Genomic DNA, 259,394 nt, shown 5'->3' on the forward strand with positions numbered 1-259,394 from the left:
TGCAATTATATGTGATGCCTCAGGCACCTGTATGGAATTTTCTATTAAGTGGCTTCCTGCTCAGTTAAGGTGTGTGCTGATGTCCTACTTTCTGTGACATTGCCTTTTGCAATACTTGTAAATTCCCATGCAGAAATCAAATGAGAGAACAACTTGCCCTACTTGTCTGCACTGATGGTTAGAAGTACCTAGTGAGTGTGCTAGCGTAAAAAAAGACAAACTCTTAGAAAACTGAAATTTAGTGCCCCCGCCTTGCCCTTCCTTTAGTTTAATATTCATTACTTGATATACATGTAAAGGAGCATTTGTGATTATTTAGAATCTAATCTCCCTTGCAGGCAATGTCTTTCTTTAGTAGAACCTTGCACTATGGCCAGTTCCCAGCAAACAGGTAGATCACAAGACTGGTGGGAAGAAACGCAAATCCAAAATGTTATATCATAGGGTTCCAGGCAAGTGGTTGGCGAGACCATAACCCAAAGTGTATTAATGGGCAATTTTTAAGAGCAAAAAGAATAGCCTCTGATGGTGGCATTTACCAGGAATCAGTGGTTTTCCTTACTGCAAGATTTAAGGAAAAGAGGGTACAATCAAAAAACCTTACAAATAAACTGCAAAACATGGGTGAACTGACTACTACTAGGTAATATATGAGGGATCAAAAGTTCAAGTTGACAGCAACAATTTTTAATGAAGTCTCTTCTATCTGACCAGTTTAATCCTTAATCTGGACATACATGGCTTTGACAAGATTGCCAAACAAGTAGATCTGCCTGATTTGGCCACCCACGTGCTAGGTCAAATCGGGCTGATCCAAACATTTGGCTGTAAAGACCCACTGGGACACATCAACACACTGAATCGGTCCTTTTCCCACCTGACCAATATATACTGTATCTGGGCAGTTTGTGGTTGTTTAGATATTAGTCAGCAGGTTGAAATGAAGTCCCCATACTTGTGCTAGTAAACTACTGGGTTGATGTGGAGGTTTCAAATCATTAGTTTTTATTAGCCAGTTTGTAGCCAACAACTACAGTCAAAACAGTTATACTGTAAAACAATTAAGGAAGTGAAAAAATATAAATAGAAAGCTATGTTATTACAAATATGTTACTACATAAGTTATATGCAATTATATAATCATACAAAATCTGTTGCTAGTTATGGGATGCCTCAGGCACCTGCATGGAATTTTCTAGTGAGCTGGATCCTGCTCAGGTAAAGTGTGTGCAGATGTCATACTTTCTGTGACTGTGGTCTTTTGCAATACTTGCTGAAGTGTAAATTCCCATGCAGAATTCAAATGAGACAATAACTTGCCATCAAGCGATTAAACCACTTGTCATATCTCAGGATCTGTCTATTTGGTCTTTATTTTTCTGGATAGTAACAGGGATAAACAGGGCTCCCTGTAAGTGCCTGAATAAAGGAACATGTCTGACATCTGTAATTTTTAAAACACAACACACAAACAAACACAATTTTCATGCCATTTAAATTGGTTTGAAAATCATCACTATTGAAATGGCAAGTGCTGGAAGTAGTCCAGATACCAAAGATATGGTAATGTGACTTGGTTATTACTAAATGGATTAAAAAAACTGAATCCAGAAAGCCTGAATTTAGGATCCCTGCCACCCTCACCCACATAATGCAAGTGAATATGTAATGAAGCGTGCGATGCGCCATGCGTGCCTGGGGTTGGAGGAGGCGAGCCTGCGGGTTGAGGAGTTTGCAACTGGGGTGAGGAGTCCCTGAGGTGGCAGCCCTGGTGGACCCTGGACACCCCAGTGCGACACTGTCCAGTGGGTCACTAAGCTCCTTAAAATGCTTTTGCACCGGCAGTAATGTAAATAGTCGGTGGTAAAACATACAAAGGGTTGAAAAAAGATCAGAGTCCATCAAGTTCAACCCTTCCAAGTGAACCCAGCACACACAAACCTATACTTACCTATCTATATACTCATGCACATAAACCATATATACCAACATCAATACTAACTTGGATAATATTCTTGTTCAAGAACTCATCCAGAAGTTCCATCCCCTTTACCAGTTTAGTTGCACGTCTCTGCACTCTCTCCGGCTCATTAATATCCTTCTTAAGGACTGGAGCCCAAAACTGCACTGCATACTCAAGGTGAGGCCTTACCAGGGACCTATAAAGGGGCAAAATTATATTCTCATCCCTTGAGTTAATGCTCTTTTTATACAAGACAGCACTTTGTTTAGTAGCTACAGAATGACACTGCATGTGATTCCACATGAAAAGTATCAGGAGACTTCTCTTTTGTATGCAATACAGAAGGAATACTGGAAACCAACCTAGTCTTGCTCCTAAAATTTCCATTTTCATGGACCAGGCCAGGCTTGGACTAGCAATCTGTGGATTCTGCCAAATGCCAGAGGGGCTACTGTAAGGTGCCAAAGACAGTAACTATTTAGTGGGCTGGTGGGGGTCGGATTGTGGCATCTGCGTACTTGAAATGCCAGGGCCTATTTTAAATCCCAGTCTCGGCCTGGAACAGTAAGTTGCTAAATAATTACCAACTAAAAACGAGGTTCTGTCTTATTAACGTGAACTTTAGCCTATAGGTTATTCCATAAAAGTGGAAATTTTAGGCAAAGTTTGTGGCATGGCTGAGGGCAAGAAGTAGTGAAGTCGTTAACAATTAACAACACAGACATTTTAAAGTGTAAAGTGACTGCATAGACAACCTTCTTATTATTGCATCAGACTACAATTTCTAAACAAAATATTGTGGATATTGCCACAATGCCCCACACAGTGGCCAAAGTGCAGAACAATGTCCAGTTGCTGCCTGTTTTGCACTTTGAGCACTGTGTGCTATAATGCTTTGCAGAAACCTGTTGCTATAAGAGACAACAGTAGTAACTATATCGATTAAGCCTCAGAGACTGAGAGCATGGACAATAGTGTGGACTCACCCATCTATCGCTGGACTTGTGGCTCCTGCACAGCCAACTGTGCAATTCTATCGGGGGCTCAACAGCACGATACAGGAGGGTTACATTGTAGAATGTAAAGCACTTGACCCCAGGGCCCTTCCACACTTTCAAAATAAACACTTTTCACACTTTCAAATATTTACCTAATATTGCAGTGGGGTTTAAAATGTACAGGACAGGTAGCAATCCTTTTAAGTAATGTCCAGGCAACACCAACATGATGCTTTAAAGTACAATTCAGCAACTGATTTGCTGCTATGCTATGGATGGAACATACAGTATGTTCTATGTGGCAGCCATCTTCTAACGTATGTGCCTCTTCAAATTTACTGCTTAAACTTTTCACCTTTGAACTTACATTTGTCTTTTGGAAACAATTGGGCAATTTGGTTAACTATGGGGGAGCAGTGGTAACAATGACCCAATTTCTTGCCAATATAATTTCATTTATAGCTGAAACAAAAAACCTGTCTGGCACAGTGGCACATTGCAGGGTTTTCCCTACACAAGGAAACATCCTTGAATAATATAATTTATTTGCCAGCTTAATTGAGGTCAATGAGATCACGTGAGCATTTTGGAATACCTTTTCTTATCAGTGGATTATTTTATGTGGAAAGTATGTATATAGGCCTTTTAATGTCTAAGCTGATGGGGAAGGATGCTTTCTGTCACAAGATTTCTGTCAGCTTAGGCATTAACAAAAGCCCATAAAGATGCAGAAACAGGTTGCTGAGATTACTTTGGCTGACTTCCCAGTAATATAATCCACTGATAAGAAAAGGTTTTCTGAAGAAAATGAAACCTAGGCTATATACCATGATCTCATGAAGGCGCATAGCCATAAAAACTATAATCTCTTTTACAGAGATAGTCACTTAACTAAACTATGCATCACACCAGTGAAATCCCCACATTGTGCATTATAGGGTAAGGGAGGCGGAACTGAAGCAGGTATCTCTAAGATCCTCTCATACTTGGGGCCTTTAACCTTTATGGTACCTATCTCTCCCACATAAGTGTCATGGTAGGGGATAGTAAAGAGAACTAGAGAGGTACATTTCCTGAAGAAAATGTGAGTGGTGCTTGCCGTGGCAAAACTCGTGCCCCAATATAACAATGTTTCCTTCAGTTCTCTGTGACAATAAGCCGCATGGTTTGACACCTCATTCATGGGTCTACGACAAACGGTGGCTAATTGCCCCCTGCTGGGGCAAGGGGCAAAAACGGTGGTTAATTGCCCCCTGCTGGGGCAATTAACTGCCCACCCCTCAGAAAAGTCATAGCACCCCATTCCCGAATAAGCCGCACAGTTTAACACCTCATTCATGGGTCTATGACAAACGGTGGTTAATTGCCCCCTGCTGGGGCAATTAACTGCCCACCCCTCAGAAAAGTCATAGCACCCCATTCCCGAATAAGCCGCATGGTTTGACACCTCATTCATGGGTCTACGAGAACAGTGCGGGACTTAGTCAAAGTTGGTCTCAATGTTAAGTCTATGGGCGGATAATTGCCCCCTGCTGGGGCAATTAACTGCCAACCCCTTAGAAAAGACATAGCACCCCATTCCCGAATAGGCCGCATGATTTGACACCTCACTCATGGTTCTACGACAAACGGTGCGGGACAAGTTCCGTGCCGAACTTTTGTACGGAAGAATAATAATAAGCCTGTGAGATAATAGAAGTGATGCTTTGCAAGCACCACTAATAACACTGTGGTCACAAGGGACCCGTTAAGCCTACCCTGTGAGACTGGGAAGAACTGAGATAAAACACTACCAATTTCCAAATGATAAAAAGCTGCCTGGCACAGAGGCACGTAGCAATATTCCCCCTACACCAGGAAGCTCAGTGTTGAATGATTATAGGTCAATCCTCAACAATGCTAAAAGAGCCTAGAGCCCTTTTTTGGAGAAAAAAAAACCTTTCTTGAACAGCCTCCCCCCCCCCACCAACATATACACACACAAACACACCAGGAAGTTCAGTGTTGAAGGATTATAGGTCAGTCCTCAAACAATGCCAATGGACCCAAAAGACCTTTTTTGAAACAAAAACTTCCTTGTATGATATCATTGATGTTTCTTGCAGCTAAACCAACACATTCCCCAAATTCTTTCTATTTGGTCATCATGAGATCATGCCATAGGGTCTATACGTCCACATAATGGATTATCATTGGATTATGTTACTTGGATGTTAGTCCAAGTTACACGGCCAAATCTCAGCAACCTGTTTTCACACCATTATGAACCTTTTCAAGCCATAAGGGCTCATTTATTAACTGCAAATGCTGTTGTGATTATACAGTTTTTGAGTCTTATTATTTAGAATTGTGTCTAAAGCCAATCCTTGCACATAGCTGTGCCCATCGCTGCTGGTTCTACCCCCACCTCCCCTTGTGAATTGCATGCAGTACCCTATTGATGCAGGGGAACTCTGGAGCTAGTGCCACCTAGATGGATTTTGATGACCAGTGTGGAAGATGACATCCCATTTAATTTTTGCTTGGTTTTAATGCATTGACCGCAAATGCATCAGGGGCATCTTCCCCCACTATTGCAATTAGTATGGAATTATGGGGGAAAAAACCACTACATTATGGTTAAAAAACATGACAACTTGTGCCCAAAACTGCACTTTGCACACTATTTTTGCAGTCGTAAATAACCCCTTATGACTTTCTCAGTGAAAATTATTGTGCAGTTAATTAGTGAGAGGGGCAGTAGGTAAGGTGAAGCATATGTTACCATAACAAATGTGCATTTTCTCAAAACCTAGGATCAACCCCATATAAAGGAAAGGACTATTATTGTTTCTTTTCTTGATCAAACATTGATCAAAATGTTATTAGCTGGTCTTCTTACAGAAGAACAGCTAATATTGTGTGTTTGGTGCATCATTTTACAGACGAGCGTAAATTATGCATCATGTTGTAATTCACGTAGTGTGATGTGTGTCAATGTTTGTTATGGCCTTCAGTAAAGTAAATAATAAACTAGCTACTATATTACTCATCTACCTAACGACACAGACAAGCACATTACAAAAGTCGTTTAGGAGTAACAACTTTATCTTGAACACTGATTCAGATTAAAAACAGGGTGACGTTTTGCAGTTTATTACACAAAATTCATTTTCTAGTAACTCGCAGTACTGAGTGATTTTACCCATAATGCCCCTAAACTTTTGGCAACCTCACCAAATGAGCAGATCTTTACATGTATGGCCACCGTTACACTTGCTTTGTCTTGTGCTATTCTTTATATTTGTTTCATTAATTTCAATAGCCTCTGGCACCTCTATAGCTGACTTTATATTGTTCTGAATGACATCAAGGAAGGGACACAAAGGGAAATAAAGCAGCTAACATTGTTGTAGTGCTTATTAGTAATCGGCTTACTGTGCCTCTTTGTAATAACAACAAAGATAAACGAAGCTGTTACATAGGAATGAAGGATATAAGAAACAGAGGCTTATGTTGTTAGTGTACACCAGGGGCGGGACGAGCCGACCGGGCCCCCTAGACAACCTGGTTGGCTACCTCGCCCCTGCACCTACATCGCACACCCCCCACCCCCCATGTGTTTTGACGCGCATGCGCAGTTCGAGCGGTGCAGCGTGGTGTGCAATGCAAGCGGCGCAACGCAAAACTGATCACGTACTAGGGGTAGGCAGGAGAGGCTCCTGCCTGGCGCCCCCCCAATCATTGCACCCTAGGCAGCTGCCTCTTCTGCCTACCCCTAGTTCTGGCCCTGGTGTACACAGATACTAAATTAAACTCAGAGCTCAAAATACTCTGTTTTTTTCACATTTATTTATTTAAAAACCGAAATTTGGCTGACATGTTTTATGATTAAACCAATACATTACATTTAGGGGCCGAAGTACGAGTTTGAATCCCGAAATGGGAAAAATGTGGATTAAATATGATAATTTCTGCTGATCGCAAATATCACGAAAATGCTTACGAAAAAATCGTATTAGTCACGATAATATCGTATTGGCGATCTGAAAGTCACAAAATTTTTCTCATCTGAACGTTTGTAAATGTCGGGAAAACCTTTCTGACTTTGATCCTTCAGTGCATGATTTTGGAAGCCTCCCATAGGACTCAATGGCACTCTGCAGCTCCAACCCGGCCCAAGGAAAGTCTCCCATAGGGCTCAATGGCACTCTGCAGCTCCAACCTGGCCCAAGGAAAGTCTCCCATAGGGCTCAATGGCACTCTGCAGCTCCAACCTGGCCCAAGGAAAGCCTCCCATAGGGCTCAATGGCACTCTGCAGCTCCAACCCGGCCCAAGGAAAGTCTCCCATAGGGCTCAATGGCACTCTGCAGCTCCAACCTGTCCCAAGGAAAGTCTCCCATAGGGCTCAATGGCACTCTGCAGCTCCAACCCGGCCCAAGGAAAGTCTCCCATAGGGCTCAATGGCACTCTGCAGCTCCAACCCGGCCCAAGGAAAGTCTCCCATAGGGCTTAATGGCACTCTGCAGCTCCAACCTGGCCCAAGGGAAGCCTCCCATAGGGCTCAATGGCACTCTGCAGCTCCAACCTGGCCCAAGGGAAGCCTCCCATAGGTCTCAATGGCACTCTGCAGCTCCAACCTGGCCCAAGGAAAGTCTCCCATAGGGCTTAATGGCACTCTGCAGCTCCAACCTGGCCCAAGGGAAGCCTCCCATAGGGCTCAATGGCACTCTGCAGCTCCAACCTGGCCCAAGGGAAGCCTCCCATAGGTCTCAATGGCACTCTGCAGCTCCAACCTGGCCCAAGGAAAGTCTCCCATAGGACTCAATGGCACTCTGCAGCTCCAACCTGGCCCAAGGAAAGTCTCCCATAGGGCTCAATGGCACTCTGCAGCTCCAACCTGGCCCAAGGAAAGTCTCCCATAGGGCTCAATGGCACTCTGCAGCTCCAACCTGGCCCAAGGAAAGTCACGCTACTGAAGCTCGAATGAATCCGAAACTTTTGTACTCGGCGCGACAATACAATTTTGTCACACAAATCTTGTTGCAAAGTACAAAAAAGTTGCGCAAAGTACAAAAAAGTCACGCAAATATACGAAAACGTAGCAGAAAATACACACAGGACGAACAAATACGAATTTTTTACATTTTGTACCTGTCGTACTAATAAATCAGCCCCCAAGTGTGGATCAACAACATCAGCAAATTAAGTCACGGGCTGCAAAGATCAATCATTCACCATATAATTATACCTGAGCACATAATCCCTTTAATCCCCTTTTCATAGAGCAATATACACCTGTGCTCAGGAGTAACTGAGTAAATAGCTCATTATTTATTCTGCTTATTCTTCTTTTACTGACCGGTCTATAATTTGTCATTAAATAGTGCAAATGTAGCATGAATTATTTTACATTTCCCTTACAAACCCCTACAAAGTTAAACAAAAGGGAATGAGTAATTTACTTACATAGTTACATAGTTACATAGGGTTGAAAAAAGACCAGAGTCCATTACGTTCAACCCATCCAAGTAAACCCAGCACCCACAACCCAACCTACCAATCTATACACTCACATACATAAACTATATATACAACCACTAAGATACTGTATATACCACTAAGACTAGATATTAGTATCACAATAGCCTTGGATATTCTGATTGTTCAAGAACTCATCCAGGCCCCTCTTAAAGGCATTAACAGAATCTGCCATTACCACATCTCTAGGAAGGGCATTCCACAACCTCACTGCCCTCACCGTGAAAAACCACCTACGCTGCTTCAAATGGAAGCTCCTTTCCTCTAATCTAAAGGGGGGGCCTCTGGTGTGTTGATCGTTTTTATGGGAAAAAAGAACACCCCCCATCTGCCTATAATCCCCTCTAATGTACTTGTACATTTTACAGAGAAAACAACCCCAACCCTGACAGTCTCCTCATCGCTTAAATCTTCCATCCCCTTTACCAGTTTAGTTGCAGTCTCTGCACTCTCTCCAGCTCATTAATATCCTTCTTAAGGACTGGAGCCCAAAACTGCACTGCATACTCAAGGTGAGGCCTTACCAGGGACCTATAAAGGGGCAAAATTATGTTCTCATCCCTTGAGTCAATGCCCTTTTTTATACAAGACAGCACTTTATTTGCTTTAGTAGCCACAGAATGACACTGCCTGGCATTAGACAACTTGTTATCAACAAAAACCCCTAGATCCTTCTCCATTAAGGATACCCCCAACACACTACCATTCAGTAGATAGTTCGCATTTATATTATTTCTACCAAAGTGCATAACTTTGCACTTATCAACATTGAACCTCATTTTCCAGTTTGCTGCTCAGTTTTCCAATTTTGTCAAATCGCTCTGCAAAGCGGCAGCATCCTGCATGGAACTTATAGTTTTGCACAATTTTGTGTCATCAGCAAAAATAGAAACAGTACTCTCTATGCCCACCTCCAGGTCATTAATAAACAAGTTAAAAAGCAAAAGACCAAGGACTGACCCCTGCGGTACTCCACTAACCACACTGGTCCAATTAGAAAATGTTCCATTTACCACCACTCTTTGTAATCCTTCAGCCAGTTCTCTATCCAATTACAAATATTATGTTCCAGGCCAATATTCCTCAATTGTATCATTAACCCTCTGTGAGGTACTGTATCAAACGCTTTAGCAAAGTCCAAGTAGATGACATCAACTGCCATTCCAGCATCGAGGTTCCTACTCACCTCCTCATAAAAGGCGACTAAATTAGTCTGGCAAGATCTGTAACGCATAAAACCATGCTGGGGGTGTGAATCTGCACACACAGAATTTATTCTTTATCCAATACAACAGACCAAGAGCTTAATAGCAAAATGGGCTGGTCACCCTCTCTCATGATTCAGTAATATAGCCTCCATTAAAATAGGCATGTTACCCCAATTTTTGTACCTATTTAAGACCCTTATAATACTCTTAAAGAAATTCAGTCCCTATGTCTAATACTGGGAGAATCTGGTGCCTTCCCTGTACAATAAATTTCTTAATTTGTTTCATGCCATTTTTATATACTGCACTATACATTTATATATATATATATATATACAAAGACAAAGATGGGAAGGTGGAAGCTATGACATTGATCTGGTCACTCCTCCTGTATAAAATATAACAAAAAAGGGAAAGTTGTGCTTACCGCTAAATTTTAAACCATTAGACAGGGGGGTGCAATGTGGCTGTGACCACAAAATTCATACAGACAGCAAAAAGAGGTCCTCTGCACTCACCCATTATCACTATATATATAGGGCATTAAGCTACCAAAAATGCGCTGACCTTTATACAAGACCGGGATTGTTTGTTAATATACAGATATGGGATCCATAACCTGTTATCCAGAAAACTTTGTATTATGAAAAGGCCATCTCCCATACAGCCCATTTTAAGAAAGACAATCAAATTTTTTAATTGATTACCTTTTTTTCCGTAATAATAAAACAGTACCTTGTACTTAATCCCAACTAAGATCCTATTGGGTTTAATGTGTAAATGAATTTTTAGTACACTTTAGGTATGGTGATTCCAAATATGGATAGATCACTTATCTGGAAAACCCAAGGTCCGAGCATTTTGGATAACAGATCCAATATTCAAATTGGTTAAGTACTACTTTATATATATACAGACAGGTTATGAAGCTGCTCACCAAAAGTACTGGACGCTACCTGGGTGCCTGGACAATGTAGCAAAATGTAGATAAGCAAAGGAGAATGGCACTCACTCCTAACTGGACTAAATAAAGGACCTCACTTTCTTTGCTCCATTTGATGCCTCTAGTGTGAAATTTCCTGTGAGTGCTGTTCTCCTTTGCTTATCTACTTTATATATATATATATCGATAGATAGAATGATTTTTTTCCTGTTGTGACCTGCTCCATGCAAAATAACAGATCTCTATGGAAAGAGTTCCTTGGGTGTAAGCCAGTCAGGCTGTGCTAGCAAGCAGGGATGCTAAGAGATAACTAGGAGCGTGGAGCTCATAGTTACACACATTCAGTTAAGATAGCAGACAGTACATTGGACAATCCACTGAAAATGTCAGTGGTGAGTCCCTCTAGGAGAAGTATTTGCTCAGAGAAGTCAGACATTTATCAGAGGGGTTTATATCCTTGAGTCTCAAGATGGAACATAGCTACCAATGTTTTTAAGCGTGACCGTTCTTGTTTGTACTGCCCATAGAAAATATCTGACTTACAGTATAATAAAGAATTATTTACCCTTTAAAATGCTTATAAACAGAATATTGGTTTTGAAAGAATGATTACGTATTAAGATATTGTTTCACTATTCTATGCTTCATAAAATCTTTATCTTTGGTATTTCAAAATTTTGATTACCTTTCCATATAGTGTCTTTTGTGACAAAATTCAGTGCAATACAATATTCATCTTTTAGCATAAAAATCAGCTCTCCCGCTAGAGCCAGTGCTTTGCCTATAGAATTTTATGAACATAAAACCAGATAGAGTAGTAATGCCTGATGTTACATTTTCACGGCCACCAGCAAATATATTACTGGGTGAGGTCCTACCACCTCCCTGCAATCCCTCCCCTGTGATTGAGAGAAAGCACATAATTCCAATTAGGTGGGAGAGGAACTGAGAAAACCTGATACTTTTCAGTCTTAATACATGATAAATACTTAGAGGCTGGATAGTACTGCTTATTTCTAAGTGTACCAAAGATGTCTCAGTGGCCAAAGTGGCTTGATTGCCCAGTAATATAAATGAATGATATATAATTTCATGCTCACATTAATCAATATAATAGTTAAGCCAGGATTTTGTTTTTTGCGAGATGATATTTTAAGTCGTACCGTTAATTCAAATAATTGGCCACCTGTTTGCGATAGAAGACCCAGTTGTCTATACTGCCTCCAAGTTGTGATACATTTTCAGTAGAACATCACCAAACATGGCAGATCTCTTGCTGTAAGTAGCAGAACCATGTAACATAAATGTCATTAGAAGCAGTACTTCCCTTGCCTTCCCTGAGCCTAGGAATTACACCTTGCCTCAAGCAAAGTGGGTGCCTCATTCTCTATTCTGTTTTGGTGCTGGGTTACAGAACAATCACATTTACAGCCATTGATAAATACTAAAAGCATGTGCATCATCAATAATCCCCAAAAGTCAATAGAACAAAGGTACAAATAAAATAGAAACTCTTACTAAGGTTTAACTGGGATTGACTTTGTTTTCTGAGATACAGAGAAAAGAAAGTGATTTTACACATCCTGCTTCCTTCTGCCGCTCTGGCCTTGTTGTCGGTTGAGAATTTTCAGAAAGAATATCTTTGTACTATGGAGGGGCAATAATGTGCACAGTTGTAAGTGTGTATTTATGGCTTCATACTGTTACTGAAATGTGTCATGTTGGATAACAGGCAACATCTATGAAGCAAGATGTGACCAGGTACCATACATAGGTTGAGTGAGAACATGTTTATAGATCTAATAGGGAATTCAGACTGTAAGCTCCACTAGTGCAGGGACTGATATGAATAACACAGGGGCAATTCAGCACCCTGTGCCACCATGAGGCAGATTTTGAGATGCTGCAGTTACCTCTTCAGCCCCAGAGGGGGGCTGGGGGGGCTGCATGGCTAGTGTAGAGTTCCCAAATATCAGTGGCTGGTCAGAGGAGATCAATTTCTGGTTCCTAAACTGGTTACCGGGAGCAGCTTTTTGATATATTACCTTCAGATACACAAGTTAGGGAGCAGAGACAGCAAACGCTGCAACTGGTAGTGAGGAAAAATGCCAGCATAGGAAAAAATTAATTAGAATCCTTAATCCCCACCTGCAATTTGTAGCTCTGCTTAGCTATAATACCCCATACACCAGAATGGTGTTCTGAAGAAATGACACACAAATATTATTTGCTAAATATGTCATATCTAACTATTATCACATATCAACACATATCATAAGTATGATAATGATTTAGCCCTGTATTTTCTTTGAGTCTCCTTCCTCTTCCTCCAAATGGTAATATTGACACACAAATGCCCAGAGTGGTTTATTATAACCCCAATAAAATAGAATCAGTAGATGTCTCTGTGTATCACAAGCCCTCAGGGGCAAACACTGACCTTTCTACCATACTATAATAAAAGTAAAACTGATATTTTCCATTTGTGCTAATGGACTGAATGGTTTGCAAATGACACTACCGACACTACCAAAGTGACTCATCTTTTCCATATAGAAACTATCAACAATTGTGATTGCGTAAAACCAGAAATGCCGCTTCATAATAAAACAGTAATTAGGGAGGTTTATAATTAGCATTTTATATGCTCATGGATAAGACAGCAAATAAAATAAAGTTTAAATAAAGACTGTAATAAAGATAAAGATAGATAACAGTTCTTGCCTTAGGGCTCTGACACACGGGGAGATTAGTCGCCCGCGACAAATCTCCCTTGTCACGGGAAAATAATCTCCCCGAACTACCATCCCACCGGCGAAAATGTAAGTCGCTGGTGGGATGGCACACGCTGAGCAGGCGATTTCGGCAAATCGGCGAAGTTGCCTCGCGAGGCATTTTTGGCGATTTGCCGAAATCGCCTAATCAGCGTGTGCCATCCCACTGGCGACTTCCATTTTCGCCGGTGGGATGGTAGTTTGGGGAGATTAGTCGCCCGTGACAAGGGAGATTTTTCGCGGGCAACTAATCTCCCCCTGTGCCAGAGCCCTTAGAACAGCAAGGAATGAGAGATTCTAGTGTATATAGTACCCTGTTTCCCCTAAAATAGGACATCCTCCGAAAGTAAGGCACCCCCCCGATTTTTCACCCCCCTCGGAAAATAAGGCACCCCCCGAAAATAAGACACCCACCTAGGGCTGGGCGATAAATCTCGCCCAAACGATGGAATAAATGTGTACTGTATTCTTCTTCATGGAAAAATAAGACATCCCCTGAAAATAAGACCTAGTGCATATTTTGGAGCTTAAAAAAAAAAAGACAGTGTCTTATTTTCGGGGAAACACGGTATAATGTTAATAGACAAAAGACACGATGGAAGCTCATATAAAACAAAAAAGAGAACAATAATAGTGTAATACATACAAATAAGTGATGAGTCAACCAACTGTGAGTGACTAAGCAAACAAAACAAAACAGTGATGATATTCGGTGTGGCTCCACCTCCTCAATATGGTAAGTATATATCACCAGAACACAAAACAACTGTGCCAAAAGAAATAGGATCGAATGTTTGATTGTAGGATGTACTGATTCCTCAGTTTATGAGAAAGACAAGAGAGAACGAAAATAGTGTGATACCATTTATTAAAACAAATATCCTGTGCAAAACAGGCTACTTACAGAATTCAGAAGTAATAAAATCCTAAAAACAATGAGCTCAACATGTTTCACGTGTAGAACAACACTCTTCCTCAGGAGCAAACATACAGGATTGCAATGTCCAAACAAAAAGTTTATAATTAGCATTTTATATGCTCACAGATAAGACAGCAAATAAAATAAAGTTTAAATAAAGACTGTAATAAAGATAAAGATAGATAACAGTTCTTGCCTTAGTGCAGCAGGGAATGGGAGATTCTAGTATATATAGTATAATGTTACATTGAGCCCAGAACATAACAGTAAATTACCTCCAGTGTATAATGGCACAGTGAGCCCAGCATATAATGGTGGAAAGGAATTACTATACCAGTCACTGTGCTGGCCAAAACTGGCAGTGAGTGTTCCTGGGGTAAATCATTAGTTTCCCCAAGGAGTTACTTCCTGCACAGAGTTCCGGGTTGGCATCCCTGTGGCATTATCACCTGTTCGTTGTCTGATTTCCTAATAAAGATAATCCTTTTATATGTATTGTATTTAGGTTTCATTTTTAGATGACTTAGCAATAAGTCACACAGAACCACCCTGACACATGCAGCTTCCAAGAATATTAGACATCAGTTTAATTTTTATCTGAAGCTTCCAAACGCACTGACAATGAGTCAAAAATGTCAACACCCTAATGAATTAACTTCCAGAGGGCATTTACCAGGAAAGCCTGATTTTCAGCTAGTGCTAAATAAACATTCAGTCCGACCGCCAAGATGGAACTAGAAACAACTACAATTTTGCAAGCTTGGAATAATGCAGACAATAAAGAAGTGCGTTACAGTCCTGCTGCACCGGATTGGTATTCTATTGTAATCAAATGGAAATAATGGAACATGAGTTTCACTCTCTGGGGCACATTTAGGCTAATGTCAGACCTGGCATTTGGCGGATATTTTAGGCAAGCCGAAAATAGCGCATCCTCCTACCTGTGCCTGCACCAGAATGAATGAAATACGCTCAGGTGCAGGCACATGTAGCCGATATGCGCCGGAGATATGAAGTCTTGTGTTTTTTGGCAGATATCAGCTACATGTGTCTGCACCCAAGCATATTTCATTAATTCAAGTGCAGGCACAGGTAGGAGGCGTATGGCGCTATTTTCGGCAAGCAATTTTCAGCTTGCCGAAAATATCCGCCAAACGCCAGGTCTGACATTAACCTAAATGTGCCCCAGAGAGTGAAAATCATGTGGGATCTTCCATTATTTCCATTTCCATTTGATTACAATAGAGTAACAATTAGGTGCAGCAGGACTGTAAGGCACCAGTAGTTCTATCTACATTGTGATATCCTTTTGTGTCGGTAATGTGTTACAGTGCAACATTATCGTGATCAGTTCTGAAAATGCATTTGTATGGACCATATTCACATTTCATTTTCTTTAATCGCACACCCCCTCTGCCAACTGTTCTGCTCCAGTTTCCTAATCAAAGACCAAAATGGTGCTGGACTACAACTACCAACATGCTATAAACTTAATAACGTGGAAGGATTCTATAAACATGTAGGGACTCATGCTACGAAAAAAGATTTATGCCAACCTAGTGTAGTCTAAGCCTAGGACTGATGAAAGCCTGACTGTGGTTCCTACATGAGATCCTTGTTGCCTTGGCAAATCACATAACTCTTCCTGTGCTTCAGACACTAAACTGTAACATCTGCAGTACTGGGATTTACTGTGCCTAAATAAGTGGTGCTGCATACACTCAATAGCACTATACAGCCTACTGATACAGTATAACATTAGGTAATTACACGCCCAGATATGAGGACCCCCCATCCAAGATGTAAAACTTGAGCTTCAGAAATGGGTAGACTATTATATATCCTGGTTTGGGAGAAAAGCTAAAGTAAGTATGAAGACACACGGAGCTACTAGTAGCAGCTACTTGGCATGGCTCCAAAAATAGACAATGCTGATCATTCACTGATAATTGTCTCTACGTGTGTTTTTACAGAGGCGATTCTCAGTCTATGGCAGCGTACTTTCTTGCGCTTAGTAGCCATGACAAATAGCTGCTACTAGGAAGTCTTCACCCTAAAAATGTCCATTCTTCTAAAATTCCTATACCTTTCCCAGTAACCCCCAAGATATTAAAAAAGGGAAAAACAATGCTACACATCCTACGCATAGAATTAATGAAAAGACCCTCGCCACCTGGTCTGTTTAGGGGGACTGGGAACCCCTAAGCTTCAGCACCACTATGAAGCAGCCCATCTCTGGCATCCCGCTGGACCTCTGATATTGCTTGGGCAAAAACAGAAGCCATACAGTTTATTCCCTGTCACCCCAATGTACAGATCTGGTCTGCAACAAAAAAAACCCTAATGCTTAGGACTACAGAACTCACTTTGAAACTATGGTGGAAACTTAGATTAAAAAACAATCTGATGTCTGCCTCATCTTTATTGATTTCCCCATTTAGACAAACCCCCAGGTTGAAGCAGCTCTATCTCCACAATATCTCCCCATTTTCACTGCACAAGATTTGATAGACAAGGCCCACAAGATGTTTTTAACATGAGAAACCGTAAATGAAAAAGCAACAGGTCTCTCCCTACTATGAATATCTCCAGCTAAAGCATCACTATACCCCTATACTGTGAGCAGCTAGAGGATCCCCATTAAAATAGCAATATAGTCATCCCATGTGTGGCTGGAGTGTCAGAGAACTCAGGAGGATTTTCAACAAACACCACATCCCTGTGTTTTTCAAACCTAGCAACACACTGAGACAAAAAGTGGTGCACTCAAAGGATCCAACACCAATAGAAAAACAAAGCAATGTGGTTTATGCAGCCCAGTGTAGCAAGATTTTAATGGTAGGAAAATCAAGAAAAATCAACCAAAATTCACCAAATAACTGTTAAAAACAACACAAGAACAACACAAGAACAACACAAGAACATCTGAAAGCTGAAAAGTTGCTAGGAATAAGACATTCTATAACATACTAAAAGTTAATTTAACAATGAACCACCCCTTTAGGAAAAGACATGGGGGTAGAGTTTATAAAATGTAAATATTCATGACAATAAAAATTAGGGAACTAAATGGTAGAAAAATCATCCAAAATTTGTCAGCTAAATGTTAAAAACAAAGTCGCCAGCGCTCGGTCTAACTCACTATAGAGCTGACCAGCTGCTATAAACGACAAGAGCCACCACCTGCTCACAAAGAGAATGAGGTGTTAGTACCACACATTGGCCAAAATATGTAAGCTCACGTGCCACGTCAAGGCCCCTCATATTACGTGAGTCCTACACTCACGTAATATGAGGGGTAAAATCAGGTGTATGTTAATGGGCTGGGGCTTAAAAGCTCCCTGCTTTCTCACTAGAGCCTTTGTGTTAAAGGTAGGTGTAATATGGTCTTACTACTCAGTCACATTGTTCACTGGGGAACTTTAATTTGATTGCATCACCCCCTGAGGTAAGGGTAGGTGCAATAGGGTGTTACTACTCAGTTACATTGTCCACTAGGGAACTTGAATTTAATTGTATCACCCCCTAAGGTAAAGGGTAGGTGCAATAGGGTCTTACTACTCAGTTACAGTGGAGGAAATAATTATTTGACCCCTCACTGATTTTGTAAGTTTGTCCAATGACAAAGAAATGAAAAGTCTCAGAACAGTATCATTTCAATGGTAGGTTTATTTTAACAGTGGCAGATAGCACATCAAAAGGAAAATCGAAAAAATAACTTTAAATAAAAGATAGCAACTGATTTGCATTTCATTGAGTGAAATAAGTTTTTGAACCCCTACCAACCATTAAGAGTTCTGGCTCCCACAGAGTGGTTAGACACTTCTACTCAATTAGTCAACCTCATTAAGGACACCTGTCTTAACTAGTCACCTGTATAAAAGACACCTGTCCACAGAATCAATCAATCAAGCAGACTCCAAACTCTCCAATATGGGAAAGACCAAAGAGCTGTCCAAGGATGTCAGAGACAAAATTGTAGACCTGCACAAGGCTGGAATGGGCTACAAAACCATTAGCAAGAAGCTGGGAGAGAAGGTGACAACTGTTGGTGCGATTGTTCGAAAATGGAAGGAGCACAAAATGAACATCAATCGACCTTGCTCTGGGGCTCCACGCAAGATCTCACCTCGTGGGGTGTCAATGATTCTGAGAAAGGTGAAAAAGCATCCTAGAACTACACGGGAGGAGTTAGTTAATGACCTCAAATTAGCAGGGACCACAGTCACCAAGAAAACCATTGGAAACACATTACACCGCAATGGATTAAAATCCTGCAGGGCTCGCAAGGTCCCCCTGCTCAAGAAGGCACATGTGCAGGCCCGTCTGAAGTTTGCCAATGAACACCTGAATGATTCTGTGAGTGACTGGGAGAAGGTGCTGTGGTCTGATGAGACCAAAATAGAGCTCTTTGGCATTAACTCAACTCGCTGTGTTTGGAGGAAGAAAAATGCTGCCTATGACCCCCAAAACACCGTCCCCACCGTCAAGCATGGGGGTGGAAACATTTTGCTTTGGGGGTGTTTTTCTGCTAAGGGCACAGGACAACTTATTCGCATTAACGGGAAAATGGACGGAGCCATGTATCGTGAAATCCTGAACGACAACCTCCTTCCCTCTGCCAGGAAACTGAAAATGGGTCGTGGATGGGTGTTCCAGCACGACAATGACCCAAAACATACAGCAAAGGCAACAAAGGAGTGGCTCAAGAAGAAGCACATTAAGGTCATGGAGTGGCCTAGTCAGTCTCCGGACCTTAATCCAATAGAAAACCTATGGAGAGAGCTCAAGCTCAGAGTTGCACAGAGACAGCCTCGAAACCTTAGGGATTTAGAGATGATCTGCAAAGAGGAGTGGACCAACATTCCTCCTAAAATGTGCGCAAACTTGGTCATCAATTACAAGAAACGTTTGACCTCTGTGCTTGCAAACAAGGGTTTTTCCACTAAGTATTAAGTCTTATTTTGTTAGAGGGTTCAAAAACTTATTTCACTCAATGAAATGCAAATCAGTTGCTATCTTTTATTTAAAGTTATTTTTTCGATTTTCCTTTTGATGTGCTATCTGCCACTGTTAAAATAAACCTACCATTGAAATGATACTGTTCTGAGACTTTTCATTTCTTTGTCATTGGACAAACTTACAAAATCAGTGAGGGGTCAAATAATTATTTCCTCCACTGTACATTGTCCACTGGGGGACTTGATTTTAATTGCACTACAGATTTATAATGCCAATAGGCAGTGTAGAATGAGTGTAAAATGAGGGGCCTTGACGTGGCACGTGAGCTTATATATTTTGGCCAAAGTGTGGTACTAACACCTCATCTTTTGTAAAAATGTTAAAAACAACCCCTAAACAATGATAAGATCAAATTATGAAGAACACAAGAATGAATATGGAATATGAACTTTATGGCCTTTGTTACTTCAGTGCTGACACCTAGAAATGTTTGCTGTGGGTCTGGCACTGAGGCCATTGCCTAACACAGGAAGAAGCAGAGATGCAACCAAATAAAATTACTATTGAAACCATCTCATGGGTACTAAGAGGGGAGTGTTTTCTTTTTCTTGCCATCAAGGTAATGTACTTACCCACAATCAAAATGGTGCCAAGTGACACGCGTGTGAGATTTAGCCCAGTGAGGGGGAAAGTTTGGGAAGGAGAAATAAGAGATAAGAGATTCCAGTTTAGATTATATCCCAGTAAGTAGGTAATTACAGTACATCAGCATGATTGTATGAAGGGCAAATAGAGGCAAAACAATCTGGTTGGTTTATATGCTTCTAGCAGGGTGTGTGTTTTCTACTTTTTTTATTTATGTTGCTTAGTCAAGAGAAGCGGTTGTCTGATTTTTTGAGTTCAAGCCCCCCTTAAAGGAACAGAAGAAAAAGTCTAAAAGAAATTGCCCTGGTAAAAGTTGTGTGTTTGCTTGAGAACCCCCACTATAGGTTATATAGAAAAGCTGTTGTATAGCCATGCAATCTCTCCTTTTTTCAAACTTGAATGTCTGTCCCCATGGCTATAAAGCAGCTTATTTATATTAACTATAGTCTTTGACGACACACAGAGCTACTTATTAGCAGCTACTTGTCAAAGCTAACACCAAAAATCCTCTGCCATAGACAACACTGAGAATTGCCTCTGCTAAAACACACATAGAGACAATTATCAGTAAATGATCAGCATCTATTTTAGTAGCTGTGACAAATAGCTGCTACTAGTAGCTTTACCTTAAAGCAAAAACTAAACTTTTACCAGTGCAGAGCAACATTACAATATATTTTAATTACTTTAAAACATTTTCATTCTTTGGTGTTACTGTTTCTTTAAAGGTCCAACCTTATGGTTGCAGTTTAAAAATCTCACCCTTATTGACTTTCAAGCTGGGTTTCAGGTGCCTCTAGGACAGCATATAGGCAATCTCTCCAAATATTTCCCTATGTAAAATTCAGGCCGAGTCCCCCATTACTGCTCCAGGCATTATAAGCCTGACCTGCCCCACAGTTTAATAACAACTGGTTTAGAACAAAATAATACATAAATCATTGCTTAAGCAACATCTTGGCCACAGGCTAATAGGACAGGGTTTGGCCACCAACCTCTAATAAAATCGAGGCACAGACACAGGCCACTTGATAAAGTGAAAGTTTTTTCGGAATGACATGGTCAGTATGGATAAATATATGCAATTCATTTTCCATCCTTAGTACTGAGTGATTGTAAACAGCCCACCCAATGAATGTTTTAATAATTAGTCAGTATAAAGAATTGCCTAAAGAGGCAATAACACTTGCAGTAGTTGGAAGCATTGTCTGGGGTGGAGAAGTGGCTCAGTATAAGCCTAGAGACACAAAAGGATAATTTGGGACTTCTGGGAAGAGCTATATAAAGGGCAGGACATGCTAGACTGGAATGAGGAGAAGCTGCTTGAAGAAACCCAAGATGATGCATATCATGCTGGGCTGAGTTTGTGGGACACAATAAGGGCCAAATGTCCCTTGGATTGGGCTAAGCTACTCTTTTGACTTTTAAACCAGAGTTGGGCCTTCCTGTTCTAACTTACTGATCTCCTGTGATGCAGATCCATAGAGACTCTTCTGTAATACTATAATTACCTAATGTTATACTGTATCAGTAGCCTGTATAGAGCTATTAAGGGTATGCAGCACTGCACACAATTATTTAGGTTAAACCCAGTACCATAGTTTAGTATCTAAAGCACAGGAAGTGTTAAGTGGTTTGCTAAGGCTAAAGCCAGGCATCCATCAGAGCTATAACATAACCCTTACTGGTAGGGCCCGGGTACATGACAAACTGTAGGGCCCTCCACCCCCCTATCAAATATAACTTTTACACTGAATTTTCATGTACACAAGGCTCCAGCCAGCATCCTCCACACCACGGGTAATTCCGCCACTGTATCAGAGTCCTAGAATATACTTGGTTGGTAAGTCCTGCTTCTTAACATTCAGTCTCTAAATGCGTATGAGCTATAACTTCCAGAATTCTCCAACATCGAGTTAAAACATGTAGATAGTTATATTTTAGCACCATTTGGGTAGAAATGGAGACAGATTTAGGAGAAAGAGTCTCAGATTAAGGGCTCTGGCACACGGGGAGATTAGTCGCCCGCGACAAAACTCCCTGTTCGCGGGTGACTAATCTCCCCGGATTGCCATCCCACCGGCGAAAATGTAAATCTCTGGTGGGATGGTATACGCGGCGGCACGATTTCAGTGAAATCGCACAAGTTTCCTCTCGAGGCAACCATCCCACCAGAGATTTACATTTTCGCCGGTGGGATGGCAATCCGGGGAGATTAGTCACCCGGATTGCCCACTAGTTGCCTCGAGAGGAAACTTGTGCGATTTCACTGAAATCGTGCCGCCGCGTATACCATCCCACCAGAGATTTACATTTTCGCTGGTGGGATGGCATTTTGGGGAGATTAGTCACCCGAGACACGGGAGATTTGTCGCGGGTGACTAATCTCCCCGTGTGCCAGAGCCCTAAAGGCATGAGGACAAAGGTTCGCAAACCCCCAGGGAGGCACAGAAAAGTGTGTGAGGGTCTTGCTATGAAAACAAGTTAAAAACAAGTTTAAAATGGTGACAAATGCTTTTTCACCGACAAGGAGAATGCTGGGAGTATTGCAGGATGACTAGAAAGAAAATGTTTTCATAAATCTGGTTGCTTGTTATGAGTAAAGGGTCCTAGCCAAGTGTTGGGCTGCAAAGGGCCAAACTGAAATCCAAAAAGTATGACAAAGTTGGCATAAGGAGGAACAAACACTTATTAACATTGAAGGAAGTTATTTGTATAGACATTCCTATTGTGTAAATAAGTAAGTAAATTACAAAGGAACTGATAGAGAAAATTAAAGACTATCTCATTAATGATTTCCTAATTCAGAATAAACAGTGACTAATCTAAAGCAAGCCTGGGGAAATTCCCTTTCAAAGCTCAGCAGGAATTTCACTTTCTTTATATTTGTGTATGAGGGCTCATTCCGTTTCTGTATGCCCATGCAAAAGCACCTGCCGAACTGACCATAAATGTTACACCGTAACATATTACCCGTAACACATTACCCACAGATAAGGCTATAACAGTTTCTTGTGATTAGCATTTGAGAGCAAGCATTGGGATGGGTTTTATTTGCCGCCTTCTGACTATTTCCAACTTTTAAATGAAGGTCACTGACCCCGAAAGCCAAAAAAGGATTACTCTGTGAGGTTACCATTTTATTGTAATTGTTAAATGTTATTACTTGTTTTTCTATTCATGCCTCCCTTTTCATATTTCCATCTCTTACTCTCACCACTGCTTGGTTGCTAAGGTAATAGTGGACCCTAGAAATGAGGTAGCTGCTGAAACAAACTGTTGAACAAAAAGCTAATTAATTCAGAATCAACAAAATGAAGACCAGTTGCAAAATGTCTCAGAATATTACTCTCTGCATCATACTACGTCACATGTGTGTGCATAATGAGTGACCTGGGGCAGTTGCTTGTGTGGGGCTTAGTGCTTGTGAGGGCTATTTGTAAATATATTTTTTACATTGCATATCACTCTACCTGAGCGCGGGCTCTATTAGCTTGCATCCCTGGTGGGGGAAACTATTTTTCCATAATGAGTGCCCTTAAATGCACACCTATTGTGACAACAACTTTAACATACAAGAGAGGGCCTTGGCCCTAATTTATGGTTTGTGACACCTTAGCAACTTTTGGTTTGGAAACCTGAGACCCAGTTCAGATCTAGGGTTGCCACCTCACCCCTTTAATACCGGTCACATATTGAATCCACACCATGCATGGTTAATTAGCAATTAATTTAGATGCATGCTGCAGACTGTATTGATTTATATGCAGTAGTGATGGGCAAAATAATTTGGCAAGCATGGATTCAAGGCGAATTTCCACATTTGGGGATTTTTTTTTGCGAATTGGGCAGCAAAATTCCATGCAAAAATATTCGCCCGCGTCACAAAATTGTCTCAGACTCCCGCTGCCTGAGAGAACATTTTGTTTAATGGGCAGACATGGGAGTGGCAGCGCCCCCCTGCCCTCAGGCACAAGAACTGTGTGGCTTCCAACTAGCAGGAGGGGCAGTTATAGCTTATCTGATACAGAGAAACATCACAACTATTTCATAATAATCTCTCAGAGTATTTGTGGTGTTTCTGATAGAGTGGCACACCATCCTCAGCAGTCAGAGGGACCACCCATCCTCTCTCCCTGGCAAGTAAGCATTAAGAACCCCTCATTAGCTTGTAACCACATGGCCTGCCCAGCTGCAGCACAACGTCACACAGTGAAAGGGTTAATCAATCTCTATATGACAGGCTGACCTACCCTGATGGGTGCATCATCTTCCTCACATGCTACATCTGCCCTACGACCCCTGCCTAGTTACCTCTCTTTCCTACAAGCCCATTACACAAACCTTACAGGATGTTTGTGTAAATGGGAATTTTCCATTTCACAAGAAAAAATGTTATGAGATATATATATATGTGTGTGTGTGTGCTTACACAGTACAGGAATCTTTGCACCTGTAACTGGTTTGACAGGATGCAGGCTTACATATCAGTACCTTCTGGGTAGCCTGTCTGTGTCAGAAAGTACAGAATAATCAGGGCAAATACAGTAGCTGTGTCTCAACAGCTCCCTCTATTGGTTGAAACAGCACAATGTGACAAACTGCCATTAAAAGTGTATTTCACAATATACAAAATGATGTTAAAATAAAAAATATGCAACATTAGGTAAAATGTAACTTTCATTTAAATGTAATAATGCCAGAATTATACATGATGAATTACTATTATTAAAATATATTTATATATTTATGAAATAAACGCCTCCAATATACTGTATATGTATATATTGCTTTTTTAACTGTACAAACCAAATTACCTGTATATTTCCTTATTCTCTCACTTGAGGAAGCTAAATCTATTTTAAAAAGTTCTCCTCAGCTGAAATGCATTGAATGTTAAAGCCCCTTTGTTCTGTAGTTGAAGGAAATAATATTTTTCACATTTGTTTTTTTTTTTGCAGTGAAAGAATATTTGTATCTTATTGTGGTTATTATTTACTTTTCTCTTTACTTTATAAATCTGTTTTCTTAACCTTGTGCCCCTGGGAGCTGCCCATGATCTGCTTGTCGTTTTACAGTAAATCTCCCAAAAACCTGTTCCTTCTTTGTGTTTTATTTGCTTCCTTTAGATGCTGAAAGGCTGAAAGTTTCCATCAATTTGCAGCTCTGGGGCTTTAGGTGCATAGCTGCCTGGGGCTGCCTTTTGTGAGCTAATAGGTATAATGAGGGATCTATTATTAGGGTAATGCTGCCGGCTTTCCTGGAAACTGCTGCCTGACAAGGGCTTCTATGACCACTTCCAGGCAATTGCATTGCCAGTCAGTGGGGTTGTTGTGAAGGTAATATTGGGCTCCTCTGTGCCATATGTTTGGGGTTAAAGCACCCACAAGAGCCCAATGTGGCTGCTATATGCAAATAATAATAATAATAAAGATTTAAGGTCATATGAACTTGAGCCTCTTTATCCAAAGTCAAATACATAATGGGTATACGACATGGTTGTTTTTACCTATGTTCCCATGTGTTGGCATTTTTGGTGTGTTCTGCAGCTTAGCAATGTTCTCTTAAGTAATATCACAGTCAGTGACCAAAACGTTGGGTTTGTAAATTAAATTTTAAAAAAATATATTTTTGCTTGCATAAGACCTGTTGAGTACAGTACTTCATAGGACTAATATATATAGTTATATATATATATATATATATATATATATATATATATATATATATATTTCAATCCTTTCTCAAGAAAGGTCCTAATAAGGACCGAAACATTGGTTTTAACAATATATCTACAATAAAAAAAATTTTTGATGAAACATTGAAGGGTGTGCTGGCCACAGATAATTATTTTCTATATATATATATATATATATATATATATATATATATATATATATAACTCTCCCCCCCTCCAAAAATAGGGATATTGATTTTAGGTTTATTTTGACCAATTATGAATTTGGACAGTAAATATTACAGTTTTCCTCACTAAACCAAAAAGTTTTCCTCACTTGGATATTTTTTTATTGGTAGCCAAGTCAATGCACATGGTCATTTTCATTGAGGTATTGATTTGATGGAGAAGTAGTATGGCAGCAACAACACAAATGGCACAAATGGCAGATAGAGGCTTCTGTGCAGAATAACATTTCTGTATGTTTAACTGAATATGCAATTAAATCTAGTGTGGGAATATGGCATACAGCAGAACCCCCATTTTATGTTTTTCAGGGGACAAGAAAAAATAGTGTAAAATCAGGGACATGCATTATGCATTAGAAACTGGTAAAACATAAAACAGGGTATGTAAATTTAAGGTTTCACTCTATTTACCCTTTAAAATGGATGGTGATAAAATAAAATATTGGGTGCCCTGTTTCCTTCAGTGGCCGAGTACTAACAAATAAAATCACAAGCAATCACAATAAACCAATTAAAAACTATTATAATCAGCCCTGTCTGGCATTTTAAGTTTTACACAGCAGCTCTCTCACACTCAATCTCAGCATTTTACTTCCTAGAAAATTCCCAAGCAAGGTATCACAATTTCCTGGGTGGCACCGCCTACACACTGGGCCCCACCCATTTTGCCTTTCACCATAGTGATGTCATGTCATCTGTCTCAATAAATAGCCCCATAGGTAGAGCAGGAGGGCAGTCAGATCTCACCTGAGATACAGCAGCAGCTCTCCATTCTCACTAAGCTCTGCTATTGCCCTCACTGCCCAGACATGTTCTCAGCCACCTTGCAGGTAAGTGTGCCAATCACTGCCACCTCTGGGCACAGATCTCTATACTTTCTAAACCTCATACCTGTATATCAGAGTTTACTCATGGATACATTTTCACTAGGTGATTATGATATCCTTTCCACTTTCCATTCTTCTTACAATAACACAATGCTTTTTATTCTCAATGAAAATGCATAGGAATTACAGTGTACTTAGATTTAGATTATTTCTTTATTTAATGGTTTAATCCCCCAGTATATGAGAAAGCTTAGCAATGCAGAAGAAACAAACCCACTGCACTTATGTAATTCAGGAAAACCCAGTAGTTAGTGCCTAACAGTCATATATGAAGATTTAGAAGGTGCAGCCTTTGGGAAGATAGAAATGATATAAGCAAATTCTGTACAACTTGGAAGCACTAGAGAGGAGTTAATATGTGACTTTTCAGCAGACTTGGATGAAGCAGCGTTCTAGTTCGTAACATTTATATTCTGTTTGGTTTGTTTAATCACAACAGAATTCCAAGAAACTTCAGCAGATATGCAGACAGCTCCACAGCGCTGCTTTAAAAGGTAATGTCCTCTATGGGAACTGGCTTTTCCATGTTTGCGTATCTCTCCTTTAGCTTTGCCTTGAAAATTATAGCTCTCTGCTTGTTATATATTATATTATTTTTCTTGCCTGGGAGAAGTCTTTGCTGTTTATATTATTATAAAACTGAAACTTGTGTATTATAAAAAAAAATGACCCCCTGTTGTAAAATATGAGATATTAGAAGTCACCTCTGAGTTCCATGACCTGTATAAAAGCATTTTATATAGTCATTGAATTCCTTTGTGATTTATAATATCCCTATATTTTACAATAGGGGTACTTTATTCACTATAAAACATATAGGCTGACAGCCCATGGGGCACCCACCTGAAGCACCCCCTCTTTCCTTCCATTGACTTGAATGAGAAATGCTAGAGCCCAGAAATGTTGTAGTGAGCTTTCAGGCATGTCCCATTCAAGTTGATGGGAGGGGCAGAGAGTGACCGCTCTCAGTCCCTTAAAACCCACATAGAATACAAATCAATGCTTTTATTACTTCAGTTATTTGCAGTATATAACGTTACATTATTATTACGATGTTACAGTCGCTGTCAGTCCTCAGTATGAAGAATCTGTCACAAGCACTTTTGCCTCATTCATCACTGACATTCGCCCTGAGCACCTCTCAGACGTTGTACGGCACAGAAGTAAGCGCATGATCCTGGACAACATCGGAGTCGGCCTCGTGGGCACAACCACTCATGTGTTCGACATTATTCTGCAGTACTGCCAGGTACAGCACAGTCCAACTGCTTGCCCTATATATATATATATCCTTCCTCCCTCCCATCTCCTCCTCAGCTGGACCAGCCCCCTCCCATTTGTTCCCCACTGTCTGTACCTCACCCATACCTGCCCCATAGGTAGAGACCATTTTAGCCCCAGGTTCCAGACAGGATAAACCACATTCTGCAATAACTTCACTTATAATTAGTACTGAGACCAGAACTTTAATGTCCTGTCACTTATATCGGGTCATGCTTGTGTTGTCCCAGGATTTGCACTCTTCTGGATATGGGAAAGCAGCTGTTAGCTCAGTGTATGGAAGAAAGGACCTAATGCTGTCACCAACCCTGGCTGCCTATGTCAATGGAGTTGCAGTAAGTCTACTTTAATATTGTCATTGGCCATGATGATGTGTGCATTGTTTTATTGAATGGGTCAGGAACAACAGGAACTGCCCAATGTGCTTTTTTCACTAATGATGTTTGGGAATTTGGTGCTGTATGTAGAAAGCAATACTTGTATCTGTTGTGTTTGGGGACAGTGCATGAGTATGTATTTATCTAAGGCTCCACTGAACACGATAGACCAGGTGGGGCTTTGTTTAGCTAACACAGGGCTAAAAGCAAACTAACTGTAATAAAAATAGGAGTTTTTACAGGTATAAATGAGAAATAAATAGTAAGTCATGTCAATTAACTGATTTTCTTTTAATATAACTTGTTACTATAATAAAGTTCTATTTGTGTCTCTTCCTAGGTTCACTCCATGGACTTTGATGACACCTGGCACCCTGCCACCCATCCCTCAGGCGCAGTGGTGCCTTCCATTCTGGCACTGAGCCAATTGCTCTCTAAAGAGAAGCGAATCAGTGGGGAAGACCTGCTAACTGCCTATAACGTGGGGATTGAGGTGCAAGGACGGCTCATGTGTTTCTCCCACGAAGCCAAGAATATTCCTAAAAAGTAAGTGGCTAAACACACACAGGACAATTGTTTCTAGACTAAAGGGTGCATCTACTATGCATAATAATAGGTAATGTAATAAAAGGTGCAATGTTTGCACCAGGTCTAGTCACCCATAGCAACCAATGAGAGGGTAGCATTTACTGGTCACCTGAAAACTAACATTGAATATGTTTCTGTGCATTACTAGACCTGGTGCAAATATTATAGTTTTCTTTTTATTATACACAGAGGCCCAAATAGCCCCCCCCAGCCCAATAAATAGGGAGTGTCTATGGCAACTTACAGCAGCACCTCTGGCATTGTCTGTACAGTTCCACTGTAAAACAGGTATTGACAACCTTCACATGATGCTGGGATGAGAGATTTATTTCAATAACATCTGAAGAATCATAACTTGCCCCCCCCCCCCCCCCACTGCAGTAAAAAGCTGCTGATTGATTACAATGGGCTATTGGCCTAGGACAGATATATGTAAATTAGGGCTCAGATTTCTGTAATCATTAGGTACATTTCTACTAATTAAAGGGAACCTAAACTTTTTAGAAAGTTGCTTATCACCACTTGATAAATACGATTCTTTAAATCCCATACAAATGAATAGAACGTGGCTAAGTTTTTTTTTCTATTAAAGGGGTTGCTTACCTTTAAGTTAACTTTTAGTATGATTTAGAGAGTAATAGTTTGAGACAATTTGCAATTGGTCTTCATTTTTTATTTGTAGTTATTTAGTTATTTTACTTTTTGTTCAGCAACTCTTTAGTGTGGAATTTGTTTGCTAGGATCCAAATTGCCTTAGCAACCAGAGAGTGGTTTGAATGAGAGATTGTTATATGAATAGAAGGGGAGCTGAACAGAAAAATAAGTTATAAAAAGTAATAACAACAGTAAAACTGTAACTTTCAGAAGAAGGCAAATAATTAAACCATAGAAAATAAATAATAAAGACCAATTGAAAAGTTGCTTAGAATTGGCCATTCTATTACATACTAAAAGTTAACTTGAAGGTGAACCACCCCTTTAACCTCTAAACTCACATTTTGATAAATTTGCCCCTTACTGTATGTGCAGTTATAGAGAATAAGGTCATTCAACGCCATTTGTTTTCCTGCAGGTTTCACCCTCCCTCAGTTGTCGGAACCATGGGAAGTGCAGCAGCAGCAGCCAAACTCCTGTCATTAAACCGAGAGCAATGCACCCACGCACTGGCCATTGCCGCCTCGCTGGCTGGGGCTCCCATGGCAAATGCTGCAACACTTTCAAAGCCGCTGCACATTGGAAATGCCACCAGACTGGGCCTAGAAGCTGCACTGCTGGCCTCAAAGGGAATGGAAGCCAATGCTCTTATTCTGGATTACGTTCCCGGCTGCTCAGGTTTTAGTGCTTTCTATGGAGATTATCAGCCCAAATCATTGTCCCCGGCAGGAGAGGACTATGAATTTCTCCTGGAGAAGCAAGACATTGCCTTTAAGTCTTTCCCGGCACATCTGGGAATGCACTGGATAGCAGACGCCTCCGTCTCTGTTAGAAACAGACTCATAAACCACTATGGCTCATTCGATCCATCTGCCATTCAGTCCATAGTTCTCCGAGTCCCAGTATCCAAATACATCAACAGGCCTTATCCTGAGTCAGAGCATGAGGCACGCCACTCTTTCCAGTTCAATGCTTGCACAGCTCTCCTGGATGGACAAGTCAACGTTGGCTCCTTCAGCGAGGACAACCTGCATCGGCGAGACCTCCACCGCCTCTTGAAGAAGGTGGTACTGGAGCATCCGGAAGACAATGTGGCCAACTTTGATAAAATGTACGGAGAAGTCGTCATTGTGCTGAAAAACGGAGATGTGAAGATAGGAAGAACCGACACGTTCTATGGTCATTGGAGGAACCCGCTGAGCAGGGAGTCTCTGCTGAAGAAATTCCGTTCCAATGCCCTCCATGTGCTGGGGGAAGGCCAAGTGGAAGATGTGATAGAGATAGTAGAGAACATAGAAAGTGTCAGCGACGTCTCTCAGCTCCCACTGTCCCTTCAGTAACACAAAGTCACAAATACCCAGTCATACCCTGAATGTTTCTATGGTACATTGACCTTCTCTGCCCGGTGGCAACCCTATCTGCAGCCTGGCCAGGCCATTTTCATTTATGTGTAAATATGTGATTAATATGTATTTATCATTATTATATATTTCAGCTTAATATTCCCTAATTACTCAGGGTAATTGCCCCCGGCTCTGATTGAGCTGGAACAAACAGACCATTAGAATCCCCTGTAATGGTGATAATTGCAATTCAACCTCAGTGATCTTTTGGGACTAACCCTCTCCCCCCCCACCCCCCCCGCCCCAACTTGTTTACATATTATTTATTATTCTATGACTTGAATGCATTTGTATTATATTTTTATTATTTCCACATTGTTTTGTTATTATATTGTGTTTATAGTGTATTCTGATTTCCTCGAAGGTCCCATTTATATGTCTGTTTGTTGTTAAACCTTAAATAAGAATAAAAAGGGAAAGAAAACCCCAAACACTGATGTTTCTATACTTGCTTGCCCATGAAATGAAGGATACATCATTACTGAATAGATTCAGTTACAGTCACTAGGGGTAATATAGGAGGAACTCTGTGCAAGTATCAATTAGTTGGTTTGATACTGAAACTAGACATTTTAGGTACAGAAGTCTAGTAACCCATGGCAACCAATAAGATGTTTGCTTTTAAACAAGAAGCAGTAAATGCTGCCTGCTGATAGTGGCACATAGAGGTGATTTAAAATAGGGTTTCAAATATGGTGTTCTTATACAAGAAATTTAAGGGGGTTGTTCACCTTTACATTATTATTTAATAATAATATGATGTAAAGAGTGCTATTCTGAAATTGGTCTTCATTTTTATTATTTGCAGTTATGAATTATTTCCATTGTTCAGCAGCTCTCCAGTTTGGAATTGCAGCAGCTACCTTGTTGCTAGGGTCCAATTAACCTAGCAACCAGGCAGTGGTTTAAAAGAGATAGGAAGGGCCTAAATAGATAGATAAGGGCCTAAATAGAAAGATAAGTAATAAAAAGAAATAATAACAATAAAATTGTAGTCTCACAGAGCAATTGTATTTGGGCTGTTGGGCTCAGTGACCCCCATTTAAAATGGGAAAGAGGCAGCAGAGGAAGGCAAACAATTTAAAAATTATAAAAAATAAATAATGAAGACCAACTGAAAAGTTGCTAAGAATGGGCCATTCTATAACATACTAAAAGTTAACCTGAGGGTGAACCATTCCTTTAAGAACTGATTCTTTTAATAATATATGATAATGATATATAATTAGTTAGGTTTTATATTTATTTGTAAATGTAATTGCTATTAAATGCAGCATCAGTCTGGCTGTTTATATTCTCTGCACTATTGGTTCTGCCTCCTGAAACAATGTAGCAAAAGCCAGGCGATGAAAAGACCTGGGGGAGAAGTGACTCTTGCTACAGTGTTTCAAGAGTCAGAACCAGAAAACAAGGGAAGTTGCTTGGAATGACATTTTCTTTTATTATGCAAACTCTGCTTTTGTGTGACATTCCCTTATTAAATAGGGAATAAAATAAAGAGATTTACTGGATCCCAGCATGCACAGCTCTCTTATTAGATTTGTTTAAGTGATGATATAACTGGCACGGAGTCACCTTGTGTGATTTCAGCTTTATAGGGATGAGGCACATAAAGCTGTTTGCAGATCTGTTAATCTTCATGGCAGGTTGGCACAAGCGCAGGCACACAGACACCCTACCCGCAGGCAGCATTTGGCCTGATCCGTTCCTTTGTTGCACTGCAGTTAAATGAGCAGCTACTGAGCCTTCCAAGCTTTGCTACTGGCTAATGATACACACATGATGGCATTCATCATTAATTGCATGCTTTGTTTAATTTTATCAGTACTGTTTAAGATTGCTGTTTCACTTTGTTGAGAATCAGCCTGTTTAGCTTGCTCATTAGTTTGCTTTCTGTCAGCTATTAAAGTTTTATCTAGTATAAATAAATTTTAAGCAACTGGACTTGTTTGGTAATCATTGAAGACGTTTCACTACTCATCCGAGCAGCTTCTTCAGTTCAACTTCTTCAGTTGCCTCGGTGCATGATTTGGTGCACCAAGCATAGAATAGCAGTACAGCATTCATCAGCTTCTCACAAATTTGTGTGTCATTTGTGTGTCACCTACTTTGTGACATAAATTTTTATACCTTTGAATAAACATCATTAGCATAAGTAATTACGTATTATTAACTTTGTAATTTCATTGGTTAACACAATAATATACAGAATAAGACAATTATTTTATTGGATTAGTTAGTTAAGCGTCACCTGTGGTAAGGCAAGATGCCCAGAGAAAGAGGACTATATCTTGACCATTTTCACTTCCCTACCTACTGTACCTAAAGCCGTTGGCCCACATCCTGGCCATCAGACATGATATGCTGTTGAGCAGAACATTTGCAGAACCATGTTCCAGACATGGAAATCTGCCAGGCATATTATGTAGGTAAAAAGTTATCTTCTGAGCAATGCAAGCTCAGGTCTAAGAAGCAAAGCAAAAATCAGATCTAACACTTGGACCACAGTTATACAGTAAAAACCAAGATGCAAAGTTTAGGGACCCTGGTTGTAATAGAATGGCAGCAATTTAAATTTCCCCACTGAAAGTCAATGAGTGACATCTGATTGGTGGCTGGTGGATCTGCCCACTTTTTATAACCTGGAACTGCAGTTACCCAGTGACTAACTCTGCAAAGTTTAGGGGCCCTAGGATTAATAGTTAAAGAACGGAAGCAGTTTAAATTTAAACCATTAAAAGTTAATGAATGAATTTTGATTGGTGGTTGGTGGGTGTGCCCACTTTTCTAACCTTGAGTCAAAGTCACCTAGTGATAAACCGCAAAGTTTGGGCACCCTGGCATAAATAGTGTGAGGATGGCAGCATTTTAAATTTAAACCAATGAAATTAAATGGATGAAATCTTATTGACTGTTAGTGGCCAACCCAGTTTTCCTATTTTTGAACTGCAGTCCCCCATTTTGCATTTTACCATTGAAAGTAAATAGGTGAAATCTGATTGAATGTTGTTAGCTCCACCCCAACTTTTCTAAACTTGGGATGTAGTCACCCACTGACAAACAGTAAAGTTTGGGAACACTGGAATTAAACCAATAAAATTCAATAAGTGAAATCTGATTGGCTGTTGGTGGCTCCACCCTCTTTTTCAAACCTAAAACTGCAGTCCCCTAGTGATTAACTGTGAAGAGTTTAGGGATCCTGGTGTTAATATTGCGAGAATGGCATTTTTCCCCATTGAAATTCAATAGGTAAAATCTGATTGGCTATTGATGGCTCCTCCCAATTTTTCTAACCTTGAACTGCAGTTACCTGGTGCCTTACTCTGCAAAGTTTGAGGACCCTGGTGTTATTTCTGTGGGAATGGCAGAAGGTTAAATTTCCTCCACTGAAAGTCAAAAGGTAAAATCTAATTGGCTGTTCATAGCTCCACCCAATTTTGGGCATCCAACAAATGTCGCTGTTTAGGATCCAACCTCTGAGGTAACCAGCAAAGACAATTATATTAAAATTTCAATCCCAGCATCAGATCGCACTACATAACATTTATTTTAGCATCTTCTCTAGGGTTTTTATGTGTTTTTATTAGAAACTTCACAAGAAAGAATTAACATAACTCAGACGGACATGCCAGCCTAATGAAGAGTCTATGCCTTTTCCATGGATTTCTGGAAGAGGACGATGGAAAATCAAAACTATTTACATCCATAGGAATTTGTTGCTCCCGGTGGTCTGAAGGAGCAAAATCCAAAATAGTGAGTTTGGCAGGTCCAGAAAGCTCCAAGTTCCATGTAAGAACACAGTCTAATAACAATGTTAAAACTCCTAGAAAACCTGGGAGAAACATATTGTTACCTGAACTATGGCCCCATGGGGATCCCAGTTGAGACACAAATAACCAGTATGCCAGGCAGCAGCTAACAGGACTGAGTTAATGTAGTTTTGTGGGGCCAAATTAATGCAAACATTTTTTATATGTTGTGTTAGATTGCAATATGCAGACTGTAGTCTAAAGATTTTAACTGACTTTAATCCCATTTTCCTGTCTTATCAACAGGAGCTAATTGTATGCTCTATCCATGATCTTGTCCTGTTACTCCTGGTTCAAGTTTAAACAGTGCCTGTATGGGCCACAGCAAAGAAAGATTTGGTTGCTGATATTAAGTCATTACACAATTTAGTTGCTTCTCACCTACACAGCCTATACTGAATCTGTATGGTTTCTTTCTCAGAAGCATCACTAAAAGATATCCTATTTAACGCTAGTCACTTACAGGTCCTTTTCAAAAAATTAGCATATTGTGATAAAGTTCATTATTTTCTGTAATGTACTGATAAACATTAGACTTTCATATATTTTAGATTCATTACACACAACTGAAGTAGTTCAAGCCTTTTCTTGTTTTAATATTGATGATTGTGGCATACAGCTCATGAAAACCCAAAATTCCTATCTCAAAAAATTAGCATATTTCATCCGACCAATAAAAGAAAAGTGTTTTTAATACAAAAAAAGTCAACCTTCAAATAATTATGTTCAGTTATGCACTCAATACTTGGCCGGGAATCCTTTTGCAGAAATGACTGCTTCAATGTGGCGTGGCATGGAGGCAATCAGCCTGTGGCACTGCTCAGGTGTTATGGAGGCCCAGGATGCTTCAATAGCGGCCTTAAGCTCATCCAGAGTGTTGGGTCTTGTGTCTCTCAACTTTCTCTTCACAATATCCCACAGATTCTCTATGGGGTTCAGGTCAGGAGAGTTGGCAGGCCAATTGAGCACAGTAATACCATGGTCAGTAAACCATTTACCAGTGGTTTTGGCACTGTGAGCAGGTGCCAGGTCATGCTGAAAAATGAAATCTTCATCTCCATAAAGCTTTTCAGCAGATGGAAGCATGAAGTGCTCCAAAATCTCCTGATAGCTAGCTGCATTGACCCTGCCCTTGATAAAACACAGTGGACCAACACCAGCAGCTGACATGGCACCCCAGACCATCACTGACTGTGGGTACTTGACACTGGACTTCAGGCTTTTTGGCATTTCCCTCTCCCCAGTCTTCCTCCAGACTCTGGCACCTTGATTTCCGAATGACATACTTTGGACCACTGAGCAACAGTCCAGTGCTGCTTCTCTGTAGCCCAGGTCAGGCGCTTCTGCCTCTGTTTCTGGTTCAAAAGTGGCTTGACCTGGGGAATGCAGCACCTGTAGCCCATTTCCTGCACGCGCCTGTACACGGTGGCTCTGGATGTTTCTACTCCAGACTCAGTCCACTGCTTCCGCAGGTCCCCCAAGGTCAGGAATCGGTCCTTCTCCACAATCTTCCTCAGGGCCCAGTCACCTCTTCTCGTTGTGCAGCGTTTTCTGCCACACTTTTTCCTTCCCACAGACTTCCCACTGAGGTGCCTTGATACAGCACTCTGGGAACAGCCTATTTGTTCAGAAATTTCTTTTTGTGTCTTACCCTCTTGCTTGAGGGTGTCAATGATGGCCTTCTGGACAGCAGTCAGGTCGGCAGTCTTACCCATGATTGCGGTTTTGAGTAATGAACCAGGCTGGGAGTTTTTAAAAGCCTCAGGAATCTTTTGCAGGTTTTTAGAGTTAATTTGTTGATTCAGATGATTAGGTTAATAGCTCGTTTAGAGAACCTTTTCATGATATGCTAATTTTTTGAGATAGGTATTTTGGGTTTTCATGAGCTGTATGCCACAATCATCAATATTAAAACAAGAAAAGGCTTGAACTACTTCAGTTGTGTGTAATGAATCTAAAATATATGAAAGTCTAATGTTTATCAGTACATTACAGAAAATAATGAACTTTATCACAATATGCTAATTTTTTGAAAAGGACCTGTATATTAACTTTGCCCCTTTGCCCCCGTTTGTATGTTTGTATGTGCTGTGCATCCCACTTTGCACTATATACATAAATACAGTACAATACAAACCAAACCTATTTTCATGTAATCTGTGAATTCTCAGCTGCTTATTCCATTTTGCAGTTCAGTAAACTGGGGATTTACTCTAAGAATTGGAATGTTATTTATTAATAGGGTTTTGTGCAAAGTATACAAAAGGCACAAGCTGGCATGTTTTCCCCCACAATGCCCACAATGCCCAGAACTCAAACCACAGCAGAATTGTCCACATGTCACTAGTGGCAAGCTATGCCAAGTTGTAGCTTTATCATTATGGGTATGGGCACTACCTTACATACCCAATAGCCTATTATTTCATAGGTGCAAAAGTGTATAAAGTGTACCTTGGATTTAATGTCTGGCCAGTGGCAGGGGGAAAGTACTGAGATCCCTTTATTAAATTAGTGCCACACAACGAACATCAACAATATCATTTTACTTCAAAAATGTTTTGACAAACAATAAATCCTATTGCTTTAAGATAGACAGGAGCACAGCCAGCAACAGGCAAATGTATATTCAGTGTCTGCCTCATACAAATGCACAGAAACCAATCAGATATTTGCTTCAGTCATACCTCCAACAGATTTTATTGTACAATATATAAATACAGTTAATTACACATCTGAAATAACCGCAATGAATACTAATTAATTTGTCAGCTGCAGAACAGATTTCACCATTTCCCCAATTCCATCATAAATCTCATGAACTGGGCTGTTACACATAAAGGCGCTGGTGGTGACCAACTTGTTCTTTGCATCCACATGAACTTCACTGACTTGCTTGTTGACGTGTTTGCAGCCGAGCTCCTTAATGGCAGCTGCTGTGCCTGCATATGGCCACCTACAGAACAAACAAATGAAAGTTACACTGGGTCTTCAGAGAAATTTAAGAGGACTATTAATAAGGAGATTCATCTTTACTGATGTGGGTGTTCCCTAACAAACCAACAGCACAGGACATATTTGTGTTAATATCTTTGCCATTTGAGATCTGGAAATTAGGGAATATCCCATAATTATTATTATAATGGGTTGGAGAAGGGGTATTTGGGGTTATTTAGGCAAAAGGCTGGCTCCAATAGTCCCTACTCTTTGATTTTTATTCAGCCACTAATACCGTAACTCTATACTGATGGATCAGAAATGCAGTTCTCCCCCTCTATTGCAGATACACAAGTCCCTGAATGTCTATTCAACTTTCAGCAAACCTAGTTGAAGAGGTTTACTAGTATTATTGTTTTAATACATGAATGTATTTAATTCAGCTTTCTGTCTTATTCTGTCTCTGTTTTAGAATTATTATCTTAATGGAAGTTATACAGGAGCATGGTTAGAATTTGCTCCAGTCCAGTAACTAAAATGCTTGTTTTAATTATTTCATTATTGTAATTGCATTAGTCGATTATAAACTAACTGGTCATTTGTTGCAAGATGGAGGACAGCTTTGCTCATTCTGTTATTAACCCTATTATGTAGAATTTATGAAAAAGTACTTCTAGCAAAATAATGCCTTCATTAGGCATTCAGAGACAGACCAACTACTTTGAACAGATTTGGGGTAACTGAAGATGGACGTACTTTTCACACTCTGTATCACAGCCAACCGTCAGTTCACATCCAGGAAAGAGTTTTGCTGCCAGTACAGGGGAGATACAGCACAAACCGATTGGTTTCTTGGCTCCATGGAATCCTTTAATAACTGCTTCAACCTCTTTTGCCACCGAGCAGTCCTTTCCTTTTACAGCCCAGGTAGACAGGTTTTTGGCAACACCAAAACCTCCTGCACATAAATGTAAAATACATTATAAATAACAATAATCACATATTCAATTGTATGACTTTTACTACAATATTACCATGTTATATTATTTTGTGTATAAAGCATGCAAAGTCAGTTTTACCTGGTATAATGACTGCGTCATATTCACTGACATCAAGATCTTTAAGGTCTTTAATATTTCCTCTTGCGATCCGTGCACTCTCCTCAAGCACATTGCGTGTCTCTTTTGTGGGCTGCCCTTTGGTGTGACTCACTACGTGCATCTGGTCTGTGTTTGGGGCAAAAAAATCAGTCTGTGGGAGCAAAATATTATGTTTATTAATCATACAGCAAGGAGTAATGCAAACTGGCAGGTTTATAAAGACTGAATACAGACATCTGGGCCTATCTCTATTTACAAGTCATATCAGCAGAGAAGTTAATTGGCCTTTCCCTTCAGAGACTGTTCCCTCTCCAGTCCATAATGAATACTGCTGCTGGCTCATACACATCTCCAACCATGGCACTCCTTTCACTACCATCCAGGATAAACTTGAAACTTATGATCCTCACATTTAAAGAAGTTTATAACTGCCTCACCCTATATCTCTGAACTTATCTCTAGATACCAACCAACTTACCCTCATGTAGTTTAACATAACCTCAGTGTGCTGCTAAAAGCAATAACCTGTGCCACACCTCTCACATTGCTTAATTCTGATCTTGCCAGTTCCCACAACTTATGTCTCAACCCTTTCTCCTTATAGATCGTAAGCTCTTTTGGGCAGGGCCCTCTTCACCTCTTGTATTGGTTATTGGTTGCTTTATATGTAATTCTGTATGTCCAATGTATGAAACCCACTAATTGTACAGTGCTGCGGAATATGGTGGGGCTTTATAAATACATGTTAATAATAATAAAGTAGCAGAAGGTATCCACCCCCCCCCTCTGCCGGCACAAAAGGACTTTCTTGCACAGACCTGTCTGGAGCTGCTACTTTATATATTCAACCTTACACAATTGCAGTAATTGTCTTGTATCAGGTACACAGCTCAATGGGTCTTGTTAAAGTGAAAATGTAAATAAGAAATACTGGCCAACACTGCTAACTTGCTAAATGGCACTGGATCAATAATCCATGGTAACTAATAACAACAAGATGATCCAAACTAAATACTTATTGGCTAACATGGGTTACTATGCTAATAGAAAATGGTCACTGTTCCTTTAATAGATGGTGGGTGTGGCAGTGTTGTAAATTTAAATAATTAAACCTGATTTCCAGGGAACAAATACAAAGTGGCCAGATAATGTGACAGGGAGCCTGATTGCCAGCAATTATTAACTATGAGGCTTTTACAAGAATTATATCCAGAGATATTCTGCAATAAAACGTCTGTAACTGTCTCTTTTCAGAATGTTTTTAGGATAGAACACCTAAATAACAATGTTTTGGCTTAAAAGTGTAGTATGTCTGGTTTTGTTGTTAATGTATCCTAGCAAAGTCCTGGGTGCCTAGGCATACTATAAAGCAAGTCATATTATCACATTAGATACAATGTACACGCTAAACCACAACCTTTGGTGAGTCCCATAATATCCCTGTGCCTCAGACACCATTTAAACTGTAAGGAAATGTGCATCTGTGCATAAACCGTTCTCTCTGATAAGATATAATGCACTCTCTCTCTCTATATATATATATATAAATAAGATAAAGTACACACAGTAAGTACAAATAGAGCTCTTGGTGCCTCCCATAACAGAAGCGCCTAACAGTAAGAAGGCAAATTATTACGTTTCCTTTGTAAAGAATCCATTACCTGAGCTCCGGCTCTGCTCAGATGAACATAGACAGCCGACGATTCATGAATCTCACTGCCGTCATAAACCCCACAACCAGCAAGGATTACTGCCACCTTCTTAGCCATAGCTTCAGGGAGAGCTGCAAACACAAAGGTGCTTCTGCGATAAGGAGCACAACAGTGTGGGAAGGAAGCCTCTCTGAGCTCTTTATACACATGGCAGAGAGGCAGGGAGGTGGGGTAATCGTCCAACAAGGAAGTCTGTCTGTTATTTCCTAACCTGGATACCTGAGTCATTGCAAACAATAGGAATTCCCTATGTTACATCTGCAGTATGAATATTTCCTTGTGCTCTCTTTGTCTGCAGGGGAGGAACAAGATTGCTCAGCAAATACATACAGTTTCCAATTGAACAGCTCCTACTTATTAGCAGGGTTTTCTATTTTTGGCACTAATCCTTTTTATTTGTATCCTTTCAGTTATTTATATGATATAGAAGTGCAATAATGTACTGGTCACTGAAAGGGGGTCAGCTACTTCTGATGTAACTTTACTGAGAGAGGAGATGGGCAACACAGGTGGTTAGAGTTAGGTTTAGAATATAAGAATATGTTAGTCAGTACGTATGTAGAGATAGTGTAGGTTAGATTTGGTTAAGAATATAAGAATATGTTAGTCAGTAGGTATGTAGAGATAGTGTAGGTTAGAGTTAGGTTTAGAATATAAGAATATGTTAGTCAGTAGGTATGTAGAGATAGTGTAGGTTAGAGTTAGGTTTAGAATATAAGAATATGTTAGTCAGTAGGTATGTAGAGATAGTGTAGGTTAGAGTTAGGATTAGAGTATAAGAATAAGTTAGTCAGTAGGTATGTAGAGATAGTGTAGGTTAGAGTTAGGATTAGAGTATAAGAATAAGTTAGTCAGTAGGTATGTAGAGATAGTGTAGGTTAGAGTTAGGTTTAGAATATAAGAATAAGTTAGTCAGTAGGTATGTAGAGATAGTGTAGGTTAGAGTTAGGTTTAGAATATAAGAATATGTTAGTTAGTAGGCATGTAGAGATAGTGTAGGTTAGAGTTAGGTTTTGAATATAACAATATGTTAGTTATATAGGTATATAGAGATAGTGTAGGTTAGAGTTAGGTTTAGAATATAAGAATTCCTCCTGCAGGCAACTTTGCACAACTTCGGAAACCAAAGCAATGCGAAGGGCTTTCCACCGGCGACTTTTGTTGCAGATGGAAACCCTTTTCGGAGCCCATGATAGCAGTGATCTATCGCAGGCAAGTAAGAAGCTCCGTGGGTGCTTACCCTTAGGGTAATGTTAGGGTAGTAGTTAGGTTTGTAGTTAGGTTAGTAGTTCGGTAAGCAGTTGGGTATGAGTTGTAAGAACGCGTTCTTCTGTGCTTTTTTTTAAAATCTATGTAAGGATCAAGTGATAAGACTCCAACACACAACTGCTTGAATATTCTGACTTTCTTTGTTCTCTCTTTTTTCGTACATACTGTATACATACTTCATTTGCACATTATCCCTTGTGTCCCGTTTCAACGGATTTAATTCCTTTATGGGCATTGCAACTGCGTTTATTTGAGAGATATATCTGAGTGTGGGGGGTGCAGCCATTCCCTTTCCCTATACTTTCTGCTTGAATATTCTAGTGAAAGAAGGCAATTTTATTGTACAATATAAAAATACAGTTTATTACATATTTGAAATAACCCCCATAAATACTGTTAATAATTTGTTAATGTCAGAACCATTTCCCCAGTACCATCATACATGTCATAAACTGGGCTGTTACACATAAAGGCGCTGGTGGTGACCAACTTGTTCTTTGCATCCACATGAACTTCACTGACTTGCTTGTTGACGTGTTTGCAGCCGAGCTCCTTAATGGCAGCTGCTGTGCCTGCATATGGCCACCTACAGAACAAACAAATGAAAGTTTAGGGACAATAGCAGCTACTCATTTTTTATAGGCAATGACCACTTGCAGAATAGAAGGAGAATAAGGTCCTTCCAAGGAATTAAAGTACAGCCAGAGAAATGTAAGAGGACTTTTGAGTGCAACACAGCAACAGCATAGGCACAATTTTTTGCCATTTGAAATCTGGGAATTTTTGAATTGCATTATTATAATGGCCTTGGTGAATGGGTATTTAGGCCTATTTAGGCAAAAGGCTGGCTCTAATAGTCTCTACTCTTTGGTTAATCCATTTATTGAGCCAGTAAAACCATAACTCACTGAACAGTTTTCTCTCTCTCTCTCTGTTGCAGATACACAAGTCCCTGGATGTCCTTTAAACATTCAGCTAATTTAGGAGGGGATTTTTTTTAAATATATTAATTTTTAAATGTTAGCTATATAGTTTTTTTAAATGATTTGCCTAAAGGGAAACGCGCCCTTTAAAACCAGAGCTCTGCATTTAATTGCCCTATGCTTTCTTTATACTTGTCTTTGCACTTTAATCCTTGCCCTACCACTGCAAATGAAACCTTTTGTATAAAAACTGTCAAATGGACAACAGATGTCACTGTCTGCAAATAGTCTATTGCTATTATTTTCAGTTAAACTTTTAGTTCTAAGTCAGTACCGTTCCTTAACAGGTTCTTAACAGGTTTCTATTTCTTATACAAGTTAAGATGTGCCATCTTGTGGTCATTTTTTAAACAACAGCACTTGTATTATTTGCCTTCCTCTGGATCAACTAGAACAGCGCTGTCCAACTTCTGTGGTACCGAGGGCTAACAAACTCCCAGAACAAACCCCTGCCGGGTTCACCTCCCACAGGCAGCACAGGGCAGGCAGAGTATTGCACACACAGGCAGCACAGGGCAGGTAGAGTATTGCACACACAGGCAGCACAGGGCAGGTAGAGTATGGCACACACAGGCAGCATAGGGCAGGTTAAGTATGGCACACGCAGGCAGCAGCAGTGCGATTTCACTGAAATTGCGGAAGTTTCCTCTCAAGGCAACTTCCGCGATTTCACTGAAATCACGCCACCGCGTATGCCATCCCACTGGCGATTTACATTTTCACCGGTGGGATGACATTTCGGGGAGATTAGTCGCCCGCGAACAGGGAGATTTGTCGCGGGCGACTAATCTCCCCGTGTGGAAGAGCCCTAAGTTGGAGTGATATCTCCCACCTCCCAGCAGCCGATCAGCAGAACAATGGGAATGGTAGCAAGATAGCAAGACAATGGTAGCAAGATAGCAGCTCCCAGTAGATATTAGAATAGCACTCAATAGTAAGAAATACAAGTCCGGCTTGGGACTCCTTAAGTTACATGGGAGTAGGAGAAACAAACGATTATCTGAAAGCACTTCTAATCTAGCTCAGACTCAGGCACAATGCGCTAAAATGGTGCCTACACACCAATATTACAGCTAGAAAAATACATTTGTTGGTTCAAGAGTAGAAGTTTAAATGGTAGAATGGTGAATTATAAGCTATGTAAATAGTGTAATTTAGAAATAAAAACACCATCAAATCATGTCAGAATCCCTTTAAATGTACAGATTTATATCTATGGCAGCATTTTGGGGCTGTACTTATCTACTATAGGGGACGATGCATGCAGTATTGCTTTTGCTGCTCCCTGATTAGATTGAACATGGAGAGTATGAGACAAAGACATCAACACATCATAATTATTCTTTGGAAGCCAGTACTTTGAATCTCTTCTTTACTGATTATTAAACACATATTTTTGCACTGAATTTGAGTGCTGATTTATGCAATTTACTATTGTGTGAGTATATATGTATATATTCAATGCTTGGAGGTTGACTGGGCAGAACTGCAAGCCTATAAAAGTAAGCAGAGATTGAGGTATCAGGTTTACTGTTAGTAGCCAGTTAGCAGCCAGTTGTTCCTGACCTTCTGTAGTTGTACCCCAAATTAATCACTGCCAGGCCCCTTTATTGCTGTACCCTAATGTAATTCCTACCTAGGCTTTCAGCTTCTCATGCAGTTGTACCCCAGAGTGTTGCTATGTATATATACCGTGTTTCCCCAAAAATAAGACACTGTCATATTTTTTTAAGCTCCAAAATATGCACTAGGTCTTATTTTCAGGGGATGTCTTATTTTTCCATGAAGAAGAATACAGTACACATTTATTCCATCGTTTGGGCGAGATTTATCGCCCAGCCCTAGGTGGGTGTCTTATTTTCGGGGGATGCCTTATTTTCCGAGGGGGGTGAAAAATCAGGGGGGGGGCCTTACTTTCGGAGGATGTCCTATTTTCGGGGAAACAGGGTAGTTACACTGGATTCCTGATATACCAAATACTATCGGACAGATTTATCAAAATGTGAGATTTGAGTGTATTTTTTAATGTATGAAAGTTAGAGTTTACCATTTAACAAATACACTAAAAATCCCATAGAAATTAACTGAAAGTGGGTACATTTTTCTATGGTCAACTTGAATCTCAAATGTTGATAAACCTGCCGCTATATGTGCTTTATATGAAATATACTTGTATGAATGTAGAACATTATACAGTGCACTTCTTGTATTCACAGCACTAAATATAAAGAAAACACTTGAGCCCAATATGCTATTAGCACTGTTTGCTATACAAGGGCCATTTGTACAGCTTATTCACCTTGGCGATTTCCATTTCTTTGCATGAAGCCCTATTTACACGGCACTTACAGTTCCATTAGACTCTCCTCCGCAGTCAGTGCGGCTCAAGGGCAAGTGATTCCTATAGAAATGGACGGGAGACAATGTGATAACGTTGTATGGCTTCTAATTTTACTATAAGAGTCTGCCATTTCGTGTGAAACTGTCCTTTTAATATTATTGCAAATGAACCTTCCATTTTGTTGGGCCACGCTTTGCCAGACACCTAAATCAGCGTTCATTACAGACTAAGGTTGGAGAGAGAACTCCCGCTCACAAATCCCCACCCTGCGCAACGCTGCACTTCGGTTGCCTAGCAACATAACAATTCGCTTCGCTCCTCATCTCGCGATGTTTGCCGCTCCCGCCGCGTTTACGGAAATGGACGAGCTATGCCGAAGCCTCCATCCTTGCCGCTCGACAGGTCGGCGCCTTTGTACTCCTTCGGGTGACACCTGTCGGTAGTTTATTGGTATTGCAGCCCTTCAGTCGGTGGCTGCGGGAGGAGCTTGTGCGTTCGCCGCTTCAGTCGTTGTCTGCGGAAGCCGAGGCACCGGGGGGGCCCCCGGGGGGACAACAAAGGTAAATAAGCCTCTACTTTGGCCTTTCCTGTAAACTTTACTCAAATCAAGCGCCACCCACCCCTCTAGTACCCAGTGCGATGGACACTAATTGCACTTAGCGTACCGGGCCTATAGAAAATCAGGAAGGCCGGCTCTGTCTTCCTTTGTGGTGCCGCCGCTGCCGCCATCTTTAAATCTCCCTCACCTTAGGGTTGTGCGCCCCGGTACATGTGTGGATGCTGCTCCCATTGTTCTTGCTGCCGGGGCGCACCTCACTCACGCTGGTTTCAGGCTTGGTTGCTGCTCACAGGCCTCAGGGAGCACCTCAGTGCCGTGTGTTTGCTTCTATGTAATGAATGGGGATGTACCACTAGTGCAGGAGAACGAGGGGGTCATGGCAAAAGGTGACTTTAGCGCAGTGGCGCCCACTCTCAGGGCTCTGGGAAACAATGAGTTAACTTGCCATCTCACTTAAAAACAAATGCAATAGGGGGGTGTTCCCATAGTGGGAAACTGGAGGATATTTATTGGAAATATGAAAGGCATGACACTTGCACTGTACAGCTGAAACCATGCTGATGTGGTGCTGTGGTCAATTCACAGTTAATAAACCCAACGCTTTGCGTCAGTGTCGTCTGATTTCATTCCAGGCGTCCAGACTGATGAAATGCTAATGCCTAATAGTAACCTTCTAACACTCTGTTGTGTAATGTAAATATCATAGGGAAAAGTAGTAACATCCACTGCATGTTGGCTAATGCGCGGAGCTTGTCAGGGAAATTAGCTGGAGTCTATTGTATGTACTGACAATTGTAATATATGCCTTGGATTTATGAATATTGCCCGCTGTGCTTGTATGAAGGGAAATGACTCTAACCAGATGTGTTGGGTTAACAAACTGTGGGTATTGACCATTGTGCCAGATAAGCATGGCAACTTCATTGTAAGTGCCAAGCCTTTCTCATTAATAATACATCTAATTGCGTTTAACACTGTAGGGGAATTGCCTTTAGACGATTTGAATCAGACCAACCTGTCACATGGCTACACTGGATTGTATGTATGCTGGTACGACTGCAACCTTCTTCACCATTTGTTTCCAACGTTCTATTTTATTAAGTCCTTTAGTTCTATTTTATATTGTTTGAATTGTTTGATACACTGAATATATGGAACCTTTTTGTTATCTCCATAGCTTATTATTAACTTGCTGAACACTTGAGGCCAATACTTCTCTGTTAAAAAAAAAAAAAGTATTGAATCAGTGTTAAAAACAAAAATCAGTTCTGAAATGTAAACCTGTATTTGTTGTTACAGAGTCTGTATTATTTCTTATAGAAGCGGATTTTTTCATTTGGAATCTGTCTTACATAATATTCTATGGCATGTAGAAGATTCAGAAGATAAATGAGAAGCTCTTTAGATTGGCAGGCATTTTTAACTTCTGGGCCAGGACCAACAAATTCTGCTGGGTCATTATGATCTGTATGATTATATAAACACATATGAGCTTGCAGTTCTCTAGCTGCAGTTAAACTAGAGCACCCAACATACTGACAGCTGCTGGGGGGGCAGAAGCTTTAGTTCTAAACATACTTAAGGGTTCAGGTTGGGTATGTCTGGTACAAGAGCAATGTGTCTTTATGACTTATAGGGCCATATGATAAGAATTGGTGGGACAGGCATGAAAGGTTTGCAGCAAAATCCACCATGAAACACAGCAAGTGTTACAAAGAGAAGTCACTACCCTGCTCTACGCTTGGCCAAGCCTAATGATTGCAGAAAGAAAGCCTCTGCATTGCTGGCTCCCCAGGCAGTTGGGGTGGGGGAGGTTAGATGGTGATAGAAAAAGGCATGTGGCATGGGAAACATTGCACAAAGAGATCACACTCCTACAGTTACTGTGAGATGATTGGTGTGCTACTGACTTGAGATGTGTTTGTCTGCTCACACCTTCAGTCACACCTTATCCTCATTTCCTCCTTTGTAGCACTCAAGCTAAGCAGATCCCATGCATTTTTATATTTGGGCAGACTGCGTTGGCCGGGGGTCACCAGACCTTACTTTAGTGTAGCGTATGCAGATGATTTGTAGCAACATTAAAAGAAATGGAGAATATTTGGGCAGGGCCCTCTTTATCACTTATTGGTTGTTTTTTGTATGTAATCTGTATGATCAGTCTACACCGATTTATTGTACAGTGCTGCAGAATATGTTGGCCTTATATTATATATATATATATATATATATATATATATATATATATATATATATATATAATAGCAAGTGAAGATGTCCCGCACTCACAGGTCTTAGGTGAAAGTAAAAGGTGTTTATTCAATCCACATCTAACGTTTCGGCTGCCTCCGCAGCCTTTCTCAAAGACATATAATATATATATATATATATATATAATGTAATGTAATTATAATAAAAGGTTTTATTATGTACATTTCAAAATCGTTATCAAAGATATGTGTAAACCCATGTAATTTAATCCATTCCACCTGCTTGTCTGGAAGTAGTACAAACAATGTGCCGGCAGTAATTTGCTAATGGCACATAGGTGACATCCTGCTGCTTGACCTTTTCCCAGAAGATTTTTGTATAATATGAACATGTAGAAATATGGCGTTTTTTTTTTTTATCAGAGCATGCTGGTTGTCACCCTTTTGTTTGCTTTGCACTACAAACAGTGCAGGTATTGAAATACATGTAAAATAGCCATGACTGAAATGGACTGTTGAAGGGAAGGAATTTAGTATAATCAGTCGCACAGTTCCTTGTGAATAGGCTTCTAATGTAAGCAAGCAAGATTTAAGTTAAACTAGTGAGGAAACTACTACAACATTTTTGGTGGGTTGATCTGGTCATCTGGCTCATTAGGAAAGAAACACATCAGCACACCAATGTGGTTCTTACCTAATGGGATTTTGCAATTTACCCAACAGTTTTGTGGCTGACTTTCAACAAGATTGGTCAGAAAGGCCCACATACATGGGCCAATAAACTACCAACTTGGTTTGAAAGGGCAGAGCTTATCAGCTTATACCTGCCATTATATGGCTAGCTTTAGTATATCAGAAGTGAATTAACATTTTTCCAACGCCAAACTCATTTATTAAATGATATGATAGGAGCTCAACATTTTTGTTCCATGGGGTAAAGCCTCATTAGTAAAATAATTAACCAGACCCCCTATTTATTTGTATTATTACTTTTTAAGCCATGACAGTCATGCTATTGTCCCTACCCAGGATGGTTTTATTTAGCCTGCTAAACTGTGCTCACTGCTCTTGGGTGTGGGTGTTACGTGTGCGACAGAAATTTTCTTTGGAGAGCTCGCTAGATAATTCCCCTCTGTCATACACTGAATGCTGGCAAATGCCTGTGGGTAGAGCCAGAGCCACCGCCTACCCAGTAACTTCAGAGAAGGGGACTGTGCTGCTCATTAAGATTTCTTATTCACTTGCCAAGCAGTTTTATTTAAAGAAAAAAAAAACTAAGTTAGACTTATCAAGCAATCCACTATTCAGAAAGATCTTTGTCACTGATTACTTTCCTCTGCGGTAATGAGACCACACGTTATACTGATATTAAGAGAATTGCCTGATAATCAAATTCTTACACCGTCATGTGATTCTTATAGGGGGCAATTGTGTGTGGCACACCACATTTTTTACTGTACGAAGGTATACAAGGCAAAATGAGAATTGCTGGAAAGTTCTTAGGCGAGAAACCACAAGTGCTTGGAGTTTCAAAGCATTTACCAAAGGGGCCAAGAAAGGCCAATCTAGTGTTTTGATACCCCACATTAAGGCAAGTTAAAGAGGCAGCGGGTAAAAGATACATGTTAGTAGAGTTCAGACATTGTGCTGGAATTGTATAGTATGGAAAGGCAGTTCCTAATGAATATATGTATACACATATACAAAATATTGCATTTAGCTTTTGAAGAGACTGCTGGAACCCAGTATGCTATTAAGTGCACTGACCCAGGTGTTTTATTATCTTGCAGACATGGAGACAAAAAAACTCATAACTGCCACGGACACCCAATATTCCGGAATTCTGCTCAATGCTTTAAATGACCAGCGAATGCAGGGGCTGTACTGCGATGTGACAGTCATTGTCGAAGACCGTAAATTTCGAGCCCACCGAAATATTCTCTCAGCTTGTAGCACTTACTTCCATCAACTGTTTTCTGTTGCAGGACAAGTAGTGGAGCTGAATTTTATCAAAGCCGACATATTTGCAGAAATTTTAAACTACATTTACAGCTCAAAAATTGTTCGTGTGAGATGTGACATGCTGGAAGAGCTGATAAAGTCAGGGAAGTTACTGGGAGTCCCATTTATAGCAGAACTCGGGATCCCTCTTTCTCAAGTGAAGAGCATATCAGGTGGAGGGGGTAAAGATGGTAGTGCTGATGCTTCACCTAACCCTGATCAAAAAGTACTTGAACCACAAAAAAGCACAGATAGTCCATCGCCAAGCACAGCTAAAATTAAAGCTGAGATGCCCGAAATCACAGAATCCTTTTTATTGTCCAGTGATGATTATAAGGACAAAAAGGCTTCTGATTCCAAAGATCAAGATTCAGCGAAGGAAGAGGATGATGATGATGACGATGATGTAATATTTTGTTCGGAGATTGTGTCATTTAAACAGCCACCCACAGAGAAAAAGGAAGCTGCTCAAAGCCAAATGGCACCCGATAACGAGCAAGTACCAGAAGTTAAAAAAGTTACCCCTGCTGGTCAAGTTCAAATTACCCAGAATTCTTTACCTTCCAGCCAACAACCATCAAAGAACACCACCTCATCCACACCACAAAAACCTACTCCGCCTGTTAACACAAATACAAGTCAGAATCCACCTCCACCTGCAAATGGTTTTCTTAGTCCACCTGCTCAGAAGCAAGCGACACCTAATACTGTTCAGGATCAACATTCCCAAAACGTTACCTCTGGTAATGCTTTATCACAACAAAACACTTTGGTCGATTTAAGCTCACCAAAACCTCAGCAAATCAGTGCTGTACAACCCAAAACAGAAGTAATTGTCCATGGTAATGGCATCTCTCCCCCAAGTTCCTCTGTCACGCCTTTGGCACAGCAACCCATCACACCAAAACACATTTCCTTTGATGGGGTACAGAAAAAGCAAGTTGTGACTTTCACGCAAGGATCTCCATCAAAACCTGGTGAATTTAAAATCAAGATAGCCGACGTGGTTTCAGGAAGCAGCAAAGATTCACATAAAGACTCTGAACCACGGCGCATCATTGATGGCAAAAAAATTATAACATTGGACACTGCCTCTGAAATCGAAGGTCTGTCAACTGGTTGCAAAGTATATGCAAACATTGGCGAAGATACGTATGACATTGTCATTCCCATCAAGGAAGATCCTGAGGAAGGGGAGGCCAAACTGGATTTAGATGGATTACCAAACAGAAAGCGCATGAAGATGAAACATGATGATCACTATGAGCTCATAGTGGATGGTAGAGTATATTACATTTGTATTGTATGCAAGCGTTCGTACGTATGTCTGACCAGCTTACGGAGACATTTTAACGTACATTCCTGGGAAAAAAAGTACCCTTGTCGTTACTGCGAGAGAGTTTTCCCTCTTGCAGAGTATCGTACAAAGCATGAGATTCACCATACCGGTGAGCGAAGATATCAGTGCTTGACTTGTGGAAGTTCTTTTATCAATTATCAGGTTATGGCTTCACATATAAGGTCAGTTCACAGTCTGGATCCATCAGGAGATTCAAAGCTTTACCGACTAAATCCCTGTAAAACTCTGCAAATTAGACAGTACGCATATGTTAACAATTCAAACAATGCCTCAGTTATTCATGATGGAGCCATTAATGTTCCTGTTATTACCGATGGTGGAATTAATGTTCCTGTTATTAACGATGGTGGAATTGTGTATGATATCGACCCGGATAAACCGCAGCAACCTGCGTCCGAAGGAAGCCACGCTAACTCTGCTCCAAAGCCAGTCAACTGGGACGATATCTTCCTCCAGCAGAGTAATCAGAATATGTTTAAACTGAATACATCTGAGGGTGGTACGGAATTTGAGTTTGTAATACCAGAATCGTACTAGAGCTACAGTTTGGAAATGCATACAAATAGGAACATAGATGACTTTAAGGCAACTTGCCATCAGGATTTTTTAAGCTAATCTTATGGTATTCTAATAAATAATGGATAGTCCTTTTTTAGATGCATCATCTGTAGTTTTGACTGGCATGGGTGGGGGGAGGTGCCATCTCCTAAGCATTTACTTGAAGGTCCAGCAGAGCCGAAAATCCAAGGAGTCTTGGGTTTTATTTTACTTCTTATCTTTGTTCGCGTTGAAACACCTTCAGTTGTACTCAGTTGTTTTATAGTATCTATATTTTGTGACTTTGGAGGCTTTCCCGCTATGTTTAAAATGGAGACCCTAACTCACTATTTCGTTTAAGCTTGCACTTTAATGCTAGCTCTGGTTTCTGGTTGGACCTTTGTTCACTGCCATTGATATGTCTGATTTTGTGCTAAGATCACATAAAGTTATAACAGTTGTACTGCTAAAAGGGTCCAAAGCAGTCTTCCAGTACTATAGTATTGAAAGGTTTGTGTGCAGTAACATACTTGTAATCCCACCGTAAGGTTACATTCATTTCGTAAACTACAGGAATTGGGTGAAGGCTGGGTATATGGCTGAAATTATGGTAAGGAAACCAGATTGTTTAAAACATTAGGGGCACTTCTACTAAATGCTAGTTACTGGGCTGCCTTGACTGCAGAGCAGTTGCTTTTACATTTAATGCATTAGCAGCAGACCCTCTAGCTGGATGTTTTTTTTTAAGAAATGTCCCTGGTTTTTCACCTGATCTGGTAAGCTTAACGTATTGCCTGTTGTAGATACACCTTCCTGGTGTAAGCCCCAAAACCCCTCCTGGCTAGGGGCATATCGGTTGTCCAAACACCTGAATTGATCAGCATGGGAAGCCGCATATAAAAATGCAGTGGTTGATGGAAAAATTTTTAATCGCAAAGCCAATAAAATATATGGCAAAAGAAAAGCATCCCTTAAAAAAAACGCTAACTCTTGTGGCAGTGCCCAAGAGCTTTTATATGTGTAATTTGTATTATTATTATTATTATTATTATTATATGTTGCAGTTGTAATGGTTAGCCTTTGGTACTGTTTGTAGGATCCATGAATGTCAAATATAACTGTACATTAGCCCCTTAATTACAGTCTAAAGTATGTTTATACCCATTTTCTGCAAATGTAATATGCAGTCACATTTCCCTTTGGCATTTAACGTTTCCACTGGAAACTATGTGTTTAGCTCCCAGGATATTAACCTTAAGTAACTGCAGCACATACCAATATATGATCTGCTTTTTCTATTTTTGTGAGACGTAATATTACTTGCTTTTCATAAGCATTGCTCTTTTTCTCATTATGGAAAGCAAGAAATACAACTGTGAATCAGCCCCTTTGCTGCTAAGTACAGTAAACAAAGGAGTGGTGTGAGCCTTGTGAGTCCTGTAGAATTAGCTCAAGCCCAGTTAGAGAATTTAGCTTAATTTTAATAAAAATTAATAAATCTCCCCCTTTATGTTACCGATCTGAGCAATACCACCCTACGGAACGGAATGGTATTTACCTGCTAAAATCACTCACACTCTGACAAATGTACTCAGGTATCTTCTTTCTATCTGATAAATCAGCCCCTGAATAAATTGGATATCGTTTATGTAAGATTCAGTAGATTCTGTTGGAGCTGATAGAAGGAATATCACAGAGCACTCTTGCAGGGCCATGCCTCAAGCCTTTATAGTCACAAAATATTCCATAGCTAATATATGTAGCTATTTTAACAAAAATTAAAGATTTCTGAGTAAAAAATGTTCAGATTACACCTTAAGAGGGTGGTTCACTTTTTTGTTAATTTTAAGTATGTCCTATTCCTACCAACATTGCAAATGGTCTTCATTATTTATTTTTTAATAGTTTTTGAATTGTTTACCTTCCACTTCTACATCTTTCCAGCTTTCAAATGGGGGTCACTGACCCCAGCCACCAAAAACTATTGCTCTGATCTGACAATGTTATTATTATTATTGTGACTTTTTATTATTTCTCTGTCCCTCTCCTATTCATATTGCAGTCTCTCATTTAAACCACTTCCTGGTTGCTTCAGTAAACAAGACCCTAGCAACCAGATTTCTACTGTAATTCCAGACTGGAGAGCTGATGAGAAACCACAAAAAAAAAATGAAAACCAGTTGCACATTGTCTCTGAATGTCAGTGTCTACATCATACTGAAAGTTAATTTAAAGGTGAACAACCCCTTTAAGAAAAAGGGATATTTAATATGTATTCTTTGCTGTGGTTTTGTAATAATTCGATCACTATCCACAACACTGCATTTTTCGTTGCAGCTTTCCACTGTGATCTTTGCAGTTGATCTTGATGAAAGTCCTAAATTATTGGATATTTTATCTACATCCCAAATAAACATCAACAGTAAAGGTGGCTATACACCTTACAATTACAATCATTCCCACCCTCCACTGGCGTTCAGGGCTGAATCATCAGATATGGAGGTAGAAACAATAGAAATTCTACCTCCTTCTGCCGATTCAGCCCTGAACGTAGATTTTGCTTGGGCGCCATCAAAACCTTTTAACCTGGCCGATCAACGAGACAACCGATATCCGCAGCCTTTTGCGATATCACCTCTTCGAGCCGCCATACATGCACTGAATATCATACAAAACGAGGTTTTGTACGATAATATCGGTGGGTCTGTGGCCGGCTTAAGGGTGAAGACGCACAGAGCTACTTGGTAGCAGCTACTTGTCACGGCTACTAGACACCAGAAAATACCCTGCCGTAGACAATACTGAGAATTGCCTCTGCTAAAACACACATAGAGACAGTTATCAGTAAATGATCAGCATTGTCTATTTTAGTAGCTGCTACTAGTAGCTCGGTGTGTCTTCACCCTAACAAATCAGATTGACACACAAGTAACATAATGTAAATTAATGTATTGCTGCTTTGGTCAGTAAGAAATTCAGTGTTTCTAGTTGTTATGCTGAACATTTCAGTCTCTGTATATTATTTAAAAATTAGAGCCCAGTTTTTAAGCAAATTAACCAAAAAAAAAAGGCTATCTGGCTAAATGCCTTTTGGTTGGGCTGTCACACAATGCCTTAAAGTCATTTGAACATGAAAAAAATTAAATGTGTAGGTACTACTGAAATGCAAAAATGAGGTTTCTGAGCATTACAAAGACTTTTTGGGGTTTAATTGCAAGTAACGTGGTTTTCTGGTTCCGAACTTTTTTTGTGCACTGGTAGGAATTAGATTTCCCAGAACCTGCGACAATGTTCGTTTAAAGTAGTCTGGCATTCCTAGTACTTATTGATGTAAATGATGGGAAAGGTAAATTGTTTCTCTAGATAACAGGGATCGTTGTGCTTAGTCTAGTAGTGTAGGTTTATTGAGGAACCAGCTTCTCATGCTTTCTTTAGCAGAGACATGTTTTTATGGTCTTTTTCTATGTACGGATTATACCATTCAGGATATTGGCCATTGTACGTGGCAAAACATACTAATCAGTAGAAATAACCGTAGGCTCAACAATACTCATACATTTGTAGCTCTCAAACAGATGTCTTCTTAGTGTATATAACAAAAGGAAATATTTTGGATAATTTATAATTCTCTTTTGGTCGGCGTTCGAACAACATTCAATTCAGTATTCACCCGAACCAAAACCAAAAAAAAAAGTTTGTATTTTGTGCATCCCTGTTTTGGGCAAGAAAAATGTAGTATCAAGGAGAAGGCAGAGAAAAGGAAATTGCAATAGAAGAAAAAGTAAAGAAGCATCCCATATGTGTATAGCCGACATGGCCATGTGTAATTGAACAGTTGGCCATGTTGGCTGCAGCACTGTATGGGGAATATATTATAGTGTGTAAGCCAACATCACTGCAACCAATCAGCAATTAGATTTGAACATTCACCTACAAGTTATAAAACAAAAACATAGATCTGATGATGATGGTGATGTTGGCTTGCACACTAAAATAAATATGTTCGTATGTGTGCTTACTGGCTGGAAATTCTTGGTGTAATACACAGACACCGTTCTTTAAGCCTTTATATACTGGTATCTTTTCACATATACTGTATGTCATAGACCCAGACAGTGTTAACGGGGGGGGGGGGGATTTGATGGCTAGACAAAACTATCATAGTGGCATTGAAACAGTAAAGGTAGAAGCATCTAGCATTTGACTTGCCACAACTGAGCTTTTAATCTGTACATCCCTTCCCTGCAGTATTTCCATTCACAGTGGTTGCACTTAATGAGTTATATGTAATGTTTTTTTTTTTTACCAGCTATACACTGACTAAATATTTATTTATACTGAACTGCGCGAAAAGGGGAAATGCAGCCGTAGCTCCGTTACCTTTTGCTCAGCTGCCTTATTCTATTTGGCGCCAGAGAGGGCACGTGGCACGCACAGAGGGGCAACTGGAATCCAGCAGTACATCTTGACTACATGTCACCAATGGTTTTGTCACTATAGCATTTTATTGGGTCATAAATAGCGTTTACATTCTTAATTGCAATTTTTGCTTTTAATCAGAAGGCACACAATGATGTTCTACATAAGCCCAATGGCAATTTAGATGAATATGAGCTTTGCATATTTTTAATTCTGTATATTAGCATATATGTCATGGAGCGAGAATGGTCCAGACCATGAGGTCTATTTCTTAACACTGGAGATAAACATCACCTGTGATGTTGCCCATAGCAACCAATTGGCTTTGAACAGTTACCTACAAGTTAGAAAACAATAGCAAACTTCTGATTGGTTGCTATGGGGCAACATCACCGGTCATGTTTGTCTTCAATATAAATAAATATGCCCCATGCATAGATAAATGTTCTATATAATGACTTCACTCTTCCCTCTTTGTTCACCTCTGGCTGAAGCATACAGGGGTAATACAATAGTGACAACAGACCCAGAGGCTTATTATGGGCCCAGAGTTTTTTAAGGGCTCATTACAGATACCCAATATCAATAAACAGTGTTTGTGTGTATGCAAAACCCATCATTCATTTTTCCCAGGGCTTGAGCAGCAATGGGCAAATGAGTACCACTACTGTACCTACAGGAAAGAGCCTCCATCCCACAATGTTTTAACCTAAATTTTAAAAACAAACTTATAGCAGTAAGCAGAGCTAATATTCCATGTAAGTTCTATTCCTTGAGCTTATTTATAGTAGAGCTATATACTGTCCCTTTACTCATTTGTCTTTCCTTGTATGAAGAATACATTGTATCTAAATGAAATTGGGTTGCACAAAGATCCATCTCTAATGCTCTGTACCCGCCGGTGCTTATGGGTGTGTTTGCCACGCCGTGCCAGCTAAACTGGTAACTGATTTCATTCTGCCTGGTGGAATTGCACCCCCACTGAGCACAATGAAAGTGACCAAGACCTGTTTTGTCTCTGCCCCCTCCTGCAGGTACAGACCAGCATGCAAGCAGGAAATCAGTTAACACTTGCATTGCCGTGTGGCGGCACACACAAATCTGCACCCCGTGGCAAATTAACTTAGAAACATCCCTGGCTATGGAGCTGAAATGGTCCTATTCTGGAGTGTTTTTTTGTAAGAATAATGCTCTGTATATATTCTTGTACAGCTCTTCTTTAATTCTTTGTTGATTTTTGTTTCTTTATATTTGTTTCTTTTCTACATGCTGTGCTCCTTTTCATTAAGACTTGAGCCTTTAGACTTTGAAGCTTTCTATGATAATCCAATAAACAGTTTTTTTCAATCCGGACAAAACGTGTGAAATGAAATTTCAGGTGTTTCAGGTATTTTATTTCAAAGTGTGTCCCCTTATATTCTGCATTCCTACATTTTAACATGTGGTTCTTTATACCTAATATATCAGTACAATATAGTTTTCTATACTGTATGGGGTGAAAACTGGTGAGTTTGCCTTGAATGAGGCATGGTCTGTAGACTGCTTTAGGGCAGAGTCATGTAGTGGTGAGAAATAAGCCCCACTCTTCTGGTGAAGCGAATAAATGATCCATGTGCCAAAGCCAAGCAGCATGACATCTCTTGTGTGTAAATTGCAGATGCAAGCATGCAGTATGTCTTCAGATTTGAAAAAAAGGCCTGGTTACTAGGTTAAATTAGACCTTAGCAGACAGACAGCTGCTGAACAAAAAGCAAATTATTTAAAAACTGCCATGAAGACCAATTGCAGAATTAGACCTTAGCAGTCAGACAGCTGCTGAACAAAAAGCAAATTATTTAAAAACTGCCATGAAGACCAATTGCAGATTGTCTCAGAATAGCACTCTACTACATCATACTAAAAGGTAATTTAAAGGTGAACGACCGCTTTAAGAGAAAATGTAACCCATTTAAAAATAGGGTTTATTTCACAATGTTGCCATGAATACATGTTAAAGCTTAGCTTACTGTGTGCACATAACAATGGTTATTTGTGAATTTCTCTTTATAAAGGACTTTTAACTGTTTCTTTGTTCTGGGGAGGCATATACACTATGATAGTAGCAGCCTCCAGGGACCTGGACTCCACCAAGGTGAGCGCTGCAACTTTATCCACTTATGTTTCATTAATGTTACAGGTATGGGCATCTGTTATCTAGAATGTTTGGCACCTGGGGGTTCTGGATAAGGGATACTTCTGTCGTTTGGATCACCGTACCTTAGGTTTGCTAAAAATCATTGAAACATGAAATAAACCAGATAGAATTGTTTAGCCTCCAATAAGGATTCATTATATCCTAGTTGGGATCAAGTAAAAGGTTCTGTTTTATTATTACAGAGAAAAAAGGAAATAATTTAAAAAAAAATCAGCTAAAAGTGTTCTTTCTGAGCTGAAGGCTGTGATGCTTCTCTTGCATCAGGGAGTTCTTAAAAAAGAGAGAGCCATAGTGTATAACCAATGGTATAATTACAGGGCTTTACCAGTTTGCAGGGAATGTGGGTAAAATGTATCCGATAAGGGTCCACCACATTGCTCCCCCTCCCGCTAATATATTCACACACAATGTGAAGGATAATTTCTCACAAGGCAACTTAATCCCTTGGTATTTCAGTGATGGCAAACCATTCAATCATTGTGCAAAAAAAACAATAAAAGATACAACTGTGCGTTAAAGCTTTTAATGATGTATAAATACTTAAAATAGATGGCTATTCACAGAATTGATTAAATGTACAAGCGGTAAAAGTATCAAATGAGAAGGCGCTGACCCCCTCCTGGCTTCCAACAGGTTTTGTGAGGCTCAGCCCCACTTCATCAGGGAATGCATTATTTGCTGCTTATAATAAAGGCCCTGTGCACACTCCCAGGGGCACCCAGGAATTCCATTCGATGACGTCTGTTGGATATGAATGGCCTTTCAAAAAACATTTATTTTCATGTATCACATTCGAGTCTTACAGGAGCCAAATATGTGTGGTTCTTTGGTGCCTCTGGACATATATATACTTTTAAAATAATTTTATGTAAATGGACAATATTAAAGGCAGTTCACGTTTCACAACTTAAGGTGGCCATACACGGGCCATTGTAGCTGCCGATATTGGTCCCTTGGACCGATTTGGAATCTTATTGGCCCGTGTAGGGGCAGAAACCAGGGGCCTGCCGGACCGATATCTGACCTGAAATTGGGCAGATATCGATCGGCAGGTTAAAAGATTTAGTCGGGTTGGGGACCGCATTCGCTTGTTGATGCGGTCCCCGAACCGATTGCCCCATTGCCACCATTATAAAATGATCGAATTAGCCTACATGTTCCCCGATATCACCCACCCGTAGGTGGGGATATCGGGAGAAGATCCCTGACCTCGCCAAGCGAGCGGATCTTCACGTGTATGGGCACCTTTAGTATTTTCAAATAATATATTTCGCAGTAGAATAAGGAATGCCAGCAAGTAATGTAGCAAATAAAACTCCCTTGCTAATTTGTTTGATTGGACTGAGGGCAAAATGATCGAATTAAAACAATGGGAATATGACCCGCCAGAGCAAGGAATGCATCAACGAGCTGATACGGCCCCACTCTGATGTGAAAATCAAACCTGCCTGATTTACATCTGGCCAATTTTAGGAATCGGCAGCTGAAATCTGCCTGGGTATGGCCACCTCAGGGGTGAGACACAGGCTGCATGTAAGCTCTTGCGAGCAGGGCCCTCTGATCCTGTTGTTACTCTGTATACCCTTCTTTGTTGGAGCTATATAAATAAATGATGATGATCTAGGGGAAGAAGGGGTCAAAATGTATAGATCTATATCCCTAAACAAATGTAGCCTATTAGGGTTGTGCAGGGAGCGGTGAGTGGGTAGAAAAGGTAAAAGACAAAACAATGGTCCTTTAAAATCCCAGTCTGCCCGTTCGGGTTGACTCTTTAGCCAAGGTTTAAAGAAGTTTTTTTTAATAAAAGCATAACATTTTAAAACTCAGATCCCAACAATATACATATATCTGGCATTGTCTGCTTTATATTGATTATCTACATCCCCTGACACCACCCTGGGCAGCGTTTTGCATTACTATGTACACTGTTCTGCAGTGATCTCACAGTGGCTCGAACTTCCCAGAAAAATGTGATTTGTAGCTATATGGAGTCCTATACATTGTAGTGGGACCCTACGAACAGTTGTGGATATGACCGGACATTTCCTACAGGAAGTCTTAGAGAATGGAGTTCCCATGGGCTGCTTCCCCTGCTCTGAGTATGGAGATACAAGACACAAACGGGGGAATTGGATGGCTACACCAGGACTGCAATCATTTCCTTTATCCCACTGCACCTCTTAACCCAGGACCCTGTAACCCTTTATCTTTGCCTCTAGAACTGTGAGCTGTTGACACTATATTTTCTGTGCTCACAAGATATTTTTTTATGAAAAAAAAACGGCAAGCCTTCAGATTTAATTAGGCAAAATATATTAAGGATATCTGAAATGGAGATAGAAGGTTATACATACAAACTTGAGGGGCACAATTTGGGCCAAAACCTGCAAGGCTGTGGGGTTGGGTAGGTTCTGGTCAATCTGAATGCATGGGTTGCAGATCAGATGTGGGTCTGTTTAAAACTTACTCAAATCACGTATGTGCCCATCTGTCTCCAACATCGTCATACATAAAGGTTTTGCTTTGTGATGTCTTTCCTTGCTTGCAAAGGGAATATACTGACGTGTATTGATTAAGCAGCATTTTAAAAACATTCCATTTTCCCCTCCACCCTCCATGTTTAACCCTGTGACAAGCCTTTCCCAGTTAATACATTGCAGAGATGCCCTTATACTGGCAATGTTTGCACGGTTAGAATGTAGTTAATCCCTTCTAGAGTTGTTTCTGCAACAAAATCTCCAAGGAGACCATGTTATGATCACTATTCCCTAAATGCTCACCCTTGCAAATGCTAGAGATCAGTTTAATATCATTAGTTATTGCCATGTCTGAAAGAGATTCATTCCTAATATGTTCTTGAGCTGCCTTGAATAAAAACATTATCATATAGCATACTTACAAACCACCTAGCTTTATCTGACTGGGCCACCCCATTACTCCAGCCAGTGTCTGGACACAGTTGTGAAGCCTCCTCCATTTGTAATAGTAGCAGGGCTTTATTCTCCTCAGTTATATGGTGTTGGGGGTTGTAGTATACACCAATGATAATATTCTTTGTAACCTCCACCCTTTTTAAATCCCATGTCCCTCCTAAACAGGGTCTAACCATTTAGATTCACAGCCCAGTCACATGTTTCATCCCACCAGGTCTCAGTGATACTAATTATAAAATAATTTTTAGCACATGCAGTAAACTCCATTCTTTCCTAATTTACCTGACAAGCTCTGTGCATTTATCTGATATTTACATTATGCAACAGAGAGTTAGATCAAAGGTTGCCTTTAGTTTTCTTTGTAACAGAGGGATTTCCTTTGCTGCTATACCTTGTGCCCCCCTCACTCCTCCCCCATGACCCCTTTTTAATCCCACTGCCCAGTCTACACTAACTTGCCCATAATTCTCCAGCTCACCCCCACGTGCCTAGTTTAAGGCCAGTGACACACAAGGAAATTAGTTGCCCTGTGATTCTCTAGCGGAGGTGACTGATCTGCTCAAATGCCTCCTACTGGCAAGAATGTAAATCACTGGGCCACTTTGCGAAGCCGAAGCGGCAAATCTGTTTTCCAATGTTTTCATTGGCCTAAACACTCCTCCAGCTCCTTACCAGTTCTCTACTATTTGTACTTTATTTTCTATTTATTTTATTCAGTGGTAGTTGCCACTCTTGCTCCCCTTCTGATGGATCCTGGCAATTGTATAACAGCAGGCTGCATACTGGTACAGTTGCCAATAACTAAGGGTACATTTTTATAAAGACAATTTCAAAATCAATAAGGCACTGCAAGATAAACATGTTGGGAGAACTCTGACCCCAGCAGCCAAACATTTTTTGCAAAGGCACAAATGATCAGTATAGGACTGCACTGCTTTTTGTCCTCAATAGGGTTATTGGGCCCACATGGGGGGATGTTTAGAGAAGCTGCAGTTGCAGACACTTTTTCTATGTAGTATTCAAATAATGCAATATACAGCACTGCTTTATACAATAATGCACTTTGAGCCCCAAATTAGAAGTTAGAATCTTTTTTTTTTTTCTTTCTACTTGCTCGCTATACCCATACAGGTTTGTCAGGGCTGTATTAAAGGGGTTGTTCACCTTTCAGTCAACTTTTAGTATGATGTAGAGAGCCAAAAGTATGTGACAGCAGGCCATGGAGATTTATGTATCGTATAGGCACCCAACAGCTGCCCCCCCCCCATAACGCTGCCGTCCTAGGCACAGGCCCTCAATGCCTATATGGTAAATACAGGCCTGAGGTTTGTACATGTACAGCACTGTTGCTATTATAATTGCATTCAATATTTTGGCTTATTATAGTTATTTATATATGCCCCATTGAGTATACTCACGAAACATAACACCCCCTATTACAGACGCACACCGGCACCTTCTCATTAACTGAGACCTGACACCACTTTTACTGTTGGCTTCTTCTCACAGTAGCCTTGCCCCAGCTCTGAGTCCTGAAAAGCCAAGCCAGGCATATTGGATGAGTTGTGGCTTTCATTGCTCTGGAGCATCCCACTTCCTTGCCTCCTGTTTAGCCAAGGTGTAATAATGTAATTCAAGCCTAAAAGGAATTGGTAGGCTGATTTTGAATTAAAATGTCTTAATTGGCTCTGTGGGGCACATTGATCCTTGAGAGCCTGTTCATGTCTTACTCACCATAATGCTTTGCACCTTCACAATACCTTGCCCTATTAATACTGGAGTGAGGGATGTCAGCAACAGTCTCTAAAGTGGCTTTGGACTACAACTTGATTCTGAGCCATGGCTGGCACAGCAAATTGTGTGTGTATATATATATATATATATCTGGAAGAGATGTATTTGGAAGAGGGCAACTCCCTTGTAAGCCAATCAGCAGGTATGCAGAGTAGTTCAAAATAAGCTTAGGGTAACTGTATGCACCCATGGTTATTCATTGCTGTGGATACACAGAGCATATCCTAGTGTCCAACGGTACAGCAAAACATACTGCAGTTGGTCTCAGGCAGGAAAAATATCACTTTTTTTTGTTACAGAATAAAATGAGGCTGAAGACTGAAACAATGTTGTAATCTGTCCCCGGTGGATACAGATTTGCGGTGCTATGCAATAAAACACATAAAAATGCAAAAATGAGATTTATTCATTTCTATGGCAAAGTGAAAATAAAAGGAGTGCGGAGTACCAAAGGAGAAATAAACCACCTAACTATATTGCATTAAATGCTAATTTAGTGCAATAGGGAAATCTTATTCTTTTATATACAAGCATCCTTTGACCTTGTGCTCACTAATTTTCATCATGTATTATTTATGTACTTCCCCTGTCCACTGATACACCCATAATTGCACCTTGGCACCTCCAATGCTCTATGGCACTCTTTGCATGAGTAGACAGTAGGTGCAAGGGGTTGGAGGGGCACGCAGGGAGTAAGCAGGGGCAGCAGATGCGGCTCGACGTTGGACTGGAACTGCTATACATGTGCAGCAGGCCTAAATAATCAGCAACATTTGGATATAAAACAACAATATAAGAAAAGTCATGTTTAATTTTTGTTCACAGTTTGGTAAATCTATTCTTATATACTGTACTGTTGCAGAATGCACTGTGTTGTTATTTCTCCTACACCCCCCCAGCCCACCCCTTTGAAGTACAATAAATATTATTTGAAATAAATAACATTCAGTACAATATACTACAATGGATGTAGATGTTTAGTCACAGTGCTAATGTACAGAAGCCGTTTTTTGTCAAACAAGTCAGAAAGTCGTAGCACAGTTGGGAAGCACCAATGTTTCATAAAGGGATAGGAAACCTGAAACTCACTCATTAGTAAAGCAGATTTGCATGAGAATCCCGGGAATTCCGTCTCCCCCAACCCCCCCAAATATAAAGACACTCACAAATGTGTTTATTACTCACACTAATCGGTGACTTGCATTGCTGAAGCCTGTGTATGACATGTGTGTGTGTGTGTGTGTGAGAGGGTACATAATATAGTACACATGTTTGTAGGGTTACCTTGCAAGCTCTTCCTTCACTACCATTTCACTTCGTACTGTGCTGGTGTCAAAGGGCAGAATGGCGCAAAGCTGACTAGGTGCCATCTTGAAAGCAGGCAAGTAAGTGTGGCACCATGGCCTGAAAACAGGCGAGTCACAAAACACACAACTAATAAAATGTTTAGCCTACATTTGCTAGGAACTATACTAACAGTGCATGTTTATTCACATATAAAGGAAGAGTTTCTTACACTTTAAAGGCAAAGCTGCACAGGTGATTCAGTTGTTGCTGTATTTTTTTTTTCCAAGTTCCTGCGATGAGACACAGTATTTGTGATTTTTGTCGTTGCAGCTTTCATTTCTACCTTTCCGTTATTTTTAGCTTCTAAGATAAAAGGCGCAACCACAAAGAAACTTTTGAATATTTTACAAAGAAGCATTTCCATTGGAAATAATTAGAACTTTTTTTTTTTGTCTCCGCCACAAACGACAAAGATGCATGTATGTAGTTTATCTTGGCGGAATTTATGGTACTTAAATGCTGCAAAACAAAGTCACCCATGTGGCTTAGCCCTCGCTCACAATTTAATATATCAGAATAAAATGACAATATGCCCTAACTTAGGTTTGGCAAAGGTGATCATTTCAGTGTTGGTGTCACACCTGGGGTATCCTGCCCACATCTAGTATATATATATATGTGTATATATATTCTTCCTACAATCTCAGTTCAGTCGCGAGATTTCCAAATGTGTATCATACAAAAATTTACAATATTTGGCGGCTGTACGCTTAAACCTCTGCTGAGATGGAACTTTATGGGTAAGGGTCATGGAGTGTATGGCGGTGGCTTTTCATCAGGAGGGAAGTACGGGGGAGAATAGCGAGGGGGAGCGTTGGCTGGCCACATGAAGCTTGAAGCCTGTGCATTGGGATCATCTGACAAGCCAGAAGGTGTTGAAGCTGGAAACACACTGGAATGCTGCAAGGAAGAAAAAGAGACAATCAGTGAGCTACAGATTTGTACCTAAAACCTTTTTCCCTTCTAGAGAGGTGATTGCATCACAAGCATTTTAACAGAACAGGAAACTCTCTAGCAATTAATCAGCTTCTTAGAGAATCAGAAGCTTAGAGGGCTTGTGAGGTAAAAATCCAGGCAGACTATAGAAATGGTGTGGCCAAAGCAAAGCAGACTGTAGACAGATATATTAAACAAAACTAAAAAAAAAACTGAAATAAAACATCCTGCTTCCCCCACTGTTACCATCTTGCCTGACTATACATTCAATCCCCCACTCTTCCAACCTGCAACTGCTCTGAATGCTGGAATGCACCAATGATCAGATCACCCCCCTGCAGCCAAACAGCAACCAAGGAATGTCAGGCTTGTAGACAACTACAGTATTGATCTGGCAATACATGCCCACGTTTCATCAGACAGCTTGGAGGAATTCAACCATACTGTCCAATCACTGTGCATGTGTGGCTCGTAAGGGGACAAAATCTAGTATTGTCTGTCCCATTGGTTGGTTCCTCTTTAATCGCCTGAGTATTGTACAGGTTGGCCCATATATGGCCACCATAAGAGGATCATATATGTGATGTGACTTCACAATATATTAATTTCCCAGGTGAACTGCTCTCCATGGGCTGAAACCAGAGGCTGCAATGTCCTTTCCCATCAGGAAACAAGTCATAATTCCTTCATGCCTTACTTGATCAGTCCATACGCTTAGCCCCACCATTTAGGGTTACTAATGAAATCTAATGAAAGAATGCTTGTTAGGATTACCCACTGGATGGAGCAGAAAAGAAATACAGCGGTCTTCTTTTTCAAAGGAAAATGCTAAAGGTATATAATAGGGATGCACTGAATCCTGCATTTTGTTTGTGGTTCGGCTGAATCTGAGCTATTTCAAGCAGGATTTGGACGAATCTAAGAGCCTGGGCGAAGCGATTCCGCTATACAGCAGCACCACCAATTTCCACCAAGTGTGAGGCTTCGGATTTGGTTTGGTATTTGGACAAATCCATACCGAGGGATTCTGGGGTTAGGTTGTATACTGAAAACATGGGTTTGGTACATCCCTAGTATTTAATACATCTACTTCCCCCTACACTTGGTGCTAGTAGTGTCTTTTGTATCCCTGTAATTGTACATTAAAGCTAGAGTGCACCCTTGGGTATAACTCTCTGACCACCTGTACTAATAGTCTGTTAAGTTATGGAAGACACACCCAGTTAAACATGCAAGGTATAAATAAGGCACATAGTCAAAAAGAATGTATATATCCTTGGCAGCCTTGCTATGGTACATGGTGTCAATTCCCAACAGATGGTGCAAGCACAAACCCTTTGCCATATTAATAATATCTATGTGCCAGCAATCAGCTTTGCCTTCCAGACTCTGAAGTAGAAGACGATGACTTGGAATAAGACAGATGGTTTCTGGATGTTATTGATACGCAATGTACCTTCATGCATACAGTCTATTGGCAATACTAACAGTACCAAGAGCCAACTAAATATAGGCTGTATAAGAATTAGGACTTTTATAAAGATGTAACATTAAAGGGGAACCCCCGGCTACACTAAAATTAATATATTGGTTATGTATGATTTGGTTCTGATACCCATTTATATTCCCCACTATGAAAAATCTATTCCCCAATAGACAAATGAAGAATTAGGTAGTTGGAAATTGTGGGTCTGGACCCATTGGGGAGCAAAGAGCATTGACTGGGGGGGGTTCAGTTATTAATTTATTAACACTCCCTTGGATACTGGCAGAACGGCACAAGTTGAATCACTGACACAAAGCTGCACAAGGTGATGAAACATAAAGCAAAGACACTGTGAGGGTAAGCCATGTGCCAAGCCTGCTGCGTAGCTGCCATGTTTCTGTGGGTGTGTACATGGGAAACATGGGGAAAAAGGAAGAAGGTTTCTAGAGTGAGCTGTGGAATATGATCTGTGGTCTCACCACCCAAGCAGCCTGGCATTTTATGGGGTAGCTTAGAGGTAGAAAAAGTAGGGATTACAGATTTACTGGCAGGCCAGGTAACAACCCTGATTGTTGCATTTCTTTGCCCTTTTTTTCGAAGGTCTGGACTGGGATTCCAAACAGGCCCTGGCATTTCAAGTACACAGAGGCCCAAACAGCCCCTCACCAGTTCAATAAATAGTGTCTATGGCATCTTACAGCAGCCCCTCTGGCATTTGCCAGAACCCGCAGGTTGCCAGTCCAGGCCTGGAGCACAGAGACCTGCAGTAACCCCCATAAATACAGCAATGCCTGCATTCAGCAGCACTGTATTCATTGGAGGAGGGGACCACCCTACCAGCACATCAAAATGGGATTTTAAATTATTACTTAGGGTGACAGGTCCCCTTTAAAATGCATTATAACAATAATTCAGGGAGCCTGTAAAAGTCTTGGTAGAAGAACTTAAAAGAGTACGATGCACGCTGGTAAGTGTTTAAGAGCTGGCCACAAACTGCCTACACACCCAGTGCACCCAGGGACTTTTTGCTATCTTTATAATGCATCATTTACTGTGTGCACTGTTACTGCCTGTAAGAAAACCACTGAGAGGGGCCTGGGGAGCCCCAGAGAAAATACATGTGGGAAAGGCTGTTAGTTCATAGCAGCATTTAAGGTTTCATTATATAAGGGCCATGTATATAAAAGGCAGAACTGCAGCGCAAAGAATTAAACAGAGCAGTAAAAACAGGCCATCTGAGCTCTCACATCTACTCACTGGGGCTTTTTCACTTTGAGCGAAATGCAAATCAGAATCCCATAGTATTTATAATTGGGTTGTCATTTGTGCTATTTTCTTCATATAGGTATGGGACCTGCCATTTCTTTCAGAGTCCTCTTCATACAAACAATTCTTTTTGATTGCTTTGCATTGGATTGTATAGGTATGGGATCCATTATCCAGAAACCCATTATCCAGAACTCCGAGATACAGGAAGCCCATCTCCCCTAGACTCCATTTAAATTAAATATCTGTAATTTTAAAAAATTATTTCCATTTTTCTATAATAATAAAACAGTATCTTGTACTTGATCCAAACTAAAATATAATGAATCCTTATTGGAGGCAAAATAATCCTATTGGGTTTGTTAAATATTTAAATGATTTTTTTTTGCAGACTTAAAAGCTCCAGGTCCTGAGCATTCTAGATAACAAATCTCATACCTGTAATAAGAAGTCAGTACCCTGCATTTGATGGAATAAATTCATCTTGATGGCAATACAATCCTACTTAGTTTTGTTAATGATTAAATGAAAAACAAATATATGCTGAAACTGCTGAGTGTGCTCTTCTAAATCATTATATTAGCAGTTTAAGACTACTATCATAAAAACTAGAAAAAATTGCGTAAATCAGAGGAAACCCCATACAAGTATGCTTGTACACTTTGCAGAGATTGCCCTGTATGGACCTGAAGCCAGGACACAAGGGCTACAAGTTGCAGCGCTAATCATACTGCCATGTACACTTTTATCTGCATTTATTTATAATTTACTCCCAGCAGTACTCACATACCTGTAAGTCATAGGCAGTGTAAGGTGGCAAGTGAGGAGTGCTGTGATAGTAAGTATTATAGGATGGCACGGGTGGTCTTGTGTTGTACTGTACTGTAGGGCGCGGGGTCTCGGCAATACAACTTATGGTAGGAAGTGCAGGATTCTGTGAAAGCACAAATACAGTTTAAAAGCAAAGTAGTATAAATATCCATGTATATATTGCTTCAATATTTCAGCATCTGCTTCAGTTTTACAACTATTCATGTATTTATTAGATCTTGTTATAAAAGCACATGTAGTTCATTTGTTGAACGGAAGAGGGCACTGTCAAATTTTTTGCATTGACAATATCTCATCCTCCACTTCCCTCTCTTTGACATTGTCAACCCACACCTTTTATTTATTTCCTGTTATTTATATAGCGCCGACACTTTACAGAGATTATACATTATCCACATGAGTATCTGTCTCAGTGGAGCTTACAGCAGTGCTACCTGCTGAGCCACCATCCTGCCCTTCCTGCATTATTCCAAAGAAATTGCTTTGGCACATTTCAGTAGGTCAGGAGACGAATCATGGTGACTGTATATAAACAATGATGTATTTGAGGATATTTATAGATTCTGTCTGTGGCTCACCATATCCTTGAATCCTCCGAGTACTGCGGCGGTGATGATCCCGAGGAACAGACCCACTATGTTCAGGATGGTTACTGACCACAGCAAGTGGTAGAGATGCACAACATCTTGGCAGCTTTTTACATCAATGTATTCATAGTAGAGGCCAGAGTTTCCAATTCTAATGATAAAAAAACACAAAAAAAATTCTAATTATTATTTATGTAGCACCGTTATTCCCTGCAGTACTTTACACTGACATAACATTCAAATCTTCAAACAAAGATTCACATTTTTCAAAACAGTGCTGCTGTTTTCTTCATTCTTGAATTTATCTGCCCGGGCAGTGGGTACAGCGTGCACCTGGGGCTGCAAGAAGCTATTTTCACTGTGTAAGCACATGTTAACCGATTCTATTTACACTGACATAACGTCACTATCGCACTGCATGGTGCCCAATATAAGGTCCCACAGAATAAAGCTGTTCCACAGCTACCCTAAAAGAATTAGTTACGGCTAAACACAAGTGAGTACAGTAGCCTCTGTCCATTCTACAGACAACAAGCATTTGGGTTTTTCAGTATATCCCACGGGACATGTAAGGGGCACAGGTTGGTGTAGGTAATGATGGGTCAGACGTTTCCAAGAAATCGATTGTTTTCTAATTTGTTTTAGTCATGCCTAATGGAGGAAATGTAGTAAGAACTTAATAGTTTGGTCCAGGTCTAGTAACCCAAAGCAACAGGCAGCAATATACTGTTTGGAGAGAATAATTTGATTGGATGCTGTTGCTTCCTAGACCTGCAGGAAACTTTGCCCTGGATACTTCCATAGGAGTAATACTGTTGGGCACCAAACAGCCTCCTTCTAGAAAAAGTTTGTCTTGAGTTGCGTAAGTGAAGCAGCCAATGAACACTCACCTCCCACAATTATACAAATCACAGCAGTAACATGTATTGCTTCTTATTTTAAGGGCACAAGGACTGCGCATAGGCTGCTGGCATGTCACCTACAGAAAGGTAATAAAAGAACAACATAAAGCAAGGCCCTCCATGCAGCAAAAACAATTCCAGAGAAAACCTATAAACAGACTTTACATTTATACAATCTTTCATGTATGAAGAGGTTAAAATGATCTACTGAAATACAGTTAGAAACCATGAAGGCCAGATTATCTTGGGAGGCCTCTCCACCTTTACTCACACCTGTAAGCCCCTGCATTGTTCACAACTGTAACATACAGCATTACTCACAACTGTAAGCTCCTGTATTGTTCACTCCTCTAAGATCGTGTGCTGTTCACACCTGTTAGCTCCATCATCACTCACACCCGTAAGCTCCTGCATTTTTCACACCTGTAAGCTCCTGTGTTGTTCACACCTGTAAGCCTCTCAATAGCTAAATCATGTAAGGCTCTGCAGTGTTCACATATTTTTTAATAAAGTTATTAAATATATGGTTATATATATAAGTAGGCATAATAAATGAAGTCTCATTTTTAAAAGCTGTGTTTGATTAGCTTCTCTCCACCACTTTGACCCTAAAAAATATTATTTTATTGTTACACAAATTTGTCTATCATTAACAATACATCATAAATTATTCTATTCAATATTATTCACTTTTATAGTAGGAAGATCTGTTGAATAGAATGTGTATGCACCCAGAGGTAACAAAGGCGGGTGATTGTTTTCCATATGATCAAACCCATTCAAGAAAAAGAATTGGCAGAGAAATACACCAGGAACCATTGAGTGAGAGTCAAGAGGAATTGGAGCAGGAAAGTGACCAAGAAATTCAAGACAGCAGTCAAGAAGAAGGAATTGCTAGCACCCAAAATCAGGATAGACTGGGAAATAACAACTGGTGTCTATGTGCCAAGTGTTCAGTTATGCCCACAACATTGGAATCTACATTTTGTCATAAGGAGCCAGGGATTCATGCCCTGGTTCTGGAAAATGCATCATTCCAAAATGATATACTTAACCCTGAATGTGCTGACTGGGCATATAAAATTACAAATTTCAAGAAGACAAAGAAACCCAAACAAGCTGCATATATGAGGTTTGTTTTTTAATATATTAATTTACTTATAATTTCAATAATTCCCTAATAAATACTTTTTTTCTAAACAGAGGAATAAGAAAAGCAGCATATCGCAGCTTTACTGCTTGGGTCTATGGATATCTTGGAGCAGGAACATGCAAAGTAACACCATCTTGCGCTGTCATGGCAATAAGAGCGGCATTCCCAGACCCAAAAGGGAAATATGTGGATATATGGATTCCTCCATGCCTGCGATTATCCCGTGGATATATTACTAGTAAATTTGTTTACTTGAAACTCCAAAGTTTCATTTTTTTCTGCGTGTCCTGGTCCCAGTGCTCCGTATTCAACAAATTTAGGTCATGCCGCCCCTAAATTTGTGCCACCCTAGGCCTGGGCCTTTCTGGCCTCGACACAAATCTGGGCCTGGTATCAATAACATAACCCATTGTGAGGTCAGGCTGCAGACACAATGTCTCCCTGCATTCAGAATTACACTCACTGTTCTCACTGATTTAGTTAGTGGCTCATGCATTACACAATTGATGTTATCAGGACAGACAATGTTAACCACAGTGCTATGAGACATAGGAGCACATTTATTAAAATGTGTTTTTTTTTTCTGGCTTTGAAAGTCATATGAACTCGACATGGTATAAATTTCAATTAAACTCGATCATTGCTGTACTTATAACGTCATGATAATGCTTAAATCGTTTGTATGAAAATTTCGCAATCCCAAATTTTTCGACTTGAAAGCATTGTTTGAAAAATTAGAGTTTATACGGACGTTTGTTTCCATGAATTCTTTTTATTTTTCCCAAACAAGAATTGCTCCAGCAGTCATTTTAGAAGCATTGGCATTCATTCTTGGAAAACAGTAATGTGTTTAAGTTTTAATTGAAACTGGGTGAAACTGAAAACAATGATGGGATTAAGTTCCCCTTTGTGGGTGAGCACTCCTGCTCTGGTGTATGAAAGCGCACTCACAAATATTGTATAATGCAAATGTGCTTCCCAATGGTCTTGGCAAGTGCGCATGTACACTGGTATGGGTCTTAGTGCAGGAGTGTTGCATGACAAACTCTTTTTTTTTTTTTATGGCGCTTCTGATCTTCAAAACAGGCGGAATATGGGGAGACTTCAGGGCACCAATGACAGGAGCATGCCTATAGATAGGGATTAACTCTTTAGTACCTTTTGCTTCTCCTTTAAAAATGAGGTTGGCCTGTCATGTAAGCTGATGCTACAGTGCTGTTTATAAAATTCTGATTGTGCTGGACTCAGAGAAGCGTTGCAGCTTCTAGATGGATCTTTTAGCAGTGCCCTGATTTTCCCCATTATTTCCTCTCCTTAACATTACTGCGTAACCCTATATGTGTCTTATATTTTCAACCAAAGAAAATATGAAATTAGAAATCATACTTCCCTGTATCAAGAAGTACCCTCTCCTTTGCCTTCATATATACATACATACAAACACACACCAAGGTACATATGATTAGACCTATCTACAGTATGCCATCATGTTACTCTTACCTCTGTAGTATGATCGTTATGTGTAGTGGAAAAATACCGGCATTTCCCAGCATACAGTGGTCTGAGATCCTTAGGAAGAAAAACAGGAATCTATGGTTAGAATTTGTGTTATTTTTGTAATTACAGATTCAAATTTTAATCACAATTTACCTATTACGATTGGGAAAACCGCAGGTAATACTAATTATCTGCTCACAGTGGGAATAAAGTCCAGAGTTCACTTGGCAAGGTATTTTTTTCCCTTATTAATGCAATATGACGTATGGCATCTTAAAGGGGATCTTTTTACTGCTGAAAAAGAAGGTTAACTTTAATATATTAGTGTCTCCCGTGACAAGTGTGCAAACAATCGCTGTCACAAGAGCCCAGACTAGGGGTAGGTTACAAAAGAAGTACGTGCCTAGTGTCCCCACTGTTGCACCCTAGGCACGTGCCTCTCCTGCCTACCTGCAGTAAAGCCCTGGTAGCAGATAATAAAACATGAAACATTGGAAAATGTGTTTATATGGTAAAAATCAAGGAAAGAAATGTACAATATCATAATTTAAATTTGAGACTACATTTGCAGACTGTGTATTTTGTCTTTTATTTGATATTGCAACTCTAGTTCATTTGAAAAAAGAAAGGGTTCAGTCTCCAAAGCTTATATTAGAATTGCTTTTGTGGCTTTAGCCTTAATGGAGAATTTAAACTCACTAGGGGGTGGCTAGTTGCTAGGTGCCGCCCAATTTATCTAGACATTTACCTGTTATCCTGGTAACTTTTTTTCCAAAAAAAAAAACGCACCAGACTGGAGTACTGTTTGCTAAACACTGTGCCGCCATTTTAAATCGTTTTTGCAGGTGTTCCTTGCACTAGTTCTAGGCTTAGCAAGCCGTATTTAATAATATTTACAGGCCTTACTTTAATAATAGTGATAGTTTTATTTAGGAGCCTGTCTGTCAGCCTATACCTGTTACAAGCTACACAGGCAGCAGGCAGCAGCTACTTTTTAATCACCTTCTGTTTAGCTGACCAGTTTCATTGTCTAGGAACTTGTTTAGGATATTAGCTCCCTCCTAGAAGAACTGAAAATCAGGTAAGCTGAGTTTTTGCTGTCCCAAATATTTCTATAACTACTGCTCTGCTGCCATAACGTTCTCATTTATATGTGACTTTAGCCTGGGGTAAAAGTCTGAAAACCTTTGCAATAAGGGTTCTAGTCCCATCCTAATGATTTGCTTTTATGTCATCAAATAAAGCGATTTTAATTTTATATACATTTGAATATGTATTTAATTTTCTCACAACGTATACAGAAATGCCAACCTGGATCCAAAGTGATCTAGGGACATCTTAACCGCACCTGTCATTAGCTGGCCCCACCCCTGTTGTGCCCCTACCCTCCCTGATATAAGGGATGTCAGGGGGGACCAGAGATTCCGGGGTTCATACATATTGAAGTTACTGTGCCGCTCAGGTGTGACTGGCTGGAATTCTGCCCATTTTTCAAATGATTGAAAACCAGGCAGTATTGAACTAGCGGCCCCACTAAAAAACCAGGCTGTCCAGTTCAAAACCAGATGGGTGCCAACCCTGCCTGACATGCTCCCTGCTCCACTGCTTCAGAAAATATGGGAGGACTTCGGATTACATTTAAGTGCATCTCATTACATTAGGTTTTGGGAGAGACAGAACTGTTCAGCGGAGAGGAGCTGTCAGGAATGGAGCATCTGCAAAAAATTGCTAAATTGATATTTTTTTCAGTGCTCAGTTTTTGCTCAGTTACATCTCCTTCATCTTAACATCAGGTGAGTGTTCATGTTAATGCCATTCTATGTGTTACTATGTATACCAGGTCTCAGTCCCATTGTCCCATGCTGTGTTCTGAGGCACCGCCATTGAGCAGTTTTTGCTTTGCATACTTACTAGATGCCTGGCAGCAAAAACACCATCCACAATCGCACAACAAAAAGCGGCAATCACCCCAAAACTGATAAAAACTATGGAGGCAACAAGCTGTGGATAGAAGGGAGAAAAGAATAACCGGGTTATAAACCATGCAAACGTAAATAAAACAAGCATTATTTTCATTCTGTTGGAGTAAAACAATAGAAACAGGAATGAGATAAAGCAAGAGGATCCCTACAAATATGCAGTCATGTCATTGCTGCACCTCCTAATACAGAAGCCCAAAACAGTTTATAATATAAGTGATTATTTGTCAAAATAAAAGTGGTCACTAGTATAACTAATGAAATGGTTAACACTTGGGGGCTGAACTAGTGATAACTCATTACAAGTAGTTTCCAAAGCATAAGGCGCTAAGCTGCATGGTGCAGTTATCCTTACTAACCAATCAGTTCTGGTCAGCCATAACAAGCTAGAATATTATACCATAAATCTCATTGGTTGCTTTGGGCTGCACTAGTGCCATTTAGCACCTATGACAGTGAACTAGCCATGGAGTGCTAAGACGGGGGAGGTGAGAAACGTAAAATAAGGTTTTATTAAATAGGGAAGGGTTGATGCACTGATTGGTGGATACCCATGGGCCCAGATATGGATATCCAACTCCAACAGGACCATCATCTGGATATCAATGCAAAGTGGCCAGGTCCACAGGCAATCAGTCAGATATAAGCACAATATGGCACTAACAGGATATGAATTCTGGCCCTTTTATAGCTAATGTCTAAGAAGTGCAAGGGGGTAGCAGAACAGGAACATCACAAGGAAAGCGGGGGGGGGGGGGGGGGGGGGTGGCATCAAGGCAGTGGGTGGGCAAAGAATAATGGCAGGAAGAAAAACAAGTGGTATTGGGGAGCAGTTTATAGATGGACAGAACTATATTGTGGGAGATGTGGATGATATCCTGAAAATAACATGAGAAATCACCTGAAATAATGCAACCCTACTCGGAAGAACTGTGGCAGTAAAACACAAAGCTCTGGCTGATGTAACCTAGCATGTATATGTGCCCTTGGTTTGTGTATGAGCATAGTGAATCTTATGAGCTAGGGGGTGGCCATTACCCAATGTCCCATACTACTAGAAAAGTATATTTTTATGAAAATGGTTTATGTTGATGGGCTGCAATATTTTTATATAAGCCTGCAATTTTCAGAATTGGTTTCCCTTACAATGTGTTCTATTGTTACTTTGCCTTTAACTTTCAAAGTATTCTATTTTGCCAAAAGCAAGTCAAGCTAATGGAATACATTGTAGCTTATAAAAACAGCATTTAATATATTTACAAATAGTGTCCTTTATATTAAGTTCCTCCCCATATATATTTATTATTAGTGAATTCAACATGCTGGCAGTATTAATTGCCCATAATGAATTTAGCAATCCATTGATAAATTAGTAATCATTGCTTTATTAATATAATTTATTGATAATTCATAAAAAATAGGCATTAGTATTGTCTTTTGCAACAGACCACAAAAAAAATATATAGAGCGAAATTGGAGTTGAACTCTCTAGAATAAATGCTGACATAAGCTATTTATCGTGAGAGAATTAAGGCACATTGGACTTTAGGTAACATGACACTGTATTCATTTTGGCACAAAAAAATTGTCGTGTTAATGGATATGGAGTTAATTTAAACAAACTTTACTAAATAGAAGCTACCTACTGTTTTAATCATGAAAAACCAATATATATATATACTAAATATATATATATATATATATATATTTTTTTTTTTTTTTTTTTTTTTGAGCTAAACAGGGCAAACGGGGATACTGAAGCAATTCCATGTTTGGTAAATAATTAGATTCCCAGTGCTCAGATATTCCTCCTGCATAATGGGCTTCTGTTTCTCTGTGCACTGGCAATCTTCCCCTTAGCTTGTTGCACTTACACATGGAAATGGCTTACATCTGGTGAATCAGACGCTAGCAAATTCTAGCATTGACACCATGTGCATCAGCATGCCAGACATGACGCCAAGAAAATTTTGTGAAGCAATTTGATCATAATTTACCATAACTTGCATTCACATTGGTGTATGGATGCAAGCTGCAGGACATGCTATTTGCTTACACTATGGGGCACATTTACTAACCCACGAATCCGAATTGGAAAAATTCCGATTGGAAAACGAACATTTTGCGACTTTTTCGCATTTTTTGCGATTTTTTCGACGCCTTTACGACTTTTCGGAAATTGTTGTGACTTTTCGGAAATTGTCGCAACTTTTTCGTTACCAATACGATTTGCGCGAAAAAACGCGAGTTTTTCGTAGCCATTACGATGCACTCGTATCTTGTCGCGACTTTTTTGTATTGAGCGCTCGTAAGCGGCGGGCGAAACTTTCAGACTTAGCATGATTTTGGAAGCCTCCCATAGGACTCAATGGCACCCTGCAGCTCCAACCTGGCCCAAGGAAAGTCTCCCATAGGGCTCAATGGCACTCTGCAGCTCCAACCTGGCCCAAGGAAAGTCTCCCATAGGGCTCAATGGCACCCTGCAGCTCCAACCTGGCCCAAGGAAAGTCTCCCATAGGGCTCAATGGCACTCTGCAGCTCCAACCTGGCCCAAGGAAAGTCTCCCATAGGGCTCAATGGCACTCTGCAGCTCCAACCCGGCCCAAGGAAAGTCTCCCATAGGGCTCAATGGCACTCTGCATCTCCAACCCGGCCCAAGGAAAGTCTCCCATAGGGCTCAATGGCACTCTGCAGCTCCAACCCGGCCCAAGGAAAGTCTCCCATAGGGCTCAATGGCACTCTGCAGCTCCAACCTGGCCCAAGGAAAGTCTCCCATAGGGCTCAATGGCACTCTGCAGCTCCAACCCGGCCCAAGGAAAGTCTCCCATAGGGCTCAATGGCACTCTGCAGCTCCAACCCGGCCCAAGGAAAGTCTCCCATAGGGCTCAATGGCACTCTGCAGCTCCAACCTGGCCCAAGGAAAGTCTCCCATAGGGCTCAATGGCACTCTGCAGCTCCAACCCGGCCCAAGGAAAGTCTCCCATAGGGCTCAATGGCACTCTGCAGCTCCAACCCGGCCCAAGGAAAGTCTCCCATAGGGCTCAATGGCACTCTGCAGCTCCAACCTGGCCCAAGAAAAGTCACCATACTGAAGCTTGAATGAATCCGAATCTTTCGTACTCTGCACGAAAGCTGCGAAAAAGTCGCGACTTTTCGTGCAAGTAGTAACGCTACGAAAAAATCGCCAGATTTTGCGCAACATTCGGAATGGCTACGAAAAAGTCGCGACAATTTTCTGAAAAATCGCCAAATACCGCTCATTACGAAAAAAACGCAATCGGACGCATTCGGCCCGTTCGTGAGTAAGTAAATGTGCCCCTATGAGTAAAAAACTGTGTGTCTGTTTTTGCACATGACAGTTGTATTCATAAAGGAGCCTGCTTTAGCGAGGTTGCTGAGTAGATCTTTGCCTAATGTGGCCACTCACACGGTCACCCAAACCTGTCTCATCTTATTGGTTGGCCTTCTGACTAATAACTATATCATATTTTAATGTCAACCATTCCAAACATGACTGAAGAAGATGTCTTGAACGGTAAATGATATGTTTTTCTCAGAATTCTGTAATTCTATGCCTTATGGCAATGGTTAGTTTCCCAGGCACTCAACAAACCACAGAGGGATAAGTAGGATCGATCTGGCTTCTTGTTCAGTGAATGAACAACAACAGTGAATCCTTAACAATACTGGGGATATTAATAATCACAAAAGCCTATGGCACATAGGGCCATGTTCCAGCATCAAAAACTGCCTCCTTCTTCTTCCATTGTGTAGAGTGGAAAAGCTCAACCACGCACCAGCTGGGTCTTTTAGGCAATTCCCACTAAACACATTGGAATGCAGCCAGGGGCATTTTGACACCAAATTTTTAGGTAATGTAAAAAAGTGGTGTACAAAACACCTGAGCACCTCTTCATATGCCATAGGGCAGTGCTGTCCAACTGGCGGCCCGCGGACCCCCCTCTGTGTGGCCCCCCACCTGTCTGGCTGCTTTGATGGCTTACCTTTGAGTAAGCATTAAATGGTATCAGTATCACTGATACCTGCCCCCCTGCATGGTTCTCACCTCAGATTCAGGCTGTAATCCCTCTGTATTGTTTAAACATGTAATCCCCTGTGTTTTTCACACCTTTTAATACCTGCATTGTTCACCCCCTGCAGTGTTCACACCTCAGGCTCAGGCTGTAATCATCCACATTGTTCACTTCTTCACACCTCAGACATAGGTACTGTAGGCAGAGTATGGCACATACAGCCAGCATAGGGCAGGTAGAGTATGGCACACATAGGCAGCATAGGTCAGGGAGGGTATGGCACACACAGGAAGGGTAGGGCAGGCAGAGTATGGCACACACAGTCAGGGAAGGGCAGGCAGAGTATGGCACACACAGTCAGGGTAGGTCAGGCAGAGTATGGCACACACAGCCAGCATAGGGCAGGTAGAGTATGGCACACACAGGCAGGGTAGGGCAGGCAGAGTATGGCACACAGAGGCAGCATAGGGAAGGCAGAGTATGGCACACATAGGCAGGGTAGGACAGGCAGAGTATGGCGCACACACAGACAGCATAGGACAGGCAGAGTGCTGCCTGTGTGTGCCATACTCTGCTTGCCCTATGCTGCTTGTGGGAGGTAAACCTGGCAGGGGTTTGTTGTGGGAGTTTGTTAGCAGTTGGAAATAGTCATTAAATGGTCCCTAAGGTGTGTAATTATGTACTGGGGGTTGCTCTGCTATCCACAGGGAAGGAGGAGGCATATGGAATTTAAGGGTATATCTTAATATGACATAATTCTTTCACATATGAATGATGGTTGATATCCCCACAGTAAGGACCAAGCATTTGGGATTTTGCTGTGCTACCACCATTGTGATAAAATAGGTATGGTTTGAAGTGGGTGTGGTTTCAGAAAGGGGAGTGGTCAAAACTGGCTTCCATTAGTGGCCCTCCACCACGTATGGTAGAAAAATTTCGTCCCTCGGCACCGTAGAAGTTGGACAGCACTGCCATAGGGCTAACCTTTAAGCAAAAACACTCTGTCTGTTGCTATGTGTCTTATATCCTTAGATTTGACAGTAGGGGGACATTGATCAGTAAGTACATTACTCAGAAAGAAGGTACGGTAGTCTTAAGGCAGTAACAGATAAATGACGTGTATATCCAGGGTTAAATAAGTAATATGAGCACAGTAGTACAAGGAAACTATAGCTAAAATCAAAGTTGCTATTTTAAGGCACATATCTGGTGCTTCTCTAATTATGAATGAACACAGGGATGGATATATTCTAGAAATACAAGCATGAACTTTAGTTAATTCCTTCATTATTATGAAATGTAATTAACTTTTCAGGCTTACCATTTGTCTCTTGTTTTCTATCAGATTGGATCCAATAATCCCAAGTATGGACCCGAACCCGAGCTGAAGAAAATACAAAATGTCTTTGAGAATACATGTGCAACTATAGGTTAGCAGCTCATACATATTTTAGTAGGTTTCATTGAGGACAGTGACTGCACACTCTTCTAACATTCTTAAAGGCAAAATAACCTCAATCATTGTGTTACACATACATCTAGTAGAGGTGATTAAACGCATTATACAATATTATACTACCCCGCTCCATTCTGGCATACTAGAGGGTATGTCTGTCTCTCAGTTTGCTGTCTTTTGGAGCCTGGACACAACACCATGATGCCAGCCTATCTGCCCCTATATGATATAAATATTGTCGTTTTGTAATGTTTTAGTAGTGTCAGCAGAGTCTTGAAAGCCTTTATTGTCAATGCTGTAAACATGCTCAATTAGTCTGTACTATACATAGAAATGAGTTCAAGATTCAATGGCCATATTCCTTGCTGGAGCCTTGGAAAGAGCCAGGGAAAGAGCTTGTTACTCACTCTCTCAGCTTGGAGCCACATCAGGGAGGGCCAATGCAGGTGACAAAACACCCCATGGGTACCTGCCCTTAGCTGTCCACCCATAGTGATATTCTTGTGCATTGTGGGCAGAACCAGCCCCAGAATATAACTGTTGCAGAATGATATTCTACTGCTAGTCAATGAAGAGTGTGTTTATGAAACTGGAGAGATATTTGCAGCCCTAGCAGCCACTAAGAACACTTTACTCAGAAATGTAAAGAAATGCACATGCGTAACAGTGCCTCTTATAGCTGGGAGCATGCATCATGGGTGCCCACACTTCCCAATCCCGCATATTTTTTCTTTAAATGACAGTACTCTGTAAAAAACATTTATTTATTGTATTCTAAGGCAGCATAATATTTTATGCAACGTTGCAATGGAACTCCATGCTTGAGTCATGTTGCTCTAAAATGCAATAAACAATTGTTTTTAAAGAGATTATCTAGAGTGCTGTAGTGTAAAGAAAATATAGACAGTAGGAACACCACAGAAGACCAGGTAGTCAGCCCTACCCAGGGGACAGACCTCCAGAATAACTAGAAGTGTTTTCAAAGAATCTGTAGCTTGTGACAAAAGCTATAAAGAAAGAATGGATTTCTTCTCCAGCCTTCAGGAACTGCTGCTAGGGCAAAGGAAGTCTGTTTCATCAGACCACCTTAAGAACTGGGAATATGGAACAAATATTGAGTTATGCCTGCTGTGAGCATGCCCAAGACAGATGCAACTTGCCATTCCGCCTCTTATTCTTTCTTTTTCAGTTCCCACCCCACATAAATTCAGGAACTCCCTTAAATCATAAATATATGGAAAAATCTCTGTTGTACCTAAGATCGAGCCATAGTATCAAGAATGACAGAGACAAGCAATTAAGTTATATCCCAATTATCACTCTAACTGACATTCTAGCTGGGCTTACATAAGTATGTATGATCAGAATTTGAATTCTCCCCAAATCTTATTCATGCACAGATCTGTTTATAGAAGGATCAAGACTGTAAAGGCAAAAAAAAATAAATAGTCCAACTTACAATAACCCCTGGATAGTAGCCTCCCACTGTCACATTTTCTGTTCTAGTTGTTGCGGCCAGGCCAAGGGTAAAAATTAATGAAGATACGATGAGGAGCGTTACAGTTACAAAAATGGAATTTCGCCTTCTTTTATTAAATGAACCTGAAAAAAAAGAAAGAAAAAAATGTTCATTACCTGGCATTACTGATTACTAAAAAACACACAAATGCACTAAAAATGAGGCTTCATTGCTCCTCAGAATGCCTAATACAGGTATGGGATCCGTTATCTGAATACACGTTATCCAGATAGCTCCTGATTATGGCAAGGCCATCTCCCATAGGTTCCATTTTAATCAAATAATTTAGATTTTTTAAAATGATTTATTTTTTTTCTCTGTAATAATATAACAGTACCTTGAACTTGATCCCAACTAAGATATAATTATTCCTTAATAGAGGCAAACCAATCCTATTGGTTTACTTTAATGTTTAAATATTTTTTAAACATTAAAAGTATGGAGACCCAATTATTAAAAGATCCTTTATCCGGACAACCCCAGGTCCCGAGCATTCTGCATAACAGGTCCCATACCTTTCCTAGGCATCAGCCTAAGCTCAACGAGATAATTCTGGGAACTGTAGTTCTGCAACCAATAGAGTCTCAGTTTATAGATGTTTTAGCAATTTGTTTTCCTTTAACCAGATTTACCGTGGTGTCCCTCTCATATCATAGATCTGCACAATAAGTGAGGTGAAGATGAGGAAGACAAAGGAATACACATTGCAGTATGCGTGCAAAACATCACCATTTGAGACTTTTTTCTAATCTATAAATATACAGCCAGCATTTAAGCAACCATCAATATAACATCTCTGTAGGCCTCCCTCCGTAACTGCCAGCTCTATAAAACAGGGTGTAGAACACTTTTCTTTATTACATATACAAATGATGTCATGTTCTGAACGTACAAGCAAACAGTGCTGCCCAACTTCAAAGGCGACACATAAATTGGCAGAGGCAAAATTATCTGCATTTACTTAATTATTGAGTCATCACATATTTCTGCTTAGTATACAGTTTTTGGTTTATTAGGCTTATATTAAAGAGGTGCATAAAACCTTTCCTATGTTATTGGTTTGTATTTTTAAATATTGATACCAGTAAATGTGAAGGAATGGCTCAGTTCTGGGTTGGCTGGTAAAACAATTAGGCCCCATCCCAGGGCCAGACACCCCCAGCTCACTTCCCCAGCCCCCCACTCAAACACCCCACCTGCTCGCACACCTACCCCACCCGCTCAAACCTACTCCCCACTGTTGCTACTCCTGTTGCTGTTCCTCCAATCACTGGCACTGTCAAAACCTCACTTGACTGTCAAAGCCCAGTCCCCAGTTCAAATGCAGCCAGCGGGGAGCATGTCCTCCCCTGATCTTTTCCATCCTAGGGTCCTTTGTGGCCTGCCCACAAATCCAGGCCTGTTCCTTTCAAACCATTTTCTCACTATAAAGCAATGGCTTATGGGACCGGCAGTGCCTCTACTCACCGGATCTATACCCACCTACAGTAGTGGTTTTCAGACTTATTCAAATTAAGCTACCCCTCTTTAAATCCCAATGTTTGACTAGGGTTCTATTAGTTCATATAAAGGTTAGAGATGTAGGAGAGCATTGCTTTGTCAATAATAGTTCCAAAAATATCTAGGGCATCAAATAATCATTTATGCAAAATCATGGTCTAACTGACCATCATGATAAGCTTCCAAAAGAATTGTGTGCATAAAAGAGGCATTTTACATTACTGCATGTCCCCATCTGGACTTCATTCTGGCCCCCAGCCAAGGCTCTGAACAACCCTATAGGGGGCAGCCCCCAATTTGGGAACCAGTGCCCGGTGCCATGTACAGTGATAGATTCCCAGTGATAGCACCACACAATGCTAACAGTAAACACACTGATACATGTACAGTGCTGTACCTGGGATGGACATGTGCACCCCTCACTGTTCTGTATATCCTGCATACCAACACTCCCCCGCTAGTGGAATCAGTACTAAATATAGGTAACATATTTGCTTGACTTTATTTCAAAAGTAAGGTAGTACACGACTATTATAATTTCACTGAACGCCACCACTCCTAGTACCAGAATGCACAGGCTGCTTTCACCTGAATTTGGACAGTTGCATGGAAAACCCAGGCGGCGTGTGGGAGTGGCAGTGATTTAATGATATGTACAATTAGTGCACAAACATATCATTTTGACATTTCCAGCTGCCGTGGGAGCCTTGCGGTGTTGCAGCCAGTAACACATATTAAATTGCAGCAGGTGCCGGATACATCAGGCACCCCTTCAGACTACTGAGACTACTGAGAGCCCTAGCACGCACACCCTCTGCTGCACATATGCACACACTCCACAACCAGGGAACTGTCATTATGCAGAGCCGTGTCCTTACAGCTATTCTTTTTCCAGAAATTTATATGAAGAAATGAGATTCTATCTGATGTCCAACCAACATACCTCAAACCCCAGACCTAAACATATTGTGTTTACATGACACACACCCAGCCTGTACCTGACTGCTCATATCTGCAGCAAGCAGTGTCTGACTGGGATACCAGAGGCCCTCCAGAAAACCTTAGGTCCGGTCTTTCAACTAATTTTTCTGCCCATCCTCCCTCTTTACGCTCATGTCTTTCTATACTATATTGTATCCTTCCATTTATTTCTTCTCTGTTTCCATATAGAAATAGGAAATGACCATGACAGAGGCCAAATGATTAGGAATGGGAGGAAACCCACAACCCTCTTTACCACAGGAACCATGTCACAGAAATCTTCAGGTACAGGACTTGAGTAGGGCTGCCACCTGGCAGGTATTTCACTGGCCTAACCGGTAAAATACCAGCCAAGGCTGGGCTGGGATAACAAATTTAGAGGCAATTTAGCAGCAAGAAAATTTGTAACCCCTACTTTTTCAGCCTGTCTATGAACTGCCCCTTCCTGCCCCTACCCCATAAATCACTGATCTGCAACCAGTGGCTCGTGAGCTACATGTTGCTCACCATCCCTTTTGATGCTGCTCCCAGTGGCCTTAAAGTAGGTGCTTCGTTTTTATATTTGGATTTGGAGGCATAAAGACCATGTGTACTGCCAAACAGAGCCCCCTGTAGTCTGCCAGTACACATTGGTCTGTTAAATAACCAATCACAGCCCTTACTGGTCACCCCTTAGGAACTTTTTTTCATGTTTGTGTTGCTACCCAACTTTTCTTATTAAATGTTACTCCCAGGTAAAAAAGGTTGAAGACACCTGCCATACATCATCGACCTGGCCTGAAGAAAATGTAGCCACCCTATACCTGAAAGGGACTTCTGTAGATAAGAAATGGACACAGGAAGCATGGGATTACACTTTCTGAATGAAACCAAATAATCTATAATGTAATAATGACCTCTCAAGGAATCTTATCCAACTGGCATATACATATCAGTATGATGTCCCATCACTTACTGATCACCTGATCACAGGCTCTTTAACAGGAAGAAGTGTGGGGGTAAAACAGCTCTGTCCACTCATTGGCTTGTATGTGTGTGTGTGTATGTGTGGCCTTGGTTTGTGTGTGAGCACAGTGCCTCACACAAGCCAGAGCGAGGGACACTGATGGCAGTGTTTCAATATGAGATTATCCAATAGCACATACTATTGGAAAAATATACTTTGAAATATATAAATACATGCTGTAATATAACTGTTGGATTCTCTTCTTAGTAAAGAGGAAACATATACAGCCAGTTATAGGCACTGAGGCCTAGTATACTCATGCTCTATGGAAGCACCTTAGTGGATGTACTTCAAGACCGACCTTGAGCTCTAAAGTAAATGCAAGCATCCCATTTAGATGTGCAGCAGGGGAAATTCCCTTGTTTCAGTAACCTGTGTATAACCGCCTTTAATGAAAGCAGTGTCGTTTTCTGTTACGTTGATGCTTACTATTCTTATATCTGTCGCCCACTGAGGAAAGATTCTAAAGACTCCATTTCACTTTGTTGCTATAAATACTGGCCCCATGTCATTGCCAAGTCTTTTACCCAAGCAGTGTGGGGCTATAATGGTGATCCTACAGTATCACTACACAAACTCAGCAAAAGCGTTAAGGGCTCATTTACAAACACAAGCTGTAAAATACAGGGAATAAGTCAGCTCCTGTAAAGTCACATTAAGTAGCGTAGAGTTGCATTTGAGTTTTGACTACTTTAATACTGATCCGAACTGTGTAAGTTCCAGCTTAGTGATGACCAAAGCAATGGAAATGGCGTCGCATGTTATTCATTGGGTGCAAGGCAGGTGTTAATTCTAGTGCTCCTTTGCATCGATGCCTCTTGTTCTTTGCGTATGTGCCTTATTCAGAAAAAATGGAAGTAACAAGCACTTTGGCATATGGAGCAAATACAGATGTGAACACCATTTTGTTTGTGTGCATTGTGAATTGTACGATCCAGGGGGCGGCCCTAAGTATCTTTTCTTTTTAGGATTACCCAATGGCACACACTACTAAAAAAGTATATTTTTATGAAAATGGTTTATTTAGATGAAGCAGGTTTTTACATATGAACTTATGCAATTTATATTCCTAATTTGTTAATCAGAGCCAGGTCAAGCATCCCCCAATGTTCGTGCCCTAAGCATATGCCTCTTCTGCCTACCGCTAGCTCCAGCCTTGTTGGTAATCTCCCCCTATGATTATAATTTCTAACCTCATACTCCATCCCAGCTCTCCTCTTCACAGAATAAAGCCCAGGCCCAGGGAACTATTCTATAGAGAGCTGCACGGCCATCTTTTTCCTTTCATTTTGCCCCACCTCAGTTCACCACGTGTATACAAAAATATATAAATATATGTATCAGTTATAAATACTGTTTAGTGTCATCACTTTTGTCAAAGAACGAATTTAAATTTGAGTATTAAAAGAAAAACAATATACCATTTTTAATCATTTTCATAATTCTAACATTCCAGTAGCATTCACTGCTAATTTCCAATTGTTTTAAAGTTATTTATAATTGTATTTGCAACTGAAAGCACTTTCTGGCTGTTTAAATTTTTTGCATTCTGGCTCTTCTGACTCCTTAAACAATGTATCAAGCCAGCTGAAATGAGTTACATTTTCAGAACGGAAGGTGACAATACAACTCCATTTAGTTCCATTTAGAAATAACTGGAGTTTTGGGTGGAGGACCCCTTTAATTTGATAGACATACATTGCTATGAATGCTGCTCTCAGAACGGTATCTAAAGCTACATGGACAGATGCCAGCAGTTTGAGGGCCCAAAGATAGTCTGGGGCAGCTACATACTATTAATATGCAGAGATGTAAGGTTGTTTACCTGGGTGCCTGGATTAAGAAACAACAATCAATCTTCAAAAGGTTTATTTTGCTCAACATTTCACCCCCCCCCCCCCCCCAGGACCTTCATCAGGAGTTACAACAGTTCAACCTATACTATATATATATATATATATATATATATATATATATATATATATATATATATATATATATATATATATATATATGAACATATGGTGGTACATTATCCTCTATACAAAACAGTTATAATAATTTGTACGTTTTAGTGACATTTTATTACATTTTACATGCACACAAGATAAGTCTGTACCCTGCCAATCAAGGAGAATCCCTTACTTGCATCTTTCTAACAGCAAAGCAGAATGATGACAGTTTGATATTTTTGAGGTGCCGTGCAGTTGTGGGGACAAAGGATACTTAGTGAGGACTAAGGGACGGATAGGGTAATGTATGGATCCTAAACAAAAACCTGTTCCATTCAGTTTTTCAGAGACTTCAGGCAAAGGAGAAGATTATCCTCATGGAACAATGGTCCCAAGCACAGAAGAAAGAAGGCAACCAGATGGCAGGGTCCCTGAGTGTCCCAATCAAAGATTAAGATAGCCGTACAGGATTACCTTTCCGCCTGAAAGGCCCATGGGGCAAATAGCTGGAAAGGGTATGAGCTGCGCCTTCCTTAGCTGACAATGCACTATTCACTGACTGATATGTTGAACTCACAAGTGAAAGTTACAAATCTGCCCAAAAGTACATGAATATCAGTTGGGATTCGTGAGCCAGCATACAAGTACAGAAAGTACAAACAAAAATTTGAGAAAGAAAAAATTGGTGGCAACACTTATGCTGGTCATACACAGGGAGATTTAATCTGCCGATTCTGCCCGTTATCTGCCCAAGTATGAACCCTCCCTGGCAGCTGACTCATTGCTGACCCACTTACCAGATTGGGCAGGTTAAAAATCTTGTTGGCCAGGGACTGCATCGGATCAGCTAAAATTGGCCCAGAGTGGCATTGTTTATCTTCAGACATCTAAATATAATTAAACAATATATTATGCCCTTTGCCCCTATATCACTATTTCCCTTTAAGAGGCCCATGTGATGCTTGGGGCCAAGGGCAAAATCCTCTCTGCAGAGGCAGAAAGGCGTTTATCTGCGTGAGTGTGAAAGGTATATGTAGGGCACAGAGAAGGCTCTCACACACTCTACAGAGAACTGAGCAGGCTGAGCATGCACACAGAAAGCATAATGAGCTTGTGCCTGCCTGGAAATGCCTTTAATCACATCAGACAAGCACCCCACGGCCACAGCGGCAAAAGCATCCATACCAGCAAGCCAATATGCACCCAGCTCTTATCTGCCTCTAACTAGTGCCTCTGTATTATTATATTGCTTGCACAAAGGCGCAGAATATAAACATGCCGATCCATGTATAGCCAGACAGCACTCATTTTTAGCAATGAACATACTACATAGCCTTTATAATATGGTATGCTGTATATCTGTGTGACCAATAACCCCCCTTATTACTAATCAGGTGACCAAGTTACTGCTCCAGTGACTGACTAAGTGTAACTGACTGGTGATGTAACAACCACTGACTGAATTAGGCCTCCTCTGTCCAAAACCAGTGCTTTCTGGTCATGTTGTATGTAATCATTGCATATTTACCATAGCAATACCACTTGTATTATCCCGGGTCTGAAACCTTTATAGCAACACCAAACAGACAATTCATCATATGGATTATTGTTAGGAGCTAAACCCACTTAAAATATGCTCTTATGGTTTAATTTCACTTGACCCCACCCAACCCCATATTGATGGAAAATCCTATATATTTCATTACTTAAGGTCAGAGTAAAGGGTCATACTGTAAACAAAGTAACATATGAGTATGTATGTATGACTAATATATTAATTGTCTACCTATTGTCTAATATTGTGTTCAGGGGAAGATTAACCTCCACCAAGACAAAGCAAAGAGATCTTTGCATACAAAATGACATCATAATGATAAATCATAAAATGACATAATGACATGGTGCTATGAAAAAACATCACTGCCCATTACATCATGGGCAATGAGAAGTAAAAGATACATTTCTTCCAAGGTTTCCCCAAGCCAATAATGATTTGCAGCCACTCCCTCATCCCCTGCAATGATTAAGTGCAGACTCCCTAGGCCAGTAATCCCTAACCAGTGGCTCGGGGGCAACATGTTGCGCACCAACCCCTTGGATATTGCACTCAGTGCCCCCAATCCAGGTAGTTATATTTGAATTAAAATTCAATTCAATTAAAATTTGAATAAAAACAAGATTTACTACCAAATAGAGCTGGGCGGTATGACCAAAAATTTATATCACGGTATTTTTCAAAATTATATCGGTATCACGGTATTTGACGGTATATAAATAAAAAATAAATAATAAATATTGGTGGCCCCCCACCCCCCCCAACAACCCCAGCCCCCCCAACAACCCCAGCCCCCCCCAACAACCCCAACACCAACCCCAGCCCCCCCAACCCCAGCCACAACCCCCCCAGCCCCCCAACCTCAGCCACAACCCCCCCAACCCCAGCCACAAACCCCCCAGCCAGCCCCCCCAACCCCAGCCACAACCCCCCCAGCCCCCCAACCCCCCCAACCCCAGCCACAACCCCCCAGCAGAACTTACCCAACTTGTGGTTCCTCCAGCTCCAGCAATGCGTCCTAGCGACGTCGCGTGCGCGCTGACGTCACATGCGCGCCGACGTCATGTACGCACGGGCGCAACCCGGATGTGATTGGAAAAAAACAGCAGGAGGCGCGCATACCAGTATAGCGGTATGTTTAAAACTCATAACGTTTTTTTTTTAAAAACCGGTATACCGGTTAAACCGGTATACCGCCCAGCACTACTACCAAATAAAGCCCCTGTAAGCTGATAGTGTGCATAGAGGCTGCCTAATAGCCCTTATTTGGCACCTCCATGAACTTTTATGATGCTTGAGTTGCTCCCCAAGTCTTTTTACATTTAACTGTGGCTCACGAGTATGAAAGATTGGGGATCCCTGCCCTAGGCAGTAGGTACAGGTAACACTATGCAAGTAAAACACTTCAATGAGCCGCACAAACATGAAACTGTGCAGGCAGGGAACTTTGCCTTGCTATTAATGGGGCTGCTTATAGAACTAATTCATGGTGACTACCCCCCATAGTGGCACTAACTAGAAAACAAATTATATATATATGGATAGATGATAGATAGAGATGATAGATAGATAGATAGATAGATAGATAAATGATAGATGATGATGATGATAGATAGATAGATAGATAGATAGATAGATAGATAGATAGATAGATAGATAGATAGAAAGCAGCAGCTGCTTATTTAAGGAATACAGTTCACTCTGTCTCCTATTCTAAAAACTGCTTTTCTCCCCAATGGGAATTTTCAGGACTAGCACTTATTTACACAAGAGTTCCACTTCATACATAACGGGTGGCAGGCGGAATGTGGAGCAAATAGCTGCAATGTGCTGTAAATGACAATGTTCCCATATAGCAAGCCCAAGCCAGAAAGCCACAGTACAAACAGGCCAGCCTTGTGCATAGCAGAAAGGTTTCCCTATGGATCTTTAGCCATCACCATGGAATCATTTGCTTTGGAGGCAAAACTGGATACAGGGATGTACATAGTAGTTACACAGCCCAGCGTATAATACACAATGTTGGGCCCCGATATTCATTATCTAGGGAATTATGTGAGTTGTAGTTCCACAGCAGCTATAGAGTTCATCTTGTACCACAAAGATATAAATGAATACTGAAAACATCTTACTATACATTCTGGGAAAGAGTTATGAACAAGTAGATTGAAATCCCCGCAACACAATGGTCCTGTTTTTATAAACAGGTGTGAAATGCACCAGTGCAGTTACCAATAGCAACCAATCAGAACTTTGCTTCCATTTTCTAAAGTGTAATAGCCTCTTCAAAGCTAATTTCTGATTGATTGCTATTGGCAACACCAATAGCAATCAATCAGTTCTACGCTTGTTCAATTTAGCACCTATTTTCTGTTATTTGGCACCATCTTACAAAACACTCAATCCCATAGTTACTGACACCGACCTGCTTCTTCTCAGGTATGTTAATTAGCTGCCTTCTGCTACATTGTTTCAAAAGTCAGAAACCACAAGAAAAGAAAAGACAAGGAAGACCCTGCTTACAGCACTAGTTATATTTACAACCAGCTGTAAAACCACTGAACATTTGCAATGAATGTATATAGGGAAAGTTGCTTTGAGTTATATTCCTTGGATGTTGTTTTGTGAAATATTAGAAGTCACCTGACTTGTGCAGAAGTACTTGGCATGCATTACTCCCTTTATGCTAAGCTGATAAAACTCAATACTCGGCCTGTTCCCCAGTAACCTACGTACGTTACTCCTGGCAGCACAAGCAACAGAACACTGACCCTCCCCGGTGAGGCATTTCAGAGAAGGAGTTGTTGGGATTGGTGCAGTTCCTCCAGTGGGAACCAAAAAATGTTCTTACTGTCAGCGGTCACCTCATATGTATTAGAATAGGGAAGCTCACCCTATGGCACGCTTGGCAAGGATGGAGAGAGGACACAGTTTGCAGCATTCTCTACAGGTTTCTATCACTATGGCTTTCCATAGTCTATTAAATAAGGTTGTACTGGAGTTTTGATCACCATGACTATCCCTCTGAAGCCTGCTAGGAACAAAAAGTCTGCATATATGCCTATAACCTTTGTTGTTCCCTTTTACCCTAAATTAAGTGATCCTGACACCTGCCGTCTACCTGTTTCTAATTGGCTGTCCCCATGGCTACAAAACAGTATGGGGCAGATTCATTCCCACATGAAGATTACTGCAGAAACTTACCCACTTTCTATTCATTCCTATGAGATTTTTAGAAGTGTATTTATCAAATCAAACTCTTAGTTTTACCCATGGATGCGCATGTTTCTAAAAATCCCATAGGAATGAATAGAAAGTGGGTTTTTCTGTACGTGTGAATTTCACATATTGATAAATCTGCCCTTATTTTATATAACTATATCTAGCTGTGCAGGGCCAGGGCCCAAGGCTTATTTCACTATTTGAAGGCCTCACCAATCAGAATCCTTCCAAATTTATGGCACTGCTGGGGATCCAGAGCAAGGAAACAGCAACCCTGAGCCCAGCGTGGCGCTGTGCCCCCTCCAGCAGAAACCTTTCACCATTATTGTGTCCCTGTGTGACATGGACAAGATATTGACAATTATGACATACTTATTATTCATATTGCAAAAGTGCTCAGGGGAGCTCATTTGCTTCTCCCTTTAGCCCTTTAGCCCAATAAAATTGCATTTCAGGTCAGATTACAATAAGAAAATGTTTAAGGTATACCGTCTTAGCCTAATTCTGCCCATAAAATCACCTTCAAAATGAATTAAGATGCAAAAAAAAGTGGGGACATTTCATCCACATTAAATGGCAAATGACCAAAAACAGAAGTGAGAGGTGGCCTATGGCACAGCACCAATATAAGGGCACTAATAAGTACATGAGAAGCTTTGGGAGTTAGCAATTTTACGGTAATTAAGAACAAGAGGTTACATTCTGGCAGATCTACTAATGACAGCAGGAAAGGTAATTGTGAATGCAGAGAACTAGTGACCAACAGAGATGGTAAGCACTGATAAATCAGGGAACTAAAAACGCATAAAAAACATACACATATAATCCTATTGAGCAAGAAACCCAAACAGATTAATTGCTAATGTTACTACTCTTATGGTTGATCATAACATAGTCACACAAGCCCAAAATGCAGTCTCATGATAAATAAGAGTAGCGCTGGAAGACAGACACAGAGCCGCCACTGAAATTTGCCTCTTTGGTTATAACTGCCACATCAGGGGGGTAATGAGTATATTTATAACCGCAGATGGCAGAGATCACATATATATATGGGACTGTCACCAAACTGAGTGCAGAACACCCATAGACAATCCTGGGAGTTGCATGTAAAAAAAAAACGTTTTTTTTTACAGGAGCAGATTTTTAGGGGACTTATGTACTAACAAAGATGCATTATGCAGCAACCCATAGCAACCAGTCAGTAATTGGCTTTCAGACTGGGAGCTCTAATTTAGCAGGCACAGTTTTTAGCTCCAATATCAGTCAGTGTGTGTTTGGAATCTATATCTTTGCTATATACAACCCCCCCACTGCACAGCGCCGCAGAACGTTGGCGCTTAATAAATACATGATGATAATAACAATGGTATGGGCTAGTAATATATATACATCAAATCTTTCCACACAGCTCATCTTAAATGTCCCCAGCGCACAATAAAATGAATCCCCATGCAGTCATTGAGAGGCAGCCAACATAAGTCAATGCCATATTGCCTGCCTGTATTACTATACAGCTAGCGCAGAGCCCATAGCCACACGCTGCCCCCGATAGTAAGTAGGGGAAGCCGATGACGTCACCGAGCCTAATTACGGCGCAACCAAAACAAACCGTTCGACCTATTAACCCTTGCGCCGGTCGAGCACCTTCGCGCAATCTGCGCACTCTGACAGTCCGGAAAGCGGCACTCACCCGTAGAGTCTGCAGCCTGGATGTCAGTGCGCTGGGATGGCTGCTGAGTCAGCATGCTGCAAGGGGGGTCAGTGTCCGGATACTTTGCGGCAAAAGAAAAAAACAAAATCTAAAGGAACCTCTGGATAAGGCGAAGGTGCAGTGGGGATTCCCGGAGCTTAGAGCATCCATACGGGCTGCCTCACTGCCACCACCTTTTCCTCATGCCTAGTCCAACGTTAGAGCTGGCCATCATGACAGCAGCATTGTGTCCCAAGCAGGACGCCCTGCGCATGCGCGATGCCCATCTGTGACTGACAGCGGGTTATAGGCAGAGAGGTGCAGGGTGGGGGGATAGGAGCCACTCGCTACAGACACTCGCTTGTTTGTTTACACCTTACACTCCGTGTCTACAATGTAGATCTCCTGCTAACCTTTGTTTCCCACAAACATCCTGATCTAGCGTGTAGTTTATTCGAAATAATCTTATGTTCTGTGGAATACTACCACAGATTATAACAGATCATTATCTATGATGATAACAACACGATATTACCATTTCATTACAGCTTGCTAAGGCTGATGTCCCACAGAGAGCTTAGTCGCCCCTGGTTAGGGTGAAGAAACATTGAGCTACCAGTAGCAGCTTCTTGTCACAGCTACTAAAATAGACGATGCAGATCATTTACTGATAATTGTCTCTATGTGTATTTTAGCAGGGGCAATTCTCAGTATTGTCTATGGCAGGGTATTTAGCCACTGTCTGAAGTAGCTGCTACTAAGTAGCTCTGTGTGTCTTCACCCTTAATCTCTGCTACTGAGGACGACTAATCACCGTGATATGCAGTTCCACCAGCAATAAATGCATATGTATCGCTTTGTTTTTCCAAAGTCACACGGTTTCCTCCTGCAGGAACCTTTGTGCGACTTTGTAAAGCAAAGAAATGCATATGCCTTCCCAGCAGCGATTCACTTTATTGCCAGTGGAAAGGCATTTCAGGAAGAATAGTTGCCTGTGGTAGATAAGATTAATCTCGCTCATGTGACTTCACATGCACCGGCATTGTCACATCAGCAGGCGCACATGACATCGCTTCCACAAAGCACCGTGACCCCCTTCAGCGTTATCACCAGATTTCTGTGGCGGAGGCTGGGGGCATCTTTTTTTTTTTTTTAAATGTAAGCACCCAAGGGCTGCCCCCAGAACCTCCCACCCTAGGCACAGGCCCTCAGTTTCCTTATTATAAATATGCTCCTTCCTGTGGGCCATTGCCTCAGGCAACTAATCTCCCTTAAATGCATTTCTGCCTGCAGTAAAGCTGTTTCTATAGGCTCCTCATTGAAATATAAAGCCCACTTCTTTAACTGGTATGTTTCTTCATTGCAGCTAAACAAACACAATGATACATACACATATGATAGGCTGGGCTATAAAATAGGTAAAGAAGTTATTTCCTTCAGTTGCACAGAGCCTATGGCTGATATTACTTGGGCACAGTTGTGTGTCTTCGGTCTAAAATCCATTCCTACTGAGTTCTGCCAAGTGGATACCATGTCTGTCAGCCCCACTGGAACACTGTACAGTAGCAAATTGGTGTGTTTTTCTCCAGAATAATATTAGCCTAAAAGTCACACAATATTAAGGGTTTATATTTGGCTAAACACTCGATACAGTCAAATCCAAATAAGCAAAGGGTTCTGAGATTTACCAAAATGAGGAATGTAACCCTGTATCGAAATAGCACAAAAATACCGGCACAACAGGACTTGTTTAAGCGGGATAAACCCTGTATCCAACACATCCCAAAGTGGTTTATAGGAAGAATAATGGGGTACCCTACCTAATTAGTCCTTATTGTAATTTTTTAAAGAATGATCACACACCCCTTTCTCTTACAAGAGTTCAATGAGTAGAGCTTGTCCTGAACTTGCTTTTTAATTATTGTTTTAATTAGGAAAAGTCTATTTATGGTTGTTACAGGGAAACTAAAGCTGCTCCATGTTTAGTCCTTCCAAGAAAAATTATTAGGTTACCAATAAACAACCTTTCCTTCATCCCTTGTTGTGACTGTTTTGTTAGCAAACCCCCCTTTTGGATATCTCATAATCTAATAATCTAATTGTCTACCCCAAAAAACAAATTTGCAGTAGCTTCACTTTCCTGTTTGCACTGTTTAGCTCAAGAAATAGCACAAATCACAGACTTTTGGCAATTCAGATCCCAAATAATGAGTGGACTGAGACATGAAGTTCCAGAGAAGTCTAAGGACAAAGAACAAGTATGAAGCTATAGTATTTTTAAGTTTGCTTTTGCTAGAATATTCAATAAATCTTGATACTGATTGAATCCAATTTCATTTGTCTGAACACACTTTACAAGGTGATTAATACAATTCTGTTGCCAGAAAAAGTCTTCCTAAATTTATATTTACCAGCTGAAAAAGCTAAAGCTAATGTCACATGGAGTGTATTCTCAGTAAGCCGAAAAACGCTTGCCAAGAATATGCACAGCTACTGTAAAATCTTCCTATGTGTACTGTACCCAAAAACATTGCAGGCACATGTAGCCGACTTTGCATTTTCGGCGGATATCGGCTACATATCTTGCAACTGATCATATCGTATTTTACAGTAGCGAGGCGTAATTTCGGCAAGAATTTTTCAGCTTGCCGAGAATAAACTTTGTGTAACATTAGCCTAAGCACTGATTGGTTACGATGGGTTGCTGCACGGGTACAAATTTAACCATTAATGGTAAATAAGTGCCACAGGTGTTTAATAAATTCAGATGACCAGAGTGCTCAAACAACTAAATAAATAAAGATAGCAATTGGCACAGTATAGCTGTGCCCCAATATTGCATTCAATACTGCCGAGCTGCCCTGGTCTTTGGCCCATCATCTCAGTGAATGGCAACTAGGAGTAGATGGACTGCTCGGTATACTTTAGGTCTCATAACTGGGTATACATCAGGCTGTGGCTCTCTGCAAGCACACAACTGGATATTCATATAGCTCACAGTTTCATGGTTGACTGAGTGAGAAGCCAATTGTAAACTAATAAGGCGTGTTTAATTAACCAAACTAAACTATAATTGCTTCCTACATTCATTGTTTTCATGAGACAAAGTGAATATCCTTCCGTCTAATGCAAGTGCTTTCTATAGTGTAGTACATTTGTAATATCAAATAGGCATGGTGAGGCTGGCCCATCAAGCCTCTAGGAAACAGGTCCAGGCATCAGTGGGTCGTCCTGTTAACCTAACCAGTGGTTTCTAATTATTTTCATGCAGTGGCCCATTGTCCAATGTTCAATATGCTTGAGGTTAAAATCTAGGGGAGCCCTAGACAAGCATTTTGTTGTAAAATATGTATGTATATATGTATGTATGTATGTATATCTTCATTTATGTAGTTCTACTGTGTATGCAGCACTGCACGTGTTATAATACTGAATCGGCTGGTAGTCAGCACCAAGCTAGGATCCTTTTTACCGGGTGCTCGTCCCACTGTGTTCACCTCACAGGGCAATAAATCCTCAAGTTATGGACAGCACTCCAACCTCCAATCTTCTTATAATAAAATTCCTTTATTCACATAATTGGCACAGACCAGTACAGCAACTTTTTATTGACCCTGAAAGGGTCAATGTAGATCTGAAACTTTGCTGTACTGGCCTGTGCCAATTATGTGAATAAAAGCATTATATTATTATTATATTAGAAGATTAGAGGTGGAGTGCTGTCCATAACTTGAGCATGTTATAATACTGTAATAGGGGGGTAGTAAGTGTTGCCACTCACAATGATAGGGGTGCTAGTCTGTAAGTGCTAGGATCGGACCAAATACCATGCTAGCTAAGTTGAAATGTATGTGATATAGCAAAACTTACTGGCATACAGAAGAAAGGGGACAATAGAAAGGATCAAAGAAGTGTAATAATGAAGGGCTGGGGCTGACATCAAAGCCAACAAACATGTCCGTAACTGATCTGCATGGAGTGATTTTCAAAAGATACTGCAGACATAAGGAAATTAATTTCCAAACCTGAGTAATGGTGCCCATACATGCAGAGATGAAATTTAAAAAACTATTAATTGTGTGTGCATTGTGGCTGGCTGATCCCAACAAATTTTCATGTACTTTCAATGTTGGTCAGTTTGTGGATTGGGCTTGTTTAAAAATGTTATCTTCCAATGCACCAGGTCGGCTAGTGTATGGTGTAACTGGCAGATGAGATGAAGAGGAGCTGCAGAGGCAGCCATACCCTGCGCCCCTTCTCTGTACACTGCCTATAAAATTCATCCTACAGGCCAATACACTTGACAGAATAGGAAATTAGGCCCCTGTATGGCTGCCTTAACAGTATTTTGCACCCATCTAAGCTATCTCCCTGTGCCTTTAGCACATTAATATTTTCTCTTTGTAAAATTATAATGATCTTCCATGCTGCCCTATTACTGACCAGAGCAATAAACATACATTTTTGTACTATGTACAGGACTTCTATATGCTGGTCACTGTGCCCGATGCACCATTATAGGTGCAAATGACATAAGTGGGGAGAGTTGCATGCCTGTCTGTTTAGTATAGGACTTCAGAGCACATTGCATTCCCAGGCATTCCTGCTAAATTGCTGACCCCAGTGATATAAAGGAGCCCATGTGTGAGCCAGATGTTAACCCCCCTGTAGACAGAGTGCAGCTTATCTATCACTGTGCATGTCCAGCAGGCAGGGTGGGGTTTAACCAATCATTGTGGTTGTCCACAAGTCACAACAAGAAAGTCTAAGCAGCAAGAGCCAATGCTTCAGTGTCTTGGCAGAGTTTCATTCTGTTCTACCCAAAGGGACCTGGTGAGTATCAATTCCATAAAAGCTGTTTCTTCCCTCTCTTGGTCTACTGTCCATCTCTTGGGAGTCTTACCCTGGGAAGTGAGAAGCAGAACCTCTATTTTCATTCCAGTCTATATCCTATCTTATGCATACACAGGGTAGTACGTATATACGTAGAGACATCAAGTCTATATATTAATATGAAGATTCAACATCCTGCTCATTACCAATGTCAGTGTAACTGGTTTGCCCTTGGTACACTAGGTCCAATGCAAGTGCCTATTTGCTCAGTTAAAGTCTATAGAGAACATGATGGCAGACTGAATGATGGTAGGCTTACCTGTGGTTTCTTGTTTCAGTATTTCTGCAAGCAGTTGTACATCAAGCCTCTTGCAATGATATTTGCTAAGTTAGAGCTGGACAGTTATCAAGCCTTTAATCAATATTCTTGGCAAGTTGCAAGTCTTAAATCTTAAATAATAATGGTCAAATAAATATATTTATGGGTGTGTCAGAGGCTGACACAGTAGATACAGAGCCAGCACAAAGTAGATACGGGGCAGTTTAAATCTCAGTGTCATCTCCTTCCCCCACAGGCAGAGATGAGTAGTAACACAAGCACAATTTGCCCCAATTAGGAAACCAGAGCAAACCAAGACAATTGCTTTCAGCGTTCTAACTGAACTACAACAATCACAAAAAAATGGAAACTGGCAGATATTGTTTACTGGACCATAGCAAACTTGTTAGTACTTAATCCCTGCCCATGTGCTTTTCACTGCTATATGGACACAGCTTCTAATGAAATTCTGGAGAAATTATTCTGCCTCTGACATCCCTAGAAGGAGCAAATATGGACAAATGACTGTGTTTCTCTTTATGTAATAAATGTATCTTGAAACTAATGATACCTGGTAAAAATTAGCTATTATATATATATCTATAATAAATTTAAATGATAACTCTTAAGGAGTTTCTCCCAGACCAGAAACAATTCTCAGCTTTGTTGATATTTATCTGTTTAGACTCCACCACTTACTCTCCAGATAATGGGGGTTATTTATTGGACTAACTTACAAACAGGTCTCACTTGTCCTTGACACCTTTGAGGAGATGCCAAATGTTATAGACCCAGTGCAATACATACAAACTTGGTGCATCCAACAGATCATCTAATTCTGGGCAAATTCTGTTGTTAAAAATAATGACCAACCAAAAAATAAAGTGTAATAAAGTATATTCTAAGCAATATTCCATTATGTAAAAAAAAAATGTCCCATAAAGAAAGGTTTGCTGTTTAATGTAGTATCTGTTCAATCACCTCCTCTCCTTTCCCTGACTATTAATACCATTGAAGAACTAAATGTTCCTATTGTGGATCTATAGAGTATATAGGTGGCCACAGACGGCAGATCTAGCCTGCTAATTGGGCCCCTTTAGGGCTAGTCGTCAGTTATCTGCCTGTGTATGGACCTCCCCCCCCCCCAACACACAACAACAAGTTTAGCCTGGTTTATTGGAGTGAGGGGAGCGGAGTCTTAATGTTACTTTCTCCTTTTGTCCAGGAAAGTATCACATACATTTATATGAGAAAACGATGCTCTCTTTAAGCACACACCAGAAGATGGCACTTGTGAGGCACATAGAGTTCCCAGTACACAGGGCATTCAGCTGCTGTATCATGAGGGGGGCAGAGCTTGACATATCACAAATATGCCAGGATGCAAAAAGAGTCAGGACTAAGATGGAAAAAAAGTTTAGCCTTTAAATATCTTCTAAAATATCTCTACTGTTCTTTCATTTGAAAATAATACACCACAAATCACTTCCTTTCTGTTTTCTATTTTTGTGGCATTTTTCTAAAATCCAAGTTTTAAAAATGATGCACAAGCCTTGGCAACTAGTGATGGCAAAAAATTTGTGAAACGTGTTCGTTGCGTGATTTATTTTGTTGCTTGCGTCTTCGCTGCAAATCTATTCAAAAAAATTTGCTCATCACTATTGGCAACCACCACAGGTTTGGGTGCAGGTCAGACTGGGCAAGTACACTCCTCCTCTGCTCCCCAACATTCCCTATCTCAGAGTCGCGTGCAGGGTCAGGTGCAGGTTAAGTTTTTCCTGACCAGACATAACTATTACTTTTGTCTTCCCCTCTTTCATGTTTCCAGTCAGAAGCTCAGGAAGCCAAAGGTATTTTTTTACACATATCATAACATTGTCTTTGCATGTCTTTTGCATAAAAGCATTTGCTCAATTCTTTTACATTCCCTATCTGACCCCCTAAGTTCCTCTATGAGGGGGCTGCCATATTTGTGCAACAGTAGGCCATTATTATTAGATGTTATAACTGACAGGTTGAAAAGGGACAGGTCAGGTTGGCAAAACAGTCAGGTTTAGGAACTTCAAGTACCAATTACTTACAAAAGATATATCAGTAAAAAACAAAATCAAAATGACCCATAGGTAGCTATTAATGCACATTAATATGTTTTAATGTACATTAAATTTCACAGCCAAAATTCCATCACAGAGCCAATGTAGGACTGGGACATGGTGGGCCCATCTCTCCCTACTATACCTGCTATCCCACAGCCACAGTCCCTTCCCAGAGGCTATTATCCTCCCACTGCTACTATAGGCACCATCTCTCCCTACTATACCTGCTATCCCACAGCCACAGTCCCTTCCCAGAGACTATTATCCCACTGCTACTATAGGCACCATCTCTCCCTACTATACCTGCTATCCCACAGCCACAGTCCCTTCCCAGAGACTATTATCCCACTGCTACTATAGGCACCATCTCTCCCTACTATACCTGCTATCCCACAGCCACAGTCCCTTCCCAGAGGCTATTATCCCACTGCTACTATAGGCACCATCTCTCCCTACTATACCTGCTATCCCACAGCCACAGTCCCTTCCCAGAGGCTATTATCCCCCCACAGCTACTATAGGCACCATCTCTCCCTACTATACCTGCTACTCCACAGCCACAGTCCTTTCCCAGAGGCTATTATCCCATTGCTACTATAGGCACCATCTCTCCCTACTATACCTGCTATCCCACAGCCACAGTCCCTTCCCAGAGGCTATTATCCCACTGCTACTATAGACACCATCTCTCCCTACTATACCTGCTATCCCACAGCCCCTTCCCAGAGGCTATTATCGCACTACTCCTACAGGCACCATCTCTCCCTACTATACCTGCTATCCCACAGCCACAGTCCCTTCCCAGAGGCTATTATCCCACTGCTACTATAGACACCATCTCTCCCTACTATACCTGCTATCCCACAACCACAGTCCCTTCCCAGAGGCTATTGTCCCACTGCTACTATAGGCACCATCTCTCCCTACTATACCTGCTATCCCACAGCCACAGTCCCTTCCCAGAGGCTATTATCCCACTGCTACTATAGACACCATCTCTCCCTACTATACCTGCTATCCCACAGCCCCTTCCCAGAGGCTATTATCGCACTACTCCTACAGGCACCATCTCTCCCTACTATACCTGCTATCTCACAACCACAATCCCTTCCCAGAGGCTATTATCCCCCCACTGCTACTATAGGCACCATCTCTCCCTACTATACCTGCTATCCCACAACCACAATCCCTTCCCAGAGGCTATTATCCCACTGCTACTATAGGCACTTTTAACTTTTAAATATTATAATTATCCTTTATACAATGTGACAATATTCTGCAGCTCTTTACAAAGATTCTTCCTACTATAGGAAGTGACAGATTTATTATACAGTATGATCCCAGTTTCCTGTAACTGATGTTGTGTTTGTTTAAAATTTTAAACCAATCTAGTCTTTATAAAACAACATCCAAGCAGATCAAATCAAGTCTCAGCAGGATCTATCCTGAACTGATACTTCAGCAAAGTACATTTTTTTTAAATGGCCGGATCCAAAGAGATAAAAATAGTGTCAGTCTTGCAAGTGGCTGCCAGCTTGGGACTGGGTGACTGACAGCCACATCTTGCCTGTTTTTCAGATTAGCAGTCTGGTAGGTGAGCTGATCACTATTCAAGAGAACGCTGGATGAGATTCTTTCTTTCAAGAAACCCTTTATTAACTTGTCCCAAGTGATATCTACATAAGGATTGAAGAGCTATGAGATAACCCCTCGTACTGGCAATTTTTCTGGTTCGGAAATTATAAATATCAGCTCTGCAGAGCTTCCCAGAAACACAGAAGGTAGGCAGCTGTCTGTCCATGGGTTCACATTCTTCCTGGAGTTTTCTGTTCTATTTTGCACATTCTGCCTGAAGAGCATGGGAAGGTCTGAAAGTCTGTAATTACAGCTATAGACTCCATGTGATTAAAGTAACGTCGACTAACTGTGTATAGGATTACATTTTGTAATGGTAGCACCTACTGTAAACTGGAGTGAGATTCTATCATTTCAGCTATATTGGCTCATTAATGTATAACAGCAATGAAATCATGAAAGAATCACTACATCAGACCTTTAATATGAATTCATTTGATTTCAATATTTTAATGTTAAACAAAATTCATTTTGTATCTTATTTTGGGGATGAGTATATAGTTAGAATTAAAATATTTATATCATATTGCAGATTTTAAATTTGTACCTTATTGTGCTCACATTATGTTCTGTCTTACATAATGGCATCTATTCCACATTGCTTAGACCGCAATAATTCTTTTTAACTTTGGTTGAAACTTTTTTTCTGGTGGTATAGTTTGAATAGATTGTACTATGTAGAGGATAGTGCAATAGGCAGGAAAGGCAAGCAATATGGCAACCTCCATGATCGGATATGCTTGGGAAATGGGGTAAACAAATGTGTCTGCAGTTGGTATCTTAAAAAGATATGCAAGAATAAAAAATGCCATGATAGGCAGCAAAACACAGGCCCTTGGGGTAAGATATATCATACTGAATGTCTCACAGTAAAATGCGTGTATCTATATTGGCCACCTGATGTGTGAATTGTCATTTCACTGGTCATGCCAGTTTATGAGTTTTTCTTTAATGCATTTTGTATATGGCTGCCACCCTGTGTGCAGTGAGCGGAGTTTGTTTTATAAAGTATAACTGCTAAAGCTTACTGGATGAAATCATTTGCTATCCTTCAACAATAAATACAATCCCTCTTAAATGAGAATTTAATAATTCATGACTTTGTCTAAAATCATATTGTTTTGTTTTTTACTGTTTCTCCCCAAAGAATGGAGCCAAAAACGGCAACTCGTGGTGAAGATGTGAAATATCTTCATTCAGCCGTAAGTAAAAAAATGAATAGCTATTGTTGTTAGCGACACAGGAATAAACCTTTTAATTTGCCAAACCATATCTTTAGTACTAACCCTATATGCCATGTCTCGATGTAGTTTGTGATTCTTGAAGGAGGAGCGGCAGTAATGTACTGAGAAGCTCCTCAGCTGGATATCTTAATACCCCCATCCCCCACAACCTAGGGGCATATGGTGTAATAAATACATACACTGACAGTACACGTTGGACACCAGGTTCTCCACACATGCCTCCCCTTCCATTTTACTCCTGTTTCTATTGCTCTGCTCCTAGAGAAGGATATGGGGAATTAAAAATATAATACTCAGGACTGTATGACTTAAGCAGTGTCTACAAAACCTAATTTTCCTGTATAAAAATTTGCACTAAGGGACAGAAAACTGTTCTGCAACAGAGTTGCTATACTATGGCGGCCTTCATGCATAAATACTGTATCTAAAGTAGGTATACTTCTTGCTTCTGATACTTTAACAGGCTCATAACTTTAGCTGTACATAAATATTGCCAAGTTTTTTTTACAATTAAATAAATTCCAGGATAATACTGGGCATGCATGCAAGTGCATATTGAATGTTGTATACTTAAATGCTCTTCACAAAGGCTCTTGCACATATACACTTATAACTTGTGCTTATGCCAGTGAACCAGTTTGGCATGTTTTAATGAATAGAACACAGATAATGCTCAAGATGAGAAGTAAATAGCCCACAGATACAAGAGAGCTCTGGAATTAATGCTATAGAGTTCCCAAGAGGTTGTTCCTACATACAACTACACTAGTAAATTCTACAAAAGCTGCAGTGCATGCTATTTAGCAGGAATTTATTGGGAAGTTTTCTTGAGATTACTGCATAGGCCCACCAAAAAGATCTTTGCCCTGGGACAACCAGTACCGTAAAGCAGCCCTGGTATCTAAAAGGATTGGAGAACAAGGCAAGGAAATTGCTTCTGCTAAGCTTGGCTAAGAGGAGATGGCTGAAGCTTCACCCAGGGATGGATTATCCTTGGGCCAAGATGCCAAATACCCAGAAGGTGGCAGATACCACTGTTATGAGTGTCAGACAGTTTTTTCTTTTCATTTTCACTAGCTTGTACTTCTGTGATCATTCGTAGGAAAGAAAGAGTTCTAGAAAAAAATGGAGGTTTGCACTTAGTCCAAGCAGAATTGGTGAGGAAGGGTTTTTGCAACTCTTGAAGACAAACCTGATGAGACATATAGGTGTTTTTGTGTTCTGTTCTAATTCATGCCATCATCTGGATCATGATTCCAAGGAGTTGTAAAGTATGGAACTTGATGTTCCAATTAATGATTATGTAACTATGTTAAGCAGGTCTACATTTAGATTCAAAACAGGCCCTGCCATTCCATTTCACAAACAGAACAGACAACAAACAGCCCTTTACCAGTCTACTAAATAGTGAGTGTCTATGGAATCTTACAGCAGCACTTCTGGTATTTACCAGAATCCACAGATTGCCAGTCTGGGCCTGTAAAGTATTCCAAGAAGCTACCCATAACAAGTTGGTCAGGGCTTGATTTCATTATTTAGAATTCCTTGCCAGACTGGTCCTTTTCAGAAGTATCCAAAGATGTGGCACCCCACAAGCCCTTGTTGCTAAACAAATCTTTCCATTCATTGCATGCTGGAGACTGAATAGGTTTTTCCAGTGTTTTTCCAGAGGCCATGACATAATTAGTGGATCCTATGGTACAGATGTTATATCTTGGAAAGAAACAGCCACTGTATACTCAGTCCTATGCAAAAATGGCCATAGCCATGCTCTAGGATAGAACATCTGAGAGACTTTTTGACAGGTGGGAGATTTGGGAGTGGATTATTACTTGTTGTCTTGGTGTAATGAACATTTTTGTCTAAATGCCATTGTCACATCATCTTGTTATCTCCTATTGTGTTATAAATCATTACATCATAGGGTTTTTAAAGCCTTTTTAATCAACAGGGAAAAATTATGTTCACTTTTTTTGAATGATGATATCAAGCATCATGCAGTAATGCATTTAGACCCCTGGAGTACAGACAATGACAGCAGTCACTAATCTCTTTTTCATAGGCCAAAGAGAAGTCATTACTGCTCTTTATTGTGGTGTCTGTACATTTGGATATTGTCCCTTCCCTTCTACTAGCCAGGCCCACAGGAAGAGCATGAATAGTAATAGTGAGTTCTGTCAGGATATCATCACTTTCTTGGATACACTCCCAGAACATATCCGTCTTTTAACGCCTCTGTGGCATTTTATGATATCAAAAGACATTTATTTGCCTCTCTTTTGACTAAAGATGGACCCCCTATCCCACTAGGAGAAAAGTTTATTTTTTAAGGCTTTCATGAAATATCTAATTTGTAAATCAAAGTTATTTGTAAAATGTCACTGTGAATCTTGAATTTGGCCGTAACATCTGCTCTAAAACTGGAACACATCAAGATTCCAGCTGAGGTTACATTGCTGTTTGTTGAGACTAGCTGAGAGTGCATTTGGCAGCTTGCCTTATGGTCCAAATCTGATAATGGTCCAACTCTACGGAAAGGCATGTGGCCTTTGCCTGTATAATTTATCACAGAGCTGGAAGGGTCTTCTGTCCAAAACCATTGAAATAACACCAATGGTATATTTAATGCCTGGTAAATGGCAGGTGTAAAGTACAAAAATCCCTTGTGCCTTGTCACTGGGCCACAATTATTATAAGCACAACAGGTGCATTAGCATTAAAGGCAAAAAAACACAAGTGTTTTATGTGTGGTGTTTTCACAAATGAAAATTTGTGCAACATGTTGTGCCTCACATTGTCCCCACTATTAGTAACTGTGGCCCTATCCTACAGCAGTGAGGATTCTATTCTGCAAAGCTGTCCCATGTGGGTCTGTCTCTCTAGTCTTGACAATCACCTGCATTGCTTTGTTTGTGCTGTTATCAGCAATGGGCATTCACGATTCCTGATGTGGCAATAACTGCATTCACATAGGATAGGAATGGACTGGAAAGTGCACAGGGCGCTTTGAGAACTATATTTTCAAGTAGCTCAAAAACACTGCCAAAGCACCACCGTGCTTACCATTTAAGAATTACTTCACAGGTAATTGCAATGGTGCACATGGTGCTTTGGCAGTGTTTTTGAGCTGCTTGAAAATATAGTTCTCAAAGCACCCTATGCACCATTGCCATAAGAACAACTAGTGAATGTTGCTGAGACAATATCAACTGTAGTATTATACAGAGTCTTGGCTAATACCTGCCTACCTGGATGTAAATAGCTGCATCCCTAAAAGAACACTGCAGGGAATTTCTAGAGCAACATGTTGCTCACCAACCCCTTGGATGTTACTCCCAGTGGCCTCAAAGCAGGTGCTTATTTTTGAATTCCTGACTTGGTTTTGGTTTCTTTAAAACCAGGTTTACTGTCAATCAGAACCTTCTGTAGGCTGCCAGTCCACATAGAGGCTACCAAATAACCAATTAAAGCCCTTATTTGGTACCCCTAAGTACATTTTGCATGCTTGTGTTTCTCCCCACCTCTTTACATTTGAATGTGGCTCACGTGCGAAAACAGTTGGAGACCCCATTCTAGATGCTTTCAAATGGCGCCTCTGGCTTTGGGTTAAGATTGCAACAAAAGCCCACATGTGATATGCCTTGGGATGGCAGGCATCTGCAATTCAGCTGTTAAAGAGGTACAAAAGCCTGTAGGTAGCCTTAGCTGACTTAACTGAGATAGGACGCTAGGGACAACAGCTGGGTCACTGTAGCATACTTACCTCAAGAATCAGTACCTACCTTAGCTGAAGGCATGATTTGTGGTTGCCGTTTCAGGACAATATAAGTGATGGAAGGCAACAGCATCCAGAGGAACCTGGGGAAACCAATCAAGAAGAACAGAAGAAGACTTGGGGGGAATGGATTCAGGACATGAAACATTTCATCTGGAATCCAGAGAAAAAAGAAGTACTGGGAAGAGACAAAAGAAGCTGGGGTAAGTGGTCATGGTCATTTTTTCTTAACCAGCTTGTGTGCTATAAATTAGAGACTTGTGCCCATTCTAGCCAAATTCTGTGTATTGTATGTAAAGGCCCCCATACACGGGCCAAACGATCGGATTATTTTTTTTTTTAAAGCAACTTGCTACCCGATATCGCCCACTCGTAGGTGGGGATATCGGGTAAAGATCCGCTTGCTTGGCGACGCCAAGCGAGCTGATCTTATAGTGTATGGGGACCTTAATGCTACTGTGCTACCATAAGCGAGAATCCCAGCGCCTGGGCACTTATGGTGCAGAAATTCCCATTAGCATCAATGAAATTACAGAAATGGCTTTACTAAGAATGACTGGACCATTGTTAAAATTACATCATGAATATGCTGTTCAGTTTTGGTCTCCAGTGCTCAAACGGGACATTATTGAGTTAGAGAGGGTCCAGAGAAGGGCAACTAAGCTGGTAAAGGGTATGGAAAGTCTCAGTTATGAAGAAAGACTGGCCAAGTTGGGTCTGTTTACACTGGAGAAGAGTCGCTTAAGAGGTGACATGATAACTAAGTATAAATATATAAAGGGATCATATAATAACCTTTATAATGTTTTATTTACCAGTAGGTCCTTCCAACGGACACGAGGGCACCCACTCCGTTTAGAAGAAGGGAGGTTCCATTTAAATATTCGGAAAGGATTTTTTACAGTGAGAGCTGTGAAGTTGTGGAATTCCCTCCCCGAATCAGTTGTACTGGCTGATACATTATATAACTTTAAGAAGGGGCTGGATGGATTCTTAGCAAGTGAGGGAATACACGGTTATGGGAGATAGCTCTTAGTACAAGTTGATCCAGGGACTGGTCCGATTGCCATCTTGGAGTCAGGAAGGAATTTTTTCCCCTCTGAGGCAAATTAGAGAGGTTTCAGATGGGGTTTTTTGCCTTCCTCTGGATCAACTAGTAGTTAGGCAGGTTAGGTATAGGCATTATGGTTGAACTTGATGGACGTATGTCTTTTTTCAACCCAACTTACTATGTTACTATGTTACTATGTATTATATTTTGGTTTTATGCCAGCTGTTGTTCAGATGTCGAAGTGCATTCATGTTTCTAGGAAATGCTTTTTAGATATAAAATGGGGTTAAGGTCAGAACTTTTGATGCTACATTATACATGTATATATATATCCAAAAATACAGGTAAGAGACCTGTTATCTAGAATGCTTGGAACCTGGGGTTTTCCGGATCTTTCTGTAATTTGGATCTCCATACCTTAAGTATACTAAAAAATCATTTAAAAATTAAATAAACCCAATAGGATTGTTTGCCACCAATAAGGATTAATAATATCTTAGTTGGGATCAAGTACAAGGTACTGTTTTTTTATTACAGAGAAAAAGGAAATCATTTTTAACAATTAGAATTATTTGCTTATAATTGAGTCTGTGAGAGATGGCCTTTAATTCAGAACTTTCTGGATAACGGACACCATACCTGTACTGTATTTGACATTTTTTGTAAAAATGCACTAATCCCCAACAGTTTTCTGCCATTTGTTATGGGATTTATAAAAGGAAGAGACCTGAAATAACTTCCAAAATTCCCAACTGAAAATTGTGACCATTTTTAGCTACAACACCACTGTGCACAAATCATGATATATTTAGTTTAATCCCAAAGCTTTCTGGCAAGTCTGCCCATTTTTGTACTGGCCATTTAAAATGTAATATAAGATGATTGGTGAGTCTAGGAAGTGATTCCCTGCGTGGAGCTGCCCTCCTTGGGTGGCCTAGAGCAATGGCAGGAGGGACTCAGGCTAATTTGGGTAGAAAAGCCCTTTTCTCTACTAGATAAATCCAACTTGAAAGTGTGAACATGTATTTTACTGTGCAGTGAGCAGGAACTATGGTTAAATGATAGAAACACTATTTTTCCTATATCCATACTAACTTTTTGATGAACTAAAGGGGCTTGAAATAAAAAAGTCAAACAACAAGTGGTCTTGACATAAGTCATACAGCAGGGTGACCAGGTCACTTGAAAATTCAGGGACACATTTAAAGAAACATTTTGCAGGGCAGCACTGATTTCATTTAAATTAAACTGCAATCAGTTCCACCGTGGTAGTTGGAATTTTTAGATGAGTCCATAAACTTTCACGTGATCTGGTCCCCTATCATACAAGTCATGCAGGACAATAAAAATAGCACAAGAGTACATCTTAATATTCGCTATCCTCATATATTGGGAATTTACCTCTGATCCTGAATTCTGTGCTTGATATAGGGGGATTGTGCTCTGTGCACTAGTGATCCAGCACTCCCTTACCCTGGTCTAACTGCTGGAGGTAAGAACAGGGTGAGGGGGGAACCCCTGGAGGTTTCAGCCTTGTACCCCATGTGAATATAAAATACAGAGGCACAAGCTGGATGAGCAGCTGTAAGTTTATTAACACTATAATCTAATAATGTTCTTTGTCTTCTATTTTTCAGCCCTAATTTTACTTTTTTATTCGGTCCTGTACTGTTTTCTTGCCGGGATGTTTGCTCTCTGTATGTATGGCTTGCTAGCCACAATTAGCCCTTACGTTCCCACTTATAGAGAGAGAGTTTTTCCCCCAGGTGAGTATTCCAATGGCTTCTTAAATATTTTAAAACCTGTAGTCACATACAAAATATAAGAGAATCTATCATGTATTCTATCGTGTATTATTGAGTGGAAATATTTTTTACCACATTCATTTTTATGTCCAGCTAAAATTATTTTAGAAAAAAAGAATGGATTCTTTTACCATCAGTGCATATTTATTTAATTTATGTTTAATAGATATGGTGCCCCCATGACACCTGAATAGTTACAAAGCCCAAATTGTATTGATGAGTCAGCTCTGTTTCATCGGAACCACTCTTCAGCAGAACCATTAACTGCGTGCAAGATACTGATTTACTGATCAGTGTGCCTACATCTTCTGCCTCGGCCATACACGCACCAATAACATTGTACAAGACCTCGTTTCATACGATATTCGGTGCGTGTATGGCAATTCGGCGAGGCGACCAATATCGCAGGAGGCTGCTGATATTGGTCGACTCACCGATTGGGCGGGTTAAAAGATTTTGATCTGGTCCATGAAAGATCAAAAATCGTCACATGTGTGGCCAGCTTTAAATTTCAGAACTGAAAAGCCACCCCCCCCCCATATGTCATAAAAGGCACTAAATTTGCCCAGGAGCAGTAACCCATAGCAACCAATAGGATGTTTAAATAGGAGTCTGCCTGCTCTTTGGTTGCTATGGGTTACTGCTCGTGGGCAAACCTAGTGCCTTTTATTACTAATCCCACAGATTGTAATTGGATTATTCTTGTAATTGGATTATTCTCCTACTATGCCTTTATGGAAAAAATTTGTTCTCGTTGGACAAAGGAGCTGGCATAAAAAACACAGAAGGCAGAACAAGAAGAAATTCTGAAGTATACATATGCATTATTACATATATTTACCTTATTAATGAAAAAAAGTTTGTTTATCATAGCTTGTATATGCTGTATATGTGACATTATGGGGCACATTTACTAATCCACGAATCCGAATGGGAAAAATTCGGATTGGAAACGAACATTTTGCGGCTTTTTCATATTTTTTGCGATTTTTTTCGTCACCGTTACAACTTTTTCGTAAATTGTTGCGACTTTTTCGTAGCCGTTACGACTTGTGCGAATTGTCGCGACTTTTTCGTAGCCGTTATGATTTGCTCGTAAATTGTCGCGACTTTTTCGTATTGAGTGCTCGTAAACGGTGGGCAAAACTTTCAGACTTTGCATGATTTTGGAAGCCTCCCATAGGACTCAATGGCACTCTGCAGCTCCAACCTGGCCCAAGGAAAGTCTCCCATAGGGCTCAATGGCACTCTGCAGCTCCAACCTGGCCCAAGGAAAGTCTCCCATAGGGCTCAATGGCACTCTGCAGCTCCAACCTGGCCCAAGGAAAGTCTCCCATAGGGCTCAATGGCACTCTGCAGCTCCAACCCGGCCCAAGGAAAGTCTCCCATAGGACTCAATGGCACTCTGCAGCTCCAACCTGGCCCAAGGAAAGTCTCCCATAGGGCTCAATGGCACTCTGCAGCTCCAACCCGGCCCAAGGAAAGTCTCCCATAGGGCTCAATGGCACTCTGCAGCTCCAACCTGGCCCAAGGAAAGTCTCCCATAGGGCTCAATGGCACTCTGCAGCTCCAACCCGGCCCAAGGAAAGTCTCCCATAGAGCTCAATGGCACTCTGCAGCTCCAACCCCACCCAAGGAAAGTCTCCCATAGGGCTCAATGGCACTCTGCAGCTCCAACCCGGCCCAAGGAAAGTCTCCCATAGGAATCAATGGCACTCTGCAGCTCCAACCTGGCCCAAGGAAAGTCTCCCATAGGGCTCAATGGCACTCTGCAGCTTCAACCTGGCCCAAGGAAAGTCTCCCATAGGGCTCAATGGCACTCTGCAGCTCCAACCCCGCCCAAGGAAAGTCTCCCATAGGGCTCAATGGCACTCTGCAGCTCCAACCCGGCCCAAGGAAAGTCTCCCATAGGAATCAATGGCACTCTGCAGCTCCAACCTGGCCCAAGGAAAGTCTCCCATAGGGCTCAATGGCACTCTGCAGCTTCAACCTGGCCCAAGGAAAGTCTCCCATAGGGCTCAATGGCACTCTGCAGCTCCAACCCGGCCCAAGGAAAGTCTCCCATAGGGCTCAATGGCACTCTGCAGCTCCAACCTGGCCCAAGGAAAGTTTCCCATAGGGCTCAATGGCACTCTGCAGCTCCAACCTGGCCCAAGGAAAGCCTCCCATAGGGCTCAATGGCACTCTGCAGCTCCAACCTGGCCCAAGGAAAGTCTCCCATAGGACTCAATGGCACCCTGCAGCTCCAACCTGGCCCAAGGAAAGTCTCCCATAGGGCTCAATGGCACTCTGCAGCTCCAACCCGGCCCAAGGAAAGTCTCCCATAGGGCTCAATGGCACTCTGCAGCTCCAACCCGGCCCAAGGAAAGTCTCCCATAGGGCTCAATGGCACTCTGCAGCTCCAACCTGGCCCAAGGAAAGTCTCCCATAGGGCTCAATGGCACTCTGCAGCTCCAACCTGGCCCAAGGAAAGTCTCCCATAGGGCTCAATGGCACTCTGCAGCTCCAACCCGGCCCAAGGAAAGTCACGATACTGAAGCTTGAATGAATCCGAAACTTTCGTACTCGGTGCGACGGCTACGAAAAAGTCGCGACAATTCGCGCAAGTCGTAACGCTACGAAAAAGTCGCGACAATTTACGAAAAAATCGCAAAATACCGATCATTACGAAAAAAACGCATTTGGACGCTTTTCGGACGTTCGTGGATTAGTAAATGTGCCCCTATAAGTAGGTCCAAAGCCTGACTTAAATCATTTCATTCCAAGCCTCTATGAAGAACTGGCCGAGCTTGCTGTTTTAGCCTTTCTGGCCATAAATTTCTATTCATATCCCATAGCCTTCCTATTGTTTTATTCCATAACTCTATGTCAGCAGAGGCAGTTAGTACCTCTGCAACAGAATGTTAGGGTATAGCGGCCCTTTCAGGAAATGATTTCTACGCACCACTGATCTGTTATTGAAAGGATTGGGTTATATGATGCTCTTGGAACTTGCACCTTGTTTTCCACCCGGGATGCTATTTGAGTGGTTTGATTTGGGAATCAGGATGGTATGTCTGGCACTGCCTTCCTTGGCACAGCACAAGACATTTTGCATTCTGCTGAATCAAAATAAATAAAGCAACCCTGAGGCTGGCAGAGCTAACTAATCAACCCAAAGCTCTTAGTCTTGCAAAGAATCTCCATGCTCTAATTTCAGTGTGACCTTCAAAGGTCACTCTATATATTGTAGGGTCCATAGGGCCATGATGCTTTGCTGTGTAATCAACAGTAAATTGCAAAATTATTCATACCCATTTCTCTTATTTGGGCAAATAAAAAAAATCCAACCCTGACCTAATATTTTTTTATTATAAAGCAAACTGACACAAGAAAGATGTAAGGTGCAAATCTAACAATGACCATACAAACGCCATACTTACAGTGAAATATTAGGGCAGTTGCTGTGGAGCTGCTCTTCATCAGACTGGGAATCTTATTAGGATGGAAGGGGTAACATTCAAAGAAATAATGCTCTGTTTCAGCTAAAAACTGAACTTAGGGAAACAGTTCAACTCAACAGGACAATGACCCCAAACCCAAGGCAAAGTAACACTGGAGTGACTGAAGAACAAAAGCATGAATGGCCTACAATGGCCCAATCATAACCCTGATCTCAGTTCAACTGACTGCGCTGGAAAGTGATCCAACTCATCCCTCACCTTGTTCCATTGTAAAGTGATGGATTCTGGGATGTGAAGTCCCTCTGCTTTCCATAGTGAGTGGTGCACAGATTCTATGAAAAGCAAAGGGACCTCAAGCTCCAGAATCCATCACTTCACAATGGAACAAGGTGAGGGAGGGGTTGCATTATACTGTGAACCTAAGGTGATTGGGAATAGCTCTTATGAGTAAAGGTGGCCATACATGGTAAGATTCCTTCATTTGGCAAGGTTACTAAACAAGTGAATCTTTCCCCTTTTATCCCCCCCTTGGGTTGGTGATATGGTGCTAATGTGATTGTTTGGCCCTAGGGTCAAATTACCACATTGCAATAAAGGGGATATGAGAAGTTGGAGTGATGATCACATCAATGAGCTGCTCCTCAATCTGACATATTTTTATTTGTGTGCCAGAACAATGCTGTGTAATCTCTTATAAAAGGTATGATGATAAATACAAGGTTTCTTGCAGTAAATAATATCCTTGTGCTCTGTTTCTCAAGGTTTAACGATAAGGCCACAAGCCAATGCTCTTTATTTTGCATTCAATTCATCTGAAAGAAGCACATGGTCATCATATGCAGAAAGTCTAAATACATTTCTTGAAGGTATGCTTTCTTTAAAATAAGCCTCCCACATGTACAATGCTTTTTACATGTACTGAGATCATGTAGTTCGGCAGAATTGGGCAACCCCATTTACTTCTTGGTCAAATGATAATAAATACTGAGAGAATTATAGTATCTAAGTATGTGGAGAAAAGAGCAATGTGTTCTAAGGTGAAACCCGCCCCAGAGCAGATCTTCTTCTTCTCCACTGGTGCTCCTATCATATCGATCACAGCGAAGAGTTGTTTTTGTTGGGAATAAAAGTGTAATTCCTGGCCACTAGGGGAGCTCAGGAGCAGGGGAACCCCTTTTTACATAAAAGTAGGGTAAGAGCTTTTTGACCAGATAAAGTCAGTAGCCAGACTTATACCAAGTGGAGGAGCTGTTATGCTTAACCAGTTATTATATTCTGCATCTGGGTACTGAGAACAGGGCAGCTCTAATCCAACCAAGGAGTCAGAGGGGATAGTACCCTGGCAAGCATTTAGTGCAGTGTAGAAAAGCAACCCAGGTCTGCCTTAGTCAACTAGCCCAAGTATGACTCGCTAAAACCCCTGACAGGAGCTCCTGGAAAGGTTATTAGCAGAGGGGTTTGCTCTGGATAGTGGGTGTGTAAGAGGGTCCTCCTGAGGCAAGGTCCTGGGGGCTGATGGAAAGAGTGGGAGGGATATTAGGAGCAGTGCTGCATGGCACAAAACCTGGATGTTATAAAGCAGGAAATATGTGTGAAAATACCAGTCAAGAGTTTCAGCGCATAATTGTGATTTTACAGTGAATAATTGTATAATAAATTGCAGCCTCCTTTATCACCCCCTCTGTTCTAAATCAAACAAAATCAAAATCAAACAAAAAAGATGTAGTGGAACTACAAGAAAGAGACAACATGAAAGCATATATAGTGTAGTATTTATAAAGTATTGGCTAAATTCACCCAATGACTTAGCCTACTCACCAGATGGAGACCAATTATATAGCATATATTGTAAATGATGCAACAATTCATATACAACTCCAATGCCCCATCAGATGTTACATGTATGCAGGGAACAGATCTAATTCTTCAACAGGCAACTATACATGGAATAGATATAAATCCAAAGATGGTATAATGAAATTTTATTAAGGGGATAAAAATGCCACAAAATTGGTGCTTACAAACTCCCCAAAGTACATAGCATATATAAAATATAAGTGTGAGCAGCATTAGAGTCACATAATGTCTGAAAAAGCCAGAGCAGTGAGAAAGCTGCTTATATTGGTATGAAAATGGAGGAGGCTAAACACTGTTTGACCCATCTGATATTTGGGAGCCGCCAACTCAACAGCAAGTTGCCCAGACTCCTTGCTGTTTAGCATTTTACCTAATTCCAAATTGCTAACTCATGCAATCAATTTGTTAGGCCAGGGATATCAGTCTGCCAGCTTAAAGGAGAAGGAAAGGCAAAGTCACTTGGGGGTGCCAAAATGTTAGGCACCCCCAAGTGACTTTAATCGCTTACCTCGTACCCCGGGCTGGTGCTCCTGTTAGGAGAAAACAACTAAACGACAGGCGCATGCGCAGTACAGTGAAAAGACGACTTCTCTGTTAAAGTTCCACTATTCACTCTACTGCGCATGCGTGTGCAGCGAACCCGGAAGTAGGAAGCGCTACAGCTACCCCGGGCTGGTGCTGTTCTCTCCTAACAGGGGCACCAGCCCGGGGTACAAGGTAGGCGATAAAAGTCACTTCGGGGTGCCTAATATTTTGGCACCCCCAAGTGACTTTGCCTTTCCTTCTCCTTTAAAGGAACTCCGGCTTCCTAACCAAAATTTTATAAAGAGCCCCACACAACACAAATACCCCATTTTTATATGCTGAAATCCACCTGCAAAACAGTTCTTCTCTTTTTGAATCATTTGAACTAAAATCATTTGGACTAAAACACTGATGTTACAAATTATAACAACAGTTCTTACAGACAGCATGCATGAACTATAGCACCCACAATGCATTGCACTGTGATGTTCCTTTCCTTATTGACATCACATGTGCAGGGAATTGTGGGATTGGGAGGATGCAGGCTGAAGGCAGGCTGAGGATAGTCGACTTCAGTTACATTTTATTTGAGTCTCAAAGCAGCCAGATCAGCAGGAGAACAGGGGGCCAGGCTTAGGGAACTGTTCCAAACCATATAATTACATTATAAATCATAAAAAGTTGCTTGAAATTATGTTTACTTTTCAAAAAGCTGAAGTTGTGTTTGGGTTGAGATCCCCTGATTGCAGCAGGAAAAACACAACAAGAAAATGAAAAACAATTAATTCAATTTTATCATGCCCTCTAGTTCTGATGGGTTTGCACCAAAATGACAACTGCTGTTTGATATAAATGTATGTTTCCTAATGTACAAATGTATTACCCATTGTGGGCAAATTGCTTAAACTGGGATATGTGTTGTTCTCTCCTTAGACTATAATGATGAGACCCAAAAAGAAAAGAACCTTGTGTGTACCCCAGGAAAATACTTCCTCCAGCCAGGGGAAGATCATGAAGAAAGGAAAGCCTGCCAGTTCAGTCGTTCACTGTTAAGAAACTGTTCAGGAATTGAGGACCCGTCCTTTGGTTTTGCACAAGGGAAACCGTGTATCTTAATAAAGATGAACCGGGTAATACTAGATTCCAACTAATGTCAGCGAATCTCTTTGGAATTCATTTTGAGTTCCAAAGGGAGTCTCCTATGATTAAATAGATTAGCTGAGTGAGTAGGACCACTGATAATCAGCCTCTCAAGCAGACAGAGTCCAGGGACCCACTGACTTTCCATCTCAAGGTGATCTGCTACATAAAGTCCTCTGGCGAGCCCTTAAGCTGTTTTTGAGATTTGCCCCTGGGGTCCCCCACCTCCTTCCCTTGTTGGTATGTGTAACCCCACCACCATTCCAGTTGTAATATAAAGCCAATGGCAAATAGTGAGTATTAATGACTGTGTCCTGGTGTGAAAGCTCATTTTATATTTCTTTAAAAATGAAAAGGTCTGCGCTGAGAATTACTTAGGGACAAGGAAATCAGTGGTTTGGTCACCATAACTCACCCTGGAAGGGATGCACCAATTAAACTGCTCCGTTTGGTATTGTCGTAACTTCCTTGAACTTTAGTAAATCATTAGTACAGTGCTTGCTGCCTCCTTAGACATTTCTTCAGTAGTGTCACAGCATATGCCCCCCATTCCTAGTTGTCAAGAACACAGTACAGCTGAACCAGAAACCCATTATCCAGAAAGTTCTGAAATACGGGAAGGCCACCTTCCATAGGCTCCATATTAATCAAATCATTTTTTTTTATTGGTTTCCTTTTTTCTGTAATAATAATAATAATAATAATAATAATAGTACATTGCACTTGATCCCAACTAAGATATAATCCATAGTGGTGGCAAAACAATCATGGGTTTATTTAATGTTTAAAATAATTTTTTTAAAATAATTTTTTAGTAGACACAGTATGGAGATACAAATTATAGAAAGATTGCTTATCTTCAAACCCCCAAGCATTCTGGATAACAGATTCTATACCTGTATTATATGAATTTATTAGAATACAGTTGTTCCAGGCATTATTTTAGTGATTAGCCAATCGGAAGCTTCTGAAAGCTGGAAGTGTACAATGTCGATATCCAATCATAGAACTATCTAGCGGCCTTTCCCCCTAGGAAATAGACACAGATGGGCACAAATGTTTACTTTTATTTGTTGAAATCTGAGAGTACAAAGTACAGATGCCTACCCCATCTAAATTAACAACAGCTATATGTTTTGGGTTTATATACCCATCCATGGCCACCACAGTCACTTAGTAGAGAAAATCTGAAGATGTCTCTAAGGATGCCCCCACTAACTCCCCCATTCTTTTCTGCTAAATGACAGAACATGCTCTAGGCTGCTGTCAGTTAGTGTACAGGTAGTTAAGTATTTATATACTATACATTGATAGGCAGCCTTAAATGGCCAATCTACTGGGCAGCACTAACTACCAGTATGGGAGTTGCAGCTTCCTTACAGCTAGAATGCTAAAGGCCACTTAACCCTGAATACAGCAAATACACAATTACAGACCAATGTGAGAAATTGCATTTATACTGTAGTAAACTGTTCTTGTGTTTAACTACATTTATCTTTCCTAGATTCTTGGGTATCAGGCTGGTTCTGGAATCCCTATTTATGTGACCTGTGAGGTTCTGGTAAGAACTGTTAATTAATAGTACATACCAAAACAAAATGGGTTAAGGTCAGTTTTCAAGATTTAGCCTTAGTTTAGGCTGATAGACCAGTCAAATTAGTTGAATCCCTAATTAGTTGATTTATAGTCAAGTAAGGAGAAATGTAAATGTTTGCCCCCTCGCAGCACAGCAGCACGAGCCGACCCTATACCGGTAGTGCAATGAAACATGGTTACAAATGAAGAGGAAAATTGCAGTTTGGGCATGTCATACCAGATTATATATATATATTTCTAATACAGTTAGCTAGTTATGTCCCATATGGCAACCCTAAAGTCACTGACTAACTAAGAGGTTAAAGAGCTGAAAGGAGGAATTTGAGTTCTGGCTATTATGTTAGACAAACACTCACTTCAGCCTTTGTAGATTACATTTTTGCCTATATTAGAAATATTATTTTTTGCCGTCTATCTATTTTACTAGTTTAATATTTACACTGAACTGTTCCTTTAAGGACATAATCTTGAGTGTGATGTAGTTTAAGTATTGGAGTGTGTAGAAGACCATTTCTTTCCTTTTGTACCATCTCACTTGTGATTAGGGACATTAGATGCTAAGAAATACCTTTGGTAGGGGTCAGTGCGTATCCTAGCTTGCATTAATTACAATGAACACAATTACAGCAGAGGTACTGACGGACCTGGTGGCTCCACTAGCTTCAGCTGATCCCTGCCACCAGTATTTGTGCTGATTTAAATAACATTTGACCTTGTTTCCACAGAAAGCTGATATGAGTTACCTTGGACCAATCAGCTTCTATCCATCAGACAAGTTTGACCTCATGTATTACCCTTACTATGGTAAACTCACCCATGTAAGTATAATGGAACAGATATAGCAATATCCACCATTGCTCAACTAAAAGAGACACTAACTTTCTGGCACCTTCACAATATTTAAACCTACAGAAAAACCTCAGCTTTTGAAAATTCCAACATTTCAAGCTTTCTCTGCCTTTATTTACTGCTTTGTGAGTCTGGGCAACTGTAGCTGTCAAGTAGTTTCATTGATTGCTCATATTTCAATAAAGAATCTCCTGCATCAAGCAAGGAACTTCATCAGGCCCAACAGTTTGCCCCACAGTAACTGGGTGAGCAGTTTTCATCAGTGCAGGTCCCGCCCTCTCTCAGTGTGTACCTGTTGTCCTTATCCAGCCATAGTAACCACAATTCTGTGCAACTGGACCTGCCCTAGACACAAAATGAAATGATGAGCTCTATTATGGTGGAATGGAAATGCAAGCACTAGACCTATAAGCAGCCAACTGCCTTCAGAATACCCTTTTGTACTTACTAAAATGTATTTTGAAGTTGAACACCCCTTTAAAGCTATAATTCCGAAGCGACTCATATACACGTGTTAGAAAAATTCGCATTACAGCTGGAGATAACTTCATATAACATCTAAAGATTCTAGATGGAAAAATTAAAGCACCACACAACACAGAAATCACTGTAATCCTTTAAAAAGTATGTAACCCTTCAAAACGTATGAATAAATGCCATTTGTATATGCTGAAATCCAGCTGCAAAACAGGACTTCTCTTTTTGCATCTGGCAGGGGAGGAGGGACTAAAACATTGATGTTACAAATTGTAACAACTTCTCCACAGCTTACAGACAGCATGCAGGAACTACATAACCCACAGTGCATTGCACTGTGATGTTCCTTTCCTTATTGACATCACGTGTACAGGGAATTGTGGGATTTGGAGGTTGCAGGCTGAAGGCAGGCTGAGGACAGCCGACTACTGTTACATTTTATTTGAGTAACAAAGTAGTCAGCCAGATCAGCAGGAGAGCAGGGGACAGGCGTAGGTAACTATTCCATACCATATTATTACATTAAATATCATGAAAAGGCTGCATATTTTTAAACTGCTGTATATTGCAAAGTTGCTTAAAAATAATTTTACTTTTTAAAAAGCTTAAGCTATGTTTGGTTGGAGTTCCCCTTTAGCATGTTACGGTAGGCTTATGTGCAGTGAGATCAGTAAGGGTACTGTGGGTGTCGGTGGTCACTAGAGAACCTGCTTAGCAACTGTATTTCCTGTACCCAAGAACAGCAGGGTTTTTTTGTGCTAATCAGTATTTAATTCTCTTCCAGGTAAACTATACATCACCTCTAATAGCCATGCAATTTACAGGAGTGAAGAGAAATGAGGATGTTAACGTACAGTGCAAGATAAATGGCAAAGATATTATCAGTGACCATGAAAAAGACCGTTTCCTTGGAAGAGTTGCCTTCACTTTGCACATTGCATGATTTTAGTCATCCCTTAGGGTTTCATTGGGAGACTTGGTGTTGGCCCCTGACCAATCGTACTGTAGCTACTTAGCAAGAGTCTGGTTGGTTGGAGGAGTACGACAGAGGCATTTGTTGGAGGCCCCTGGATGAATCTTACCACGGACGCTGCTATTACATGATTCTGTATTTTTTACTTTGGCTAAAACTGGGGGCCCCCTTCTTCCATTCTCTCCTTACCCTGCCCCTAACTCTCTGCGTGCCCAGTGTCTCTACTATGCAGGATGTTTGGGACATTCATGGCACTCATGAGTGTAACCTCAGTGTGTTGCTAGACCTCCCGTTTTGTTTTACATGTCATTATACCTTCATTTACCTTTTTGTGAAGTTCTTGGCCAGTGATATAAAAAGTTATCTTCAAAACACAGAACATCCAATGGTTGCTTCTTTTACAGAGTGCATCCCCCGCCACATGAAGATGCACAACAACAGTTGTGTATTTTTCTTTTTATATAAGCAGATAACTGAATGTGGCACTATAATGCCTCTAATGCAATATTCAAACTTATTCTACCCCAGTTTGTGAAACTGGTCCCACAGCCAACCTTCAATGCTTTCTGTATGTACCAGCTACCTACATCCAACCCATATATGTATATATATATGTTGTACCCTCAACCTGCCACCTGCAAAATAGTGAGGGTAGTAGACAGTAAAGTGCTGGTGGGGGGAGGGCAGAATGAATTAACTACAATATTTTTTCGAAATGCAGCTTTTCCTTTTCTTCCTCCTATTCCTCAGATGGTGTCACTTTAGGGTGGGAGGTGGGTTGTAGATAAGGCTTAACATACATTTCTTTGAGTTGGTAGCAGATAGTTGGTCCTTGCAGGTAAAAATATGTGTTACAGGGTCAGGCCCAGGCTGGCAATCTGTGGGTTCTAGCAAATGCCAGAGGGGCTGCTGTAAGATGCCATAGGCACTCACTATTTATTGGGCTGGTGGGGGCTGTTTGGGCCTTTGTGTACTTGAAATGCCAGGGCCTATTTTGAATCCCAGTTCAGACCTGAGGTCCAGTGAATCAGACCAGTACATGTCCCTACCAGAGAAGGTGGGTTATGAGTGATATTATGATGACAACACAAGAAAATGTTACTGTGAGAGCCGTGCAAATCTTATACAGAATATGTGTAAATGACATTGCTTCATAATTTGCCACAATGCAGCTCACTCCATTGTGTCTTGTAATGTTGTTGTTGCCATGTTCATCTTTACAGGCAAACGGCTGTGTCAGCCCTCAATCTGTGCCATGCCAAGGCAAAAAGGCACCCAATGCAAGCCGCCCACAATTGCAGGGTGGAGGTGGCGGTGAGTGTCAAGAACCACTGACCATCACGTCAAATGCCGGCATCTGATGATTCCCAAGGATTGTGCACAATTGCACTCTCTGCACTGGAAGAGTTGAAATTCCAATTTAAAAATCAGATTTTCAGCCCTCTGTTACCATGAGAGGATTTGTTTTAACCCTCTGTGCACTGCTGTTTGAGGCAGGAATCTCATGGCAGCAACGCTACTGATTACAGAAGCAGTACAGTCTAATAGGACACAACATGTTGCACAAACCAGCTGTGAATAAGGATTACCTGCACTCCATCTTCTCTTTGGAACTCTCAGTGGTGCTCCTGTTCCCCAGATGCCCGGCTAGCCATCCCTACAAAGCAAGGCACTAGAAGCTGGAACAGCACTTAGCAGCCTGTACAGATGCAGGCTTTGTGTTGGAGTCAGATTTAAAAAAATACTTTTTTACCTGTCCATTATAAAAAACAACTTCACTCCTGCATGTTAGAGACAGATGCTGAGAGGGGCATAGTGCCGAGTAATTTGATAATATTACAAACAGCAGAAATGTTTAACTGATCATATTTCAAAAGTTTCTTAATTGCATGAGATGAAGATTATGTCAATTTTTTGTTTTCAGTATAGTTCCCCTTTAAAAGAAGTGTGAACCCTTAAAACAAATCAGTGTCAAATGAATCACAGTCTTCTTCTGGGCACTTTTGCAATTGATGTTTTTTTCTCGTTCATACACTGCTTATGTTAAGAATTTTACACTGTATTGGCAGCTGCTGTTCATTTTAGGCAACTGGACGCAGTCAACAGAAAATTATGTTAGTGAGTAAAGAAAAGTCCGGTGATTTTGCACTGATCAGAGAATGGCGTTGGTGGGCAGAAATGAGTCGATGAATGTTTCCCTGGTCAGTTCTAAGCAAAGTACCATCAAAAGTCTTTCCTGTTCTCAACTATATAAATTTCCAAACAAAATGACCAGTAGGTGGTGCTGTTAAAGTCCTGTGAATTTCCTGCAGCTGCATGTAAAACCCCATTCATTAAAGGTATTTGCTTCAATATGTACTTCCATAAGTTCCATAGTCCTTCCTGCCTCCTGTTCTGCATTAGCTCACTGCTCTTGTGAGCACCACGAAATACCTTGGGGGGCCCTGGCCTAGCCGCTCCCCTTGCGCTAGTTCTCCCACCCCAATTGCATAGGGGGGTTTGGAATGCTGTAAGGGGGAGCAGGAAAACTAAAAAATATATAATATTTTGAAAACTTTGAAAAAAGGAGAGAACTCTGAGCAGTTTTATATTGATTTGTTTTGAAGGTTTACATTTCCTTTTTAGATTCCCCAAGCTCGGCCGCTGGACTCCTCAGTGCAGGGCAATATTAAAGGGGTGGTTCACCTTTAAGTTAACTATTAGTATGTTATATAATGGCCAGTTCTAAGCAATTTTTCAATTAGTCTTCATTTTTTATATTTTTCCTTCTTCTCTTGACTCTTTTCAGCTTTCAAATGGGGGTCACTGACCCCGGCAGGCAAAAAACTATTGTTGTTACATTTAGGGCTCTGGCACACAGGGAGATTAGTCGCCTGCGACAAAACTCCCTGAGTTGCCATCCCACCGGCGACAATGTAAGTCGCCGGTGGGATGGCACACGCGGCGGCGCGATTGCGGGAAATCGCCGAAGTTGCCTCGCGAGGCTTTTTCTGCGATTTCCCGAAATCGCGCCGCCGCGTGTGCCATCCCACCGGCGACTTACATTGTCGCCGGTGGGATGGCAACTGGCGGCAACTCGGGGAGATTAGTCACCCGCGAACAGGGAGTTTTGTTGCGGGCAACTAATCTCCCCGTGTGCCAGAGCCCTTAGTTACTTATCCTATACATATTCCAGTCTCTCATTCAAACTGCTTCCTGGTTGCTATGGTAATTTTGACCCTAATAACCAGATAGCTGGAGAGCCCCTAAACATAAAGTGAAATCATTAAAAAAAACTACCAATAATAAACATGAAGACCAATTGCAAACTGCCTCAGAATAGCACTTTCCACATAATACTAACAATGAACTCAAAACTACCCTTTTAAACTCAGCCCTAAGAAAATGCTTGCAAGGTCCCAGGCATTGAATGATCCCCATCGATGTCTTTTACTTAATGACTTTCAAAATGCTTTGTTTGTCCAAAGATGTTTTTATTGATTCACATATCCATCACATCCAGAATTCAGACAGAAATGATGTATAAGAATTTTTGCAAGGAAAAAAAAAAAAAATAAAACAGTTAATAGGAGAGAAAAGAGTTCTGTTAATGTTCTTCCCAGACCCTCGTGCAGCAAATCCGTGGCTCGGCTGTCGGCTTTTGGTAAATGCAAAAGTGCACGTTCTGGAAAATTTCAGCTCCTGTTTCTAAAGCAATTTTAGCAAAAACAGTGCACTACAATATGTGTGTATTAAAAAGCATTTCTTAAAAATGAGCTCATCTGGAAAATCCAATTATTGACAAATAACATAAATTATTAAGGATATAAGATCCCAAGATCCCAGAAGGTTTGCCATCTGATGGCCCAGGACTGTACCATATGGCAAGTACTGCAGGAGGTTCTGAGGCACCTGACTCTGCATTTATGTGGTCTCTGTGTGTTCATAGCAGTCTGTGTATGACAAGCCATGCCATGACCAGTAGAGGGCAGCACAGAGGATAGTAAGGCTTATGGACCCCAGGGGAATCTGCACACTCAGGCAAATACATACAAGTAACTGCACACAGTTTATATGTACCTGAATGTGCAGATCGGAATACACACTGCTCTCCCTTTGTTAAATATACCAGCAGGTACCAGCTACGGAAAGAGCTGCCAATACCATGTAGAAGCTACAGGATAGTCCATAAATAATTAGCACACATACTAATATCCGTCTGTATAAGGGGAAAGGAATGGAAGAAAGACCTTATAATGGGACCCATATTCCCATTCCCTATTCCTGGGATTGCCTATCACACAAAACTCTACGTTGTCCATCTCCCATTCTCAAGTGCATTAACATACAGACACTCTGGGCAGCAGGCATGGATCCTGGTGAGCTGCTATTGGCAAATACACTTGTGCAATTTAGCACCTATGTTAGTGAATAAGGAAATGTACTTCCAAAGGACATCTCCTGTTAGTTTTCTATTTCTTTTGGGCCCTTAAGAGAAACCACAAGGTTAAAGAGACAATGCCTCACTGAGTTACTCTAGGTCAGTATGGCCCCCCAACTCCCCACCCAGACTTGGGAACCCCCTTTTGCAACAGTAACAGCCATAGACCTTTAGGTGCCGGTACAGCTAATTCCTAACCCAATGGCTTTTACTAGAGCTGGCTTGGGATTTACTGTTAGCCCCCTCCATCCCTGCGGATGCCAGGGATGGAGCCAAAACACTTGCACCATTGCTCCCTCCAATTATTTCTGATAAATTAACAGCAAGTGCACCTACTGCACCTGTAGATTGCACTAATCCCAGGGTTCCCACTGTGGGCTGCGTCAATAGCCACAGCAGACTCGAGCCTAAAGAATAATGTACAGACACCATTTAAATGGCAATATCAGGAAATGGTGCAATCCCCACTAAGAAAATTTTGAGCACAATTGTGTCAGGTTGGTAAAAACAAATCAATTATGCGGAAACTATTGGGAAAAAGGTTGCATTGTGGGTAAAACAATGGCGAAATATGCCCACTGTGCTTGTGGTTGTAAATGAGCCCTGTAATCTTCCTAATTGCAAATGCCAAAAAGCTTCTGCAAGGCACTTTACAAGACTGACATGTGAATTTATTCACCCCTATAGGATGCTGAACCCTGGCAGCCATGACACCACCACTGAGGTTTTTATCATTTACGGGTACACTTTCTGGCATGATATTTCTGTTTGGTTTTAAAGCCCACACCCGCCCATCCCCTTTATTAAGAGAAAAAAAAATGGCGTATGAAAACATCACTGGAGGAGCAGGGTGAGGGCAGATATCACTTTGTCTACATGAACCCTTTCTACACCATGAGTTTTGGGCCAATAAGCACTGTGGGGGTGTTGTGATAAAGGTTACAATGCTTGCCTTAGGTTTAGTAACCCATAGCAACTAATCAGCAGGTAGCCTTTAGAGGTTACCTGTTTAGATTGGTTGCTATACCTCATAAATATTTGGAGTTCTGCCCAACTGCTTCTGTTCAAGGTAATGATCAGCCATATAAATAGTTGTCACCACCAAAATACTTTAAATATATTATTTGTATTGTTCATTTCAGGCAGGTAAGGCCTACAGGGAAATAGACACACTAGCGGTAAAGTAATAATAGGTGCAAAGTTTGCTTTTTGACTAGCAACCAAATGTAGAGCAGGTCTGGACTGGGATTCAAAATAGGCCCTGGCATTTCAAGCACACAGAGGCCCAAACAGCCCCCACACGCCCAATTAATAGTGACTGTCTATGGCATCTTACAGCAGCACCTCTGGCATTTGCCAGAACCCACAGATTGCCAGTCTGGGCCTGATGTAGTGTGACTACTGACTGGTTGCTATGGGTTACTAGAACACTGCATGCAATTAGTGCTAATATCCAAAAGTCTTGCAATGTCTGGCCAACTCTCCCAGCTGTCACTGCCTGACTATGTCTTCTCTTTGCCATATGACAAACAAGTGCAGCAGAAAGAAAGTCAATCATTTGAAAGTTTAGATCAGAAAAAGGAATAGATTATACTCAGAGCCTATTGTGCCAGATGGGTTTGGCCCCATTCGGAAGGAGGAGTTTATACTCTGCTATGCGTAGAGCTTGCAGCATCGTACAAGAATAAAATGACTCCATAAGAAACAAAGAGAAAGAGCAGACATTATACAGACTGATAGCCTGTGCGACTTTTTCTCCTGCCGATTAAATAGGAGACAAGGACGAGGATTATAAGAAAGACAAGCACGGCCCCAACTGCGATGGGAATGAGAAAGCTCAGGTCAGAGTCAGCCAAGCATTCTTCAGCTGTTGGGAAAGAGAGAAAGAAGCAGAATCAGTGCATTTGCTTTCCTACCTTCTCCTAGAGACACTGAGAAGCCTACAAGCAGTCTATCAAGCAGGGCAAAGGCACAGCCGAGGGACACAGAACAGCATTGGGCACAGTTTCACCTAAGGAGGTCCCACATTCATAAATACATAAACATAAGCACCTAAAACACATGGTAAACTATTTTTACCCTTGTGTAATGTCAACACGTCTCCATGGAAGCCTGTAGCAGCAGACAAATGGGCTAAATGTTCAGACCAGAATTTGCTACCAATATCTACTGGGAGTGCCGGGCAAAGGTATACAATGAGACAGCAGAGCAACCAGAGGCTCCCCCCATTCTCCTCACAGAGCGGGTAAAATAGGCTTCATCAATCACATTTTTATTGTGGAAAAGCTACAGTGTGGCAAGGCATTAATGGGAACCACATTAAATGTTCAAGGCAAAGGGGCAGTATAGATGTATATACACCTCTTTCCAACATAAACACAATAAATACAACTTGTGGTGAAAATGGGTCCCTTTAATCAGAAAATGCATCTATATTTTTTTGTTATTAGTATAAACCAGTAGCAGATTGTTGCTTCGTTTTGTTACTTCTACCTCCCCTGTAATTAGCTGAGTTAGTTTAACTAGACCCTCATGATCTCTGTATAAACAGCCCCCTCCCTTAGTTGTAATTGATCTGTTTTACAAATAAGCAACGGTCCATCATTCATGCACTGGTTATTTCTACTTATGAGAAACAGGAAATTAGACACACAAAGTCGTTTTAGATTCTTGACTCAAGAATGACAAATACCAGGATTTTTCTTACTCAAAACAACCTGCAACAGATTAGGAGTACATTTTATCAGAGGCAAGTCTGAGCCTGGCCTGACAGCATACAGAGGGCCAAACTCAGAGCAGAGAGCAAAAAAAAAAAAGCCCAGCACATCTCTGGGCACCACAATCCAGTGGTGGAGATTATGGGAAGAGAGGGGAAGGGAGGTGACAATGTTGGAGATCACTTTAGTGTTGACTAGAGATAATTAAGATAAAAAACTGATGAGGGAAATGGTGTACACAAGGCGGATCTAGGGATAGACAGAAAAGCCATCTAGGGTGCAATGGTGGTGGTGGTGCTAGGCCTTTTCTGTCCATCTACCCCTAGTCAGGCCCTGAGGGACAGAAAGATAGAGCCTGGTACCTGGCAAGCCCAATCACTTGCCACCCTTGCCCCCTGCTTATCACTGTACAAACGGGAGCAGGGTGGAACCTGTTTGGCTGTGTTTGTGTAAGCCTCAGAAATCCTGAGTAAATTAGTAAATAAAGTACCCCCTATTATAAAAGTCACTGACAAGTTCTAATATCCTCATATTTTACAACAGGAGGTACTTTATGATATTATAATACACAAGTTGAAGTGATATCATGTGACAGAAATTACATCACCCAGCACCGATAACTGATGACATCACTACGCACCGGTTATAAGGATATAATTTACAGGATATTCATGACTGTTGTGTATTACATGATAATTAAGCCCTAGCAACCAGATAGCAGTTGAAATTCATACATCAGTAGATTTTAAAGTAAAGTTCAATAACTTATGAAGATTAAAATAAAACAGTAAAAATTAAAGTTTAATTCCCCCATATTCTTGCAGTTACATTAAGCATTTTCTATATCACATAAATCTAAATGGATGATACTGTTCTTAAACTCGCCATAGCTCAAGGGCAGAAAGACCGTGTGCCACCTGAGGAAAGGAAAGCTGAAAGCTAAGGCCAGTAGAGTTATACAGTGCTTTTGGCAAGGCATTCCTGGCACTGCTTATATGATTTCATGTACAGATCCGACAATGATTTCCCCCGCCCCAACACTTTTACATTTGTTCATATCCAGCTGAATGTTGCTTCCTGCGGCCAATGAAATAAGCCACCGTCACTAGGATGACTAAGGCTCCCAATGCAGCTCCCACGACAATGGGTACAATGAAGTTCTGCTCTGCAAAGCATTCTTCAGCTATATGGGGGATAAAAAGAAATGTAAAGAAAAAAAAAAAAGACAAATAAAGTAAATGAAGGGGAGTAGAGCCCTAAACCCTCAGAGCACGTAAGGTTAATGAAGCACAAATAAAACATGAAATAATAACAATGTATGAAAAAGTCCAACTGAACAATGGTAGATGTTGTATAAAAGTAATACAGGTATGGGATCTACTATCCGGAATGCCTGAGAAGTGGGGGGGGTTCAGAATCAGGGGGGGGGGGGGGGGGCTTGGATCACCAAAGCAGAAAGAAACCCACTCCATAATCCAAAGAAATCAAACAAAAAGAGAACGAAACCTACCTCTGTCAATAAAAATCTTGGGGTAAGATCTTCTAGGAGAGAATGAGTGTCTCTTCCCAATGGAATAGAGCACCTGAGGTTTAGTGCACTGCCAGAGCAACTTACCTGTCTCACCTATAGATTTATAGCAACATTAAACATTATTTTCTCTTACACTAACTTTAGAAACACATAATTAGCCTTGAAATAGGTCAGTGAAAATGTCTGCCACTCTCCAGCTGCCCTAGAACTACAACTCCCAGTAGCATGTATGTAACTGCTGCTACATTACCCTCAGTTAGTGGCAATGGCACACAGGGAGATTAGTCACCCACGGTTAAATCTCAGCTACTGCGGATGTCTAATCCCCCCAAAATGCCTGTCCAGCAGCAATAAACTGAGTCGCTTTATTTAAAGCGGCAGCTAAGCACCCTAGTCAGCCTGGCCGGCCACCTTGCTACCTGGCATGCACTTGTGAGTGCAAGTAATGGTGCTGCGGGGATTACTTGAGGAGCAGGTGGTGGGGGGAAAGGACAGGCCTGGACTAGGGGTAGGCAGACAGAAAAGGTATATGCCCGCATCCCCCTCCACCACTGTGCCCTAGGCCAAAAAGTATATTTTTAAATATCTAGCCAGCAATCATTCTGTTTTATAAATACGAACCAGAGGTGTGGCATCTGTTGTCTGGGTTACTTGGAACCTTCTGGATAATTTTGATTCTAATAGCTTAAGGCTACTAAAAAAAGCATTTATAAGATTAATGGGCACTTATTGCACCTAACAGCCAGTCTGGGCCCCCTGCTCTAAAAGAAAGCTCCCGGTGTGGCCATGTTGGACCACAAGCATGCCTATAATGAGCGAGTGCATTGGTCGAAGTCTTCCCTGATCCTACGTCACACTAATGTGTATTCTGAGCAAGCTTAGGTAACTTTGAAATGAACCCAAATAAGTTGTTTTGTCACCAATATGGATCCATGAAGCTTAGTTATCCTCAAGTACAAGGCACGGTTTTATTTTAGAGAAAAGGGAAATCTGTAAAATTGATTCATTTGTTTGAACAGACTCATGGAAAGTGGCTGGTATTGGGCTAAATCAATCAAATTACAATGGCGGGTATAGTCACCGCCAGACCGCCTCAACGAGCCATTGCAGTCCCTGATACGGTGGAAAATCAAACCTGCCCGATCAAGATCTAGCCAATTTTGGGACACATATTAGTCGGTAGGCCCTTCGGCGGTGCCCATACATGGGCAGATAATCTGCTGAATTGGTCTGAAGGACCCATGTATGGCCACTTTAGGGCAATGAAAAAGCTTTCAGCACTAGAAGAAATTAGTAGGTAAAACAATGATCTAAACTACTCTTGGATCCCAGATGGTTGCAGAAATCTAGAAATAAAAATAACCAAACAGCACACCATATATAAATCTCACAGTATTTTCCATTCTTTATTAACTTTTAGAACATAAAGTAATATTACACTTATAACATGTTGCCCCCCTGCCAAGGGGGGAAAAAACAACATATGTACAACACAAAACTGAAAAGAAACACACACAAAAGTGATAAAATGCTGTTCCATGACTAACCTTAGCATCTTTCTAATGTTAATGCCTCTGTCTGATGGACTAACCCAAGCAAAGCACTAAAAGTGCACCTAAGATTCTATATAAATACCCATTAGTATACTGGAGAGGTAGCCAAAGCAAGCGTGCTAACTGGGTGTTTTACTCCTATGGCAGGATAGCAATATGGATGCACCTAACAGACCAATCATTAAACAACAAAATTATTGAACTGCTGTTGGAAAATGCTGGGAAGGACAATGATGGAGAAACAGTTCAACCAAATAAATGCTGATAAATTACAATTCCGACATGGATTAACACACAAAAAAGCTATAGCCCCAATGCTTAAAACTGAGTCACCCCTATAATCAAAAAGGGACAACTGTAACAGTTTTAAAAACTAGAAAAAAAAAATGTTGACTCTTCAGCTTTCCAAACTCTTGTATAGTAGCAGTTTTAACAATCCTAGAAATGAAAGAACTGGATCACTGTGAATTAATACTCAGGCCGATGACACAAAGGCGTTAGACCAGTGGCAAAACTACAGAAGAAGCAGACCCTGTGGCTGTGGAGGGAGTCTGCTTCCTTGGTAGTCACCCACTATTTTGTGAAGAGGGGATTACGAATGACCCACAATTGAGCTGCCTTTGCGAGTCACCCGTGATGTAGTGCAGAGGGGCCTGGAAAAAACACTTGTATTGTTGCTGTTCATGATGTTATAGTTGATGGAAAGTTTCCTGAAAATGGAGCAGCAAAAGCCAGGCCTCTATTCAGACATCTGCCTGTTATCAACACTATTAATAAGCCTAGTAAGTGGTTGAGGGTAAAGTAAGGCCTGCTGCTGTAAAGCAGTGGCAGACACAAGCCCCCTATGTGCCATTTGCCTTAATGAGTGGGAGCAAGGAATGAATTATCAGGCAAAAAGGCACAATTCACAATAGCAATGTATGCAGCGGCAGATGAAGGGTGAAGACACACTGAGCTACTTAGTGGCAGCTACTAAACACCGGAAAATTCCCTGCCACAGACAATACTGAGAATTGCCTTTGTTAGGGCAGGGGTACATGGCGCAATTAGTCGAGCCGCGACAATTTTCCATTGTCGTGGGTGACTAATCTCCCCGCAATGCCATTTGCGCCACGATTTGTCGAAGTTGCTGAAGTTGCCTTGAGAGGAAACTACGGGCGATTTCGGCAAATCGGTGACAGGCAATTTACATTCTAGCCGGTGGGATGGCATTGCAGGGAGATTAGTCGCCCGCGACAACGAAGATTTGCTGCGCTGCGACTAACCACCCCGTGTGTCACTGCCTTTAAAATACAAATAGAGATCAGCATTGTCTATTTCTTTAGCAGTGACAAGTAGTTGCTACTAGTAGCTCTCTTTACCCTAAGAAAAAAAAAAAAATCAGGAATCATTACAGGCCCTAATGTAAAATCCTTTTTAAGTAGATATAATTAAGCAGCTTTGTGTAAAAGCCTATGGCACAAAGTTGCAATCTATCTTATCCACATAGGGGCGCAGCAATAGCCGATTTATTATTTCAATTATGTACATGTAGAAAGAGAATAAATTGCATATTATAGGATAGAAAAACAGTAAATCATTTACAAAAGGCTAGGTATTAATTCTGTATTTCTAGATTCTTGGAATGATACCTGAAATAAGTGCAAATGATTAACAGGAAGTGTCGCAATTAAAACATCATCCCTTCTAGGACGAATAGGTTTAGCAGCCTCATGGGATTATTTTGATAAAATGGGAAAATGTAATTCCAAGAGAATTTAGAATGAAAGATAAGAGAGATGGGCACTGGATTGAAGTTTAGAAATTGCACTTTTGCTTCAGTTTTAAAGAAAGAAAAAAAAGAAGGGTGATAAGTGCAAATTTACAGGGTTTGGTATCCGGAATAGCCTTTTCTTCTACCAATTAAGTAAGCAATCACAATAATGACAATTAAGCCTGCGAGAGCAGCGCCAACTACGATTGGAATTACAATGGAGTCATCGTCAAGCGAACATTGCTGAGCTGTAAATGGGGAACAAAACAAATAAAATTAAATGAAAATTGGAGATGATCATGGAAAAGACAACCAAAATTTGAATAAATGATTCTGAAATGAAGAAATAAAAAGAGAAACGAGACATTCAAACTAAAACAACAACAGCAACAACAAAAGAAAAAAAAAACATTCAGAAAAATGTGTTAAAGGAAAAGGGGGCCCAAAGCAATGGGATAGCGGCCATTTCTAGAAGTCAGGGTCTGAACAGAAGGATAAGTGATAAAAATATTAATATAGCCTTCAATAACTTCGGCACCTACAGAGCAATTTAGGGCTGTGGCACACAGGGATATTAGTCGCCTGCGACAAATCTCCCTTGTCACGGGCGACTAATCTCCCCTATATGACATCCCACTGGCGAGAATGTAAATCGCCGGTGGGATGGCATAAACGAAGCTGGTGATTTGCCGAAAACTGCAAAGTTGCCTCGAGAGGCAACTTCAGCGATTGTGGCGCCGCGTATGCCATCCCACCGGCGATTTACACATCTCCCCGTGTGCCACAGCCCTTACATTCCAGCTGCTTAGATATAAACACAGCAGTTACTGATTGTGTGATATCGGTCTTCATCAAACTACAACCAGTATTACTGTGAGACTCTTCACATTGGGGTATTAATGTATGGAATGGGGGCAGGGTCTCAACCTGAAGAATGTGATTTAGAGAGAATGCCTGTTTTGTCTCCTATATACTGCTGGAAACTCAACCTGAAGGTCGCTTGAGTGAGATTTGGGGTGAGCTACTTATTTATGGTCCTAGATATTCTCGGCTGAATGGTTGATATCTGTTATAGTTTAGACAGCGTTGCTTGAAAGTGGGTGAACCCTTTACAATTTTCAGACAAGTTGATTAAGAAAACCTAGTTAAACAAATTAAAGAAAAAAAATATATATATTTGGTAATATATTTGGTTTGAAAATCAGATGATGTTTTAGGTCACATTCATATAAAAACAAAGAAAACTGTAAAGGTTTCAGACTTTCAAGCACCACTGAAGCTTATTATAAGTTAAAGAAAACCAAATGTTGGACCTCAAAGCAGGGCTTAAACTGAAAAGATATAGTCTTTTCCACACATTTATAACATTGTAATGTACTGGCTCCCAGACATAGGCTTGAACAGAAAACAGCTGCACTAATGGCATGCATGATGCCCACTAAAAAGAGGACATAAAGGAGGCGATAGCTCATTAAACCCATTTAAATCCAAATCTAGCGTTCAAGGTAGTCAGGTTGTGCATACAGATCTACAATCAGCTCTCGTGACTTCACTTCATTTAAGTATTGGTCACAAACTCTACAGTAAAATTCAATGGACTAGCAATAGCATTTCCACCCATTGTTACCCTAGTAAGGCCTGTAGCCAATGTACAATGGAGGACCACCCGTGTTTCAACCATTAACTATTAAATCCTCTTATGGAAAAACTAAATATGGTGCTTTGTCAGAACAGGATCAATCAATCAATAGATCGTCTATCAAGTTCCTAGCCCCAACTTGGATAAAATTGCCTAGATGGCCGTGCAGTATGATCAAGATCAGCCAAAGCACCTTTGGGCAGCTATAGGTTCATGTACTACCCAGATGCAGTTTCAGCCAGATACAGCTAGCAACACACAGGTTTGCTCCTGTGCTCCATCCTCTGCACACAGATATAATGAGAGAGGAAAATAGAGTCCTATCTGATATTCTGACATTCTGACTGTGGGCAGAACAAATTATTGCTTAGGGCGACTGTTGTTTTGGCCCCATGCAAAAAACAATACTTCCACCTCATTAGCCAAATTTGCAGGCAGTGTTTGCCCCCTGCATAGGAGGGCACATACACATATATTACACATTTTACTTTGTAATTTTCTGGTCTATATGGTGCAGCTACATTTAACAGTGTGGCTATGTGACCATAGACTATTATTCCTGGTCCATTTATAGCAGGGGTAGGGAACCTATGGCTCGTGAGCCAGATGTGGCTCTTTTGATGGCTGCATCTGGCTCACTGCCAAATAAAAAAAATAACGGGGGGCGTGGCCTGCACTCGGCAGATAGAAGACGTGTTCTAAGCTTTAGAACACGTCTTCTATTTGCTGAGCGCAGGCCACGCCCTCCTCTGCATCACATTCACATCCAGCATCCTTGGGACCCACCTTACCTTGCCCCGTAGCATCCATGGCCAAACATATTGTATGGCTCTCACGGAATTACATTTTAAAATATGTGGTGTTTATGGCTCTCTCAGCCAAAAAGGTTCCCGACCCCTGATTTATAGCAACAGCGAAATCATTAACCTTATGCCGATTAAACATGTGACTTTACTAGACAATGTTAAAGGCAATCATCCCTGAAATACTTCTCCCAAAAAAGCTGTAGACTGGCACAGCCCATTTTCTAGGCAGAGGGAATGCAGGACTACATGTTCCACGGTTGCCCCAGGTCTATGGACTCTGTGTGGTACCCCCACAGCATAACTAACACAGATTCAGTAATTACCAAGCCTCTAACCTATTGACTCACACAATCTCATCCTGATAATCAAAACTAAAATCAGACATACACAATTCAGTGTAACACTAAAGACATAAGATATGTATATATGGTGTTAATGGAGCAACCCTATACTTAAGAATAAAACACTTATTTACCCTGCAGGGTCAAACGGATTTTCATCCCCCAAACAAAGATTTATTGTTGCCTTCAAAACAGGGCAAAAAAATGCCAAATCCTATCAGCCCTATAACAGAAGACTTCCACTAAAGGATGCAAGTGCTCTAAGGCCTATTAAAACTTACGAAAAGCATGCATTATATGGTGCTTTAAAAATATGTATATAAAAAGCTGTGCAAATTCAGGAGCAAATCCTTACCTGTAGCAAAAGTTTCATTTTTTACACCAAAGAGCTGGACTCTTACGTCAAAAGAATTAATGACCAAATCTTCTGAGACTTTAATCTGCTGCTCCTTGTGGCACATGTAGGAACTTCCTACAGAAGCCTCCCAAGCGCTTAGGTTTTGATTTTGTCTGGTGGAAGATGCTGTTTGAATACAAATATTTACAGGCTGTTTCATGAATACAGACTTTTTTTTTTATTATATATGCCACACACACACACACATTATATATAGCGTGTTGATGTGGTGCCCAATTTAAAATCTAAAATCCGCTTGGTGAAGGACAGATGCAAGCAAGCTCAAAGAAAAAAGGATGATCAGAACTATAGCATCCCCATGTAAAATACTGGATATCAAGATATGCTATGTTCAGTAGGTTAAGTCCCATTGGGAACTAAGAGCCTTTTAGTTGAGGTCCTACTATCTGTTTTTACCAAGGATAACACATAATATGAAACTTAGGGATGCATTTAAAGAAAGATCTAAGCTTTTCGGTCACAGAATTAGGAATGAAATGCAAGCCACAGAACGAAGTCCTGCTTGAAATCCAAAAAGGGGCTAAAAACCTACAATTGTTTTCAGGTATCTTCTAGAGTTAGTAAAAGACTGCTGTAAAAGCAGCCAAAGACTGGGACAATAAACTAGAAACAATTGAGGTAATACCAGGTATGTGGACACCAAAGGCCAGTACTTTTATTGGCAAAAAGTGGGTGGAAGAATATTAGGGAGTTACCTGAGCCATTTATTAGGGCGACATTCACTTCCTTTAGGTAGAAATGATTCTTGTTCTTCTGTGAAAAAAATAGAAGTAACGCTCAGAATTATAAAAAAATTAAATAAATAATAAGCTAAAAACCAACATTAGAACACTGTGAGGGGCCTCTACTCCAGTATACAAGTGCCTTGCACTTACAGTAACTAATAGTAATGCCCTGGGTCTTCAGTGCTTCGTACACAAACAGCGAGCCATTTTGGGGTTATCCTACATGGGGGCAGAATGCTCATTTACCTCACAGTTTATTACAGCGTGAGGCATGAGGGCTATGGATAGAATACAGTGATAAATTGTGAAATGGTATCAAAGCACAGAGGGATGAAAAACAGCAAATATCTGCATAAATAATAGGTAAGTGATGTGAGGTCTGCTGATGTTGCTTGTACGGCAAGAACTGGTTACATCAAGCCTACATGTTGGGAAGATGGATCCTGGCTGGGCCCCTTGCCTTTGCTTATTTATAAATCTGTATGTAACCAAAATTCCTCTTTTCAGGCCAACCACAAATACTGCTCACATATAAGACCTGATAACATGTTAGTGGGAGATGTCTACATAGTTACATAGGGTTGAAAAAAAGACCAGAGTCCATCAAGTTCAACCCTTCCAAGTAAACCCAGCACACACAAACCTATACTGACCGATCCATACACTCGCATACATAAACCATATATACCAACATTAATACTAACTGTAGATATTAGTATCACAATAGGCTTGGATACTTTGCTAGTATCGCTAGATAGCCTTGTTGTGCTACACAAAGAGGTTTAAAAATACTAGCCCTTGCTATTGCAATGTAGCTCTAAGCAGTCCATGAGTGGAGCAAACATTGGATCCATATGTAAATGGTGCTTTATTTGGTACTTCTGTTACTTGTAGAAGAAATATACACATCTATCACAATATCTCCAATGCTATTGCATTAACACAACTCAGCAACGTGCAAACACTGTAAAGTTTTGCGACCTCTACCAATGTTCTGAGGCAAGAAGAGGTCAAACAAAACTTCACAATGATTGCATATTGCTAAGCAGCCTCCAACATACATAAGGTAACCAAAAACATATTTAGCTGCAACTGAAAGCACCTCTTAAGAGTGGAGGTTATGTATCTTTGTAGGGAAATGAAGTAATTATTCATCCCTTTGGGTTTTCTGTCAGTCAGTTCTCCTCAGCTGCTTTATCTACTTTGTAAACTGCTTTAGATGTCAGGATAGTGCAGAAAACTGCAATTCCTTTTACAAACAACTTTTAAAAGCATTTTAAATCGAAAATGATATATACTAGAGAGTTAATTAAAATTGCATTATTTCATTATGCAATCAGTTTCTCAGGTGAAGGAAAAACTGCAATAGCTATACTTACGAGAGCTAATGTAAATTCTATTACAGTGCTATTGTCAGTGAGAATCAAAGTGCCGGTCTGATTGGAGCAGGTTCCATTTTTACTCATGGCAGTGGGGTCTATGTTGAATGCTGTCCAGATATTCTAAAGAGAGAGGGAGATGAACATCATGAGACAACAGAAAGTGATACTGACATTTTCAATAGAAATTGCTGAACTCATTTACATTAACACACATGCAGAGTGGACACTTACCTTGCCTTCAGAAAGCAAGGATGTATTAATCTGGAGACCCATGGAAGCAAGCAAGCATGTCCCATTAACATCAGACACTGAATAGTTGCCAGTGGTGGGATTATCCAGAGGTTTGGATGTGGGTGTAGGCGTAGTAGTGCTGGCTGTCGTGGAGGGGTTTGTGGTAGGTGTCGGAGATGGTTTATCAGCATCGCAACTGACCTCTGGGGAATTATTTAACCACAAAATTAATATTTCCTTAGTAAAAACATTGGCAGTGATAAAGGTATAGATGTAGATATAATAGATATTATGTATAGATCCTAAATATAGTAATCGTTTCAGGAGATGGGCACCAGTGGTCCAGAAAGCTGCCGCCATCATGCCATGCATGCATACTATAACACAGTATGGTGTTGGTTCTGAAAAGACTACAAGTGCAGATATTTGACAAGAAGAAGCCTCCTCCAAGTAGAAAATATGTAAATGTTCACTTGGGGGCACATTTACAAAAGCACGAATGCACGAGCGTTCATGTGAACGCTCCAAGCGTATTTTCACCTATTTTTCCGGGCGTCTGCACGACTTTTTTGTACGGCGCATTTTCGTGATATTTGCGATCTTACGAAATTTTCCAATACGATTTTTTACCATTCGTGATTCGGATTCGTGGATTAGTAAATGTGCCCCTAGGTGTCAAGGATGCCGTCTGTTTTTTATATTAACATTAATGCTCAAGTTCCATTATATCTACAATGAGCATGTGTACTTTCATCTATACTGCCTGCTTATTCAGAGTTATGACAAAACTTAGCATGACAGCCATTTCCCCTTCTCATGGCCCAGAAAACAAAAGAGAGAAACACAATGTCTATGTCCCTGCCACTGACAGGAGAGACAATTGCACGGGTCACACATAATTATCTGCTGTGGGACTAGTATTTCCTCTGCTGATGCAGTAGAATTTTTGATGTCTTGGAGCAGGATTTCCTTCAATAAATCCTCTCTCTTTCAGCAATCTGTTCTAAAGACTCAGCGTGCCTATGCCAGACACACTGCATGGGGAAGAATAATGGAAGCCTAGCCCCAGTAAAGAATGGATGACTAGACCAAGATTATCATCACTAAATAACGTGCGCAAGTTAAGTTAGCTGTGCCAGTCAACAAATGTTTCTGATTACCTTGGAATGACATTAAGAATAATAATTCAAGAGAGATGGAGTAATTGTAGGGTGCAAGTTTACTGGGTTACACACACACAGAAAGTAGGAATGCACTTTTTTGGCATTTGGGCGATCCCCGGATTCTTTGTGAAAGATCGGTAGAATACCGAACTGATTCCAAATCATAATTTCTATATGAAAATTAAGATTACAAAGGGTTAAGGAGAACAGCACACAGAGCATGTGGTAAAAAAAGTTTCAACTCCTGTGTTTATGTGACAAAAAGTCCCATGATTTTAAAGGAGAACTAAAGCTTAACTAAAGAAAAAGGCTGGAAATGTTGTACATTATGTATTGGGCTTCTGTACCAGCCCAAGGCGACCACAGCCCTTTAGCAGGGAATATCAGCGGCACCAAAAATGCCCCAGTAGCCCCCCATCTTCCTTTCTGCTGATTCACGGCCCATGCTCTGTGCTGCTATCAGTTACTGAGCTTAGATTCACAATATACCGTATACATATATAGAAAATAAATGTAACAGTATAAGGCTGATTAGTAATTCATGCGGATTCACATTACGTGGCAGCTCTGAAACCAGGGCAAGTGCATCAGAATTTAATAATCAGCCCTGTAGCCAGGGCCGGATTTGTTTTCTGGGTGCCCCTAGGCCACCCCCATTGATCGTCCCGCCCCCCCAATGCGCATGCTCCGTATTGAAAAAAACTTTGAAAATCCCTACATTTCTGCCGCCTCTACATTTCTGCCGCCCTAGGCCCGGGCCTTTGTGGCCGCTCCACAAATCCAGGCCTGCCTGTAGCATCACTCTATATAACAGGCCAGCCTCATTTTCTGCTGGATAATTTGCAACAACCACTAAGCTCAGCTTCTCAACAGCTGCCCAGAGCCCACTGAGCATGTGCACTGTCCCGGACAGTTCTAACAAAATCCAAGATGGGGAGCTCCTGTGACAACTGTAAAGACCTATATCATTACTACTATAGGGATGCTGAAACTTTAAGTCAGTTTATTATATTAAATATGGCATTTCTAGCAATATTCATTTTTAGGGTTTAAATCTTCTTTAAGGATTCGGTTTGAATCCCGGTCCAAATTCTGGATTCGGTGCATCCCTACAAAAAATATTTGGTACCTTAAAGAAAGCTGCACACAAGGCAGATGCCTACCTTGCCTCTGCTAGTCAACAACACCCACTCCCTGCCTACACCTTCAGTGGTTCCCATTATAAATGGGGAGCGACCTGTGGTGCATAGTGGTAGTGTCACAATGGGAACCTGCCCTAAAGCATTTACAAAATCAAAAATATAAACAGACTATTTAACTAACTTAAGGAATTGGGGGCAAAGATACTTGTGGGGATCATTTATAAACACTCAGCAAATTTGCACCTGGGCTGGAACCTATAGCAACTAATCAGTAATTACATTTTTCCAGCCAGCTGCAGGTGTAACAGTGAAAGCAGACTTCTGATTGCTTGCCATGGGTAAATGTCCAGGTACAAATATGCCCAGTGTTTATATGCCCATTAGTAACTGTCTCCATATGGTTTCAATAACAGCACAAGTACAGACATCATTGCAGTTAGCTGAAAGAGACAAAAAGAGCAGTCTGCTGGTTTCTCTCCACATTACCTAATAAGAGAGGGAAAAGAAACCCCAGGTATTACACAATTACAACTAGACTCACCTTTGCCAAGTGTACCATTCTGCATAAAAGCCTCAAGCTTGACATCGGAGATAATCTGTGTGACGTTCTCACTGACGACAACTTCACTGCTAATACATTTATAGGTTGAATTTAAGGGGATAGGACCCAGGAAAGCTGCAGTAGAGCTAATCAACCCTGGGAGGAAGAAAAAGAGAAACTGCAATAATGACGACTTGGTATGATTCTCCAACTGCGCATGAGAATAAGTGAGAGACCGGAGAAGGGTTCAAAATAATAGCTGAAGTTTCCAATCTATGCTATGAATGCTATGTCCACTTAAAAGCTGAATCACATCAGGTCATCCTTATATTATTACCTTCCTTCAAAGCATCCGGAAATAAAGTGCTGTCATTTGTGTTGTAAGTAAAGATGAGTGCGCCCCCACTGTACATGCTGTCGTTTCTAGTGAAGTTTAAGCTCCATGAGTGACCATTCCCAAAGTTAATGACCAGTATAGGTGCTTTGCCATTTGAGCCGCAACTGCTTCCATTCGTTGTTACTTCGCTTGGAACTGAAAAGGTTACATTTTTCTAAAGGAGTAAAATAGATATTATTAATAATTTAGGATGTAAAAAGCACCCTCTTTGGGGAAATTATACTGACACAGTGTGTACTATAGAAAAGGTGGCGCAAAAATTCTACATTAAAAACAAATTGTATATTTAGACATCTAAAAGGGTTAAAAGGTAGGGTATTAGAATAAAAAAGCAGGAAGACAGCCTGGGCAAAAAATCTGTTTCTGTATACAGGTCCAGAGCAGCCTCTCAAGCTACTGATGGAGGATCTGCAGATTGCCTCAACAACAGCACACAAAACAGCTAAACAGAAAGGATGGACAACTCTTAACAAATCCATCAGTCGCCATTTATCAGACATGCACTAAAACTGCTGTTGGTTTGCATTGTCAAAGTGACACACATTTCTGCCTAGGAGCTGAAGGGATATCGCCAATATCATTTCCAGAGAAAAGGAAGCCTACAGCAGGAGAAACTATGGGTCAGCGGTTGTTGATTAATGACAGTGTGTAAGTAATGGTGCAAGCCAAATTTGGGTAAAAAGACTATATAAAAAGATAAATCTTTTTACAGGTACGGGGCCTGGAGTTAAGGGGGACTTTCCATAATTTGGATCATGGGATTGTTTTGCCTGCAGTAAAAGGATTCATTATATCTTACTTTGAATCAAGAACAAGGTACTGTTTTATTATTGTTAGAGATTAGAGAAATTATTTTTAAATATTTTAATTATTTGCTTACAACAGAGCCTATAGGACAGGGGTCAGAAACCTTTTTGGCTGAGAGAGCCATAAACACCATATTTTAAAATATAATTAATTAGTACCAAGTATACTGTACTCTTGTTCCTAAAATTTTCTGTTTGGGCACATCCTTTCCTTTTTTCGTTTTCGTTTTTCGTTTTCTCTGGCTATACTTTCTGTTTACACTCTGTTGCTTAGCAACAGCTCTTGTGGCGCCAAATTTTACCTTTAAAGCGCCGATTTGTTTGTTCCCCTGCACTCCCTGATGAAAGTCCAAGTAATGGACTGAAACGTCGGATTAATAAACTACATCACCTGCTTTGATAAGAAATTCTATTTCCTGTGCTTTTGTTGCGGAAACCCTATGAGTGCCGACACTTTGAACTGGTTTAAAATATAATTCCATGAGAGCCATACAATATGCTTGGCTGCGGATGCTGTGGGGCAAGGTAGGGTGGGTCCCAAGGACGCCGGATGCGATGTGGAGGAGGGCGTGGCCTGCGCTCGGTGGATAGAAGCAGTGTTCTAAGATTGTAAGCTCTTTTGGGCAGGGCCCTCTTCACCTCTTGTATCGGTTATTGATTGCTTTATATGTTACTCTGTATGTCCAATGTATGAAACCCACTGTACATTGTACAGCGCTGTGGATTATGTTGGCGCTTTATAAATAAATGTTAATAAAGGCTTAGAACACGTCTTTTATCCGCCGAGCGCAGGGGCAAGGTAGAGTGGGTGCCAAGGATGCCTGATGCGGATGCGATGTGGAGGAGGGCGTGGCCTGCGCTCGGCGGATAGAAGACGTGTTCTAAGGCTTAGAACACTGCTTCTATCCGCCGAGCGCCAGCCACACCCCCGTTATTTTTTTTATTAAAGATTTGGCAGCGAGCCAGATGCTATAGGAGATGGCCTCCCTGTAATAATGGATAACGTATCCCATACGTGTATATGGAGAAAAAAAAAAAATTAGGCCCAAGGGCCCTTTCTCAAGCCTTTTACTTTATGCTGCAGATATTCATCTTTCCACAGAACCACTATCAGATCTGCACCCAGTACTCAAATGTGCTGTGCATCTGTCATGCTACATTGAACTGAACATCATAAACCTTGTGCCACTTGGGGGACATGTATTCTTCCAGCGCTTGGCTTAATAAGTTCAGGCAAAAGAGACAGATACCAAGCCAGGGAAAACTGCAGGGATAACATAAGCTAAGTATCTGGACCCTGAAGGGCCAAGAGGTGTAAAACACGGAGTAGGATTTTGCTCAGAAATGGAGCATTTTGTACCATTTTCTTATGGTACGTGTAGCTTTTTGAGTGTTTTATTTTTTCAGTATTTCGCAATTACTTGGCATTTTGTGTTTGGTTGACTAGAATAATGAAATGCTTGTGTGCCAATATGAATTGCTGACTCGTTTTATTGTTTTCATTGCTCTAGAAATCAGATGGGAGTCTTATGGTGAATGTTTGTTGCTGGTAAAGCAGTTCTTTCATTTGTTTTACTACAAATTCTAAATCAGTAATATGCTCAACCTCATAAAGAACCAGCCTCCTGTGTGTTTGGCAAACCGTATTTTTAAATACAATAACTCCAGTTTTATGTCCCCCTGAATTTTACATTTTTCTTTTCTTGCAGTACCTGTTCTAATGCATTTCAATGGGTATTTTTTAGCTGTAATATCGGTGTGTAGGCGCCATCTCAGTGCATTGTGCCTGAGTCTGAGCTTTCAGAAGGAGTCAGCGCTACACATTAGAACTGCTTTCAGGTAACCTATTGTTTCTCCTACTCCCATGTAACTGGAGGAGTCCCAAGCTGGACTTGGATTTTTTACTATTGAGTCCTATTCTGATATCTACTGGGAGCAACTATCTTGCTCCTTTCCCATTGTTCTGCTGATTGGCTGCTGGGAGGGGGTGATATCACTCCAACTTGCAACACAGCAGTAAAGTGTGACTGAAGATTAACAGAGCAAAGGTCACATCGCTGTGGCACCCTGGGAAATTAAGAATATGAACCCTTTCCTGTTCACTTTTGCTGCAGTTCAAAATTGAGGCCCTCGGTCTCTCAATGGTTTCGGGGGTTTAGACACATTCTCAAGAGGAGGCTTTCAGTACACATGCACCCCTTCACCAGGTTTATACCTTATTCAGCAACCCGGATGCTTTGTACTCATAAAATTGCTAAGTTGGAACCATGCAACTACACACAACAATCAATTAGTTGGTTTTAATTAGCCTATTACAGGTTAGGTTGCTATACGCTACCCATATTAGCAAATTAACCCTAATAATGTTTCCAAAAAATAAACAAACAAAAAATTCATATTAGTAGAAGGAAAAGGGTTTGGGGCACACTGCACTTACCGTGCTGCTGGTATTGGTTTCATACTGTACTGTTACATTCACCGAGAGCTTTGCATAGATACACGTTGCATTTTTGTCATCTTTTATTTCCACGTCAAAAGCCATGGCTCCCATAAGAACTGCTTAAGAGAAGTGATATTCAGTACTGTCCTCTAAAACTATGATAACAGGGAATTAAACAATGGTAGTAACTGGCAGAGCTCACATATATTGTACACTTCCTTCCCTTCTAGCTTTTAAGACTTTTAGCTATCCCCTTTTTATTTTAAACACGAAACATATTGATGCAGGGGGGCTTTAAAACTCTGATCTATATCATTTGGGTAGCCAAATTGGGCACATATCTACTTGCCCAGCGACCTGGCCAAACCTGCAGAATTTTCTATCTAAGGCTAGTTTTACTTACGTAGAAAGTTTTACCTGCAACCTAAATTTTCCTAACCCATGTGGAAACCTACAGGTGCTGTAGACATTTATGCTGTTGGGAAATCTACTGCCAGCAGGGAATGTCTTTACGCTTTATGGTGGGCCTGTTTGGGCCTTTGCGCTCTTGAAACACTAGGGCCTATTTTGAATCTCAGCCTGAACATGGTACCATTATCTCAATTACCAAAACTCAACAGCCCCCACCAGGCCCAATAAATAGTGAATGTCTATGGCATATTACAGCAGCCCCTCTGGCATTTGCCAAAATCCACAGTTTACCAGACCAGGTCTGGTTCACTCAGATGATAGTGACAGTAGAAGAAATGCCCCCAATTTTAACAGTTATCAATCAACCATTTTGTAGTTTTAGGCTTTAAAAATAATTTTTTTTGTAAAAAAAACAAACAACTACGTTGCTGCTGCTACGCCTGCCATTTCTACAAAAGGCCTTCAAGTGCCCAGTGTTCCTAAGAGTTGCAGTAAAAGTTAAACACTCGTTGCTGAGTAGTAAGGACGATTACACAAGTGCTTCTTTGCATTATAGATGAAAAAGCTCCTAAAAATGTAAAGTGGGTTTCGCTTGTGAAATGTGTAAATAGATTCTATAGAAAGCTGTGGATAGCAGTCTACTGTGGTATTTGCTTCTAGCAGGGGATACAGATTGTGCCCTCACATACACAGTGCTGGTATTTGGCACAAAGGGATAAATCATTTATTGTCAAATGTATGAAACCCACTTATTGTACAGCGCTGTTTTGTTTTGTTGGCGCTTTATAAATAAATGTTAATAATAATAATAATCTCACCATCGTCCTATTCTTTTAGGCTTTAAGTAAGAGACCTTTATACAAAACATTTCACACCAGATGCACGACCTGTGTCAGAGCCATGCCCTACTCATAAAACTGGTGCCAACCTAACAATCGCTTTGGCCCCATACACTGTCCAAGCTACCAACTCAATCTGGAGCATTTAAATTGATATAGCTTATATTGGACTGCGTATGTGTCCTTTTTTTAGGTGCACCCTCGCAATCAGGTGCTGAACAAAAAGCTCAAATGCTTAGTAATGCAAAAACTGAAGACAAATTGTCTCAGAGTGTTACTTGGTGCATTATACAAGGTTTATTTAAAGGTGAATTTTGCAACTGTGCAAAACATGGCAGTGAATCCAAACGTTTGCAGAAAGACGCAGATTTATCAAAATGTGAGTTTAGAGCTTAATACATAAAAACTCACATATTATTCATTCTAACTCAGTTCTTACCGAGTTCTAACTCGCCCATTGATAAATACACTTCTAAAAATCCCATAGGAATGAATAGAACATGGGTCATTTTAATGTATTAAGCTCTGAACTCACATTTTGATAAATCTGCTCAAAGTGTTATAGGTTTTGGCCCTTTCTGGATAATGGGTTTCCAGTTACTACATCCCATCATGTTATAATTCTTTATACTGCATCCTTGGTAAAATCTGCCATGTTTTACAATGCAAGGACCAGATGCAAATACAACAGAGTCTTGCATTAAGTGATATTTACCCACCCACTTGCACAGAACCTGCTGCCTTATCTCAGAGGCTTTCTGCCACCAACCAACACTGAGCTGTCATAGTAAATAAAACAGCACCGATGCCTCAATTCCCATGGATAGAAAAGTGAATTATAGTGACTAATAATTCAAAGGGATTGTCCAAAAGAGATTGAAGCAAATCTACATGATGAAAGAGAATATAATTCCAAGCAACGTTTCAATATGCAGACTTTTCAATGGTTTTAACACTATTTGTAAATGTAATTTCTTCTGAAATGAGTGTTTATATTGTGTGCAAGCAGTGCTATATTCCCCCTTGGAGGGGAGGGGGTGGGAGACTCATCCCCAATTTTTTAGTAAATCTAATTCTGAGGGCAAAACCCTTCTGTTTGGGTCTAATGGCCGCCTTCTAAAAGATCTAAATTTTGGGCAGCACTCCCCTGTCTTGTACAATTTACTATTCAAAGCAAAGCCAATTCAGACGATACAGCTTGGCAATACAATCTTAATATTAACCCTCTGAATATTTTCACTGTTTCTAGCTTGGTCCGAAAAAGCCCAGATAAAAAAACAGGTGCTCCATGGCTGAGCTATAAAATACAGACCATAAAACATGGACTTTGCCCTATTTTAAACCCATCTCCAGTAGTCATAAGAGGCCCTTTTACAGCACACTCGATCCACAATGAGTAACAAGGAGAAAACAGTGCAAGCAGATTAAGCCCGTTAGTCAGAACATGGGCCTCTTTGGCAATTCAGCAGGTTAGACTCACAAACAAGCTGGGTAAGCCAAATAGCCTACAAGAAAGTTTCCTGATGAGTCAAGCCAAATGGAAAGCAGAGAAGGAAACAAGGGAAATGAATCAGGCAGCTGCCCTGTGATAATGAAAAACAAAAAGCAATACACGCACTCACTCGGTCCCAAAAAACACAGTAAGGCTTTAGTTACACCAGGCGGCTTGCAGCTGAAAATGGACACTGTATAAGGTGGTTGGGAGCAGACTGGCATTGTTGGACAAAACATCTGGTGTGACATTAGCCTAAAACAAATGCAAATTTTAGATCTGTGTTCATGTATTTATTGAAAGCATTTAACATGCCCAAACAACCTGCAGGACAATCCCATGCATAAGGCCAGAAATCACAATGCAGCCAAGATTATTTGTAAGGGCCACAATTACTTGCCACCTGGAAATTGGTAAACTGCTTAGACACAGCACACAAGTTTTTTCAAAAGGCTATAGTTTCCCTTTAAAAGCATAAAAGTGGACAGCAGAATTTTGCCATGTCTTGTCCAGAAGCAGCGCCGGTTTGGTGTGACTCTATTCTCTAGCACAGTGCTGTCCAACTGGCGGCCCCCCTCTGTGTGGCCCCCCACCTGTCTGGCTGCTTTGATAGTTTACTCTTGTGTAAGCTTTAAATGGTATCAGTACTGTGATTAACTGCCCCCCCTGCATGGTTCTCACCTCAGATTCAGGCTGTAAACCCACTGTATTGTTTAAATATGTAATCCCCTGTGTTGTTCACACCTTTTAATCTCTGCATTGTTCACCCCCTGCAGTGTTCACACCTCAGGCTCAGGCTGTAATCACCCATATTGTTCCCCTGTTCACACCTCAGGAGCAGTAGAAACCCACAACTAATCCCTGCACACTACAAAAAGAACATATACTGACATAGACATACTGAGGTGGTACTTCAATTAAAATTTTTTTTAATATATAGTTATTGTGCAGACTGTAGGAGCCGTGCCAGCATTGTGTCACTGTAGGCTGCCTGTGTGCTATACACACAGGCATCATAGGGCAAGCAGAGTATGGCACACACAGGCAGGGTAGGGAAGGCAGAGTATGGCACACACAGGCAGAGTATGGCACACACAGGCCAAGTATGGCACAAACCAGCCAAGAATGGCAAACACAGTGAAAGTATGGCACACGCAGGCAGGGTAGGGAAGGCAGAGTATGGCACACACAGGCCAAGTATGGCACAAACCAGCCAAGAATGGCAAACACAGGGAAAGTATGGCACACAGGCAGGGTAGGGAAGGCAGAGTATGGCACACACAGGCAGGGCAGGGAAGGCAGAGTATGGCACACACAGGCAGGGTAGGGCAGGCAGAGTATGGCAGGTTTTTGCTGTACTACAACCATTAATATGGGTATGGTCATGTGATAACATGGGTGTGGTTTCAAGTGGGTGTGGTTTCAAAAATGGGAGTGGTCAAAACTGGCTTCCATTATCGGCCCTCCACCACGTAGGTCGGAAAAATTGCGGCCCTCGGTACAACAGAAGTTGGACAGCACTGCTCTAGCAGTTCCTATGATTATGACAGGGATGTGACAAAAGGCTACAATACTTAGCAGGATGGCCTCTCCCAAGAGAAAACCAGGTCACTCAAAACTCAGGAAAGCACTTAAAACAAGTCCACTTTAATATTCACGGCTGCGGCTGAATGTAATGTTCTCTGTGCATATCATACGATCTCTATCAAGAGATCACCCCTATGCATCAGGTTACTCAGAGACAAGCATAGGTTACATCCAGCCAGGATATTATTAGACCACCTTTTGGATGGAACGTCCTTACAGCGACCTTGGCAGCTGCCTATGAGAGGGCATCGCTGGCGGGCACAACAGCTTATGCTGTGCCATTTATCTACATTTAAATGAAATTGTTGAAATGTATTTATTATTGTTCCCTAAATATCCTGCACATGAGTATTTGGTGGTTTGGTCTCAGTGGCACACCTGGGATGCATATAAAGCATGCTGGAAGCGCTAAAGGTTTAAGTGCCTAGCTGAGAAAGGGTTAAACAGAGCCAATATGCTAACCTTCAATTGGTTTATGTGGCTGCCGTCCCATTAGCTGCTATGGGTCATGAAAAGTGAAAGCATTGAGCTGAAGATCCATATTGTTTAACAGCACTGTATGAATCAAGCCTGGGCAAGGAACGCATGTGCTTCACGCATTACTCTCCCTTTGCAGGATTCCCTTCTCCTTATAATGAGGTGGGAAAATTAAAGGTAAAATCTCGCCTGTATGCGCACATCCCCAGGTAATATCCCTAAAAAAAAGCTCTGTGATTGGATGGATTAAATGTCCATTGCCCAGATTAAAGATTTCATTGCCATTATGCAATCAAGAGATGTCAGTGACAATAGGAACCATAGCCCAACAATTCATTCCAAATTAAAGGGCAAACTTGTTTCCCCCCCTAACTTGAAAGGACTAAAAATTCCCTGCTCAACACTTTAGCTCAGAAAGATGAGTTTGCATGGAAGTGGGAGCAGCCACATTGCTGCCACTGAAGAGATGAATAAGGATTATCCATAGGTATAAATGCAAGAGCAAACTCTGGGGTCAGATAAAAAAAGATGATGGTGTTAAATTATATAAGTTTACACACACACACACACACACACACATGTATATGTATATGTGTGTGTGTATATACTATTTTATATATACATATATATGCTCTCACATATGAGCCTTAGTCCCTAGAAAGAAGGCATGTGTCCCTAAAGAAAGGCAGAACACAGAATTAACATGACAACAATTATATCATACTATTAAGGATGTAGAACTCTGCAACATCACTCTGGGTGTTGCTAAACTACAATGTTGAGCCCTAATCTGTAGATGGGATCCTGATAGAGGTGCTTTACCTTCCTGCAGCTCCTCAGGTTTCCCATGCCAGAAGTTACATCATATTCACCATACAACATGGCTGCTAAAAGACAGATCTACGGAGTGTGATTGTACACTGGGGATCAGTAAGCAAGCCGGTCACTGGCAAGGCCATTAGATCATCCTCCTGGGTACTTCCCATTATTCATATTACCCAACTATCCCCCTGGCAGTAGCTGGAAAGGTGCAAGGGAACTACCCTTCCTTTGTTGAGTTTCCTATACAGCGCAGATTTCTTGCCAGTTGGTTCATTGATGCGCTCCTTTTGTGGCCCCTGATCTGATGAGGAAATCGAACCTGCCCACTCAACACCTTGACGTACAGATATCGATCAGGGATGCCCGTCGGCGGGCCCCATACAGGGGCAGATAAGCTGCTGAATCTGCCTGCGCCACTTTAAGATTATAAAGCAATTACTGGATCCAACATGGTGGCCTGGAACTCTTCACTAAAGTACTACCCCTACATTTTTGGGTGAGCTATCCCTGCTTGCTGTGCCAGGCTAAAGGGACTTCCGGTTGCTGTACTCAGCAGGCCAGTTGTTTGTAGGCAGGTATGTAGCTGTGAGTGTAACCTTGGCCTCCCCAGTTGGTCAGGGAGCAGCAGCCCAGTAGCTGTGCAACAGCAGGAAGCAGCAGGTTGGACGCATACATTTGCGCCTAGTTATACAGTAACTGCTCATACATGTATACAATTAAAAAAAAAATGATTTTACGCTTGTCCCTGAGCCACTCCTAACCCACCCCCACAAACAGCCCCTTAAGCACAAAAGCCTCTGTGTGCGGCTCTTTAGCCCAAACCCCCCCCCCCCCCCCCGTCCTCTCCCCGTTGCCCCCCACTCACCTAGGCTTAGTAGCAACAAGGCTGCAGGACACGCACAGCGCTCCATGGCTCCAAGTGGCCCCAACAAAACCCGTACACGGTGCTACCAGCTGGAATACTGACTGCAGAAAGAACACACCACAGTCACATGACAGATCATCACCTCGCTAACCAATCAGAAAACAAAAAAAGCTTCCATTGTCCTTGTGGTTCACGTTTCAGAAAGCTGTAAATGGAAGAGCGGGCGGGCGGCCGGATTTAGATTGAGATTCTGTGCCCTCGGCACTTACACCACTGTTACATCTCTTAACATTTCGCTGAATGTAACAACAGTGATACAAGACAATTCTTAGTACAGGTTATACAGTAAGTAACATTAGGCATAAGATGAGGAAATCTTCATAGATTATTGTTTAGGAGAGAAGTATTTGTATTTTTTATTTGTATGCACATTTAGCACTTGGTTTAAATTACTCTTTTGTACTTGTTATAGTAGAATAACTGAACTTGCCCCAGAGGGGCAACAAGCATTGACTGGTTGATTTTTAATTGTTGGGAGGGGTAAGTGGCTTTAAATATTGTGTATGTATTTAGAGTTCCTTACTGCCTATGTGCCATTCAGGCAGAAAAAAAGCCCCATAGACTCTGGGTTTTGTGTATGTTGAATCATGTTATAATAAAGGCTGTTGGCATTTTTAACATTGGAGAGCAAAATTAATCTCTATACAGGGCCCCCTAATCCCATTTTTATTCTGACCCATTTGTTATAAATTACCATAAAGTGCTGTGTAATTTGCTGTATTGTGAAGTCGGATCAGATAACATTGGATGGTTGGTTTTGTTTCTACAACTACATCTGACAGTCGATGTATTTCAATGACTAAAGATTTTATCTCGTCGGATAAAGAGGCAGCAATCCCTTTGGATGGCAATTCTTTCATGTAGGCAACACATCAGATTTTTGTATCAGTTCCATTATATTAACCCATGCAACTACATCTGAATTGTAGGATGTGTTTTGTCAATCTGACACCTTCCTACAAAATCTCCCGTGGAGTTTAGCCCTTAAAAAATCATAATAATTCTGCCATACCCTAACACTGGCCCTGTATAACTAAAATATCCCTGCTTGGCCTTGCACAGCCAAAAGCTTGCACTAGAAGGCCATTTAGTTGCAGATTGAAGGAGGGAGGCGACATGAAACATAATATTAAGCTGAAATACAGTAAATGCTGAGTCAAAGGTGCTGTTTTGAGGTACAGAGAGAAAATCCCACTATGTAACATACTCAACTTTTGCATTCATTCATCATGTGGGATTCCTAGAAAATTGATCTTTGTTTTTCTACATCCTCACACATAATGCAGCATTCTCCAATATGTAGTTTAAATATCATTATATCTATCTATCATCATCTACCCCTATCAATCTATCCTTTTATCTATCTATCATCTATCTATCCCTATCAATATATCCTTTTACCTATCTATCTATCTATCTATCTATCTATCTATCTATCATCTATCTGCCTGTCTGTCTATCTAATCTATCTATCTATCCATCGATCTATCCCTATCAATCTAATCTATCTATCTATATGATTTGCCATGTCACTGCATCCTGCAGCCACTCCTGGAGTGTTTTAGAGATCTATTACAAAGGGCCATTAGCATTACTACTGTAGATGTGACAGGGTATGAAGGAGGATACAGGGCTGCTGTTACTATTATTAAGAAACGGAACAAGAAATATACAGTTTCTCAAGAACCAAATGCATTATAGGCGACAGCTTGAATTTGTCCATTTATGGCCAAGCGCTATAACTGTCGACTGCATGCGAGTTTGTGAGCATGGGAAACAGGCAAAGTAAATGGGGAATTTACAAAAGTGGTGCAAAGCCTTAAATATTTTATGCCAAAAAATGACTGCAGGCAAATTTACAATTGTCTAATCAACACCCTATGCCAGGATGTTTGTTTTTAATGTAAAAAAGGTGGAGTAATACAATTTTGGCAATTACATTTTTCTGAATCTGACAAAGTGGACCTCCTGCTTTTATATCCAACATTTGTTATAGGGCCCCACACAACACAGACACTAAAATACCATTTTTTATGTTGAAATCTAGCCAAAAACCAGCATCATTTAAACTCCAGGCAGGAGAGGAGGGACTAAAACACTGATGCTACAGATTGTAACAGTTGCTCCACAGCTTATAGACAGCATGCAGGAACTACATAACCCACAATGCATTGCACCGTGACAATGTTCCTTTCCTTATTGACATCACGTGTGTAGGGAATTGTGGGATTTGGAGGATGCAGGCTGAAGGCAGTCGATTACTGCTACATTTTTTTTGGAAAGGCTTCTCCTGTAGTAAATACGTGAATACATTGGATCTATATCTGCTTACTGGCAGTATCCAGTATTTGGCTCAGGGGGGTGGGGGGACTTCAAAAACCCTGTGCTGGATGAGGGAAGCAGTTTTTCCAGTGAAAACCCCAAGACAGAACATACCAGAATAGGCAAAGCGACGCCACCTACAGCTGTTCTATGACCTACTGTTCCTTAGAGCAGGTTTACATTCATGTTCATATGCTCAATTACTGCAGCTCATTTGCTAACATATGTGCTTCATTTAAATAAGTGAATGCAAAACTGCAATCTACATTTATTTGAAGATTACAAGATATCAAATATGTACTGTTGATGTGAACTTTGTTACAATGGTGCCACCTACTGGTCAGTTCCAGGCCATGATCCAGTCAAGGTACAGGTATGGGATCCCTTATCTGGAAACCTGTTATCCAGAAAGCTCCGTATTACGGAATGCCTGTCTCTCATAGACTCCAATTTAATCAAATAATTCAGAATTTTTAGACTGATTTCCTTTTTCTCTGTAGTAACAAAACAGTACATTGTAATTGATCCCAACTAAGTTATAAATAACCCTTATTGGATGCAAAACATTCCTATTGGGTTTAATTAATGTTTCATGGATTTTTAGTAGGCTTAAGGTATGGAGATGCAAATTACAGAAAGACCCCTTATCCAGAATACCCTTAGTCCGGAGCATTCTGGATAATGGGTCCCATACCTCTACTTGTCTGAATCAAAAGAGGACTGGTGTGTAATCTTCTGTTTAGACATCAGAAAAGTTTTGAGGTTTCTAATGTTTTTCTTAAAAGAGCTGAAGAACATCAGCCCTCCTCAACTGAATCAGGGCCTGATTCTAACCAGCAGGTGGCGCTGTTTTAATATCATGTTGTAAGACATTAAAACAGGGGGCTCAAACTCAATTTACCTGGGGGCCGCAGGAGGCAAAGTCAGGATGAGGCTGGGCCGCATAAGGGATTTCACAAAAAATTGGCTTTCAAGGGATAATGCAAGGCACGGCGGGCGGGAGCTGCTGATTGCGGAAATGACATTATGCCATCATAACAGTTATTATGGGAAGACGTTCTGTGTGCACAATTAGCTCCTTATGACGGCATAACGTCATTTCCGCAATCAGCAGCTCCCGCCCGCCGTGTCTTGCATTATCCCTTGAATCGCAATAAAAATCGCAATCCATTCATTGCTTTTGAGAAGGCGTTGGTGCGGGCCACAAAATATTGTACCTTGGGCCGCAAATGGCCCGCGAGTTTGAGACCCCTGCATTAAAACCTTGTGATGAATGTAAATTGCAAAACTGCTTAGAACAGCGTTCTTATCAATTCCACATTCACTAATTTTGAAGGGTTGTTTATCTTTTAACCGATGCAGCTTTGCTTTCATTTTCTAACTTGAAATAGGCAATACTAATAGTGGTTGGTTGCCAGAGTTAGTTGCACTGGTGTTTAACCCTTGCACAAATCACAGACCAGGCGCACTTGCTGTACAAGGCAGTGGATACTAAAGCATGTATTCCAGGTGCAGTTCTTGTTATGGCTTTTTATGAAAGTAATATAAAGGTATTTAGCACCTTACACCCTATAGCGCTATAGACTAGAAAGTCTTAAGTCAGTAATCCCCAACCCCTTTGATGTTGCTCTCAGTGGCCTCAAAGTTGGTGCCCATTTTTGAATTTCTTATTTGGAGGCAAGTTTCGGAGGCATAAAGGCCATCTGTACTGCTAAACAGTACCTCTAGTAGTCTGCCAGTCCACTAATTGACCAATCTAAGTCCTTATTGGTCACCTACTTAGAAAGATTTTGTGCTTGTGTTGCTCCCCCACCCTTTTTTCATTGAAATGTTGCTCACAGGTAAAAAAAAGGTTGGGGATCCCTGGTCTTAAGTGGCACACAGCTCAGTTAGTATCAGGGCCAGAGTGGCAATCTGTGGGTTCTGACAAATGCTGTTAGGCCCTCTGTGTATTTGGAATGCCAGGGCCTATTTTGACTTGAAGTCCAGACCTGGTTAGTATCAGTTTGTCCTTGGAAATGCTTTGAGAAGCTGATTGTGTTGGAGCTAACAGGCAAAGGTGACATTTACTGCAGGAGCAATAAAAATGTTCTAAACCATTCTGGCAAATTCTAAAACCTAACAGCAGGGTAGCACTGGCCTCTTCAAGAAATGACCAAGACAATAATTCTCAATTAGGGAAAAAGATCCACATTCACACGCATTACATAAAAAGGTCACTTTGCAAGTAATAAGATTGGGGAAAAAGGTGCAAAATGTGCACCAGATGAGCAGAATTACCCCTGGCCTGTGGGGCAGATCCCATAATCAAATCCCCACGCGCATCAGCTCCAACTCCTGCCCCTCTGCCAACGCACCAAGCACTGGGCCAACAGTGCATCAGCGGAAGAAATTTGCCTGTGGTAAATCCCATTGTAGCCCTTGCCCCATTTGCCAAGGTGTAGTTTGGGAAACACAAATGCACACATACACAAAGAATTTAGCAACACAACAGTTTAATATTTATTAAATGACACAAAATACCTAGATAACAGACTCACTCTTCTTCGTGGGGGGGGGGACACATATTTACATTATTTATCAACTTATAAAGACCTTGTACCCTTGTCAGACTTAAAAATGTTTTGCTTCAAAAAAATGATGCGATACGCTCACAAGTTCCCTTGTAAATCAGAGTTCTGCTACAGTGAACAAATACAAGTTATTTATTATCCATAGTCATATGGCCAGAGCGAGCTCATTGCACGGTGACATTATTTTGCTGGATGCCGACCACTGCTGTGAAAAGTTACATTTCTGAATGCTGCTGCACTCTCCCCCCCTTCCCTCCCCAAATATTATTTCATCCTTACAGTGCGGATAGAGCTTATAAACAAACAAGCTGAATGGTTGGCAGCAATAAAAACCCTTGTGTGGTTGTTAATGATTGACCACAGCCAAAATATTGCTCAGTGCTGTGCCTGCTGTCAGCTGATCCTACATGCCTTACCTTAGCATATGATGGCACACGTTGGTTAAGATTTGTTGTGCATACAGAATACCCATCCTCAGTATATAATACGTGGGAGCTGCCATATTGCTTGTTGCAAGAGCCAATCTATATAGAAATATAAAGACAACTCCACCAGCATAGACACAGTGTCATTTCACTCTGCAGTCAGATCTCTTGTGACACTTCTTGCACAGCATCAGAGGGGCCAACTGGCGTAAATAAATTATTGGTATTTATTGAATACTATACAACAAAGTTGAGCTCTTTTCGTTTTCTCTCCCATCAGGGTAACAGTGCAAGCGATCTATGAGCAATACAGCTGGCAAGATGGCAGCTTCATTTAAACTGATTGATGCAAGCTGGAATGCCTTTATATATACTGTAAGGTCTATGTAAGGGAAATTAAAAAAAAAAAATTTAAAAAGCCTACTCAGTGTATTTTCCCATTGAATATGGAAGTGAGCAAATGTCCTGTAATTAAACACGTCACCTGAGAAGAGGCACCGGGTTACTGGTCAATATAAAACAATTAAAACGAACGCCCATGACGCTGAACCTTCGCCCTTATAAAATAATCAATGATATAAAACTAAAAATGCTTCGCATTATTTCAATACATGTGTCATTTGCCTGCCTCGCCTTTGGCACCATGTGACAAACTGAAAGCAGAAGATGCAACATTTCCCTATTTCACAGCACTTAAAATATATGCAAATGTGGCAGTTTTGCAATGAAGAAAAAAAAATAATTTATGGGCTTGTAGTTACAGGGGAATTGTTGTTATTTTGAAAGAAATTCCTGCCACACGGGGCCAATTCTAGAGCGAGAATCAGCCAATCCACTGGCCTCGGTGTCTGTACTCACAGGCACTGCATTGGCCGGGGTGCAGATTTCACAAACAGGAGTATGGCTGCACCCAGGCCGTAGATGCCGGATCATGCAGATTGGCCGATTCTCAAGCATATATGCAGGCTAAGAATCCGCCCCTTGTGGCAGTAGACTTAGCTATAGCAGATGTTAAATATAAAAACTTGACAGATTTAGGTCCATCAACCTAACCTTTTTCAGTTTGCAGCCAACACACCAATGCCGTAAGTCGCCAAGAGCTCTCAGTGCACCAACTGCATGGTTCCGTTGTTTGCAGCAGGAAAACGATTTGGTTAAGGAAGCATAATAATAATCCATTTATATCTCAAAAAAATAAAAGAAACATATTTAACCCTTTTTTATGAAAAATAATTACTACTGTTAAACATCTACTACAGTTTAGTGGATTTTTTTTTTTTTTATAATAGCAACAGTTCCCCTTTACGGTTTTTAAATGGCTGGTATCTATGAGACTTGCCAGGTTAATTTCTAAACATTATTACAACAATTCCCTAAATGTATAATAGCCTTGTTTCCAAGAACAAACTGACCAGAGAGATAGGAAAATAGTCCTTTTAACAGCCCAATAACTATAGGGAATGACTGAAAGGCTAACTTTGGGCCATGACAGTTAAAATTCTATGAACTTCCCCTTTCTTTATTTGAAATTATCATTATTTATACAACACTAATTTTCATCCCTTAGAAAAACAGCATGCAGGCTGCAAAGGATGTATTTTGGCTTCTTGTGCCAAAAATGGAACATCACCAGAGCAGACCTTGGTGAGGGCCAGTAAAACCCTTGTTAAATATTAGTCCAATGAATAGGGTTTGTACTGAACATACTTGTTGCCTATGGTGTTTGTTATTTCTTGCACTAAAAAGGGTATCCCCCTTCCTGGTTTGTGCAAGTACAAGCCCTATTCATGACAATGCTGACAAAGGGGATATTACTGGCTCTCTAAAGCTTGCTGAAATTAAAAACTCCAATTCCAAGGCCCATACACAAAGTTATATTCTTATGTAAACATTTCAGTTGCAATTTGGAGCAGTTTTGTGTAGAAATGTGCAATTTCCATTAAATCTTGCAAATGGAAAGAGGAAGTGGCCGATTTTTCCAGTGCTTGAACCATGCGACAAACTTATCACTGCAGAATGCACTAGAGGAGGTCGAGCAAAAATGGTTCCCCACGCAGAGTTTTGTGAGAATAATTAAAACTGTCAAAATTAAAAAAGGCAACTTTGGTAACCCTGTATGTGGCTGCATCCGCTTCTAGTGTAAGGAGAGAAGGTAAGTGGCGATGTAGGATATAAGAGTGGAAGAACGCAATCCCCAGAAGCAAATGCAGTGATCAGAGCTGGAAGAGTGATTACAAACAGCCTCCCTTATGGTGTGAAGGGAGAAGCATTGACCAACTCTAGGTTTATAAAAGCCAAAAGTATTTATTTCCTATTTTTTCTCTCTTAACTAAAGAAAAACCCCAAGACAAAAATACTCCATCTGCAGAACAAATTCTATGTTTTCAGTTTTTGATCAAGGCACAAAATACATGGGACCCCTAGGAATTAACAGCGGATGAACATGAGTGTGTAGCTGCCCAACTATAAGCATGCCATAGTTTAAAACCCAAAGGGGCATTAAAAAAAAAAAAAAAAGGGGGTTTCACGCCTATTAAACTAGAGGTCACAATGAGTGAGGCTTCAAAGGCTCAGCGCACGCCTTACTAAGAGTCACAATACGTGATGCTTCATACACCCACTGGTCCAGAATTGTAAGCTATGGTCTACTCTTCCTCAGACTGATGCAGCAATGACAACTGTGTACTGCAGTTGATGCAAATGGAAATTTAGTTCCATTTAACAATATCATTTCTATTTAAGACACACAAGCATCTAAATAAACTCACTCTCTCTCTGCCATTATAGATGGACTTGATATCTTGTGTTGCCGAACAAGCATCTAGATCTCGTAGTGTTTAGCTGAATGGCAATTGAAGGTTGTGGGTCGGTACTGCAATTTCCCATACAGTCCCAGCTTGGTCAATGCGTTAAATACAAGCCACTCTACATTTTATACATCATATAAAATAGTTGACGCAATAAACACTAGTACTTAACCTCACATACTTGTTACATCTTCAAGATACTTGTACTATGCCTCCTGTTTTGGTTGTGACAGAAGTGCCAAAAATGTCCTGGATAAATTTGACTGGGTCATGTTAGATGTATTTGGGCATAGGCAAGTCTCCTCTCACGTCTCTAGCCGGCTACATTTGAATTAACTGCATGCAGCTCCAGGAGAAGAGCCTACTCCAACCGATGATTTCATCAGAGCAAGGTATGCCACATTCCAATTTAATTTTCTTCAGCCCATATAACAGACAGAACCCTGGTATCATTACAGTTCTTACAGTCACTATGCACATCATTCTAAATAACATGCAAAGAGTTCAACAGCATTCTGTTTAAATGTAAAGTGTACTCTTTAAATGGGCAGTTTTATTCACTGAAGGAACTGCTGACTCGGTCTTCTGAATGCAGTTTTTGTTTCCTTGAATTTTCTGATGTAGAAAAGTTTATTTCAATCGGAGTAACAGGCTAATGATCTCTTTATCCTCCAGCAAGTGAATGACAGGTAATAGCTGAGGCTAAGCTTTATGCAACATAATTGTATTGATTTGGATTTTCTTTGTCTCTTTCCATGTAGTCCCTATCTATTAATGATTCTATTCTCTTCTTCAGATCTGCTGGCTAGAAAAAAGAAAAGGGGGAAAAAATGATCAGATGTGCCTGAAAAACACCAGAACCTTTCCCAACCTTGAGATTGGTCACTAAATTGTTCAACATTTCAAACTGCAAGAGACATTATGGTCACATTTGCTCACATTTGGCCATTAGGCTTGCTAAACCTGAACAGCTGTGACATAAAGCAGGGAAAAAAAAAAAAATCAGAAACATGCCAAATGACATTTACCTTGACTGGGAATTTAAGCTGGTTATACACCTCTGACACCAGAAGATTGTGACTAAGAGTCTTCCTCATCTTCATAATCCGAACAATTGCTGCATCGATTTGGTACTGTCTGTCCTGAAAAACTCTTTCTGTAGTGCTTGCTTGTTCTTCCACCTATTAAATTAAAAGCAGATATCCAATCTAAAACCAAAACTACTCGTTGTTTGAAAGCACTTCATTTATAAACACACCACTCCTGTCAGTTAATATGCATTTATTGTTACCATGGTACATGGCCTAGTGGATCTGGCTAGTTAAAAAAAAAACTAGTCTGTTACTCTGTACTGCATATGCTCTTTAATCAGAAAATGGGAAAAACCATGGCAGTGCCATTACCCAGGCCAGTGCATATTTTATGGATTCCCTTGAGCAGGTTAGTGATTTGGTTCATCGAACGCTGCCCAAAAAATCTAACACCCTGGGGTTTCACATTCCATTTTCCTGCAATTATGCCTAATACAGGGGTTACAGTACCTAGTTAGTACTATGCTACCAGAAGCTATGGAATAAAAAGTGACTTCACCTTATGTTTGAGTTTTATTCCCTATAAAAAGCTACCTCCCTATTTCTGCAAGTAACTTAAATACAATAAAGTTTTGAAGACCAGATCCGGTTTTAAAACAAATAATAAAATATGGAAGAGTAGAAACTGAGCAGTACCGTTTCCTTCATCTGTATCTGGTTAATCCGTATTCTGAACAGCTGGTGCCTGAAATCATCATTGAATGTAAATTTGTCCCCATCATCGACATCCTTACTCTTGGGACTCTTGACAAGGACTCTAGCTCTGCCACAGGCTAAGGACTGAAGGGTTCTCCTTAATTCACTATCCTCTACAAAAAAAAAAAAAAAATGTAATTTGTTAAAAACAAATCCCCCAAAAAGAAAACAGCTCCTTCCCCTTTACCTAGAAAACAAATTTAACTTTACCTATGCCAGTAGCTTGCCTAATTTCTTCTAAGCTGAATTCATCGCCCTCATTAAACATAAGCAACACCAGTGTTTGGAACAGAGAGACTTGAAGTTCTTTCTTGCCCTGCAATGGAAATACAAACTGTAAGAGCTACAGTGGTTACGCATGGAAAGATAAATTAGCTCTCCTAATTGCAGAACAATCAGACTGCAGGGGATTGCATCGCATCTGCTGCTTCCTGCTTCCCCCCAAATGCCGCCGCCCACTGCAGACTGGAGGAGGCGGCGATCGGGTGCTTCAGGACAGGTAAGGTTTTTTTTTTTTTTTTTTTTGCACTTACACACACACTTACATACATTTATACACACTTACAGCACACAATTTAGCAGGTTTTTTTTTTTTGTTTGTTTGTTTTTTCATTCTTCACACTTTTATAAACTTATTTACACACTTACACACTGTCACACAACTTTTACACATGTACACACATGTATACACAAACACTTTTTTTTTTCATTTTACCACTTTGTTTTTAGTTTCTTTTACCTAAAAACGGTTTATTTTGACAGCGTGACTATTGGATCAGATATTCTGACCACTAATTACACTGTCATGTGACTTATTTTGTTGTTTCACTGATTTGCACAATTTTTGCGCATTTTATCCCTGTATAAGTGTTCCTGATCTGTTTTTAGCATAGCTTTGCCAGGTGTAACTTTGGTGTACAAAAATAACTTTACCTATTTTGAATTCATCAGAATGTGTACTTTCCAAAAATATATGGTTTTCTGGGGGTCTCTGTATAGTTAGGGGGGGTTACTGACACTGACAGGGGGCTCTGTGTGCAAAAGCCGAGTTGGCAGGCGAGAAATCCATATGCGGTATTTTCATTTTGGGGTCAGTACTTTGGTATATCTATGCATATTGGGCATCAAACTGTTCAGTAGGCCTCTGGTGTTCCTATTTGGGGTGACTTGCCTTTGTACGCAAGAAATTGTGTGAGATAAATGCGGCAAATTGCAACATTTTTAGGCGATTTTCTGAAATGTCATAAAAACCAATAACTTTAGGAAAGCTCTGCAGATTGGTACTTTGGTGTAGAAAGGACTCTTTACCCATGTTGGATTTGTCAGAATGTGTACTTTCCAAAAATATATGGTTTTGTGGGGGTCTCTGTATAGTTAGGGGAAGTTTTGGCACATAATACACTGACAGGGGGCTCTGTGTGCAAAAGCTGAGCTGGCAGGCGAGAAATCCTTATGCGCTATTTTCATTTTGGGTTCAGTACATACCGCAGACTTGGGTATATCTATGCATATTGGGCATCAAACTGTTCAGTAGGCCTCTGGTGTTCCTATTTGGGGTGATTTGCCTGATCTTTATCAAAAAATTGTGAGAGATAAATGCGGCAAATTGCAACATTTTTATGCGATTTTCTAAATGTCATAAATCTGCAAACTTAGGAAAGCTTTACAGCTTGGTACTTTGGAGCAAAAAGAAATGTTTACCCATTAATTATTATTATTAACATTTATTTATAAAGCGCCAACATATTCCGCAGCGCTGTACAATAAGTGGGTTTAATACATTGGACATACAGAGTAACATATAAAGCAATCAATAACCGATACAAGAGGTGAAGAGGGCCCTGCCCAAAAGAGCTTATTATAGATTCGGGGGGGGGGGGGGGGGGGGGGGGATGTGCACTTTCCAAAAATATATGGCTTTCTGCGCTGAGTGTACTTTTTTTGCAGCATTATCCCACATAAAGGATGTAAATGTGTTGATTTTGCAGGAGCTGAAATGATTGATCATATGGGGGTATGTTCCCATTGGGGCCCCTACATGCCACATACTTAGGTAAACCTATACATATTGGGCATCAAACTGTTCAGGGGACCCCTGGCGCTCATATTTAGGGTGTTTTATTTAGTTACTTTATGACCTGTAGGAGATAAGATACTATAGACTGGAAGCTTTGAAGCAATATTTAAAAAATTTCACACATTTTGATAAAAACCAATAACTTTAGGAAAGCATTGCGACTTGATAGTTTGGAGTAGACAGACAGTTGTGCCTATTCTGGATTCCCCAGAATCTTTCCAAAAATGTACAATTTTCTGGGATAAACCTTCTGTTAGTGGAATTTTTGGCCTTGAAATCTAAAGTATGCAGCTTTCTGGAGCAGTGCTTTGGAAATGTGGTAGTGTACTGCTGGGAGTTTTTGACCTATACAAGTGAGAAATCTCCATAAAACTATATATATTTGGTATTGGCACGTTCAGGAGACATGGGACTTTCCATATCAGTTGTATATTCGTGCATAAAATAATTTTTCTTTCTAGTATGTGTGATTATATTATGGAAAATTTGATTTTTTTTTTGCATTTTTGTTACAGAATTGGAATTACACAAAAATTCTACCATATTTTGAAAGCTTAGGTTGTTCTGAAAAAAACGATATCTTGTTTTCCTGGGTAAACTAAAAGTCCCCCCGAGGAAAGGCCCCTAAAGTGAAACAGTGCAAAATGTTCAAAAACTGTCTGGCAATACAAGTTCCGCTTTGACCAAAACGGCTGGCAGTAAAAGGGTTAAAGGAACAGTTCAGTGTAAAAACGAAACTGGGTAAAAGAAAAAATGTTTTCAATATAGTTAGCCAGAACATTACTTCCTCCTTCAGCTCTCTTAACTCTTAGTTATTCAGTAACCAATCAGTGACTTGAAGGGGGGCCATAATGCTCACTTAAGGTGGCCACACAAGTGGCGATTTGCGATCTTTCATGCGACCATAGGTCGCACGAAAGTTTGTTCCAATCCGCCACTAACGTTCAGGGCTGAAATGGCAGATAAGGAGGTAGAAACAATAGGATTTCTACCTCCTTCTGCCGATTCAGCCCTGACGGCAGATTTTGCTTAGGCGCCTTCTATGGCGCCCGATCAAAATCTTTTAACCTGGCCTTTAACCTGGCTGATCGGTCGACTCGCCGACTTGCCATACACACACCGAATATCATACGAAACAAGGTTATGGCCAGCTTTAGTTTGCTCTTGAATCTGACCTGGGTGTTCACAAACTAAGTGAACAGTTATGTCCCATGTGGTTAGAGAGTGAAAACAGGAAGTAGTGTTCTGGCTATTATGTTAGACATCTGCTCACTCCAGCCTTTATAGATTACATTTTGCCTAACTAACTATATTACAAATATTTCTTTTTTTTTTTTTTTTTTTTTGCGAAGTCTATTTTACCCAGTTTCATTTTTACACTGAACTGTTCCTTTAAAGGCAGCCATACACTGCCTGATTCTGTGTCCTCACCTAATTGTACTATACATTTTTTATGCATTTGTTTAGATAGAAAATGTGATGGTTGCCTTGACTTTTCTAACATTGTATAGATATTAAAACAGCAGAAATCACCACTGCTAAGTCACATCCACTATTAAAGACAGATCCTTCCATTATTAAGATTTACCACCTAACAAATATTTTGCTCTAGAATTCCTTTAAAACCAATCATCATGTTCCCACAAAGAGAAAGTTTTACCTCGTTAAATTCAGCTTTTAAAACACACTGCCCTAGAGTTGATTGCCATTGTAGCTTTCTACCACTGTGCTTTCCCAGGTAAAAGGTCTTAAAAATCTCCTGTAGTTTCACCATCTAAAGAAATAATGCACAGAGGAAACAACATTAGTTTCATTTAAATAAACTCCAGCTGGAAACCAACATGTCTGTATTCTGCTCCTGGAGCTATCAGGAGGCACCGGTCTGCAATACATGGATATCCTATATATTATATTTTTATTCTAGATTGTCCCTCTCACTGGTTTGTTCAGAAGCAACTTGAGCTCCTGAAATTTATTTGTCATGTTGATGTACTTAAACAGGACATAGTGAAACATCTCAGTTGCAGAGGACATGGACAGAAAAGATTTTTTTTTAATGAACACTAAGGAAATTACATCTGGTGGTTGATCATCCAACTCTTGAGAGTGGAATAACAATGGTTTTATAAGGAGGTTATTTAGGTATGTTAATGGGTTCTTGGACTGGGACTATCCTTTAATGTTGATGAAGACTGGATAATGAGTGGCTTATTGGTTCTAAAAACAAAAAGAACGTAACTCAAAATAAATAGGGTTAAAATAAAAAGGGATACGGTCATGATTTTTATTTCTAAATTACACTGCTTACATAGCAAATAATTCACTCTACCATTTAAACTTTTATTCTTGAACCAACAAATGTATTTTCGTTAGCTGTAATATTGGTGTGTAGGCGATATCTCAGTGCATTGTGCCGGAGTCTGAGCTTTCAGAAGGAGCCAGCGCTACACATTAGAACTGCTTTCAGCTAACCTATTGTTTCTCCTACTCCCATGTCACTGGAGGAGTCCCAACCCAGACTTGGATTTCTTACTATTGAGTGCTATTCCGATATCTACTGGGAGCTGCTATCTTGCTCCCTTCCCATTGTTCTGCTGATCGGCTGCTGGGGTGGGGGGGGGGCTGATATCACTCCAACTTGTAGCTCAGCAGTAAAATGTGACTGAAGTTTATCACACAAGTCACATGGCTGTGGCACCCTGGGAAATTAAGAGTATGGCTAGCCATAAAAAAAAAAAATAATAATCTGTTTTTGAAAAACAGATTTCAATGCAGGATTCTGCTGGAGAAGCTCTGTTAACGGATATGTTTTTTTTTTTTTTCAAAACACGTTTTACCATGACAGTATTCCTTTAAGATGCTGGGAGAAAAACTAAAAGGGACAGTAGGAAACTGTATGAGGAGTGTTACATAGGGTATATAGAGACCAGGTGGTTGCATATTACAAGCTTATGTAACATTCAGGTTAACTGTAAATATTAACCTTTGGATAAACAAGTTAATATAATTCAGTTATAGGACAATATTTAAAAAATGTGAAATGAGTTGTTCAATGGCAAGCAATATTACTGCTCACAAAATGAGTACACGGTATATGTCTAGATACCCTTACCTCTGGTGGTAGATGAACTTCCATAGGCACATATGTTGGCCAGTACCCCATTGTTAGAATATTTACTGTAAGCTCAATGTTGCCAGGGACATTCTGGTTCTGCATGTACTGAAGGAAGGGGGGGGGGGGGGGGGGGCGGGAGGAAACAAAAAAAAACAACACATTTATCATTTTTTCTAGCGATTAAACTTCTTCTGTGCTTTGATACTGCCACATGCATTGCTATGTGTATGTAAACATGGAAAAATGGCACAAACACTGTAAATCCTGTCAAAACATTTCCAATAAGAATAAAATGTCCAATTGCACAAATAAGTAGTAACACTAAAAAGCATAGCCACCAATGAAAGATGTTTACATGGGCCTTGGGCCAGCAGTTTTCCCATAAATGCAAGAGGCTAAGAGTGTCTATGAAGATTTTCATTCATCCAGGTCATGGTATATCTAGTATAAATAAATTTAAAGCAACTGGACTTGTTTAGTAATCATTGAAGACGTTTCACTACTCATCCGAGCAGCTTCTTCAGTTCAAATGACTGGTATGGGAAGTCATTTGAACTGAAGAAGCTGCTCGGATGAGTAGTGAAACGTCTTCAATGATTACTTAACAAGTCCAGTTGCTTTAAATTTATTTATACAAGAGGCTAAGAGGCTTAAAAAAAAAATCATTCTAATACTACTTTTGCCAGTCCCCTTGGTAGAATACCTACAGCAGAGGTGGGCCAGAGGAAACAACTACTGTTACCAGATATTTAATACTAATATGGAAGTTCTTTGCAGATCTAATCACGTATAGACCCAGTCAAGTAGTTAGGGGTTACTGCAACTAGGCAAACTTAGTGCTCAATATTATATAGATAAATTACAGTGTTATCCAGAAAATGTATGTCTATTGGGATGTAGGTCTATAAAAGGTAACAAAGAGCAAGTTAATAAGGTCTATAAGCAGTCTATGTAAAAACATATATTCTAAGTGATGTTGCATCAATAAAATATATTAGTCAGCAGATACACCTCCTTGCCATGGCACTAGTGAGGTCAACACCCTAAATACTTATGTAGACTAAATGTGTCTGGAGACTAGTATTTTTTTTGTCCTGTCATTCTACCCACCCCAGGCCCAGAATAATACAGTGTGCTTTTTTTTGTTTAGGAAGCTTAAGCTCCACTGAGACAGGGACTGATGTAAATGATGCATTATGAGTGTAAAGCACTGTGGAATATGCAGGCACTCTATAAAATATAATAATAATCATGTACCTGCTTAAAGTGAACCATTATGTCTTTAGACAGCTCCATGTCTTTAAACATTCCTTCAAGTTTGCTGGTAAATGCAGCTCCGCATTCTGTAAAGGAGATACTATATATTTAATATAATTACATACACACAGACACTACACTGGAAAATGATAGGAAAAATACTTATCGAGCAATATTTCATGCTTACCATGCTTCAATTTGGAAAGCATAGATTTTTCAGCATCTACCGATGCACTTTTACCAACTAGCAGCCTCTTTGCCAAATCTTTCTTGTAGAAGGCCTCAAATACATCCTTTCCTAAAAAAAAATTTTTTTTTACCAACTCTATTTGGCAATATAAATACAATACAATTTGTAAAAACATTAGAAGTACATTATTTCTAATTTAAACACACCCATATCCTATCAATGCCTTAAAGGCCCAATAACACCAGGGAATGCAAGTAGTCTAACGGCCCATTCACAAAAGCACAAATTTTTTCCCAGAATGTCCATGATAATATCGTTAAAATTACTTCCACGAAAAAGTCATATTTTTTCTCAAAGGCTACGACCATTTCGGAATTCAAGCTTTGGTATTGTGACTATCTTTTGGCCAGGTTGGATCTGTAGAGTGCCATTGATCCCTATGGAAGGCTTCCAAAATCATACATTGAAGTTTAAAAGCCAGAAAGGTTTTCGCGCTTTTTACAATCGTTCAGATCTGAAAATTGTGACTTTCGGATCGCAACCACAATATTTTGGTACGACCGAGAAAAGAATTTTCGTACATCAGAAATTCTTGTGGTTACTCAGAATCTTTTCCAATCATGCTTTTAACCAGCAAAAATGTGTTTAACGAATGGGCCCCTAAGAGTACTGGGAGAAAAACTGCTTTATTGTGCATTATTTCTAGAAAGCATGATATATGCACTTGAACTTTTTGGAAGCAGTTCATGAATATGCATGATCTAAGGCTCCACTGCACATGACAGAAAGGTGGGGCCTCATTTAGATAAAGATGGACAAAGAAATCAGAGCTGATAACACACTGGCTGCAACAAATGAAGATTTTAACATATAGGATAAAAACAACCAAGATGCCAGGTTCTTATTAATTCTCAATTTTGGTGGTGTTAAGATGTTGATAACTGTGCCTTAACTTATACATTGAGCCCATAGCACAGAAAGAAATTGCCAGCGCTCAATCTAACCCGCACTGTAGCGCTGACCAGCTGCTAGAAACACTCTTGTGCCAGCGCTCGGTCTAACCCACATTCTGGAGTTGACCAGCTGCTAGAAACGATAAAAAGCCATTATTTATACACAAAAAGAAAGATTGCCAGCGCTTAGTTTGCCTTTAAAAATAATAAAAAAAAAAAAAAAATTCTTATTAAGCCCATAGCATTTGTTGTAAATGGCAGAAAGGCTGCTTTATTAAAAGGCTAACGTATTTTCTCTATAGCTTAAGAATATTCGTAACCTGGAAAACCCCCTCCCCCCCCCTATAAATTTGGTTCCAACTCTACTTGGCACAAGCTCATAAGACAGTGAACTACTTGATACAGAAAGGGTATGCTTATTTTTTATTATCCCATGCATATCACATTTGTTAAATGAGTATTGCTTACTTAGAGGTTGGTATACATGTGTTAAACTTACAATAAAATAAATAAATAAATAATTTTGGTTCCACATACCATAAATGAACCTAAAAATGATCATAATTTTATCCAACATCTTCTCAAGTTCTTCGTCCGTGGCTTCTTTGTTCCCAGTCCGAAGTTTAGAATCAACATATTTTGCTAAAATACAGAAGATGATAAAATCATCATACCTTGCTCAAAGTTTAGGTTCTGTCATATGAAATACTACATCCATGAGGAAGTGGTTATGTGGTTTTAAAGGGTGGTTTACCATTATTACAGCTTTGAAATATAAATAGATACACTCATTTAAATCCTATTTGCAATTTGGTTTAGTTGAAAAAAGGTAATGCTGCATAGATCTCTAGGTCTCTCTTCTCTGCCCAAGCCAGGGGGGTTCACGACACCCTGGCTGTGTAAGATTCTGTCCATGTCATTCCGACCTTACAAGCAGTGTAGTAAAGGAGCTGATTGCTACTGCAGATGCTCAATTAATTTGCATATCGGAAATCTGATTGGCTGGTGTGATTCGGCCAATCGGAACAATGAAGGTGCAGGCACAGTAGTGAGCACTGCCTGCCCCTTCCTGGAATATGAGCCCTCTGGCTGGCACAGCAACAAGACTTTATGCAGCACAAACTTTACAGGTAGCCATTTTGAAAAATTTTCCTTTTTTTTTCTTTTAATTAAAGCAAATATGATTTAAATGACCGTATCAATTTGTATATTTCCAACCTCTAATAACAGTAAACAACCCTTTTAAAGATAAACATTACTTTGCAACAGAATATGTTTCGACTACTTATGTACAGGGAAAAAAATAAATTTCAGGGTTGTGGGGGATATAAAATATACACATTGATACAACACTGATAAAACACCTCCCACACTAAGCAAATGTATTAATAAAATATATAGGATAGCAGAAAAGCTGTACCAATTAATTCAGCAGGTTTATTTGGTCGTTTGTTAATGAAAGTTTCAAATGCTTCTTTCATGGCATTGACAAACTTCTCGTTCTTTAGGAAGCAGACATCAATTACATGGTCCACTTTATCTTTAAAATCCAACAGCTCCTGTACCATTGTCTTATCTTTCTCTGGATTAATCACAATAGTACTGCCAAAGGCCTGCAGAAATAAGAATGAAAAGGATTAATGGCCACACAGGAATCATAATATGTAAATTCAATACCAGTATGCTAATATTAAAGGATCAGTAATACCAGCAAATACTAATGATTCCATTTAGTCTGCAGTATTGGTATCTAGCAACATTAAAAATTACATTGAGCCTGCAAACCTATATTATTTAAGGTCCCACTAAGCATAACAGGTGAGCCTTTTTGTAGTTGAAATTTAAAACATGGCTGAACAAAGTAGCACATGTACGGCAAGCGCCAAGCCAAATCATTTGGATTTTGGTGCTCTTTAACCTTGTCCTATACCTGTATTTCTAAAACTAACTTCATATTCTATTAGTCCCGAATAATATACCTATAACTACCAGCCCGCAAGCAACCTATATTTTTACATAGTGGGATATTTATTCCAGAGTGATGTGGTCAAAGCCAGTACCTTGATGTACTCGATCCAGTGCTGCAAAAGGACTTGCACCCCACCCCTGACTCGACTAAATAACTGATAAAGCAAGGAAAGGTCTTGGATTCGATTTTCATCCAGCAGGTGGTTCAAGCCTATATGAGAGATAAAAGTAAAGTTTTATTGTATAATATATAAAGCAGGAAAGGCTAAATCATGTTGGCACTGTTCACTCCCAAAATACTGTTGGCAATAACTGCATGGATACTAGTTTGTTATAAACAAATTACAGCTGGGGCTACCCCATTTCCTACCCTACCAACATTTAATGAAAATAAAAATTGATATTTTTTGAGCTTAACCAAGGGTTTCACAGACTTTTGTAACACAACATAATTAATATATTATGGCTGATCAGGTATGCAGTGCATTATATAATTAGCCCATTATAATGAAAAAGTTGGACAAGACTGCAGTAAGCAAACAGCACCCAAATTAAATGCTATTAATCAATAGCTGCAGTGGGATGCTTCCCTCCATGTACAAATTCTTCTGAAAAAGTTAACCTAATTACATATGAAGCCCCTATAACTTGTCACATGAGCAGCTGAGCCTGTCACCAGTGACATTCAATCACACAGGACTTGCTTGCTGAATTCAGAGCAGAGTAGTTGTCTATAAGCTACAGACATATAGTACATGCAGGGTTCACCAAGTTTGATCAGCACTTTAAGAAGATCACCCAGACATGGGCTATGACCCAGATATCCACAATGTTTTAGACCTGTTTGGTCTTTTGTCAAGTTTAACAAAAATCCAAAAGTCTGAAACATTGCTACTATCCTGGTTAAGGCCTATGCCTGAATAAATGCTTTTTAAGAAAATTCATCCAAAGTGCTGTATATTAGAAATGTTTCTGAATGAACTAATGGATTTGGCCACCATGCTGACAATTTGTACAGGTTCACCAAGTGTGATACCAAACACCAGCATTCCCATGACTAAGGGGAAGCAGCTGCATGTGGTTCAGGGCTTTTTCATTTCTACTGCTAACAAAAAATATAGCTGCAATTAAATGCTGTGTTCCCCTGTCCTAGGTTAAAAATGGAGATGGTGGCACCTTGAAAATGTAATGATGCAGGCAAGCACAATATATTTTACTTTACTCAAGCTTTACTTTACTTTATACATATGTATAAAGTATTATGGTACCTGAAATAAGATTTACGGCTGCTGTGTTTGTATTTATAAATACTTAAAAAAAAAAAAAAAAAAATATGACATCCTAATTTGTATTTTTCAGCCTTTATTACCTTGTAAAAGTAAAGAAAAAGAAAATAATAAAAGATACAGAATAAAATACCTTTCTGAAGGGTGGCTGTTAAATGTTCACCTAGGAGCTGTTTTTCTACAGTGGCAATTAATGGCTTTCTAAAAAACAAAGAAAAAGAAATAAAAAAAGTAACAGAAAAACAGTCAGACAAGCCAGATGGTTACAGTATGTGTATAGGGGATAAAAAACGTCACTCCCCTTGCAGTCAGCCCAGCCTGTGCCCTGCCTGTGCTCAGGTTCAATAGCCCTAATATAATGCTTCCTACTGTGGCAAACCCTATGGAATTAGCCTCTGCTAGTCACAGCTTTGACATGTGGAACACTATACCAGATATAAATCAAATATTACATTATTAGCAAACCTGCAGTTGACAGTGGTTGCACTAAAAGTTTGTGAACCCTTTAAAAATTGTCTGTTTTTATATGAATGTGGCCTAAAACATCATCTGATTTTCAAACAAGTCCTAAAAGTAGATGAAGAAAACCTAGTTAAACCAAAAAAAAATATATCAGGTTATGTATTTAAAAAAAATCCAATAACATCTCTGCGTGTGGCAAAAGTAATTGAATCCTTAGGATTATCATATCATTTGAAGGTGAAATCAATGTCTGGTGTTTTCAGTCAATGGGATGACAATTAGGTGCGAGTGAGAGACCCTATTTTATTTAAAGAACAGTGATTCAGCAAACCCTGACCACACAAAAGATTTGTAGATGTGTATCATGGCTCGAACAAAGGAGGTGTCTGAGGACCTCAGAAAGAGTTGTGGATGCTCATAAATCTGGAAAGGTTACAAGACTCTCTCTAGGACCCAGGGTAACTTCTAAGCAACTGAAGGCCTGTCTTACAAATGTTGATGTTCATGAGCCCACCATTAGAAGAACACTGAACAGGGTAGCAAGGATAAAGCCACTGCTCTCCTCCAAACATATTGCTGACCATCTACCCTTTACTAAAGATCATGTGGACAAACCAAAAGGATACAGGAAGAATGTGGGTCATGCAGCAAGACAACAATCCTAAACACATTCTACCAAAGAATGGTTAAAGAAGAATAAAGTGAATGTTCTGGAATGGCCAAGTCAAAGTCTTGATCCAATTGAAATGTTGTATAAAGACCTAAAGTGAGCAGGTCATGAGAGAAAACCCACTAACATCCAAAAGCTGTTCGACTAGGAGGAATTTTAGTCCTTTCCTCCATGTGCAGGACTAATCAGTTACCGCAAACGTTTAGTTGCAGTTACTGATGCACAAGTGGGTCACACCAAATAACGAGTGAGCACGATTCACTTACTTTTGCCACATGCAGATGTTATTGGATAATTTTTCAATAAATACATGATCAAATATAATAATTTATGTTTAATTTGCCTCACTAGGTTTGTTTGAAAATCAGATGTTTAAGGTCACAGTCATATAAAAATATAGAACATTTAAAGGGTTTACAAACTTTCAAGCACCACTGTGATATATATATATATAAAAAAAAAGCGGTTAAAATGGCCCTATGCATGCAGTCAATGTTACCAATAAAGTTCACTGTTCTGTGGAAATGTGACTTCTACCACTACTGAAGGGGTCCACATCTGCTAGAATTCAATCATATAAGCCTCCATAATCCAAAAATGAACATCCTGAACAAAAAAAGTATTGCACTACACTCTTCTAGTCTTACAGAACCGAGGTCCCACCAAGTGCATTGACACTTGGGGGGGGGGGTACACCCCAAAATCATTTGCCGCAATCTCACCGATAAAATGGAGAGAATTTTGCATGTCAATATTTGTGGAATGTCATTTTTTGAATTATGAAGGTATAACCACTTCCTATAGTTATGCAAGTTAAATTCTCCTGCATTTCTGGTAGTTCAGGGGGGGCAGTGTGCAAAGAGTCTTGCATGGTATTGTGCCATGTATAGAACTTTAAGTTAAACATACTGGTGAAGCCAATCATACATCACTAAAGAAAGGATCACAAAAAATAAATTACTGGATCAGGAAAGCATATATAGTGATTTCAAGTGCTGCCACCCCTGCAGATATCTGTTTGGGCCCCATGGGCACAAATAATGTGGCTTTTCTTCATGGAATAAAGAAAAATTCTCTAGTATCCTTATTGCGTTGTGGGATTATGTTTATAGGCTCTATGAAGCATATGTTTAAAAAGAGAGAATGGTTAAAAAAAAAAAAAAAAAAAAAAAAACCTCAATATAACTAGTAAGAAAAATAGCTGGATCTTTAAAAGAACAAAGCAGCTAATGACTGTGCTCAAACGTTTTTATATTCCAAAAAGACTGCTGCACTTTCTCCATTTCCTAAACAAAGCTGCTTTGCTCTTTTATGTGGTCTTAAGTTTTGTCATATTTTTGAGGTTTAAGGAGTCACTCCTATATGCAGAACATACAGTAAAACCAACAGACATTACTTACTGTGTGCTTTGATCTAAATATGTTATAACTCTATCTGCTTCTTCTTCTAAGCGTTTGTTCACATGATGAAGGTACTCTGGGACCTGCAGAATATCAAAGCAACACAAAGTTAACACGAGTTACAAGTTTATTACTTTTTTTTTTTTATATAAGTTTTTATTTAAGGTTTTAACATTTTTAAACAACAATAGAGAAAAAAAAAAAAAAGTTTAGAAGGAAAGAAGAAGAGGAAAGAAGGAGAGAGTATATAGAGCTTTGGCGAGCCTGGCAGAGTTATACAAATTGTGCATTTAACCAGGTGTCCCACACTGCATTGAACTTGGTTGGGCAGCCTCTAGAGATATAGACTAGTTTTTGCTTAGGTAGCACGTCGTTGATTAATTTTTTCCAAAAGGTGAGGGGGCAGTAGTCGATTTCCAATTTAGCAAAATGGCTTTTTTAACATAAAATAACAGTTGCAAATAGCACAAACGTTGGTATGGCGATAACCCCAGGTCTTCTAGCACCCCCAATAAACATAGCTTTGGGGAGCGTATGCTGGGGAAAGCCAATGTTTCATTGATGTATTTCAGCACTGCTGACCATAATTGTTGAATGGCTGGGCATTCCCAAAATACATGGAGAAAGGAGCCTATCGCTGTGTTACATTTGGGGCATAGGTCGGACGTTTGCGGGTATATCTTTGCTAGTCTGTGGGGTGTCAAATAAGCGCGATTAATAAACTTAATTTGGATAAACCTGTCTGACTGACATTGTTATTTCGGGAATCTGGTCAAGGGCATCATCCCACATTTTGTCATCCAAGTCTGGTATGTCGCTCTGCGTAGAAGGCATGCCCGAGTTGTAGGTAGCGGAAATACATGGCAGGGGGGAGCTCAAATTCCTCTTTAAGGGTACCAAATTGTTTTAGTTCCCCATCTTTCACGATATCCTGCAATATTTTGATGCCTTTACCTGCCCATTGACTGATCTCAGGCATAGAGGTGAACTCGGCCAGTGTGGGGTTGCCTCATAGGAGGAGTTCGAGGGGACCAAATCTGTGGGGATTTCTGCGCTTGTTGGAGAGATCTTTGGAAGATCTTAGTCACCATGAGCATGGGGGTAGTAGTGCGGTAGTGGCGTGAGGGGCCTCGGTAAGGGAGCTTAGCTAGCGCTTCTAAGGAGTGCAGGGCTGCAGCTTCAATCATGACAGCTGGGTTGTCTGCTGCTGGCGTGAACCACCAGTGTGCGTATACCAGCTGTCTGGCCCAGAAGTACAATTTAAAGTCTGGCAATGCCAGCCCGCCTTTAGTTCTGGGCGCCTGTAGGATTTTTATATTAAGGCGGGGATGTGCTCCAGCCCAAAGGAATCCCCGAATTACTCTGTTGAGGTGGTTAAACCATTGGGCCCTGGGGATTACTGGGGAGTTATGGAAGGCGTAGTTAAATTTAGGGAGAAATACCATTTTGAGCAGATTAATTCTACCTGGGAGAGTAAGTGGGAGGTCTTGCCACACTTGAATTTTAGTGATCAGGGATTGCATAATTGGTGCGAGATTGAGGGTTTCAAATTTATTGAAGTCTTTATGGATCTTAATGCCTAGGTATGTAAAATTTGATACTACCTTTAGCCCCTCGATATGGGTTTGTTGGGCATCAGGGAGAGGGTCAATAGGAAAAATAATAGATTTAGTTCTATTAATTTGGAGTCCGGAAAACCGTCCAAAGGTTGAGGCTGTCCTCAACAATTCTGTTAAGGCTGCATTGGAGTTAGCTAGGTAGAGGAGCATGTCATCTGCGTACAGGGAGATTTTCTCCTCAATGGGGTGGAGCTTCAATTCTTCAATTCCTGGTGATGCCCGGATGTGGATGGCCAGTGGCTCTATTGCCAGAGCGAATAGCATTGGAGATAGGGGGCAACCTTGCCTTGTCTCACGCTGGAGGGTTATGTCCTCCGAGAGCGCCCCATTAACTAGAACTTTGGCCTGGGGGCAGTTATATAGTTGCCTGACCCACGTACAAAATCTGGGCCCTAGCCCATATCGTGGCAAAACCTCCCACAAATACTGCCATTGGACTGTGTCGAATGCTTTGGCTGTGTCTAGGGAGACTACAATTCTATTTCCTGGGTTGTCATAATTGAGTGCCAAATTGGAGTACAGTCTACGAATATTAATATCTGTGGCTTTGGATGGCATAAAGCCAGTTTGATCGGGGTGGATAAGTTCTGTAATAACGGCGCACCGCTATGACTTTGGCAAATAGTTTGACATCGCAGTTCAACAACGAGATTGGGCGATAAGACTCACAGGTCTCTGATGGTTTACATTGTTTACGAATAAGGGCTATATGGGTCATACGACAGGAGTCTGGGAGGGCAGTAGCATCACTGACACTGTTAAATAAGGAGCATAGTACAGGGGAGAGTATATCAATACGCGCTTTGTACCACTCAATGGGAACACCGTCTGGGCCCGGTGAGCGTCCAGATGGGCTTTGTGATACAGCATATTTGATTTCCTCTATTGTAATATCTCTATCTAACCATGCTGTACAAGTTTATTACTTTAGTTTTAAAATCTAAATTAATAACCACCAAGCAAGAAAAAACTTAATGGGGAACTATCATGAATGGCAATCTGCTTAACTTGGCTCAGTACTGACAGGCAGCTTGTGTCCTGAGCAGAGAGGAGTGGCAGTGGTCCAACCATTCTTCACTGGCATCTAAAGTTTAACCCCCACCTGCCCATCTTTCCTATCTAATAGAAAACCTGGAAAAGACTTTGGAGAATATCTAAAAATTCAACCCAATTCACCCTTACATTGTCTGACACTTTCCCTCTCACTCACCTGAGTCACTAACAAACACATAGAACATTTGTGTTATTTATGAGAAAAACAAGAAAGATGCCACATATCACTTTTCTGAGCAGCCGCAATCGAGTTAATTAGAACAAGGGCCCGGCAATTTGAAACATACATGCCAAGTAAGCCGGCAGTTGTAGTTAAGCAACATTAGGGAATCCGCATTTCCATAAAAGTACAATTGCCTTTTGTAGAAACCGTATCTAGTATCTAGCTATGGTTTGTGCAATAACATTGTTGTCACTCTTTAAATGTATGCAAGTTAATTGATAACAAAATATATGGCCATTTCTTAAGAATACATGGACTGGCTTTGGGCAGGGCTATAATCCATTATCATTCAGTAGAAATTTTTTTTTTTTTTTTTTTTTACTTTGTATCCAAACTGGGAAGGAGTTTGCAAAGGGTTCACTTGGTTTGTCTATACACCATCTGGCACAGTTCAGCCTCTCCTCATGGCACATGGACTGGGCACAAATCCCTGTAGCAGAGTAAATGCAACAATGCAATTGATGTGTCACTGAGGAAGTCTCTTTTATACAGTCTTCATCAGCACCCAGCCCGGTTCCATTCCTTTTCTTTCCCTTTGCACATATTTGCTGTTAAGGGGTGCGGCCTCATGACATGCCACAGCAAATCAGCTTTCACTCTGTTCTGTCACTTACACATTTCTGCGTCAGTGACCAGGGAGCTAGATATTCTGAAGCAGTGTCGGACTGGCCCACCAGGATACCAGGAAAATTCCCGGTGGGCCCAGGGGTCAGTAGGCCCTCCTGCTTCTATCTATTTCATGGTCATTCCCTATTTCTGTATGGGAACAAGGAAGCTTGATAGATGGAAGAATAGAGTATAGTATGTAGAGAAAAGAGACTAGAATGATAGAGTTTGATGGAGGAGCGGAGGAGTCTGGAGAGTGGGCCCATGGTCCAGGGTTTTCTGGTGGGCACCCCTGCCATCTCAGTCCGACACTGTTCTGAAGTGTGGGGGATGAGAGGCTGCTCCAATAATTAGCCATAACTTTGTAACGATTCAAAATATTTAAAAGCTATAAACTGTCAAAATGTTTGTCTAAACTTTAAATTTTCAATATAATAACATTTTTCATAATTGTACCCCTATATCATCAGGCAATGGATTTACCAACATGCCCAAAGGGTTACAATCTAGGGTCTCTATCACTTAAGACTATGGTCAATTTTATTAGAATTAACCTGCACGGAGTAAACATACAATCTCCTTGATGATATTCTGTCTGGAATCAACAAACCTAGGATCCAGAACTGTAAGGCAGAAGTGCCAACCACTGCATGCTGAAAATGCCATAACGGCAGACTTGACCCACCCCTGTATACCGAGCTTTATTTTGAGATAATTAAGGTTCTATTTCAGTATTGTGCAGGATTCTTTCATTTTCTAAAGAGTACCTCTCTTTCTTGCATGAGTCTTTGTCCTTCTGCTGCATACAAACGATTTGTTTCTTCCAAGAACCTCTGCTCAAAAGAGTCCTGATAAATCTAAAGAGGGTAAAAACGTATTGATCTAAAACCATTTCAAACTAAATAAAAACAGAACACTTTTGAACAATATATGCATGACTTACTTGCAAATCAGAAAGCATACTAAGAAGGCTTCTCAATAAACTCCTGTCAATAGCCTCGCCATTCCTTTCCCTTTCAATTAGCAGGAGGATGCCATCAATAGTCTTGTTCTGAACTTTCTGATCACTGATTATGTGATTTCTAAACAGCTCTAGACCCATATCCCTGGAGACAAACACATTTTATTTTTTATTGCTCTAACATATTACTCATTATACCTTGCATACAATCTAGGGCCCCAATCAAAAGTTAAATTATCCTACCTGTAAATTTTAGGAAATAAGGCAGAACCAGAGCCCAGAGGAAACTGACAACATACAAACTCCTTACAGATAGTGCCCAGATAAGAATCAAACTACCAAACCAGAGCTGGCCATTATGTAAACCGATAACATTTTGTATTGATACAAATTAAAAAAAAAAACCCAAAAAACTTTATTGACCTTTTATAAAGCTTTGGAAACTCCAATAAAGATCTATTAAACTAATTGTAGAAAACCAAAGGAAAGAAAAAAAAAAAAAAGCTTTTTATGCTTTTCATACTTATTGATACAATTCTAATAAGGGCTTGGCTGCTTTCCCATATAGACTGTAAAGAATGACAATGTGCATTAAAAAAAAAAAAAAAAAAAAATTCTCTATATATTTTTATAGAGGGAACTACAATTTCCCTAAGCTGTTACATCATCCATAAATGCAGGGTTAACAGCACATTGTCTGACATTTTATGGACAATAAAAAACACCTTAGCCAAGGTAAATTGGCATCACTACTAGTATACAAAATGCCAACAAGCAGAGAACATGTGTAGTTTGTGCATTTTTTGGACAGAGGTGTCAAAGCTCCTGAAATTGCCACCCCCCCACCCCCACAGATCTAAATGTCGCCTGGGCTAGCGCCTGTGTTAGTAACCAAACTAACCAATACCTGGGGCCAAAGTAAAGCATTCGCCTGGAACAGGTAAAGTGATGGCATTAAGGTTAGTATAAGGGCAATGTTAAACAGGACAAGTGCCCTTCTCATTACAATAACAAGAAATACCCCACAAGCAAGATAAAGTGAACAGATTCTTTATGAATAGGGTAATATGTTTAGTTGTTTTATTAAACTTTTATAGAAAGAATTAAGATGCAAACGTACAAAATACATTCAAGTTTTAAATCTGATCTTACTCACCAAATTGATGGTAGCATTGAATTTTGAAGAACATACGTTCTATCCAGAAATAAAAAGATACTCCTAATCATGATCTTAAAACAGAGAGAAAAGAATGAGTTCTAACATTTATTTTTCAGTTATTTTTTCATTAAAATGCTAACGTTAGACAGAGAATTAGCAGCCTCAGATGACTATTGTCTTAATGGCTCTATTATCAGACACTGAGCTACTGCAACTTATAGGCTGTACAAAGTAACATTCCAGAGAGCAGAAAGAGCAATCTGGTCTAATTACAATCTCATGTTTGATAAATCCAAAGGACTATTTTGCACATTTTTTTGTAATGCTGTATGGTCCGAGGATGTCCAAACAATTCTTAAGTTACACAACATTCCTATAGGCGTCTACTGAATGGATAGAGATTGGAAGTGTTGAACTTAATGGACTATGTAGCCCATTTGGGAATTCTTACAGTCTACTGATTGCATTCCATTAAAAAATGCTGGTGTGTCTAATTGGAGCACAGAGGTGCATAAAACCTTTTTAGACAGTTATTGTGCGAAAATACAAGAAAATTGATAATTCTAAAAAAAAAAAAAAACCTTGACCTGCAGGAAACACTTCCTTTTACTTCCTGTCCCAATACAGGTATGGGACCGGTTATCCAGAATGCCGAGTACCAGGGGTTTTCCAGATAAGGAATCCTTCTGTAATTTGAATCTTCATACCTTAAGTGTACTAAAAATAACTGAAACATTACATAAACCCAACAAGATTGTTTTACCACCAGTAAGGTAATTAAATTGTAGTTGGGATCAAGTACAAGGTGTTGTTTAAAGGGAAATAGGTTTTTCAATTTTGAATTATATCAAAATAGAGTCTGAGAAATGGCCTTCCCGTAATTCTGAGCTTTCTGGATAACGGGAGTTTCTGGATAATTGATCCCATATCTGGAATTATACACCTGCACTGTGTTTATAGGATGCTACAAAATGTTGCTACATAAGGAAGGCAGGTAAACTAGCCACAACAAGTGGTCCAGAGCTGTACAGTCACTGTTATATTTAAGGGTTTAGATTCAGCTCAGCTGATCACCAGGCCTATAGCACTTGCAGCATTTTTTTTTAGTAGTATGTGCTATTGGGTACTCCTAAATTGAAGACTGCCATATTAAGAATTAAGGGCCATCTCCTGGGATCATAGGATTTACAGTGCAAACAACCAAGCCAAGGCACACATACATGCTAGGCCACATTAGCCACTTAATGGATAGAGATCTGACTATCCATTTAAAGAAGCCATATACAAAGATCATACAGTTCAGATGGGAATCATTTAAACTGTTGAAGAATTCAGCCAGCATTGTTTTCAGGAAGCAAACATCACAAACAAAAAAAAGAGAAAAAAAGCTACTTATCCAATAAACCCTGACATTTACCAACCATATAAAAAAAATCCAGTACCCTCATATTAGCAAAAGTTTAAGGAGCCTCAGGAAATGGAATAGCTGTTTACCATTTGTCTGCAGTGATCTTGCCAACATTTATCTATTTTCTTCAGAAAAAGAACGCTGTCCAATGCATCTGTGAGAAAGTATTAAGGAAAAGAAAACAAAGACTAAAACCAAAACATAAGTAGAAAATATAGTTTTGCAAGTTTTTTCTCCTTTAGAAATTTTAAAGCTTTCTAATCAGCACAAATAAAAAGAGAAAAGGAAATTGAATCCTAGTTTTGAGGGAGGAAATACCTAAATGTGATAGTTATCTCAGCTTAAATTATATTGAAAAGGAGAAGTTCTTTCTAATTTAATTTTTGGAAGCTGTTGTCTGTGGTATTCTGTTTAAACTGACCTTATGGTCAATGTGCTTGGAGTAGGTAACAGGACTCTTAACTTGCCTGTGGAAAAGGGAATTATGTCTATACACTCTTTAAAGAGAAGGAAATCAATACTTTCAGCCTCAGTCACTAACCTATGCCTCCCATTTTACTCTGGTGGTTACAATATTGTGTCATGCTACTTGCTGGACTCTGTAAATCATAAGCACAGAAACCATTCATTATTGTACTAAATCTGCCAATATGGCAGAGCCAATGGGTAAACGCTTTTGATTTTTTTTGTTCTTTATGTCACTGCATTAAAGGGACAGTAACACCAAAAAATGAAAGTGTATAATAGTAATTACTATATAATGTAATGCTGTCCTGTACTGGTACAACTGGTGTGTTTTCCTTAGAAAGACTACTATAGTTTATATAATAAAGCTGCTGTGTAGCCACGGGGGCAGCCATTTACAGGAGAAAAGGCACAGGCACTTAGCAGATAACAGATAAAACCCCATTATATTCTACAAAGCTTATCTGTTATCTGCTATGTGCCTGTGCCTTTTCTCCTTTTTTCCAGCTTCAATGGCTGCCCCCATGTTGACATAGCAGCTCATTTATATAAACTATAGTAGCGTTTCTGTTGCAAACTTACCAGTTTTACCAGCACAGGGCAACTGTACATTATATTTTAATTACTTTAAAACACTTTCATTTTTTGGTGTTACTGTTTCTTTAAAGGTGGACACCATATAAACTGAAAGGATGTCAATTCAATCATAAGAAGATAAACTAATTAAGTACATTTTTAGGTGACTTCTCTTAAAGTGGACCTGTCACCCAGACATAAAAAGCTGTATAATAAAAGTTATTTTCAAAATTAGCATATTTTGTCTTTCCCACCACTATGCCTCAAGCATAGAAGCATAGAGGTGGGGCAGGCAGTTACTTGCACTTTCAATTCTGCACTTTCTAGATGTTACTGGACTTCTTACATTCCCTCTCTCTCCTCTCATTTAATAATTTTACAGCTTGTGCATGGGCAATGCCCCCTCCCATTCTGGTACACACGCAAGATTTTAGGGTGATACAAAGCTTCCCTTAATAAGTGTCCACAAAATGGGGCATGTCTGCTTGCTGTGATTGTTAATTTCAAGACTAGAGGAAACAAGCTTTAAAAAAAAAAAAGAGTATATGTAAACTGTATAAGCCTGACTAGCACAATAGAAAAATAATTTGAAATCATTTCCAGGGTGACAGGTCCCCTTTAAGTAATCATTTATCAGCAGAAACTGTAATCTTGGTGTCACCATTTCCTCTACAGCATACAGGTTAAATTTCTAGAACCTGTCATCACCACTTCAGTATGCAAAATACAAATCAGCGCTTCATCATTTCAGTAAATCAAATCCTGTACACTTCATAGCAAAAGGGGTAAAACTGTTTTCTTCTAACTTAGCTATATAAGCCCATCCTAGCGGAATCATCCTTCCAGCATGATAATACATTCATTTGTTGGTATAAAGCTGACAATTGTAAGAGTACCAATAAATACATGGATCCATACATGCGCAAAAAGCCAATATAACATTTCAGTAAATTATTCCCCCCAAAAATATATTTTGAAAGGATATTCTCTGAACTGATGAATTTGTGCTTTGATGTGGTCTTCACAGATTTGTCTCAACTGTTTATAAAGGTTTGCAGATATTTTGTAAGAGCAAAGGTTTTCCACAGCCTAAAAAGAAAATATTAAAAATCAAATCACATGTAAATGCTTCAGTATTTGCCAATTATACAGAATGCATAGTTCTGACTTCTAATTAGTTTAGAAATCAATATATATCCTTAGCAAATAAGAAATACAAAAGAAATAAGAACTCACTACAAAAAACTTTATCTTCTTTCCTTTGGAATTTTCAAAAGCATATTTTAAAAAACAGTTATAGTTCACCATTTGATAATTATGCTTCTAAAAATGCCATTGGAATGAATAGAAAGTGGGTGAGTTTTTCTGTGGAGAGCTCTTATTTCACATTTTCCTAAATCTGCCCCTAAATGCTGTGAAATAAAGTTTGGAATAACTTACACTGGGAGAGCAGACTCATTAAATCAAATATATGCCTTATCTGATCGCGCACCCCACAACAAAGCAGACTTAGTATATATAAAAACCGGATTCCAAAAAAGTTGGGACACTAAACAAATTGTGAATAAAAACTGAACGCAATGATGTGGAGGTGCTAATATTCTTCTTCTTCTAACTTCTAATATTTTATTCAGAATAGAACATAAATCAGGGATCAAAAGTTTAAACTGAGAAAATGTACCATTTTAAAGGGAAAAATATGTTGATTCAGAATTTCTTGGTGTCAACAAATCCCAAAAAAGTTGGGACAAGTAGCTATAAGAGGCTGGAAAAAGTAAATTTGAGCATAACGAAGAGCTGGAAGACCAAATAACACTAATTAGGTCAATTGGCAACATGATTGGGTATAAAAGAGCTTCTCAGAGTGGCAGTGTCTCTCAGAAGCCAAGATAGGTAGAGGATCACCAATTCCCACAATGTTGCACAGAAAGATAGTGGAGCAATATCAGAATGGTGTTACCCAGCGAAAAATTGCAAAGATTTTGCATCTATCATCATCAACTGTGCATAACATCATCCGAAGATTCAGAGAATCTGGAACAATCTCTGTGCGTAAGGGTCAAGGCCGTAAAACCATACTGGATGCCCGTGATCTCTGGGCCCTTAAACGACACTGCACCACAAACAGGAATGCTATTGTAAAGGAAATCACAGAATGGGCTCAGGAATACTTCCAGAAACCATTGTCAGTGAACACAATCCACCGTGCCATCCGCCATTGCCAGCTGAAACTCTACAGTGCAAAGAAGAAGCCATTTCTAAGCAAGATCCACAAGCTCAGGCGTTTTCACTGGGCCAGGGATCATTTAAAATGGAGTGTGGCAAAATGGAAGACTGTTCTGTGGTCAGACGAGTCACGATTCAAAGTTTTTTTTGGAAATCTGGGACGCCATGTCATCCGGACCAAAGAAGACAAGGACAACCCAAGTTGTTATCAACGCTCAGTTCAGAAGCCTGCATCTCTGATGGTATGGGGTTGCGTGAGTGCGTGTGGCATGGGCAGCTTGCAATTCTGGAATGGCAGCATCAATGCAGAAAAATATATTCAGGTTCTAGAACAACATATGCTCCCATCCAGACGTCATCTCTTTCAGGGAAGACCCTGCATTTTTCAACAAGATAATGCCAGACCACATTCTGCACCAATCACAACATCATGGCTGAGTAGGAGAAGGATCCGGGTACTGAAATGGCCAGTCTGCAGTCCAGATCTTTCACCTATAGAGAACATTTGGCGCATCATAAAGAGGAAGGTGCGACAAAGAAGGCCCAAGACGATTGAACAGTTAGAGGCCTGTATTAGACAAGAATGGGAGAGCATTCTTATTCCTTAACTTGAGAAACTGGTCCCCTCGGTCCCCAGACGTCTGTTGAGTATAGTAAGAAGAAGGAGAGATGCCACACAGTGGTGAAAATGGCCTTGTCCCAACTTTTTTGGGATTTGTTGACACCATGAAATTCTGAATCAACATATTTTTCCATTAAAATGGTACATTTTGTCAGTTTAAACATTTGTTCCGTGATTTATGTTCTATTCTGAATAAAATATTAGAAGTTGGCACCTCCACATCATTGCATTCAGTTTTTATTCACAATTTGTTTAGTGTCACAACTTTTTTGGAATCGTGTGTGTGTGTGTGTATGTATATATACACACACACACACATTTTCTTGTAAGTAGCTTTCAAAGCCTATGAAAACTGCATTTATTTCCAGTCTGTGCTTACCATTAGCGTATGTTTTATGGGCTTTTAATATGACTAAAATCAGACTGACCTGGTAGAGTTCTTCCAGGTTGTATTTAATTGAAGTGCTATTTTGAATGGCTTCCACGGCGCCTTTAAGCTTTTGCCATGTTTCATCTGTGTAATTTTCAGGCAATTTTGGTTTATCTGTAGACAGAAAGTATTGACATGACAATATTTCAGGAGATTAAGACACTGATCTACATACTAAAACATAAAGAGACATTTATCTATAAAATGAAAGACATTTCAAACCAGTTAACAACCTTAGCTTTTAGGAGCAAATAAAAAATGCATTTAAGGTAAAAAATGCATTGTCTGAAAGCTTCTTTAGCTGCTGCAGTAGCTCGCAAATAGCACACATGACTACAGTAGCAGTTCTTTATAAGTTGAAGGGCTAGCTTTTATATACCTCATGGAATTGCAAATCAGGTGGAGCAGGAAATGTTTATCTCATAACGCATATACTATCCACTGCACTGTGGCAAAACCAACAAGAAGCAGACCACATCGCCTTTGTGATTTACTTCAACTAACCAGGTTTCTTCTTCTACAGTTTTTTTTCCTAAAATCTTGTAAAGGCATTCTTGACTGCATTTCCATGGAGTGACTTTTTTGCAGGGCTGTGGAATCTGAAGCAATTTGGGTACCTGGAGTCAGAGGTACCATAAACAGAGGAGTTGGAGTCAAAGGATTGATGTACTGACTCCATAGCCCTGCCAGGCCTGTGGAGTCAGATTAGTTGAGTTGGAAGCAATTTTGGGTACCTGGAGTCAGTGGTACCATAAACTAAGGAGTCAAAGGATTTATGTATCGGCTCCACAGCCCACCTTTTTTGTGTATTCCCACAGTATTAAATTAAAAGCCCAATGAAAATGAAACATGCAGCATTTCATCAACTTTTGGCGTTTCAGTGCACTCCTATGGGGACATGGGGAGTCAGTTAACTCTACGTTCCGTGTATTGGTACGCACACACACACACGAGAAGAACCCAACCGCACTGGAACACAATTAAAAATGCCTGCATGCAAAAACTCTTAGGTTGTGTGGAGGTAGTAAAATACATCTTGGCATACCTGATTTTGGTATTTCACTCCCATCACTTACATATTTATTCCTGTTTTTGAATTCTGAAAAGTACTGAAAGCAGGCCATACATGGGCCGATACTAAGCTGCAAGCTCAAACCAAGCAAAGAAGCTATTTCATAGGCTTTTACCCAAGAGGGCTAAAGAGGTCAGAGCCCAAAAATAAAATTATGCCAATAAGATTGGTTTTAACTGTTTATAAAGGTTTGCAGATATTTTGTAAGGAGCAAAGGTTTTCAACAGCCCAAACACAAAGAAAATAAATTATATTCAAAATCACATGACATGTAAATGATTCAATATTTGACCATTTTACAGGTTGTGCGGTTCTGATTTCTTATTGGTTTAAAAGAAATGTTATTCCAAACATCTTACCAATATACAAACATTTTGCCAGGTTATTTGTAAATGTAATCTGGTTCTGATGTTTGAAACATTGTAGCAGAAATCAGCTGATTAACAGACCTGTTGACGCAAGCAAACTGGATTTTACTACATTATTTTGAAATAGAACATTACCATTGCTGCTTTAGTTGCAATTACATTTGCAAAACTTTCAAAGCACTGAAGATTTTTAATGGAGTGGAAAGTTGCTTCTAATTAGATTTCCATTCATTACGCAAAAATTTATTTTTGAGTTTACATCCTTTGTAATGCAAAACTTGGCTCACAAGTGCATGTATAACCACTTGATGTAGCATTGGAAAAATGTTCTGGCCTCTGACAATAAAGACAGGACAGCAATAATTTTTTACTTTGGGTGGCTATACATGGGTTGATAAAAACTGCCAATTCAGCCCCTCCAGAGTCAGCATCTTACTGGCCCATGAATGGGGCTTCTCTGACAGCCTGCCCGACTGGAAAAAACAAAATCAGACATATCTATTGATCAGGTTAAAAAGACCACGTTAGAAGAATACTTTATCAGTGCATTAATGCAGTCCACTCCCGATAGGCTAATTGCAAATCGGAAATTTGGAATATAAAATGGCAAATCAGGGGTTTATTGGACAAACAGACTATTCTGAAGGGCCACACATACACAAAAGTTTATACCTTTTGGATTAATATTAACCTAAAACTGGTGCTATAAAGACTCTGGTTTAGCAGCCTATGGGAGCATAATGGCACAAACTGAAGAGCTATGGGCACCAAAATCAATTATATGGCAAAAATAAATGAGTTTCCATCTAAGTGAATGAATTATGTCAGAGAAACAGAATCAAATCTTGGGACACTCCAGAAACCTGTCTGATAAGTATAACATAAAATATGAAAGACTACTATGCATGTGCCAAATACAGTGTTTTTTACTTGCTAATATCCAGAGTGAAGACAGGGGCCCTTGTACCATAGCTGATTGGGGGGTCGTTTCAGGTGTTTTTAAACCTTTCATCCACTTGTTTTAGAATTGCTTAATTGGTTGGTGTCTTGCAAGTCTATGGGTAACTGTGCATGGATATATTCCAAAAGCTTAAGCAGACTGTCCCAAATGTTAGAAGCAAAGACTGATCATTGGTTTTGAAGCAGTTGATAATACAGGTAGATGCTAATTATTGCCTCTCACTAGCAGGTAGAGTACTACGTACCTAAATATATGTTACTTTAGTCTTGCAAGCATTACCATGGCAAGCTACTTACACTTTTCTGAATACCAAATATACTACTTTCACTCATTTTCACTTTCATTTACTAAATAGAGCATGTCTCGCCTATTTTCACTTTCTATTTATCTAAGATTATTAATATATATTGGTAGAACTACGGAGTGCCAGAGGGTACAATTGCCTTCAAAATACCCCCAAAAGGAGGTTCCTGAGAAATGCAGAGTGTGGCAGAATTTCACTAGCGCAGACTGTAAAGAGCTTTAGCTTAAACTATTTGAATATATAAATAATAGTACAGGTATAGGACCCATTATCCAGAATGCTTGGGACCAAGGTAATTCTGGATAAGGGGTCTTTACCATAAGGTATGTTGCGGGCCACTAATCTCCCCACAATGCCATTCCGCCGGCAAGAATGTAAATTGCAGGTGGGATGGCTTATGAGTCGAGTAAAAAATCAAAATCACATTAATTAAACCCAATAGGATTAATTATATCTTAGTTGGGATCAAATACAAGGTACTGTGTTATTATTACAGATAAAAAGGAAATCAATTTTACAAATTTGAACTATTGGATTAAAATGGATTCTATGGGAGACAGGCTTTCTGTAATTCGGAGCTTTCTGGATAATGGGTTTCCGGATAAGGGATCCTATACCTGCACAGACATTTTAATCAATGATTTTATTTTTTAAAAACAATTTCCTTTTTCTCTGTAATAAGATATGATTAATCCTTAGCGGAAGCAAAACAATTCTATTGGTTTTAGTTAATGTTTAAAACATTTTTAGTACACTTAAGGAATGGTGATCTGGATAACAGGTCCCATACCTGTAATAGTCAATACATTTTTCTTATACCTGAAAACAGTGTTACTTTTGGAGAAGCCAAACTACTTTTGGTTAGCAGCATCTAACTTCGCTGTACCTAAAGGGAAACCACAGCACTACTACAAGAAGCAGAGGTCCTGCAAGGTCTGAAACGTATTTACCCACATTCTATGGAGAAGAAGCAACCGCGCAGTTAAACTTTCAAGAGAAAATGAATAACCTGGAAACTGATCACAATCAGTTCCTATAATACAGGAAGAGCAGCAGATATTGCACAGGGTGAGATTATAAGCCATAAAACAAGAGCATGAGCCGTTTTAATACATCTGTTTGAAATGCAAGGTAACCTGTGGAACTTTGAGCAACTTCACATGGGAAATTTACAGCAGCAACACATCATGTGTAACATCTTCTTACCCTGTACAGAGACCTGGCGACTGAAGCAAAAAGTAATTTATTTCACAGCACCTAGAGAGCAGTTTTCCAGTTCAGTTTTTTTTTAGCTGCAGTTGAAGTTAGAATTAGTTTCTGCTTCAGGCATCAACATTCCAAATATGTTAAAAAAAAAAAAAAAAAAAAAAAAAAAGGATGGATTAGTTTCATGGGCAAGCTCAGTCTCGATAACACCAAGTACTGTTTTATAGAGGATTATACACACAGGTACACTTTTGCTGGCTGATACTAGCTGTGATCTGCAGGTAATTATGTCCGCTCCAACTCACGTGGGTGCTACTAAATAATTCTTAGCAATTCACAGCTTGGCAAAAACACAACTGCAATGTTTTTAAGTGCTGAGTATAGCTGCAGGCATAATTAATAACTGGCTGTTATAGGCAGAATTTAAATAAAGCCAATGTCACAGCAGAGCCACCTGTGGTCCTAGTAAGTAGTGGAGATTGAGTAGGTTTCACCTGTTACTAGAACTCAGAGAGAAAGGGTTGTGTTGCAGATGATCCCACAGCATGTTACTTCTGACACCCTTAGCAAGCTAAACAGCTGCCTGTGTGTGTCCTAACATATCTGCCTTGCAGGTCATAGGGACAGTAGCCTCCCAAGGAATGAAGATGCTTCCTAGTCAGTTACAGAAGTGTCTCAATGGCATTGACAGGTGTACTTAATACATTTTTTTCCCATTACCCCAGAATAAAAAAACAACCACTCTATAAAAAGCCAGAAAAAAAAACGCAAGTATCCCTTGGTGCTGCAGAGGTTTGCCACTGCAAATACATAGACATACATAATACTCCTTTGTAAACAGTAAACAGTGTATTGTTGCTCTTTGTATCACCGTTTACCAATAAATGTGGCAATGCTCCTTTATACTGTATGAGCAGACAAGTTCTTTTGCCGAGAATTCCTTCATTTCTACTTCAAGCCTGTATATGAAACAGTACTACAATTTAGGTGTGCATTGTGTCTGTTTGATATAGGATTAGTTGTACTATTAGTATATCAGAAAAAATCACAAGCACTTAATACCAGTTGTACAAAAAAATGAAGAGGCTGGTAAGGTCTTTTGCCAAAACAGAGTAATTTTTTTTTTTTACATACAATTACTACTTTTTAAAGGCAAACTAACAGCACAATTTCCTGAGTTTCTACCTTATTTTAGCTGCATCAGCTAAACCTTTATATATAAATTTATTATGGGCATACCCAGGGCTGTATATTGGTCATGTGCCATCCTAGGCACCAGCCTAGTTTACCCCCCCCCCACTTAGCAACTGGTGCACATGCATTGCAGTTTGCATAATGCTCATGCACCAATAACTGATAGAAATTTCTTAGAAATTATTAAATTCCCCCACTTTGCACTAAGGCCTCTGGCACACGGGGAGATTAGTCGCCCGCGACAAATCTCCCTGTTCGCGGGCGACTAATCTCCCCGAAAATGTAAATCGCCAGTGGGATGGCATATGCGGCAGGGCAATTTCAGTGAAATCGCGGAAATTGCCTTGAGGAAACATCCGTGATTTCACTGAAATCGCGCCATCCCGATTTACATTTTCGCCGGTGGGATGGCATTTCGGGGAAATTAGTCGCCCGCGAACAGGGAGATTTGTCGCGGGCAACTAATCTCCCCATGTGCCAGAGCCCTAAAGAGATCAGGGCCAGAAGCCACATTGATACCACTAAACAATCTGTTTGCAAATGTCAACAAACACACTTCTGTGTGGGCCCAAAATGAACCAGCCTGACCTGATTCTGATTAGCCATGTTAGTAAATGGTGAATAGCCTCACAAATCTGTGTAAAGTGTTGCAGTTATCACCTTAACAGTTATTTAGCAGATTGTCTAAGGGCTCTGGCACATGGGGAAATTAGTCGCCCACAACAAAACTCCCTGTTCGCGGTCGACTAATCTCCCCAGATTGCCATCCCACCTGCGAAAATGTAAATCGCTGGCGGCGTGATTTCAGTGAAATTGCGCAAGTTGCCTCGAGAGGAAACCTGCGCGATTTCATTGAAATCGCGCCACCCCGTATGCCCGAGACACAGGTGGGATGGCATTTCAGGGAGATTAGTCGCGGGCGACTAATCTCCCCGTGTGCCAGAGCCCTAAGGGCAAGGATGCTTTCTGTTGATCTGAAACCATCCTACAAAAGCTCCCGTGTAGTTTAGTCCTGAATGTTGCTTCACTAACACCAGCATGATTTGTGTGTTGTGTGTAGACAAATGCCTAAAATAAACAGTGTTCACTTTCAAATTATTCTGGAAGTGGACATTGAAGAAAGATTTTCAGTGTTTTGGCACTGGTCCCATGAGATACTAAAAAAAAAAAAAAAAATGGCTTTGGCCAATGAGTCCCACAGGAATATTGACACTGCAGCTTAGATCGGTTGTGACAAAGATTTTTTTTTTAATAGAAAAGATTGCCTTTGCATTGAAGATATCCCTTAACTGTAGCGCTCTTAGTATTGACACACAGATCTGGTTGGGTCAAACAGGAATGCTTGTAACAAGCATCAAATCCCCTAAGTGCTCCAAAATATTGCGGATCCCTATAGAAAGAATCAAGCATTACCAGCTTAAAACACTTTGGCTTTATGCTGGTTAGGAGTGCATCAATACACAAGCCCTTAGAAGTCAAAACTGCCATTCCAGATAGATTCAACCATAATAAAATAACGCCAAAAGGAAACTGTAATTTTACCATCATGAAAAAACCAAACAGGCAAACGTTTGCCCCAAACTACTGGGTGACACAAGACAGCATGCTAGTTTCTGAATTCCAAATTAAAGGAGATTTTATTTTGACCAGAGCACCCTTGTAATCACCTGGTCCTTAAGCACATTCTGGTCAAAGTATTACACTCCCTGAAGTGACCTATCAAAGAGCTGATTGAATGGTGCCATCCCTCTTTACCTTTAAAGTTCTTGATGACTAACTTCTTGGCTGAGCCAGGCTTGCTGTTGGCAAAACTGGACACGGGTGAGGCTTTTGTGAGGCCATTGGCATGATGCCCAACGCCCACTGGGGAGATGAGCAGGTTTTTACTCCTCACTGCCTGGGGAGTAGAGGAGGATGAGCAGGAAGAAGAAGGAGACTCCTCGGCCATCTTCACATCGAGTCCTAGAAAGTCCAAAGTGTCTTCAAAACGCAGCTTCTTTTGGATGTGGTTAGAGGAGGAAGAGGAGTTTCTGGGGGGCGACAGGGGGTCCAAATCGTCCTTATCGCTGCTGCTGATATTCAACCTTCTCTTTTTGGAGGTGCTGTTTCCCTCAGTCCTTACCTCCTGCGCCGGGGGGTTGGGGGTTGATAAGCCTGTGGGAAACATGAAAACACCACAAATAGAAAAGATTCAAGGCAGCCCAGACTGTGTGTGACCGCTGGATCGTGTGGGGACCGCAACAAACAGCTAACGTGGCCCTTTGGTTAGCGCTTCCCAGTGGCCCCCTCGGCAGGCACTCTGCTTTAGTTCTGCTCGGTGAAGGCCCCGGCCCCGCTCTCCGGATATCCCCACTCTTTTTCTTGTTTATTGTCACAAGAGCAGGGAACCAAAGATGGCCTCACTTCCTCTCGCAGTGCATGTTGGGAAGAGTTCCCCAGGAGGCTGCCGTGAGCCCACACCCCTTCCCAGCCGGGACAGTCAGGGAGCCTTTGACGCCAGCTGCTGCCAAACTATCAAAACCAAAGGGGTAGCGCTTACTGCATTAACTATAGCGCGAAAGGCTGGCTGTGTTCCCTCTCTCCCCTCCCCTTTTTATTCTACTGTGATGTCATGGCAACCTTCGTACCTTGTTTTGACTGACCGGAAGGACTAGCGATGAGGTCTTTCATAATGCCCGACCGTGCGGGCCTCATCCGTCCCCTTTCTCCTCGCCGAGCTTCCGCCTTAGGTTGGTGCCGGCGAGGAGTCCCGACAAGGGGAAGGAAGGGGCTGAGGCTGGAAACTACTCGAGGGGGAGGAGTCGAGGGTTGAATATTCCCGCCTCTGTAGTGACGCCTAAAGGGAATAAGGACCAATAATCAGCTTGGTTTGGGTGACATTTCCCCCTGATGCCTCCACATGGTACCGCCTGTTCAGCAGCGTGGGGGCCGGAGAGGCTTAGAATAGTTACATAAAGGAGAGCGCCAGTAGTTGCGTGTGACGCTTCCCGCTTAAAATGAGTTCCTTGTGGAAGCTCCTCAGTAACTACTCAGTACTACTACTCAGTAAGCGTCAAACATGAAGTTTGTGTCTGAAAGCAATGTATAATGGCGTGTATAGCAGGGATGAAAAGTACATATATTAACCCCACTATTCATTTAAGTGCCAGATTAAAATAAACTTATATCATACAAAGTGGTCAATTTGGGTGATATAATAATCTCTGGGAGAGTAAGGCTTCCCATTGGATTACGCAGCTGTATACCAGATTCTGACTGAAAGCAATGGCTGAATGTGTTTTTTTTTTATAAAGCAGCTATTCTGGGTTCTCTATGTGCTTGTGAGCCTGCATACAAGTTATAACACCAGCAAAAACAACACATGTTAAGCACACCAAAAGGTGTATGCTCATACTTAGTTTCAGCACTTGACCCTATTCAATTGTTTTTTTTTTTTAACAGATATGCAAGCACTGGTCACTGCATAAAGCACTTATGAATCATCTGGTAAAGCTTAATAGAGATGTTACATATAACTAAATAACTAATTTGGGTTGACAAAAGCCCAAAGCCTATCAAGTTCAACATCTCTAAAAACCCCAGTGCACAAAAATACACATACCTATATAGACCAATCTATACACTTACAAATATAAACTATATATACCCAAATAATGTTGAAGCTAGGTGTTTGTAGAACTCACGGGCGTTGCTGCCATGAGGCGAGTTGAGAAACTCACATTAGGCTGTATTGCCTGGCAAGTTACTGGAGGCGGCAAAAAGCCCCTTCAGGTAACTTAAAGAGCCTTGTGTATACTTTAATGCTCATTGTAGATTGTAAGCTCTTTTGGGCAGGGCCCTCTTCACCTCTTGTATCCGTTATTGATTGCTTTATATGTTACTCTGTATGTCCAATGTATGAAACCCACTTATTGTACAGCGCTGCGGAATATGTTGGCGCTTTATAAATAAATGTTAATAATAATAATTTTGGCTACTGGTAGCTTATAGCCCTGCCTACTTCAAACTGGGCTACAAAATTTCACAAGAGCTAACACACAAGTATGCTGTATGAGAAGTTACCAATTGATATAGATGACAATAAGCTCTACATGGCAGGGACCCACTTCCCTACTGTGTCTTGTACCACATAGTACTTAATTGCTGGATATTTACAATAATGCTTGTTCTCCCTGGTTGTACTTTTCTGTATTGTAAAATTGTACGGCACTGCGTATCCTAGTATGGCTATATAAACTTATACGTATATGCCCCAATGTAATTAATTTGATGATGGGGCACTTGTAGCCTCATCTTGCTCCATCCTATACTGTTCACTCCCCCTGCCAAGTGCCTCTGGCATCTTCCTGCACTCCTGTCCAGTTTCCAGAGTAAATGTGGCTTGGGAAGCATGCTGCCCTTAAAAGCATGCTGCCCTTAAAATCATGCTGCCCTTAAAATCATGCTGCCCTAGGTCCAGAACTTTTTTTAGTTTTGGATTGCAAATACTGAATTTTACTTATCTCCTGTATCCACAGTCATCTCTGCATGACTGATGAACATGATCATCTGGCACCATAAAATTTTGCGGGTTCTGCTGACCTCTTCATTCAGTGAATATTATGTAAAACTGTTTGTAACAGTTCTGTTAGACATTGTTGAAAACAACAATTCTAGGGTATTCACATTTGTATTCATTCAGTTTAAAGTGAAACAAAAATAAAAAAATAATTGGGGCAGATTTATCAAAGTGTAAAATGATATAGCTCACCACAGAAAAATTCACCCACTTTCTATTCATTCATACGGGTTTTTTAGAAGTTTGTTTATCAATGGCTGAAAGTTGGAGTTCATCATTTGATAAATTTGCTTATAAAAATCCCATAGGAATAAAAAGAAAATGGGTGAATATTTCTACGTTGAGTCTGGCGTGTTTTGACCCGTGGACTTCCTCAAAGGCTTCAACTAAACGTTAATCCCATGAAAGTTACACATCCTATAACTGAACATTTTATTGCTGTGGGAGAACCTATTGCCAGCCATTTTTAAAGCTTACTGCTAAATACTTCTAAGAGTGCAGTGTCACACAGGGTGTGTTAAATTTACCCCAACTGCGACACTATTTTTTATATTTCTATTTTACCTTTTCTTTTGTCTATCCCCGTGTTCTTAGCAATGGTTATTTCCTATAAAAAAGAGTGATGTAGAATTGTAATTCATGGCTATAGAAGTGGCTTTGGTTCCTTAGACTACTTTATGCAATATTTGTTTCTACATGCAAAGATGTCACTGTCACTTTAAACACAACTTTTTAATTTCTAGTTCCTGTTCCTTGTAGAATGTGGCTGCAGCCCTGCAGAATAAATCTTCAGTCATTTCCCATGACTATTAGAAAACTAACATTGTTTTGAGAGATGAGCTGCACAAACTGCAGCCTTCCAACGAAACAAAACATTTTTTTGTTTCAAAACAATTGCGTTGCTTTTCATTGCTAGTCAGTTTTCAGACTGTACAGTTGGGGAGAAATGTTCAGAAAGAAGCAAAGATGTTTCTCTGCTCACAAAAGACATAAGAAGTTATTTGAGGTTTCTGATCTCTTATAAACAGGGCAACATCTGAACAGTTGTCTCTTTTCCTTCTGAACATTCCTCTCTGAAAGAGTGCAGTCTAAAAACTGACCAGCAAGTGGCAAAGTTGTAATACACTTTATTATATAAGCAGTTTAACACCGGTTTAATTGCTTGAAAGAGCGTTCTGAGCTATTTTACATTAATATTTTTAAGGTATACATTTTCTTTAAAACCGCTGACCTTGCAAATGTGCATCCAATGAAATAAAGGTGACCATACACTGCAGATTTAAGCTGCCAATTTGAGTCTTTCAGGCCAAATCAGCTGCTTATCTGCCTGTGTATGGGAAGCCTTGACAGGCCTCCCTGACCGAAATCAAACAACCTCACCAAACAAGCGGATCTTAACGTGTATGGCCACCTTTAGATCTTGTTCACTACTGGTGAAACTACTATATAATAAAAATATCAGGCAAATGCTGTGACTTATGTTTTTAATTTATTACAGTCCACTTATAAACCATTTTGTTAAAGTGGAACTCCTTTGAGACTCAAAAAAAATGTAACAGTAGTCGACTGTCCTCAGCCTGTATCCTCCAAATCCCCTGCAGACGTAATGTCAATAAGGAAAGAAACATTGCAGTGCAATGCATTGTGGGTTATGTTGTTCCTGCATGCTGTCTGTAAGCCATGGAAATGTTGTTACAATTTGTAACATCAATGTTTTAGTCCCTCCTCCCTTTAAATTATGCAGAAAGAGGACTGTTTTGCAGGTGGATTTTAGCATATAAAAGGGTATTTATTGATACTTTTTGAAGGAACAGGTTACAGTGATAGGTATATTAGGGGTGTCTGTGTTTGACTCTTTAACAAATTTTGGTTCAGAAGACGGAGTTTCCCTTTAACAGCAGTACAATGTTATCTTTTCACCAAGACTATGTGCTCAGACTGACTGATCTTAATGAAAACACCTTATGCAGGGTAGAAGTGCTTAGGATTCACTCTACACAGGTCTTCAAATTTTTTGTCCATATTAGCTCAAATATCCAACAAAAAGCAAAGCACTAACAGGCGTGTAAGTACAGTGATAGCAGAGCCTGTGACAGCTGGGGAATAGTGGGGACGCCTAATAGCTTTGTGTATTTATTACAAAGAATCCCATAAATTCAGTTTTTGAGCCGAGTAATTTCCATTTATGCCACTTGCCCCTCACCCAGGCATCTAAGGAGTAAATAAGAATTCGTTCCCATAGTTCTGCCTAACATTCAGCATGGTCCCTTCCATTGTTTTGGAGGCCCTGGGGAGAGACAACCCTATAGTTTCAGAGCAGCCTTCATATGTAGAATTCTATCTGTGATCATAACTATGGGAACGAATTCACAATAGTGACATGATTATTAAGAAAGGTGAACAGTTTTTATGTATGGTTAGAGATCTAGGTGCCCAAGGCTAGTCGTGATAGCTCCAATAAAGGCCACTAGTTGGGTGATCGGAGCTGTAGCGTAACCATCCTCCTTACATTAGCTTGCACGCTTGTCTTCCCTTGTACATCTCACGACTTCTGCCCAGCCCACACCAAGTGAGATCCAAACTTCCGCCCGGCTTACGCTACTGAAATTCTAAACTTCCGCCCAATGTTCCTCACTTCCGTCGGCCTGTGCGAGTGGATGAAATGTCAGCGTGAAGCCGGCGTGCTCCTAGCTTTTATACGAACCCGTGCCCCGGATGTAAACTGATCCTTCTCCCGTGAAACACTGGGAAGCTCCCGGGCCTTGCTGCACACCAGCATGTTTAAGAAGTGAGTGCCGGGGGATTGAGGGGCATGTACTGAGTTTATTTCATTAGTACGGGAGTGGCTTAGTATAACGCTATGAATGCGCACATATCATTATATTACGGAAATATGTAGACGCTCTCAAGGGAGATCCATCCTCCCCCCTCTTGGCACATACTGTGGCACATTCCTTGTATGCGCATCTATCATTAATAGATAACCCACACGTATAGATTTATTTCACCCATGGATATCAGTTGTGTAGTGTCAAACTTGTATTCAAGCAGCTATTTCTAAACTAAAACTTCCAGTCCTTTGAGGAAAGATGAAAATTGTCTCTATACACACACTCCATTTGTGGCATAGGAAATGTCTAGAACCAGTTTGAGGTGCCTGTGGGGAAGCTATTGGTTTAGGTGGCATTGCTGGGGATAAGGAGGGATGCTTTAGGTGCCTGTATCCAGGGCCACCATTATAGTCATGTGATTGGTGGTGAGGCCTGCCAACTAACTAGAGTTGACCACAAGTAAAAAAAATAGTTTTATTATTTATGACTGAACACTCCCTTGTTCCACCCGCTATGCCAAGTCATGCTTAAACACACTATAGTTTATGCCCCCCATTCTCTGGTTATGACTGTTACTCTATAGCTTGTGATTCTGAATGTCATAATTCAGGCCCTGCCTGTATCTTAGCCAATAACCAAGCACTGTGAGTGCACATGGTAAGCAAATAAACAAATGTATAGGTTTTTTGCATATGTTTGTGTCATTGACTAAACAGTATTGATCATTTAATATACAGGTATGGGACCCGTTATCCAGAATGCTCGGGACCTGGGTTTTTCCAGATAAGGGGCTTTCCGTAATTTGGATCTTGTACTTTGCCTACTAAAAAAATGATTTAAACAGGAATTAAACCCAATGGGATGGGTTTGACTCCAATAAGGAATAATTATATCTTAGTTGGGATCAAGTACAAGGTACTGTTTTATTATTAGAGAGAAAAAGGAAACCATTTTTAAAAATGTGAATTATTTGATTAAATTGGAGTCTATGGCCTTTCTGTATTTTGGGACTTTCTGGATAATGGGTTTCCGGATAAGGGGTCCCATACCTGTATTATGTACTGATTCAGTGCAGGACTTAATATTGATTATTCTATCATATGTGAAACATTGTGTGGCCATTGGTAAAGCAATAGAATGTGCATGTTTTAAAGGTTGATATAAGGTTACAGAACTCTGAACTATGGATGTACAGAATCTAGGGTTCGAATTCGGCCAAATCCATGTGCCTGGCCAGACCAAATCCTTAAAATCACGTGACTTTTTTTGTCGCATAAACACTGAAGTTAAAAAATTTTCACTGCATGCTTCGTGCGCAGTTCTCTTTAACCCTTCCGCTGCCTGATTTGCAAATTTGGATTTGGTTCGGTATTCTCCTAGATCTTTCATGAAGTGTTCAGGGTTTGGCCAAATCACAAAATAGTGGATTCGGTGCATCCCTACACCAAACAAGAGTCCTAACATTTGTGGACACATGGCCAATACATACTGAGCAGGAATTGGCTTTGGATTCAGTATTTCTTGATATATCTGGCACCAGTTTTCCATGTAATGAAGAGGGAATCAGGATACCTATGGAATACTGCAGCAAGTTCTGCAAAACAAAGGACTCGGTACAAATCTGAGAGTATAATTGTCCTGTTCCAGGAACAGTGAAATGGTATCCGTCATTGTTTTTATAATTCTCATTCAGCAGAATGGGAGCTGGTTGCCAGCAGTTCGATGCCTTTTGAAGAAGACTGATTATGCCTATACTTGTGCACTGCCAACCTGAATAAGTGACGCTTAATGAGGTTTCAATACAGCCCTGCACTACATTTTTTTAACATTTATTTTATTAGAAAGTTTAGGCATATTTTATAATGTAAATTCTTTTTTAGCTTAAACTAGTTGTGTTTGCTCCTTTTTGTTGTAAAAAAAATTAGCCCCATTTTTGTGCAATTTACTTAATTTAGATTTTTGGGTCGTGGGGACATCCAACCTGTTTGTTTCCTTTTCAGTAATTCATTCTTAATGATTAAGTTGTACTCGGGCACTATAAGCACTTCGATAACATATTGTTTTATTATTTTTTTTAAATTCATCCTAATAAATTTTTATATGCATAGCCATGATCCCATTACATAAGGGTTAATGAGGTGTTATAAGAGGGTTGTCTTTTCATCTCTGTAAGACACTGTAGTATATAGTGGAACTGCACCTTCAACATTCAAATCGTGTCTTGGGGTAATTACAGGAGTCAGCAGAGACCCATGTACAGATAGGCTTATTGGCCTGTATATGGGAGAGCTTCCAAACAGTCTTTTACAATTAATACAGTGTTTTCTCCAGAAAAAAGAACTGGGCAGTAAAAATTTGGGCCAGGTAGGTGAGAATAAATATGTGCCTCCCCAACCTCTCCCTTTTTCAAATAATTATTTTCACTAATGGTGGTAGGACTGAGTTTTTTAACAAACACATTGCTCAGTCCTACTGGTTTCTGTATAAATTCTCCTTCTTCTGTGCACGATGTAGTGAAGTGGGGATGGAGCAGAGCCTGCTGGCGGGGGGAAACAGGCAGTCATGCACCTGGCTAAATCTGCCTGGAGAGGATACTGCAGTACCTGGACAATCAAATCAGCCAGATATCAATCGGACAGATATTAAAATCCTACTGGGTGAGGGTCAGGTTGTAGTGTTAATGTCGCCTTGCTCAGAGGGTCTCTGTAACCTCGTCGTATGACTGATGGTTTGTCCAAGGTCCCATGATTGCCTCCGCTTGATTTGGCCCAGAGTGTGCGTGGCCAAACTGGGCAGAGATCCACAAACAAAAGAAGAATATGTATTTTTCAAAGTATTGTTCTTTGTGAATAAAGGTAATTTGGCATAAAAAAATGTTCAGTTGGTGGAAGTGTGCCCCCCCCCCAACAAGTTGGAGTATCCTAGGGTTTTCATGCCTTTCAATGGCCTTTAACTAAGTACAGGTATAGGACCCGTTATCCAGAATGCTCGTGACCAAGGGTATTCCGGATAAGGGGTCTTTCCGTAATTTGGATCTCCATACCTTAAGTCTACTAAAAAATCAATAAAACATTAATTAAACACAATAGGATTGTTTTGCATCCAATAATGATTATTTATATCTTTGTTGGGATCAATTACAAGGGACTCTTTTATTATTACAGAGAAAAAAGGAAATCAGTTTTAAAATTCTGAATTATTTGATTAAAATGGAGTCTATGGGAGATGGGCTTTCCGTAATTCGGAGCTTTCTGGATAAAGGGTTTCCGGATAAGGGATCCCATACCTGTACTATGTTTTCTTGCCATTCACCTGTTTGTCACTTGCCTTTTGTATTTAGATGGGGCATTACTATTATCTATTAAAAAAAAAAAAAAAAAGACAGGTTATTAAGAAAAGACAATGTTTATCTCATGTACATTTGTGTCTTTAAAGGAGAAGGAAAGATACAATCACTGGGGGGGTACCAAATGTTAGGCACCCCCCAGTGATTGTAAACGCTTACCTGATACCCTGGGCCAGTGGCCCTGTCAGCAGAATACAACACTGGCTCGGGGGGCTCGAGCGATCCTCCTCCTATCTTCTTTCCTCACAACCTCAGGGCCCACACATGCGCAGCACAGTGAGAAGGCCCTATTTTTTGTTAATGTCCTGCTTTTCACTGTACTGCATGCACAAGCGGTGTAAAGACGAAAAAGAAGGAAAGGGATCACTCACTCACAGGTTTCTGCTAACACAAGTAGTGACCTGAGGTATCGTGTAAGTGATTACAATCACTGAGGGGAGTGCCTAACATTTTGGCACCCCCCGGTGATTATACCTTTCCTTTTCCTTTAAAGGGAATTTATTTTTTATTTTTTGCTATAAGTATAGCTGCAGGGGTTCTTCATTTATTTATTCATCTTTTCTTTCCTTTCCCAGAGAGATATTAAACCAGAGAGCTGAATGATACCAAGGCTACCATTTTTTTTTAATTGATAGTCTGTATTTTTATTACTTAGCACACCATCAGGCCTGATCGTGAGGAATGAGCATAATAACCAGAGTAAATTAGATTCTGGGTTAGAGCATACACAAGAGTAAATTAAAAACATAATGGCTTTCTAATGTGTTTATTTTATCATCTACCGCATACCAAATCGTTGCTGGTTCTAATGATTTCCTATCCAAGTCACTTTTGCAAATGATTACATTCTATTCTTTCTATTTTATTTTTCTTAGATTTGATGAGAAAGAAAATGTATCCAACTGTATCCAGTTAAAAACATCTGTGATTAAAGGCATAAAAAACCAACTGATTGATCAGTTTCCTGTGATAGAGCAATGGCTGAACCAAATAATGCCCAAAAAGGACCCGGTGAAGATAGTTAGGTGGTAAGTTTCCCGATACTATCTTATATTCAAGCTGAGATACGCAAAGTGTAATGTGTCCACTGATTAATCTGAAATTATCCATCGTCCAAATTGTTGCTTGACCACAGATCTGCTTCTTTGAAAGCAAAACTTTTGCTTCTGTGTTAAATGCATTTAGGGTTCCCCTTCAGCAGCCAAAAAGACTTTTTAATAATAAAACAGTACCTTGTGCTTGATCCCAACTAAGATATAATTAATCCTTATTGGAGGCAAAACAATCCTATTGGGTTTAATGTTTAAATGATTTTTTAGTAGAGTTAAGGTATGGAAATTCAAATTATGAAAAAGACCCCTTATCTGAAAATTTCCAGGTCCTGATCATTCCCCATTTCGCCTTACTAGGACAGGATTTTTTCAAGCATTTTTTGATCATTGCAGTCTGTTCAGTGTGACCCACTGATAGAAATTCCTTGTCAGAAGCAGATTTTATGCTAAATGTACTGCCCTATAGCAAGCCATTGTTATTAAGCGAGTGTTGCTCTAGGGAGCTCATTTCACTGTTCCTGAGCAACAATAGGAAAAGTGCTACAGGGCAGCATCTTTCTTAGTTAGAAGCCCAAGAAGTTATTGCCTTGGGGTAGATATTATTATTATTATTGCTAAGTGTCTCCCTAAGGAGGCCACAGTGAACTAAATTTTCAGGCACCACTGGCTTTAGAAATAGGGAATGTAAACTTGCTTGCCTGCGCAATGCTGCATACAAGCATCCATGATGCTTCAGGGGATGCTCTTAAAAATTAAATAAATGAAAAAAAATTTTTTTATTTTTTTTTTTGAGCTAAGCAGGGAAGCTGAAACAACTTCATATTTGGTTCTTCCAAGGTAGATAATTGGATTACTAGTGCACGGATAATTCCTGTGCACAAAAAAAGGGTAGGGAAGGTGGCTGTTTATACAGAGGTGTCTCTAAGTATATGCTACCCATTTAAGGAGCATTGGAGGATCTGTGTTTCCGATATGACTTTTCTTTCCCATTTCTTCTCTTCTAACCACTGTAATATTCTGTTTCTACTGTCCAGCCATGAGCACATAGAGATTTTAACTGTGAATGGAGAGCTGCTGTTCTTCAGGCAGAGGGAGGGACCCTTTTATCCGACACTGAGACTGCTTCACAAATGTAAGTCTATAGATTCTTGGCTCCCCCTCCTTGTTTATTTCTTCTTAAACATTGTGTGCTGTAAGCTTATGTACTAAATCAGTATCTGCCAGTAGCGTGCTGTGACTGGGCAAACTTGTGATTTAGGCTTCCACATGGATTTTTTTCAATTATTTGGCCTGTTGACAATTTAATTTAAGAGGCATTGGCTCATGATCCAGCAAAGGCATCCCCTAAGCCACATATGAAGATGTGAGTTAGGCAGCAGGAATGGGTTTGCTATCCTTGTCATGCTGTACAGAAGTCTTAATGGCATTACATGTCACATCACCTTAAATATTGTAAATGGATAACTTCTAAACTGAGCTTCATTGCATCGGGGGCCTATATTTAAAGGGTGATCCAGATGTTAACATTCATGCTGTGCTTGGACCAGACAGGTAGTTATTTGTTCCAATTGTGCCCTATTGATTAAGATAAAGTGTATATGAGCCACGTATCAATAATAAATGGCTCTGAATTTAGTGATGCTATAGGGAAAATGTAGTGAGCTGAGGGCCAAATGAGGTTCTACCACAGATAACCCTTGGTAGCACAGGAAGGAAGGAGTGGGGCAGTGATTTGTGGTGCTAAGATTTTGCCTAGATTGGGTCAGTACACATTAATGAAAATGTACCAAATCCAAATGTGACATGTAATTGACTGATACCCCTTACTGCAGTGCCTTTTCTTACATTATGCCTCCCATGAGCTTTGAATATGAGTTTGACTGCATTGGATTAGCTTTTTAATGTTTTTTCATAAAATGTATTTTATTCATGTGAGTTTTTCTTCCCAGATCCTTTTATTCTTCCTCATCAGCAAGTGGATAAAGGCGCTATTAAATTTGTCTTGAGTGGTGCCAATATCATGTGTCCGGGCCTGACTTCTCCGGGAGCTAAGCTTTACCCAGCAGCAGCTGATACTGTGGTTGTATCCTTTCTACCCATTTTTGGGTTTAATTTAAAGTAACCCAACATGATCCAAATCTAAAATAAATAGGCAACATTAATAAGTGTTAAATCACCTACGTCTGCCCACTATTCTGGCTCCAGGCTAGCCATGCATATTCTCCATCATGGGGTGACCATATCACCCAGATAAATTGATCTTTAAGTCTTTATAATTCTAGAGCTATTGATTCATGGGGAACTTCTATACCAAAAATACATCCTATTGTGCTATGGCAAGTATTTGTAGGTTAAAAAAGGAGCTGAGTGATGCATTAAAATGGAGTCATTTTACAGTTGCAGTATAGATGAAACTGCTTTAAAGTTGTGGGAAAATCATCCATGCAAGATAAAGGCAAGTTCTAGGCACATTGGTTGCACCAATTTCTGCATGTGTCTTTAAATGTAAAATGAACTTTCAGCTCTCAGTATTTCCATTTGGAAAATCTACATGCAAAATTAAAAAAAAAAAAATACAATATAGTTTCCCTTAGGGGCAGCATTGCTTTACTTGTTTGGAATTGAAATTGCTCGTTTGCACACTGATTAATATTGGAAGCTTCAGATGTATATTTTCCTTTATTCTGATGGGCAGGCAATAATGGCAGAAGGAAAGCAGCATGCTCTCTGTGTTGGCGTTATGAAAATGTCTGCAGATGATATGTAAGTGCATAGGTACCACCTAATGTCATTAGTTTTCCTTAGGGTAAAGACACACTTAGTAGCAGCTACTTGTCACGGCTACTTAATGCCAGAAAATACCCTGCCATAAACAGTACTGAGAATTTTTGCTAAAACTTACATAGAGACAATTATTAGTAAATGATGATCACTGTCTATTTTTGTAGTTGTGACTAGTAGCTCTGTTTGTCTTTAACCTTTAAAGTTCTACTGCTAAATCAGTTGTTTTCTGTACATGTTATACTACTGTAAAGGAGAACTAAAGAGTGGTTTGAAAGCCAATTTGATAGTACATATGCCAAGGGAAAAATGTAGGTAGTAATTTAAAAGGTATTTAATGCTTAGTCATAGAGCCAGATATGGATGCTTTATACTGTTGCGATGCCCTATGTTGATTAACAATCAATTGTGTATTAAAAACGCATGAACAGCCAACGTTACGTTTCGGTCCCCATCGGGACCTTTAAAATATATATATATTTATGAAAAAATATCCCGCACTCACAGGACTTATGAATACGAAAAACTTTTATTGGCAAATGACAAACTTGAGAAAGGCTGCTGTGTCAGCCGAAACGTTAGTTATTTGCCAATAAAAGTTTTTCGTATTCATTAAGTCCTGTGAGTGCGGGATATTTTTTCATAATGTCTATGCTTCTGACATTCTGCACCCAGGCATCTGTGACCCATTTATATATATATATATATATATATATATATATATATATATATATATATATATATATATATATATATATATATATATATATATATATATATATATATATATATATATATATATATATATTAATATATATATTATAACCACTGTACTCACTTTATAAAACCATTTCAAGGTACTTGACCTGCTTAAATTTCATTACACAGGAATAATGAAACATTACTCAGCAGGTACTTACATGGGTTTATTACATGTTATTGCTTTATGTGAACCCAGACTGCTTTCCTCGAAAGAAAATGTGTCAAGTAAATTCATAAACTTTTTTTTTTTTCTTTTACAGTGAGAAAGTAAATAAAGGCATCGGCATTGAAAATATTCATTATTTAAATGATGGTTTATGGCACATGAAGACTTATAAATGACCTTTTGGATTCAATGTAGACTGCTTGATAATGTTTGTTTGTTTTTATTTGTGTGTTTGAATTGAAATCCTTTTCTGTGCTGTAGCTCTGCTTAATAAAGCAAGTGCAACAAAATGACACAGTTTGCATTTCTTCTGTCCACATATAACTGTGATAATGGGTAGTAGACAAATATAAGAGGAGAAGTTGATGTCACTCTATCTTTGTTCTGCCTTTATGGAAGAAACCACAAATTCTTCTTGAAAAAAGGATCTAACAACAAGAATAATTTGTGGTTACTCCCCTTAGCTGAGATCTGGGGTGTGTGCACCTGGTCCCACCATTCCAAGTGGTGAGTTCTACTCTGAATGGGACTTATTTCGATTTATGTCTGCCTTTATGGAAACCTAGCGGACTGTATTGTGTAGCCCTTGAACAGCACTAAAGCATGACTTCCTAAGCAGTGTGGTAAAGTAAATATATTGGGGGGGGGGGGGCACCACAGAGAAAAATAACTGTTGAAGGGCACCAGAAACTAAAGGGAGAGTTTAGGATTAGAAATAAGGGCTGCCCCCTGGTATCATAGGATTCACAGTGCACACATACATGCTAAATGGCGGCTCAAGGGAAAGAATGTAAAAGGGCAATATTTACGGATATCTATATACCAGTTTGGTGAGATTCTTTAATAGGTCACTTAACATAATACAAACTATCTGTTGGTCAAGTATTCATTCTGGGGTTATAGTTTTCCTAAAGTTTGTTGACACATTCTGTACACCTAGAAAATGTTCTGCTATCATATCCAATACGTGGACTCCACCCATGCAAACATAGCTATGGTCAAGTCTAATGGAGTTTTCGACTTGGTACCCCCTGCTTATTCACGTATTTGACTGCAAACATATTGTCCGAACTGACTTTGACCACTCTTGTGAATCTGGTGCTGGAATGTTAGTTAACTCAGCTGAATGGCTTTTAACTCCTTCCAATTGCAGGACTTGCGAATTTCTTGCCCATCATTCTCAGATCCCCCAGATGGGCTCCCAATCTCTACTTTTTGGTGTCTGTTGTAATGATTACCCAAGTCAGCGAATGGAGGCTGATTGGAATGTTCAGGTTGTCTGCCAGGAGCCACCAGTTCAGGGAGACTTTGGTCTCCTAAGAAAGCCAGATAATCTGGTCTGAGTGCTGAAAATTGTGGTTCCACTTTGAAAGGAAATCATATTGAAGTGTTCTGGAGTGAATACAGGTCCATTTTACACGTTACAGTGTTGCTCCCACTTTGCCCAAAACTTATTGGTAAATTCTCGCAGTTGTTACTGGAAATTTGATGAGAGAATTCACCCAATCCTGGATAGCCAGAATCTTTCTGGAAGGAAGACTCAAGTTGAATGACACTGGGTTGACTATGACCCCTAAAAACTCCAGAGATTGAACTGTGGAGTTGGGATACTCCCCTCCCAATAAATTATCCTTCCAAATCTTTGGAGATATGTACTTACCAACTGAACATGTTGGGGTTAGTATTTCCCTCGAAGGTGCTTTCACTAGGATCACATCCAGGCATGAGAAAATTTGAATGTTTTTCAATCTCAGATTGGCAATTATTGGCCAGAACTTTTGTGCAGATCCAGGGAGCTGTGGATAATCCAAAAGGAAGGGGTCTGAATTGAAAGTGCTGGTACAGGACCTTGAATCTCAAAAACTTTCAGATGGGAATATGGAGATAGGCATCATTCAGATCCAGTTTTGCTAACCAGTCTCTTGGATCCAGAAACTGAGCGATTGATTTCAGTCTCCATCCTGAAAGTAGGGACCCTAAAATGTTGGTTGAGTTCCTTGAGATTCAGGATCACCCTGAAGTCCCCATTTGGTTTAGTTCTGAGGAAAAGATGCAAGTAAATCCCTTGGAATTCTTGACTCGAGGGAACTCTCACAATAATCCTTTTCGCTAAAAAAAAATCCTGATTTATCTCTGCCAATACTAGCCTTCCTTCTGGTGACCTTGGCTTGTCTGAAGTAGTGAAACAATGAAACTGGAATGTCTATAAGATCTAGTCGGTATCCTTCTTCTATTATATCCAAGAACCATGTGTCTTGAAATTCTTGAGCCCACAACGCTCTGAACGAGGAAAGTCTTCCTCCCACTGGAAGCGATGGGGCTCGCCAACCTTCATGCTCTTTTCTCGTTTTCTTGTGATCTTTTGGAGGAAAAGGGCTGATCTCCATTGTCTGGGAAAAACCTTACCAGGTATGTACTGTTTAGCTTCTTTAAAGGATCCTCTCGAACTCACTTCCTATCCCTACGGAAAAGGAAGACCTGCCCACCAAAACTTTGGAAATAAATTGATCCAACTCCGGTCCGAAGAGAAAGTTACCACAGATTATGTTTGGATTGCGGGTCAGCATTCCAATGTCTCAGTCATGGACCTATTCTTGCTACCACCCAAAAACTCATAATTGTTCCTGCTAACTTGATGGAATCCATGGGGGCTTCAGCCATAAACTCATTGGCCAACATGATATCTTGCAGCATACTGGAGAGTTTGTCTCTATCTTCTCCCTTTTTAATAACATCTTTAAAATCATGGAGCCAAACCTTATTTGCTCTTGCTACTGAGATAATAGCTATTGCAGCTTTAAATGCAGCGCCCTCAGCCGTAAAAGCTCTTTTCAAAGAAGTATCTTGTTGTAGTTCTCCTGGCCACTCTAGTTATAGCAGTATCCACTTTAGGGGGAAAATCCCCCTACAGATCAGATGGAAAAGGGAACATACGCTTGAATCTCCTAGAAAAAAATAATTTCCTATCTGGAGAATCCCATTCAGAATCAATAGTTTTCTTGATAACTTGCACTGGGAATAAATGGTTCTTTATAGAGGCTGATTTAAACATCTAAACGATTCAATGTTTTCCTTAAAGCCTTAATCAAAGGCTCAACCATCTCTACATCAAAGGAACCATCTTCATCTCCAGAATCTTCTGATGACACCTCTCCCTCTGAAGCCAAAGATTCTCGTGGCTTCAGCAGAGGAGAGGCAGTCTGCTGGACATGGGGGCGAGCGACAGGAGGAAAAAAAGGTGGCAGCCGGGGGCAGAAGTTAGTTCTTTATTTGGTATTTACTGTCCATCCACATAGCAGGAGGGATTAACCCCATAGTTGCCCACTGCCATGTAGAAGAAATAGGGCCACTTTTCTACATAATAGACTGTGCAAGGAAGTGAGAGGTTAGGGAGACTGATGGAGGGCAGTTGAGGGGGTTTTTTGTACCTAGGGATGTATAGTTCTCCTTTAATGTGCTAATAAGCCAGTCAGCTCATTGGGGGTCAGTGGAGTTTGCCCTAGAGTAAACCCTACACATAGGGCCACATTTATCATAGTCCGAATTTAGGATTTTAAGTACGATTGGCAAAAATTCATATTAATAACGATCATTTCTGATTGCGCGAAAATTCCGATTGTGGTCGTACTAAAATGTTGTGGTACGATCAAAAGGTTACGAAATTTTCGTATCTGATCATAAATGGCGCAAAAAACTTTTGATGATGATGTATGAGACTACCAGTATAGCCTTACATAATGCACCCACCCCAGTCATGAACCTTCCCTCCCTGCTGTCAGTGAGCTGTAGATATCAGATGGGAGAGCAGTAGCTCCTGTGACTGTATGTTCTGCACAGCATACTGTGTAGGGGAGAGTCCTAGTAGAACCACACAGGAATTGGATGGGTGAAGTTTGAACTTCCCCTCCAGCCCTTCCAATCCCTGTGCAACTTTATGCGACTTTCCCCTACACACTGCACTGTAGGAGAGGAAGCAATTGTCAGCTAGACATACCTGATAGGGATAGGATTCTTTTTTTACTACCATTCTTTGATAAAACACTCTCCAGAATGAAATACTTCAAGTTCCATAGGTATCCATTTCCAGTAATGTGCTATACTGGATATGATGTATTAGGTGTCACTGCATACAGTGTCTCAGTGTCTCGGCTTACACAATGTTACACCTGTTAAACCAGTTTTCCTGAAGATGGTCAGCTTTCAGCTGATCTTCCAAAGGCTGGCTTGGATACCTATTAAGCTACTGCCACATGTGGGCAATTCTCGGCCTGTGGATAATTGCTGGCAAAGAATACACCACACGCTCCTTAAAGCTTTTTTATATGCCTCCACCCAGAGCCACTGTGTCGGCCCAGATGTGGGCACACACACGGATTTCTGTGCATAACTCCACATAAAGAAGCTTTAAGGAGCATAGGGGCATTTACCTACAAGCCAAGACTTTTTGACCAATTTTATTTTATGGAGAATTGTCAATTATAACAGGGGGGCAAACTTATGAATGTGTGAAATTAGAGCTGGCTACAGAAACACTCACCCACTTTCTATTCCTATCAGATTTTTAGAAGTGTATTTATCAACGGCTGAAAGTTAGAGTTTTTATAAATACACTTCTAAAACTCCAATAGGAATAAATAGACAGTGGGTGAGTAGTTCTGTAGCCAGTTCCAATTTCACACATTCATAAATCTGCCCAATCCAGAAAGCTCCAAATGATCCCATAGACCAGCGGTTCTCAACCTGTGGGTCTGGATCCTTTTGGGGGTCAAACAACCCTTTCACAGGGGTTGCGTAAGACCATCGGAAAACAGATATTTCCGATGGTCTTAGGAATAATTTTATGGTTGGGGGGGTCATCACAACATGAGGAACTGCATTAAAGGGTTGCAGCATTAGGAAGGTTGAGAACCACTGACATAGACTTTATTTTAATCAAATAATTCCAATTTTTTGAATGATTTGCCTTTTCTCTGTAATAATAAAACAGTACCTTGCAATTGATCCCAACTAATATACAATTAATCCTTATTGGATGCAAAACAACCCTAAAGGGTTTATTTAATGTTTAAATGATTTAGTAGATTTATGGTATGGAGATCCATGTCCTAAGAATTCTGGATAACGTAATGTAGCCCTGTTAGTAATATATAAAGAAGTCACAAAGGAGCTCTGTGAGTATATGTAGGCATGAGTTTGCAAGCAGACGGTTTGAGTACTGGTCACGGAATGCTAAATTATTTATTTTTTTTCTACCACATTACAATGAATGAAGTTATCAAATGATGCAATGTTACAGCTGTTCATGTAGGTTACCTACCTTGTATTGGTCTAACGTATGGAAATGTATAGTGATTTTCCTGTTTCACTGTTTACAATAGCTGACAGTTTTAGCCTTGCATAGACTTGCATTGTTTACTAATAAGCTGGGTACCTTGCTTGTCTCAGCTTATATCCCTCCTGCAGTGGTATTACCCCTTAGCAGAAAACAGCAGGGACAATAGGCTATATTGTATAACTACAGTAGCAACAATCCTCTAAGTTTCATCACAGGCATGGGAGGCGAGCGTATGATGTATAGACATGGCTTTGTACTTGTACGGGAAAATTATTTGCTTTCGCCTCCTGACTCTTTCCAGCTGTCAAATGCAGGGCACTGACCCCAGCAGCCAAAAAACTATTACTCTGCAATTTTATTGTTACTTTTTATGACTTATCTTTCTATTATGTCCTTTTCTATTCATATTCCAGTCTCTCTTTTTAACCACTGCCTGGTTGCTAGGTTAAATTGAACCATAGCAACCAGATAGCTGCCAGATAACTTCCAAACTGGAGAGCTGTTAAACAAAAAACTAAATAGTAAAAAAAAGGCAAATAATAAAAAACGAAGACCAAATGCAAACTGTTTTAGAATAGCACTCTCCAAGGGACCAAAGAAAAATAAATGAGACAACGGTGCATATTAATATAAAATAGATTTTATTATTTTATATATAGTTTTACATTACCCAGATTTTAAAAAGTTACAAATATTTTAATCTTTACAAGAAATCCCATTACATTTCCCCATACCAAGACAATATATAGCAAAATATCAATACCCCAAATAGAATACCCTAATTCTTCATTGTACCTATGACATTGCCACCCCCAAAATGTCTTCAGATGAGTCTCTCCTTGGAGTGAAGGGAACACGCCCGGAATAGTTTGGTTTTATTAGATATTAAATATATGGCATCAAAATATCAAGTTCTTCTTATCTTTCCTGAAAATAAAGTGTCTTTATGGTGTTTGGTGGTGCTATACTATCAGTTGTCTTTGAAGGCAATAGTTTCTATTGTGTACATGTACGTCACTGGAAAGGAACAGTAGGTCACTGCACTAAGGCAGATGGAAATTAAAGCAAAAGGCTAAAAGACAGAAATCTAAATTCCTCTTGCCCTTTGCATTTGATCATTTTTAATGGCAATGGTATGAAATGACCAGCTATAGTGCACAGATGAATTTGATGCATGAAAGCCAGCGGTGCCAGAGTTTGCAGGCAATTGCTTTACAACACAGTGAGAGTGGCAGGGGCATTTTCATGCACATTTTAAGACAATGAAAAAAGGGGCAGGAAATATGCCCCCAAATCACTCCATGTATCATAGGCCTTGCAGGTGGGGCTCTAGCCATCTTTATAATAGAGCAGGCAACCTCAATTAGGCAAATTCCAACCTGAAAGCATTAGTAGGGGGACTGAAATCAGAAAGATTTCAGGGCAAAAGTATCTACTCCATTAATATATTGTCTTAAGAATATTGGGTATATTGTATCAAAAAAACTGCCAAGCACTTATAAGTGCAAAACATACATACATTATAAGGGATATCTGGGAAAGAATGCATCATTTTATTATGGTTATAGTAATGCAAATTACCATTCATTTTTAAGGCATCGGTGGTAATGGCAATTGCTAGTAATTGATCCCTACCACTTACCGTATAAACTGCTACTACAGTGTTCCACTCTGGCCCACTGCCTACAAGGGATTTCTTAGGATCTGATTCAGAATTGACACAGTGGGGGTAAAAATAATTGCCCCAAAATATGTTAAAGGATCAGTAACATCAAAACAATGAAAATGTATCATAATAATTAAAATATTATGTACTGTTACCCTGCACTGTGTTTGCTTCAGAAAGCCTACTATAGCTTATATAATCAAAGCTGCTGTGCACCAATGGGGAAGGGGGTAGCTGTTTAAATTGAAATAGGGCTAAATGGCACATGTAACAGCAGATAATGGATAGCTCTGTAAAACACCATTGTATTCTATAGAGCTTATGTAACCAATGGCTTTTCTACTTTTTCTAGCTCGAATGGGTGCCCTAGGGGCTACACAGCAGTTTATTAGCAGTCTTTGTGAAGCAAACACACCAGTATAACCTGTGCAGGGCAACAGTACTTTATATTTTTATAACTTTAAAACACTTGCCTTTTTTTGCTGTTCCTTTAAAGATGTGGTATTGAGGCAATGTACACAGCTTAAAAAGTAAAGATTCTCCTTTTTTTGAGATAAATCTTACCATGCAGTTACGCTATAACATGGTCTCGTTCAGTATACTAATCCATACCGTTTGTTTTTCAGCACTCTAACTGTACTAGATCATCAAATGTTCTGGTCTGTGCACCGAAAATCTTTGCCCTTTTTCATTTATAACCACAATAGAAATTCCTTTTATTTCCTTTCTAAAAAAAAGTTCTAATAAGAATACTGTGGGGGATTCTTTTTATTATTCACTGATACCAATTCTATGTGCAGGGGGGCGGGTATTAGCCTTCAATATGGAGTACACTGAGAAGGTTAGAATAACAAAGTGAAAATTTGGCAATGATACTGGGTTACATTAAGGACCCTTCTGTGACCTGCCAGCTATTACCCTGAATTCAAGGATGCTGGGACTTCAACTGGAACTTGAAGGCTGCTGATTCTTGGGTCATGCCCACTAAAACTTGAAGCACGATTAGCCTCCCACAGGGAGCATCCCCCCCCCCCAAAAAAAATCTTTTAAAAGCTCACTTTACATAAAAAACTGAATGCGCAGCCATCTTCCACGGAGTTATAAAAATAGACTTTGAGTGCAAAAATTGTCAGTGTGTAAAAATTTTGTACAATCTCATTACGAGCCAACAAGTAATGCACCACGACGGTCAGGCGGAACGGACTTGTATCTTGTGTGCAAACCAAATGCACCAACTCTAAATTTCACAAATACTTTGATCAGGTTGTGACCCCAAACATTTTTTTTCAGTTAAATAATCTTGACCAAAACAAAATAGCAACAAGAAAAAAAAGAAAACCACAAATCCTTCTAATGCAATTTTGATATTGGTACAATCAACATATTTTTTTTTTACTGTAAAAAAAAATCCCAGTGAGAAGTGATGACGGCCATGATTCCCAAACATCAGTCATTGTCTGAGTCAGGTTTGGGATGGAAAACGAGAGCGTCATTGAAACTGTGTCCATAAGCTCTCAGTCTGTATACGCCATACATCATGACGTGCATGAAGTTGGGTGATATACCACTGAAAGTTATTGCCATGTCTGAGCAGCATCCTTCCACCACTTTTTGGGGATTGTTGGCCATGGTTTCTTGAATAAGCGTGCCAACGGATTTTGTGTTGAAGACATTTTTACCTTCTGAGTCTTCTGCATTCTCTGCCAAGACCCCCTTGTATTTGAGACACATGGCTAACTGCTTGTCCTCAGACATTTTGAATATTAAGCCGCCCTGCTCTGGACACTTCTCCGGTTCCTTAAAAATGGAGAAAAGACGATGCAGCGACTCAATGCTTAACACAATTCCACCAGCGATGTCAACGTAGTCCAAGTCTCCGGATTTCACAGTGTGCCCGAGGTAATAAGGCTGAGAAGGATCCTTTTGAAGCAGGAAGTATTTAAGGTTTTCAATCACTGCAAAGGTGGAAGGTGTGCAAATAAAGAACCAGTTGTACGCATTCTTGTTGTTTTCGTAAGTCATCTGGATGGCTTTTCTCATCATCGCCCACAGGTCATTGGTGTCGACAGAGATGGACTCAAACACTTTCATAGGCTCCGAGCTATAGTAGTCAGCTTTGTCACAGTGTTTGCTCCAGGTTTCACGGACTGCAGCCCAGTGACTTAAGTCTTTAGGCCTGACAAGAATTATACAATACACTTGCATGCTATGACTAAGTTCCAAGCGTTCAGATTCCGAGAGCTTCTTCACTTCCTCCTTATCTGGTGCCTGAATGTGATGATGCTCATGGGAAATGCCTTGTTCATGTCCAACTTTAATATGTCCCAGAAGTGTAATGACTACACAGAAGCCTCCCCCTATCAACATGCCCCGCATAAACGAACCTCCTTCTGATATCATGTTTCCTAAAGTGCAAAAAAAGAAAAAAAAAAAACACAGCAGGATGAAATGAAAGTGAAAATGCAAGACAAAGTGAATTATTGTAACATATTGTGAAGATCATTATAAACATATAAAACATATCCTTAGAAGATTTCCCAAATATAAAATGAACAAAAGTTAACTAGTGTACATAATGTGTAAATAAACTTTCTTTGGTAGAGCTTTCTATAGAGAGCCACATGCCTCAGTTTGATTAAATGGTTGAATGCAATTTAGCACACAGAACAACCCAATTAAAACTTCATGTAAGTATCTGCTATATATGTAAAATATACTCTATACATAAGCAGTGCTTAGCATTTCACTAGTTTACATTTAAAGCGATACTGAGAGGACAGATAGTAGAAGAAGCCCCGCTGATTTCCTGCTTTCACGTTGGGGTAGGGGAAGCACAATCCTTCACCAGGGTACAGTTATTACATACAAAAACAGTATTCCAGCCTATGTAAGGACCCACTTCCAAGTGACTGACGCAACTGCAAAGGAGCCTTTGGATTGTCGGCTCAGGTAAGTATGGCCAGACTAGAGGCAACTTTAAGGGAAACATTTTGGTGCTGCAAGAACTTTCATGTCCCTATAGATTTTTATAGACATGTGTCAGTATCGCTTTAAAATTGTCTATAGTAGGCACTTTTTTTGCATTCATAAATTGTTTATATGTGTGGGAACTGCAATACTTTTTACAGGTATTACCACTTTGTGCTAATAAATAGAATATGCTGTACCTAAATTCAGTTTATACCAGGAACCTGCTACCACACCAGACTACAACCAAAATATACTCTTTGCAGGAATGACATAGTGATATATATATGTGTATATCACTATGTCATTCCTATATATATATATATATATATATATATATATATATATATATATATATATATATATAAAGAGTGCCGCATACACAGGGACTTGATACAAAAGTGTTTTTATTGAAAAAATTCCAACGTTTCGAGCACAACCAGTGCTCTTTCTCAGGGACAAACCAGTTTGTTATCAGTTATCTGGCACATTAAATAGATTGGTTTGTTCATTTAAATCGCATGCAAGCTTGTTTACCATGACCACACCTTTAAACATGCCTAGGAATAACCCAGCTAATCCTACTGTGTCCTACTGAATCCGAGGGCTCATAACTACAGAGCCTGATATCTTAACCTGCCATTTAGCTGCAAATTCCTCAGTTCTTCTGTCGCTTGCCTTTCTTAGGGCTCTGGCACACGGGGGAGATTAGTCGCCCGCGATTAACTCCCTGTTCGCGGGCGACTAATCTCCCCGAGTTGCCTACCCCTGCCATCCCACCGGCGAACATGTAAGTCGCCGGCGGGATGGCAGACGCGGTGGCGTGATTTCGCGCAAATCGCCGAAAAAGACTCGCGAGTCTTTTTCGGCGATTTCCGGAAATCGCCCCGCCGCGTCTGCCATCCCGCCGGCGACTTACATGTTCGCCGGTGGGATGGCAGGGGTAGGCAACTCAGGGAGATTAGTCGCCCGCGAACAGGGAGTTTTATCGCGGGCGACTAATCTCCCCCGTGTGCCAGAGCCCTAACAGATAAGTCATTTTTGGTTCTCAGTCCTTTACACTGTTTGATGTACAGGTATAGGACCCGTTATTCAGAATGCTTGGGACCAAGGGTATTCCGGATAAGGGGGCTTTCCGTAATTTGGATCTCCATACCTTAAGTATACTAAAAAATCAATTAAACATTAATTAAACCCAACAGGACTGTTTTGCATCCAATAAGGATTATTTATATCTTAGTTGGGATCAAGTACAAGGTACTGTTTTATTACTACAGAGAAAAAGGAAATCAGTTTAAAAATTCTGAATTATTTGATTAAAATGGAGTCTATGGGAGATGGGCATTCCATAATTTGGAGCTTTCTGGATAACAGGTTTCCGGATAAGGGATCCCATACCTGTACAATGGCCAGATGTTAAAATATTTTAAGCAATACCTCAATTCAATTTTGTCTTCACAACACAGCAGAGCATTGTACACACCATTGTGCATTGAGCATTGTGTCCCCGTCCCTCTGAGCTACAAAATGTTCAGGTGACAAAATGCTTAAAATCACCCTGTCAGTCATCACCCTAAGAAATGGCGTTGGTCGGCATCATTCTCCTAACTGTCCATTACACTCTTCTGTGATCCTTCTTTCCTATTTTACTATTATCTAATAAATCACCCCTATAATGGAAAAGCAACTGTCTGATAATCCCTCTAATCTTGGTAGCCTCTAAACCATCTCTTTGCTTCCCTTTTTTTGTAAGCTACTTCTTATTAAGTGATCGACATTCTATTCTGTTCTAAGGATATGGCTAAAATCTTTTTATTTTGGGCCTCCTTGCAGTTTGAACCCTCCCTGGCCACTATTTTACTTCTGAATAGAAATAAGCACAATGTCCTGTTATTCCTGTCTGCTTCTTATCTTTCATTCCTGTTCTTACTGGTGAAATTAGAATTGCCCTTGTGCATTTGCCTTAAGTCAGTGCTGTCCAACTTCTGCGGTGCCGAGGGCCGGAATTTCTCGCGCATACATAGCGGAGGGCCGCAAATGGAAGCCACTCCCCCCTTTTAAACCACACCCACTTCAAACCACACCCATTTTATCACAATGGTGTTAGTGCAGCAAAAACCCAAATGCTTGGTCCTCACTGCAGGGATATCAACCATCATTCATATGTGAAAGAATTATATTATGTCATATTAAGACACACCCTAAAATCCATATGACTTCTCCTCCCCTGTGGATAGCACAGCAACCCCCAGTACATAATTACACACCTTAGGGTGTGGCTATTTCCAACTGCTAACAAACTCCCAGAACAAACCCCTGCCAGGTTCACCTTCCACAGGCAGCATAGGGTAGGCAGAGTATGACACACACAGGCAGCACTCTGCCTGCCCTACGTCACCTGTGTGTGCCATACTCTGCCTGCCCAATGATGCCTGTGTCTGCCATATGCTGCCTGTGTGTGCCATACTCTGCCTGCCCTATGATGACTGTGTCTGCCCTACCCTGCCTGTGTGTGCCATACTCTGCCTGCCATATGCTGCCTGTGTGTGCCATACTCTGCCCTACCCTGCCTGTGTGTGCCATACTCTGCCCTACCCTGCCTGTGTGTGCCATACTCTGCCCTACCCTGCCTGTGTGTGCCATACTCTGCCCTACCCTGCCTGTGTGTTCAATACCCTCCCTGTCCTATGCTGCCTGTTTGTGCCATACCCTCCCTGCCCTATGCTGACTATGTGCCATACTCTGCCTACCCTATGCTGCCTACACACAGGCAGCATAGTTCAGGCAGTACATACAATGTCTGAGGTGTGAACAGACGAACAATATGGGTGATTACAGACTGAGTCTGAGGTGTGAACACTGCAGGGGGTAAACAATGCATAGATTAAAAGGTGTGAACAGTACAGGGGATTACATATTTAAACAATACAGGGGGATTACAGCCTGAATCTGAGGTGAGAACCATGCAGGGGGGCAGTTAATCTCAGTACTGATACCATTTAAATTGTACACAAGAGTAAACCATCAAAGTAGCCAGACAGGTGGGGGGCCACACAGAGGGGGGGTCGTGGGGCGCCAGTTGGACAGCACTGCTTTAAGTGATTCACAATACAAGTGTTTGTAGGCAGGCACAGCCTGTTTTTGCTGTTGTAGTTAAGAAGAGATAGACAATGGCTAACAATTTGGCACAATCACACCTTACAATCTGTCATAGGCAGACCCAAAACCTTTTCAACTGCTAATTCTTTCCAACAAGGGTTGTTTTTAAAGTCATAGCTGTATAAAAGCCACAATGATGACCTAGCCCAAGCCCATTATGAATGGCTGCCTGTAAAGGTTTTACAAACAGTAGTCCAACAGGAAAACACAAGCTATGCCACACCTTCACTAATACTTCTGGATCTGCCTTTGCACTTACTGACCTCAGCCTCCCCTCATGCATTTACAGACCAAACATTTCAAGGGCTTCACATCCTCTTCCTCAGTGGAAAAAGTACTTTTCCACTGATGAAGAGGGTGTGAAGCCCTTGAAACATTTGGTCTGTATGTGCACTCCGCAATAAACAGGTTGGAAGTATTTTTTTACACCAGCAAATCATTTTATGTGCATTCCCTTTTCTCTTCTTGTGCTCACTGATACAGGCACCTAGCCAGGTGCCTATTTGTGTCTGTAAATTACCCTCCCATATAGATTGTAAGCTCTACGGGGCAGGGACCTCCATCCTCTTGTGTCTTTGACTCTTAACCTATTGCAACTGCATCTTGTATTTATTGGTATAATTTGTATTTATCTATTATTATCTTAATAACACCCTGTAATGCATCAATGTATTCTACTGTACAGCACTGTGTACATAAGCAGCGCTTTATAAATAAAGATATACATACATACATACACCTGGAGGATCTGCACCAACGGATAATGGACTGAGTTTACAAAGAGGAGCCGTGAGTGTACAGACTTTCTGTGTTTCCCCCATGCATTTACACCAAACAATTTTACCAAAAAATGGAATAAAAACACACTTTTAACAGCATTATTACACTCTTTTTTTCATATTTGAGTTAACCACACAGGTTGATGTGATATCCCTATGAGAGTTCCCATAAACTGTTCTAAAATCTTATAGCTGAGGGAGACATTGGTTCTAAACAACAGTGCAGTGCCTACATAGCTACACTGAGCTACAATTGATGAATGAACATCTTAAACATAGGGGGAAACAGTGATTAAGTACATCTTTAAACAATACACACAGACAGGAGTCCAATGCGTTAGATTTCCCAGTCATGGTCGTTGGACTAATCTCTCACACATGGGGATCTCAGCATTTTCTCTCAGCAAGAAGACAATGTGCCAAAGGAACCCACTTTAACTCCTGACACCACCGTCTGCTTGCTCATACCCACTAATAAGATTTCAAAGGGACAGAGGGGCAGCTCCAGCCTTACCCAACTGTTCATTGCCTAAACCTCACTATCTGTCAAGACGCTTCTTAAAGAACTCTGACGTGGCGCTTACAGTACAAAATAAATCATTAAGGACCAATTGAATAAAATAAACGGGGGGGGGGTCAGACCTCAGTCCCAGTCAGACTTACCTAGCTAGATCTAGAGCCTAGTCCGCAACACCGTCTCCTCTTCCCACTCCAGCTGCACCACTGCCGGATCTCAAGCTTCCGGCTTCCTTCTACTGATGACGTGTAGGGTACTGTCAAAGCAAATGTGTCGCCGTGGCAACCAGACCGCTCACGGCGGCCATCTTTGTTAAGGTCACCCTTTAATAACGCAATTATTCGTTGTTGCAATAATTCGTTCTGCTGGTAGCTGATGTACAGGGTGGAGGTTCGCATAACACAATAATGTATATTTTTGTAGTTTCCTATCGTAACAATAGAAGGGTGTTTCCACGTCAGAATCTGGTGATTATGCTTTACGGCTATATGGCCGTGAATGGAACATTTAACTTCTACATATTCAAGACCTTGCAGGCAGGGCCCTCATTGTATCAGTTTATTTATAAATTATTTATTCTTATGTGCATCTCTGTGGGACAAAATGGTGCTTTATAAATAAATGTAATAATAATTTCACATCAGATTCTGTAATACTAGGGTCAGAATTAGGGTTAGCTAGCACAGGTGACTTCTGCATAGGGCAGGGTGGGGTGCACACAACTATTATGTGTGACAATTTTTTTTTTTCAATTATTTAAAATTTTGGGGAAGGGATACAAAAGAAAAGAGGAAAGGGCAGGGACATTGCAAGTTTAAACTTTTCATTGTTTTTCAACTAAGATTTTCAAGCAAAGCTGTCACCAAGCCATTTCTAAATTTTCACATAAGTATTGGATTAACTATACCATACAGACAGTACGTCTAATGTTCTTTTTGTAGATGGCTGTCTTTGGGATGCGTATCAAAGTGATCTTAAGTAATCTAACCAGGGGGTCCAAATTTTCCTATACTGATGGCTTTTGTTATGTATCATGGAAGTTATTTCTTCCATTTGCCGACAATTTTTACACATGACAATTTTTACATGCAACAATATCATACCTCCCAACATTTGAAAAGTAGAAGGAGGGACAAAAACATCTGCCGCGCGTAGCGTGGCAAAATTTTTCCGGCCACACCCACGCCCACGCCCAAAACAAGCCCATTTTATAAAACCACACCTGAAAAGCATAATATACACAAAGTGCATCAGAAGACAGACACTGTGGCCCCAATCATTTTATGACATATTGTTGCTCTAAGGATTTCATTATGCACTGTGGCACCTGTATATCTTGACTCATGACAGACATTGGTAGCCAGGTGTTATGTTTTGAATTGGTGCCAGAGCAGGGACCCCCTAAAACATTGCTGGTTCTCCCCCAGTGTCCCCATACTTTGGGCCGCTCCAAACTGCAGCATCCACCAGCTCCCCCCAGCATCCACCCAACATCCTCCAGCTCCCCCCAGCATCCACCCAACATCCTCCAGCTCCCCCCCAGCATCCACCCAACATCCTCCAGCATCCACCCAACATCCTCCAGCTCCCCCAGCATCCACCAGCTCCCCCCTGCATCCACCCAACATCTTCCAGCTTCCTCCCAGCGTCCTCCAGTTCCATCCCAGCATCCTCCAGCTCCCTCCCAGTGTCCTCCCCAACATCCTTCAGCTCCCCCCTAGTATCCTCGAGCTTCCCCCAGCTGCCCCTTAACTTCCTCCAGCCCTCTTCCAGCGTCCTCCCCAACATCCTTCAGCTCCCCTGCAATGTCCTCCTCAGTGTCCCCCAGCTGCCCCTTACCTTCCTCCAGCCCCCTTCCAGTGTCCCCCAGCTGCCCCTTACCTTCCTCCAGCCCCCTTCCAGTGTCCTCCCCAACATCCTTCAGCTCCCCTGCAATGTCCTCCTCAGCGTCTCCCAGCTGCCCCTTACCTTCCTCCAGCCCCCTTCCAGCGTCCCCCAGCTGCCCCTTACCTTCCTCCAGCCCCCTTCCAGCGCCCCCCAGCTGCCCCTTACCTTCCTCCAGCCCCCTTCCAGTGTCCTCCCCAACATCCTCCTCAGCTTTCCCCTTTTTCCTGCGGCTCCCCCGCTCCTCCCGCCTGCTTCCTGTCTGCTTCCCCCGGCTCTTCTTCTCCCCGTGATGTCACACACATCTCTCGGGAACCGCTTCTTCTGCACCGCGGGACATTTGCAAACGAATCCGGGACAGCGGGACAGCGTGGGAAAATCGGGACTGTCCCGCGTAAAGCGGGACAGTTGGGAGGTATGCAATATTAACGCGTCATTCACTCTTACAATGTTTTCAGCAATGACATAGCTGAAATGATGTCACTTTTTTTGCGCACTTGCAGTACTGAATAAGACATCTTTTTGAAGGAAAACACACGCACATTGCCTGTGCATCAAAATCCCCTTGATAAAGGACATGGTTCCAAAATGTTGGGGTTTTCTCAATCCACGCGTGTCTGCATTTTATATATCTGTTCTGTTCTGTGTCAAAGCTAATTGATGGTATGTATACAATGCATTGAAGTGTGAAACTCTTCTTTGTTAATATTTACCTACTATATAAAGAGCATTATATACCATGCCATAGGTGTGGATTGCGTAATTAATTTGTATTAATATTGTTTGCCCCTATGTGGATTTGAGAAACAGATTCGCATTTGCACCTATTTCTTTCTAAAGAGACTGCTTTGTGTTTGTACACAGGCCTGGATTTGCCTCTCCGCACCGACATTTTGCTCCCATATGGAGCAATGGGGATCTCTCCCCATCTACTCATGTAGACTGAAACTTCTGACCAGAGCAGGTGCCAAAATGATAGGGAGCTTTTCTTAGAAAAATACTTTTCGTTCCCCATCCAGAAGGCAGACTCTTTTACCCTGCTCCATCGGTGGGGGGCATTGAAGACAGGCCTTGATTTGTGGCAAGGCAAGTAGTTTTACATTTCACACAGGCAAATGTCTATTACAGATTTTGAGTGGGATGGATAATTAAAAATTTAAACCAACTCCCAGAGGTGGAGATGGACCAGGCAAATTTTGGAGAGAAAGAAAGAAATAGAACAGCATATTTATCATATATTTTGAGGGCTACAATTCCAAGGGCTTCAATATACATTTCAGAATAAGCAGTTTTAAGATAAGATATGTTTTTCAGTTAATGGCAGCTCTGTATCCTTTTTATTCTACTTGCTATTGATTTATTATTATAGCTAGTCTTCGGTGGGCCACTAAAGACTGTGATAATGATAGAATAAGATAGATAAAGATAGATGAATTTTCCTGTATTAATACGAGACCTCTTGTGTTTTATACAGCCTGAGGAAAGTGCTCTTTAAGCAGAGCTGTACTTAGGGAGCATTTAACAGGGGCAGCAACCCTTGACCCCATGCTTGCAAAGGATCGCGGAAGGGCCCTATCCTGACTGCAGAATTGTCTACTTATTGACTGGCCCGGTCCCTTGTACTGCCTTCTTCAAGCACTAAAATACCTTGAATAAAAATGTTTGATACATGCTAAGGCTGGCGAGCAATGGAGGCCAGTTCTGAGGTTATGTGACACATGCAGCCGTGGCTGTTTGCACCCAGCAATAATGTAATAATTAAAGGAACAGTAACACCAAAAAAATGAAAGAGCTTTAAAGTAATAAAAATATAATGCACTGTTGCCCTGCACTGGTAAAACTGGTGTGTTTGCTACAGTAACACTACTATAATTTATATAATAAGCTGCTGTGTAGCCCCGGGGGCAGCCATTCAAGCTGGAAAAAAGGAGAAAAGGCACAGGCGGTCTTGGTACACATAGGTACCAATGATAAAGTTAGAGGAGGGGGGGAAGTCCTCAAAAACGATTTTAAAAAGCTAGGTGCGAAGTTGAGGGCGAGGACTTCCAAGGTAATTTTCTCAGAGATATTACCTGTGCCACGAGCAACATTAAGAAGGCAGCGGGAGCTTAGGGAGATTAATGCGTGGCTGAGAGATTGGTGCAGGGAGGAGGGCTTTGGGTTTCTCGAGAACTGGGCTGATTTCTCAATCGGCTACAAGCTCTTTGCCAGGGATGGGCTGCACCTCAATGATGATGGGGCAGCTGCTTTGGGGAAAAAGATGGCTAGAGGGCTGGAGGAGATTTTAAACTAGGAGTGGGGGGGGAGGGTGCAGCGGGAAATTCTGTGGTAGACAGGATAGATGAGGTAGCGGGCATAGTAAGGGAAAATGGGGGAGGAGACTTGCTTCGGGATACTGATAATGGCAGGGAGGCCCTTAAGTTGTTTACACGTAATTCTCACGCTGGTACCAGTATTAAATGTATGTTTACCAATGCAAGGAGTCTGACTGGTAAAATGGGAGAGCTGGAGGTACTGGCGTTGGAGCGGAAATATGATGTGATTGGTGTTGCTGAAACTTGGTTGAATGAGTCTCATGACTGGGCTGTTAATATTGGGGGTTATACATTGTTTCGGAGGGACAGGGGCAATAGAAAAGGAGGAGGAGTGTGTCTGTTCATTAAGCAGGAATTAAAAGCAAATATTAAGGAGGAAGTGATGGGGGGAACAGAGGGAGCTGAATCCTTATGGGTTGAGCTTCTCACAGATAGTAAAGAAGCTACCAAACTAATTGTTGGCGTATGCTATAGACCCCCTAATGTAAGTGAGGAGGAGGAGGCCCAGCTCCTGTTGCAAATAGAAAAGGCTGCTAGTTTTGGGCAAGTGATAATAATGGGGGATTTTAATTATCCTGATATTGACTGGAGCCATAGTACTGCCAGGACAGTAACTGGGAACAAGTTTATAAACTTGCTGCATGACAACTTTATGTCACAGGTTGTTGAGGAGCCAACCAGGAACCATGCTATACTAGATCTAGTGATCTCTAATGACCCAGAACGTATAGCAAATGTGCAAGTGGTTGAACCCCTGGGTAATAGTGACCATAATGTTATTTCATTTGATGTTTGGTGCAGGAAACAAATTTACACGGGGGTAACAAAGACAATGAATTTTAGGAAGGCAAATTTTAGCTCCTTAAGGGCAGCGCTTCAGGGCATAGATTGGGGCATTATGTTTTCTGATAAAAACACAGAGCAGAAATGGTTGTCATTTAAAATGATATTAAATCATTACTGTTCTCAATTTATTCCATTAATAAGAAAAAGTAGAAGTGTTAAGAATCACCCTATGTGGCTTAAAGAAGTTAATAGGGAGAAAAAGGAAAGCTTTTAAGAAATATAAGAAGCTGCGTTTAATGAATATAAAGACTGTAACAAGTGTTGTCAAACAGCAATCCGGAATTCAAAGATAGAAAATGAGGAGCGCATCGCGGCCGAGGCCAAGACTAACCCCAAAAACTTTTTTAAGTATATTAATAATATAATAATTAAAAAGATGCAGGTTGAGGGTGTGGCCCCATTGAGTTATAGTAACAATATGGTTACAGCGGATACAGAAAAGGCAAATGTGCTTAACCAGTTCTTTTCTTCTGTGTATACAGTAGAGGAGCCAGTGGGCCAAGTCCCACCCAATAGCTGCACTGTTGCCTCAGCTCCAACTTCACAGTGGTTGGCACAGGATATGGTGCTTAAAGGGTTACACACGATAAATGTAAACAAGGCACCTGGGCCAGATGGAATACACCCTCGGGTACTGAGAGAGCTAGGGGCAGAATTACAGTGGCCCTTGTTTCTGATATTCTCAGTCTCTCTTTCATCAGGTATGGTACCTAGCGATTGGAAGAAGGCGAATGTCATTCCTATTTTTAAAAAGGGAGTAAGATCTCAGCCTGGCAATTATAGGCCTGTAAGTTTGACATCCGTGGTGGGCAAGTTATTTGAAAGCTTGTTAAGGGATCACATACAAAATTATGTAGTGGAGAATGCCATGACAGGTGCAGCGTCGAGTCTGCAACCCTTACCCCTCCCCCCGTCTTAACCCCCTAACCTTTTCCCCGAACAACACACTCGGACACCGTAGCTGGGAAGAGAAGGCCGCAGTTATTTATTTATTAACAATAACTTAACATTAGTTAACATTTGTAACATTATTAACTTGACAAAACCGTTTGTATAACAAACATTTTAAGTAACCAACAATTTACATAAACAACAATCCCTTACTCGCCTCCAAGGGGCTGGCCCTGCGCCCGAATTTAACGCCTGGTTCCTGCCTCCTTTTCGCCCGACCTAAACCGAGGCTAACTGCCGCTCAGGACCCCAGGCCAACCGGGCTACACTCTCCTTGCTTGACAAGTACCCCCCTTTAAACTTCCCCCTGGGGGCACGGAGTAAGGTACCCTCCGCTAACTGCGACGACAACAACCCCCTATTAAAGGGAGGGAGGGTGGGACGTTGCGAGCTGTTGATCCTCCTGCTGCCTGGAACCGAATGGCAGGTAAGCTGTCCTCGCTCGCTCCTCCCCTTGCTAAGCCCGGGAAACATCCAGTAGTCTCATTGGCCAGATCAAACAAAAACCCAAACAGGAGGGGGGGAGGGGGGAAGGGCTGCCCTCCTAGCCCCGTCATGCCCTGCTTCCCTATACTGCGTTCCGGTTCATTGGGCCCCATTATGAGCAGTAATCAGCATGGCTTTATGAAGAACAGGTCATGTCAGACCAATTTAATTGCTTTTTATGATGAGGTAAGTAAGAAGCTGGACAGTGGGGATGCAGTAGATATAATCTATTTGGATTTTGCCAAAGCATTTGATACCGTTCCCCACAAACGACTGCTTTCTAAACTAAGGTCTATTGGTCTTAGTGAAGTCGTTTGCACATGGATTGAAAACTGGCTACAGGATCGGGTACAGAGGGTGGTTGTTAATGGCACATTCTCTACTTGGAATAAGGTTCTCAGTGGGGTCCCTCAGGGTTCTGTACTGGGTCCACTTTTATTTAACTTGTTCATAAATAACTTGGGGGAGGGTATTATGAGTAATGTATCAGTGTTTGCAGATGACACAAAACTCTGCAGACCAGTCAATTCTATCCAGGATGTGACATCCCTGCAGCAGGATCTTGACCAACTGGCAATCTGGGCAGCTAAGTGGCAGATGAGATTTAATGTGGATAAATGTAAGGTCATGCACCTGGGATGTAAAAATATGCTAGCCCCGTATACCCTTAATGGGACTGCCCTAGGCAAATCCATAATGGAGAAGGACCTTGGAGTCCTTGTAGATAATAAACTTGGCTGTAGCAAGCAATGCCAGGCAGCAGCTGCAAGGGCAAACAAGGTTTTGAGCTGTATTAAAAGGGGTATAGATTCACGGGAGGAGGGGTTTATTCTTCCCCTTTACAAAGCGCTGGTAAGGCCCCATCTAGAATATGCTGTTCAGTTTTGGTCTCCAGTGCTCAAACGGGACATTATTGAGTTAGAGAGGGTCCAGAGAAGGGCAACTAAGCTGGTAAAGGGTATGGGAAGTCTCAGTTATGAAGAAAGACTGGCCAAGTTGGGTCTGTTTACACTGGAGAAGAGGCGCTTAAGAGGTGACATGATAACTATGTATAAATATGTAAGGGGATCATATAATAACCTTTCTAATGTTTTATTTACCAGTAGGTCCTTCCAATGGACACAAGGGCACCCACTCCGTTTAGAAGAAGGGAGGTTCCATTTAAATATTCGGAAAGGATTTTTACTGTGAGAGCTGTGAAGTTGTGGAATTCCCTCCCCGAATCAGTCGTACTGGCTGATACATTATATAGCTTTAAGAAGGGGCTGGATGGATTCTTAGCAAGTGAGGGAATACAGGGTTATGGGAGATAGCTCTTAGTACAAGTGAGGGAATACAGGGGTATGGGAGATAGCTCTCAGTACAAGTGAGGGAATACAGGGGTATGGGAGATAGCTCTCAGTACAAGTGAGGGAATACAGGGGTAGGGGAGATAGCTCTCAGTACAAGTGAGGGAATACAGGGGTAGGGGAGATAGCTCTCAGTACAAGTGAGGGAATACAGGGTTATGGGAGATAGCTCTTAGTACAAGTTGATCCAGGGACTAGTCGGATTGCCATCTTGGAGTCAGGAAGCAATTTTTTCCCCTCTGCGGCAAATTAGAGAGGCTTCAGATGGGGTTTTTTGCCTTCCTCTGGATCATTACATTACATTACATTAACATTTATTTATAAAGCGCCAACATATTCCGCAGCGCTGTACAATAAGTGGGTTACGTATATTGGACATACAGAGTAACATATAAAGCAATCAATAACCGATACAAGAGGTGAAGAGGGCCCTGCCCCAAAGAGCTTACAATCTACAAGGCTTCAGATGGGGTTTTTTGCCTTCCTCTGGATCAACTTGTAGTTAGGCAGGTTATATATAGGCATTATGGTTGAACGTGATGGACGTATGTCTTTTTTCAACCCAACTTACTATGTTACTATGTTACATAGCAGATAACAAATAAGTTCTGTAGAATACAATAGTGTTTTATCTGTTATCTGCTATGTGCCTGTGCCTTTTCTCCTTTGAATGGCTGCCTCCATGGCTACATAGCAGCTTATTTATATAAATTATAGTAGACATTCTGAAGTAAACACACAACTTTTACCAGTGCAGGGCAGCAGCACATTATATTTTAGTTACTTTTATGCACTTTCATTTTTTGGTGTTACTGTTCCTTTAAACAGTAGCTTGTACTTGATGGTAACTCAGCTACATAAATCCATATTTGGGGCAAAACAATATTATTGGGTTTATTTAATGTAAATGATTTTTAGCAGAATAACTGAATTACACAATGATCCCTTATCTGGAAAACACCAGGACCCAAGCATTCTGGATAATAGATCCTATTCCTGTATTAAATAGCTGGAAGTCAGCCAAAATGTAGGTAGACAAGGGCAAATGCAACCTGGATAGAAATCACTGCATTTAAAATACACTTTAAATCCATATTACAAATGAATTGGGTTTATTTATAAAGCACTTAATTTGGGGAAATGGTGTTTGAAAATGTATTTTTTTCCAGCACCTTCATGAGTAAATTCAGTTTAAAATAGTTGTAATTCACAGGTTCTCCAAATGTATATAGAACTTTGGCATCATCTTCAACCAAACTATTAGGAACTATGTTTGCCAAAAAAATCTGGCAGAATCCATTATTGCCCATGGGGGGTAGGGGAGAAGCAGCTCCTGTCAACTCAGAGCTATACAGAGCAGTTTCATAGCACTGCTGTACATTGTGTCTTTCAGATGTTTCTGCTTCCTTCTCAGCAACCCATTTAATGTTTTCTGTGGTAAAGCCACTGTCATTCTCTCTCAGGATAGAAAGAGAAGACCATTATTTTTTTCACCTCGATAAATATAAATATATCCCTGGTCTCAGGATATTGTATCCATTTATAGGTTATAAAGGGACACTAAACACTGCTGCAGCCTGCACTGTTCAACCACTTTACTCAGTTGCTGCTGGTAGGATTTTTCTTTTATGTCAATAAAAGCCAGGAATCAAATTCTCCACTGATTTTTTTAGAAACTATCGCGCCGGTACCTAAATTTGTGATACAATGTTTCCACACGGACAGTCATTCTCGCTGCTCTGAAACCCACCAATAGAATGCCAATACTGCCCAATGGCTGCGCTGTGATTGGCTGAAGGGAAAGGCTCGCTGTGCATTCTTACTGTGCGATGGGACATGGCGGGCCGGAGGCAAGTGGTAGCTTGGCTTAGTAAAGCGGAGTGGGAACAGGTTTTGGAATACCTGTACAGTAGGGACTGCAAACTTCAGCGGGATGCGCTACACAGGATATCTGCGTGGAAGAGCAGGTGAGAGGCAACAGTATTTTTTCTTCAGGCTGCCATGGGGCATGGGTTCTTCTATGGTGAGTGGCAACATTGCGGGAATGAGGCTGTGCCGGTCCTTTTAAAATAGTTAAAGATGACCAACTTCAAGGAAGACAGATTTGGCTTCTTTAAGCAGTATGGCGAGGATCCTCTGGCAGGGCATAGTATTTCCACAACAGCAGGAGAGCAGTACGAATGAGCAGACTGGTGCAGCCACAGTTATACTGCTTGACTTGCATTCTGTATTCTGAATAGTTCCTATCCAGTATTTCTCATTCTGACCATATTTCCATGCCATTTTATTTACTTATAAGTGGCTATATGGCATTACCGCTTTCATTCTACTACTAGTGTCTCTTCCTCTATAATTTAGTATTCTAATATCAGTGATTATGATACTTTTCTGCTTTTGACAGGACATAACTTAAACAACTACAATTGCTTAAGAATACTTAGTTGTACTTTTTACTACAACGTGAGGAAGAAAAATTATCCAATCAGCATGTGTTAGAGAATAAAACTTTGTTTTACAGCTTTGTTATAAAATATAACTTTGCTATAACAATTTTTATATATAACAATGTCTATATAGAAAAAGGCTGAGGCACACACTTATAGGGATAACAACCTGGGTGCAAATCAGATAAACAATGTAAATATGTAAAAAATGCTGATGCACACCAGGAAAATTTAATCAAAAAAAGATACTTAGTTTATTTAGATCAACGTTTCGGTCCTCACCCGGGACCTTTATCAATGTAACAATGTAATATAACTTTGCTATATTTATATATTACAATGTAAAATAACTTTATAGCTACTGTACCCTGGCGTCCCAGTGAACCCTTTACATCGTGTTTGTTGCATTCATAAGGTTCAGTATAGATCAAGGAGCCAGTGGCTATGGCATGCATTGTAATCTGTTTCTCTCCTAAGGTATGGCAACAGCATGCCTCTTGCAGTGGAGTGTACCGCTGATCTTGTACGTTGCAAAATCCTGGACATGAGTGGAGGAATGGGGGCCGAGGAACTTGTGCTGCTCTATGGACTTGCCCTTGTCAGGTAAGGGTAAGAAATGTAGCAGTCTGGTGGTTGTCTTGCTTCTTGCGGAATATTGTGATATCACAATAGTTGTCCTAGGCAACTTGTGTTTGTTTTTTTTACTGGTGGAGAAAAGCCTGTCACAGCATATGCTGCTACAGTACATGTGCATCTTTGGGTCAAAATAGGCCTCTAACCAGTGGTGACAGATGGTAGCTAATGGCAGGAAGCACAGACAGGCATTTCTCCACTGCCAGAAATATTCAGATGGAGAAACCATCCACCTTGGGGAAGTCTGTGGCAGGAGTATATAAGAGAGATCTAGCTGCTATGTTTACAGGTTACTGTAAGGCATGCTTATCCCCAGATAAGAAAATACAAGCCCTTAATCAGTATTAGTAACATTAATCCATCATCCAAAACATTCCATCCCCATGCTTCTTGGCCTAGAAGAGTGGGGCTTGTATGTTTGGGATGATGGATTAATATTATTAATGAATATTAATGAATTAATGGATGAGTAAAGATTTGTTTTATTTTAATATATCTTAGTCGAGTGCTACAGCTTTTTAATAGCTTGTTAATGTTCTCTATTAATGCTGGGGCTTTGTTTGCACTCCTTTGCTTATACTTTGAGACAGCAGTATCCCTCAGCAATTCTTTTGTTGCATTATGACAAATCAGATGTTTTAGTGATGAATCGGCTTTCCAGAAAGTGACTCTCATTCTGACCCACTAGTTGAAGATGTAAATATCTATCCATATTTATGTCCTTGTATTCGTTTTTCCCTGCATTGGATAAGCTACTGTGTAAATTGGCATTTTCTTGTCCTTTAACAAAATATTTGCCTAGAGTGTATTTTGTTTGCACTGATTCTTCACTTCTTTTTTTTTTTTTAACAGGTTTGTAAATTTAATAACTGAGCGCAAACAGAAAACAGTAGCCATTCCTTTGAGGCGACTGGCTAATGAGGTTGGTGTGTTATTCTACATCTTTTTCATAGGGTCCATTTGTCTGATGAAGCTTAGAATTTGCTTTTACCATTATTTTTGCGATAATCAGGGTACTGGAGTGCAATATTTGGCTTACAATACATGTATTTATTTATTATAATGGTATCTGTTGCTGAAGAAAATGTAACCATATAAAAGTGTATAGTAACTGTTTCTGTGACAGTGGGAAGGTCTTTGATCTATATTGTGTGTTGACAAATGCTTGCCATGCATCAAAGAGCCCAGCAGAGACATAAAGGGTAATTTATGAACGCCAGCTGGGCATGTGCAAGAGCATGCCCCTTAGAGCTACCTTACAGAGCACTTGTGTTCCTGGGGTTTCTGCCCTCTGCATTGATTGGTGGTGAAAAAATGTGATAATCCGTGGAGAGAGCAGCTCTATGAGGTACAGCTTAGAGCAGATACCAAGGACCCGATGCAGACTGTGCCTCTAGCCACTCCTTACTTTGTGCCTCTTAATGACGCACAAGGTAAGGGATGGGGATCCTATGTGCCTTCCTCTGCCCACCCCTCTGTAATACAGTACTAACACAGTCAGCAGGGGAGTCTCTGGCCCCTGAGCCGCCTGAGGCAGCTCCTGTGATGCCACCCTCCCTCACTTACCTACCTTTACAGCACCATAGGGGTCCAGGGGGGCCGCATCACTAGTGTAGAGAGGGCAATTGCTTATTCTGCACTAGTAAAGCTGAAATTTGTCTCTTAAAGTAACTTTGGGGGGCGCTGCGGCCTGAGGTGAGTTTCTGAACTTGCCTCATGGCAGCAGCGCCCCTGACACTGTATTAGCGAAGGGAGCTGTGGGTCTCTGCTCTCTGAAACGTGGCCTCCCACTATTTGCACAGTGCCCCACCTGATGACAAAGTGCATTGTAAATAAGACCTGTGGATTTTATGTTGCTGGTACTATGGTCTTTATTTGTTGATGCTGTAGGTACAATGTTCAGTGGACTATAATTTTTAATTACAGTTCCACATTGGATCTCAAAGTTATTTTTTGACTTCTAATATTTCCTTCCCCTGTTTTAGTTAAAGATCCCAGAATGGGTGGTGAACCTGCGACACGACTTAACCCATGGAAAGTTACCCAAACTCAGCATGTGCAGGAAAGGTAAGGACCAATTATTTGGGGGCTGGGGGCAATAAATAATGGGCAAGAGACAGATGTAATTGACAATTTCTGTTAAGTACTGTGGAAATGGGTCTGCGACTTAGAAATAAAAATGTATATAATAAATATTTAAATTATAATGATTATGTAAGATATATAATGCAATATGATAATATAATATTTTTAATTAAATTATTTAAATATATTATATATATATATATATATATATATATATATATTATATTAATAATTTATATATATTTCTGATTCATAGGTTAGGTCAATGCCAATATATTACACTGCACTTTTCAGTGTCAGCTGTCTTGCAATTAAAGTTGCAGGTTATTCCTACAGCATTTTTTTTAAGAAATTGCAGTGAGAGTAAGTTCAGATTTGCACCACTGGACTTTCCATTTAAACTGATTTACCAACACTCACTATTAGTTAAGACAATATACCAATGTAATGACCACCAGGATATACTTTCAGTTAGCTGCTACAGAAAACAGAAAACTTAGTGTGTTTCACTAGTTCTGGCCTCTTTGTCTCCTTTTGTCTCTCACTCAGTAGTTGAAGTTTCATAAACATTTATCTAGCTTTTACCTACCTAATAATAAATATGCAAAAAAAAAAATGGAAGAATCCATATTCTTCAGAGCAGTCAAAGCAGGTACATGTGTTTTATATCTAGCATAATCCTGTTGCCTTACTACCTACCCAGGGTGGGACTGTGTGATGGAGTGGCTGAGGCGTGAGTACTGGTCCCGGCAGCTGGGGAACACACCATCTACACACTGGGGTTCAGATGAAGAAAAAACAGAAGATACAGAGGACGTTCTTCCACCTCTCTCAGTAAAGGAACAGAAAAAGCAAACTCTTACTGGTTAGTTTTTCTGATGTCCTTGTAGTCATGTTATTTGGCAGTTTTGCAATGTAAGCTGCTAATTTATTGCTTACTATTTGAGCTACATGATTATCCAGTTGCAGCTGGTAATAGCAAATATTTTTCCTATACATAGAATGAATTGTAAATAAATCCTGTATATGACCAGAAGGTGGCAGGGTATGACAGTGAGATTTATAAAAACTACAAAACAGTTAAAAGGAAGTAAATATTTAAGAGTTTATTCTGCTAGATTAGTATTTCTATGTCTCATTTAGAAGCATGCAGTATAATATTAACTATAGCCATTCTTAGCCAGGCACCACAGTTCTTCCTCTATAAAGTGCATTTATATAATGCACAATATGAATGGCCACATGGCAAGTTGTGGCATTGAAAAATTATCCGTGGTCTTTCAGTGCTTTCTCCCTGCTTGCTTTGTTGACATGGACATTAAGCCTGTGGTGGAATAAAGCAGCCTGGGAACTTTTTATTTATTTAGTCTTTATTTGACAGTAATATATAGATAAATACAAGAAAAACAATTGCTGCATTCATAAGGATATTTTTCTTCTAATATATACACAGCTTTATTTCAGAAGAAAAAAGAAGCAATAAGGGCACAGCTGAAAATGCTCCTTAACTAGTGTGCTTCTTGTGGAAATTTGCGCTCCTCTGCAAACCACCAGTACTCAACTGGCTACTATTTCTGCTTTTTAAAACCTGTGAATATACTTAATTTAAAAGATTGTGAGAGCATGCTTTTTTTGGTTAAATGATGGGAGGTTGTAGTTCAGCAGCAATTGGACAGGCTGTTTATTGGTAGTACACCAGAAGCAGGAAAGATCAATGAGCAATATAAAGGACAAGATACGGCTTGCATATGTTTTTCATACTATAGGTATGCTTTCAGCAAGAAAAGCCCTGCAAATAAACCTGTAAAGCTCCACTACTGCCTGCTATATTTCCTCTCTTTAACCTTTGGTGGATACAATATTTAATCTCAGGAAATCAGAACTGTTGGAAGGTGTTAATTGTTCTGGGATAAGTCTTGCCAAGTTTATCATCAGGATCAAAGCAGGATGTTGGCGTTCCATGGGGCTTTCCCTTAAGAGTAGCCTTTGTGGACTGTGCCAAGTGCTGTTTACACTGCAACAGGTTATATGAGAGTATCAGGAAATTGCTGGTGATAAAGAAGAATTAAATGCTTATTTCCTCTTGCTGCATTCTCTCTAAACAGTGTTTTATTGTTGATGTCTTACAACTAGCAGCCCCTTTGGGGATGAATGTTTGCATGAATGTAGGGGGCTGGAGCGTTAAGCGTTCCTTTTCTCAGAATAACAGATACTTTTGCTCAAATAATTTCTATTTTTATGCACTTTATACCTTTAGTAACCAAAAAATGTTCCAGTTACTTGGTTTCCCTGTGTAAATCCATATCTATAGAATAAAAACTGTAAATCAAGGAGCAAGAATATTCCTTAAATGAACCATATGCAGTGCATTTGCAGAGAGTTTGAATGATATCTGCATCTATGGCCCATGTTCTTGATGAGATATTGTATTGGTGCCCTTTATTTCCATAAGTGGGAAAACTGTGCAGACCTGTGGTCATTTTATTCTGTCCACATCATGAGCTTGTTTCTTGACAGGACGTCTAAGACCATTTTGGCCTATGGAAGCATCCAATGATTGTTATTTTATGTCTTTGAGATAATGTTATATTCACTTAAGCAATGTTGTCAGTATTATGACTTTTTAAATTATAAATGCAGAAAAAGACTATTAACTGTTATCTTTTTTGCTTTTTATATAGGTAAACTAAGAGATGCTTTACGCTCCTATATATCTGAGCAGTTCAAGGTAAATTTTTCCCCAGTATTTGCTGTGCAGTAATATATAAAGAAACATAGGTCATAAAGTTCTGTTCCCCTAAAGCAGGGGCCAAAAAGTTTGGCTTACAGACGGGCTGGGCCAGCGTTACGCCCAGGGCCGCCATCAGAGATCACGGGCCTCTCAGCTCTCCCCAGCATTCCACCCAGCATCCTCCAGCTCCATTCCCCAGCATCCTGCTGCTCTCCACCCCAGCATCCACCCCAATATCCTCCAGCTCCCCCCCCAGCATCCTCCAGCTCCCCCCCCAGCATCCTCCAGCTTTTCCCACCCAGCATCCTCCCCGCAGCATCCTCCATCTCCCCCCCCCCCCCCAGCTCCATCCTCCAGCGACCTCCTGCTTTGGCCTGCTGTCCCCTGGCTCCCCACTGCATCAAAACACTTTTATACGGTTGCGCCCCATGCATACTGATGTCATGTGCACAGGGGCGCAACCAATCAGGGCCTGTAATTCTTTAAAGGCTGCGGAGTCGATGGGCCAGATTAAAAAAGCCAACGGGTCGGACGTGGCCCGCGGGCCGTAGTTTGCCCCCCACTGCACTAAAGGAAACAGAACCCATATTAGGTATTTGTACATAAATATGATTGTAGCTAGTCTGCAAAGCATACCTGACCCAAAATGTCAATCAGTTTAACTCTAGCCTTCAGTTTCTGCAGTGAAACAATTTTCAAAATTGAGTTTGAATAGAAAATTACATTCTGATAAGTTTCATACCATTCATTCAATTCACATTAAAAGCTTTAAATGAACTTTTAGTATGATGTAGACTGAAATTCTGAGGTAATTTGTATTAGGTCTTTTTTTGTGGTTTTTGATCAACAGCTCTCCCGAGTAGAATAGAATTGCAGCAGCTATCTGGTTGCTGGGGTCCAGTTTACCCTAGCAACTAGTGCTTTCAAAGACACGTTTTGAGTTCGATAGGATAGGAGAAAGATATTTAATAAAAAGTAACAGTAACAATATTATTAGGAGGTGGAGGGGGTCAATTATCTCTGATAACCAGATAGCTGCTGAAATTTCAGTTTGGAAAGAGGCAGAAGAGGAGAGTACATGATTCAAATACTGCAAAAAAATGAATATCAGTTGGCAAGTTACAATAATGGGACATTCTGAAACAAGTTAACTTAAAGGTAAACTACCCTTTCTTGTTTTCAGCACATCATTAATGAATTAGTCCATTAAAGAATATCAGTGAAGGTATTTATCCTAATCACCCACATGTATTTTGAGGCAAAGCTGGGAGATCAAGCCACATAAGAACAAAAACCCCTACACCAATATGTTAACATTCCACCATGTCTTTACATAAACATATACACAGAGTGGCTCAGTTTAAAAAACGTTTTTAAGAGCACTGACTAAATTAATCGTAGCCCCAGTGTATAAACCCCAGGCTCATCACATGAAGAACACTTTTTTAAACTTCACCCAATAAAACAATTGGTCTAGGTGTGGAAACCCCTGACCGTCCACCTGTATTGGGTGTATATTTGATGTAATGAGTAATTGTGATGTATCTATTATTCAGTGCTTCAGAATATGTTGGTGCTTTAGCAATACAATAAAAATAATGTGTGTGTTACTGAAATATCAGCAAGTAAATAACCAGAGATGTGGGCTTTCCCCAGACTGAGGCAGCACTGCAGGGAAGCACTTCTGTACAATTAACAAATATAAACTCAGTAGTTGTTTCGACAGATGAATTGCCGTAACTAAAAATGTAATCTGTAGATGCACAATGTCGGCATGGGTGCACGGTGCCTTGGCAACATTTCCTGTAATTCTGATTGTTACGGATGTCTGAGTAAATGCAATAGTAGAATGTGGCCAGTATTTGTCTGTTTTCCGTCAGATACTATGGTACATTGGCCAGTGTATGGCCAACTTTAGTCACTCTTCTCTGGGCACAGTATTTCCATAATGCAAAGAACAACAAATAGTAATAAACCAAATAGTGGGGCATCAAACCCCTTATAGGCTTATCCAAGGTAAGCTTCTTAATTTAGATAAATATTAATTTCTGAATAAAATAAATAATGCTTATTAGTCTAAACATGAATATTAGCCAACAGCCAAAACCAATTTCTAGTATACTTCCTTGATTAGCAGATATAAGTAATGAAGTTTATGGTTCCTGTGGGTTTTCCTTAGCTGTTGTTGAGCAGTTTTTAACTTCTACACTTTGCAAGAACACGGAAATGAATGCTGCTGGACACTGGCCATCCAAACGGTATAACGTCTGTGATAGATGTAAATAAGTTCCGTATAGGTACTTCTTCTTTCTAACAGCGATACTTCCCAGTGCACCACCAAGCATCCAGCTGCCCTTCCTTCCTCTTGCTTACTGTTTGCCCACAAAATAATTTTGCTTGCTAATTTCCTCCTCCTGGCTTGCCAGTTTAAATGTAGTTAAATATAAATATGTTGCACTTTGTATAATTTTAGCTTCCATGTTATTTATGGAAACTGTCTTTTTATGCAGACATCCTGTTTTGAATAGATCTTGCTTAGTCAAAGGGCAGGGTCTGCTACAGATCTACACAGATAGGGGGCACAAAAGTGCCAAAGGTGGCCGATGGTCGCACGAAAGATCGTCAGATCCGCCACTAACCTTCAGGGCTGAAACAGGCAGATAAGGAGGTAGAAACAATAGGATTTCTACCTCCTTCTGCCGATTCAGCACTGAAGGCAGATTTTGGTCAGGCGCCTTCTATGGCGCCCAATCAAAATCTTTTAACTGGGCCGATCGACCGATATCAGCAGCTTCCTGCGAGGTTTCATACGATATTATCGGTGCATGTATGACCAGCTTAATGTTGTCTGCTCCTGTCAGGACAAGGTTAAGCACACAAGCAGGGTAAACGGGGAAAGTTAAGCTCCTCTATGTTAGCGCCTTGTCCTTGGTAAGTAGATTACTAGTGCTCAGATGAACTGAAGTCCTGTTATGAAGAGAGATTATCTGTGCTCTGGCAATCTAATCTGCCTTGCAAGGAACAAACATGGAGTAGGTTTACTTTCCCATCTTGCCCTGTTTAGCTGAAGAATCAATAAGAAAACAGATTTTTTTTTTTAAAGTCAGGCACAATGCACTGGCTGCCTACACACCAATATTACAGCTAAAAAATAAATTTTTTTGGTTCAAGAATAACATTTTAAATGGTAGAATAAATGATTTGCTATGTAAACAGTGTAATTAAGACATAAAAAGTACACCATAAAAATAATGACAGTATCCCTTTAATACTAGATTTCCCACAGCCATTAGGGCAGTGCCAAGTGCCAGTTTATGGAACGGAGTACCTATGATGTGCAACTTAATAGTAAATGTATACATAAATAAACACAAAATATACATATATATAAGTTGACTAAATAAATAGTCAGTGATATAGTTAACTGGCGGGGGAGGGGGCGGAATAACTAAATATTGGTGTTTCAGATTTTGCTCTGATAAGACTAAACCATTGCTAATTTGGTAAATACAATCTAAAAGTGGAGTACATTATTGCTTGTACATAGTAAAAATGTCTGCGGGCAATAGTGAGAAGGCGATGAAATGCCAATATGTAATTGGCAATCCTCTACTGTGAGTCAGTCTGGAGGAGTATTTATCTCTGTGCTCAATCCGTTCGCTTTGTCTCACTCATCCAAAAACGCAACAAAAACAGGGCCTTTTTTCTTGCTTTGTTGATTTCTAACTTAGTTCAATTTAGATCTCGCACATTCCAGTCTGAATCTATGAGAGATTCAGGACAATTCATATGTAAACAAAGTAACATCACATATTTCTAAATCTTCTAAGTTTCATTTATTTGTGGCATGTTTGCTGAAAAGCCTAGGGAAGGAAGTCTGTCTCTTTGAGCTGCTGCATATCCTATCTAATGATTTTATGCTCTGCATTTCTTCTTTCAGATTTTTCAAGAACTTCAACAGGAGGAGAAATCAATGAAGCAGTGGAATTGTACCGCAGAGCTCGAATGGCTTATTGCCCAGGTCAAAGATCTCTCACGCCAAAATGGGTAAGAGAAGGTCTGCATGTTCTGAGGTTGAACATCGGCAATGAAATAAACGTTTTTTAGAGCTTTAATATGCACCGATGGATGACTGAGTTGTCCTAAATGTCTACAAATTCTACTGGTCTCGGTCCAAATTATCTAGAGTAGATTTCTCAGTCCAGAATGTGCTGCAGTGCTAATTCATGCAAGATTGCTACATTAGGCTGGGGCCACATGGCGACTAAAGTGATTCATGTAGATACCTTCAGGCAGTAATAGAAAATGATGTGGGCACTTTGCTTGTTAGTGCTAGGTTGAGGAGAGACTAAATATAAAGGCAAATCACAAAAGCCACAATACTTCCTTGTTCAAAGAGAACAAGTGATAATAACGGTTGGTATCTATTCATAGTTAGCTCTGAAGGCCACAGACTTCTGGCTACTAATAGCAGTCATTTTTAAAGCTTAGGGATCTCAACATGGCTTGGTTTATGTAATACATTACACAACCATACATAGTTTAATGAGATATTTACTTGAATATCAGCTATCAGGATTATTGAATGCCAGAACTGAAAAATAAGGGATGCAAATGGTTATTAAGTGGTTCTGGTTGCCAGGGTCAGGGACCTCAGTATCCATATAGCATGTCACATTATGTGCAGGAAAGAGGCACAACAGAAAAGAAAAACAACAAATAGTATGACTAACTTCATATAGTCTGTCACTCCTGTCTGCACCACATACATCCCAGATGCTCATTTTTATGTAGGCAGTTTCAAAATAAAGACCTAAAAAAAGGGTGGGTACAAAGTGTCAATGCATCAGTATGGCACTGAAATGGTTCTCCACCCACTGGGGGAGCCTTACACATGAAATTCATTGCAAATCCTTCTGTAAACATTAAGAAATTGACACTGTTTGTACATCTCATGTTTGCAGATTTTGGCTACTAAACAGCCGTTCCCTGCCAGAGCCTGCATGATCTTTCTGTTGTACACAGTTTATCTCTTTTTATATGACTAATATCTCTTGGCAGCAGATGATGGTGCCTTCAGATAACAAACCAACTATTTCTTCTTTATTCCCAGCTAATTAATATAAAATCATTAGATATAAAAATGCATGGACCAGTAAGGCAAAGTTGATTGTGGGAAACATTGTAAAACAGGGAGCTTTGGGTATCTGGGGTCCACACTCTGGAATCATCTTCCTCCACATAAGTCTGTTCCTCACAGCAGACCCATTGGTTTTCTAGATGTTACCATAGGCAGTCTCAGGGAAATTCCAAAACAACTGATTGATGGTTGCCTGCTGCTTTTTATATTCTCAGCATAGTGAAAATATTCGTGTGAAGACACACAGAGCTACTTAGTAGCAGCTACTTGTCAGGGCTTCTAAAAGCCAGAAAATACCAATACTCTGCCATAGAAAACACAGAGAATTGCTTCTGCTAAAACACATGTAGAGACAATTATCAGTAAATGATCTGCATTGTCTATTATACAGGTATAGGATATCCCGTTATTCACAAAGTTCCAAATTACAGAAAGGCCATCCCCCATAGACTCCATTATAAGCAAATAATTCAAATTTTTAAAAATGATTTCCTTTTTCTCTGTAATAATAAAGCAGAACCTTTTACTTGATCCCAACTAAGATATAATTATTCCTTATTGGAGGCTAAACAGTCCTATTGCATTTAAATGCATGTTTAAATGATTTCTTAGTAGACTTAAGGCATGGAGATCCAAATTATGGAAAGATCCCTTATCTGGAAAGGCCCAGGTCCCAAGCATTTTGGATAACAGGTCCTATACCTGTAATAGCCACGACAAGTAGCTGCTACTAGTAGCTCTGTGTGTCTTCACCCTTTAAGCAGACGTGTCTGTAGCAGTAGCAAACCTGACAGTTGGTTGAGGTAATGCATGTTTGAACTTGCGTATTTTGTGGTGGGAAATGTCTCCGTTATCATAATGGAGGGCAGAATAGAAGGCAAGCAATATGAACAGGCAATTTCTCTTGGTTGGCTTTGGGGCACCTGGAAACAACCCATCATTACCCATCATTTGCAATAATACCAGAGTTCCTGTGTGCAGTTATATAACAAGGGGTGTATGATTATTTTCTACAGGCCAGACACATCTGTTGAGACGCTGTTAGAAGAAGGCTTTCTTATACCCACTACAAAACAGCTTTCAACTCTTAAAATTGAAAAGGAAGGTAAAGTATAAAACATAGGCATTAAAGGGGACCTGTCACTCCAAATTCTTTTCTGTTATGTTAGTTGAGCAAAATGTTGCCCTTTGTACATGTGTATATGGGCTAAATAAACACCTTTTACACTTTTACACTAAAGTTAGAATGAAATGTTATCCATAATTTATTCTACTGTAAATTGTGGGTCAGGAAGCTGACTCCCACATTTAATTTGGGTCTTTCTTAAAGGTTAAAAAACACAACCATGTTGTGTTTAGTATCATTTATTATTTTCTGTCATCTTAATCTCTACATGATGATCTTTATAAGGGAACTTTTCATTGCTGCACTGAATGCAGCTTGCATTATGATTTAATAGGGAGACCTCCCACAAACTGTCAGTGGCATGCAAATATAATTAATTACTTTGTTGCTGTTTTTGTATGTATTTTTGTTTCTTAAAAGGTACCCAACTTGTTCTAATGCTGTGAATGCACTACTATCCCCCCCCCCGATAATGATTAGTGGAGACTTTCTGCAATTCTTTAGCATTATGCGTTGGAATATATTGATCTTGCATAATATAGAACTCTCTCTAAATCCGCCCGCAATGACCAGCTGCCTGCTGGGTCTCCTTGTTCCAAATGCATATCCTCATTTTATATGTGAAAGCAGTCGTTCCCACTTCTGGAATGCACTTAGTCATTTGAAGGCAAATCTATGGATGCAAATGCTTGGTGCTCTGCCAGCAGATATGGCTGATATCAGATATAAAACAAAGTGAAGTCTTAGCCACATAATTCTGTAATATTCATTTTCTGTAGAAAATAATATTTGCATGTCAGACTGAGAATGGGAAATACTGGGCTCACCTTTAGACATCACAGATATGCAGATGGTTAAACCTCAGGCTTTGCTTGTCCGGAATTCTATTATGTACTGGCCTGTCTTGGGCACAAGGTAATGTTCTTGAGTAAGGCAGAGGCACATTGTTCCAATACTCATCCATTCATTTTCATTATTTTCTTTATTTTGATGCAGCCAACACTGAAAACTTGCACGTCCCTCGCACGTTTTTCCGCATCTGGCATCCCTTGTTGAAGGTCTTGCATTCACAGGTATTTACCCAAGAGCTCTTGGAGACTATGTTTGTCAGCCTGGGGCAGTGCACGGATCAGAACCTTAGAGCCCACTACCTAAGTTGCTGGATCTATGAAGTGTTGTTAGCCAATCAGCGTGCCGGTAAGTTCACTAATGTTGAACAAACACATGTCATTAGATTAACTGTTTTTATATGCACTGGGCACTTTTAGGGCTCTGGCACACGAGCAGTTTTGTCGCCTGCGTTTTTTCCCCCTGGCGCTTTGGCGACAAGTCGCCATGACAATACACACGAAGAGATTTCATGCGAGTTGAGCTCCAGGCGATCTGCTACCCATGGTACACTCAACAGTTAACCCCCCCTCATGTTTACTCAAGTTGCTAAGAAAAGGGTCTGTGTGCGATTTGAAACAGCAGGCGCCTTGAAGTAGCCTCGTATGTTTTGACGCTGGCGATTTCCATTGGTTTAGCATTGGCGTCTTGTCGCTCGTCTTGTTGCCAAATCGCTCTTTTTAAAATCGCCGGCGACAAATCTCCTCGTGTGCCAGAGCCCTTAGTGGGTGTTTTCTGAAGAGATTAGTTCAGTTTAGCCAACCTGTGACCCTCTTGCCTTTCAACTGCAGTTCTCATTGTTCCTTCTTTTAGGGCAGATGGGGAAAAGTTGTTTGTTTATAACATTTAATTGTATGTTTTTGTATTAATGCCAGTCCCTGTCTCAGTGGTGTAAACCAGTACTGTCCAACTTACTACTACAACTTACTACAAGCCTACTCAGCTGCCTATTATGATCAAAGAGTATCTGCCTGATATTGACTGACCTTGCCAAACGAGCAGATCTTAAGGTGTATGGCCACATTAAGACACAGATTACTACTTGGTACTTCTTCCGGGAGGCAAAAAAAAAAAATGCACACAGAATGGACAGACAAACTTTTGATCAATACAGTGATAATTACAAATGCAAATGATTGTTTTAATTCCTACAGGAGATAAAAAGAATACACAAAACTCCCACAATCAAATCACAGCTAAAAATAAGTGGAAATTGTTTACACACAAAGTTTTTCTCCAGTGGAAAAGGCTAATGCAAAAATGCTTGGAATCTCCATGTCTGGCAACCCCGAAACTCCTCCAGCTGTGAGTATGAGTTGCCTGTCTGTCTGTAGCATAGCTTCTATACACGCATGGCCACTATACTAGATGGACTTATTCTTCTACTTTATTTTTACCTATGCCCTTCAGCATCTGGGATTTTTGACTGTCTCCTGGCAAAGGAGGTGATTTTGAGACATAAGCAATGTGTTTGCTATTGCAGCTTCCTAAGGACACCAGTTATCATTCTGTCCTAGTATTAATGAAAGGAGAGCGTTCATTGCTGTAGCAGTCTGTCAGATCTTTGGACAGTCCCTGTTAGGCCTACCTTGTTTTTCCGATGAATGTGACTCTCCCTTAAAGAATGCCTGTTCTTTATGAACTGCCATGAGATACTGCTTTATCTTTATTCTTTTTTTTTTTTTTACCAAGGTTCTAAATGGGCATTAATATAATATAAAGATCCCTCAGACTTTTGAAATTTTATGAATGGAACCTCCCTTACACCAGTTACTGCGGCAGCCAGTGGAGTTTCAGCTTGCAGCAATTACATGCCCATTTATCTCTGCACTCCTATATGCAGGCGCCAGTGTTGTCAGACAGACCTCTTTTTTAAAAGCTTTATTTCCTGTTCAAAGGTTAACTAACCGTCTCCTCTGATTTGCATTTTAGAAAATGTATATGTGGGATTAAACTGTTTACTTGGAACTACACTGCACTACAGTTTCAGGACCCAGGCTTTTTTTTTAAATAGCTCTATATTATTGTGAGTTAATTAGTATGAACTAATGAATTAGCGATATGATTTTTTTTTTTTTTTTAAAAGGAAAGCTATACCGCCCAAACAATGTAGGTCTGTATACAAATATATTGCATAAACAAGCTCATATGTAAAGCCCTGCTTCATCTAAATAAACCAATTTCATAAAAATATCTTTTTATTTTAGTAGTATGTGCTATTGGGTAATCCTAAATAGAAAATTGCCATTTTAAGAATTAAGGGCCATCTCCTGGGATCATAGGATTCACAGTGCACACAAACAAGCCAAGGCACACATACATGCTAGGCCTCATCAGCCAAATAATGGACAGAGTTCTGCCTTTTGTTCTCACACTAGTTCATGTTACAGTTAGAGCTGCATTATCTGCTGTTACTTATCTGTTGGTTAAGTTGGTCACTGACAGATTATGTATAAATGTATATGACTGGAAAAAAAAAAAAAAAAAAAAAAGATTTCATTCCACATATACATTTTGTGACTGTTAATACTATTCCCTTAGGTGTTGGTTTGAGCCACCAACAAGTGGAATTAACGTCATAAAATTTATATTGAGATACTGAGAGGTGGTAAAATGTTATTGATTTGTATTTTAGGAAACATTTGCATTATATTGGCATAGGCTGTCCTGCAAAGTGGTTATTTTGAGCAAGGCCTACAAATTAACCCAGGGTTTCAACTTCCTTCCTCCACAGACCATGGGTGTCAAACTCAATCACATAAGGAGGCCGCAATCTAAAACACAGGCTAAGTCGCCGCCCAAATTTTTTATTAAGATACTGTACAGTCAGGCACAGTCACAGTGCTGTCAGGCGATTGGTGCTGCACGGTCAGGCACAGTCACAGTGCTGTCAGGTGATTGGTGCTGCACGGTCAGGCACAGTCACAGTGCTGTCAGGTGATTGGTGCTGCACGGTCAGGCACAGTCACAGTGCTGTCAGGTGATTGGTGCTGCACGGTCAGGCACAGTCACCAGGGGCCACATAAAACAGCTAAGTCAAGTTTTATGACCTGAATTGCTATTGACAGCACCCCTAAATGAAGAGAGCAGGACGATCATTCAAATATTCTTCAAATATCCAAGAAAAAGGTGGCCAGGTAACCAGAGTTAATGCACCCACCCAAGTTGCGTAGGTGCTCCAGGTGCACCGGCCCCTCAGCCCAGGGAGCCGACAAACAATTTGGGTAAAACATGGGGCAAGGCAACACTGCATTTTATTATGCATACTGTTAAACTTTTTTTTCAACAAAGTACACACATTTAATTTCCCTGTCTTCTTTCATTACATTAACAAGTTTCCATAAGATGGAGAATTCAGACATACATTTTATTCATTTGTTACGCCAATTGTCCTTTAACACTGACATATTTGTATTGCACCAGAATCTTTGAGTATATGAAGCCGAGCATTCCTGCAGATACCCAGGAGCAGCTCCTTGCACTCTGTTCCCTGTATGTTCAGAAAGGCGAGTATGATCTGTCTGTAGACTACCGGGATCAGCCAATCTACACTGTGGAAAGCCTGGAGTGGAAAATAAAACAGGATTCCAAGAGCAGAGCTTACAATCAGTGGGACAGAGCGGCAGTGCAGGAGGAAGGCGATCAGGAAATGAGCGAGCAAACTGAGGACGACGAAATGGCCACGGAGGAATCGTATGATGAGGAATATTTTGACGTGATAAATACAAAGATAGGTGCGGAGAGGAGAGCTGCGTTACATGGAACTGCATGGGAAGTCAGTGAAGGTACCATACTAAGTGCTGTTATTTTTTTAGCCTCCCTAAAGCTTTTCATTCCTCGCAAGTAAAATTAAAACCAAAGAACAAATGTGTGGGCAAGCAGGAGGGCCAGTCCAACTCATATGTTGAATGCAAGAACCTATAGAAGGAAGTTCTGTTCACATAAGTCATGTAGATGTATTAAGAAGAGAATACTTTTTCTTAATCTATCTAAACTGTGCACTGAATTGTTAGGCACAAGAATACATATCCATGTAACAGTTAAGTCAGTGCATTTAAACCCACTCATGGTGAGAACCGTAGCATGGCACAGCCATATGCCTAGAGCTTCTCCCGTGGCTTTTGTGCTCAATGGACATTAAGGGGCATATTTATTATAGTGTGTAAGCCAATATCACCTGTGATGCTGCCCACAGTAACCAATCAGCAATTAGATTTGAACAGTCACCTGCAAGTTATGTAACAAAAGCAAAGATCTGATTGGTTGCTATAGGCAACATCACCAGTGATTTTGGCTTATACACTGTAATAAATATGCCCATAAGTATCAATTCCAAGAGCCTGTCCCCCTGAAGATGAAGTAGGGCCATCACTGGTGTAAATTTTAGTATTAAAGAGCAACAGTCATCCCTAATCTATAATTCCAATGGCTGCTCTGTATCTAGCAGTAAATAGCCCACAAGCTGCACATTATCATTGATGGACTGTTCCTTTTATAAACACTGTTCTTTAAAAGTTTTTTTTTTTTTTTGCAGAACTTGTGAAATGGAGCGAGTATCCTCTTGGGCTTGTCCCAGGGCAAACGGAGGATCCAGGCTGCCTTCTAGTAGAGAACTATTCCGAGATGTCAGTGTTAGAACAGCAGGGCACAGAGAGCCAAATGAATGGACACGGCTTTCCCATGAGGTAAGAAGGAAGGCATGGTGCTGCTCAGAGGAGGAATGCTCATGTCCCTTAAGTAGTTATTCATTTGCACTGCAGTGTTTCCAGTGTAAGGTGAGCATGGTGTGCTATGTGTAAAGTCTTAGTAGAGAACTGCAGGAGTTGCCATTATAAATGCTTTAACGTATTGGACACTTCCATGTCCGAAAGATTCCTGATAAGCAGGCATTCCTTGCCATCCTACCACTAAAGGCTTTTATACAGGTGCTTACTGGGCACAGCAGTTGCTCTAAATACTCTATGGCAGTTCCCCTTAACAAACAACATGGAATAACCTAGGCTCTGGCGTGTTAAAGTAAGGGCACATTGGTGCAGTATGGCTGTAACCAAAGCGCCAGTCAGTGCTAGTCTGCATTTAAATGAACTCTTCGTATGATGAAACCTAAACGTAGTTACCAATGCTGCTTAGAAAGGGTCTTTATAATCACCTTTAACACAAATCAGTAGTAATTTAAATGAGGCACATAATTATTTCTAAACTAATTCTAGAGGCAGTAAAAAGTAAATCACAGAAGGGGTCATGGGAGCACCCACAGTGCCATAAGCCTGATTTATTAAACATCCATTATACTTTCAGATTTTTACATCTATGACACTGGCTTTTTAGCATAATGAATATAAAAAATAGCGCTTGTTTCTCTTTAAGTGCTGCCTTGTAACCCATAGTGATGAGATTTAATTAGTCAAGGAACTGCTGTGGTTAATGTTCCCTTTTTGTTTCCCAGCAGCGCCTCTCGCTGACCTAAGACTGCTGTATTTTTCTTTCCAGCTCCCCGGCTGTCGCTCCCACCCCATCTGAAAATCTACTGTGGAGTCAAAGTGAACTGAATGAAATCAAAGCAGGCCTGCGGCTCTTCTGAGGATGCATCTTTATTTCCCTAGGTGCAGCGGCCAGATTGGTTCTTGTGCACGGCTGTGCCAGAAAGACTGCAAGGTTCCACTGACCCTGTAAAACTGCAGGATCAATGTGCTCTAAAAATACAGTGTGTTATTAGCAGATGTGTGTTGTTCCGCCCACGTATTGTCACTGCCTGACAGTTAGGCCTACAAACGGCTGCACGGAGAAGGGGTTCTTTCTTAATAGAACCTGCATAAACTGACAGGGAAACCTAGAGGCAAACTAATGGTACACCCACAGTTTGTGTAATGGAGGGATCTTCTATGTTTTTTTAAATTTCTTTCTTTTTTTTAAAAAAAAAAAAAAAAAAAGAATATAAACCATTAAAAGGTTAAAAAAAAAAGCATGTTTTTGACATTATTTCTGATGTAGTACCACTTCCTTGCTTGTACATAAGGGGCTAAGGTGGACTATTGTTTGGCTAACTTTCATTATTGGGAGTTTTCTTGATCTTTGAACTGTGCACGAAACCCCTTTAGCTAAGCCCGGGTGGCAAGCCTTGCAGATAGCCTATAGCACAGTTTTGCTGCAGGACAGGAATTTGTTAGGCTCTGAACTTGTTTATCCTTTATTAATCTGTTTGGGTTTATGCTGGGACAAGAAAAGCCCTTCTCTCCCTGGTCATGACCCTTTGTTAAGGGAAGTGCAACCCTAAAATCCTCAGAACACACAATAACAGAACTCTGCAGCAAATAGGCCCAGAGTGGCAATGGGTAGCTGTGCAAACAACCTCTCTGGTGGAACATGTCAGGCTGTTACCAGCATCCTCCTCACTGATGTTAATAGGTGTGAAAAGCACCTGTTGTTTATAAATTAGGCCATAGTCTCAAATCACATGACTTTGATGTAAGGAAAACCTTTAGCAGTGTCCTTGAGGGGGTAGCATTAAAGTGAAGCTGACCAAGTAGAACGACTCCAGCACCAGCAGATAATTGGGAAATATAATCCTCCCCTCCTTGTGTTTAAAACCTTAGCTGTAGTGGATTTTGGAATATAACAGGGCAAGTCACAGATGGAAAGTCTGGTTTGTACTGGCAGCAGCTCTTTGCAGTGCTAGATGGTGTCCAGAATTTATAGCATCTAAAGTCCAAACCATTGTAACATAATTACCCTCCTGTGCCTGTTTTGTGAGAACGTGGGGCAGCAGCTCTGGACTTGCAATCTGTAGGTTCTGGCAAATGCCAGAGGGGCTGCTGTATTATTATTGGGCCTGCGGGGGCCTATTTTGAGTCCCAGGGCCCCACACATGGAGTGACCATTTACAAATGTCTTTATTTTACTGAATCACTGTATGACAAGATTCCTGCTGGTCAGGGAGCTTTAGTTGTGTATATGAGATCATTTATGTCATGGTTCCAGGGGGTGCCACGTTCATGCCCAATGCATGGACATTGGCTGCCATTCAGCAACTCTTGAGTGGGGCCAAAACTTTAGGCTTCCTGCTCATTTGGGTGTTTATTCAGATACTGACTGGCAGGCTGGAAGAATTCATCGGTTAAGGGCCACAGCAAGCTGGAGATGCATAGCTATTAGGTCTGTATATGCCCCATTATGATCCCAACGTGGGTCTAGGCCAGTGATCCCCAGTGGCTCGTGAGCAATGTGCAGACTCCTGTAGGATGCCAGCCCACAGTGGGCTACCAAATAACCAATTACAGTCATTACTGGTCACCCCCTAAGAACTTTTTTCATGCTTGATTTGTTCCCCAACCTTTTTATATTTAAATGTTGCTTATGGGTTGAGGACCCCTGGTCTAGAGTCTGAAACAATTGAATCTGTCTAAAGGTGCCCATACACCTTAAGATCCACATCGCCAAGCGAGCGGATCTTCCCCCGATATCCCCCACCTACGGGTGGGCAATATCGGGAGAATCCAGGTTAATTGGGTCCTTTGGCCCTGGGGCCAAACGATCGAATTATAATGACGGGCATAGGTAAAGTTGGTCCGGGGACAGCATCAACGAGCCGATGCGGTCCCTGATCCGACTACATTTTCTAACCTGCCGGGCGAGATCTGGCGGATTTCAGGCCAGATATTAATCAGGTAGGCCCGTCAGTAGTCCCCATACATGGGTCGATTAGCTGCCGAATCGGTCTAAGGGACTGATATCGGCAGCTAGAATCGGCCCGTGTATGGGGACCTTAATTTGGCCAGACGTTGAAAATAAATCCACTAATTAGGGCAGGTTGGCAGTTGACTTTATCTTCCCACATAAGGCCAGTTAGCATGGGATTTGGATGAAAGCCTATTTGCTATCCTGGATATTCCTGGAGCAGGGAGTAGTGGTAGAAATAATGGGGACTTGAATATAAACTTTTGATCTCTTATATCATTGTAGGTCGGTAGGAACACCCTTTAAAATGAGATCATGGTGGGTAGAACTATCTCAGGTCCCATATGCAAGTACAAGCCCAAGCAACGTTTCCAACATAACTTGCCCCTGAATGAAAGGACGACAGTAGGCGGAACTGATTTACTAACACACCACATATTGGTTTTTATTTAACGTTCATGTTTTGTCATTACGACTTACATTATATTTGGGTTCACAAAAATAAACCCAAAGAGGTTGTATAAAATGTAAACATACAATTACGCAGTAACTTTCATTCTAATAAAATTAATAGCACAAAGAAAGTTATGACTCTAGAACAGGAAGGCCATAACAATGCGAGCTCACACTGCTGAAATAGATACTGAGAAAAAAAACAGCATGGTGCAGAGTGTTGTAGGAACGAGCGGGGTGGGGGTGGGGGGTTATTTTGGAAATAAATAGGAGCCAGTAAGTTTCACTACAAGTCTATAGGGCAAATGTAATACAAGACCCAATGTTTGCACCAGTTCTAGTAACCCCTAGCAACCAAAATAGCATTGACAGACAACCTCTTTGAAACGTCTGACTGGTTGCTATACCTATTGCAAACCTTGCCTTTATTACAATACTCAGAAATGCTAGTGATCTTTTGTGTCTCATCTAAAAATAAAGTAAGAGCTACACTGTATATTATTGTCCTTTGTACTACTATTATTTCTTAAAGGGGCCTCTGATGCCAGGGTTTAGGGCACCATTCCTGTCCTACCCCAGAGCCAGTACTACTATACTATACCAACAATATTTTAATGCTTGGCCAAATCTATCAGTGTATACTTGCCCTTTAATATGAATGTACCAGACAACGCAAGCTGTGCAAAAGCCTTTCCTGTACAGGAGGGGAACTGGATTCCATGGATACCCCGTGACCTCTACAAACCCAAACTGTAGTGTTACATTTCCAGTACAATCCTTATAGGTGACCAAAATGGCTGATTTGCACAGATTTATTACCGTGTTGCACTTATTCAAAGTAACAAATCAGAACTTAGCTTATATTTTCTCACACAATAGACTGACCAAAACAAATTGCTTATAGGTTGGCAAGGGCATTGCTACAATTTACCACCCATGCAAATAAAAGCATTTGCAATTTGGGGGGGTTTGATAGTTACAGGGCCTCGTAAAGGCCCCCATACATGGGCCGGTAGTAGCTGCCGATATTGGACCCATTCGGCAGCTTATCGGCCCGTGTATGGGCAGAAACGAGAGGCCTGGCAGACAGATATCTGGCCTGAAATTGAAATCTAGGTTAGAAAATTCAGTCGGATCGGGGACTGCATCGGCTCGTTAATGCGGTCCCTAAACCAACTGCCCCATTGCCGCCAATATAATTCGATTGTTTGGCCCCAGGGCCAAACGATCAAATTATTTTTTTTTTACCTACACGCTCCCCGATATCGCCCACCCATAGGTGGGGATTTGGGGTGAAGATCCGCTCGCTTGCCGATCTCGCCAAGTGAGCGGTTCTTCACGTGTATGGGGACCTTTACCCATAGCATCCAATCAGATGTCTGCTCTCCTTAGTCTAACTGCATAAGGCCAGAAACAACAAAATCACAGGCTGGGTTATTTGAGAAAAGCAAGACTACACCCCTGCCTTTTTTATTCTAGTGGCACTTTCTTAAAATCTATGTGGGTTTTCAAGGAATACTGTCATGGGAAAACATGTTTTTTCAAAACCCATCAGTTAAAGCTTCTCCAGTAGATTCCTGCATTCAAATCTGTTTTTCAAAAACACAAAAAGATTTTTTTATTTTTTTTACATTTAATTTAGAAATTTTACATGGGGCTAGTCATATTCTTCATTTCCCAGGGTGCCACAGTCATGTGACCTGTGCTCTAATATATTTCAGTCACACTTTACTGCTGAGCTGTAAGTTGGAGTGATATCACCCCCCTCCCAACAGCCAATCAACAGATCAATGGGAAGGGAGCAAGATAGCAGCTCCCAGTAGATATCAGAATAGCACTCAATAGTAAGAAATTCAAGTCCGGCTTGGGACTCCTCCAGTTACATGGGAGTAGGGGAACAATAGGTCACCTGAAAGCAGTTCTAATGTGTAGCGCTGGCTCCTTCTGAAAGCTCAGACTCAGGCACAATGCACTGAGATGGCGCCTACACACCGATATTACAGCTAAAAAAATACATTTCTTGGTTCAAGCATAAATGTTTAAATGATAGAGTGAATTGTTTGCTATGTAAACATGTAATTTAGAAATAAAACAAAAAAATACCATGAAATTCATGACAGTATCCCTTTAAGAACATTTAGTCTGGCAGAATGTGGAATGAGCCCTGGTGAATGCCTTTTGCCAAATACACCTAAAATAGGATGTGCCATTAGTTGCACACACACATATATATATATATATATATATATATATATATATATATATACACATTTAGTGCAATCTCTTCAGTTTAAAGGGACAGCACACATTCATATACAAAAGCAAATAGAACTTAAGCTCAAAATACATTCTGCTCATTTAAAAAAAATATTAATATAAAGCAGAACTGGAGCATAGTTTTACTAGCTGAGTTTATTTAACTACACCTATGGAGTTTTACATAAACTGCCCCTTTTCTTAACCTTTTGTTGTGACTGTTTTGGGTTACAGGTATCTACCTAACAAGATATTAAATCCAAGTTAAATTCAAACAACAGGCAGACAGTATGTTGAGCCAAAGCCCTATTCACTGATGTTGAACAAGGGGGAGTATACCGTCCCTTTAAGACTGGGCTACCTTCTTATCTTTGTGGCAGGTTTGTGCTGCTGCTGAAATTGTAAAATATAAAACACCAAAAGAATTATGAATCATTGAAAAAGAATGTTTAAAATGCTATCATCTTTCCATAGGAACAAGTAATGTCCATCGTAATCACCCAGTCTGTGCCCAAGTTGTTGCAGTGCAGCGCCCACCTTTCTGAGTGGCAATTTTAGTTGAGAAACAGGTTGGGCGTTAGTGGAGTGCATGATGGGGGAGGGTTGATAGTGACAGTAGTGCCAACATGCCATAGTGCAATATTTTAGGGGCTCCCCTTATTCTTTTTCACTACTAGGTGTGTGTGTGGGAATGTTGTGGGTTTAGCCAGACAGTGTGGCCCCCAAAAAGCCAAATATTATTTATACAGTAACAGTAAGGTGGGTGGAGATATTGGTGGAGAAATTCTAACACTATTGGCCCTGATATTTGTATGGGTGTACATTAAACCCACCAATCAATTGTGCGTGTGGGGAGATGTAGGGGTGTGGCTTATGGGGGAGAGAGAGACCAAGAGACCTTGTGGATTTGCCTCTTTATTTATAAGCTGCACTCTATACATTCAGCTTGTTTCATGGTCCCACATTGTGCCCGCTCCTCCTATGTATCTGTAATATCTTCTCCTGGGAATATGCTGGGATTGGCTGGGAAATGGGAACACTTCCATACCAATAGAATGGGGGGGAGGGGGGGCAGATCAGTTAACAAGCCCTATTTTTTTTGCTTTGTAGCCGCCTAGAATAAAGCACTGGGGAGGGACACTCTAGTCTCTTGGGCCCATACACATGACACAAAGGCACAGTCTCATTACCAGAACATTCCTATTAAGGCAGTAGTTCAGACTCTTAATTGGGAACTAAAGGTTCTTCCTTTTATTTAAAAGATGAATAAGGAATGATTTAAAGCTCTATGGGACATCCCTGGGATAGTGGTACAACCCTTAGAAATCATGCTTTGCAACTTTGGATAAGAAGCTTTCCTTATGAACGCAAACCCACACACTTCCCGTTATAATGGTCTAAGTAGTACGTCTCACCCATTGGAACAAATGCATGAAGTTACCAATATAGGATGTATTAAAAACACTTAAAGGGAATTCAGTTTGAAAGAAGTTCAGGCAATCACAGCCATTCCCACGGGAAAAGGATTTTGCCATTTGCCAGTCCTGACACTAGCCACAAATCAATATATCTTCCTGAATAATGGCAATACTAGTACAGGTATAGGACCCGTTATCCAGAATGCTAGGGACCAAGGGTATTCTGTATAAGGGTTCTTTCTGTAATTTGGATCTCCATACCTTAAGTCTACTAAAAAATCAATAAAACATTAATTAAACCCAATAGGATTGTTTTGCATCCAATAAGGATTAATTATACCTTAGTTGGGATTAATTACAAGGTACTGTTTTATTACTACAGAGAAAAAGGAAATCAGTTTTAAAATTCTGAATTATTTGATTAAAATGGAGTCTATGGGAGACGGGCTTTCCGTAATTCAGAGCTTTCTGGATAACGGGTTTCCGGATAAGGGATCCCATACCTGTAACAGCTTTCTTCATTAGAAAATACACACATTAGAAGTGGCCAAAGGGTCAGGATTATGATATTATATATAAAATATTATATATATATATATATGGCCAGATTTAACACTTGTATTTTCTAATAAATAAAGAAAGCCCTCACTTTAAAGAAATGAGTGAAAGTGGCACTCTTTGGCTAAAAGCTTAATCACTATATACTGCCAGCATAGATATTCCCTTGGGAATGTATGGATCTATTTGGAGATACTTGCTCCCCATGATGTGGACCTTAGCTCCCCACTGGGGCAGAGACTGATTTGGGTGCTGTATAATCTCTGCTATAAAAATAAAAGGGAAGGGGACAGCATACTGACAAGCTCTGGCTAAAATGCTCTTGGAGGTTACATATGGTCACATCTTGGTTGGGATGTACCACAGTGGGCTTGGAGCAGGGGGGTTAAAGCTAAGCCTCGCTGCATCCTGTGGCATATGCATAACTTTCCCTGTGCCAGGAGCCATGTTTTTTGCTGAAGAGGGTGACGATTGCTCCACATGTACCCAATGGAAGGGCAATGGAGTCACAGAGCCAATTGTACTGCACTTTCCCCTTAACTGGTTTTAATAGCAAGATCATATACTGTAAGGAATGGCCCAATAGAGGAAAAGGAAAATCCAGCAGCCTGGCAAGGGCAACTCATCCCATGCATCAATAAACAAAACAAATATAAAATAAATCTATCAACTGGAAAAGCTAAAAAGGTTCCACGAGAGCGACATTAGCAAATACTGTCACAGAAGCATTTCTAGTGGGGGATTCATGGGGGAAATAGTCTTTTTGCAGTGCACACCTTACAACACTACAGAATTACAAGGCAGTTGTGTCAGGAATTCCCATAGAGGAACATAAAGTCAGTTCAATAAATAAGAGACAGTCTATACAATGCTTCCAAGTGAGCGCCGGTAACCGCACGTGAGCTACACAGGCCTACTTATAATAATAATAATAATTATATATATATATACTTCATAAAGTGGATTGGAAAAGGTCGCGTTTCATTATAAACTATATTGCCCAGTCATAAAGGAGTTTGATTTAACCCCTTCGCTGCTGACCGGACCTGGAACTCATCGTATATATGGGAGGCATGCATAGCAATGAGTTGCAGGGTCCCGCGGCAGCGCAGAAGTTACACACCATGGGCTACAACAACGTGACACACAGTGTCACAGACATAGCAGTGAAAATGCGTTGCTGCAACTATTCTACACAATACATTTTTTTTCCTTTATATAAGTAGTTTTTTTCCTTAAATATATATATTTACATGTATTTTCCTCAGGTTTTTTTTTTTTTTTTTTTTTTAAATACAATCAAGAAAAAAAAGATACAATTTGTATCAACAAACAAAGGTCATTTCTGGTTACATGAGGTGGATAGTTTGGCTGCCCTCATCACTGCGTATTGAGGAAAGGCGCTGGGTGAGAGGGGTATGAGGCTGTCACACTGGGGGTCATGTAAGGAGTCCGGTTAGTTCATATATATTATTATTATAATAATATAATGTACATTTATTGGCTGTGGCTGAGAATTTACACGGGATTGTGGGAAAGCCAAGCCCATGGAGGGTCAGTTCTGTTCCACTGTCAATGAAATAATGACTTGGGACAGAGCGAAAATCAAATACATATTCACATTAGAGTATTTATAGTCCAGTGCATGAAATAGGACTACACTAAAGGCAAAATATTACTATAGGCCGTGATTTTAATTTGATTTTTGTTCTTGGTAGGACTGCAATCATTGAGACTTTGTAGCACAAATTGTGTTACTTGAGGGCCCGCACTCTCCCCCCTTAGACGCCTCCTTGTATAAGCGCAGTGCAAGGGCAGCCGAGCACCCATCCCCAGAAGGCCAGAGAAAACCCTGACGGCAGCCAGACGTTCCATTTGTTTCAGATTCAGAAACATTTAGGCAGTTTATCACCTTCTCATGAAGAAACAAAAGGGCTCTCAGTGTGGCCCTTCTACACTTTCATGAAAAAAAACCCACAGACCTGAAGCCGTGAAAAGCCCAAGGCTTGGTTGGACCAGCTTGGACGCAGCTTCAAAATTTCATATTATTATACAGCAGATTTCTTATAAAATAAAGTCAGATTTTTAGCAACCTTAGATAAGCAGAAACCAAGCAAGAAAGTGCCTAGACAGGCAAAGTTATCTGCTGTAGTACTCTTGTGCATTATATACAGCTATGTACATAGAAGAGTCCATAATGGGGACAGGGGGG

At 40.5% G+C, this 259,394-nt stretch overlaps 11 protein-coding genes across 23 annotated transcripts; 5 read left to right on the plus strand and 6 right to left on the minus strand.

Moving 5' to 3' along the window:
• Nucleotides 1-26,578: 26,578 nt before the first annotated feature.
• On the plus strand, nt 26,579-31,479 carry acod1la (aconitate decarboxylase 1 like gene a [provisional]). Its single transcript, XM_002931800.5, has 6 exons — nt 26,579-26,688; nt 27,185-27,239; nt 27,807-27,994; nt 28,257-28,361; nt 28,744-28,949; nt 30,064-31,479. The coding sequence occupies exons 1-6, from the start codon at nt 26,668-26,670 to the stop codon at nt 30,983-30,985; spliced, it is 1,497 nt and encodes a 498-aa protein (XP_002931846.1). The 5' UTR covers nt 26,579-26,667; the 3' UTR covers nt 30,986-31,479.
• A 6,046-nt stretch (nt 31,480-37,525) lies between these two features.
• Nucleotides 37,526-40,846, minus strand: gatd3alb.1 (glutamine amidotransferase like class 1 domain containing 3A-like gene b1). Its single transcript, XM_002931809.4, has 4 exons — nt 40,553-40,846; nt 38,871-39,042; nt 38,548-38,749; nt 37,526-37,810 (listed from the first exon to the last, which is right to left on the minus strand). The coding sequence occupies exons 1-4, from the start codon at nt 40,829-40,831 to the stop codon at nt 37,615-37,617; spliced, it is 849 nt and encodes a 282-aa protein (XP_002931855.2). The 5' UTR covers nt 40,832-40,846; the 3' UTR covers nt 37,526-37,614.
• Nucleotides 40,847-42,253: 1,407 nt separating this feature from the next.
• gatd3alb.2 (glutamine amidotransferase like class 1 domain containing 3A-like gene b2) lies at nt 42,254-46,001 on the minus strand. The gene is made up of 2 exons (XM_018096825.2): nt 45,943-46,001; nt 42,254-42,458 (listed from the first exon to the last, which is right to left on the minus strand). Exons 1-2 carry the CDS (start codon nt 45,984-45,986, stop codon nt 42,269-42,271), a joined length of 234 nt encoding a protein of 77 aa, XP_017952314.1. The 5' UTR covers nt 45,987-46,001; the 3' UTR covers nt 42,254-42,268.
• zbtb33 (zinc finger and BTB domain containing 33) lies at nt 45,547-53,000 on the plus strand. 2 transcript variants are annotated; one of them, XM_002931803.5, is made up of 2 exons: nt 45,547-45,756; nt 49,756-53,000. In XM_002931803.5, exon 2 carries the CDS (start codon nt 49,758-49,760, stop codon nt 51,861-51,863), a length of 2,106 nt encoding a protein of 701 aa, XP_002931849.1. In that variant the 5' UTR covers nt 45,547-45,756; nt 49,756-49,757; the 3' UTR covers nt 51,864-53,000. The 2 variants fall into 2 exon arrangements, with proteins under 2 accessions (XP_002931849.1, XP_004915806.1); XM_004915749.4 differs by lacking the exon at nt 45,547-45,756 and adding an exon at nt 46,060-46,141 and having other exon boundaries at nt 49,756-52,201.
• A 10,996-nt stretch (nt 53,001-63,996) lies between these two features.
• Nucleotides 63,997-94,383, minus strand: tmem255a (transmembrane protein 255A). 2 transcript variants are annotated; one of them, XM_012966529.3, is made up of 9 exons: nt 94,106-94,383; nt 82,137-82,279; nt 80,543-80,605; nt 75,120-75,209; nt 73,212-73,280; nt 70,547-70,635; nt 69,648-69,807; nt 69,029-69,172; nt 63,997-65,450 (listed from the first exon to the last, which is right to left on the minus strand). In XM_012966529.3, the coding sequence occupies exons 1-9, from the start codon at nt 94,158-94,160 to the stop codon at nt 65,298-65,300; spliced, it is 966 nt and encodes a 321-aa protein (XP_012821983.1). In that variant the 5' UTR covers nt 94,161-94,383; the 3' UTR covers nt 63,997-65,297.
• Nucleotides 94,384-98,835: 4,452 nt separating this feature from the next.
• Nucleotides 98,836-124,075, plus strand: atp1b4 (ATPase, Na+/K+ transporting, beta 4 polypeptide). 3 transcript variants are annotated; one of them, XM_002931802.5, is made up of 10 exons: nt 98,836-98,938; nt 102,932-103,134; nt 104,136-104,190; nt 108,051-108,210; nt 110,696-110,824; nt 115,068-115,172; nt 117,622-117,818; nt 119,333-119,389; nt 120,150-120,242; nt 121,535-124,075. In XM_002931802.5, exons 3-10 carry the CDS (start codon nt 104,137-104,139, stop codon nt 121,691-121,693), a joined length of 954 nt encoding a protein of 317 aa, XP_002931848.1. In that variant the 5' UTR covers nt 98,836-98,938; nt 102,932-103,134; nt 104,136; the 3' UTR covers nt 121,694-124,075. The 3 variants fall into 3 exon arrangements, with proteins under 3 accessions (XP_002931848.1, XP_004915808.1, XP_004915807.1); XM_004915750.4 differs by lacking the exon at nt 102,932-103,134 and having other exon boundaries at nt 98,851-98,938; XM_004915751.4 differs by lacking the exons at nt 102,932-103,134; nt 104,136-104,190 and having other exon boundaries at nt 98,845-98,938.
• A 3,419-nt stretch (nt 124,076-127,494) lies between these two features.
• Nucleotides 127,495-152,363, minus strand: lamp2 (lysosomal-associated membrane protein 2). 6 transcript variants are annotated; one of them, XM_012966723.3, is made up of 10 exons: nt 152,222-152,363; nt 145,726-145,847; nt 142,423-142,636; nt 142,086-142,241; nt 139,240-139,442; nt 139,006-139,128; nt 137,597-137,654; nt 136,839-137,006; nt 129,908-130,043; nt 127,903-128,010 (listed from the first exon to the last, which is right to left on the minus strand). In XM_012966723.3, the coding sequence occupies exons 1-10, from the start codon at nt 152,265-152,267 to the stop codon at nt 128,007-128,009; spliced, it is 1,230 nt and encodes a 409-aa protein (XP_012822177.1). In that variant the 5' UTR covers nt 152,268-152,363; the 3' UTR covers nt 127,903-128,006.
• Nucleotides 152,364-157,081: 4,718 nt separating this feature from the next.
• Nucleotides 157,082-194,833, minus strand: cul4b (cullin 4B). Of its 3 annotated transcripts, none has more exons than XM_018096163.2 (21): nt 194,654-194,833; nt 193,782-194,180; nt 186,920-187,035; nt 184,629-184,732; nt 182,689-182,758; nt 181,192-181,265; nt 180,018-180,180; nt 179,842-179,931; nt 175,574-175,656; nt 173,175-173,242; nt 171,848-171,966; nt 171,208-171,400; nt 170,325-170,429; nt 168,832-168,942; nt 168,645-168,730; nt 167,385-167,483; nt 165,933-166,046; nt 162,406-162,511; nt 162,136-162,308; nt 161,437-161,589; nt 157,082-161,213 (listed from the first exon to the last, which is right to left on the minus strand). In XM_018096163.2, the coding sequence occupies exons 1-21, from the start codon at nt 194,718-194,720 to the stop codon at nt 161,118-161,120; spliced, it is 2,589 nt and encodes an 862-aa protein (XP_017951652.1). In that variant the 5' UTR covers nt 194,721-194,833; the 3' UTR covers nt 157,082-161,117.
• Nucleotides 194,834-199,214: 4,381 nt separating this feature from the next.
• mcts1 (malignant T-cell amplified sequence 1) lies at nt 199,215-207,815 on the plus strand. The gene is given in 6 exon segments (NM_001006879.1): nt 199,215-199,372; nt 203,637-203,789; nt 204,848-204,945; nt 205,763-205,896; nt 206,509-206,576; nt 207,617-207,815. Coding segments are annotated over 6 exon segments (546 nt in total). The 5' UTR covers nt 199,215-199,361; the 3' UTR covers nt 207,699-207,815.
• Nucleotides 207,816-213,481: 5,666 nt separating this feature from the next.
• c1galt1c1 (C1GALT1 specific chaperone 1) lies at nt 213,482-222,141 on the minus strand. The gene is given in 2 exon segments (NM_001004886.1): nt 213,482-216,928; nt 222,092-222,141. A coding segment is annotated over 1 exon segment (954 nt). The 5' UTR covers nt 216,924-216,928; nt 222,092-222,141; the 3' UTR covers nt 213,482-215,969.
• Nucleotides 222,142-231,511: 9,370 nt separating this feature from the next.
• On the plus strand, nt 231,512-250,785 carry las1l (LAS1-like, ribosome biogenesis factor). Of its 2 annotated transcripts, XM_012966066.3 has the most exons (13): nt 231,512-231,743; nt 232,698-232,823; nt 233,706-233,775; nt 234,839-234,920; nt 235,642-235,803; nt 237,620-237,666; nt 241,610-241,716; nt 243,826-243,914; nt 244,932-245,132; nt 245,978-246,128; nt 248,247-248,608; nt 249,358-249,508; nt 250,314-250,785. In XM_012966066.3, the coding sequence occupies exons 1-13, from the start codon at nt 231,613-231,615 to the stop codon at nt 250,402-250,404; spliced, it is 1,770 nt and encodes a 589-aa protein (XP_012821520.1). In that variant the 5' UTR covers nt 231,512-231,612; the 3' UTR covers nt 250,405-250,785.
• Nucleotides 250,786-259,394: the final 8,609 nt, after the last annotated feature.

This window comes from Xenopus tropicalis, chromosome 8 (assembly GCF_000004195.4).
Source record: "Xenopus tropicalis strain Nigerian chromosome 8, UCB_Xtro_10.0, whole genome shotgun sequence".
NCBI lineage: Eukaryota > Metazoa > Chordata > Amphibia > Anura > Pipidae > Xenopus > Xenopus tropicalis.

Bases quoted from the DNA above. Each gene is read 5' to 3' on its own strand.
- acod1la (XM_002931800.5), top strand. From the start codon at position 26,668: ATGTTCTCAGCCACCTTGCAG. The intron at 27,240-27,806 runs GTAATGTCCTCT...ACGATGTTACAG, and splicing joins CCACAGCGCTGCTTTAAAAG to TCGCTGTCAGTCCTCAGTAT. The intron at 28,950-30,063 runs GTAAGTGGCTAA...GTTTTCCTGCAG, and splicing joins GCCAAGAATATTCCTAAAAA to GTTTCACCCTCCCTCAGTTG.
- gatd3alb.1 (XM_002931809.4), bottom strand. From the start codon at position 40,831: ATGACTCAGGTATCCAGGTTAGGAAATAACAGACAGACTTCCTTGTTG. The intron at 39,043-40,552 runs GTAATGGATTCT...TTGCTCCCACAG, and splicing joins TGAGCAGAGCCGGAGCTCAG to ACTGATTTTTTTGCCCCAAA. The intron at 37,811-38,547 runs GTACGTCCATCT...TTTGTTCTGTAG, and splicing joins TGTGATACAGAGTGTGAAAA to GTGGCCATATGCAGGCACAG.
- gatd3alb.2 (XM_018096825.2), bottom strand. From the start codon at position 45,986: ATGGGAGCAGCATCCACACATGTACCGGGGCGCACAACCCTAAG. The intron at 42,459-45,942 runs GTGAGGGAGATT...TTTGTTCTGTAG, and splicing joins CCGGGGCGCACAACCCTAAG to GTGGCCATATGCAGGCACAG.
- zbtb33 (XM_004915749.4), top strand. From the start codon at position 46,090: ATGAATGGGGATGTACCACTAGTGCAGGAGAACGAGGGGGTCATGGCA. The intron at 46,142-49,755 runs GTGACTTTAGCG...ATTATCTTGCAG, and splicing joins CGAGGGGGTCATGGCAAAAG to ACATGGAGACAAAAAAACTC.
- tmem255a (XM_012966529.3), bottom strand. From the start codon at position 94,160: ATGCTGACTCAGCAGCCATCCCAGCGCACTGACATCCAGGCTGCAGAC. The intron at 80,606-82,136 runs GTAAGTTGGACT...TATTTTCTTCAG, and splicing joins GCTACTATCCAGGGGTTATT to CTCGGGTTCGGGTCCATACT. The intron at 75,210-80,542 runs GTAAGCCTGAAA...TTCTATCCACAG, and splicing joins TAGAAAACAAGAGACAAATG to CTTGTTGCCTCCATAGTTTT.
- atp1b4 (XM_002931802.5), top strand. From the start codon at position 104,137: ATGGAGCCAAAAACGGCAACTCGTGGTGAAGATGTGAAATATCTTCAT. The intron at 119,390-120,149 runs GTAAGAACTGTT...TTGTTTCCACAG, and splicing joins ATGTGACCTGTGAGGTTCTG to AAAGCTGATATGAGTTACCT. The intron at 120,243-121,534 runs GTAAGTATAATG...ATTCTCTTCCAG, and splicing joins ACTATGGTAAACTCACCCAT to GTAAACTATACATCACCTCT.
- lamp2 (XM_012966720.3), bottom strand. From the start codon at position 152,267: ATGGAGCGCTGTGCGTGTCCTGCAGCCTTGTTGCTACTAAGCCTAG. The intron at 145,848-152,221 runs GTGAGTGGGGGG...ACTTCTCTTAAG, and splicing joins CTTGTTGCTACTAAGCCTAG to CAGTTCTTATGGGAGCCATG. The intron at 139,443-142,085 runs GTGAGTCTAGTT...ATAATTCCCCAG, and splicing joins GAATGGTACACTTGGCAAAG to AGGTCAGTTGCGATGCTGAT.
- cul4b (XM_018096164.2), bottom strand. From the start codon at position 194,720: ATGAGGCCCGCACGGTCGGGCATTATGAAAGACCTCATCGCTAGTCCT. The intron at 184,733-186,919 runs GTCAGTCTGATT...TTTTCTTTTTAG, and splicing joins ACCTGGAAGAACTCTACCAG to GCTGTGGAAAACCTTTGCTC. The intron at 161,214-161,436 runs GTAAATGTCATT...TCTTTTTTCTAG, and splicing joins AGCTTAAATTCCCAGTCAAG to CCAGCAGATCTGAAGAAGAG.
- las1l (XM_012966066.3), top strand. From the start codon at position 231,613: ATGGCGGGCCGGAGGCAAGTGGTAGCTTGGCTTAGTAAAGCGGAGTGG. The intron at 233,776-234,838 runs GTTGGTGTGTTA...CCCCTGTTTTAG, and splicing joins TGAGGCGACTGGCTAATGAG to TTAAAGATCCCAGAATGGGT. The intron at 248,609-249,357 runs GTACCATACTAA...TTTTTTTTGCAG, and splicing joins TGCATGGGAAGTCAGTGAAG to AACTTGTGAAATGGAGCGAG.